The sequence below is a fragment of the Pezoporus wallicus genome, unplaced genomic scaffold (assembly GCF_028554395.1).
Source record: "Pezoporus wallicus isolate ANWC-B61680 ecotype Strahan unplaced genomic scaffold, APGP_CSIRO_Pwel_v1 contig_5261, whole genome shotgun sequence".
NCBI lineage: Eukaryota > Metazoa > Chordata > Aves > Psittaciformes > Psittacidae > Pezoporus > Pezoporus wallicus.
The window spans coordinates 2823557-3111914 of record NW_026642423.1 but is presented as its reverse complement, the minus strand read 5'-3'; the positions used below and the strand labels follow the sequence as shown (position 1 = coordinate 3111914).

Genomic DNA, 288358 nt, shown 5'->3' with positions numbered 1-288358 from the left:
TGATTAGATTTGTTCTAAGGCTTTGAAGTGACCTGTAAAAAGGTGGCTGTTAGTATTCCAAATATCAGAAACCACAGTTAGAAACACAGGTTTTTACTACTTAAGGACTAAAAACCTACAAAAAACTAAATGGGTTTCCTGGATTGCTACATTCACTCCCTGCTGCGTTGTCCTAAAATTATAAATTTGTACAGTTGGCAATCTCCAGTTTCCTGCTCAAGCTGCTTCTTTCCCAGGACAGATTTCCATACTACTGAGAAATCCTCCCACTTTCACAATTTCTTGCAATGTTCCCAGCAAACACAGAAGAAGAGCTCCCTGCTGTGCTTTGTGTTAGGTCACCCTTCAGCTCTGTTTCTTCCGGACACCAGCTACTCTTGTTTCTGCATGACTCATTTTACAGCCTTTTTCTTGATTTCCCTCTCACTTGTTACAATTTGACCCTTCTGTTTAAAAGAAATGTATTTTACCCCCAAACTGCCTCTGGGTAAGTTTGTGATGGCACTAGAATTCCCTCTTTCTGTTTGTAATACACAATACTTTTATTAACACAACCTCAATATAGCAGTTCCCTTTTTTGAGACTGTGTCATTTCCAGTTTATCATCCCCTCTATAAACCCCTGGTCTCCTGTCCTTCTCTGTGGCACTGCTGCCTCTTCAGATGATTATGAAGAGCTCAGTGGTAGGCTACCAGCTACTTAAAAGTCATAAAAAAGATGCGCTGCATTTTATCTCCAGCTCAGGATATGTTGGAGTATCTATTCTTTATTGTGTTTATTTCTCCCTTCTTTTTTTTTTCTTTCTATCTTCGAACTGTTGCTTGCAACAATAGAAATGATAACAATGAAGCAGCTGAAAATGTTGCTGTTATTTTGATGTAATGAGCCCTCTACTCTGTAAAAGAGTCAATACTTCCCAAAAATAACATTGGTGCTTCCTATAAGACTATAAGAGGGAGCAGAAAAGTTTGTGAGCAAAGTCTTTTCTCAGTCACTATTCATCCTTTGGAGACTAATGGAAGAACAAAAGGCATACATTGCTTGATGCTTGGTAAACCTAGTGCAGAGAGTAAATGATTGTGATGACTTCTGTGGTAGCACAACAGGATCTTTAATCTAAAAACAAAGACTCACTTTTTTTCTTACATGATGACAAAATGTTTTCACCATAAAAAGGGTTGAATTGCGTCTATATTTGTGGATGCCCATGGGAAAAGATCTTCCTTCAAAAAGGGACAGATCACAATAAAGATGAGTGCATCAGGACACTTCAGTCGGAGCCCAAGGCATGGGGCAGCATCCATCTGTGTTTACTGAAGGTCTGTGGATCATTCAAAGTGGAAACACTTTGCACAGGAATGACCAGGAGTGCAGAGAGATGATCGTTTTAGGGGCAGGGGCAAATAACATTGGTGAGCAGCAAAAATTACTACTCTGTCCTTACCTGAGCATGCAGATAGCATTGTAAGCACAGAATACATTCCCACAAAGAGGATTAGGGAATAAAGGAAAGTCCAAAGGGTCAGTCAGCAGAAAACTGCATCATCCTTAGATTTGAGCAATTTGATGATCACATGCCTCTTCCACATCACTGTGAAAGAGCTGGCTTTCTCTACATGTTCATTCCAAGCTGAATCCAAATAATCTATTAACTAGACATATAGCACTTCACAGTTTTGTAGATACATTTACATATGATATAGATGAAAATCTCTTTCAAAAATATATTCCATCATAATAAAACAATGTCTAGCACTGAAGAATCCAGGGTAACTGTTGGTAGTTTCATAACTATTTAACCTAACAACTAGAAAAACAATTTCTTGTCCAAATGTTAAGGGTGAACCTTAATTCCTGATACCTGATCAGGGGTACTTTTAGGTAATAATTCCACAACTTATTGTTTGCAAACTTTTTTTTTTTATGAAGACATGATTATATTTTCTTTATATTCTTGATAACTTCAGATTTATGAAGTAGAATTTTAATGAATGATTTAGAGAACTGGTAATCAAGATAAATAGTCTGAAACAGAATAACTAAATTTAGGAAAAGGATGGAAATTATTTATCTGGGAGCAAAGATGCAAGACAAATGTAGAAGTCATTACTAAAAGAATTATGATCCTTTAAATTAAGTTGTCTCCAGTCACTATAATCAAGCACTGGTGTTCTGGGCTTAAGAGTCCTCAATTTCCTCCTTTTTTCTGCAGGACAGAAAAGCCATCTTTCAACAAATTTTCAATGCACATGTGTTTAATGATTGCTGTGACTCCTATCTAACCACACTTCATGGTATCAAGACAGGCACAGATCTCACACAGTTCTAGTGCCACCACTGCCTACCCCATGCAGAATCTCAGACATTGATACCATGTCCCAGATGGCTTTAGGTTTCTGATGTAAGCAATTGAACTCAGTCTCACATGCATTTAACACTGAATATTTATATTTGGAGGTCTTAACCTGGAGCTAAATCCCACAGAGACAAGTTTCAGTTATACAAGCATAGGTCTTTAGTGGCATTTGAGACATCCACTAGGGCTGCCAGAGATGGCTCAGCACCTATAGGAAAGTCACACTATTCTGGAACATAGTTGTAAATCTGGCAGGATATACACAACATTACACTGTGCTGCACTGTGCAGAACTGAAATACCCACACTGTGTGTCCAGGAGATCAGTCCAGTTAAGCTAAATCAGTTTATGGATTAAGGATCTATAATATTATACTAAGTCAGAGAAGCAAAGCTTATGATTCCAAATCCATAACCTTTCAGTTTGTCACAGGTGTTGCAGTAGATCAAAGCAAAGCCAGATTAATATGCAGAAATCTCTGACAGCATTTATCCTCACTGTTGATTACACTTAACAAACTTTCCACCATGTCACTTAATTCCCCCCTGTCTCCTTCAGAAGCATAAACTAGAATGTCACCTACAAGAACACCCTTCAGAATCAGTTAGAAGAGTCAGCATTCTTGGAAAAGAAAAGCACAGAAGAATGCAAAATACAAGCCTCATCTATGTTTCCTATGAATAGGAATGAAAATCAACAGTTTAATGAATTGCAAAAATATTTAATGAAACTGCAATTTGTCAAAGTATTTACCCAAGCTCCCAGTTTAACTAGTAAAGCATTGCAGAAGTTTGGTTCATTGCTTTTCCAGACACTTATTCTAATAAATACAGACACTAAAATCAACATGTAAGTAATAGATGAGCCACCAGAGCTCTTAAGCAGGTTAGTTTTGATATCAGAAACAAGCTGTTTGTAATTATGTGGAGCTTTACGCAAGCAAGCTGATTTTGATCCTCAACGGCTTTTCGATCTGTGCTCTTTGTATACAACCGTCTCAGGCACTATGCAGTGGAGACATAGAACAAACTATGTCATGGTACCATCCCAAGACAGACCTCCTACAGTATAGCCATTCATGTCCTATTGATGTCAAATGTAAAATTTTCATTGACATCTATATTTACAGCTTTTGTTTCCTGGATTTTCTGTGCTTCTTTGTCTTCCAGAGAGGGGTAGGGGTGTGCCAACAGATGCTTTCTGAGCTTGTCAGTTACTGCTGCATATTTCCACTTGGATCTCTGGTTGCCTCTTTGTCTGGCTGTCTGGTTTGTGCATTTCTAAGGTATTTGTCTATAGTAGCATCAGTTACTCCAGAAATTTTTACAAATGTAATAAATATTCAGGTTTTGTGTTGACTTTTAAAAGCAATCTTCCTATTCAAACTGAATGAGGTGATGGTAACCATTGGGCTGAGAGCTATGAAATTGCTGAATTAATCTTTCGTGCCATAGGACTATGTCAGATGCCTGTGACCTTTATGGAAGCGCAAACATATGGGAAATATGACCTCAGAGAAGAAGTTGAAAGAATTAGTATTGTTTAGTCTGGAAGACAGTAATGAGATACGTAACAACAGAATTCAAATACATAAAAGATAGATTCAGTGGGCAATCTGCTCTCCAGAAGCCACTTGAGAGATGATAAGAAATATAGAGCTTGAAGGGCAACAAGGAAGATATAGTCTGGGTATTAGCAAAATCATTCTCAATGAAAGGATGTAAAAGCACTGGGAAGTGGGAGAAATTTGTGTAAGGCTGCCTGACCTACTGTCAGACAAGCATTTTCCAGGAATGGTTCAGGTCAAGCTGCCCCTGTTCAGCATCAGCAAACTGGACTACATGACCAAGGAAAAGCTTTTCTGTTAGTGTCTTCTAGATTTCTATGACAACATTGTGCAAAAGAGGGGAGGAAAGGGTGGCAGATCTGTAACATGTTGATACCCATGTGAAACCTCAGCTCCAGGTGCTCCCATGGAGAAGTCTGAGGCTCTGCGTATGCACCTACTTGTTGTTCCTCCCTTTGTATAAGCAGGACACATGTATTTCTGAGAACAGGATCCACTGCCAAAATTTACTAAATTTGACCTTGGTTAATTTCAATACCTAGTTCCAGACCTTTCTAAGTTAGATGTTATATCTGAACATTGGTTACAAAGGAATGGCTGAGGAGCAATTTGGTGTATATCATACTGGGGAGGGTACGTCTTTAAAGACAATGTCAGCTAAGGTTTTTGTGATGTTTTTTTAGTCCCCTTGTATTTTGTCATGCAGCTAGAGGATATGATCTTAGCCAAGGAACTGCTAAATGTTGGCAAATTCGCAGCATAAGACAAGCTCTCCATCAGCAAATGTTTCATGTTGTCTAGGTTTATCTTTCTCCCTGAACCCCCTTTGTAAACAGAGAGGGGCAGAATACAGATTCCTTGTCAGATAGTTGAGTCCAGTCCCTGTCCATTTCCAGCTGGAATCCTCCTTGGAAAAACAGGAAGCAAACTTTTATCATTGAAATTGCTGAGCCGGGTCCACAGCAAGCTGGCAACGTGGTGACATTTGAGTAGCAGTGATTTTTTTCTTGTTTTCAAGTATGACTTTGAAGCAGCAAGATTCAGTGCTCCACATGCCTTATTGATTTTGGCTGCTGAATGTTTTATGACAAGGAGTCACCCTGCTTGAATTCTGAATAGGAGATCAATAGGCTGCTTAAGATGTCGTGCTGTGTTTAGCTGACTGACACGCTTCTTTTCCATCACCACCACACTCCTAACCCTTTTCCCTCAACATGGACTTATTTCTATGTCCATTCCTTGAAAGGTTTCACCTGCAGTGTTGTTATTAGATTTCTAATGTACACCCTAATAGACTTAATTGGCCTGTGACTTTTCAACATAATTAGCACCAGGGCACAATCTGAAGGGAGGAAAAAAGTGAGGTCACAAAAATCCTGCTTTCCTCACATCTTCAAAGTTTCTATCCCAAGAATGGATTCCTAGGAAAAAAAAAAAATTCCTTTGCATGAGGAGTACCTTATGTCTTATTTTCTTTCCACAGAAATACAGGTTTATGCCTCATCCTTATTTGGGAACATTCTTAGGGGGTTTCACTAGACTAGAATGGTCTAGCCCAAACGTTCTTTTGAGCTCATGGAAACATCTGTGCTGCTTCTCAAACTTTGTTCCCCCAGGGTGTTCTGTGTCTGGAAGCAGAAGTGTTGTAACCCAGCCAGAGAATACCTTCCTCCCCTGAGAATCAGAGATCTAGTTTCCTCATGCCTGCTTCCCCATCTCTGAGCCCAGGAGATAGTACAATGACAAGAGAGACATAAAAGGAGCACCGGTGAGGTGAAGACCCTTTCACTGAGACCTGTACCTAGATCAATCCATTTCATAGAAACCAGCACATCACACAGTCAGTACTTGGTGCAGTTCACTGCAAAAAGTGCTCATCACAACAAAGCAGCCATAGCTTCAAAACTTGCTTGGCTGTGCCACAGCTTTAAGGGGGCAGTAGGCAGAGGTTGCAGTCCCTCCTGGAGGTCTGGGACAAGCAAAGTACCATCCTGAGGCTTCCCAGTGGCAAGATGATCTTTAAGATGATCTTTAAACCGAGGTTTCTAAGGCATCCCTGCATCACTTTGCCTCAGCTTTGCCATTTCTCCTCTCATGAGCAAGTTCAACTGCACTCCTTCATCCTTCAGGGAGGCAAAATGCAATTCTGCTACACTGACTTGGGTCAGTTCAGGTTCAGGAATTACTCATCAGATTGTACGTCAAAGGAGAAACAGAACTCCTGCTACTGAAGCCTCCTGTGCTCTCCTGCTTAGTCAGAAGGTTAAATTTTGGCTTAATAGTTACATTTGAATTTATGAGCATTAACTAAATATCCTAATGAATTTTTAGAAAAGTTCATATTCTACAACTTACATTTATATTGAAGAAGGGATTAGGCAACAGAGCTCAGTTCCTATCCCAGATGACTCTCCAGGGTCTAGAGGCTATGGTACTTAATCCAAAGACTATTAATGGAGCAACAAAGAAGTCAGTTGAGTGACTTTTGTGTTAATTAGCTCATTCCACTTAAAAAAAAGAATTAAAAAAAAAAATCACAACACGACCCTCAGGAAGAAGGAATCTATCAGACAAACAAGTCAGAAGAGAATGCACATCTAAGAATATCTGTTCTACACCATTTTCATGAGTAATAATTAGTTAGCAGTCATTAACAGCAGCTGCAGATCTCCTCTGTCTCTCTGTTGTCAGTTCTTCACACTCCTTTTCCCAGAAGGATACAAAGGAGGACAGTTCCAGATCTTATAAGACATATTTTCATTTTTCCAAGGGCAGCTCCACTAAAGCCTTTATGTAATAGAATATTGTATATATTATATTTGTATAGAACAGAATATCACAAGAGATGCACATGGTCATTTTCAAATATCTTTCCACATTATTTGTCCCAGCTAGGCTCTGTAATAGATCAGAGAATGTGATCAGTCTTATGTTCAGAATAAAAACAGCAAAACTGAAATCAAACAACATTTTTTGTTCACAAAGTTAATCAAATATTTGTCTTTTATGAAAAATGTTGATTTCCTTTAGAAACCTTTCTCGTTAAAAATGTTTTGAGCCTTTCATACACTGAAAATTGCAAAACATTTTTTATTGTCTTTATGACTGCCAAAAGTGAAGAATTTTGAGAGTTTAAGTTGGGAAAATAGAAGAACTTGGAAAGAACATTTTAAAATCATTCAAACTTTTGCATACTAAAATATCATACTTCCGTACACTTTTAATCAATGCCTTTTATCATTAGTAATCTCACTCAAGAGTATCTTTTTTTAGTAGCCAGTTCTGGTCCATCAAGAAGTGGGTGACTGGGCCCTGGAAAAGTCCTAGGGGCAGAGCAAGGAGCAGCCTATGGTTCTGCAGGGTGGGAGATGGCTGCAAAGAAAGGCAGTGGGGTACAGGTTTTTCAAGAAAGAATAAGAACTGGGACTGTGGGCAATCTGTTCCTCTTTTTGGGTACAAGAGATTGAAAACACCTTTCCCTTCAATTGTGAGGAAGGAATAACATCAGCTTCAGCTACCACAGTGCTCCAGATAACCCCAGACCTTTGTGGGGTGAGCAATGCCTGCAGAGCTTTTCAGGAGAAACTGCAAGAAAGAGATGACTAAAAGCCTTTAGCAGTACATCAAAACCTGCAAATGAACCTTTACATCAAAAGATGTAAATGCACCTTGTAGTTAACCAGTAGAAGGTGTTGTATCAGGCAGTGTTGCAGGTCTCAAAACAGACCAGTCAGGTGTCTGCTAGGCAAGGAAATTAATAAAAGCTGACCTTAAAACAAAGACTGCATTTGCACGAAACCTAACTTGTATTGTGTAAACTGAAAACTGAACTAGACTGATGCATTTTGAAAACTGCAGCAAGTAGATGGAAACAAGAAGGCTTCTGACTGAATGGAAGTAGTCATTCTGCATAGTGCTTAGGAGTCTATAAGGAGCAACTCTGGGCAGGGGAGCAGAGAAATAGGAAAAGAGAATCCTGTGCCTACCACCTCAAGGAACAGCATTACATCAAGGTTCAGTAGAAGGACATGAGAAAAAACACGATAATCCAGATTTTCTATAGAGATGTATTCAATCTAATCAAATTTCACTTAATTGTGGCTTGCATATTTGTAGCAGATGTTAACTTCATTAAAAAACTACAGTGACTACTGAGAATGAAATCACATATTCAGTGACTGTTAATGTAGTGTGTGACTCCAGCTGGTTTTTGCTGTAGTGATCTGTATTATGCATTTGCTATACCATACAGGTTGTCATGCCCATCTCATTTACAAATCAAGGGTTGAGTGGGCAGTGTTCTCTCAATTGTCAGCACAAATCATGAGGAGCAGTGAAACAACCATGACTTCAGGAGAATATATTTGGGGTGACTTCACTCAGAGAATTCTTCTTCCACGAACCCTTGTGAGAGCATGACATTGGAGTTAAAGCACTGAATTTGAATGCAGACTATCTGATCAGCATAGCCTAATAACAATAGAAAGAAAACAGGGACCATGGAGCCACTAAGGAGCCTTGTACTTGTGTCTTAAACTGAAGTCCAGATGTGTTTCTCAATGACAAGAGATCCACCGCTTCTCATGAGGATGAGGACAAACAGGGCAAACGGTGGGCAAACAGGGAGGGTTCGAGGCAGTTTGCACAGCAGTTTCCACGGGCAGGCGAGCAAGATGGTGAGTACTCGCCGTATGACCAGGGCCTGGTCTGGAAGCTCTGCTCTGGCTGCCCCGGCCACGGCCAGTGTAGGCACCCAGAGGAGCCGATGAGGGGAGGCTGCAGCGCAGAGCTCTGGGTGCAGAAAGTGCCTGCACTGGTCTCATAAGTGAGGGCGCACGATGGGCACGGCTGCACTCGGTGCACCCTGGTGGAGGTCCTGCTGCAGGAAGGGCTGAACTGCTTTCATGTCAATAGCATAAAAGATGTCAGGGAAGCTAAGAGGAAGCAGGACGGCTTGCTCCATGCCCAAACTGTGCAGGGGCCTCCAGTGTCCACTGTAGCTCATACAGGGAAGAAGGAGTCCGTTAACCCAGGAAGCTGGGAAACTGCAACAAAAAAAAAAAAACAAAAACAAAACAAAACAACAAAAAAAGGAGAAAGAGGACAATTAAAAGCAAGGGGCTTCCTCCTAAATCTGTTGTCTCCACCCAGAACCGCTTTGCTGTCCTGCAGGGGACTGGTGAGGAAACGCACCAGAAACAACTGGCTGTTGCACTGCTAACGAAGATCTCTACTGGTGCTGCCAGGAAAAAGAGGCAGGTCGTAGTAGTAGGGGGCTCTGAAAGGGACAGAAGCACTCATCTGTCACCCTGACCCGGTCTCAAGGGAGGTGTGTTGCCTACCAGGGGCACAGATCAGGGATGTTGCATAGAGGTGCCTGCTCTAGTAAGTCCCATGGACTATTACCCACTTCTACCGATCCGTTTGGGTGCTAGGGATATAGATAGCAGTACCATGGAGTACGTAAAGAAGGACTACAGAGCCCTGGGGGAGGTGGTTAGGGGGTCTGGAGCTCAGATATTCTTTTCATCAATTCTCCAGGATACAGGGGAGGACCTTAAAAAAGCTAGGAGGATTGGCCAGGTTAATAAATGGTTAAAAGGGTGGTGCCACAGCCAGGGGTTTGGTTATCATGAACACAGGACTCAATTTAGTAAGCCAGGTCTACTGGGGGCTGGTGGAGCTGATCTTTAGTAGGAGGCTTGCTAGACTGGTCAAGGAGGCTTTAAACTAGATGTGTTGGGACATCAATCCATCACAACACACCCAGTCAGTTGCCAGAACCTATAATAAATGCCTGGAGCAATGCAGATATATCCCAGCTGCTCCAGCCAATGAGCCGGCTTCAGTTGGAGCTCGGCTCAGATGCCTCGATACAAATACCCGTATCATGGGGAACAAACAAGAGGAATTGGAGATGTGTGCATGTCTACGGGGGTATGATGTAATAGGCATCACAGAAACATGGTGGGATGGCTCCTATGACTTGAGTGTTGGAATGGAAGGTTACAGGCTCTTTAGGAAGGACAGGCTTGGCGGGCGGGGAGGGGGAGTTGCCCTTTATGTTAGGGATAGGCTGGAGAGTATGGAACTCTGTCTGGGGACAGGTGAGCAGTGCACAGAGAGTTTGTGGGTCAGGGTCAGAGGGAGAACAGCTATGGCGGACATTACTGTGGGGATCTGTTACAGACTGCCTGATCAAGAGAACTGTGTGGATGAAGCACTCTATAGACAGATAGGAACAACTTCACACTCACAGGCCCTTGTCCTCACTGGGGACTTCAACCACCCTGATATCTGTTGGAGCAAAGGTATGGCCTGGCACAAGCAATCCAGGAGGTTCCTCCATTGTGTGGAAGACAACTTCCTTCTGCAAGTAATAGAGGAGCCGACAAGGAGGGGTGCCATGCTTGACCTCGTGCTCACCAACAGGGAAGGGCTCGTTGGAAATGTGACGCTCCAGGGCAGCCTTGGATGCAGCGATAACGACATGGTCGAATTTGAGATCCTCAGGACAGTGAGAAGAGCATGCAGCAAGCTCACTGCCCTGGACTTCAAAAGAGCAGACTTTGGCCTCTTCAGGAACCTGCTTAGTAAGGTTCCATGGGATACAGCCCTAGAGGGCAGAGGGGCCTAAGACTCTTGGTTGATATTCAAGGATCACCTGCTACAAGCTCAAGAGTGTTGCATCCCAACCAGAAGGAAGTGCAGCAGGAGGGCCAGGAGACCTCCTTGGATGGATAAGGAGCTCCTGAGGAAAATTAAATTGAAAAAAGAGGCTTATAATAAGTGGAAGCAAGGGCAGGTGGACTGGGAAGAGTACAGGGATGCTGTCCTAGAAGCTAGGGACCAGGTTACGAAAGCTAAGGCTCAGTTAGAATTAAACTCGGCTAGGGATATTAAGGATAACAGGAAAGGATTCTACAGGTACATAGCAAATAAAAAACAGACAAGGGAGAATGTAGGCCCCCTCAGGAAGCTATAAAGAGAAGTGGCTACACAGGATTTGGAGAAGGCTGAGGCTCTGAACGACTTCTTTGCCCCTGTCTTCACTGGCAAAGGCTCTGACCACACCACCCAAGTCTTGAAAGGCAGATGCAGGGACTGTGAGAATGAAGACCTAGGGGCCACTGTAGGAGAGGATCTGGTTCGAGACCATCTTAAAAATCTGAACGTGCACAAGTCCATGGGTCCTGATGAGACCCATCCGTGGGTCCTGAAGGAGCTGGTGAATGAAGTTATGAAGCCGCTGGCCATCATATTTGAGAAATCATGGCAGTCAGGTGAAGTTCCCAATGACTGGAAAAAGGGAAATATAACCCCCATTTTCAAGAAGGGGAAAATGGATGACCCGGGGAATTACAGACCAGTCAGTCTCACCTCTGTGCCTGGCAAAATCTTGGAGCAGATTCTCCTGGAAGGCATGCTAAGGCACATGAAAATCAATAAGGTGGTTGGTGACAGCCAGCATGGCTTCACTAAGGGGAAATCCTGCCTGACCAATTTGCTGGCCTTCTATGATGGGACTACAGAAGTGATGGACAGGGGTAAAGCAGTTGATGTCATCTACCTGGACTTGTGCAAAGTGTTCGACACTGCCCACAAGACATTCTCATCTCTAAACTGGAGAGACATCAATTTGATAGATGGACCACTCAGTGGGTAAAAACTGGCTGGATGGCCGCACGCAAAGAGTTGTGGTCAATGGCTCAATATCCAGTTGGAGACCAGTAACGAGTGATGTCCCTCAGGGATCGGTGTTGGGACCAGTCTTGTTCAACATCTTTGTCGCTGCCATGGACAGTGGGATTGAGTGCGCCCTCAGCAAGTTTGCCGATGACACCAAGCTGTGTGGTTTGGTTGATACGCTGGAGGGAAGGAATGGCATCCAGAGGGACCTTGACATGCTTGTGAGGTGGGCTGATGCCAACCTTGTGAAGTTTAACCATGTCAAGTGCAAGGTCCTACACCTGGGTCAGAGCAATCCCAGGCACAGCTACAGGTTGGGCAAAGAAGAGATTCAGAGCAGCCCTGTGGAGGACTTGGGGGTGTTGATGTAGTTGATGAGAAACTGAGCATGAGCTGGCAGTGTGCCCTTGCAGCCCAGAAAGCCAACCATATCCTGGGCTGCATCAAAAGGAGCATGACCAGCAGGTCGAAGGAGGTGATCCTGCCCCTCTTCTCTGCTCTTGTGAGACCTCACCTGGAGTATTGTGTGCAGTCCTGGTGTCCTCAACATAAAAAGGACATGGAACTGTTGGAACAAGTCCAGAGGAGGGCCACGAGGATGATCAGGGGACTGGAGCACCTCCCGTATGAAGATAGGCTGAGAAAGCTGGAGCTGTTCAGCCTGGAGAAGAGAAGGCTGCGTGGAGACCTCATAGCAGCCTTGCAGTATCTGAAGGGGGCCTACAAGGATGCTGGGGAGGGACTCTTCATTAGACTGTAGTGATAGGACAAGGGATATGGGGTTAAAACTTAAACAGGGGAAGTTTAGATTGGATATAAGGAAGAAGTTTCTTACTGTTAGGGTGGTGAGGCACTGGAATGGATTGCCCAAGGAAGTTGTGAATGCTCCATCCCTGGCAGTGTTCAAGACCAGGTTGGACGGAACCTTGGGCAACATGGTTTAGTGTGAGGTGTCCCTGCCCATGGCAGGGGGGTTGGAACTAGATGACCTTAAGGTCCTTTCCAACCCTAACTATTCTATGATTCTATGATCTAGATAGGATCCTTTCAAGGGTCAAATACCTATCCCAAGGCTGGAGAAGTGGAAAGAGATTGTGTGAAGATAAACACATGGCATTTTCATCCTGTTCAACTACACTTTATCAGTTTTTTCAGGAAGGCAGGTTAGTTGGTCCTGAGAATGGAAGGAGGACCTAAGCTGGAGGTTCAGAGATTCTGAGAGGTCAGGAGTAACTTGCAATAGTCCCAGCCTGGCTTTCCATTTTGTTACAGCAATCATGCTGGCGTTCCACATGTGTTTTTAAAATTGCCCATCTCATCTGAAAAATCCTTGTACGTATTTAAAGTTCTTAACATGGCTTGACTGTTACTTCAGTGCTTCTGTAACAGACACAGGCAACATATTTGGTAGGCACGAGCTAAAATATAAAAGCATCCTTGGGAGTCTCCGTTGGATTTGTGTTCTTCAAGTAATTACCTTTTGCTTACATGCATGCTTTAAGTTTAGAGTAATCCAAGCTAATGGGAACTGGCAGAGGGAGCACAGAAGAGACCCCCCAGATGGAGAAGTATAAACTAAGCATGAACTCCACATGCTTCTCCTTAGACATTAATTGTCCTCAATTGCAATTTGACGTTTTCTGAGCTAACTGATTCTGAGATGAAATCTTTTAAAGTTTCTCTTTAGAAAGGAGCTAAACTGTCTCCTGCTGGGTATGATGCAAACAGAGACTGTGCTTCCCTTCTCTACAAAGAGATTTGACCTATCTCCCATCCAGAGATAGGGATGGGCTGACACAACAATTCTGCTCTCCCGCACAGAGTGCTCAGAGATGCTTTGATAGTCCTTGATATTGCTATGAAGCTCTAAATCCTCCAGCCTCTTAATCTCTCTTCAGGGGCTTTCTCCAGATCCCTTGAAAGTAAAGAGCTGCCAATATATTCAGGCAAATATTTACAATGTCACGCTTTATAGCAGGACTGAGACTTCCCAAACTGTCACTAGCAGTTGTACCAGTACCAGTATCTATGCCTGTTAATAGAAATCAATTGCCTCAATATCCTGCATAGCTTTGCAAGTAATCACTGGAGTTCATTGACTTATAAGAGTTCCCTGTTTTTTTCTTTCTCTGCCTATTAGTTATAAGTTGAAGTGATGCAACATGTGTCTTTCTGCCACAAAATGGTTTTGAAATGCCATATAAAATACCTATCCATGCAGAAATATCTCTATTTCAGTGAATTTTCAGATTTTCCTTTCAAAATATTTATGTATTTGGAAGTGTATTTTCTTTGATATCATACATGACCAACACATCTCCTCAATTCTTGTAAAAAGTAACAAGAAACTGAGAATAAGGACTAGTTCAATTCATGAGACCGAGGTTAAATTAACAGAATTTTGACTGAGAGATAAATCCCTTAGATTACAGGTTTGAAGAAATTCCTTCTAACTTTGTTTTCCCCTAGAAAATATATATGAAGCTTCTTTGTCATCTTTACCCCTAGAAACTATTTCAATCATAATCTATATGGAAAAACTAAAGTTTTGGTCAAAAGATAAAAGACCCAAGGTTTTCATCTGAAAAACAAGTCAACAATTATTGACTAAAAAAGCAAGAATGAACCTACATGAGACACCTTAACTTTCTCTGAAAGCAAGTATCTTTATTTCACTGTCTCAAAAAAAATTCCCACTGAAAGAGTTAAAATATTATGTCCTTGTCTACTACTTCATAGAATCATATTTTCTTGCATATTACAACAGAATCTGGAAAGAAATAGGCTTTGGCTTTTCCTAGAATTTTTAATTTTTCACCATCTGAAGCTATTGACTTTTAAACATTAGGATGCTTTTCATCACAGTTCCCTGAACATTCAGCATCTCTATTTGGTTGACCATGAAAGGTCCCACCATAATCAAAGTAAGAACAGTATATTTCAAGAAGAGATTTATTTTGAGGCAGGGGTATAACACTGGTAGGAGGAATCACACTATAAAGTTGCTTCTTTCTCTCTGATAATATTCTTGAAAAAGTTTAAGATCATGTAGGTGGGGGTGATCAGATTGGATTCTTTCAGGAAAACTAACCAATGTAAGAAGGAAAGGGGGGAAAAAGTGTTTAAAAGAAGAGAAACACTAGTAGTAAGTGAGGAATTCTCACAAGGGATGGAAGTCAGTAATGGACTTCCACAAAGATCTGTTTGAAGAGTTAGATAACAAACATATTCATAAATCGTGTGGAAAAGGAGACAAGCATGAAAAAACAAGTTTGCTGATTACATGGGTTATCCAAGGTAACAGGGAAGAAAACAGATAGTGAAAAATTACAGAGGAGCTTCAGAAAATTAAGTGACTAAATATTAAAATGATATGTGAAAGTCAATGTAAATAAATATAAGAAAAAATATAAAATTATGCATGCGGGGGAAAAATACTCCTCACCACATAAAATATTATGAACCTTGAGCTGACCATTACATGGGGAAGCAATACCCAAATAGCCATACGTAAACATCAGCTCAGTGCTTGGTAGTTGCTGAAAAAAGAAAATCAAGAGTTAGAGATTGTTAGGACAAGAATTACAAACAAAGCAGAAAATGTGACTGCCTCTATAAACCCGCAGTTCCATCATTCCTTGAATAGTGTGTGCAGTTCTGTTCCCACACCTCTGAAAATGTACAGCAGAACTGGAAACAATATTGCTTTTCACACTGAGCATTCTAGACCTGGGAAGATACTTTCCGAAGGATGGTGAAGTCTCAGGTTCATAGAAGTTCATGAATAGACTGGATATGTACTTAAGAGGTATATCCATTGAGAATTATGGGACAGTCCAACCACAGACACTCCCAAGCTCTGGAAAGGATGGTGAGAATATCATATGCGCAACAAAATGGTCGTCCTGCACTTACTCGCCTTTAAGTATACCCTTATGGCCACTACTGAACAGATAATACTGGGACAGTTGGATTCTCTATGTTCTTTGGTGAGCAGCTTTTCAAATGAGTTAAAGCCAGCAATGTGCCTTGGTGGAAGCTGAGGGTAGAGCTACATGTGTGGAGAGTATATAGAGAACTGAGGAGCTGAAGTACTACGGTAAAACAGACAGCCTCTTTGTCTGTCTATTCTAACTACTCGAATCCAGTCTCCCTTTCTAACTTACTTCTGAAGTCAATGGCTCTTCAAAATCTTAGAATTTCCCTTGGGAACAATAATGGCATAGATGTGTCTTACAAGATTTCTTGAATCTTTTCCTTGGGCAGTTGGTCCTCACCTATGTTAGCCACCAGACTTTCACTGACAGCCTCAATTCCTGTCTCATCTACTGGATGTTTTTTGTCCTGAAAACATATTGTAGTCAACAAATGTGAAACATTGAGAAAACCTATGAAACTCAGGTTTGTATTACTCTTAATTTAGTTTAAAATAATTCAAGGAAGAAACCTTCTTAGATAACAAAAGACTACAGCGTGTAGTACTTTTGGAAATGTTTCCATTGAAAAAAGTTATATTCAAGTTCATAGAAGACTAGTTAGTCCTGCTGGTTTTAACCTGGGCTGGCCTTCATTTTTCTTATTCAATTTGTATTCCAATAAAACTCTGAATTACTTCTGCCTGTGATATAGCTCAGTTCAGCTCCAGTTGACTTACAGTAAGTAGAGTGCAAAAGTGTGTAACATAATCACTACAGAGAGGCTTGAAGAGAGTTCACATGAGGATCTATTTTGAACACCTACAGTGACAGAAAATGCAATAGGTGAACCTCAAAAAGGAGATAAAAATCAAGCTGTGATTTAAAGAAATGTCAAAATGAATATTTTCCAACCCAGCAGATTTCTTGTTTGAGAGTGCAAACCCAACACAGTAATAACTAGCTGATGCCATCAGATCAAGCAAGATGTGTATGGTGTGCAGTGGAGGTAGGAGATCTCAAATACAGTCTGGAGATGCTAGGTGCTACATCCCAGAAAGAGGAGTCTAAGGAGTATTAAATGCAACACTTGATGGGAGAAAGACCAAGTCTGTCCAGGCACATGTTCATTTTTCATCTTCAAAATATCACTAGCTTGTTGCAGACCCTCTCTGTTGGTGTCTCTGGTAAAGTGAAGGAGAAGATATTAAGCTGGACTGTTAGGGAGTAGCTGCACCGCTCAGCAATGAAAAGTTATATTGAGTTACCAGTTACTCAGATTTTGTTGTGTAATAGCAAATGCAGAGATGAGAGACGCAGGTAGTCTGAGACACCAAGTGACAAGAATTTCTTAGCAAACCTATTGAAAGACAAGGCCCATTTCCCACAACCGTGGACTCCAAATTCCTCACTTTTCCCCAGTATGGATTTGAGCCATGCCCTCAGGCTTCTGGCATTTAAGACAATATTTACATGGGAAGAGAAAGGCTTTTTGACCCACATGCTTTTCCTGTGAATTCCTCCTGACTGTGGCCTCTTACATATTCATGTTCAAAGAACATGATGGAAAGTAAATGTGAATTTTGTGAATGCCTCCCTCTGAACTAAGCACCTAAGGAAAAGAGGTTATCTCTCCCTAAAACAGACCTCTTAAAGAAAATCCCCCAAAAATTCTATTTTCTTCCATTGACTACAAAAGAGTAGCTTAAATTGAGACATTTAAAGTCAGGCAAAACAATCCCAACCATCATTAGTTTAGGAATGGACAGGACTCAATTATTTGTTGGGTGATGTAGACTTTAAGCCTGCTCTGTCCTTAACTCATGCATAAGACTATAAACAGATTAATGTGCTAAGCTATCCATTAGCTTTGTGTTCATGTCAGGTCAGAACCTCATAGTGAGGGTTCACTATGGATGGTAAATTAATCTAGTCCTGAGGTCAAGTTTGGACTTTTCATTAATAAGTTTGTGTACCCTAAATCTTCATGACTCAGGGGTTCAAAACATCCACATACAAGAGCATTCCCCTCCAGAATTTTATCCCTTCATACTTTCAAGCCTGATATTACCTGCCAACTTAACAGAATTGTGACCTTAATTGGGAATAGCACTCTCTGTTATTGGTGTACGGTGTGCATTACTGTAATGATTTGTACAACCTGACTGCCACATACAGTTAAGGAGGGTCGCACAAAAGTGTCTCATTAAGTCCTCCAATCACCCAGCTCCCATACTATTTGGTAGCAAGTAATTATTTAGGTAAAATGCCTTCATGAAAGTTTTGTTCAGTGTTGTGTCATCATTCATGAAGCAACAAACTTTTCTTCCCTGGGAGTCGGACATAATTTAGCAGAAGGGCTATTTATCTTTTAATTTAAATTCTTTCCATATTTCCTTAGTTCATTACTCCTTTTATCATGTCTTTTTGTACTTAAAGATGAAAATTCATAAAGCACAGGGTTCTGTTTTAACTTGCATATCGCATTTGCCATTGACAAGCAGAGATGATACAATATTCTGCAAATTTTTAGTTTTGAATGTTGATGAGTCTTCAAAATTCAACATAAGAAGGATCTTCCAAACTATCATGTCTTTTGTTGAATTTCTTTTTATGTTTTGTCTTTGTTGCTTTTGATTTTAAGGAAAGATTGATTGCTGCTACAAAAGTTAAAAAAAAACCAAAAATAATCAAACATAATAAAGCAGAAAGGAAAAAAAGAACTGTAATACAAATCAATAATTGAGTGGGGATAGCTGGGGAAAAATTGCTCTGCTGTTTCAGGAACAGTTGCTTTCTATCTCCTAGGACACCACTGTAATCCTCCTGAAACTGGTGGAGTAGTTTAGTTCACAAGTATTATTTCACAAAATGGGTATTTAAATTTTAGTTAATTTAATTCTATTCTTGCATCATGATAGATTAAAAGTAAGGAATTACATAACCGAGATAAAAACTTATCTCCCTATAGCTGTGACCATCTGATACCAGTCCTGCTCCTCATATCTTCTTGTAGTCTATTTCAAATGCAATTAGAGAATAAAAGAATGCATGTTACTTGTATAAATATGAAATGTAGGTTCTGCTCCAGTGAATTTCTGCATTGCATTTACTAGGGACCTGTCCATAAAGTACAGAGGATGAACAAGTTCACAGGACTTTATAGATCAAAATTGCTACAAAGCAGGTGACCACAGTCCATGCCAGTATGAGTGAATAATTTTGTGTAGTCATCAAAAAGGAAAATGGCATAGCAGGATCTAAATACGATCATCTTTAGGAAATTTGGCAGGTCCCGTTCAGCACTGACAAGGTCTTGACTGAAGAATTGTGTCTACTTTTGAGCACTGCACACTGTGAAGCATGTGTGAAAGACCACACACCAGCGTGACATCAGTGTGAAAAAGCACACAGCAGAGTGATGATGATGTTCAAGTATCTAGATACAAGAATTTATGGACGCTAAATAAACTGGTGCTCCTCATTCTATAGTATGGAAGGCAGATAAAATGGTTTGAAATACATAAAAAGCAGCTCCAAAGAAAGAAAGAATTCTCTCTGTGGCCATTGAGAATAGGACAAAAAGTAACCGTACTAAATTGCAGCAAGTGGATCATGCTAGGTGTAGGAGGAAATATTCTAACAACAATGACAATGAAGAGTTGGTCTTCATTGCCTAGGGACTGATGTTTGCAGCTCTTGTCTTTAAGACAAGGCAAAACAGTAGTGAATAAAGCTTAATAAGAAAATTTCTACACAGGATGCAGAAGGATGAATAGCATGACCATCCCTTCTGAGTCTCTTGATTTTGCAAAATTCGTGACCTCAGTGTTTTCAGATTTTAAACTTTTATATTTTTTTTTTTATCTATGTGCCTGAGTATATATTCACAGCTGGGCACCAGAGTGCCATGAGCTCTAAAACGTGCAACACCACTAGGCTTTATTAAACCAGTCTGTTCTACCTAGCCAAAGGACCACTTTGTGGACCAGTATGCACTGTGTTTATTTGAACCTGAGATAAATTTTTCAAGCAATCATGAGTCTCCATGTCAGAGTCCTGACCTGAAAAATCTCTAGAGCATGGCATCAGCAGTTATCTGCCTATAATATTTTACTTTATGCAGTAATATACAAATCTGTCCTACTTCTTTGGGACAAAGCTCTCAGTACTATGAAGCTTGGTCAATCATGAAATAGGGGGAAGCACACCCGTAAGAACTACATTTACGTAGTAGGCCAGAAGAAAGTAAACAATCCTTAGACATGGTAGACAGCTCTCATCTGAAGCTAAACCAGCCAGCAAAGGGCCATGTCACCACTCAGGGATTTTTATGCCTTTCCCTATTTACAGGGCAAGTGACTTGGCAGCCATTCTAGGAAGACTCCTGCTGCCCATCTCTACATGTATACTCTGTAACTTCATGAAATATTTTCTGTTGCCATGGCTACTGGGCCCTTTTTATATTTTTCCTCCCTTCTTTTGCTTTCACTAGCAGCAATACTTGCTAACTAATTAAATACCAAATAATACAGGGGAAAGTAGGAAGACAAGGGTTGCCCATGTGTCCTCATCTCTAGCTCATTTGAAGGCTGACTTGCCACCAAGAGGAAAAGGACTTTCAAGTTTAAAGGTTTCTAACTGAACTAATACAATAAACCACAGAGATTTCAGAACAGCGGTATATGTGCAGGATTTTTGATACATGACACCATTTTAGGCAGCTAGCAAAGTACCTGAAGTGAGGCAGCAATTCTGATCAGGCATTAACTCTTGCTTTCAATCACCAATTGTCTTGTTATCCCCACCTCCCTGGCTCAAGCTCATTATGTAAATAAGCTCCTTTCAGAATGGATCAGGCCTTTATAACCTTGTTTGAGCCACTAGTTGTCAAACCCAGACAAGGCTTAGCATTAATATTCACAATCCTCACACCCACACCCAGCTCTGACATTTCTCTGGGACATTCAAGCAAAAGCAGTCAATCTGAAACTAGATTAAGTGCACAGCCTAGTAAACTGGTGAAGGACCTTGGAGACAAGGACCCACAAGCTGATGCTTCTTTCCTTTCCATTCTGGAATGAAAAACCACAACTTTCAACTATTCTTCCAGAGCAAAATTTTATCAGTTGGTTTGCTTTGAGATCAGAACCTTAGTTTTGGGGTTCAGTGAGACTTCTGCAATACTGTCTGGTGGTTTGGGGCACTGGGAGATGTTCTGTGGCCAAGAAGGGGTAGATGTCTGGAGAAGACAATTTCTGTCAAGGAAACACATGTTTAAAAACTGTGGCCATTCTCTCTACTGAACTACAGAGAAGATACTGAAATTGCACCCAGCCTTTTTTATGTTAGAAGTTACACTGCCAAGATAAGCAAGACACTTTGTGCTATGGACTAGGAAGATCAAACTTCTTTGGTCCTACCACATTTTTCAGATCCTGATTTTTGTTTTGGATATTGGTTTCTTTTTTTCTGTATTTTTTTAATTCAGACCTGTCCGGTTTTGGCTTGTTATTTTTTTTGTGTTTTTTTTTTCTTCCTTCCTTTTAATACTCCTCCTAATACTCTTACAGAGGAGAAAACATCTTACTACTCTTGGACTGAGCCCTGCTTAGACAGCTTTAGCAGTACTGAAACTCCCAAGCTGCATCCGTTCTGCAAGCTTATCTCCCACTGCTTGTTAGTGATGGTTTCTAAGACTTTTACAAGTTTGCTACATTTTAAGATCTACCTCATAGAATCATATAATACCAGGTTGGAAGGGCACCTCAAATATTGCCTTGTCCAACAAGGCAAAAGCATGGTTTGAGCAAGAAGGCCCAGCACTCTGTCTGGCTGAATCTTTAAAGTGTCCAACACTGCTTCCCTGGGAAGATTATTCCAATGGCTGATTGTTCTCATTATGAAAAACTTTCCTCTAGCTTCCAGTTGGAATCTCCCTGGGACTAATTTATGCCCATTACCCCTCATCTTTTCCATCTAAGTCCTTGTAAAAACAGTCTCCATGTTCTTTGTAAGCCACTCTTTAAATACTGAAACATGGTGTTTACACCTCCCCTAAGCCTTCTTTTCTTAAGGCTAAACAAACCCAGTTCTTTCAGCCTTTCCTCATTCAGTAGCATCCCAGTCCTTTGACCACCTTTGAGACCCTTCTCTTGACTGTCCACAGCCTGCCTACCTCTTTTTTTGCATATTGGGAACCAAAACTGAACAGGCCAGGTGTGGCCTGCCAAAAACAGTAAAGAGGAATAATGATTTCTTTATCTTTGCTGGAGATGCTTGTGTTGATATAATGCAGCATCCTGGTGGATTTCTTTCCCACATATGCATATCATATATATACATTTTTGCCATATATATATTATATATATACTTCAAATACCTTGTAAGGTATATCTCATGAGGTTTTCCAGAGTCATTTTTCGGTGTGTGTGTGTATTGGCAGTAGATGCCAGAGTAAACCATAAGAGGTGAAGAAAATCAATAGAGAAGGGCAAGGAATTGTGCCCAAGTGTTGTGCCTTCTCTGCTCTCCACCTGTCCCATATATAAGAAAGATTCCCACTTGAAGTGCTTCTTCAAGTACCTCAGGTGCAAAAGGAAGACTAGGGAAAATGTGGACCCACTGATGAATGAGGCCTGTACAGTTCTGGGATCCCCAGAGGGTCCAGAAGAGGGCTATGAAGATGCCTGGAGACTGGAGCATCACTCTTAGGAGGAAAAGCTGAAGGAGCTGGGCCTGTTTAGTCTGGAGAAGAGATGACTGAGAGGGGATCTGCTTAATTCATACAAATATCTTAAGGATGGGTGTCAAGAGCATGGGGCCAGATTCTTTTCAGCGATGCTCAGAAACAGGATAAGGAGCAACAGGCACAAAATGAAGCACAGAAGTTCTGTCTGAATGTGACAAAGAACTTCTTTATTTTGAGGCTGACAGAGGACCAGAACAGGCTGCGCAGAGAGGTTATGAAGTCTCCTTCTCTGGAGATATCCCTAACCACCTGGACACATTTCTGTGTAACCTGCTCTAGGTGAACTTGCTCTGGTGGGCAGAAGGTAGTTGGACTAGATCTCCAGAGGTCCCTTCCAAACCCAACCATTCTGTGATACTGTGATTCTGTAAAGCATTAAAACACCCTATTACTATTAAAGGAACAGTTACCGAAGTCTAATAAGAGACAAATCAACTTTGCATTTAAGTGCCTCTAAAACAACACAAAGCAATAAATGGCTAGTTATATATTTAATGATACTGTAACTTATACTGTACCAACAGAAAAAGCTTTTTCATTTCCAATTTAACACTACCGCCCATTATCATTAAGGAAAATGTTTATTATTATTCTAATTGCAAACCACAAGTTAAAATCCATCCTCATTTAAAAGCAAATAATGCTGCTTAAATGTTTAATATGTATATATATTTACTCAGGATTTTTCTGGAAATGCTTATTTTTATTAGAATGGTCTGTTTTCAGGCATGGATATAACACAAGACTGGAGGTTGTCACTGGAAGGTGATACAGGCCTCATTTTAGAAAATGGTGTTCCACTAGGAAAAGCATTATAGCCCATATTCTGACATCAGACTCATGTATAGGACCATGTACAGAAGAAAGCATGCAAAATAATTTCCAAAGATAGAATCCGACTTTTCTTCTTAGTCCTGGAAACACTACATTTTCAGAGTGTTTCACTTGTCAAGGTGAGCATAGAGACTGTCTTTCTGTGTTTTCATCCTATTGCTGTTCTATGTATTTTTTTTACTTCTCTGCTGTGTAGCTTTTTTAAACTTTGACAACGTGACGGTCACAAAATTTCTTTTTCCTAATCTGCTAAAATTTGCAGAGATCAAGAAAGACAATTATAGATATAAACCTTTATAGTTCATTCAGTTGGGAAGGAAAGAAATAAATTGCCAAAATTATTTCAACCTCTGTTCCCCAAAAGAAAGCAAAATTAGAAAGATTTTCAGGGGAATTTAAAGTTTTGAAAGGAAACCTTTTGTTTTGCAACTAAAAAATGAGGCACAAAGAATAGCTGACAGCAAAAATGACAACTGAAAGAAGCGCTTTTAAAACTTATTCTGTTGTCTTGACTTCATTCTCATATGAAATCACTATCATGTCTTATTTTAGAGCACACAGGACCATTTCTCTTCATTCTTATTCTAGCTCAGCTTGACCCTACAATTTAGGTCCTCAAGTCAAATGCCTTGCAATCCCAAGAACCAATGCAATAGAAATTTCATCCGGAAGTGGCATTCAAGCACTCCTTGATAAACTGTTCCCTGGTATTATCTCATGACAGACTAGACTTTCAGGAAAAGGCCAAAAGCCACAATTACTGAGGAAAGGGAGACAGGTGAAGGCTATCCCACTTTCTTATGAAGCAGACATCAATCTGCTTGACATCAGACAGATGACATCAGTGCTACTTGATGTCCATCACAGTGTTGCCTGGGACACAGATGCATTTTCCACCGCTGGCATCCTTCTGTGGAGTCAAACCCCATGGAGGTTTCTCCAGGGGAAGGATTTTCATCCTGATCCTAAGGAATCTCTAAACATTTTAACTTTGCACAGGAGTTGTCCTACTTACAAAGATACAGAAATGAGCAGGCATGGTAACAGCAACCGCTCATTGCAAATGACAGAGATACAACCGTCTGTAGTGATGTACTCTGTGTTATCATGATGGCCCCTCACTGCTTCTGGTTTGCAATTCCTGCATTTTCTCTCTTCACCCCTTTCCATTCCTAAGAAATTTCAGAGTTGATTTATTTTCTATAATCTGCAAGTGGCTCTGAGGAAGGGTAGACCACCGTGGGTATGATTCAGTGACAATCTCATTTTCTTTCCTGAGAATTGATTTAACTACAAAATCAAAGGATAAGACAGCTTTTGAACCAGTTAAATGATTTAAAAATCTGGGACTGTTTGATCCATCAACAGGCATCAGCACTGAGGTTAAGCCTCCAAGAAGGCAAGGAGTTTATTAAATTTTTTTTTTTTTTTGGAGCCCATGAGAAGTTATTTACACTTGAGGCAAAGATTAAAGATGTTGTGAAATTTACTGACCCTTCATTTGACTGGGGAATATGGCAAAGTGGAGTCATGGCATGGATGCTGCCAATCCTGACATCCTGTTTGCTTGCTTGCATGAAATGCGTTCAGCCAGTGCAGTAATATTTGTAAAGCTTATTGGGAAGGGTATCAAAACATTCTGTTGTTTATTCAGTGAAGCTTCAGCATGTCAACTTTAAGGTTATTCTGTGTGTCACTTACACATCTTGACTTCCCTACACACTTCCTTTGCAAAGTTTGTCTCTCATAAAAACTTGCATTTCTTTCCGTGTTTAAACTACTTGACACAGTCTCCCACAGCATCCTCACAGCTAAATTGAGGAAGTGTGGTCTGGATGATCAGGTAGTGAGGTGGACTGTGAACTGGCTGAAGGAGAGAAGCCAGAGAGTTGTAGTCTATGGGGCGGAGTCTAGTTGGAGGCCTGTAACTAGTGGAGTGCCTCAAGGGTCAGTGCTGGGACCAGTATTATTTAATATATTCATCAATGATTTAGATGAGGGAATTGAGTGTACTATCAGCAAGTTTGCTGATGACACTAAGCTGGGAGGAGTGGCTGACACGCCAGAAGGCTGTGCTGCCATCCAGCGAGACCTGGACAGGCTGGAGAGTTGGGCAGGGAGTAACTTGATGAAATATAACAAGGGAAAGTGTAGAGTCCTGCATCTGGGCAGGAACAACCCCAGGTTCCAGTATAGGTTGGGGAACGACCTGTTAGAGAGCAGTGTAGGGGAGAGGGACCTGGGGGTCCTAGTGGACGACAGGATGACCATGAGCCAACACTGCCCTTGTGGCCAAGAAGGCCAATGGCATCCTGGGGTGTATTAGAAGGGCAGTGGTTAGTAGGTCGAGAGAGGTTCTCCTTCCCCTCTACTCTGCCCTGGTGAGACCGCATCTGGAATATTGTGTCCAGGCCCCTCAGTTCAAGAAGGACAGGCAGCTGCTGGAGAGAGTCCAGCGCAGGGCAACTAAGATGGTTAAGGGAGTGGAGCATCTCCCTTATGAGGAAAGACTGAGGGAGCTGGGTCTCTATAGTTTGAAGAGGAGACTGAGGGGTGACCTTATTAGTGTATATAAATATATAAAGGGGGAGTGTCACGAATATGGAGCCAGGCTCTACTCAGTGGCAAACAATGATAGGACAAGGGGTAATGGGTACAAACTGGAACACAAGAGGTTCCACTTAAACTTGAGAAGAAACTTCTTCTCAGTGAGGGTGACGGAACACTGGAACAGGCTGCCCAGGTTGGTTGTGGAGTCTCCTTCCCTGGAGACATTCAAAACCCGCCTGGACACATTCCTGTGTAACATTATCTAGGTGTTCGTGCTCCAGCAGGGGGATTGGACTAGATGATCTTTTGAGGTCCCTTCCAATCTCTAGCATACTGTGATACTGTGATACTTTGTACCATTTCACTGTTCAGTAATGTAAATTATTGGATTCATGGCTAAGGTTCAGAGACATAAAAGCAGAGATATGCAGCTTTTTACAGTCTGCATATGTTGCAGAAAGGCATATTTAAAGAGTCTAGGGAAAAAAAGCCAGGCAGTGGACCATGTGATTCATGCTCTCCTGGTGATCATATTTTACTTGCTGTTGATCTCCTATACTGTCCTGTTTCATTTATGTCATTCACCTGTTGTATCCCATTTGTCAGTCAGATTGAAAACTTACAGGGCCAAAAAATGTTGGTTTGATCATTCAGTCTCATAATTAAGTTACTAATGGCTTGTACCTTTATATTTGCTGCAGATGAAGCGCATATATATTATTATCCTTTCCTAAACATGGACTAAATGTTCAGCAATTACAGTTGATTTAGAGTGCCTGGTATCTGAGTGCCAACATGAGCCATTTTAAAAGGTCACTAAAGGGAGGGAAGACTGAGCACTCCCTGGGTTTTAAAAAGAGAGAAAGAGAGAGACTTAGAGATCACAAACTGAATGCTTTAACGCTTTGAATATAATGCCTCTAGAAGCATGTCTGTTTCAGACATTTCAAGCATGAGGCATACCTTACTTCTGAATAATCTTTTTTTCCACACAGAGCATTGCAATAAAACTAAAATGCAGTCAACAGAAAGAAAGATAGGATGTAATACAAAAGATGGTACATCGTGATATGTGGTACACTGGAGTAAATGAATCAATTAACTTAAAGGTGGATCCTATTAGTTTCTGGTGGGGGCGTGCCGCTGTATCTGGTTATTTATTAACAACATCTTACTTCACAGAACTCACATACCCTGTATTGATGTGATGACAGAAATATCATCCATTGCTTGACTTCAGATATCCACATCCACTTCTGATAAAACACATAATTAAGGATGGCATACATACTAATTAAAACCAGATGAAATTAATCAAACTCTGTCTTTGTAGGGTGCTCATGGTTCTGCTCTAACTTCCTTGCTTGCTCCGAGTTTGTAGTGGTGCTCCAGAAACTTTATCCAGTGGGAAGTGTATCTCAACAAATAAAAAATACATGAGCTTTTCTCATGTCACTCTATGTTAACTGTGTTTGCACATCTGAAGGTCAACAAAGGTCGTGAAGGGTCTAGAGAGCAAGACTTAACGAAGAGTGGCTGAGGGAACTGGGGCTGTTTAGCCTGGAGAAAGGGAGTCTCTTTATTACTCTCTACAGCTACCTGAAAGGAGGTGGCAGCAAGATGGGGTTTGGACTCTTTTCCCAAGTAACAAGCAATAGGACAAGAGAAAATGGTCTCAAGTTGTGTCAGGGAAGGTTTAGACTTGATTAAAAAACTGTCTCCACTGAAAGGGTTGTCAAGCACTGGAACAGGCTGCCCAGGGAAGTGGTGAAGTCACCAACCTGGAGGTATTTAAGAGACATGTAGATGTGGCACTGAGGGACATGGTTTATTGGTGGACTTGGCAGTTCTAGGTTAACAGTTAGATATGATGATTTTAAAGGTCCTTTCCAACATAAATGATTCTATGATTCCATGAAAACACAGGGAAATTATATGAAAGACAACAAATCTGGAATATGCAATAAGTGAGTTATGCAGGGAACAGGGGAAAAAACAGAGGTTTGGCTTTGTTACTGGCACTTAAAGCTGAAATTCATCAGGGTGTCTTAAAAAAATCCTCACAATTGTCTCTCCAGGCCTCACTGTGCTCAACACAGCCCGTCACCAGAGTCCCCCATTCATGGGTGTCGTGATACAGAAGTGCTCACCTTCCTGACACAGTCAGGGTGGCTTGATTTTACAGTCTGGGATTGTTAATTCTCTGAGTCCTTTTCATCAGTAAATGGCAAGCAAGGAACAAATAGTATAAGTCATGAACAACACTAAAATCTCAGTATTGAGGATTATTCTGACCTCTCCTTTCCTTTCTAAAACCACATGGGAAACAAGGCAAAGACTGTTTCTCCAAAAGAGGGAACTCTGGGTCTGCTTACTCAGTAGATGCAGATGCTCCCAAGGAGCCCCATTGCAGGCAGAATTTGAGAGGACCATGAAGGTGCATATGAGCTTCCCTATGAAAAGAAGCCCAGGAGATGTTGAAGAGAGACACTGAGACCACCCTGCAGCATGGAACAGGAAGAAGGAGCAGTTTATAAACTGCCTTTTCTTTGATGCTGGGCAATGGCAGCCCTCCCTTTCTGAAACTCAGCTGGTAGCTGCACTGGGCATGAACTACAGGGACTGTGGCTAGCTCAGGGGCTGCATGACACAGACATGCCATAGCAAAAGAGATCTTACAGGCAGGGTGGTCTCTTGGGCTGTCCCATGGCTGAAGACTCAGTACCAGTAATTCTACATCCAAGGTCTGTGAAGATGCCCTTGTGGAAATCAAAAAGAAAGATCAAAGGTAGGCATGAACAAGGAATAGCACTCTCTGAAGTTACTACTTTCATTGTTACTTTTGTGTTTCATAGCCCAGTACATCACGGGGGGGTTCACTCCATTTTTTCTTTTCTGTCTTTTCTATTTTTTTTTTTATTTTTTTTTGGTGATGCTCAGCAGAGTATCTTCTTTTCATCTTACTTGATGGATTTTTCCCCTAGTTGTTTAAGTTGTTTTAGTCCCTGGAATGCAGCTTAGGGCTACCTTGTTTTCTACTGTTAAAGTGGCACCATGAAACTTCTTGCTGTCTCATGGCATGGTTTCACACTGACAGCTTTTGAGAACAAAGCCCTCCTTTAACTGTGAGTTCAGTCTCCAGGGTTTCACACCCACAGAATTCAGTCAAACTCACTGAAGCTTTTCACCTTTCTGTGTGGGAGAGGACAGGGTGAGAAGCAGCTGAGTGAGAGACACAGAGAATACCCTGAGTTAAAGAGTATGTGTTTTATCTCTCTTTAATTTCACTTTAAATTCAGCCTCTGAGTTTAGTCAGGGCATGCAATAGGTTTGATGTTAGAGGTACACAGTAGCTCTAGGGGTAACCATAGGAAAGGGGAGGGAAAGGGAAAGGGAAAGGGAAAGGGAAAGGGAAAGGGAAAGGGAAAGGGAAAGGGAAAGGGAAAGGAGGCAAGGCAAAGACTCTGCCCCAGTAATGAGCTCAGGATAATGCTAAAGCAGTTGTGTGGCTTCATGGAGTGGTGTGTGCAGTCTAGTCTGTGCTCTGACATGCATCCAAGATGTCTCAAGCTGTCCAGCTTCCAAGGTCCAGGTTCCAGAGAGGTAAGAAATGGGGACACTGAACCCCCTCGGTAGAATTCATGGGTTGAAATAAAGACAGTTTAATAGGACAGAAAAGGAAAAAGTTATTAAGATGATGATTATAATAATAATAGCACTAATAGTAGTAATAATAATAGAATAGAATATACAAAACAAGTGATACTTTAACCTAAACGGAGCTTGCATCATCTGTCCTGTTGACAATTTCACTGAGGAGAGATATCCATGATTTGTCATCTGGGTTTCACACGCTCTCTTGTGTATCCTGTCCATGAATGTGTTTCTTCTCTCTTGGGCCAAAGGTACTTTCTCTGTTAATTGAAGATAATGCAGAGATCTTCCCATGCCTGTAATTATCAGTAAGGCTTGGGCTTCCATTTCCAGTAAGTGTTGTCTTTTTCTAATGTCCTGACCAATTTCTGACAGTCACTGCTACTTTCTAACTGCCCCAAATCCTCCCTGTAATTTTCATCAAGGAGAGCTAATTTTTACCCTTCTCTTGTCATTCAGTACACCCATATTTCAAACAGCCATCAGACTTCCCCCAGAGGTGCCTGTGTCTCAGGGCATGGAGGACTGAGGTTTTATTTCCAGTATACAAAATGTTGACTTCCAGTACAACTGCAGCAATTGAGGACTGTAAGTGACAAAGTCTTTAGAAGTGTTGTGTACCACATTTGTGCACCAAGATATTCTTCTTTCATTTATAAGAAACAGAGGTATCCATGATGATTTACTGTCACAACCTTGCATGTGGTTTTGTGTCCAGTTTGAGAAGTCACTGCCAAACTGATGAATCCAACATATAAAGGAAAGCATCTACAAAGACACATCTTTTGACTTTTTACAGAAAGAGGCTCAGCTGCATCTCAAATTCAGAAATTGTGTCTTTATTCCATTGGCCCCCTTCTCCATGCCCAGCAGCTGACCATGATGACAAAGAGCCCCACCACAATACTACTCTGCTGCCTGAGATTACAAATGAGTCTCAGCTCAACATCTCCACTGTAGAGGCAAATCTTCCATTGACTTCTATGTTCACTTCCAGGAACAGAAAAGACCCTTAGGTGAAGGAGCCAACAAAAGTGACATTGCGAGTGATACCATTCAAGCTTTCTCCAGGGAACTGAACTGGAATATAATGATTGCACTGAAGAGCACCTCAGAGAAACAAAATGGAGTAGTCTAAGAGAAATGAAGACTGAAAGCAGCAGCTGACAAGTCTTGCATTATAGCCCATGGAACAGAAGGCACAAATACAGTAGATTACCTGTAAAATGTCTCTTCTTCCTAGAATGAATGACTTTTAAGATACTGGCAATACAATGAAATGAATGAAAGATTCTCCCTTTCTGTCTTTAGAGGATTAAGTAATAACTTACATGCTTCCTTGTACAGCAATACTTTAGTCAATATTTATAGAACAATGCCGTAAAGCTGCTTCAAATTTATTCCCTATTTGATAATAAATAAAGATGGTATTCAGATTTCTAGTTGCTTTTAAAACTGTCTAATCTTCTGGTTTTATGTGATTTCAGCCTAGTGCCAGATAAAAAACTTACCCATACATATGAGGCCTTCAAACATCCAGAGTGGAAATTTGATGTGCAGTGTAACTATACATGGCACACCCAGTCATTTTAGCAAGACAGGTCAAAACTCAGGGGCAAATCTTTCTTCATGTCCCTGTTGCTGACTAGATTATGATAAATCAGAAGGTGCTAATTACAGTTGTAACTGTGACAATAATTGTTCTTTACTCTTTCTGGCTGTTTTGCCCTGCCCTACATTCAGGAGTTTCAACAAAATCCATGTGTCTTTTCTACTTCTCTTCTCACTTTGGATTAAGCAAGGGATTACACTTGGATATGATAGCCATGACTGTGGAAACAGAAGAGTATAGAGGTACTTTCTTTTCCTTCATCAATATATAACTGTTTTGTGTTCTTATTTTATCTTTCTCTTACTCCAATATCATTCTTCTTGGTCACTGGTTAAAACTGTGTTTTGAACTGCTGGAATAAAACAGAGATATTAATGTGCACCAAAAGTTGTCCCTAACACTATTTATGTTTTAATATTCTGTATTATTTTCTTCATCATTACAGGTTATCTAGCATCTCAGGTCTTCCACCTTTTTCTGTTCTGCCCGTGACAGCTCAATGAGTGAACTACCACAAATCTCACTACACCTCTCCCCTCTCCAAATCACTTATTAAATCACACTTTATTCCTCAGAAGTGAGTAAAGCTAATCATATACCTACAAAAGGATTTCTTAGGTTACTATTTTTTCTGACAAACCAGGTAAGTCCTAAATTTTATTTAAAGCTAAGGAAAGGGATCTGATATGAGTGAGGTTAGCTACACTACCAAACAGAAACTGCCAAGTCAGTAAAAGTTCACCGAACTTGAAGGCTGAAGTTGGACAAACTACAGACCAATCCTGCAGAGGTACCACATGCAGGACAGACCAGGTCCAGGCACTGTAATCCAAATCAATCTTCATTTACAAGAGCTGTGTATCAGATGATGAGGCACCAGCCTATTCCATCACAACAGCATGGTTTTCCACCTCACCAGCTGTGCTGCTGACCTTTAAGACCATGCACATTGCCATGTTAGCTGAGCAACCACATTATCAATCATTGCAATAATAACTGAAGTGTAAAAGTCAGTGATACACTCCCTGATTTTATTTAGATTTATTACCAGTAGATCTGTGTAACCCAGGGTCTGCTTCCCCAATAAACATATCACTGCCATTATGTTTCTTTTGTTCATTCATACATCTCACTAATGTACAAATTTCTTTAAAAAACACACAAAGAAAAGCCAGAAAAAGAAGCTTTTTGCCTTGGTCTAGTTAAGATAGTTCCTTCTGGGTAGGTAATAGACAACTAAAAATCCCCAACATGAGTTAGTTAACCTTTAACAAAGAAATGGGCATGTAGCACACTTCAGCAGGAAGCAGCTGTAGCAACATGGTAATAGACACCATCTTCTGTGCAGCTGGTCCCCACTCTGCACTGTGATGAACTGTCTGTCTGAACTGAAGGTCTTTGGCTCCAGCATCTGATATGCTCCAGTACCATCTGGACTTCAGTGATAGCAGCCTAGAGGGCAGGACTGATTTGTTAGTGAGTTTCCTCACATCTTTAAATCCTTCCTCCATCTCTCCAAACTGATAACTTAGGTTCCATTCATTAATTTACTTCTCTAAGAACTACTGATTCTTAAAAACATGATGTTTCCACCTGTTTGACAGAGTAACACTGACAACATAGAATGGAAAGTAGAAATGGCAACAGATTACTGCCTAATCCAAAGTGCATCAGAATTAATAGAAAATTACCCATGGTCTCCAACAGGTTCTGGCTCAGGCCTGAGAGACAAAGGGGTTCTGGTAGCCATGACTTATTTTTACACTATCCTGTATGGCATCTAACAGGACCCCAGTATTTTATCTCAAGAAAGCAGTAAGCAGCTTATCCTGCTCAGGACTGTAAGGACTCAGCATCCTCTACAGCCATGGGAGAGAAGAAATCATAAAGAAATAATAACATAAGAGGAAATCATAATATAAGGAAGAAGTTCTTTACTGTGAGGGTGGTGAGGCACTGAAATGGTAAATGCCCAAAGAAATGGTAAATTCTCCATTCCTGGCAGTGTTCAAGGCCAGGTTGGACAGAGCCTTGGACAACATGGTCTAGGGTGAGGGGTCCCTGCCCATGGCAGGGGGGTTGGATCTAAATCATCTTAAGCTCCTTTCCAAATCTAACTATTCTATGATCCTGTAACAGGTCTAAAACAAGGTTGAAGACAACCACAGGCCACAGATAACAAATGGAACCAGGATTTAGCATTGGTGTGTCCTCCCTGCCAAATTCACACATCTAAAACCAGAAGAAATAAATTCTCCAGTCAACTCTGTCCCCCCATTTGTCGGTAACATTTGGGCTTCTGAGCTTCAATTTTCCTTCGCAATGAAGAGGACATTCTCTGCCTCTTTAGGTTGGTAGTTCTTCAGGACCAAAGCTGGTTCTTACTTTGGAATACAGAAAATACTTTTGCTTCAGACCTAGTCTTGATAAAGGCTTCTAGATGGTTACCATAGTAAGGTTTGGTTAAGGAAAAATGTTGGATAATTTTCTTCACTCCCTACTGGTTGGCTGTAAGTCCAATGCAAGACACTTTCCATAAAGACTATGAGCAAAATCTAAGCAAACACTTCCTCGTATAGGTTTTCTGTTTCTCACCTGTGCAAACTATAATCCTCAGTCAGGTCTTGACCATGGCGTGTTGATGAGTGTCTGTGTAGTCACCAGTAAGTGCCCACAACATGGCACTCAAGAGAGGTGCTGTAGCTTCATCAGTGCATTCAATCAAGGTGTATGCCATTAGATTGCAGACATATCCTCACTCTGCTATCAAGATTGCAATGATATGTCTTGTTTTGTTTTTCAGCTGTCTTTTTGGTAGTGAATAAAGGTTTGTGGAAACATTCTACTTTACAGGCAGGTGATGAGCCAGAATAAAGACTCTGTAAGTGCAAGGATGCATCAAAAGTTTATGAGAAAATGTATTTGCTGTGTCCTTTGGGATTCTGTAGCAGCTTTAATTGTGAAAAAAGCATTGCAAATCAAATTTATTCCCTAAGACAAACATTCCTTCTTCCTGTATACAGGCTAATCACAGAAATTCTGTATGCCAACTTCAGATATTCTGCTGAACATGAATTGAATAGAAGGACAGGTCAAGAGATAAAAGATACAAGAAAAACTGAGAGAAAGTGAGTAACCCTCACTGTTCACTGTTAGCAGCAGCTCACAAGAACTACGCTTGTTAAGTTGTGATCTGTCATGTTAAACACTGAGCACGTAGCTCAATGGCACTGCATCCTAATTATGAATCTCCCCAAAGCTGTTTGCTAGACCTGAACAGTGTTTGTCAGTGTTTCTAGAAGTAGGGGGGATATTTGCAAAGGGAAGGGGGCTGCTCTGGGTTTGTTTCTTTTTCAGCTGCAATGGAGAATGTTCAATTTTAATTGTTTCATGAGCATGACTTGGAAGAGACAGAGAAAAGATGCAAATGCCTTTTGCACATGTCATTTTTATGCATTAAAGTGCCTGGCTCAGCAGATTAGTATCTACCAGCAGCCTGGTACAGATTTGCTAGTTATTGGGACACAATCTCTTTGTCCTGCAGTGAGAAGGTTGTTAAATTTGAGGAAGCTGTCTTGGTAATAATCCCAGTCAGCAGATAACTTCCTTGAGGAAACAAGGAGCCTGAAAAGAAGAGCTGGCTACAAAATGGAAGTTGTAAGTTGTGATATGGATTTTCTATGCTTTTCTATGTCTTTTCAGACTTCTATTTTTAAAATATTTTCATCCATATTTTTAAAGCAGCTGGAGTGGCATATAGTAAAAGAGAATAGATGGGTAGTACTGTCTATGTATAATATACTTGTCATTTACATAGCAAGGTGCTGTTACTTTAGTGCTTACAGTGTCTTTGGCTCATAGAATCAGCAATTACTGCTGTTTGCAGGAAATCTTGATGAATAACATAGTGGCAACAAGAGTACAACACTGATATTCTGTGCCCGGTTGTACCAATCCGGTCTGTTTCAGCATTCCTAATAAATAAAGACAAAGAAATCCTAACAGTGATGTTCTCATTAATTGGGACTAAAATGTATCCTCTAGTCAACGTGCACATATACAGCTAGCTTACTTGACAGCCTCTGGCCCAAGCTGTGGAAATTTCAAGGCTGAATTTCCCTCACAATTCACTGAACACTTTAAGCATAGGCAATAACAAATGAATGGTGGTATCGCAATGAATTCCTAGAACACACCACATCTGTAATGCAGGGATTAGTGCCTGGAGCAAAAGGGAACATCTCAGCTGCCACCCCTGGGGCCATCGGTCCTTCCTTTAAGAGAAGCAAGTATGATCAGGCTGGGGCTGAGTGGCTTTGGGTTTGTAGGATTTGGGACATCTCGCCAGAGTCGCAAATTCTGCTACAAGCCAGCTCAAATGAGAGCTCAAATTCTGCTACAAGCCAGCTCAATGAGGGACCTTGCTGAGGGGCTTCACTCCCTCATGGTGATGGGACAGGCCTGGTGCTGAGCTTTTGCCCTGCCAGTTATGTCCTAGTGTCAGAGAAGAAGGGGTCACACAGACACCAACATGGAGGATGAGGCTGCACTGCAGAAAGCTTGTGTTCATGGCACTCAGCAGATGGGCACGATCCTGTCAGCTCCCAGCCCTGCCATTGAGGAGGGGAAAGGAAGTGGTTTGATAGTACAAGCCAGAAAATTACTTAACATTTTCTGTAAAAGAATGAACATTTTCATCTGGAGAAACAATGGGGTGGCACTTCTTTATGGCAATATAGTAATCATTGTGATTTCTGCAAGATGATGAATTTCACTGAGCCTTTCAAACTGGTAATTAACCATTAATTACTGGAAGGAGGGAGAAAAGAGGAAGGACAAGTTGAATCTTAACTGAGTTCATTGTCTCAGCTCTAAACACAATTACAACTTCTTTACTGGACACCTTCAATTTTCACCATCATTAAATAGAGGCATATTTCAAACACTTAATGAATGCCACCTAAATTAAGATCTTTTGTCCCCTGGAGAGCAGATTCACCCATCCAGGCTGCAGTTGGCCACAGGATTCTGAGCTAAAGCTATAGCTGCAGTCAATTAGTCCCTTCTCAATTTAAAATTCAGGGTGCTATTCCTGACTGGGGCTACTCAGCTCTTCTCTTTTCCTCAGAGAAAGATTTGGTCCTTAAAAAGACTTCCAATGTCTTTGCCAAAATGTGGACTCTGCTATGTCATGTCACATGAGAGTGGTAAGCCTAGGATGAATAGGGATCACGTTTTAACACACATTCTTTAAAAGTTTAAGAGGTTTAAAAAATTAAGAGTAGCCCCTGTACTATCAGTGCCAGGGCAACATCACAACCTGCCCCTTTTCAGGACCACATGAGCCAAACTCAGTGGATCAGATGTCAACTATCAAGCCCCAGAGAGCCAGAGGCTGATGCAGAGCTGCATGGACCAACGCAGGTGACCCACATCTGAGTGTCAAGGGGGTGAGCCTCCTGCTTGGTACTGGAGACTTCACATGTCCAAGAAATATTTAAGATTAAAGCCAGCTCCTGGCATATTCCTCTGCAGTCAATGGAGTCATGCTTATTGAACCAATATCTAAAGATTTATTCTCATTTCCGTATGTCTTACTTTGGCAAAACATTTGCATACTTACTGAACATTTAATGCATGTGTATGCCTATCTCTGTTCAGTTAAGTACCGGCTTAACATTGAACATGAGTTCTAAATGCTTTTAAGATTGGTGAGTATCCAGAGCATACACTTCAAATTAAATATGTGATAAAATATTTTGCTAAAGCCATAAAACAACCTAAAGTGAACACATGCAGAAAATGTAAGTGCTGTGGAGCAAATAATAATAATAACAGCAAAAATCCCATTCGTTATTACCATGCTGAACTGAAACATATTGTGATAGCCAGAAGACAGAACCCAGGGGACTCTCTGGCATCCTACACCAGAATGTGATCTGGGAAGAACCTGTTGTGCTCATGCACTCTCATTTTGAAGAACAGTCGTTCTTACAAAGTGAGCCAGGATATAGGGACCTCCATTCTAGTCTTAAGTTTCATGCTGCTCTACTGAAAAATTTGGGCAAGTTCCCTATTGTGTCCTGCACCAGTTTGCACATCTGTAAAATGCTGATCACCTTTGTAAAGCTCTTTTAATGTGTACCTATTCAATAATGAGCACAGCTGATCACCTCTCCATTTGTCTGCTGAGGAGTGGATGTCAATGCAGAGACATCTATATTTGTCCCATGATCAGAATAACTGCATCAATCAAGAGGTTGATTTGGTGAAGCTACTTATCACCAAAAAGTCACAAGGCTTCTTGATTCAACACAATGCCACTTTTACAAAGCTCTATTGTTTTCAAACAGCTTCATGACAGGCAGCACTTTACACAGTGCCCCACACTCATTCATGTCCCCCCGTGCCAGACATTCCCAATGGTCCATTTGCATTAGCCCTCACCCCACAAACCCTTGTCTCAGTATCTCAGCGCTGACAATAATTTTGCATCTGTTTTGAAACCAAGCTCTAATAAACTTTAACTGTTTTTTTCCTCCCATTAAAATCAGCAGCAGCAGACACTGGAGGGTGCAAAGACAAGCCCCAGGTGCCTCATGAAGTCTTTCCTTTGTATAGATTATTTCAGGTCAGATCCCAGTTTCCCTAGCAGCCTGTTAAATTGAGATCCAAGACTGCAGGTTAAGCCCACTTCCAGAAGACAGTTTACACTCCAATTGCCGTTTTGGTAGGAGGATTGACAATTTCACAGATTCTTTCACTTCCACCTGTCTCAGCTTTTTTCTCTTCGTTACCACCTGCAGAGAAGTAAATTAATTCAATGCAGTGAGGGTCTTCGCCAGTCAAACGCACTTAAACAGCCGAAGCTTCCTCAATAGTTGACAGGTTTGCATTGCTATGAACTTGAATAGATACCTTGTGACAGTTCCTCAGCAGGAGAGCCCTTGGTCTTCAGCAGCAAGATTGACCTTAGAAAGTCCAAGCTGGCCTCCTACTGTGTGGAATACAGCAGAAATGCAGGGGATCCTGCCATGCAAGTTAACAAAGGTCAGATTCAATTCCATTTGTGTGATTGTTGCAACAGCCAGCAGAAAGAGCCTTGCAAAGCTTGGAGTGCTGTTCCTGAGCAATCCATGGGGCAAATAATAGATTATTTTTTTATTTTACTTTTACCAAATGAGTACAAATCAACTGATGCTAAAAACATTGTTATTACTGATTATTATTTCGTATGAGTGCATGAAAAGGTTTATTTTGTGAAGCGTTTAGATAGGAACAGTCAAAAGTAAGCGGAAAACCTACAGTTAAATTTACTTTGCAATGTCAGACATCACTTTGGGATGACATACTGTGGCCCCATAAAAACCCAAAACAATAAAATACAATAAAAAATCTAGTACTCAGGCTTAGAGCCCTTCCTAAAAAGCACAGCTTTACAAGCACCAAAACCTGCCTCAATATCTGAGGAGCATTGTGTAGTTTTGAGGCAGCTGAGTGTGGCTTAGAATACCACACAAGCTTCTCATTTTAATTAGGGGTTGAGACTTGTATGTTGTGAATGAGGGTGGGTGTCACCCAGCCTTTTCCTTCACTCTGGGAACCTGGGACAAAAGCCAGTTCTCTTCAGAGTCAACTTTGGAGAGTAGTGTGGGATTCTCTTTAACGTGTGCAAAAGGTTACTGGCTGTCTCAAAGTTAGTGGGAATATTTTGCTTTCTTGGTGTGTTTTGAGTTTGGTTTGGGTTTTTTAAAATTTGTTTGGGGTTTTGGGTGGGTTTTTTTCTGAGTGCAAGATTTTGGGAGAGTTTCTCTGGAATTCAGGCTTGGAAAGCTTTGATTTTCAGACAGATTTCTTCCTTTCTTTCCCCTTCTGTCTAAAAAAATAAAAAAAAAAATTGTTTAAATGAGTTTTTTTGGCTGTAGGATTTTCTGTGTATGACCTCCCTTCAGAAGTGAAATACACTGTGTGGAAACTCTGAAGGGCATATATGCTATCTGTAGAGTAGTGAGGATACTGGAGGCTTGCGCCTAGAAACAATAGATTAGGGCTCTGTGAGTTAAGGCATGAGGCCTTTACTTAATTACTTAAATTCCAGGTAGTTCTGTCTGACACGCCTTCTTCTTCTACCTGAAGTTCATTTGAAATTTCTCCAGGCCTGGGAAGTGCCAGTCCTGCAAATAGAGGCCTTGCTGATAAGAATGAGCTGCTTCTGCTTCTTTTGCCTCCCGGTACCAATAAATTGCATGAAATGCAGAAAAAATATTGGAGGTGCCCCAAGAGTTCCTACTCCAGTTACAGCTGAAGGAAGCAGAGAAAAGAGGAGGTCGTCTGTTTTGCTGTTATGTCCCCAGGTGCCTGAGCACTCAGCACCACTTGCACATCACTTGGTGGCCTGGCCTTTTTAAGCTTTCATTATATGATCGACCTTCTTCTTACATGACTGATTAATTTCTGGGCTTTCCACTGATATGGCTAGTGCACAAGCTAAGATGCATCTTACCTGCCATAAATATTGTGAATTATAACGTTAGCATAACCAAGCTACTAAGGTGTGGTCTAGGTGTAATTACTGGAAAGTACAAAATGTTTTGGGGCCAACACCAGTGAGTCCCATTCAATTCTACATTAATGACCTGCCTGAAGGAGTAGTTGTGCTACTTACTGAATTTATAGAGTGATATCAGGCTGGAAGGTGCTGCCAGCACTTTGGAAGAATACATCACTGTCAAAATTATCTTGAAATTAGTGGGAAAATAGAGGCAGAAAAATGACTCAAAGATGATGAATAAAACCTGGGGTTCTGTAGGAGCATTCACAACTGAACCTGCAGGTTAGGAAAGATCACAAAACAACATTCAACAATGTCATACAGGCAAGTAAACTTTATTCTGAGGTAAATATATAAGGGAATATGTAAGGGGAAGGTCACAAGAAAGACAAAAAAAAAAAGAAATAGGCAATTCATCCTTTCTGCTGAGAACTAGCAAAGGGTGATGGATCATGTCAGTGTCAAATACTGTCTTCACTGAAAGGGCTGTCAAGCATTGAAAGAGGCTGCCCAGTGAAGTGGTTGAGTCACCACCCTAGAGATATTTAAAAGATGTATAGAGGTGGCACTGAGGGACATGGTTTAGTGGTGGACTTGGCAGTGTTAGGTTAACGGTTGGACTCGATGACCTTAAAGGTCTTTTCCAACCTGAAGATTCTATAATTCTGTGTCCAGTCTGGAGCAACATATTTAAAAGGAAGAAAAAAAGTGAACTAAGTAAAGAAAGGGGAAATAAGAACACAGGAACAGTCAATGGACTTGAAAACAGGAGCTGTGATGAAAGTCTGGAAGAAAACTTTTCTCAATTGAGTGAGGACAGGAGCAACAATTTTCAAATAAATGAAAATTTTATAGAGGCCAAAAGATCAATGGCTTAAATTGTGAGAAGCATGATTTCTGGCCTCAATTCAGTCATATTAATACAGATGTTTGAAAGCATTTTAGATACTTCGGGCATTGTGATAGATTTCTACAAGGCTGCAATTATGATACAGGTACTACAGCAGATCAAGCCTTTCTGGGGAGAGTAGCTGGAGATGGACTGGTAAGATGAGCAGTCTTTGAGCACAGTACCAGTTAGAGGGTTTCCCATAGCCTCTACCAGCCAGAGTGAACATCCCTAATTCAGTTGGTATTCTTTCTGTCTTACCTACAGGTAAGTATTTTTTACTGGGAAACCTGTAAAGCCTGTACCTGTAAAGCCTGCTAAAGGAACACCAGGCATGGCCAACCAAACATGAACTCCATAACCCTCAGAGTATCTTCAGGCTACATGTTGTTGCTGTTGCAGATCAATTGACAGGGATGAAATACCTTTAGTACTGTTATTAGGGCAAGGCATTAACATGGCTGTAGTGTGTAAGATGTGGCTCTGCAGTACAGGAATTTCCCTCACAGCAGATTTATGGACTTGGTGTAACTAACCATGTTTGTGAGGAGGGGCTGCAGAGTACCATGTGGACTGCGCATGTGTTCCTTGCTTATTTGGATGGCTGAAGTTAGAGGATGATAAATCAATATAGAAAGGAAGGTAACCCAGATAGGATAGTTAAGGATAATTTCTGCATACAGGAAGCAAAAGCATGAACAGGGCACAACAATTCACCCTAAAATTTACTTTTCTTGTTACATTTCTTTAATTTTTGTATTAATCGTCTTTCTCCTTGCTCCACTCCCTCATCTACAAGAGGAGCAAGATAATTTGAATACAATTTTTAAAGAATATTTACCTTGAGTTGGGAAAAAAATAGGAAATTCACTCTGCTTGTGGGGAAAGAAGTAGGATTCTACCTTAAAAGGCCTTAGTGCAAGCTATTAGCGTCGCTTCTGCTGTAATAGGACTGCATCTTCTTCTCTGCTTCCTCATAATTCTGGCCAAAATGTTGGTGAAAGAAGGCAAAAGGAAGAATTTGTTTGAACCTCACAGCCATCCCAGCACCTCTGGGTTAACACAGATTTTTGTGATCTATGAAGGTCTCAAGGTAAAAGTTGTAAATGCACACGTCAAGTTTCTGGCTAGCAGTGATGGCTGCGGAGTGTGATGGCTGCTTGATAAGCAGGGCAGCATCACCAGGACACATCAGAGAGGGGGAGAAGCTCATTGTGCAGAGACTGTTCAACATATGGTTACAGACAACAGTTGCTGCTATCTTAAACCAAAATAACAAAAAAAAAAAGACAAAGCAAAACAAAAAACCCCTTCCTTAATCTTCTCATCAGTCAGCAGACAACAGTATATTTCCTTTAAAAACAAAACCATGCTGTTTGTCTCATTTCCTTCTCCCTGTCAGGAGCACTGTAGTGCACGAGGTTCCTGGGGCCACACTGGCCACCTGGTAGCAGCCCTACTTGCTGAACAATGCCTGCCTCCTGTTTTGGGGAGAGCATTCAATCTCATTTGGATGGCAATCAGGAGCCACATCCCTGACAGAAAATAAGGGGCTGAAATGGAGGCAGAAATTCAATGCCATACAGCCCCTCAGAGGCTGCCTGTGAGCAATTAGAAGCCTTGTGCTGACGCCTCCAAAGGTGAGAGTTTAAACTACACCTTTTGCAGAAGCAGCAAACAGTTCGTAAGGTTCAAATCTCAGAAAATATAAGAATATAAGGCACTTCCATCAGGATCTAGACAAGTCACAGCATGCCCACCTCTGCCTATGCAGAGAGGTAACTTCATTTTTCCTACTTCTTCCTTGTCCAATTGATGCATAAAACCCTCCAGCAACTCTTTCTAAGTTATTTCATAACTTTGGCATGAAATGTTGAGAAGGAAAGTGCCTAGATTGACTGAAGTAGCATCTAAGACTAAAAAGGCATCAAGATCTTCTGTATATTTAAAGTTTCTATCAGAAACAGAGTCTCCATGCTTCAATTTAAAGACAGAGAAGCTCGAATCTTTGCAATATTGTCACCTGGAGATCACAGTACCAAAGAAAAAGAAAAAGGAGAGTTGTGAAGACTATCATAGCCATTTAATTAGCTGCTAGATCAGCCACTGTAGCAGAGCAGGATTTATTTGAGACAAATGGGATTTCAGGTTTCTGTCTTATAGTTTTATGATTCTCATAATGAGATAAAACAAGTAAAATAACTCAGAGTAAAATGTCAGAATAGGTTTTACACGATGGGTGATTTCCCCTCCTTCTGTCAGCATTTTCACTTGTCTCAACCAATTCTCCTATTTAATGGAAACTCTGTGCTTTCCAAAACTTTTCAAGTCTGAAATCAAAATTAAAAAGCCATTGCAAGAAACATTTGGATAATAAAACTCTAGCAAGTTTCCGTGTTTCTGGCATGAGTAAATGTGGAGGGCTCACGGCATACTGGGGATATATTTGTGTATTATAAATTTCCTTTACACCATAATAGAAAAACAAAGCTGGAAGCACCTGTCCTTGTTATGAAGTAGGTGTGCTGTTAGTGATCGCCTCAGAAATGGGTGTCCAAGCCACCACCACCACCCCCCATACTTCACGTGTCTGAGCTGACACCTGAGGCTCCAACCCTTCATCTTTCACCACTAAATCCAGTGCAAGGCTGTTGTCCAATTGCACTTTCTGCCTGAGGAGCCTCATTTGAGATGCCACCTGCTGTTCCCATAGTGTACTCTCCTTAAAGGAGAGTAGGGAAAGCCCAGCCTACCCTGTAAATTACCCTCAACCTTTCTGCTTCCCTGAATATTTTGACCACTGTATTTTCCTTTGCATGCTGCAACTTCTCTGCTCTTCTTAAATGCTATAGCTGTATCAATAAGGCACACAATCTCTTTTAGTAGATTCACTTCTGCATGGCACCCCTTGCATTGGCTTTGAAAAGCAATATGGTAATAATGCTTCAGTAATGTGTTATCCATCCATCCATGACAATTATAAACCAAAGGAGTCAGATTACTCCATGAAGGCAGCCTTGATACTGATGCAGCAAGAGATAGTCTCACCTTTCAAGTATTTCCAGCATCTGGATCCAAACTCATGATGAACTAAAAAGGAGAGATGTATGCAGATCAATTTCAAGACTACATGGCTCCATCAGAAGCAAGTGAGAGAATTACGTGCAGCAATAACATTTCTTTTCAGTGTGATGTAGATATTAGCTTTGGTAACTAAATGGGTCAAATCAATGACTTGGCTTTATCCTGGAACTAGTATCTATCTTTCAAGTCCATTCCCCAACCTGTCATTTTAAAGGGTAAATACACAAATAGATTTGGTTCGGGGTTTTTACCTATATTGCTACTGTGTGGTGTTAAAGTGGTTTTTTTCCAATTCTTACTGTTTATAAATAACCCTACCTGCTGAAGAGCAATCAACACAGAAAATTGCTGTGCAGGATGATGAACCAAAAGTCTACCTAGCCCATATCCTGCCTCCTTGCCTCAAATCAAAAGCAGATCTCTAAGGAAGAGAATATATAATAATACTTCCTCCAAGGACTTTTCCATCCTCCAGCAATATGCAGCTCAAGGGTTTCAAATGCTTTATATTGTATCATTTGTAGTGGAGAAGGGTGTCATTTTCTGCGTTTTCCTCTGATATTCCTCACAGGAAATGTTTTCTACGTGTTTTTCATACAAACCACACGTCATTCATTCTTTGCTGCAATCCTCAATTGAAAAGGAAAATACGCTTGGATAAAGAATACTTTGGGCAGTTAACAAAACAGTTGGAAATTATATTTTCTCCATGCACAGACTTGAGGCTCTGTCATACTCTTACAAGAGCACAAGCTCCTGTGTCTTTCAGCACTCTTGGTACTCCAGACTGAGCAAGAAGGCTAAAATCATCTTTGCTGCCACCTTCTAATTTGCAGCTGCTATCTTGGATGTTAACACTTTGAAGAACTCCCTCTGTTCTCCAGACTGTTCATAGTCATTATTTCTATCAACTCTCTCACTGTGTTCTAAGCCTCTTTTTTCAACATCTTTAAGAAATTACTCACTGTTAAGAAATGGCTAAGCAGAGGACAGTGCTAGTAATTCAGAAAAACTATATTCATGAATGCAGCAGTAGAGTTTGGACCTCAAATAATTAAGAAATGGCAGAACCTACTGAAATGCACAGGATGCTTCAAGCTCCCATCAGCTGGTTCTCAGCTGGAAGCAAGCCTGTTTCTAGCAAAATCTGCTTTAATACATGGCTTACTAAATTTCAGATTTATAAGACTGCATTTATGACAGAACCCTGACTGCACAGGGATAGGCAGCAGTTAAACAATCACTTAGTTTCATTCTAAGCTCCGGGGTGTATTTTGGAGACTGGGGTAGATGAACAACTTCGAAGAACATGCGGATGCTCTAAATCCATGTCAGCAGGTATGAGCACAAGAAGAATATGACAGCCATTAATACAGCATTGGCTGTTAAACTCTAAATGAGCCCGAATGCAGTTCTCTAAAATTAATCTATTTCTTTTTTCCCAAAAGTGTAAAAGGTCTCTGTGCCTGAAGAAAAGGAGGGATGCTGTCGCTGTCAGAGGAAGACTGTTATCTGTAGGGAAGGTCTTTGCCTCATTTTCGCTTTCCATTAATCAAGCAGTTTTTACAGAGAGGTCAGGAAAGGCTAGTGATACAGCTTCTTCACTGCAAGGAGACGGCAGGGCGACATGGATTTTGATGGGAAAAATGTACATTGGGTTTAGTGAAAGAATTTGTGGGTTTATAGATTTTGCCGTATCTTTGTGGTTTATAAAAAGCCAAAACAATTCAGTGCTTTTTTGCACAGTGAGTTTCTATGTTCCACTTCAAAGCAAACTGTTTTTTCCAAATTTATCTTAATAAAAATCTTCAAAGTGGGGCTAAAGAAAAGAAGATGAAACACTGAAATATCTTTCAGAATAATAGAAACATTTTTTTAATTAAATGTTTGTTTCTAGCAGGTTTTTAAAATTCTGTTAGAACTGAAATAAGTCTTGTGCTGTATATTTTGGGGGAGAGGAGGTCCTGGCTACCAATTCAGAAATTTGCATAGCTCTCAAATATGGCTCTTTGCCCCTTTCCTTTGGGAAGTTTTGAAAGGACAGTTGTAATCCTGAACATGTGTTCATATGAGTGCAAAGGGGGACTTTTGGGGGGGTGATTTTATCTATGGCAGCTCTCTTTAGTATCTTCCATGCCTGTCTGGGAAGCACACAACTACACCCAAAATGCTGTAGTCATGCCTGGTTGCGTTCAAGACCAACAACAAAAAATCTGTTGTTGCATCATAATTGATTGGTGGATGCTGTGCGCTCACACCAGTGAAGGTCTGGACCTGGGTTATCTATAAAGGCTCCCTCACAACTGAGACGTCCGAGTTCATAATTCTGCATCTGAATTTCCTTTTCTTTTTCTACCTCTTGCTGGTGTGCCTGACAAAAATGTATCTTCCCAAGAGACCACACTACAGCATCTTCTGTGTCTACTAAAAGGGAGCATGTGGTTTTACTCTCTACCTTGAAATCTGCACCATGTTTTCAGTCTGCCTCCACAGACACTGGCTCACTTTTTGAAGGGTTCTATAAAAAAGCCTTTTTAAACTTGTTCTTTTATTAAAGAAGAAACAGAGAAGTTGCAAAAAAAGCCAGGGAATTCAAAGGTAAGGCAAATGTACTGCTCAGTTAGACCCAGATGTTGCCAAGACTTCTGAACAGTGGATGACTGTGGGTGCTTCAGTGTGCTGTTATTACACTGTGTCCCTCTGCATCCTGCTTTTATCACTTCTTTCAGCTGGTCTGTGTCACTGCAAAGTTCCATCTTCCCCCATTCCTTTTTATTTTTGTCTGCTGTTGTAAGGGCTGTTTTTGCAAAGATCAGTCTTTAAGGAGGAGCCTTTCTTTACACACACACCTTTTCTGTAATTCTTGCTGGGTAAAATAGCACGTCCTCAAGAAAAGACATTCCCTTGCAGCCATTTAGAAATTCTCTTCACACACACCAGAGGAGGAAGTACTTATCTTTTCTGTTGGCTTTGCCACAAATCAGTAGAGATGGTTATTGCTGCCTGACAGGGCAATTGAACGAAGAGGTTTTTCAGGGGTGGTACTATAAAGGACATTGACCATTGATATAAACTACTCCTTAAGGGCTTTCTTGGAGTTCTGTTATCAAGACTATGTGCCAAATAGCAAAGGTCTCACACTACAATCAAAAATCAGCAAGGGGTTCATCTTCTAGTTCAGTTCTCCTTGTAAAAACAACTAAAGAGAGAAGTGTGGTAGAATAATGAGTTGTTCCTCACTATTCTTAGGGGTCTAAGTGATGTTTCAGATAGAACCTGTGGTGTTAAACTATCTCAGATACAAAAATCAAGAGCAGTGACACTGAAAATCATTCTTTTGCTGGAGGACTAGACAAAGCAGCAGACACGCTTAGTAACACCTATAAGTAACTTGTCAGCAAACTATGCTGTAGAAGTGTGCAATGGGGTTTGGTATAATACAGGTAACCAAAGGCTGATGTTTGCTTTTCATAGATTACCTGAGACAGGATGAACAAAATTAGGCTTGCTTTTTGATTCTGTTTGGTTTGCCTCTAAGGGATCATTATAGCCAATTTTGTCTAGAAAACAGAACTTACGGATTCCTACTGTCAGTCTGAAGGCCGAGACTCTTGTTCTTCCACCAACAATAAATTTTGAAAACCCCCTTGAATTCAGACAATTTGGACAGAGGAGGAGACCTCTCAAATGCCCACCTATAGGTTTCATGAAAATCTGAGCCATGAAAAGAGAATAATTTATGGGTATCCTTACCAACAAAAACCTGGCAGGACACACAGGAAGCTCAGTCACAAGTCACAAAGCTGTGCAAATAAGGTTTTGTTCATTGTGCTGCTCTCAGCAATGTTTATCTAAATAAGCCCGTGTGATGAGATACTTTGTAGGAGACTCGGGGGCTGGGTGACATTCATGAGCAATCAGCTTCTCAGTGAAGCTGGAATGTATAGGCCTGTGATTAAGGTGGACAATCAGGAAAAAGAAAGTGAAATTTCATCATAATGTCAGCTGCATGCTCACAGAGCGAGACAGGCACTTCATTTTTGCCTCTCTATTCTGTCTCCGTATCCAAAAATGGACACAGTCATTCAAGTAGAAAGAAGAATTTGCAATAAAAGATGTTTTTGACTTTGGTCCTTCTGACTTACAGAAAAGGAGACCACAGTTTGCACTTCTGAATGGATTTAGTGTGTATCCTCTGGGAACCTTCTTTGGTCACCCCGTTACCCTATAATAGTTCCTACAAAAGAAGAGAAAAATGAGCAAAATGTGTCATCCAGAATGATCTGAGCAACCAAACTTAGGTCTGTCTATATACTGTAAGGCCCGTACTTAACAAGTGACATTCCACAAACAGGAAGAAGGAGCTCTGAAGCCAAACCAACTGCTTAAAACATGAGGTTCCATTTGTATCTCAGATAAACCTGTTCAGAGAGTATTTCCTGTTTTGCCATAAGCAACTAAATTAAATTTCAGTTAATAATTAAAAATGGTCACATAAATACATCTGTCAATGATTATTTGATTTCATATCAGTATTACATGCTATTTAAGTGCCTAACGCCATCTCTTGATTTATCATATTTAATAAGCAATATAATTAGTTTGGTTATGAAACTTAAGGCCCATCCAACATTCTGGAAAGTCTGTCCAAGAAGAAGTAGTTTCTTTGTTTTTAACAAATCAACTCTGGGATGAAATTATCCAGTGATATAATGCCATGTCATCAATGTAATCATGCTGACACAGAAAATCACCTTCTGATCTTACATTGAGCTCTTTAAGAAATATTCCTGAATTTAAACAGCACATCTTCATTTACGCCTCTTTTGCTTCAAGTAAATTTGTCATCTGCTTCTGTGGTGTATTAGACAACATGGGTTCCCTAAAATTTAGACTGGAAATTAACCTAAGATTGAAGAAAATCACCTATAGCAAAGGAGCCTGACTTGACTTAACTGACCATTTGGCCAGCTTGATTCTCTTTGCTTCTGTTGAGCATTTGAGTGGGCAGATGAGATTTGGTTGCTCCATGCCTTGATTTGCAGCGTTATTGTCCCATTTTTTCGTTTTGTCACCCAGTACCAAAGCTGTGTTGGTTTCTGCTGCATTCCTAGAAAATTTCCCCCCCTTCAAGCAGCAGACTCTATCTGCTAGTGGAAAGGAGGTAGAATATATGAAAAAATTTCTACAAATCAAGCTGTTGAGTAATCCCAGTGCACTAGGCAGCATGAGCACTGGCTGCTCCAGAGCAAAGAGGAAGTCTAAATTTTAATGGTAATGAAGGTGGGCAGAGAAGAATAAATACTGTCAGAGCCTGCTAATTATGAAAAGAGATGGATGGCTGCTGTAAATCAGTGTGCTGTGGGGAGAGAGTCTTGAGACAGATTAAGTTATTATTCATACTGGCGCTGTTCAAATAAATCAATGGAAATTCCACCAGTAGCAGGTTCCATTTTTGTTTCGCTTCTTGATTTATGGATTATGCCTTTGGTCTTTTTATCAGAATCCCCTTCTGTTTTATTCGTAACAGGTATGTAGAATCTAATCTGAAGCTACCAGATACTTTCTTGTGCAAAAAGGTTTTCATAAACAGCCCGGTAATATGAAAACTCACAGGGTAAGCTGCTTTTTGTATTTCAGACCCTTTCAAATTACTTTACTGCACTGCTTTTTACTTACATTCCTCACCAGAAAAGCAAGGATTAAAATAGTAATTTCTTCCATGTTCAGCCTGGTCTTCTAATGAAATATTAACAATGCTGTCACCCCCTGCAACTCAGCCCTTCCACAGCAGATCTCTTTTTTCTTTTTACATCAGCTTCAACCACATTTGGTGAAGGATAAAGGTCTCAAGAAGACCGAGTTCCTAGTGGAATGAAAATAGGCAGTTAGGTAGAAGACCCTATGTGTCCTTATGAGGAAAGAAGAGATTTTCCAGCTCAGCTATGTTATGAATAAAGAAGAACCTCAGTGGGAAATGGTCAGGGACCCAGGACCTGAGCTTTAGCACTCATAAGATTTGCTTGCCTATTTAGATGGAAAATTCTCTATAACAGTGTCTGTCTGTGCTGATGTACAGCATCTTATGTGCCATAAGAGTCCCTAAGCACCACCATAGCAGAAATAACAGGGCAGCCAAACACATTGCATCATATATTTAACCTCTGCTTCAATTTGCAATTACGTAGTCTTACCTGCCCCACAGCAGTATTTCAGGGTCTAAATTTAGGTAATGCTGTGAAATCTTGTTGGGTAGTTATGTCTACCAGTTTTTCTAGTGATGGTCTGAATGCAGGGGAAAACATATGCTTGTATAATCAACAGGTAAATGCCGAGGCAATGCCCAGGCATCCCAGCAGAGCATGGAAAGTAGAAGTATTCCCAGAATGACATGAAGCGTTTGATAGAGGCAACCAGCCACCTGTATTGGCATGAGCAGGCAGCAATCGGGCACAGACTCCTTTGAGCAACAAGAGCAGGCTTATGGGCTGGGCATGGATGGTGAGCAATGAAGACAATTGTTAGGAACCAGCTCGCATCTATAGAGACCGGGGCTATAATCAGGCAGGTGTTTGATGAGTATATACTTGAATGTCCAACCTTTACCTGTTAACAGCTGTTTAAACTCACCTCTGACTACAGTACAGAAACAATGATGCAGTAGCAAAACTGGATGGAAAGCAGTTATCTGCTCCTGTCTCAGACTAGCTTGACAGAGTCATTCATGCCAGTCAAAGAACCTGCCATACTGTGTGTGCTGCTACTAAGTGACCTCTTGCTTTGCAATTATAAAAAAAAATTTTGTACATTTTGGCAGTCTGGCATAGTGTGTTTAGATTCCTTAATCCCAGCAGGATATTTGAAAATCTGGTAATTGTTTATCGTTACCTCCTTTTGTTGCTGATGTGTTTGCCTGTGCATTAGTTTACCTGTGGCTTTGGACCTGTTAAAGAGGGCTATCTTTAATGCTCTTCTCGCCAATGCTCTTTTTAAAGCCACATCCATACATCTTTGAGCCTTGCAAGTAAAGCCGCATGCCACAGAGCTTAATTAAAGAGGAAATGAAAGAATAAGTCTTTCCCTAGTGAGCTGAGAGAGTTGCATACTGCTGAAGCTGATGGGACTAGATTGATTGTCTGATGTTAACAGGCAGAAAAAGGAAACTTTTGACAGGTGGGAGAGCTACACTTCATTAGGGACAGCATTATCAAAAAGGACGTTCACTTATAATCCACACAGGGATTTTTATTATTTCTATATCCAACAGTGTTTTAAAGTAATTCCCATCCTGCCTCCTGCTGTAAGCTTGGAAGTAAAAGAAGCCAGCTTTATACATCAAAGCAGTACTAATAGTACTTTTTCCCTCTCGTGAGCCGTTAGCATGGGACCACCAGTACTGCCAGGTCATGGCTGTGCTATTTCCATCAAACATTAGATCTGTGCTGGAAATGATTGCAGTATCTCATCCAATTAGTCTGGAAAAGAGACTAGGATATGTCTTCCACATGATTCCTTCTGACAGCCTGGTCCACCATTTCCCATGTTCCCCAGGTGCCTACACCACAGTTAGTAGTCACCATTTTATAACCCTCAGGATTCTCTTTTCTCTCTGTAAAGGGACAAAGCAGCTGTCTATAGGATCCTGAAATGGTTGCACAAGGCAGTTTCTAACGAGCCAGTGACAATAGATGTATAACTGTTGTAGTTCTCCTTTCTCTCCAAAGTAGAAAAGTGCTTTTAAAAGAGACATTTTTGCTGAACAGAATGCCACTGTGGATCTCCAGTGAATGCTGAAAATCATCCCTGCTGGAGCCTGAGCTGTAAGGGCAGAGGATCCACAGGCAGTGAGTTCCATCTACACAAGCCAGTTGTGCAGGGGGATCTGTCCCTGTGTCCACATCAAGAGACAGCTTCCAGCAGAGTGTGCATGCTTCTCTATGATCATTCACTCTGATAAGAGTGACATCCACTCTCTGAGAGCTTTCTTATTCCAACACTAGCTGTCTGGGAACTTGTTCTAAGAGTGTGAGGCTCTGCTTTGTCTTCCTCACTGGCCAGCCACATGAAATGGATGGTGATGGTTAGCTTTGGGTGACCCAGCTGGTGAACATAAGGGGAACTTAGCACCTCGGGTTATGCTACAAAGACAGCTGCACTGCCACATGGGTGGGATCTGTCTCTCTGTGTGGTACTTGGCAAATTCCAAATCTCCCCTCTGTCTCTGCAGCAGTGTTGTGTGATTGAGATCATGCAGTCTGTACAGCTCAGCAACGACACTCACACAGCAAAGTACATCCCATTGCCAGGACACACAGGATGGGCTGGCAGCCTGAACCTCAGCAGAGCTCAGGCTGCCTCCAAGAGAAACTTGGAGATAGAGTAACCCAATTCTTGCTGCTCTGTGTACTCAAACCTAAAGAGCACTTTGGTGACTGGACTTTTCTGCAGCCTGGAGCACCAGTACAAAGACTGTACCTGAGCAGAATGGTAGTATTTCACAGCAGTGTAATCACCAGCCTTTTGGCTGCTGTTGGCTGGAACTCATTCTTCTGAGGAGGAGGCAGAAGAACCAGACATGCCTCGGGGTGAATGGCTAAGCATTTCCTTGAGTGGCAGTAACTTTGTTCACAAAAACATGCACAGAAATATTTAGATTGGTCTTCTGCACTACCAGCAAGGCTGTCTCTCTGCCCAAGGTTACTTTCCTGCTTTATCTACCAAATCTCCTCCATTAATGGTATGTAAATTGGAGTTAAGTCCTTCTCTTGACATGAGCACCAAAGGGAAGATTTCTACGTCTCCTTGCCATGTCCTTACAGGGATGCTTTCCCACACCCATGTGTTGTCCACACAAGCCAGATAATTATGCTGAAACTATACCTCCAGCCCTCCATGGTCATATGGATTAACACCCCATGCGTCTTTTTCTCTTGGTCTCCATCAGCTAATAAGAAATCTCTGGATTTGTATCATTTCACAAATATCACTCCTTTCCCTGTGATCATTTTAGCTTCATAACAATGACCTCTAAGTAATATGCCAATTGTAATATTCAGCTGACCTTCAAGGTAAATTGTATTTTGCATTTGCCTTACACACTTTCATAGAAACATAATCCACTGTCTAACATAAATGATCATTTCCAAAGAACATAATGGTTCTGAGTGCAGACAATAACTGGATGCAATTTGCTTCATGAGCAATTTTATTTACATTGACAGCAGAAGAACTAAATTGAAAGGTTGCTCTTTGGCTGTGGTTGTATCAGTGCTAACGTCAAAAGTCTGCTCAGCTTCAGGAAATCAATTCACCTTTGATTTAAGCCCTCTGTATTATTAACACAAGAATAATACAGAATATAGATTTCCTGCCCAGATGAAATGTGAATGTCTCTCTTCATGCCAAGGCAAGCACCACCCAAATTATTGAGAAATAACCGTTTGATTATGGGACAGTGCGCCTCTCAGAAGAGCTGAGGAGAGGATTCATATAAATGGAACTAGGTGGGGATAGCTGCCATGCAGGTGTGCTCAGGGTGCCCTGTGGTGTGTTGTGGGGCTGTTGGGTCATCTTCACCACATGCTAAATGTAGCCCTGAGGCAAGCATCACAGTCAGATTGGGCTGCCACATAGACTGCAAGCCGTAAGCTAGGTCTTAAGCATGGCTGGGGTACACTGCCTCAAGCAGGCTATGTATGACACTGCCATATTGTGTAATGTTGGGAAGGTTATATTGCACTTACTGTTTTTCAAAATACCAAAGGTCACTTTCCCAGAACAATACAAAGACACTAGACTGGATGGTCTAAGCAGGCTATTCAAGTGGACCAGTACCTTCCTGACATGGAGATGTGGTGGGATGTCTCATGCTCACAGTTCTCTCTGAACTCTCTATTCCTTGTGGGACCTCATGGCTGCACAGGGAAAGTGTCTTAATGTAAAATACACTCCAATTTTTAGAAAATCTTCTTTAAATGTTCATACTACTTTGTTCTTAAACAGAAGGATAAATCATGGGGTGCTGCAAAGAAATTAAGGGAGACAGTTTGCCATTTTATTTGCACAAAGATGATGTATGAAAGATCCTAGGTACTCCAGTCCCAAAGAATCTGCAAATTATGTAGAAACTGAACTTAATGTAAATGGTATAGAGAACAATCATAAAAGCTTTTTGGATTTTTCAAGAAGGATGTGCATGATGTCCATTTTATGAGTAGCAAGTGGAAGCAAAGAAAGACTAAATGAGTTACCCAAGGTCTTTTAATAAGTATGTCATTATAACTGTTAATCTAGTGCATTAACATAAAGTGCTGAATTCAGGGTGCTGAATTTAGGAGATATTCCAGTTTACCCCCAACGAAGATTTGGAAAAGGTGATTGTGTCATGAATGAATGTAATCTAAATTACATGTAGATTTTGCTATGATGAAAGTCTATGAAGACGTAAGTCCAGACAAATTCAGGCTAACCGAGTCACAACAATTTGCTGGCTGATACCATTGCTAGCAGAGCACTAAAGAAATATCAAGTCCCTCAAGGTCAGGAGAAAGAAGCTTTCATTGTGAAGGCTGAGAAAGGGGGAGGAAGTTTATCTCAAGTGCCCCTTCAACTGTCACCAGGAAGTCTTAAGACTTTGCAAATATTCTTTGACCTCTGTCGTAGGAGTGATTGAGAGCTGGTGGTGGTGGTGTGAAGGTGACACACAGCAAGGAGGGCTCCATGCACCAGTGACACTTGCACGTACAGTCATGGGCTGATATACAGCTTTACTTACTGGTGCCTCTTGTATTCTGGAAAAGAACAGTAAAAATAACTGTTAATAAAAATAAATACACCTTAATTCAATAGTGACCTAATAAAAAATTATAGGAAAAATATATTCTTGAGTTTCCTTTTTTTTTCTGCCCTCTAGAAAGTATTATAAGTAGCCATAAAAATGTCAGTGGAAGAGAGGGAGGTGAACAAATAAAAATGAAGCATCTGGTGATCACAGGAAGTTTATAAGCAGAACCCCAAGACTTTCTGTTGTTACCTTGAAGATCAGTTTGCACCACACACAGTACAACCCAGAAACACTGCAGAGCTAGGGGCAGCAAGGTGGCAGACCTGTCAGAACATCCATAGACCCATGCTATCACAAAGCTGCACTAGACTGTGTGGTTACAACAGTCAGTGTGCCTTAAAGATTGGGGAGGGGGTGGTGGGGCAAGAGCTTAGGAGCACCCCAAGCAGCGTCATGTTGTAGGCCACCCAGCTGTTTGCCCTGGGGTGGGAGTGGCAAGGAGATCTCCAGGGCTTACAGAGAGTGGACTGTCCCACCAGATCTTTGTCCCTTTAAACCCTCCCAGGAGTTAACAGTTTAGGTAAGCAGCCCAAAGCCCTGGCAGTCCTTCCCCATCTGAGTTTTACCCTAGGGTGCTAAGACACTACCTGTGCTATTTCTAAAGACAACGACTGATCTCATTACCAACACCGCTGTAGATTTATTTCAGAAAAAAATAAAAAATGTTTAAAAATTACAACCATTATTTGTTAAAATATTGTTAAAATTTTGTATCTAAACCAAACTGATAAACATTTCCTGGCTTTCTTAATGACTAGCTCTGATGTCAGTTAGCCACTCTTCTATGTGAGGATTCTGACAAGAATAGGAGAGGTTTGCAACAGATACCCCCAGTTTAGAAGCAGAAAAACACAGCAGGACAAGTGATGTCCAAATTATGAAGACCACTTCAATTCAGTCTAGGATAATAATCATGATTCCACAGAGGGAAGAAAGATGTGTGTCCTACCATTGTAATAGGGTATTTTGCTATCATACATTGAATATGTATTCCCATAAAGGGACTTTTCCTTCATCAGGCCTTCAGTTTAAAGGAGTCTGTTGTATCTAGAAATGCTGTTCATGTCTCAGCAATGCCACATGATTTAGATATTAGATGCAATCAAATATATTAAGGAGTGTAGTTTAATAATCCACATCCTCTTATGATTTCATTCTGTATTTATTGCCACAGTATGCAGCAAATGTGAAGCATTTCATGGCTAACGAGATTCAGAAAGGTATAAAATAAAATAAAGAATGGAAGACGGTTTTCGTTTGCTGGTTTCACACAGTTCATAATGGGACACTCTGCGCAGCATGATATTCACAGAGCTGGGCTCATTCTAGGGGGAGAGGAGTAAATGTGTAATAGGTTTATAATCTGCGAGATACAGCTCAAGTGCCCTGGTTTCTCAAAATGGGTCCTGGAAATCTTTCCTTTTTTTTCTGTTTCAGACACAGTCATACAGATATGTTTTATTAAATCTTTTTGCATCCTATTAAATCACATTAAGAGGAGGTAACCAGAACAATTCCTGTGCTTGCAAAAGGTTTAACCAGCGCTGTATCCTCACTTATCCACCAGCAAAGGACAATTGCACCCCTAAAAATCTTAATAATAAAAAGCTATTGCAGCATAGCATTTAAGGAATGTCTCAGCTGTGTTTGCATCTCCTCATAGTTATTTATTTGTATATAATAAAGCACTATTTGAGCCTCAGCTGCAGAGCTCTGAAAGTGTGACAACAAAGGAATAGGAAAGTAGTCTCCTTCCCACAGACCTGCCTGAGTACTGCTGCTCCAGAGGAAAAAGACAACTGGCAGACAAGTCCCTGCTTGCTTCCCCTGCTCCATAGTTACCTCTGGATGACTACTGAGATTGGCAGTGTTTTTTCCAATTTTACTCCCATCTGAAGGGAGAGCAGCATTAATAATTTCTGATCACTCCCTGCTGAGCCAGATTAGATCAGGTGTCCATCAGGAGAAAGCCTCCATCCCACCAGAGACATCATTGCTCCTGCTTCAAGCCAGCTCCCACCAAAAGCAACATGGAGCAGGTGGTCAGTGGGTCCCCCTGAGAGGCCAACATCTGCAGGTCAGTTGCAGTTGCTGCTGCTCTTCCAAAAGCTGTAAACTTCTGGGTGCTGCTTCTTAGCCAAGTCATGCCATAAATATATTATTGAGGATGTTGTTTTGCCACTTGCTCCCATTTCCTGACCTTCAGCAGTAATATTTAAAAATACTTTGTTATCCCTGCACAGAAAAAAAAACAAAAAACAAACAAAACTTTGCTACCAATAAAGGACAGCATTGTGAAGTATTGATACAAAAGCTCAGGCAATAGGGAGGACAGGAGGTGCATGTCCTTCTCACTGCACTTTACCTTCCTGACAAGCATGCTGGGGGATGCTATTTGTGCCAGGGGGAGTTTCAAAAGAGAAAAGGCAGTTGCAAGGTTTCTGCTGAGCTGCCCACCTGCCTCAGGAAAGCTTGATTTATATATTTTCCTTTTCTGGACATTTTCTCTCTTTGTTCTCTTTTCTACTCACACCTTTTCGTAGCCCAGTTGCTGCTCTATAGCATGTCTAAATATTAGTGGGAATAATAACATATATGCAAACTTGTTGCCACATGTAACAAGATTTCATATACATATATTTGCATATATTTGTATATATGCTTGTCTTTTACTAAATTATTACAGAGTCCCATGCATTTGTATGCCTGCACAGTAGCCCTTGGTGGGGATGCTGCTGACTGCCTTTAAGCCTGCAGATTGCTAAGTGACACCTTGAGTATGGAAAGGGCACATAAGAGAACATTCAAAGTCCTTTGCAAAATAATATCCATTTCCAACTCACAATAATATTTTAAAATATTCTGATTTTGGTAGGTGTTATTTTGATATTTCATATTCTATATTGATCTTATATAGTATTGACCTCTAAAACCTCCTTTGCATTGTACACACATACAATATTCTAACACAAAGTTTTCTGTTGAAATGTCACCAAACAAAAGGTATTAGAGACATCACTTTGTACTCCCTTTCATGAATGTCATAGTTTAGCAAAGCATTCAAATATATGCTTAGTCTTGTCTTGAAAACCTCATTGACTGCTGTATGATGGATCTAGAGTTAAGAACTGTCTTGAACCAGACATGAAGTTGTGTCTCTTTCACTGTCTCCTTTGGGAATATGAGCATTGTGAGCTAAAAAGGTTAGTCCCTCTTTTATTCACTCTAGGATTAAAAAAAAAAGAAACAAAACAAAACCAACCAAAGCCAATCAACCAACCAACCAAAAAAATGGATTAAAAAATACTTCAAATTCTTATACAATTAAACATAAACAAAATACCGTGTCTTGTATTTATTCCTGGTTCTCAACATTTTAAACAGCTCTCTGGAGCCCCAGGATCCTGTTGTGTTGCTACACATAAAGCAAGCATGTAGCTGGGTACATTAACAAGATTGCTGTAGGACGGATGTGTGATATGTTCTTTCTCTGCCAGGCTGCAGTGCTGCACCCAGGTTTGGAAACTGTTCTTTGAGAAAAATGTAACCAAACTAACTTGAAAATAATTATCACATAACAACAGGATCACCAGACATCTAAAAAGTCTGACTTAATTTGGAAAGACTGAAAGAGATGAACTGGTTTAAATCTAATGATTGAAAAAGAGAGGAAGGAGAATAGCAGATTTCATATACTCTGAGGGTAGCTGCAGAATTAGTCATAAATAAATAAATACATGTCCGCTGTAGATGGAAAATGGTATTGACATAAAAGCAAAGCAGGAGAATTTAAGTGAGACATCAGGAAAAAGCTGCCAAAGCCCTAAATAGACTAAAGTATCAGGGAGAAGTTTGGCTAAATCTGATTCTGACTTGAGGAGGGATCTGGGTGAGGTGATGTGTCACTGTCCCTTCCTCCTCCATTTTTTACATACAGAAGGTGGTACCCCTTGGAGGAAGCTATGTTGTAGAAATGTGTTTTCATCCACTTTTCCAGCCAGTGGAAGTAACCTTACATTTTGGCAGTTCCAGAAGAGACTGGCCGATTTAATAACACTGCTTTCCACTTTCATAGGCTGGGATTTCAAGGTGATCCTAAAGTTGCTCAACTTCCTTATATTTTCAATGAGATTTGGACCTTTGGGTGCTTCTGATGATTTTGTTTTAAAAACAAAATTGCAGTTTCAGTGATAAAGGTATTAATAATAACATCTTATCTAAGTAGCAGAGTAGGAAGCAGGCTACCCTTTGTTTTGGTTCACTTTTTATCAAGGACACATCTTGATGACTAGGTGGGTATGGTAATGTAGGCTCAAACAGTAAAAAAAGCCAGTTCTGGTGGGTCCCACATGAGTTACTAGGCCTTTCTCTGCCTGCTTTGAGCGTGGCTATGCATGCTGAGGATCACAACCAGTTGCAATAACCCTCTGTAGAAACAGGGAACAATGGATTTGGACACTGAAGAGTGAACTCCATTTTGCCATTGTGCTATGTTTGGCTGTGATAGAGTTAATTTTCTCCATAGTAGCTAGTATGGGGCCATGTTTTATATTTGTGCTGGCAACAGTGTTGATAATACAGAGGTTATTTAGCTGGGCAGTGCTCACACAGGGTCAAGGGCTTTTCTGCTCCTCACATCACCCCACCAGAAAGCAGGCTGGGGGTGCACAAGGAGCTGGGAGGCAATGCAGATGGGACAGCTGACCCCAACACACCCAAGGGATATTCCATAACATATGGTGTCATGCTCAGCATGTAAACCTGGGCATAAAAGGAGAAACAGGGGAACAGCCAAACTGATGGTGTTTGTCTTCCCAGGTGACCATTATACATGATGGAGTCCTGCTTTCCTGGAGATGCCTGAACACCTGCCGGCTGATGGGAAGTGGTGAATAAATTTCTCATTTTGCCTTGCTTGTGTCCATGTCTTTTGGTTTATCTATTAAACTGCCTTTATCTTAACCCACAAGTTTTCTCATTTTCACTCTTCCCATTCTCTCTCCTATCCCACTGAGGGGAAGTGAGTAAGCAGTTGCATGGTGCTGAGCTGCTGGCTTGGGTTAAACCACAACAGTCATGACTGAAAAATGTATAATTTTTTCACTTTATACAAGCAAAAGATATCCTATGGAAGAGATGGACTGTGGTATACAAACTTCTTACAGAAAATTTTATACAAACTTTTCCCCATTACCACATAAAGCAGCAGGCTCTGATTTAGATGACTTATTCCTGAAATTTTCTCCCTTTTAGAAAACTATGTCATTTGTTTTTTACCACTCAAAACCATCCAGATACATCCTCTTATGCTGAACTAGACCACCCTGCGAGCTCTGCACAAAAAAATAAATTGGTCTTAAGTGCAAACAGAGAGCTACCTAAATAAAACCTCCTTCCTAGTCTGCATAGATAGACAGCAGAAAATAGGATGGCTTTGGGGATGAGATGCCTTGCAGAGAAAAGAAGTTTCTGGAAGGTCACTCCCAGCAGGACAGAGATGCATTAGAATAGCCTGGTATTTAAGCACAATTGCTTATTTCCAAGGAGAGTGGCAATTTCAATTTGGTTGTCCTGGGAGATAATAACCCGCTTAAAATAGAATATTTCACACTCCTTTGTAGGGTAACCATGTGACTCCAAGGAAAATGGGCAAGCCCAGAGTAGAGGACACCTCTGTGCTCTGCAGAGAGTATCTTCACCAGTGAAGGAGCACAAAAGCCACTGAGATCCAGAGAAGCCCTTATGCTCCCTTGGCACTGGCTGTTGCTGTTTATTTCTGTACCCACATTGATCTGAGCCTGACCCACCCTTTGGTCCTGTCGTGTTTGTTGTCACTCCAAGTTGAAAATCAGTTATCTATTCATGACATTCACCTTACTTGAGACCATATCTCTATAGCAATCAAGCCACTTATACTCTTATAATAATTAATATTACTGTTAATAGTCTGCTTCCAAGATCTAGCAGAGATGCATGTGGGCTTGCTCAAAATTAAGACACCCTCCAGTGGTTTCTAAACACCCCATTGAAACCCTCAACGTACTTCAAGCTTCTTTTTCCCACAGTCTGTTATTTCACTCTGTAGGAAAAACAAGCTGGAGGGAGGCAGAAAAGGTAGGAGAGCCAGCAAGAGAACAGAAAAATCAAGGAAATCTTAGCAAAATCCAGGTACGCCACCAGCCTCACTTATGAGATCTGTATTGTTGTAAGTCATAGCAAGCCAATTAGACTTTCTCAGCACAGTGCCTATTCATGAGCCTCAATACCTTCTCTTGTTCAAGCACTGTCAACAAAGATCTTTGCTCTGAGTTGTCCAAATATTCTATAATTAAGATGAATTAGTAAGAGAAGAAGCAACTGCAGCAAGATGAAATAAGAAGGAAGCAACTGCACAGAATACTAAATTCCTTCTTCAGGCTCTAAGGCTGAACTGACAGACCTGAGAACCTCCCTTTCTTCACTGCTTCCTCCTTTTGTGTGTGTGCGTTTTGCTTTGTTTTGTTTTGTTTTATTTCCTTCTCTTTCCTTTGGTAACAGAAGAGTGAAAAGGACACAACCCATTAGCTACTAAACTGAAGTACTATTTCTTTCATATCTTTCTTTTTTTTTATTTTTTTCCACATGCTACTCTTTACAGGCTCTTTAAGCTCACAGAACTCCCCATTTCCTCCCTGAAACACTGATTAAACCAGAAGAGTCAGGTGTGAAGGGAAGTAAGCAACAGGGAAAACGTGCTCCTGCCACCTAGAGTCTGAAAGCACTGCTATGGTCGTCAGAAAATCAGTGCCCTTTCTCTACAGGAAGCAGAGATTTAAAAGGCTTTCAAACTTGAAGTTACCGTAAGTACCCTCCAAGAAGTGGGAGGGGGAAAGAGGATCATCCTTAGCCTACATGTTCTCTTCTGTTTTCTTACTCATGGTCCGCTGCAAGTTGTGATGTTTAGCTGTCTCAGACTCATGTCCAGGAACAGCTCTTTCTTGGCTTTCCTTCCCCGGAAGGTCGTAAGCACAGTGGAAAAATTGAGCAACCAAGTGGCAGCAACAAGCCTACACTGACATACCTGATCTGTCTTAGATGATGTTTCAGTCTCACAGGTTCCTCATCCTCAGAAAAAACTGTGAAATGCATCTTCTTTAGCCCTGTTTGTGCTGTTGGCTGCTGGAACTGCTCCTCACCACAAATAGCAAAAGAGAAGCTATATTAGACAAGATAAACACTTTAGATCTAATTCTTGGAGCAGAGCAAGACTGGACTGAGCCCATGGGTGGCAGAACCCTACAGCTCCCTCCTTAACCATTGTTTGGGTGATCATGGGACTGACTATGCATTCCTGGAAGGAATAGGAATTCCTGTGCACCTTCCTGCTCCTCCCAGGAATGCAGGCAGATGAAGGTTAGTTTCCTGGCTTAAGTGACAATGGGTTGCTTAGTCCAAGAGAGCATGGGTCATGAAACCTCTCTCAGGAGCTACAAACTCTAGCAAAGAAACTCTGTGATGTTAAGGAAGCAGCTAAAGTGGGTACTTATAAGGATTGTAACGCCATATTTTGGCACTTACCTGTCCTTTCAATCATCCTTCAGGGACATAAATCCCAGGAGAATCCTTGGGTCTTTCACAGCTGAACTGTGTCAGAGGCATAAAAAGAGCCTTGATCAGAAGGTGTTTCTGCTCACAAGAGAAAGGACAGTTCTGGAGTTGGACTAGAGACCAGAAAAGAGGTTTAGTTTGTTTGAGGTATACAGTAATATTATCTAACAAAAAAAAAAAAAAAAAGAAAAGAAAAAGAAGAATTGAATTGTTTAGGAAAACTTTATTTCCTCCTGCTGTTACAGGAGGTTTGGGCTTTTTCTCACGTTGGTGAATTTCTGCTTCTCCAATGCAAGATACATCTCTTTGGCTAATAAAAGCTCTTCATTTGGCACATGAGGCCATTAGTCTATAAGAAGAATGTTAAGATGTGGCTTTAGGTGTAAAAGGCTGTAAGTAAAGATTTGTTAGGGCAAGGTGAACTTTTCAGTATGGCTTTGCTATTTATTTATTGGTGGGAGGTAAAGAGAAATGGGCATGAAGCAGCCCATTTTGCTGGCAAACAAGTTAAGGAGTCTAGAAAGCTGCTTATCCTGGCGAAAAAAACAACTGCCCAGTTCTATCCCCAGCACCCTCCTTTCCAAGAGAGCTCCTTTAATCAGAATCAGCCATTCAGAAATGCTGAGAAGTAATGGCTGCATGGGAAGTTCAATACAGAGAACATTTAGTATCCAACCACCCCTGGCCCCGAGGTTCATCATCATTGCAGAAATGTAGCCATGTTCCTCATTACAAGCAAGACTGATGTATTTAGATTGCCTTGAAGCAATTCTTAATCAGCTATCTAATTTTAGGCCTTTACACTGAGACTGAGAAAGGGAGGAGGGAGGGAGCTTATTGACCAGGTTCTTGAAATACTGTAGAAAACTCTGCACTTGTTAATCATTCTCTTTATCTGATTTATACCCAAAAGATATAATCTGCTCTTCCCTCACTCAACTCCTTTATTCCCTCCAAAACTCACATTGCAAAGAGCTAAAATCAATTGCAAAAAAGCTTTGAGGAAGTTTCACGTGCGTATTAAGTTCTTTGTACAGGACACTTCGTTGCAGCAGAATGCTGACTTAACCCTTTCATAGCTTCTTGGTTGTAATGGAGAGAGAATCCACTCTGAAGTACTACTAGTCTGTCCTATTGTCAGTCACAACCATAGCAACTTTCCATCCTCTGGCTCATTTCAATTAGATGTGATGAAGGAGTTTTTTGAAGGATAGTCAGAAATGTTGGGTAGCTCCTGCTGGGAAACCCAGGGACTGCAGTCCCAGAAATCATGAGAGCATTCTGAGTCCTGCAGGGTGGTGATTTATTTCTATGCCTCTCTGGAAGTGCAATGTCAATAAAAAGTTATTACAACTCTTTCTTTTCCTATAAAACCAAGTCAATAAGATATTATTGCAGTGGCTTGCTTTAAAGGAAAGCCTGGCAGCCAAAATCACACAGAGAAATAAGAAGGGGACTGGGAGGAATCCCCTAAATACAGAAGGTCTGTGTTTATCCCCCAAGTGTATCTAAGGCAGCAGTTCAGGGTCTGAATGTCATAATGATGGACTTGAGGCACAGCCTAGATGCTCTTGTGGTCTTTCACAGCAACATTAGCTAGAGAAGTGCAACAGCCCCTCCCAGCTAGAGAGAGCTCTGCTGCAGCTCTCCTCCCTTTGGGTCATAGACAAGATCCCCACAGACCGAAAATCACTGTACTAGATTATTCTTCAGTGGTGGATTTGATTACTTCCAGGCCAGAAATGACCTAACTTAATTCTTTATTTACTATAGATCATTCAGATTTATGCTGAAGAGTTAGTGCAATTTGGGCTGAAATCCAAACAGCAAGCAGAGCTGCAGTAAAAATATTACAGATGCTGTCAGGTTAAGTACAGAACTGCTTGCAAAATCTGTCCAAGGTGATGTCATTACCTCTTTGGTGGCATCCCATCTCTGTCTGCCTGTGTCACACCCTTTATCCATGTCTTAGCATAGCTGAATGCTTACTGAAAAGATTTGCTTAACAGTGGTGTAAATCCTACAGTTTGACAGCTGTGAAAAATCCCATCATCCAAGGACTGATTTTTGACATCTGATGTGCACCCAGCAAGAGTTGGTCCTCACTCAGAATTAATTTACACTGCTGCAGTCTGTTGCAAGAACATTTCCGAGGAACACAAGTTCCTTGCACCTCTCACCACCAACATGAGGTGGGCCTTCAGTTAATGATTCTTGTGCCACTAATGTTCATTTCTTACCATGATCAATCTTTAGTCAAATTAACATCATTTTTGGGAGTACTCATAAGAACTTGTTCAATTTGTATCAGCAATCACAGTTCCAGAAGCTTTTGTTTCAACTGAAAGAATATCAGAACAGATGAAGTATTTTCACACTAGATGTGCTCTGCCAAGCCTCCACACTCTGGATCAAGAAAAGCATTTGGAATAGGGTGGAATAGAAGGAAGGAAAATTTATGAAGAAAAAATTACTGTCCAAGGTGTCTTTATAGATCCTGTTACGTATACTACAGATATCACAGGAGACAAAGAAGTGATGCAGGAAGAAGTAGGTCAGGAGAGTGTCTGTAACCTAGCAAGCTAACCCAGGTAACAAACTGGAGGGGCTCCTGCTTTGCTTACATAGTCCAAATGTAGTATGTGCATTTCCCAGAATAGTAGAGAAAAAAACTTATAAGTCTGATGTTCACTAACCTCATTACTGTTTAACTGATGACAGAAGGAAGCAGAGAAGGGCTGGTTACAGCTAGTCCTTTAATCAGGTCCCTGGGGAAGCATCTCAGCTACAGTTCAAATTAACGTTAACAAATTAACCAGGACTTCACAATGGAAACTGTGAAGCATATGGTGTCAGCTAATGGAGAAGCTGTAGGACTGAAGCATCTGAAGCTTTGTGTCTTCCTGAAATCTAATTAGACCACAATGGAAGGAAGACCGGGTGAAGGTTCTTAACTGAAAATTACACTTCCAGTTCAATCAAAGCCTGCTTCTGTGTTGCTATTAATGGCTTTTTAAAAATAGCTGAATTCTACAGTGACCTCACATACAGTATTCACTTACAAGGAGTAGCTGTATGGATAATCAATGGATGCCTCTGTGATGGATTTGGACCTGTTCTGTAATAATTTATGAATAGTATGTATTGACCTGGTTTCTGAGATGTTGTCTGTATGAATTAATATATGGTTTAATTTAATAGGAGCTGTCCAGAAAGAGCAAACAAGCAAGTAAAAATGTCTCCAGTCAAACCACCCCTTGCAAACACTTCAGAATTGTCGAGTAGTGCAGTTTGGAAATAGTCATGTACCTAAAAGGGAAAAAATTTCCAAAGAAAGAATAATTGTTGTCTAGGTGGTATATAAAGACCCAGGCTCAGTTCCACTGAACTTTGGACATGTCATGAGGTTACACAGATCAGTGAGTGAAGGTAACCAAGTGCAATTGTTGTAGGCTCCCTCTATAAGTTCTGGGCTGTTGTACCAAGTTGAGCCCAGTACCAAGCAACTTATCTAAATTCTACTGGAAACCACAGAACAGGGCTAGCGAGCTGCCTTCAGAATAGGCAGAAGAATATCTCCACCAGGAGCAGCAGGAATTATACAGCTGTTGCCCTTTGAAGATTCAGGCTAAAATTTGCTCAGCAGGGACTACTTGGTGAAAGCAAGGCCAGAAGTACTAGGATCGTCTCAGACTTTCAAACTTCAAGACTTTCTAACTAGTTTCCTGACTTCTCAGCCCCAGGCCTGAAAGCTTTCACGTTAAGGCAGCTGAAAGCAACTCTGCTGAACACTTTCCCTTTTGGTACACAACCCAAAGCTACATTTCATATCTATGTGCTCTGTAAAACATCCTCTAAATTTTCTTGCTTGCATTTAGCAATAAAGCAACTTTGTCCCCTATTCCCCTTTCCTACAGCCTAGTTTTATTCAGAAAACTAGTCTTAAGACAGTACAGTCTTAATGTTTCCCCCAGCCTCAGCACTTCCCAGGTTTTGCTAACCCACTGCTCTGCTTCGCAAGCTTGGAGACCTCCTTGCAGCCTCCACTGCTTCTCCTGTCAGTTTAACTTTTATGGCTTGGTTTGCCTTTACTTTCAGCAGTGGTTGCTGTGCTGTTTCTCATATCAACCAATGATTATGGTGCATCCTATGAAGTTTTGCTCTCCTGAAACATGTTACCCTGTCTGAACGGCAATGATTCTTCCCGCATCATGACGTTTTTTTCCCCAAACAGTGTTTGAGAGCCCTGTGTAACTCACAGATTTCTTTCGACTGTTCTGAGTCTGGAACAGTGTTACATAAAGGGGCAATGCCACTGGTGGCCTCTGATGTGAATTCTCCCTTCAGTATACTTCTGTCCCTCTCTCTTTTACAAGCTATGACAGGAGATGCGTAAGTGATCATTTGTTCATGGTGTGTCTGACACTGGCTCATGGCTCACTTTAGCCACATCAAGGTCAGGATGGAGCAGAATATGTAGGATTCTTACACCAGTTTGAGAAAGTAAAACTCAAGATTATCCTTTCAAGTTCTGGGGCATCTGAGATAACATTTTCTACATGCAAAACACACCCAGTAATAGAAAACAATTTATATCTAAAATCGAAATACTTAAAACTTTCTGGATTATTTCACTCTGTATCCCTTCCGCTCAACTCACAAAATAGGACTCAACTGATGCTTCCTGCAGCAGAGAAAGGCTGAAGCAGTCCATCAACAAAACCCTGAGACTCTATTTCCACACAGGGATTTTAACTCCTCTTGGCCTGTGCAGTGCAAAAACCATGGAAATTATTCACAAAAGTCTCTCTGCAGTGACTAGTGAGAAGCTACAGGGACAGTTCTTCTGTTTTGAATGAGGATATTTTGATGAATCCAAGTACATTACTGGAGACTCATTTACAATGCTAGATGATAGTCTTGTGAAATGCAGCTGTCAAGCAGTAATGACAGTATCAGAAATATAACCCAGAGGTAACTTATGAATGCTTAAAGCAGCTCATGGAATAACAGTGAAGTAAACACATGTCCAACCAGAGTTTTGCATAAGGTGTCTCCATATATATTTCAGGAGTTCAGTAAGTAATTAATTACCATGCCACAGGTAATTAGCAAATTAGTCAAAATAACTTACCAACAAAGGTAATTACTACTAATAAATATATCACCTGTATATACTTATATTCACACAGCCACCTCTGCATTGATTTACAGATAGTGTCAAGCATCCTTCCAATGCAAACTGAAGAAGCCTCTACTTAGGACAGTGTGATCTTACACCTAGGCTAGTCTCATCCAGGTGATTTACATCCCAAGCTTTAACCTAAGGTACATTCCCAGTCACTCTCCTTTCCATACTCACCCACTCTAAACAATCAGCCATGTATATCCATTACTGTAATTCTCAAATCATCTTGTATTTAAGTCAAAACCAAGACTGCTCTTGGAAGGACAAACGGTGGACAAACAATAGCCATTGCTCTTTGACTCTCCCTGTGGTAATTCTGTTCCATTGATTTTATTCAGGATTGAAGTAATTTCACCAATATCTTATTTCATAGTTGAGAAACACTCAGGTGTGCGTGCCCATCATCCATGGATTTATACTGGAAACAATGTACAGTGACATTCCATCATGCACAGTATGGGCTGTGTCTTGAGTACCATATACCTGTAACATCAGAAAGAGAGAACTGTACCAGCGCCAGGAACCTGAAGGCAGGTAAATTCCAAACAGACGCAAAGTAAATATTTTAAGCCATGTTCATGCCTGTTAAAGCACTAACACATTAAAGGATGATTCTTCCATCTCTTCATGTCCTTAGGTCAAGACTACAGGCAGTTGATTCATTTAATTTATTTCTTTCCCTAATCTAAGTTTCCAGGCAGAAACTAGTCAGCTCCACTCCTGTGAATTATTTCCTGCTGTTCCTGTCTAGTCCATCTGTTCTCTCAGCTACTGCTTCTTCTGAATATAACCTGATTTCTTTGATTTCCACATAACTCCTTCATCTGCATGCCTGGACATTGCCATGCACAGCTAATTCCAGATAAGTCATTTCCTTTTGATTCAAGAGAATAAACAACTGTGTGGAGGTATTTCCACATCTCTTTGTTGGTGGGAAAGTCTTCCTGCTCAATTATAAGATTCCTTCATAAGTTTTCATTCTCCAAGGTGTCTGGTTTTTCCTGTCTAGCACTTCAGCAGTTTCACACATCTCACAGCAAAATGTTATATTTGAGATAACATTTAAATGGGAAATTGCCTTGCTTGTTCTAGTGCTGTAGGTTTCCAAAGAGAAATCAAACAGCTTTGATCTATTTCTACATGTTTGAGGAGAAAACAGGTAAAATTCTGCAGCCTGAGCTGAACAGGGTGCTGGAAAGGGTAGCCTAGTGATCTTACAAATCTACCTATTAATTAGCCCACAGGAAAAAACTCTGATTTCCTAAGCTTTATTATAAGACTATTTCTGAGCTTCATAAGATTGACCCAACCAATGTATTATATGCAAAATGAAAATAGGATTGGAAGTGAAACATTGCAATTTAACTGCCCCTTCAATCCAGTTCTGGGCTACCACCATCATATTTCAGTCTGTCTTATCAGACTGCCAAGGCAGCATCTTTTTTTAAGGGCAAGATCCTCCATCTTTACTCACTGAACCAACACTACACTGGGATCCAGTGAGGATAAATGCTTTTTACCAAACACAGTTGAACTTTCTGATGTTTTATGTATTTTCATAGGACCCACAAAATTTGGGTTCACTTTTTCATGAAGTGAAGATGACCAGTTCATTTCACACTTTAGTCCATCAGCAAAACTGAAGTGATGAGAGTGATTTCTTTGTAAAGTGCATCAAGTCATTTGTTGGATGATATGGAAAGTTTCTCATAGAACCTGGGCCTTTCTCCATCACATAGTCACCTGCAAGCTCTGAAGAAACTGCTCCTTTGCAAATCCACATCATAGTTGGGAGGAGGGTAGTTAGCCTAATTACAGGTAGCAGGATTTTTATTATTACTTTTTTAGGTAACAGTGGAAATTTAAACATTGTCGTCTGATTGCTCTGTCTTTTCCCACTTCTTTTTCTGTCCTCTAATTGAAGCCTTTTTTATAGCAACAGCAAAGAAAGATTGAAAGAAATGAGAAAAACAACTAAAAATTAGAAATCAGTGCAAGGCTCTTACAAAAGCTAATCTCCCTTTTCCAATCCAAAACCACCCTCAAAAAGAACCTAATCACCTGCCTTTGCTCCTGCCTCTGTGAACACAGACGGAGATTTTTCTTCATGTTAATTGTCCTGATTCCTTTCTAATTATACCCCTTCCCCTGTTACAGTCAGTGCCATCAAACACTGGAAGAAGACATTGGATTACAACCTAATGCATTTTGGCTAAATCAAAACTCCTGAGTTTCAAGTTTCTTTCTCTACTCACAGACACTAAAAACGTTTTTTAATGAAGTTTTGTCAGAGGCCTCTTGCAATCTGTTCACATGGTCTGGTTTTGCAAGGGTTTACATCTGCTACTCTGAGGCTAGCTTCCCTTCACTGCCCTAATAAGTTAAACCCGAAGCTTCTGACTGATTTCATACAAAACTGTTACTTAAATTGAAGAGAAGGATTCTTGCTTATTGACAGTTGATAAACTGGGAGTGAAATTACAGCTTAGCAACGAGCAGAAGAGCTTTTCTTAACACAATTCACATCTGGAATTCAGAACAGGCAAACTGGCTGCAACGCTTTGCTTCTGGAGTGTAGGAAGCCTGAGTGAATGACAACAGTGATCTGCTTTAGTCTAATAAATCTGACACTATTAGATATAAATTTAAGAATTAAAAAACACTTTTGCCAAAGCATAAGCAAACATAAAGGGGGGGGGGGGGGGGGGGGGGAGGAGGGAAGAATCATAAATACAGAGTTAATCATTTCCTTTCAGTATTTGCTCTTTCAATTCCATCTCCCCATGTTCAAGTTTGTTCCAGAACTTGCTTAGTACTAATATGAGAGTGAAATGACAATTGGATCCCAATTATCTCCAACTGTACATATTTGATGATACCTGGGATCCTGACACTTTGTGCACTTAGAAACAAACCCCACATTTCACACATCCAGCAGAGTTTCATTGCCATTTTTTCAGTTTGCTCCTGAAGATAATAAGCACAAAAAGGCTTGAAAAATACCCCAGCTGGGAAGAGAGATCTCCAACTTTCCCCTGCTATAGTAGTGCATCTACTGTAATTTCTTTTGTACTAGAAACAAGAATTATCTCAGACCATGTGTGTTGGATCAGACTCCCTCAAGACCAGAAATAATTTCAAAGTTTTTTGGTAAGTTCTAGGTGTGTGTTTTCAGTCACCTTTCCCCAAAAGAGACATAGGGTAACAGAAAGCATAAAAACAAGGCCAATTTCATGAGAAGCATGCCTCTTCTCATACTACTTCCCACAACAAGACAGAGAAGTTAAAAACAAACCTCACAAGGCAGATGTTGCAGGACTTGTCAAACAACTGAAGGACATTCAGGTAGGGTTCTAGAAATTCATGGCTGAAAGGAGGTCAATAGGATTTGCTCCATCCCCTTAACTAAGTGGGCAGAATAGACACAGCTCATCTCCGGTAAGTGGTTTGTCTCACCCATCTTTAAACATTTTCAAGTACAGGAACCTACAATGTTTCCACATTACCAATCCCAACACTCATCTGTACTTCCAGTTAGAGAGTGGTACAATGTTCCAGGACAAGTAGTTAGCACAAAATGTGCATTGGAAATAGTTGCAAGTTTTAGTAACATGATGCTGTACCTTGGTAAGGAACAGTCTTCAGGAAGACCAACTCAATGTAACAGATTATTAGATCAACTCATAAAGCTCAAAAAAACCCCAACCAACCAGACAAGATTTCATGCATATAAAACCCATCACATCCTTTTCTGTTATTATTCATCACGTATGCTCAGACCTTCAAAAATTCCTGTGCAACTCTGGCACCTACATCCAACAGGAGATCAGTGAGATTCAAACTCCTAAATCTCTTGGGTGATTCTATAAGCTCTCTATTTTATTAACAAACTCATCCTTTATCAGAAGCAAACTAAGAATTTCCATTTCTCCCATCATCTTTTCATTCCAGGAGCTTTCTCCATAACAACACTTGGTAAAAGATACTCCTCCCCCTAAAATGGCTGCTGTCTTCCATATGTTTTTCTCATGCACGGATAGATTAAAAAGCTGCTGCTCATTTCTTTCTGAGGGACTTAAAATTCAAAGAGGCCAACTATACTCAAAAAGCTTTACGAGGACTGCAGAAGAGCATAAGCAGCAGGGAGACATTTAAGCCTCTTCTTTTTAATCTAAAAACTGCAGTTGTGAAACAGGGACTAGACACCTCATTCACACTGCTTCTGGCAGCATTTCTGTTCCTATAAGCTCATGGCAATGCCTACATATACCTCAAAATGCAGAAAAACTTTCTTCCAAGTCACGTTTGTAAGTGGAGTAATCCGTGCTTGACCTACATTCAAATCATTTTGAGCTTCACTACTGAAATACAAAGTGGCACCTGCTAGTTAACAATAAAATCTCCTTATTACTTGAACAAGAGAAAGAAATGCAATTTGATTTGCAAGTTCACTAAGGATACATCTATATTGCAGTGTGGTAGAGGGAGAGATAAGTGGTGTTTTCATGATCAGTCTGAATGCCCATGTCATCTGGCTAGGGTTTTGTAGCCCAGGCTGAATCACAGGAAAGGCTGACCCTGAGCACTAGCAAAGTAAAGCAGCTGTCAGGCAGGGCAGCAAACTGAGGTGGGCATGGAAATCACATCCAGAGGCATGGAAGAGATGCAGTAGCCATCATTTTGGCTGCCTCAAAAAGGAGGTCTCTTGGAAGACACTCTGAAGTAGAGAGACCATTCAGATCAACCTCCCCACCAGGCAGCCACAGCCTCAGCACACACATCTTGCCAGCAAAGTGTCAGCAATGAACATACCATGCACAGAGCAACCTTCTAGCTCCTGTGGATCCTGTCCACCATGCTGAGAAGCAGCAAATGGCTGGAGTAAGTTCTTGCTCCCACAGTGTTACTGGTACTCAAGACTGCTTGCTTAAACCACAGGAGGTGCCTCCCCTTGAGCTAGTCATGCTTTCCAACAGAGGTATGCTTTAGGCAGCTAATAGGATATTTGGGCTCTTAAAAAGGCAGCTGCCAAAGAAAAACAAAATCAGGCACTGAGTGCTGTGATAAAGAAACTGGAACCTGAAGAGTCTGAAGTGTTTCACAGACAGTTCTTACTACTGACAAGGAAACAGCTTTTTTCAGCTCCAAAATGGAGTGCAAGCTTTAGCTAATCATGTCTTATGGAGTGCGCTAGGGGCATAGCAATTGCACCTATTTTAATACATAGGGAAACAGAATTATAGAGACTAAACTCATCAGAAAGGCAAATTGAACCTTTCATTGCAAGTTTTCCAGAACTCTTGCTCTTCCACCAGCACACATCATTGGAGGTGTAGTTGAACTCCTTTCTTTTAGAAGAGAACAGGGCATGAAGTACAGCTGCCTGGAGGTGCCACAGAAGTATCAGTAACTCAGGAAAGAAATTATTCTTCACAATATTCACATTTTTATCAAAAAGATTTTTTCTCCAGAAAACTGATACATTTATTTTTCAAAAGCTGTTTTTTTAATGGGGAAGAGGTAAGGGGAAGTTGATTGTCTACTATTTTAGTGCCTGAGCCCAGTGTTGCTCTGGGAGACAGATCTTTAAATTACTGCAGGTTCCCCAGTCCACCACTGGGAATGAAACTTTGTGCGCTCCCTCCTTCTTACCTTCACAGTTCTGAGATTATGACTCATTCTCTGGTATAATGCTGGCAAACAGCAAACAAAAAGCCGTTGCGAAAACAGAAACATTCTCAGGGCTTAAATCAACAATATTACTCAACCCAAGGTTGGGGTGATGAGTTAAAATGGAATTCCTTATTACTTTAGTTTTCTTTTCATAAAATGAAATAGAAGAAGAACAAAGCGATTCCACGGTGGAGGAATTTCTTGCCACACTGAGTTTGCAGAGCGAAGAAAGTGCTGCACTCTTAGCAAACATAATCAGAGGAGACCAGCCCTCATTTTCTTTACAGGCAAGTGGTTTACCTCAAGGGTCTCTGCAGACAGCTGCCCTCCTTCAAATATATTCACAGAGCTCTCCAAAACAGTATGGTCTGCAAAGCCTGAAGAGCCCCAGGTACCTCTGCAGAAAACGACAGACCAAGACAAGTCATCATGGAAGAAATTAGTGCTCATGGACAAGAGCATGCTTATTTAGCCTCCAGTTACAAAGACAAATCACAACTTATTTTCATCAAATGGCTGTGAACACATTTGCAAAAATTAAGACCTGACCATCAACTCCTGCCGTATAAGAGCTGACATGACTCAACAGGTTTGCTTCCCTTTTCCTTTAATTTCATCCATGCAGCTAAATTGCCCTCCTTCAGACTTCCCACCTGTAAGACAAGCTGTCAGTCTTCAGAGCTGATAGTTGAGGCAAAAGCTGCTATCTGCCTTTTGGTGCTTATCTGGGGAACGATACTTAACTAACATGCTCTTCAAACCAGTAGGTTTGTACAAAAGCAATCCCAAAAATAGTCACTGCAGCAAGACAACAAGAAGGAAACACATAACAGTTCTGGTAATTGAAAGCTATGATTGCCTGCACTTGTGGTGATTTTCTGTCTCTGGGAAACCTGGAATCAAGATTGGATAGCTTTTCCAGTCAAGCTGTTGATGAAACAAGAGTCAATACAGAGAAGTCCAGCTCAGCAAACAGAAAATATGAGGAGAGAGAGTCACAGTGGGTTTTTTTTTACCTTCTGAATTAAGAAACAGCAAGATCACAAGACTAACAGGCATTTAAAAATCTGGAAATGACCCCCTCAGAGTGCATGTGTTCCAACAACATTAGCTCCAAGTGTTTCCATCTGTTCAGTCAAGCAGAAGACAATGTTACTGTCTGTGTGGACATCATTTCCCTGTGCTCAAGTTCATGGCAAGCCTCTCAAAGCTGACTCATCTAGATCCACAAACCACAGCCCAGTGCCACCTGGAGCTAGAGCATCCGTTCCAGCACAGATGTCTGATGCAAAGCTCCCAGCAGAGGCAGATCGCATCGCACTGGTGCATCTACCAGCAAATGCCAAGATGGTTTACAGCAATTCCTTATACTCTACTCATATTTGAAACACAAATGACTGCATGTTCTCAGTACAAAGAGGAATGTTTGGAGAAAAGCAGGAAAGGCTGCCCAGGGAGCAAGCATCAGCTCTTTCCAGGTCTTTGCAGCTATGTTCACCTGAAAGGAGATTATCATTGTTGGGAGATGTCAGTGAGCTCTCCACCTCATTCCTTTTCTGTAGTTGTTTCAGAGGCTTCCTGTACCATACCAATTGCTCTGGGACAGTCTAAAGCTGACTCCAGATGAAATCCCAGAAAGACCAGATAGCACCCCTGAAGGGTCATCCATCCATTGCAATTGATAATAACATACCTGGTGCCTATCACAATACTTGCAGTGTGCGGGTTTGCTCCAGGTGGTCAGAAAGTTTTTCTCAGTAAATGGTGGATAAGAAGCCTATTTTACTTGTAGCTTCCATGTTTTCTTACTGTTTTGACATGGTAGTTTCATTCTTTGCCAAGAAGTTTCCCTGCCCAAGCACTAGGATCACACTGCTTTGGAGATATGCCGCTCCAACTTGAAATCTGAGTTATAATTATCAAGCAGGCAATGCACTTCAGAGAGAAAGCAAACTGCACAGCTAAGCCCACTCCTGCTGAGCCCAGCTGTGGAGGTAATATTGTTTGGGACTTTCCTGTACAAACATACCCATAGTAAACCAGTATATCCTCCATTCTCACTCCAAAGATTACATTCCAGCAATAATTACCAGGACATTTTTGGGCTGGCATTGGCCAGGGTATTGTCACATTGTGAGCACACCTGCTTACTAGCAGCATTATACTGTAAGTATAAAGCTGTCATAAATTCAGTTCTTACACAGCCTTTGGGGTGATTTTCCTCCACGATCCCTCCTCACGTGGTGATTGTGAATGCAGATCCATTTCATTGTGGAGGGAAGCTTCCAATTAGTTTTCTTTATTAAGCTGTTTATTTAGCTCTTTAAGCTGTTTATTCTGTTTACTTAGTCTCACACTAAGTTATCACAGGGAATTGTGTTCACAGGGCAGGGGGGAAACAAACAAATACGAGCCAACTTTCCTTATGGCTGAAATCAACATTAGCTCTAATGACAGGTGAGCTTTCTCATAGTTACAGCCCCAATAGAGTAGAAATAAGACAAACAGCAGCTCCTCCAACATCACCTTAGAAAATCCTTCAAGGCAGCTATTATTTTTATCTTCTAAGAATCTAATTTACAAAAGCATTACTTAGGTAAATATGGCAAGTATGACTCCCACCAAAACACCCAGGGTATCATATTCTATTGGCTTATCACAAATGTGTTTCCAGTAACTTCCTTATAATATTAAATCTTACCATTGTTTTACTTAACCTGAAACACAAAACAAAGCTGGAAAGAAAAAAAAAAAAAAAACAACAAAACAACCTACCTGCTCCTATGGAATGCTTTGGCTTTTTTAAATATATAAACATTTTAATTTCAACTTACTTAAACTCATTCAAATGACTCAGACTTGACGCAAACTTAGCAGAACAATACAGACACATGATCATAGAAATATTAGTTGCACGGGACCTCTAGAGGTCACCTAGTCCTACCTACTGCTGAGAGCAGGGCTATTGCCAACACTAGAGCTGTGTCTTTCTTTGGCCCCAAAATGCCTGCTTTGACCCTGGTGCACACCTGCACAGTAGCAACGCAGGACTAACTCAGTGGTCCTTGCTCAGAAGGAATATCAGTGAAGAGGACAGAGTACTCCAGGTACGGCAAAGTGCTTGTGACCTGGCCCCAGTACACCAACCTCTTCTCTACCAGCCTGTCAAACCTTGGTCACTGCTGAGACAGTCTGCAAGAACTGATAGGAGTAACACTTTTCCATCTCCACAAAGCCGGACACTGCAGTGAATCTTTCCTGCTCCTAATTGCATTTCTTAGACAACAGGTCCCCTGAGGAATCAAAGAAATGACTGAGACATTCTCGTTGAGCTCAACTACACATGCTAGAGAAGCTGTGTGTGGACATGCCATGCCTCCAAGATCACTACAAAATAATTAACAGTCTCTTTCCCCACAGGGATAATTATTATTATTTCAAATGTATTGATTCATGAAAGTATTAGGCTTAGAAACCACAACTCCCTTGCTCCTGGGTGAGAAGGCTGTCATATCGCTTTTGCTTCTGGTCCTTTTCACTACACTTTCAGTCTGTCTGATTGTTCCTGGGTTGCATCCTTCCGATTTCTGTAAGCACAGCACTTACAGGAAGCTGTGCTTGAAAAGATGGACCAAAGCTAGGGTTTCCAGAAGGAACAGCAGCAGCACACTATGTCAAATTTTTCAAAAGCTTGCCACATTCAAAGAAGTCAGATTTGAACTTCCATGGGAGTCAAACTTCCAAAAACCCAGGCCCAAGATAATAAGATTAATACCATCAAATACTGGAGATCCCAAGGTAATGTCATGTCATCTTGATCTTGTCCAACTCCGCGTATAATGCAAATGAGATAATTCCATCTTGCACTCAGCGCAGCATGAAAGCACATTGCCCAAAAGGCAGCTTGCCTTGATTTGAGAGCTTCAAAAAAGTCCAAATCAATACAAGACTAAAATATCCTCCTCTGTCAGTTCAGAGAAAGATGGGAGATATGGACTGAACTTTACTTCATCCTATACTTTAATTGTTTACTTGTTACACCTGGCTGCTGTTCAGTTTATACAAGACACTTGGCTAATTTCTTCCAGGAAGAAGAAGTTGAGGTCCACACATGATTAATTTGCAAATACGTACAAAATCGACATCCTCTGAGCCTGGGGCAATCTTATCTCTTGTTGGACATTTTTGAATGAAAAATGTTCACTTATCTTTTGCTTTCCTCTCACTGCATTCTGGACCTTTGTATTATATTCTTTTTCCTCCTTTTGTCAATATCTGAGGAGTTATTTTGTCTTCTTTCTCTTCTTACAAACATACAAGCACACGCATCTGCTATAATGAAGAGCTAGATAAGACCTGTACTTCTCCCACCTCTTGACCACTCTGACATGCACCTTCTATCATGTTTCCATACTAGGTGGAGATGACTCTCATTTCTTATAGAAACCTATCTGTCTTAACTACTAGGTAATGCTAATGCAGAAGTGTCAGAAATTTTTTATTCAGATAGCAGCCTCACCTTATGAATATCTAACTGGGAATCCCAACAACTTACTAGATCTTCAGTTCTAAATACCAAGCTCAATCCCTAACTCCTCAGGGCACCTCTGGGACCAGCTGACAATTCCTGGGAGTGTTCAAGGCCAGGCTGGATGGGGCTTTGAGCAACCTGGTCTAGTGGAAGGTGTCCCTGCCCATGACAGGGAGGTGAAACTAGATGAGCTTTAAGGTCCCTTCCAACCCAAACCAGTCTATTATTCTGTGTTTCTGTGATTTTATGATCTCAGGTGTAGTGTAACTAGGCTGGGACATCTTGGCATCTGGTATGAGTTCAACGCCCAAAAGAAAAAGACTGACAGTAATGCAAATTAAAGGATTCAGCCTGTGAAAAGAGCAGGAGAGTGATGTCGCCTCAAGCATCCCTCCCATGTTCAGTGGCCAACAGACCTCATTGCAGTACATCTTGCGTTTCATAAATGCTCTACAACTTGCTGTCATGAAAAAAATCAAACTAAAGACTAGCTACCACTTATGACTGGATTCTGTTTTCTGGTGACTGGTAAATCTGGCCACAAAGTACTACTGCACAAGATATTTTATACCTAGGAGTTGCTCTACTTCTACACCAGTGGGTTCAAGAACACAGCATTCTCTTCCTTTCCATATTGCACATCCTAGAAAAACATTTCATTCTTGAAGGCACATATTTTTTCCTCAATTAGATATGAAAGCTGTTCAAACACAAAGATGAGCCTTAATTATGGTTTTAATCGCACTTGATTAGAATTACCTCTTTGCACATCTTGGGAAAGTATAATAAGAAGTAACATGATAATATGCAGTGCTGTAGTTTTGGAGTAATTGCCTACTATGCTTGAACTCTGTGAGGCCTTTTCCAATTACATTTGTAGTTTGCTAATGTTTGGGGATTTTCTGGGATAAATTATGTTAATTGTGTTCCTTGGATCTGTTTCCCACAAAAAGTCCAATAAACAGTAAGAAGAGGGAGGGAGAGAATTAAATTGCGGAGTTAATTAAATTAGGCCTGTGCTGTAGTGAAGCAGGAAGATTCCACTAAATCCGATAATAGGCCCTAATGAGGATTTTATCATGCTTGTTAAACGGGTCATTTAGTTGTGTGAAGGGGCTGCTGAGTGTAATGTAAAAACTGGTTAATAAAAAAAAAGTCTTTTAATTGCACGCACAGGCAAAGCAGTATCAAAAGAGTCCAGCCAAATGGAATAGCCTCCAAACAAATACAGGAAAAGCTCTGCAGTTACTGTAATTGTGAACATGTAATGTGATTAGGCCACTTAATTTTCCTTGACTGGCAGAAAAATTAATGCTCCACGAGTGATTCACACTGTGTAACTTTAATAATCTAGATTGATAAAGACAGATATTACTTATTTTCCTGCTTTATTTTGTTTTTTGCAGAGTGGGTAAAAATGAATGCAGATCTAGTTGCTGTGAATCATCTGTACCTGTCTGTTTCAATAGTGTTTGTAGAAAAATACATAACAGAGTCACTGACTGGTTAATCTCCTTCCAGGAATGGGATGAGGCAACCTTTGCATCTTGTTTTCAGATAACAGACATCACAGATGTCAGATAACAGAAAAATGAGAGTCCTGGAAAATGCAGTCCACAGAATATACTTTCTTATCAGTTTTATTTTTAGTATGAAGACAAAGGTTCTGGACGTCCTGCTTAATACTGGGCACAAGAACATATATCAGCCCTGACTTTGCCACAGGATGCAATCATCCAATACTCTGTTTGGTCTCCCACCATCGAGACCAGCTCCAAGAGACTAACCTTAACAACGCAGACACATTTTGAGGCTAGTTTTAGTAAACAAGAATATAAGCAAATCTAGGCCACCATGAGAAAGGGTGAAGATACCACTTGAGCCACCTGCTTGTCAAAGTTTACCAATTCAAAATGATACATATTATTATAGAATCATAGAATAGTTAGGGTTGGAAAGGACCTTAAGATCATCTAGTTCCAACCCCCCTGCCGTGGGCAGGGACACCTCACACTAAACCATATCACCCAAGGCCTTGTCCAACCTGGTCTTGAACACTGCCAGGGATGGAGCATTCACAACCTCCCTGGGCAACCCATTCCAGTGCCTCACCACCCTAACAGGAAAGAATTTCCTCCTTATATCCAGCCTAAACTTCCCCTGTTTAAATTTGAACCCGTTACCCCTTGTCCTATCACTATAGTCCCTAATGAAGAGTCCCTCTCCAGCATCCTTGTAGGCCCCCTTCAGATACTGGAAGGCTGCTATGAGGTCTCCACACAGCCTTCTCTTCTCCAGGCTGAACAGCTCCAACTTTCTCAGCCTGTCTTCATATGGGAGGTGCTCCAGTCCCCTGATCATCCTCGTGACCCTCTAGGGCTGTATCCCACGGAACCTTACTAAGCAGGTTCCTGAAGAGGCCAAAGTCTGATCTTTTGAAGTCCAGGGCAGTGAGCTTGCTGCACGCTCTTCTCACTGTCCTGAGGATCTCAAATTCGAGCATCTCATGATCGCTGCATCCAAGGCTGCCCTGGAGCATCACATTTCCAACGAGCCCTTCCCTGTTGGTGAGCACAAGGTCAAGCACGGCACCTCTCCTTGTCGGTTCTTCTATTTCTTGCAGAAGGAAGTTGTCTTCTACACAATCGAGGAACCTCCTGGACTGCTTGTGCCGGGCCGTACCGTCATTCCAACAGATGTCAGGGTGGTTGAAGTCACCCATGAGAACAAGGGCTTGTGAGCGTGAGGCTTTTCCTATCTGTCTATGGAGTGCTTCATCTGCAGGTTTTCCTTGATCAGGCGGTCTGTAACAGATCCCCACAGTAATGTCTCCCATAGCTATATTCCCTTTAACCCTGACCCACAAACTCTCTGTTGACTGCTCACCTGTCCCCAGACAGAGTTCCATACTCTCCAGCCTATCCCTAACATAAAGGTCAACTCCCCCTCCCCGCCTGAACCCAAAGGTCTCCTATCTTCTAGAAGCCTGTAAATGTTTGTTCCATACAAGCTACTTTCTTAGGTGACATATGGCCCACGTGTCTTCAGAGGCAGAGTCCATCCCTTCCCCTACCTCTTATTTCAGCCTAGAGCTCACTACCACTATACAAGGGAAGACATGTCCTCTGTCTTGACCTGGTTTCGATTTGGGCTTTACTCTTTCAGTTACACTCCTAGAGATGCTCCCACATGTTGACAACATCCTTCATCATTCAGCCCAAGCAGTGAGACAAACCCCCAGCTCACTGACAGACTGTTAGGGTTGCATCTCTGACAGTTCTTTTTTGTGCTTTAAAACATTAATTTGTTTTCTGAAGGCCCCCACTGCAGAGAGGGTTTGATTTATATCAATCTCTGTGGCATGTTACAGGGACCAGGTGGTGACTGAGCAGAAGACAACCGTGGTTTCCACCCGTCCAGCAAATGACAGCCATTATTCCAAGTATCCCACCGAGACATACCAGCTGCTGCCACCTCCAGCCCAGCTTGGTGGCACCCCCAGAGGCAACAATACGGAGAAGGAGGACATTCATAAACTCTTCTATCATCTGGTGGCTCTAACACTTCAACAACTGAACATCTGCTGGTGAAAACAAAAATAAGAAGTTCAACTCTTTCCCATTTATTCGTTCTATATGATTGTTTTTCAATCTCTTTCAGTTTGCAGGAGTCTAAGAGTATTCCAGTGACAGAACGTGAAAGCCCCTACAGTGATTCAACCTAACTGTTAATTCACTTTTTTTTTCTCTCAGTTCCTTTTTCAGGAAAGCCCTAGAAGTATCCAGAGACCCAGGACTAGCTACAGGTAGAATATCACTGTGCTGATCAACACTTTACAATAACAACATAACAAGTGAAATAAAAATACCTACCCATTAAAACCATTACAACACCAACTCATATATTATTTGCATAGTAACTGTACAGTCAGTTGTGTCTGAGCTTAAAATTCAATTTTTAACTGTGATAAATACGTACCTTGGCTTCATCTAGGAAAGCTACCTCATCTTCCTTATTTGAGTCCTTACAACATTCCTGTGCCTTAGTAATGCCTCAAAACTATGCAAATATTAAGCAGTTTTCACAGAATCATAGAATCGTTAGGGTTGGAAAGGACCTTAAGATCATCTAGTTCCAACCCCCCTGCCGTGGGCAGGGACACCTTACACTAAGCCATATCACCCAAGGCCTCGTCCAACCTGGTCTTGAACACTGCCAGGGATGGAGCATTCACAACTTCCCTGGGCAACCCATTCCAGTGCCTCACCACCCTAACAGGAAAGAATTTCCTTCACATATCCAACCTAAACTTCCCCTGTTTAAGTTTGAACCCGTTACCCCTTGTCCTATCACTACAGCCTCTAATGAAGAGTCCCTCTCCAGCATCCCTATAGGCCACCTTCAGATACTGGAAGTCTGCTATGAGGTCTCCACTCAGCCTTCTCTTCTCCAGGCTGAACAGCCCCAACTTTCTCAGCCTGTCTTCATACAGGAGGTGCTCCAGTCCCCTGATCATCCTCGTGGCCCTTCTCTGGACTTGTTCCAACAGTTCCATGTCCTTTTTATGTTGAGGACACCAGAACTGCACACAATACTCCAGGTGAGGTCTCACAAGAGCAGAGTAGAGGGGCAGGATCACCTCCTTTGCCCTGCTGGTCACGCTCCTTTTGATGCAGCCCAGGATACGGTTATCAGCTAGCATAGAAATGCTGAATAGCTAACTCAGATAACAGGTTAAAATCATGCTGATAGTCAAAGCCACAGCAATGCCAGATAGACAAGTAGGTAAATACACTCTGAAAAGATATTTGAGAGACTCTTTCCTTCAGCAGAGACTGCTGAAACTAGTTAAAGCCAAGCATATCCTCTGTTGCCATATCAATAACAATGTTCCATCCATCATACAAGATGTAAACGTTTCTACTGGCCAGATAGCATATTGCCATTTAATGTTTCATTGCACTTCACATTGCACAGCTCAGTTTGTTACTCCCAGCATGCAGAATTAAGTTCACTTTACCAAATCATCTTGCCAAGTAAAGGCTTCTGCTCATCAAAATTAGCTGTGTATGCATGCGTCTGTGTATGGGTGCGTGCATGTATGTATGAAAGCATTCAGCATATATAAAGCTATGACTAATAAAACAGCAATGACTAATAACTACAGTCTAGCAAATGTGATCTATGAAAGAAGATTCAAATCATTGACATCAGGCTGCATCCCTCCCAGGACAGGGGAGAAGTTCTGGTAATGGCATTCCAGTAAGTTAACATCTGTCACTTGGGGAGAGAACAATCCTTGCTTTGACTTAGGAGTTAGCTTTGCTTTGAACAGGAGGCTGTTAACCTGACATCTGTCAGATTCCATGCTATGAAATCTCCTCATGTCCATTAGGGACAGAGCAAAAACGGTGGGTGTGAGCTCTTAAACTGCAGCAAAGGAGTTTTAGATTAAGGGGCCTATTGGGATGCTAGGGAAGGACTCTTCATTAGAGACTGTTGTGATAGGAGAAGGGGTAATGGGTTAAAACTTAAACAGGGGAAGTTTAGATTGGATATAAGGAGGAAATTCTTTCCTGTGAGGGTGGTGAGGCACTGGAATGGGCTGCCCAGGGAGGTTGTGAATGCTCCATCCCTGGCAGTGTTCAAAACCAGGTTGGACGAGGCCTTGGGTGACACGGTTTAGCGTGAGGTGTCCCTGCCCATGGCAGGGGGGTTGGAACTAGATGATCTTAAGGTCCTTTCCAACCCAAACTATTCTATGATTCTATGATTCTATGATTAGGATAATTAGAAACTAGGTAGCTCAGGAAAGTGTGATGACTCTTGCAGAAGGGTTTTATGAAGCACATAGAAAAACATCTCCCTAGAACAATATCTGTGTTGGAGGGATGGATTAGGTGGTCTCTTAAGTCTCTGCTATACATATATATCTTGATCTGATATATTTTCTGACAAAAGGTGGTCATGTAGGATGTACTTGAAAGGACTGTATTGCTTCACAGCAGAGCGGACAACCTTGTGCCTTCCCTCTCAAGAAATGAGGCTTCCAGAATACAAAGCGTTGAAATAAATTCAAGACATTCTAATTGGCAACTTTCTTTGTTTAAACGATACTACACTTTTGCTATAGAACAGCTATCTGTCGGACACAGAAAAGACTTGTATAACAACAAGACAGGAAACGCTGACTTCAGGTTTTCTCGTATTGTATTTGTGACCTGGACATCTCCCTTTTCTACCTTTTTTTCTCACTCTCTTTTGGGTTTTTTCCCCTAACATGAAGCCCTGAAAACATCCCAACTTCTCTTCCTGCTAATTGTGATCTCATCACTGAAACACAGACCTGCCCTTCATTTATACTGTACTATTCCTGTCTTTCCCCTAAAGTTAATGAAGTGTCTCACTGAGGAAGGAGTAGTTCGTAAGTAAGCTCAGCTTTCACTAAGACACTTACAATGCTGTGCTGACAGCAAGGTATTTGAGCCAAAGCTCTTTAAATACCAAAGGAATGAAGAACTAGCCACTTTTTTGTAACCTGGACAGGCAGTGGGCTGCAAATGACTCCAGGTAACTGGGGACTGACTACATTGCATGGGCTTTGGATGCTATGTGCAGCATCTCTCCCAAGCTGGGGACTGTTCATTTGTTTACTCCCTGAGGTTACACAGCAAGTCCATCATCCAAGACTCATCTCTTTGCTATTTGCCAAAAGGTCAACAACACTCTGTGGATAAAGTGTGACTTTTTCTTGAGAGGCAGAAAAAATGTGCTTCCTGGGAAAGAGCAAAATACTTTGGCATGAGAGTAGTGGTGCATGGGGAATGGACCTGCCTTTTAGTTCCATTGCTGAAAGCTGTTGACAAAAGCTACACTTGTGTCACCCAGCAAACTGAGAAAGCTTCCTGGCATGGCATGAAAGCCCATGACCATGCTTTGCTGCCCCAGAGTTCAAATTCCTGCAGTTTGTGGGTGCAAATGTTATTTCTTCCCCAGGGGGTTGGTTTGGTTTTGAAATCAATCCTTTCCAGCAACAGGTTATACTGAAATAACAACTTAAAATTGCTACCTGTATCAAACTTACTTGGGTCCCCCTCTAAAATTCCACAGAAAAGTGGCCCTCAACAGGTAAAGAGGAAAAATTGTTCATAACTTGCTTTCAAAATCCAGCGGTGACAAAGGATTTGGCCATGGATATCTCACAGCAGCGACAGTCTTAGACACAAGAAAGCTGTATTGACTACAGACTTTTTAGCCTACTCCTATAGGATAATTCCTATGAATGAATAAACTTCTGATGTGCCATGACAATTGCCTATTTTCAAGCTCGGTCCTGGCTCATGGGGTCCTTGACTGTCTCTGCTGATCCATGCCATGATGGTGCCGCCATGACACCCCCGCATCTTCTACACACATTCAGAGTTTGTACAACATTTGGGCCCAGGGTACCACATCCCCCCCAGTCAGAATATTTATCTAAATATATAACTGATGAAACTAAAAGAAACAAAACAAATATTGGGCCCCAGGGGAGAGGTGCCCTGGAGATTAATATGTGGCAATATTTATGTTAGCACCTGATCTCTTCAGACATGGAAAGCTGGCTATCATTCCTGTCACAGCTGTCTCTGCTTTCTGTAGGAAGGGTTAAAAAGGCCAAACTTTAAAGAGGATTGTCAGATCCAGGCTTTCAAACAGAGTAATCAAAACCAACATATGGGATTTTGAAAAAAAAAGAAAACTATTTATAAAGATTGAGGAATATTTTATTGCCTATTGCTTCCTACTGGGATGAGTCCATTTTTAAGTCTTATCTCTAGCTATTTAAGCTGAAAGCTATTCAAAGTCATCCCAAAGTTCACAGTTTAGCCATTCTTTAAGCATCTGTGAAAGGTAGCTAAGTATAAGGTCATGTGTGCTGTACAGTAACCCACAGATGCAGAATTTCAGAGGGTCTCTTCATCTTCATAGGAAATATTTAGGAGTCAACAAATTGCAAGTGTTTGGAAATGCTTCTGATTTATAAAGCTGTGAGCACCTAATCCATCCTTGTATTCTGACATCCATCTGTGTGCATGCTTCTAGGAAACTCTTCTTGGGTCAAAAGTACCCAAATTTACTGGTCAAACGTGACAAGTTAAAATTGTGCTGAAAGTGTTCCCAGCCATGGAAAGAAACAGGCCATGTGCCCTCACTGAGTGCTAAAGCCCTCCCAAGATGCAGCAAGCTAGCAGGGAAACTATGAAACTTTGTTATGCTTCTTGTCACCAGGTACTAAACCCAGTCCAAGGAAAAGTGCTCCCAGCCAACTAAAGGTTTAATTTTCACTCTCTTATTTCTGTTAGTGTGAATGAGATGCACACATCACCTGCCTGAGACAGGCCTCCAGTGGGCAACAATTTCCTTACAAACAGTTCTGCCAACACTTCTCAGACAGGGATACCCTAGGGTTCATATGTTGTCCCAGGTTCAGGGCTGTCCATGTTGCTTAGCTGTATGGTCTCCACTAAAGTCCCCTGGGCTAAGATCACCTTCCCCCTCTGCTGTAAAATACAGGTTTATTCTCAAGAGGTGAACGACTAATAACATATCTCACTGCTGCTAAAAAGCTTAATAAGAACACACACATGCAATACAGAGAAATCAAGAAATTCATCAAATGAATGAATAGCTGCTGCAGCACTGTACAGCCAAACATATGAATTTTAACATCTTCAGGGGTTTTAATGCCATTTTTCCCTTCTGGTAGCTGAGTATTATAAAACTCCAGGCAAGTCAGTGAACCAGGGAATGCAACCAATTTGAAATAAAAGCAAAATGACTCAGGGGTTTAATTGTCCAAGCAGGGCAAAGCAGAAAAAAGTAAATAAGTACTTTGTCATACATGATGAAAACCAAATCAGAGTAGAGCCCAATTCCGTAAACCTTCTTCAGGCAAACTTCTCATCACTTTCACTGGCAGGTACATGTATGAGTTTCCAGAATGGGACCGAGTGACTGAAAACCATCAAGAGTTTCTAGAGCCCTAGGGCAATTCTGAACATCAAACTGGAAACAGCCCGAAGGCGAGTGATTTTCAAAACATTTCACCTGTAAAAATTTGGTCTTCTTAACATATCTCCACCAGGGCAACAAAAAGACTGATGCTGAAGTTGCCCTCCCTCAAACACCTCTTGGGGTGCTGGCTGATGTGATGAATGCTTAAGTTACCACCCTACAGTGGGTTGAATTATTTTGATAAAATATTTCCTTCATGAAACAGAAGCTCTTGGTTTGTTCTTTTAATTACAGGTGATATTTTTCACAGGGAAACTTTGTTTCAACTTGATGATCTTTTTTTTTTTAGTGGAGAAGAGTCAAATAAGAGGATTTTAGTTTTGCACTGACATTTCAGAAATGCCAAGAACATCAGCATTTGTTTAGATCAAAAATGTCACTATTCATCAGTCCGATATTTCAAAATTAGGACTTTCCTGAGCAAAAGCATTGAACAAAAACTTGATTTTCCTCACAGTTGAAAAGCATCTTTTCGAAAAGCCCTCTCAGTCCCTAGTTGAAATAACCACAGCCACCACTGTCCACATGTCTCAGGAGTCCCCAGGTTGTTCTGGGGAGATGGAACCTGCCACAATCCCCTTACTGGGCACTTGCACAGTGTATATGCAGTATCACCAAGCTCCACCACGTTTGAGAACAACATAACACCTTCTCAAGCACTTACACCTCTCAGCTGAGCTGAAGAGCTCCAGATTTGCTGAGATGTGGAGCTTTGAGCTGGCAGAAGAAGAAATGTGCAACATCCCCTGCATTTTAGGACGGCAAATAGACAGAACAGGCAACACAGCCCTTACAATGAGCCTAGACAGATGAATACCTATGGCACCTGTAGGCAGTTCTGCAATGCAAAGGCCCAGAACGATTAGGAGAAATTACTGAGGACTCAACATTACCAGCTCTGACTACTGTATGATGCCACCATGTTGCCACCTCTGCTGGTTTCTCCTTTCAGGTGTGCACTGCAGACCACTACCCATCCACATGAGGGAAGAGAGACAGGAAAAAGGTTTCTTCCTTCTGGCAACACCCAGTCTGGTGATGTTCATCCCCCTCCCAAAGACACTGGTGGAACAGCAGAGAGACTACACACAGTCTATAGAGCTCTGCAGTCAAGGAATGGGTGTCTGGCATAAATACCGTTAAAACTGGGAAATGCTGCCACTGGAAAACTGAAGGAAGAATAAGAAAGCACTTCCCAGTGTTAAACTGGGCAGCCAGAGGAACTGGAAATTCATCCCCTTTTCCGACCCAGCAACAGTTTCTTTAGAGGGCAGGTCCTGGCTAGCTGGTTTGCCCATCCCATTTCTCTCATTTCTCCCATCTCCAGGTGGTGGCACTAAGGATAAGGCACATGATTTCCCTGAGGCCCGTTCATGTTGTGAGGATTAAAGCTCCTCCAGAATTGGCAGCACTGCTAAAATCTAATCAGGTGTTTGTGTAACAGACCTAGAAGCAATTGCAATCAAGCCAATTGCTGCATCTGATTACACATGAAAACCCTCGTGCCACTAAGTGTTTTGCAGTCCTTAATAAAGTGTGACTATCTTACTTCAAGTTGAATCAGGTAGGGTTGGGTGTTATGGGTTTTCTTTAAGATTGAGAATTACCTAAGGGAAAAAGGGAGCTAGAATAGGGTGGAATTGTAGAAAACAACCAGTGAAAACAAGGTAAATAAATGCCTAAAATACACTCATTGCCTCATATGCCTTCATCCTAGCAAAATAGGATCTTCAGGATGAACTTTATAGAAACACTGGCAATCCCAGGATATAATAGGCCAGGTGCCTACAGCTGCTTTGCTTGTCTCGTAAGAGACAGTTGCATGGGTTGATCAAAGGCAGTGATCAAATTCCTCAGGGAACAGTAGATTTGGGATTTAACACACAATGGGCTTTGTGGCTGATTGTGTTTGGCATTGCATACATAGCAACCACAGTGCATGCACAAACAAATATACAAAAACACCCCCTTACAAAGGCACTGCACAAGCCAGGAAAAACAAAACTCCCAGTGCTTTTATCTCTTCTAGCTGAGTTTCTGGTTTTCCAGATTTTCTAGCGATCTGCACAAAGAAAGGATGAAAAATCCTAATTCTAAATTTTCCTTACTGGCTCATCGTTGAAAAGTTATGGATTTTGCAACTGATACATCAGCACAGCCCATACTAGGGTCCCTAAAGTTACTTAATTTTAATTGGGCCAGCTGGAGAAAAGGAACTGCACACCTGTGATAGCCTGGGAGAACTCTCGCCCGTGCCACGCTTAAAGTGGAAACTCACCATTCACAGACTCCACAAGCCACCCATCTTCTTCACTCAGTCCCACTGTGTCTCCATTTCTCATGCATGCTGTTCAGCCCCACCACCACACCCTCCTGCCGAGGTCCCACATGCTCAGTGCAGCCAGCAAGTATTTCTCAGACCTCCTGTGACCATGGAAGTGCCATCTCTTTTCTGTCTGGGCACCTACTTTCACATCTATGCAACTCATGCTTACTGCCTGGGCCAAGTACCTGGTGTCTTTTGAGCTCATATGAACATATCTGCCAGTAACTCAGAGCCTCAGCAAGAAGAACAGCCATTTCCCGAAAGTCCCAGAGTGAGGGAAGACTCAGGGAGGCTGTTTCAGCACATGGGAGAAACAAAGAGAGATGGAAAAGAGGGACTAATGAGCAAAATGCCAACCACATGCATTTCCTTTTGTATCAGAAATGTCCCAATATATAATAAAGTCTAGTCATGGCAGAGGAATTTATATTGCTGTAATAATGAGTGAAAGCCTGGAGCTGCCTCATGTCCTGGAGCAAGAGGCCACTCACTCCTGCTGCAATAATTTGCAGCTGTGAAATGCAAATTTCTGTAAAGGAGAAATTCCCCCTGTCACTTTGACAAAGGTAAAAAGTGAGCAAGGATTCGCAGTGGGAGAAGGGATCAGCTCAACAGCTATTTTCACAAACACCTAGTCTCTGCCATTTACTGCAAAGGACGCGACACCATTTCCTGGATTTCAGAGAGCGGGCAGTTGGACCTGATGAATCAATAACATCTAAAAGTTGAACCTGTTCCTTGCAGCTGCTGGTCAGGATTTGGGAGAAGATCTGCAGAAATCTATGTCTTGGAGGGGAAGCTACAAATGGAAGCTGGGACTTGCAGATACCAAAGCATGTCTTCTTCCAAGAGTGCGAGTTCTTTGAGGAAAGACTGAGCTTAACAGCCAAATTCCACGGCCGGAAATTGTACCCTGGTAAAATTAAAGAAATTAGAGGCACAGAATGTTTCACAATATGTTAACAGTACTGAGAATAGGGAATCATTAAAATTAGTATTATTGTAACATAAGGGCAAGACAATAGCCAGAAGCACTACTTCCCTCTTGAAATGACAGCCTCCAGGAACATGGGGAAATCTGGATGCTCTCTCTTCTGTTCAGTTCTACAGGTCCATCATATCCAACTTATCCCTTTGGTTTCCTTGTGAAGACCCCTAGGCCTTCTTTCAAAGTTAACCAAGATAATGAAGAGCACTGTGGTTGTTTTGGAGCTGCTGCTGAAGTCCATTGATGATGTCAAAGTAAAGGTGCGGGAAGGGTTAAAGCACCCTGAGTGCTGGAAAAGGGATTGCTTAAAACATTAGGCAGAGGGATGCAGGCTGTGCATGCCTGTTCAGAGACTCGCATCAGGAATTAAGCCTGCAATGCTCATTAATAATGGAACTAAATGCTGTATTGCACGTGTCATGGTGGGAACAGACTCCTTCTGCTACAGCATAGGGCTGTCCTAAACAGATGATTTAATTAGTATAAGTATTGATTCTGGGAATAAATATGAATTCAGCAAATATTGCTAATGAGCTATATATACTCAGCAGTATGTCCTCCACACAAACCAGAAACACTTGCTAATTTAATACATGCCATATGCCAATACTGACAGGAAATCTTAAAACCACTGTTAATGGCAAGAGCAAAAATAATGGTTGCCTCCCTCAAATCTCTGTTTAAAGTTAACGCTTATAACTGGCCTTTCCATATTCCCATTTTAATGGATGGGTTTCTCTCCTAAAGGATGTTATTTTCCCAGAAAGCAGAATGTAGGTGTGAGGACAGGGAACCGGCTTCCTGAAAGGGGTCCGGGAAGTAAGTCTGCTAGTGCTTGGACTAACACCAAAGATCTACACAGTACTAAGTTTTCTCAGGGCACAAGGCTTTTCCCTGGGTAGATATGATTGTAAGCCTGTATAAACACCTCTCCTGGATACCAGGACCACCTCAAGCCCTGCATTATTATAATATGTTCAGAGCTATCCTCCTGTAACTCCTCCAGCTCGTGCTGGCAACTCTCTGTGCTTCTTCTCATTCTGTGCCTCATTTAAATTCATTCAGGGGACTAAACTCTACTGGCTGCTCACTCCTGCTGAGTGCAGCAATAAAGAGATCAGCAGGGTTTTAACCATTTTCTCCAATCTGGCAATGTACCTGAGTGTTCAATGGGACTCCCAGTTGGCACACAGAATATGAAGATTGACAGGACGAACAGTGAGTCCTCCTCCTCTCTCCATCAGTCAGCCAGACCTTTCCCAGATAATCCTACGACTCTTGATTCAGATTTCTTCCTCCTGATGACACATGACACCAGCAGATTTTGCATTTGTCGGGCCTCATATGTTTGAGTAGTTCCAAATTGGGAAGGAGGGAAGGTTTATTCCTACAGTAGTGAAGTATCCCTATGCAGTAAAGAGAAGTTTTGCAAGGATTCTGTCCAATGAATTTGACCTTCACTTTATAGTTACTCAAAAATGTATCTATGAATAAAAACTTTTATCTGAAGCATCTGCCTCTTTGCAAAGGAGAGATTCCCAAGTTTGCCTTGTCGTTAGCCAATGCCTTCCCATCTTTGTAGGCAATATGCAGGCTTGTTGACAGTATTAGATGTGGTAGTCAAGGGAAAAATCTCCGATCATTGTGTATTAGCTCAGCTTTTCTCTGCTCTGGCAAGTTTGATTTATCATTAAACATCCCAGAAATGCCAGCTCTAAAAATCATTTCTACTTTGATGTTATTTTCCACCTCTGAGAAATTGCTGCTCTCTTTCTGGGATTTGATTTTTATTAGAAACTTTTTTAAAGGCCAGAAAGCTAGAAATGCATCAACAAAATGAAACGACTCCATCTCTAATTCAAGAACAGAGCCAAAACCCTTCCACAGTTTGGCCATTTTTGGCGTACATTTTCCAATCCATCTCATTCTTCCTCTTCTTTACTACACAAACGCATGAAAGAATAATTAATTTTCTAGTCTAAGCTATTATGTTATATGACAACCTAAGAACAGTCAGTCTGGGTTTAAACAAGTTTCTAGCCCACATAAGCAATACCCATTGGAGGTCAAGTGAGCATATATACTTCCCCCTAAGCACTCCTTTCATCCATGCAGTCATTAGCATTGTCTTTGTGTTCAATAACACTCACTTGAGCATGATAACTAATTACATGTAGCTCATGCAGCTCAAATTCAGTGTTAATTTATGATAACTAGCTAGTGCTAATCTATAGTGCTGCTGAAGGAGCCAACTGCTCTCTTCCTTTTTTCCATTTATCTAAATGCCAATCCACAGGGACCTATACAGATATGCTGAGAAGACTTTTCTCACCTGGGGGAGATTTCCAGTCTCCCCTGACAAGAGTTTTCACTGCAAATGTTCCCAACCTTGTGTACCAATTAGCTGTTCTTGTCCAGTTGTCTCTAGAGTGATCTGCTTGCTATCAACTGTATGGATCTGTAGGCCAGAATCACTCTCATTAATAAATACAAAGGCATGGTCAGTTATCTGGAGTACCAACATGCTGGAAAAGAAAGCTTACTAGGGAAGAAAGAAAAAAACAAACAAAACTTGTTACTTTTAGATGCATTTTGATCTTATTAGAAAAGGAAACCGTGGGACTAGAAAGTGAAAGAAGGTAAGGGAGAGCTGGCACGGGTTGATTCTTTTTTCTTTTTTTTTAAACCAGGAAATACACATACATGGCCACTTTCCTGTTCCTATGTGGGAAATCCTGTGGAGCCCTTAAACTCTGCTAAGGCAAGGTGCAGCTGTCAATGCAGCAGCACCAACGCCAGGAGGGGCTGTTAGTACAGGAATGTCCTTCCCAGCTTGGGTTTGTTAAGGATCAGTAACACCAGCAATCTTGTGTTTGGGTCCAAGAGGCGCAGCCAGTTTGCCTCCTTATAGCCAGTTCATTACAGGACTGTTTCTGACCCTCTTTCCTAACTTCATGGCACTCAGCTGGACTCCAGTCAGAGCACCCTGCTAACTGAGAAGAAGTAAAGGATGCAGAATCTGGTCTTGCATGTTTCTTATCCCTACTCTCAGGCTGGGGCAAGCCTTTCTTATTTTCCTATTGAGTCAGGTATCCTAATGCAAGGACTTCCGGCCTTGATTTTGCTCTGTAAGGCTTTCCTAAATAAAGAACTGAACTACATAAAAATCATAGCATGAAGGCTCTGCAGAGACCAATCTTGGATCATTGCTAAGAACACTTAATGATCCTGGAATTCACGAGGAGGAGAGAAGACCTCACTTCTCCCACAAGTCCATTTTCACTATTTAGAATCAGGCCCAAAGAAAAGATGGTAATTTTCTTTCAAAGAAATTTCTGCAGGTTCAATTCTGCAAAGAAAACACTGAGATAAAAAGTAACTGAAATGAGTTCTTTGGTTGGCTGTATGTTTGGCTGAATTTTCTGACATCTAACAGACTGTGAACTCTGATGTTTTTTCCCAATTTTGGACCATAATGACAGTGAGTTCTTATGTAGACTCTAGCAAAAGCTGTGATCATGCACTGACAAGACAGATAAGTACTCCTTAGCCCCTTTCAAGCTACTTCTTCTTACGAAATGTGTAGGAACTGGTTGTAGTTGAGATTTCTACCCCTCTGCCAAATCTGGTGATAATTCAAACCCCTAAAAAAATTCATGCAGGCAGAAGATGGATTTACATGCCTAAGCACACACACAGGAAGAATGGTCACATAAGCCAAGTAGAGCAGAGGATTAGCCAAGGACAGAGGATTAATTGATCCAGGATCTTTTCTTCAGCTAATGTAGGAAGCATTAGAACAGGGAAAGCATTCAATGACAGCTCTCCAGGTATTTTTCCAGCTTCCAGGAAATTCTATTACAGGTGTTCCCAAACCAAAGGACCAAAGGATCAAACCCAACAACAGATTCTTTTTTTTTCATTAATATGTTCACTTATTTTTCATATCCATGTAAACTTCTAGCATTTACAGTATCAGCAGCAAGGAACTCCACAAAGGGTATGTTTTGTAAAGATTACTTCCTCTTGTTTGCTCTGGGACTGCATCATGACAGTTTCATTGCCCCATATTGAAAAAAAACATGGGCCTGCATTTCATCATATTATAAAAAAGTTTAAAAATTAAAATTATCCTGGTCAGTACAAGGTAGTATCTGGCCTGCAGGATACTCCAGAGACCAATATCAGAGCCTCACTAGGCATGTTAGATGTTCAAATATAAACAAATCTGAAGGTTACTAGTATTTGGTTTACCCATTCCCCATGTCAAGAGCTCTGAAAAAACTCTGAGACCCAGAAGACAAAAAATAAGGGAAAAAAATTTCTCAGACTGAATTCCCTTTCTTTCTACAAGCTATACATCACATTCTGAAGCATCAGGTGCTTGATTTTAGCTTTGGAGACTTTTGTAAGTTGTTTTCCTACAAAAATAGCTGGTATATTTTCTCTATGTATGACATATTTGACACCATCCAGTGACTATCAGAATCAATGAAAGCCCTCCAGTTTATCTCAAAAATAGTTATTCAGTCTCCAAAAGCTGATCTTTATTAATCTGCTTTGAAAATCTAAAAATTTAGATTTTGTTTCCTTTAGAGGCTTCTCAACATTTTGAAGAACTGCTCAGTCAGGCCCTCAGGGCAGATTATTTATTAATCTGCTCTAAAAATGTAAAATAGAGAAAAAAATAAGATTATCAATGTCCTGAAGATTGATGAAGGTGATTTTCACTGACTGTCTATGGAGAAAATCTTAGGGCTGCTAATATTGAATATAGGTCAATAAATCCTTCTAGTAAGAGTGACCTAATTAACACTCAAGCCCTGATTTGAATGTGTGAAGCTCATTATCTTGATACAAGGTTCACCCTTAGAGAAAAAAAAAAAAAAAAATTCAAAAAAAAAAGGAATTGAAAACCTCATGGGAGCAAAGTTTCTGGAAAATAGATCTCTTCTGTGCAAATGTTACTGCTGGTTTCCCAGATTCCAAGCCCTAGATTATTCCTGAATAAAGGGAAACAATAGGAAATGCTTTCAATTAGTCTGGTACAGCAGAGAGGTGGAAGGAATCATCATTAAACACACAGATGGTTGTTATACTTGAGCATCACAGACGTGCTAATATTATCCACAAGAAACTATAACCTTCATTGGTTTAACGCTCACTGGTGATGACTACTTTTGTAAAAGCACCCACTGCCTGGTTGAAAGGATCCCCAGAGAGCAAAACACATCAAAGCACACATAGGTTGTTGCAATACCCAGACAGCATCTCTGCAATAACCTATGGCCATGGAATACACAAGCACATGCTCTACAGGCAGTCCTACAGACCTCTGGGACTTTGCCTGGAGGAATCAAATCTGTTGCTTTACCTCCCCAGAGAGGCTGAGGGCCAAAGATAATTGTATGATCCCTAAATTATTGTAAAGGCCCAAGTCTAAATCTAAACCGTATCCTTTTATAACAACTTCCTTCCCAACTCTAGTCAGTTGAAATAAGAATTTTCTCCTTGTTTTTGTACTAGAAGATAAACAATGAACAAGTTCAATGTTCATCTATGGCACATGAACAAAGTCGTGTTTTTTCACATGTAATTTCAGAAAGCTTTAGACCAGAATGTGACCAGAGCTTGCTCTTTGACAGATAAGGCAGATTCTGTCCATGATACAAACACCCACAATTGCATCTCCAATTAAGCATCAGACATAAGAAAAGATACCCCACAGGCACTCAGTTTTTGAAAGAACTAAATAGAAGGTAGTTTAGATATAGTTAATCTGGAAACTAGGAAATTCTTTCTAGTAGACTGAGGAGAGGATTTCTAGAACAACAAAAGTAGAGATCAGTGGTTCTGAAGCCAGATCTTGATTATACGACAGGATTTACACAGTGTAAAGGCATACATTTCTGCAGTGCAGCAGAGCTCTTCTGTGTCCTGTAGTCCTGCTTTTACAAAATATAGCTATGAGACTATACACAAATATAAACTCATGTACTCATGGTTCTTTACAGTCTTTGGAACATAAAGGTGTATGAAATTTGGAAATGGAATCAATTTATCTCATTAACTGAAAAAAAAAACCCAACAAAGCGGAATCCTGTTACATTCAGTTTATATGACTTAATTAACTGAAGTCTGAATCAGTGCTTGTTTGCCATCCTAAACCAGGAGCCATAACCAGCAATTGTTCTTTTTCTACTAAACTAAATGAGGAGGGTGCCATTTGATTAGCCCATGGCTTTATTGATTAATTTATCATTTCTTTGTTTGCATCTGATTTTGTTTGATTTTCTGTACTTTTTGCAAATGAAGGGGTTGTCATGAATACAAAAGCACTTCATGCACAACCACTACCACAGCTCATTCAGATATAACTTTCCTGATGTCTTCTTCACCAAGACTGCATTATTTTGCTATCCACTAGCTTTGACTCACACCAGCTGCTGGCTGAGCTAATCATAGGATCAATGAGGCTGGAAAAGACCTGTAAGATCAAGTCCAACCTTTACCCCAAGACTGCCAAGACCACCACTAAACCACATCACTAAGGGCCTCATCTACATGTTTCTTGAAAACTTCCAGGGATGATGATTCCACCCCTGCCCTGGGCAGCCTGTTCCAATACCTGATCACCCTCTCTGTAAATAATTTTTTCCTAATATCCAAACTAAACCTCCCCTGGTGCAGTTTGAGGTATTACCTCCTGTCTTACTGCTTGTTACGTGGGAAAAAAACTGACCCCCTGTCCTGGGTTCAGCAGTAGCAGCCATTTTTCCTTTTAGTAGGAGAGAGTAGGCTACACCAGCCCCAGTGACAACTACAGCAGCATTGTTTGAGAGTTCTGAAGGTTTTGAATGGCCTTTGAGTACCCTTGAGACCTGCCTGCTGATTGTGATGGGGATCAGCATGTTGGCACACATACAGACTGTGTTTTACCCACGACAATTTTGTCTGATCTCAAAAGTTAAGCAGAGTCAGGTTTGGGTCTTGTCTAGGGTTAGACAATGATATAGGAGGACCAAAAGACTTTCCCCAAGGCTGGACAGTCATGAGTGACAGGGTGTGTGGGGCAGTATGGGCAAGTATTTAGCCCAGTGGGCCCCTTCAGTGCTCTGGAAGTATTGGAGATGGAAGACAGCTGTATGGAGTCCCCGATGACAAGTTGCAGAAACTGCTGAAGGGGACAGTGAATTATTTTGATCCTGGTGGGCCTATGACATTCAGACCATCAGGGCAGAGATGCAACATAGAGATGGACTCATGATCGAGGGGTGGACTTAGCAATGGACACTATTGACCAGGTTATTCACGAGTGTGAACACTGCACACAGCCTCTCCTGCTCTGAAAGACTGTTACAAGAGATGGAGCCCGACATCATGGAATGGGTGGACTCCACAGCTTTATAGGGATTGGTCCATGCACTAAGGAATGATCTCTCTCTCTCTGTGGATGTATATATATGAGATAAGAGTGATGGTATATTGAAAATGTGGGATCTGAGCATGGCGTGAATGGTATGGAACAAGGGGTGGATACTGTCCTGGGTTCAGCAGTAGCAGTCATTTTTCTCCTTCTTAGTAGCTGGTGCAGTGCTGTGTTTTGACTTTCAGCCTGGAAACAGTGCTGATAACACCAATGTTTTTAGTTGCTGCTAAGTCATGTTTAGTCTGACCAAGGACTTTTCTGAGTCTCATGCTCTGCCAGGGAGGAGGGGAAGCCAGGAGGAAGCAGAGACAGGACCCCTGACCCAAACCAGCCAAAGAGGTATTCCATACCACAGCATGTCATGCCCAGTATGCAAACTAGGGGCAGTTACCCAGAAGTGTTAGATCACTGCTGGGGTTGGGCTGGGTATCAGTTGGCAAGTGGTGAGTGGTTGTATTCTCTTCCCTTATCATTCTTATTATTGGTGGTAGCAGTAGTGATTTGTGTTATACCTTAGTTACTGGACTGCTTTTATCTCAACCCGTGGGAGTTACCTTCTTTCAATTCTCCTCCCCATCCCTCCAGGAGTGGGGGGAGGAAGCGGGGGGAGTGAGCGAGGACTGAGTGGTCTGATTTATGGCTGGGCTTCAACCACGACACCCCCAGCTCCCTACAACCTCCTTTCAGGTAGTTGTAGAGAGTGATAATGAGTGCACCTGGGCTGCAGCTTGCAAAAAAAGCATAGTATTCTTACTAGTGACACAAAAGGACAGAACAGTATGGAGTCACAGTGCTCCTTTGGTGTGAAATTAAGGTCTATTTAGACACAAGTCTTGGTGCAGCATGACACCAGATTTCTGGGGACCAATGACATTTGTAGAGATCTCTGCTGATACACAATAGTAAATATTTTCAGAAGGAAACAGAGATATGGTGCCATCGTACAGCAAGATCATACCCATTTCATGACACTGACTTGTCTTGTTTGGTTTTAAAATGAGCAAAAACACACACTATTGCTAAAGAAACCTTACAAAGCTAGATCTCCTTGGGAAGGCTGAAATGCAATATTGTAAGGCTCACTTCTTGTGTCCGGATTAGCAAAACTATCCAACGGTTCTAGGCAGAGGACTGGAAAGGAAGTCCACTATTCAGACTCTGAGGAGTCTTGCACAGCATTTCTCAATCAAATTTATTAAGCATTTCTGTAACTCAGGATATAACTGGTTTCTGGGAGTATGCCAAGGTGAACCGCAACTTGGGAGTTAGCCCTGGTTTTGATAAAGACATCCAAACATCTCATTTAAGCCTTTCCCGTAAGGAACAAAGTGAGCATGCTGTCCTCCAAGAGCAGTGGGAAGCAGATATACTCCTCCCAGTAAATAGCTATTTTTGCAAAGGGAGTCTTTCCTCGTAAGCAGATTACCTGAGATTGTGTTACAGCCCCCCCATGCAGCCTCTCCTCCAGGTCACCATCAGCTCCCTGATCATGGACCCAATTTGTAAGCTTCTTGCACTGACAACAGCTGAATGTGTTAATAACCAGCCAGGAGGATGGCTTGCAATTGCACTGAGCTTGGGACTCAGAGTCCTTTACTGCAGATCAGCTGTTCAGCAACAACTTGTTGAGTTGTGGTAGGTCTAGCACTGCTATCACCAGGGGCTGATCTTGGCTGGAGATGAAACACACCTTGCTCGTGCACTGCCACTTTTTTACAAAGCCAGTGAAAGAAAGTAGTTGTGTCCTTCTGGAAAACTGATGTCAGGAAGCTCAGCATCAGCTGTAAAGCCTGATAGTTTTTAATACAAAAGAGAAATCAAGCAAAATGGGAAAGAAGTGCTCCAGACTGCCAGTCCACTGTTGAGTTTGCGTTTTTCTGTCTTCTAGTATGACAGTGATGAATTGCAGCTTAGAGTAACGAAGGGCAAGGGGTCTATGGAATCTGCAACTAGCAGCCCTGAAACTTTTTGGTGTTCAGTGAACGGAACAGCTCAAAATTTAAAGCGGTGTACAAACAATATCAAAATAGCCACATTTTGTATCCTGCTGGGGACTGAAATATGTAGGCAGAGCTGTTTACTTCTCTGCTTTGCTTTTTAGATCTCTGGCAAACTGCTTAGTTTCTTTCTGCCCGTCCATAAAATAAATTATCCCATTGCCTGAATTTAGCTGTGGCTTTTTGGGGAAGAAGCATCCAACATGCTCAATAACTAGGCTTGGACAAGTGGATGGATGAGGAGAGAGTAAAATGGAGTAGTAACAATCATATTACATGACATTAGGTAAACCTTCATTAATACTTATTATTTTGGACGGGTTTAATTCTAGCAGCTCATTATAGATAGTCCCAGCCACAAACTGACCAGAACCATCTTGATGGACTTTATTAAAAAAAAAAAAAAAAAAAAATTAATAGTCTGATAAAGCAAAAAGATTGTAAACAGTTTGTAAGTCTCTTCTGATATTAAACAAAATCCCAAAGAAACACTTCTCACATATGCCTTTTGGAACTTTGTCTAACTAGTTTCCATATGATCAGAGGGCTGGAGTGCCTCCCCTGTGAAGACAGGCTGAGAGAGCTCGGCTTTTTCAGCCAGGAGAAGAGAAGGCTCTGCAGAGACCTTAGAGCAGCTTCCAGTACTTAGAGGGGGCCTTCGAGAAATAGGAAGAGGGAATTTTTACAAGAGCATGTAGTGATAGGACAAGGGGGAATGGCTTTAAACTGAAAGAGGGTGGATTTAGATTAGACATTAGGAAGAAATTATTCACTGTGAGGGTGGTGAGGTACTGTAACAGGTTGGCTGGAGAAGTTGAGGCTTCCCCATCCCTGGAAGTGTTTAAGGTCAGGTTGAATGGGGCTTTGAGCAACCTGGTCTAGTGGAAGGTGTCCCTGCCCATGGCAGGGGGGTTGGAACTAGATGATCTTCAGGGTCCCTTCCAACCCAAACCATTATATGATTCTATGATATAGCACAAGTTCATTATATGTGTACACATATGAAGGTTATTTATGCAGTCATTAAAAATTAATCTACATTAACAGCAATTTTTTAATTTTTATTATCATTAAAGTCACAATATTTTTAGAAATGCCTTCCCAAATGTTTTATAGCTACTTCTGTATTAATATCTTATCAGAAACTTGACTGTCTGAACACTTAGCCTCACAACTATCTTCTCAAGATTTTCTCATCACTTGATATAAAACCAGCTTCACCATACTCTAAACACATTCCAGTTGAACAAATTAAAGAATACATGAATTCAAAGCCTTGGACATGGAAGAAATTATTTGCATTTGTTGGGAAAATAATTTACTAAAAGGAGCTGGTTTCTATTCCTGTAATGGCAAACACCAAAACTGCCAACCAGGTAAAATCTTTAGAAGTTGGGTTTCTTCCTATTTATTGTTACCAAAAGATATTACTCCAAAATTATAGTTGGCAATATTAGATGGACACACAAACAGAAGGAAAAAGGATCTGTTAAATTCAAGTATACAGTACATGAGTTATTGAAAGAAGTTTGTTTTTATGGTTAAAAGTTCAGTAGTCAAGAGACATAGATTTGTCTAGTGACTCTTCCTTATATGTCACTGGAAGTCAATTAACAGTTCTGTGCATCCATTCATCATCCAGAAAAACAGATATTATACTCTCACCACCTGGGAGAAGTTGTCTTGAAGATAAATACCTTAATGCTATGAAGTGTTCAGCTCTGCATGGACCAATGGCCTGTGTACTTTGTGCTCAGTTTCCTGAACTAGCAAAATGTTGTTTAATTTTCATTCTGTCCACAACGTTGCGAGAAATTAAATCGCAAGTGAGAATAGCTCTTCTTTTGTTATCTCATGCTGCACTATTGGAAAAATTAGAGGGGCTGTCCTAACAGAAAATGAAACTGACTGTTAGCAAGAAACAAACTTGAATTGTGAAGACCAATTAGGAAACAAGACAAAAATATTCAGCGAGAGGGGGCTAAAAATACAGAAATAACCACTGTGCTTTCAACCATGCGGCAGAAGCAGTGTCCTTTACGGCAGCACCATTAAGAATCAAAGATGAGCATTATGATTTTGTATATATGTGCCTTTGTCTATGTACTTACATATATGTATTTATGTATTTATTCACATTTATACATTAGTATCTCTTCAACTGGCAGTCATGAGTTCTTTACCCATCCCTCAAACACAGTTCACTGGAACTGGATATATCATAACGTAGCCTTTTACCAGTAATGGTTTTAAAATATAGAACAGCCAGCTTGAGGCAGTCCCAATTCATCTGTGACGGAAAGCAGAACAAAGACAATATATTTAGAGATGGAGAGAGACAAAGCATAAATGCGGAGCAGATAAAGACTCTGAACATTTTTCCATTTACCCCAGTAGAAGTTACATATTAAGTTGAACGGGTTACACTGAGTTTTTAACACCATGCCATAGTACTATTCTAATGTCCCTTCACTCAAACCTAACAGTAAGCAAACCAGAGAGATACAGAGAGGCGCAACCCAGGTCTTCAGGGACTTAGAATCTCACACAGTAAGTCAATGAGGTGCTGATTAAAAGCCTTCAGAGTGTGATGAAAAACAAAAAAGCTACTGAGAAGTTGTGTATCCAGATACCGCTTCTTAACATTTGTTGCTTGATGTACCCTGGATGATTCTTAGAAGGCAGATAAGTAACCCTACTAGCTTTTTCAACAAAAGACTACACAGCAATGAATGAAGTCAAACTAATCTTCATTAAATCTAAGATTGCTGGAAAAATAGAGAAAGTGGGATACTCTCCTTTTCACCTCATGAAAGAAACTGTCATGATAACAATCCTGCAATATCTAGACATGCTGCCTGGCATTATAGAAATCTCACTAAAAAGTAATTAAAGCCAAATAACATGCTATCTACTTTAAGACATCTTTTTAGAAGTTCCTAGCACCCTTGTTGGGCTAATTCTGTGATCTCAGGAGAATAAAGCACTCATCATTACTCCCAGACACACAAAACCCAGGTGGGACATAAACAGCCGTTTTTGCCTGAGAATTAAAACAGCACATTGCTTCCAGTTTTAGACCTGATGGACAACAGAAAACATCAGAAGGTCAACAACACAATTAGATCCCAGCCATACACAAGCAGATCTTCACTTCAGCCCACATCTCCAAACAGCTGCCAGCTGGCAAAGAGAAGCTCAGCAGGTTAGCCACGTCCTCTCCGCCCACTTGGTAGAACAAATGGTGCTATTTCAGTCTGCCATGGCTGCAGGCAAGAGATTAACTCTCATGCTGATGAATTGAGAGCAGAACTAAATGAAGCAACCCAATTTTTCCATTGGGTTCTCTAATCACAATTCACCGCCTAGTAGGAAGAAGTGTAATCTTAGATTTTTGCAGCCTTTCTGCTGTGTAACATGATTATGCTGTACAGCCATAATACAGTATAATGATATACGCCTTTATGGAACCTCTGATGCTTTAGTGACAGTGCAAGAGAAAACCCAACCCATATTACACAAAGAATATATTTAGCCCTGCTACAAAGCAGCTGAGAAAATAAGACTAAGCTGATCAATACAGAGACTGCAAAACCTCCCTGCAATGAAGCAATACGGGAGAGGTGAATTCAGGGTGTGACAGAAAAAGAAAGAAGTGAAGAAGAAGGAAGAAGGAGTCACTGTCCAAGAAGTGAAAACTGCTATGTGGGAGGGCATGAGGTTGACCAGGACATAGAAAAGCTGAGAGAGGATTTCAGATTGAAATGAAGCTAGAGGAGAGAAAATGTGGGGATGGGAGGAGGAGCAGGCAGATATTCGAAGAGAAGGGAAAGAATGGTGGCAGCGGAGAGTCTCAGTTTAGGAGGCCTAAAAGAGCAAATATAGAGCAAGAAAGGAAAGAAGGGGGATTGAGAAATTTGTTGGAATGAGACAAGGAAAGGAACCTCCAGCAGAAAAGCAGAGAAGATTTGAAAGAAACAGAGAAATAGGTGCAAATAAAAAGAAGCTATTTAAAACCCAGGAGATATCCTTTGGGAGTGTCAAGGTGTCCTGGTTTCAGCTGGGATAAGAGTTAATTTTCTTCCTAGCATCCGGTGCAGTGCTGTGTTTTCAACTTTATTCTGAGAACAATGCTGATAACACATCATGGTTTTAGATGTTGCTAAGTAATCCTTACTCCAATCAAGGACTTCATTCTCATGCTCTGTCAGTGACAAGGGGCACAGGAAGGCAGGAGGAAGCAGAGACAGGACACCTGACCCAAACAAGCCAAAGGGGTATTCCATACCACAGCACGTCATGTCCAGTATATAAACTGGGGACAGTCACCCAGAAGGGACTCGGGTCAGGCCAGGTGTCAGTCAGTGGGTGGCGCGGAATTGTATTATGCATAACTTGTGTTTTCTGAATTTTCATTTCTCCTTTTTTTTGTTGCTCCCTATTACTATCATCATTATTGTTTGAATTTTTATCACTATATTTTACTTAATTTCAATTCTTATACTGTTCTTATCTCAACCTGTGGGTTTTACCTCCTTCCGATTCTTCTCCCAGGGTGGGTGAAGGTGACAGGGGAGTGAGTGGCTGCATAGCACTTAGTTGCCTTCTGGGTTTAGATCATGACACAAGGGACTGACATTCACTGAGGCACACACAACCTACATTATTGGTCTGGCTTCTGACAGGAGATTCTGCTTTTGTTTCATCCATAAACCCTGATAAAAAGTCAAAACAATCATTAAGATGTGGCTTATTTTCCCCATTCACTTTCTCTGGGACAGAACAGCTGGAGAATAGTTCATAGGGAGAGGCGGGCTTGGACCTGTCTGACTTGGACAGGTATCTTCTTCATTCTAAAACCCCGCAGTCCTGGCAGCTCCCTACAGTAGGGGACACATATAGCTGGCTATTAAACCCACTACTCCTCAGATCTGCTTGGTTTGCCTTTTCTGTGATTATATTACTTTACTTGTCTCAGAGAAGCTGGCAGGAACAAGCCTGATGGATGTGTTCAGATTGCTGTCCTTTCACCTCCACCCTGACTGCAACCTCTCACACCCATCCGTCGATACCGAAGACAGCCTCTGCCTTGCTGCTGTTAATAACAAAAGGCGTTGGATGGGAAACCTGCAGACCCCCTGGTGCTAAAAGGAAAGATAGTTCTCTCTGGCTTCCCTGACCACCTTTCTCCAGGTTGGTTTTCAATCGACTTTTTTGGCTACCCTGGAGCACAGTGTTCAGGAGATGGACAAGCCTGTTCTTGCACATGAGTCTTCAATCTGTTAACTAGGCAAGCTGGAAACAAAAGGGGCCACAGCATTCAACTAAGATTTCTAAAGGGACTGGCTTCCTATTCCCCAAAGATAGCCTGAGATCCCACCAGGAAACAGTAATTGCCACAAGTTTGTTATGATCAGGCAAAGGGATTGCTGATTCACATTCTCCAGGCTCTGCAGTATGTGCAGATTGACTCTAGAGCTAAATTGCTACCAAACAGCATTTTACATTAAGGTCCCTAGACCACACAGCTGGAAAACTTGTGAGCTTACAATTTGTATTTCCTACAGAAGCTGCTGAGGGAACAAGGCTGGTTTAATCATTCTCAGCAGGCAGCACCCCCCAAACCATGAATGACCCCTTGGAAACACCTCTTTTCCCCACACCATTAAGGGAGTTTGATGTAGGTGACTGCACTGTGAGTGGCTATATTGGCCAAATGAGTTCCAGAGATTACAAAATGAAAAAGAAAAGTTAAAATAAATAATAAAAAAATCCCACAACAGCAACAAAACCAAACAAAAAACAACCTAGCAAACATACTAAAAAAAAAACAAACAATCAAAACTGTTTGGGACTAGTCTCTCACGATCATTACAGTACTGATTCCACTGGTCTTTACTGCAAGGCTTTATCACAAGCCATTTAAAAAAAGAAGGGGTGGGAGTAAAAGAATTATTTTTGCTTTAATTACCTTATCCAACTATTTGAGATGAAATAAAAGAAATATCAAGGGAAGGGAGTTTCTGGATGCAGAAGGGAATCCTCTGCTTTGAGAATTGATCAAACCTCCACAGAAGTTTTCCAAAAGCTTTTCCAATTTTTTGATCATTCCAGAGATCTTGTTTACAGCAGTACACTGGAATTCTGATCTTTAGAGTGAGTCGGTATACAATCTTTTCAGTGCCCCAAAACAAAGATACAATCCTACAACAGTCTGCAACATACTTCATGCAAAATATCTGAGCATTAGCAGAACTTACTCTGCAAATCCAGATCCTTTCAGGAACTCGTAGAACCACCTGAACCATCAGTAAACTGGAGCAGTCTGGCAAAACACAAATTCACAGTTGCTGTTAAGATGTTTTATCACAGTTTTATAAGGTCAACACACCCATTAGTATGAAAATTGGACTCACATCTGCTCAAAAGCAAGCTAAGGCCAAGTTAAAAATGTATCCAGTGCATAACACCTCTGCTTGGAAATCATGGTTTATTGGTAGTGGAAAAGTCCATTTTTCAAAAGGCCAAAACTGTAAAAAGAAAAATTCCCAGCAGTGTTGACTAACCTGAGTCCCTGAACAGCCTTTATCAATTACACATAGAGAAGCCCCTTCAAATATTAAAGAACAAATTCACACCTTCTCCTATAAATTATCTGCAATGCTCAAGAAAGGTGAGGTTTAATTCGCATTTGCTTTTCTCTCCCATACCTTTTTTACAGTTATCATATTAAAATGAGAATTGGAAATTTAGCAAACATTTTTTCTCAACAGAGTAGAAATTTGAGAACATTATCAGAGTCTGCTCATAAATTCAATAAACCCCTAAACTTTTAGTAGGATCATTTAGATACTACATATGTGTATGTATCAGCACAGTTGAGACTTAGGGGCTCACGGTTGAATATAATAGGCTTAACATGGTTTGCCACATGATCTGGCAGCAAAAGACTTTCTTGGTATGGCAATTTAGACACCCTTTCTTCAGTCCATGTTCTTACAAGGGCTTAATTCCTTACTTCTTACTAAGAAGACAATACAGCACACAGATGTTAGTCTGATGCCTAGATGGCCATGGCCCCAAAAAGATGGGTAAAGGACCTGAGGGAAAGAGACCAGAGACTTGTTACTCCTTTTTAACATTGCAGCTTCGAGGGCATGAACACAGCATGCTCAGATCCTCTGAGACAGGATGTAGTGGTACTAGGGTTTCAGAGGAAGGATGTATGGTTGTGGCGAGGGCTTTGAAATATATGTGAGAGAAGCCCAACTGCTTTGCCAGCATCAAGTAGAGCACTATTCTCAGCATGCAGGTAATGAGATCACACAACATTAAAAGTCAGTTAAGACTTTGAAGCTCTGAATTTACAAAGAGAAACTAATTCTTACAGTTTTTTCCTTTCCAAAGCTAGCATTTCTGGCAGGCACCTGAAAAGAAATGCTAACTAGACGTAGAGTAAATATAAACAATTACTGTGCTTTACCCATGTGTTATCCCAGCGGTACTTGGCATTTTAGGAGTTTAAAGTTTAATTACATTTTTGCTTTTGGTACATTGGATAGCCATTCACCTGTGAAGAAAAGCGTCTGAGAGGGTTTCAAGCTCATTTAAAACACTCAAAAGCAAAAATTGCTGAAGCATGTAAGGCTGGCTCTGTGTTTTGATGTGCTATAGAATAATGTATGGAATTATTTATACATTCACTAAGTGGTGCATTCTCATTGTGCTTTCAGCAAACTTGCAAACCCTATTGGCCCCATCTCAGGGCACCTTTTTCTCCACACTTGCTAATGTTTCCAGTAATACATTGAATTTTTCCTATCCCCAACGCACCACTGGGTGGAAGCAGGCAGATGTTACAAAAAAGGGGGAAAGATGATCAAGAACATTTCAGTCCCTCTGTTGTTACAGAATTGCTTATTTATTCAGATTTTCCACTCGCAGCTTCTCCAATCACCTTGGTTTCTGATGCCTTTCCTGCTACTCCTTCATGAGACAGGAAGATGGGGACCCATCACACTGAATATCTCTGAAGGAGTTCATTTGCAAGGAATCCTCAGTACAACATTAGGCTCCAAAGGTCATGTCAACAAGGTCATAACATGCTCCTCATAAGAAGTCTGTCATTGCAGGCTGTGTTGAGGGGACAGAAAGAGCCATGTAGGCAGCTCTTGATTTTCATAATGGGCCACAGGGGGTTGACAAAAGCAAAAAGCCACCAGTGCTACCACTCTGTTTGAACAAAACCATGGCCTTGAGCTGTGGCCCCCCACCACCACAGCTGAGTTAGTGGGGTGGAGCATTTTAAAACAGTCCCATTGCCCAAGAGGAAAACAGATGTGAAAAAGAACTGCAACTTCCCCTTCAGCAGGGAGCTGACATCGCCAGAGCCCTACCCTGGAGGAGGTGCCTGGAAACCAAAAGGCACAGCATGAGATAGAGAAAATAAATCCATGCAAGTGTTTTATAGGTCAGAACAAAGCAGACATACATCATACCACATTCCCACTCCGGTAATGTTACGGCAAGTGGTGTCTGCTCAACACGGCAGCAACACAGGTTTGGAAATGCCGTACTATGGTGCCTGCATGGAGCTGATGGGTAGGGGTCTTGGGAATGGCCATCACCATGAATCACTGCAGAGGATTCCTACTCACCCTGGTTACATCCTAAGCCCTGCTGCCTGCATGTCATTTGCTTCCTCCATCCCTCTCTTGCTGTCCTCAGCACTTGCCTGCTGCCACAGGCAAGGAGCCCCTGCTGCACTCAGCCTCCACCAGCCTGCACTCCAGAGTGGGTGAATTGATTTCACTAACATACGTCTACAAACAGAGATTTTCTGCTGTGGTAAATCAACACAGCTCCACAGGATCAGACCAATAAAACACAAAGCAAGCTGGGGGTCTATTTCCTGTGCCTGAAGGGTGCTCCATCACACCAAGCTATGATTACTACAGCTCCACACCAGCAATCTCTTCCATTTCTCAGGTCCAGTCTCAGTGGTGGGGTGTAGGAGCACGTGGTTGTTTGTTTTAATCTAATCACCATTTATTTTCAGTTATCCAGGGAAAAGAGAAAATCTTTCACACACACAAAGCCCTGTGTTTCTTCTAGCTAAGAGTAGGTCGGTTGCAGAAAGACAAGGCCTGGCCGCACAGGTTCTGATTTGGGGAAAAGATGGGAAATGTGCAACAAAAGTATAAAAAAAGAAGAGCGTAAAGAAGCAGAAGGAAAGATATATCCAAGCAAAATGGCTACAAAAAAAGTTGATTTCTTAAACATATATGTATACATATATGACTATATGTAAAGTCTCTGTGTAGCTATATATAAAGGTATACATGCATGCACAGAAAATGCCTCCCTCATCACGTGTAGGGTTCATTAGGAAAGCCATTATTTGCATTCTAATCTGTGACGGAAATATGCACCCAGTGTGATTTTTCAAAGAATCTAGGGGGAGCATTTGATGACACTAACTCCCACACTGCTTTCTCTGGCTTTCAGTGAGGCTTTTGCACTCACTCAAAGCTGTCCATGGGATTCACACATGCACACACATATATGTGCTCTTTATCTCTTTGCTCAGATGCTTGAAAGTCTGTCCTGGCCAGCAGCTACCCTCTAAGACACAAGGAAAGCTTGTCTTTCGGCAGCAAACTTTGCGAGAGGCCTATGGACTTCCTCACTGTTGTTTCAGTTTAGTTACTTTTTGTTATTTAGCTGCAGAAAATAGTTATGGAAGTCCAGCTCCTCACAGTGCCTTTCAAAAGCATTTCAAACATACCCCACTGGGCTGGGATAGCTGTTTTTTTTCCTTTACAGGAAAAAAAATATATATATAAAAAGGAAAAAGACAATTAAAAAAAAAGAGAATCCTTCTGCTCCTTTTTTTTCCACCCTAAAGGGTGTCTTTTAAAAAGCTATGTGCATTGCTGACCAAAGTTTCATGGCAAAAAGGCAGTATCTCCCCCACTGCCAGCAGCATCCAAGCCTCACTGTTGCACAGGGAAAGGCTGCAGAGTTTAAGGCATTACCTTTGCTTCACTCTGCACTAGCTGGGGCAAATCCTAGTGTAGCATCACACCCTGCTTCTTTGTCACTGAAGAAAGAGAGGTTACAAGGGCACTTTCTTTTCAAAGTCACAAAGTCAAGTGTACTGTGCATCATGACCAGCTGCTTTCAACGAATTAGCAGGGCTCATTTGGAGAGCTTTAAACTAGATTCGAAGGGGGATGGGGTTGTAGCTGGGCTTGCCCCAGTGGGGCAGCGCTCCAGAACTGATGAAGACTGGGAGGCCTCCTATAATCCTAGGGTGAAATCGGTGTGCTCAGCTCGCTCCCTGGAATGTCTGTACACCAATGCGCGCAGCATGGGAAATAAGCAGGAGGAGTTGGAAACCTGTGTTAAGTCAGGAGATTATGATCTGGTGGCAATTACAGAGACGTGGTGGGACAGCTCACATGACTGGAATATAGTCATGGAGGGCTATGTCCTTTTCAGGAAAGACAGGCCAGCCAGGCGGGGTGGTGGGGTTGCTCTTTATGTACGGGAGCAACTACAATGTACCGAGTTCTGTCCAGGGACAGATGACGAGCGAGTTGAGAGTCTGTGGGTGAGAATTAAGGGGCAGGCTGGCAGGGGGGATACTGTTGTAGGTGTCTGTTACAGACCACCAGATCAGGGTGAGGAAGTTGACGAGGCCTTCTACAGGCAGCTGAGAGCGGCCTCACAGTCACAGGCCGTGGTCGTCGTGGGGGATTTTAACTTCCCTGATGTTTGCTGGAAGGACCACTCGGCAACCCAGCCACAGTCCAGGAGGTTCCTCCAGTGTATGGATGATAACTTCCTCCTGCAAATGGTGGATGAGCCAACCAGGAGAGGAGCGCTGCTGGATCTCATCCTCACTAACAAGGAGGGTCTGGTCGAAGCAGTAAGGGTTGAGGGCTGCCTTGGTTGCAGCGACCACGAGTTGGTGGAGTTCAGGATCTTGTGTGGTAGGACTAGTAGAATAGCAAGTAGAATTGCAACCCTGGACTTCAGCAGGGCAAACTTTGGCCTTTTCAAGCAATTGCTAGGGGAAATCCCATGGGCAAGGCTGTTTGAAGGTAAAGGGGCCCAAGATAGTTGGTTGGCACTCAAGGACTGCTTTTTCTGAGCTCAAGATCGGAGCATCCCAACACGTAGGAAGTCAAGGAAGAGGGCCAGGAGACCTGCGTGGCTAAATAGGGAATTGCTGGGTATGCTCAAATGGAAGAGGAGAGTTTACAGGTCATGGAAGGAGGGGCTGGCCACTTGGGAGAAATATAAGGCTGCTGCTAGAGGATGTAGGAAGGCAGCTAGGATGACTAAGGCCTCCTTAGAATTAAACCTGGCGAGAAGGGTCAAGGACAGCAAAAAGAGCTTTTTCAAATACATGGCAGATAAAACTAACACCAGAGGCAATGTAGGCCCACTGATGAACGGGATGGGTGCCCTGGTGATGGAAGATACAGAGATGGCAGAGTTACTGAATGCCTTCTTTGTCTCTGTATACTCTGCTGCAGGCAGTCCTGAAGAGCCCTGTACCCCTGAGACCTTAGATGAAGTCAGGTCAACGGAGCGGTTTGCCTTAGTCGATGAGGAATGGGTTAGAGACCAGTTGAGCAATCTGGACATCCATAAATCCATGGGTCCAGATGGGATGCACCCGCGGGTGCTGAGGGAACTGGCGGAAGTCATTGCTAGACCACTCTCCATCATCTTTACCAAGTCTTGGGAAACGGGAGAGGTGCCTGAGGACTGGAGGAAAGCAAATGTCACTCCAGTCTTCAAAAAGGGCAAGAAGGAGGACCCGGGTAACTATAGACCGGTCAGCCTCACCTCCACCCCTGGGAAAGTGGTGGAACACCTTATCCTTGGTGCCATCTTAAGGCATATCAAGGATAAGAGGGTTATGAGGGGCAGTCAACATGGCTTCACCAAGGGGAAATCATGTTTGACCAATCTCTTAGCCTTTTATGAGGAAATAACACGGTGGATGGATGATGGCAGAGCGGTGGATGTGGTCTACCTTGACTTCAGCAAAGCATTTGACACAGTCTCCCACAGCATCCTCACGGCTAAAATGAGGAAGTGTGGACTGGATGATCAGGTAGTGAGGTGGACTGCGAACTGGCTGAAGGAGAGAAGCCAGAGAGTTGTAGTCTATGGGGCGGAGTCTAGTTGGAGGCCTGTAACTAGTGGAGTGCCTCAAGGGTCAGTGCTGGGACCAGTATTATTTAATATATTCATCAATGATTTAGATGAGGGAATTGAGTGTACTATCAGCAAGTTTGCTGATGACACTAAGCTGGGAGGAGTGGCTGACACGCCAGAAGGCTGTGCTGCCATCCAGCGAGACCTGGACAGGCTGGAGAGTTGGGTAGGGAGTAACTTGATGAAATATAACAAGGGAAAGTGTAGAGTCCTGCATCTGGGCAGGAACAACCCCAGGTTCCAGTATAGGTTGGGGAACAACCTGTTAGAGAGCAGTGTAGGGGAGAGGGACCTGGGGGTCCTAGTGGACGACAGGATGACCATGAGCCAACACTGTGCCCTTGTGGCCAAGAAGGCCAATGGCATCCTGGGGTGTATTAGAAGGGGGGTGGTTAGTAGGTCGAGAGAGGTCCTCCTTCCCCTCTACTCTGCCCTGGTGAGACCGCATCTGGAATATTGTGTCCAGTTCTGGGCCCCTCAGTTCAAGAAGGACAGGGACCTGCTGGAGAGAGTCCAGCGCAGGGCAACTAAGATGGTTAAGGGAGTGGAGCATCTCCCTTATGAGGAAAGACTGAGGGAGCTGGGTCTCTATAGTTTGGAGAAGAGGAAACTGAGGGGTGACCTTATTAGTGTCTATAAATATATAAAGGGGGAGTGTCACGAGGATGGAGCCAGGCTCTACTCAGTGGCAAACAATGATAGGACAAGGGGTAATGGGTACAAACTGGAACACAAGAGGTTCCACTTAAACTTGAGAAGAAACTTCTTCTCAGTGAGGGTGACGGAACACTGGAACAGGCTGCCCAGGGAGGTTGTGGAGTCTCCTTCCCTGGAGACATTCAAAACCCAACTGGACACATTCCTGTGTAACATTATCTAGGTGTTCCTGCTCCGGCAGGGGGATTGGACTAGATGATCTTTTGAGGTCCCTTCCAATCTCTAGCATACTGTGAACTCCTTGGAAACCTCTCTGAGAAAACATGGTGGTTGGGATCCTAATCCATACATGTTAATCCATACCATAACTACAAAGTGCTCTTCCAAAAATGCTCCAGAGAAACACCCAGGACTAAGTATGTGCAGTGACTACCTACACTCCTAGGATGGACAGTCCTGCCAGGTCCTGCCTGAAGGGCAAACTAGGTATCAACATGAAGTTTCTCACAGATCTGCAGAAGAAATGAGGTTGTTTGCAAGACCAAGTTGCATGCAGGCCACTGAATCTTGGGCAGGACTGGACTGGACTGTGGCCCCAGTCAGAACCTATAAACATATATAGAACCAGAAAACTACCAGCTTACATGGGACTACCAGGATGATGAGTGTTCTGTCTTGCTGCTATCCAGCTTTCTTTTCTGAGGACTCACTTCTCACCACTGGTGTGAATTGTCCCCAGTTTGCACCAGGGAGTTGAAACCGTCTCTAATTGAGGTTCTGTCAATTAAACCGCAAGACTCCAATCCTAACAGGGCTGCTGCTGACATCAAGAAAAGGGATAAGGGGTGTTGTGAGATCAGCCGTTTCTACAGCAAGAGCCAGATGAGTGAATTTTAAGGCACTGGAAAGTTATCTCAAATATGATTTATAATCATAGCTGTTAATAGAGCAGCTCCAATTTAAAAAAAAAATAGAACAGCTTTGACAGAAATAAAGGCAACTACAAAATAACCTTTCAGAGGAAATAATATTCCCATGTAAGAGCCTGAAACCAAATCTAGACTGCAAAGAAATAGTTTTCTGGAAAACCATGCCACAGCCCATTGTCTGGGTCATGCACATCAGCTGAACTGTGATTCTTGGATCTAAAGGCATCAGTCACTCCTGTCAGAGCAGCCTTAGTTCTTGTGGAGCAGGAACCAGTATCTAATCCCTGCAAGGGGACATAGTCAAGTTTGGTCAATATATTATTTTCTGTGTCTATACTGACAGCTGGATTGGATCCTAGCCCCCTGGCCACCCTCTGATTTACTGAAGCCTTTTAGCAACCACATCTTTGCCTCAGCACAATGGTGCACCAGAATTACCAAGCCCTGCTGAGATCCCCGGAAAAGGGTTGGAGTATGTCAGGGCAGCAGTAGCTATAGGGAGAAAATGCCCGGTTTCTGTCAGTGTCCAGTTAGAGGCATTATGGAAGCTTTGTGGGAACCTCTATGAAAAATGAGCTAGGTAAACCTCTCATGCCCCTAAGGCTGATAGAGCACCTGTCCAAGACTGCTGTCACCTGCAACTGGATGTAAAGAGTTACAAGAGTTTTGTAGCTGAATTAAGATCCTTTGCCCTTGGCCAGAAGTGGATACTCACTTTCCTATCTTCTCAGAGAAACTCCTGTACTGGACCGCCAAAGGACCAATATTGTGTTCAGCTGCAGTGACCTGTCTTGGTTCATTATGTGAAAGTCACCATAGCCAGGCTGCAGGCTCACACATCCTCCAACCTGGAAAAGCATAGCACAGAGTCAGGGCAGCAAGAAAAAAGATAGTTCATTGAAAGTCCTCCCCAAGCTTAACTAAAATCAGCAAGCTGTTAATCCACACAACAGACACACAAACCAAACCCCACACAAAGCTCAAGCTTCAAATCAGGTTGGAGCAGAAGACCAAGCTGCTGATCAATACACAGAAGCTGGGCTACAGTAATTCTCCTGAGCCCATGGAAACATCCCAGATAATACAGCATGGCTTTAAAAAAAAAAACAGCCAAACAAACAAACAAAAAAAAAAAAAAAAAAAAAAAAAAAAACCCCCAAAAAAAAACAACCAACCAAAAAAGTTTCAGCATACTGCACCAGTTGCACAGTAAGAACATGTGAACAGAGGGGCAGTCAGCAACGCCCAGCTGCCTCCCAGTAACACTGAGCTGCTTTAATTTGGAAAATTGTCTAAGCCCCATATTTCATAGTATCTCTTAATATGCATGCTGGAGGCTGTTTCCAATGTTAGGCTGTGTAGTTTAGGGCTCTTCTGTGGGCTCTTATAGAGCACAATTTATTAAGTTTGCTGACAGCACCCGGTGCAGGTGCCGGGGAGGATCACAGGCATTGCCCTCCATGCCAGGAAGATATGCACCACTCCTCTCAGACAATCTTTCCAGCCTCTCGAATTGTACAGGAGTGATCCCTATGCTGTTTTATCCATTTTAAAGTCCCATTAAGGCTGACGTTTATGCAAATGTAAGTATCTCCTCATTATTAAAAAGGACGTTTAACTCTGAGCTCCTAAAAAAAAGAATACATGTGCGCTGTCATCATCCAGGAGCCTCTCAGACACCTTCTGCCTGCTGAGACAAATGGATCATTTCCATCAGCCACCCACCTTCTTCCCTGTGAGAGCACGGGCTGCCTGAAGAAAGGGCTGAGGAAAGCCAGAGACATATTGACACTGACTGACTTGTTCTGTGTCTGCACCATGGATGGACAGACAGACATTTTAATCTTCATTAGCAGAGAGCCCTGCATCTGAAAGGGAAAAACTGAGCACTAGGAAAGGACAGAAGAAGCCTGAAAAATTAACACAGGGCCACCTTCCCATGCTTTTCGTGTCCTATGAGGAAAGGATACTCTGATAAGGACTATAAAGGAAGCCCCCATTTTGCGAGAGATGTCAAGATGAGCAATTTTCCCCCATGCTCTTTCACAGATGCCCCTAAATGATAGTTGTGGAGTCTTAAGCTGTCATCCCTTTCCTGGAGTCATTTCCAGTTACTTTGCCTATGCAGCTGGGTTTGGACACATCGAATGATTGGTTAAGTGATCTCAAAAACCTTCGAGAGGTGACTTCTAGCACTGACATCATTGCAGAGAGGGGGAACCGAGGCCTAACATAGTGAGAAGGGACCTTACCTGTGGACTGAAAGATAAAGAACAACTGGAGCTGGTTTTGCAACCACAGAGTAATTCAGGCTTCATACTCCAGGCTGGTGCTGGGTATCTGCTGGCACTGTCAGGTTTTGATCCTGCAAGGAAACAATTCTTTGATCAAGAGATTTCCTATACACATTTATCTGGCATGTACACATGGAATTAGTTATAACTGCCTCCAATCTAAGCCACATGAAGTCATTAAAATTCATTCCAATTAATGGCAGTGAGTGGAAAACAAACCCAACACCTGCAAGTCAGAGAAAAATCAGTAGTTACAATACTTTACATATGCCACCCCTCCTTGAAAATTTTGCTCAAGCTTTAATGTGCAAGATATGAATTGAAAATGAGGATTTCTTTGCTCAGACAGATCTTCCCTGGTGAGGAGTCAAGAAGAGAGACTCAGGAGAAGCCAGTGCCCCGTTAACCTCATTGTGGCCCACGGTATCACATAGAAGCACAGAAGGAAAGGCATGATGGCACTAAAAGTGGTCTCTTCTGAGTCCCACCTCAAGGAAGGGCAAGCACACAGGTTTTTACCTGATAAGGGCTAGGCGAGCAAGCAGAGGCTGCAGACCACGCTTTGTCAGGGAGCTGGGGGACAGGAATAACAAAGAAACCCGGCTGCCAAGCAGGCACATGCTTATGGAAAGAACAGCCCAATAAGCTGCTGAGGTCCAGCTGCAGTTGCCAACCTCTGCTCAAGACCTCTATAAATCAACCAAAAGCCGCCGGGTAGGGAAGAGAGCCTGAAAACATGACAGCACATGTTACTTGCAATAGCCCATGACATTGCAGCCTCTCCCAGCTCTGAACTAGAGAGAACAGAGCTGTTCCCTCCACACAACCATTTCCCTTCAAAGGGTGCTCCCCAGCCCTAGAAATGTTAACTCACAGGGACTTCACTTTAGTCTCTCTTACGTGAATATGCAAATTGCAATAAAAGTACCATTGCTTTGTGTCACTTCATCACTCATAATCTAGGCTGATGGAGCTTTTGGGGAGGGAATCAGAAAAAAAAAAGAAAAAGAAAATATGAAAACTTCTGAAATTCATGTGAACTATTTCCTGTGCTTTTGTAACACAGCAGCACTTCAGAGAAAGCACACATTGTGTTCATTCCCCCTCCTATCTTCAGCGTTGATATTTGCTTTAATGATCTTTTTTCATTTCTTCTCTGGGTGTTCAGTGGGAATCATCTGCATCTCTGTTTCCCTACCACGAGTGAATGAACCACAAGTGCTTTTTGTATTCAACCTAACAGACTGATTGACTTAAGGCTATGTTGCACTATTTCCCATCTGACTTTCATTACTAGAATAAGACGGTAAATCAACCTGAACTGAAAGTAATTAAGGGAACTCTGGGGGAGAGGGGGTAGGAGGAGAGAGAGAAGAAAAAAGCTTTCTCTCTTCAAAAACACATAATTGTACAAAAATAACACAAAATGCAAATTACTTATAGATGCACCGATCTGCCTCTTTTATTGTCACTTTGAAGACAGTAACTACAAAGGGCCAATATTTGTAATCTGTCAACACAGTAGTACTGGTAAATTATGCTATTTAGCATCTTCCGAAAACACTTCCTGGGTTTGTCTAAAAGTATCTGAAGGAAGCTTAAAAACCCCTTCCCATTCAAACATTCCCCAAAATCAATGAATCAAGTAGGGTATGGAATAGACCCACATGGGTTAATTCCCCCCATCTTGGATTTCACACAAAGTTAAGTACAGCTCCTTTGTCATGGTGACTGACTGCAAGATCAAAGGGTTATGGCTTTAAGGGTTGTGCTCAAGATCAAAATATCTTAAATGTATCTTCTCCAAACTTAGGCTGGTAGGCAACAGCTAGATGTTAGAGAGCACTGAGGTAAAAGGTAGATGGATGGACAGACAGATGTCTCTTTAATGGTTTACAGTTTTACTGTTAGTGATGAGAAACACTGTGGAAGAAAATCAGTACCTTCTAATCTTAAAGACGTCACAAACATTTGGTATCATCACAGCAAGATCTGCTTCTTGACAGGCAAGATTAGTTGTGCAGCTACGATCAGCAGCAGGAGCTTCCAGCACTATGGCATGACAAAGATAAAATCCCCAAGAGCTGTAAAGGACATCACAGAATCACGCTGGAAATGATCTAAATGTATTCCAGCTTGGTTTGGAAAAAAAACAGACTCATGGGGAAAACATGTGCAGAGAAGGCTGGTGATGTCACTCTGCAGCAATACCTGCTCCATCCCAAATAAAGTCTCTTCAACGTGTGCCATTAGAACTCTGGTATTTGAAGGTAAATCAGGAATGATTTTGGTTCAGGTGCCCTTCTGCCAAGCAGGAATAGAGCAGACAGCAGGGCATGATATACAATGCATCTAACCCAATATAAATTACTTTCCTTAAAAAAAAACACCTAATGGTGATTTTAGCCTAGATATTATGTTGCTTAAACCACAAAAAAAAAGAGATAGCAGGCTCCATATATGGCCCATCATTCATGTTAACAGTGAGAGATTACGCAGAAAGGACAGGATTGAGGACAGCAAATCCCCAGGAATGAAGTTAGGACCAGCAGCACAGGAGGTGTTTGAGTTCTTACTTCTAACAGCTGATGAACTCCCACCATTGAATCAGCTTTTGGTGACTCATCTAAATAATGCTACCCACAAAGCAGGCTTCAGCAAGATACAAAGAACTAAGCTCAGACATTAATGCCTTCCTCCTTCTCAGCAGCACAACAAACCAAATTAAAGATAAAATTTGGGTGAGGGCTTTACTTTGGGGCAGGATAAAAACACAAAGCACAAAGGTTGTCCTTCCTCCAAAACATACAGAGTAAACAACACCTGCAGACTCCTGTGTCTGCTGTGAGATGTCCATGAACGCAATAGATTTCTGACCATTGTGTTTTGCTTATGATGTGTGGTCGGGAACCACACATTGGATGTGTGTCCATAGCTTTGGGGGGCTTGCTTTTTGGATAACTTAAGATGGAAAAATATTTTCTGTCTTGTTTCCAGGCACGTGTGCACTGCAGGGAATAACAAGCTCCTCTGTCACATTAAAAATAATCAAACCTCTTATACAAAAAGGAATACATCTTCAGATAGTATGTTTAAGCATCCAACATAATGAAAGAGGATAATTTATACATCAAATAAGAAGCTGCCACTTTGTTCTGTGATGGAGAACGGTGTGAAATTTATCTCTTACGATGCCTGACAGCAGAACTGTAGGGAAAATGCATGTGAGCAGAGAGTCTTGAGTAGCAAGAGTATGCAAACCAGCATCCACTGCCAGTTTTCTGTCAGGCTGTGAGACTCCAGCACACCCTCTTGAGATTTACAGGCAACAACTTCCATATATGAGAAACAGGCAGCTGATAATAGTGTAGGGTTGTCTGCTCACCTGATTTGTGTGTAGGCTCTTTGTCTGTGTTTGTTGCTGGTACCCACATGCCTTCCTGTCATGTGAGAAATAGTAGGAACATCTCTCATGCTGGGTCTTTCATCTGTACTCAAGAAGGAAACATATTCAATGTTTTGGCCAAGAACATGCTTTTTTCTGAGTTTTATCAGGAAAGATCTAATATACCACAGCTGTTGCAAGACACCACAGTGGCAAGAACACATTATCCCCATACCGCATCTGGCCTCTACTGATATCAAAACCATTGATGGAAATCAAGTCTCACAGTTGCATGGGAGGATATTATTCTCCAAATCTAACTCTAATCTAACAAAGCAAATAGTAACAGTCCATCCTAAACCCTACCCACAGATATCAAATATATTTAATTCTCTACCATCCACCATGAGAAGTTCTCCCCTCCTCTATGTCACATCTTAGATACCAGCTTATGCAACAAACCATCTTTGGACAGCATGCCCTTGATATAATGCTGTTTGTCTTCTGTGGCATGACAGTGGCCAGAGAGTCCCATTTTCTGCTAATTCCTAATGGTGCCAGGTCCAGCTGAGCCACATGATCATTCAGCTATTCATAGATTTAGTTCTGGAAACAGTAGGGCCATGAGTTGAAATTTTTAGTGGTAACTGCCCTTTCCTCCTACCCTTACAGGTGTCTTGTGACCTAAAGGAAAAAGCTTAAAAGATAAATTCTTTTATGAATTATTTTTTAATTCACTCAGTTCCCTGTTCACAGCACCTTTGCTCAAGCAGCGATTGGCTGTGCGGCAAATATAAGGCCAGGAACAGACAGCAAGGGGAAGGAAAGGATTGAATACCTGACTCAGTATCATCATGAAATCTTGTCTTGGGAAATCAAATCTGAATGTTCCCACCTGCTTCTGAGATTTTAGCAACCCTTTTCTCTCTAATTGTTTAAGGGATTCATGTAATTTAAACCTAAGTAGGACAATTGTCCCTGATGTTTATTTACCCAGTACTCTGCTGCTTCTGTTTCAGACACAAAGAAAAGCTGTTATGCCCACAAGTTCCTTCAGTTTTTTTTATTTCTTTTTCTTGCATATGGCTCTTGATTTAATAATAAAAGTTATTATCCTTGTCTGTCAATCTTGTCTTGAGTATTTATGGCAATTATGCTACCAGGGGCTGTAGAGTTACTTATTTGTCAATATCTGCTCACTAATTTATTTGTTCATATTTTTCTTAATTTACCTGCAAGGCTGGGGTTTCATCCTGCTTTATTTCTATTAAGCAATAGATCTCCCTTATGACAATGAGCCCAAGCAGCAGAAGCAGAAAAGAAGGCTTACACCATGCTTTCATGATGTAAGGCCAGAAGATGGGGGAGATGTTTCTTTTGCCTGTTCTAGTAGACTAGTATTTGTGAGCTTGTGCCCTGCTTTTCCTTTCATCCCTGTGCTTATACTGCTCACTGACTGCTGCATGTACCTCACCGAGCGCTCTCTACATGGAAATTTTGACTTCTTGAAGAGTTAATCTTACAACACTTAGCAGAGGCCAGTTAAACTTGAACTAATTCTAGAGAATTCAGGTTTGGTGCAGAAGCACAGATCCCACCTCCCTCACATTCCCTCTAAATTAAAAATTCCCTCTAAGTACAAGCACATAACAGCTACAGAACTACATTTATACAGCTGGTTTCACATCCCAGTTGATGCCTTTACATGTCTAACTACCTTCAGAAAGCTGTCCCCAAGTCCAACGGGTGGGAGAAACCCACTGCAGATCACTTTCTGAGCAGGACAGACACAGCCAGCAACCAGAGCAGTTTCCTCATAGAGAAGTTATTTTCATAAAGAACAACTTAAAAGCAATTCCAGACTAAATAATAGGAAAAAAAAAAAAAAAAAAACACAACAAAAACACAGCTGGGATTGAAGGAAAAGGCAAGATGAGAATCCTATGGGAATCCAGAGAGGACAAACAGAAAGCTTTTGAGATGATATTAAATGATTTGGTAGATCTCTTCCCGGATCTATCACATATCTTCCATCTGACATTATGTAAAATCTATACAATAAAATCCTGAAAAATTACGTTTATGAAGCTTTAGTCAAAAGACCTTCCTTCTTTCTCACTATTTAGTACCGTCCATGTCATACAAGGAACCCATTAGGCATTCATAGGCCCTATACAGACCTGAGGAGAGCCTCTAACTGGAGTATCATAGTCAAAAAAAATGCAGGGGTGGGGGAACATCAACCTTTCAGGCTTCCTAAATTGTACTGGGTGCAGGAAAACACCTCTTGGCTGCAGAGAGTTTTATCTTCAGTTCCTCATGCTCCTGGGGAGCAGGTCACCAGTGTTCCACTCATCTTATTTCTCAGCCTGATGACCAGTTCCATAATCTATGGGATTTTTCAGCACCCTTCTAGGTTCTTCCAGCTAAAATAACAGGAAGAGAGAGTTTTAGACAAAAAACAGCTCAAAAAAAAAAAAAAACAACCCACAGTCTTCTTTATTTATTCAAGCACAAAACCTCCCCAAAATCCTTGATTTGGATTTGCTTTCAGAGGATATTTGCATGTCTGCAAAATGCTGCCTGAATGCCAGAGCTGAGAAGAATGGACCTGCATGTTGGGTAATTACCCAGGTGCTAAGTTTGATAAACAGAGCAGTATCTGATCTCAAACGCACTGGAAAGACAAAAGCCACCAACCACCTTTGGCATGCATCGAGGCTCTTGTTGCTTTAACTTCAGAGGAGCCATTTTATCTCATCACCCCAGCAGCGAGCAGGTGGAGGAGCCATGTCAGATGCGAAATAAAAATGAGCAATGCCTCCAAAAGAGAGATATCATGAGAATCTGCCACTTGGGAATAATGAAAGGCTCAAGCAGGTTGCGCTGATTGTGCAACCTACCAAAGGCCTGTCAGCTTCGATAACAATAGCAGCCATCAATTCCTGTAAAAATGGCAACAGCATGAATTGGAAATTGTGAAGCACCATTTAGGGTTGAAATGAGATTTTCTTCAGAATGCATTTGCCGGCATGTTCCCACTCACTTGAAAAGCTCTGGGCAGACCAGAAGGAACATGAAGTAGCCCAGGTTAGGAGCTTTTTTTTCCTTTCTTCCTCCTCCTTGCAAAGCAGTTTTAAATGCCAAAAGCTTTCACGAAACAACAGCGGTTTAAAATCTGCCAAAGGGCAATTTGAAAGTGAAAGGTATTCTCTTCAAATTACTTGGAAAATGATGCATGATATGAAAGAGCTTTACTTTTTGGAGTGTTAAAGAGATACCAAAAATCCAATTTTATTGACAGATTATGGAGGTAGGCAGGGTGGGATGGGAGGGGAAGACCTGTGTAAAATTGCCAGATCTCCTCTTTAGACTCCACAGATGTCTACTTGCCTTTCACAGCACCTACAACGGGTATCAAAGAAGACTGAAAGAGACAAAAAGTTGTGATTGTTTGGAAAATCTTTTCTGTTATTTTTTTTAAGTCAGAACTTTCATAAACAGTACATATTAATAACAGGAAAAGCACACAGCTTGAGATAATGCTGAACAAATTTCCTGGAGAGTTGGTAGTTACAAGAAATTTTTGTATTGGCTAAAGGAATATTGAGTGAGAAGAAGAAAATAAGTATGTGAGCACCTTGCCAGCTCTAGATTACAGTATTTAGGATGCAGAGCTTTTCATGTGGTTTTCTCCCTACACCCTTTGGTGCATGGAAATGTTTTTTTTAATTTTCATTTTTCTAAACACCATGACATCTATTGTTCCCCAAGGGAAAGAGCAAATCAAGTCAGCTTCTCAAATGTATGTTTTCTAACTGTAAGAGTAGATAGATGGAAAATAACAGCACAGGTCTTAGAAAAAGGAATTAAAATTGAGTCTGGAATTGGAATAAGATGAACATAATTGCTGTGTTCAGTGCAGAGAAGGTAAACCTTGGGACTGAATTTTCTCCCAAGATGAACAGTGAAATATAAACCAGTAGATGGGTTCAGACCTGATACACAATAGAGTCCTTTTGCTCTTTAGCTCCAATCTTATTTTTCCTCTTTTCTGTGTTCTTGAATTGTTGATATTCTTGAATCTCTGATCCTTCAGATAAAGAATTTGTAAAAAGAGGCTACTCATGAAGAGCCTAGCACATTTGGTGTCCAGCCAGTAGACATTTTTTTCTCTGAAATCATAGATTTCTTCCTTCTCTTCCAGGTCAGATTGGCCAGTGACAGCTTTGTCTCTGTGGCCAGAAATGACACTCATCTACGCAAATCCAAATGTGACAGTAATGGATGATGCCTTCCACTACTTTCTAGGAAATAAATTCTAACTTGAGTAAATCAGAACAATCCAATCCAGCTATCTCTGGAGTCAGGTACTTCACGCACTGGCTTCAGTCCCTCAATGAGCATCGATTAGTCAGACAAGGAGTTAAGACTGGCAACTGGTGACTCTTGAACCCAGAAGCCTTTTCCAATTCCATGTTTCTTGAAAACAGAAAGCAGTAAGCTGCTTCCTCAGAGAATTCCTTTTCAGGTGAAACCAAATCTGGTGGCCCCTTCCCAAACGACTGTCCCGCTGCATTCCCTGGATCTGGCCCTTTGTCTGTGCCAAGTCATAAACCCCTCTGGGAACATTTTAAAGCTAAAGTCTGTGACTGCATATAGTTTGTTTTAAGACACATTGGTGTTTGCTTTGCATAAAAGGCAAAGAGCCACAACCTTGGTTAGTGCTCACTAGGAGCCCCATGGAACTGAAAAGCGCACTTACATCTGACTTTCCCCTCCACCTGTGACCCCTAAAAGCATATCTGCAAGAAGGGAGCAAAGTTGGCTTTCTGATTTCTTTGAGCTCTAAGACTCATCTTGAAGGAAGACAGACTGCAGTTTGAGCCTGTGTGAAACGCACTGTATTTGTACCACCCAGTATAATGTACATAATCGACATGAATGAAACAAGCTTCAGACAGCAACTCAGTGCATTACTTTTAATTTGTGCTTTCCTTGCCAACTAAGCTTCTACAGGTTTGCTGGGACTGGCTGGAGAATTTCTCTTCGGAAAGGCCAAAAGAAAAAAGGGGGAGGGGGAGTTGTTTTACAATTCTGTTGTTGCTTGTTTGCTTTGCTATTTGAGCTTTAAAGTTCCTTCTTCAAATAGGCTGAAGCTGTGTTTTGTGAGGGTGAACTGTGCATAGGCATAAACAAAAAGTATCAGTCCATCACATCTGTAAATTGCAGCAGCCTCTTTCCTCCTGTACTTTTTGAAGAAGGCTGAAGACCATGTTCCCCAGCCTACACCAAAGAAAACAGCAATGTAACTGAGACAGCAGATTCAAACTGCGAGGGATTGAAAACTTTTTTCTGAATTTGTTACATTAGAAAGATTTAAGTTTGCAAAGCCAAGCACACCAAAGTCAGGCATTAAGTCCTTCTTTACAACAACCTCTGGCCTGTTTATAAGTAACATCTGTGCATATATGTATGCACATTAATATCCTCCCACCACCAGAAGTTCTGATGGTACTTGCTCTTTTAAAGCCAAAGTCTGTTGCTTTGTAACTGCAAGGGAAATTTCTACTGAGAAACACAGCTCACTGCAGAAAAATGGGATTCGTGATTCATATTAGTGGCAAAATTTTTTCAGCTTGAGGTGCTGGGTCATCTAGGGGCCATTTCCTCAGGTGGGATATTAAAAAGCAAGATATTTGGCCATTTATGGCAAGCACAGTTTGCTAGAGACATTAGCCAGTGAGGGCCTATGGGCTGGTATTCCTGACTGGCTCTCAGCCACCCTAATTACATGCTGCTCCCCACTGGCAGCTGCAACTGAAGCAAGTTTTTTCCCTATGTATTTTATCCTCAGATGTTGGCTTTTCAGTCTTCCCATGTGTAGTCAACACATATTTCACTTTACAGTGAAGAACATATTTGACAGGTAGAGAGAGCAGCTTATAGAAGAGAACACCTTCTTTCCAACCAAAGCCTTTGGGGAGCATTCGGGACAGGCAGGAGCTTTGGGTACCTGCCATACGGGAAAATCTGGGGATAATCAAATAGCAAAACTAGATCTTGATGACACAAGTGCATGGCATTGGGCTGTCAGCACAGCAGTCATAGCAAGACATTTGCAGGAGCCAGGAACACATCCTCATGCCTCCCAGGTAGTAGCTGCACATCACAGGCCTCTCCCAACACATCCTTATATGCCCTGGGTGTCCCGAGCCACACTTTTGTTGTCCCTTTCAGATCAGAGAATTATACAGATGTAGCTCTCTTCCTCTGCCAGGGGATTTGTATTCATTTCCATCAGCTCTACAAACCATCTTTTGGTGAATCAAAGGCTTAAGCCTCCCTCCTGCCTTTGCTTCCTCATCCGTCACCCTCCGGTGGCATGGTAATAAGGAATTCATTAGAGACTGCGATACGTTCACAAGCTAACAGGATGTAGGAGAAGGCTGGTGCAGGCATTTCAGCCAGCTGGGAAAGAAAAGCCTTGAGAACAGCTTAGGGCTTGGTGTGTGCTTCCAGACCAACAAGGGCATGTGCTACATTATTCACCCATCTTTGATATTCCATTTCTATCATCATCACAAAGAAGTGATCGATTAAAAATTAATACCCCAGCTCTGAGGTAGCAGTATTATTTCCTAATAAGTTTCTTGCCAGCTACTGCAAGGCAGTAAATCTGATGTGACATGGTCATAAGAGGAAAACTATTGAATTTCACCTTCTTTTTTTTTTTTATGTCTATTCAAAATTCACCCCCATGCTTGCAGAAGTTGCCAGGTGTATGCAACCTTGCCTTTCCTTTTAAAGCAATGTAAGGAGCCATAGTGAAAAACAGCTAATTGTAATATTTGGCTTAATGAAGCCTTTTGCAGTCTGTGGTGACACCCTCATCATGAAAGACCCCTCTTTCCTCTAGGGTGCTTAAGCCTATTCATCACATCACCATCTATCCATTATGTGACTATTACTTTTGTGTTAACTCCTGGCAGCCTTACAAGGCTAAATCCGAAGTGAGAAAGGTTTCATACCTCAAGTTCCTAATAAGACCTCCATTCAACCACTCTTAAATTTTAGAAATTCTTGCCCTGAACATTCGTAACCTGTAACATAGAATTTCATCCCTTTATTTCTCCTCCCTAAGGTCCCATCCTTCACAGAGCAAAAAGATGCTTGGAGCTGACACGTTCTTGCCCCAAATCCCAGAGTTAACAACTAGAGCAGGATGTTTATCTCCTAACCCTGTACCTCCTCAAATGCAGCCTCTGCAGTGCTCAGACTGAGTTACTTACCTGCAGTGGCCCCAGTGACTCAATGCTCAGCATCAATAGGCCATTTGCTAGGTGGAAGCAGACTCTGTTAAAAGACTCTGTTCATTTCTAGGCAGAGAGGGGATTTAACAATTGAAGGTGGAAACAGCAGCAGTCAAAAGAAAAAAGTTATTGACTTGTCTATTGTGAATTGAAAAGTCTAATAATAACCAATAAAGTCCTTCTACTTCCGAGCCTAAAAGTCTCTGCTTTTCAGATTAACTCATAGCTACTCAGGCTCCTTGCCTTCATCTCTTTAATGTTTAACACAAAATATTAAAGCAGAAAACAATGCCCTCGGCTCTTTTTCAGGAAGCACTATGAAGTAAAGTATATCATAATCTGCCTCTATCTTTTCTCCAAGGGAAACTTTGCTCTCATTCCCTCATAAAACTCCCTGGTAAACTGGTACTGTTTATTATCTCCTGCTCTCTGTCGGACCGCCTTTGTCATTTGCTTCCATTTAATTCTTTTTTTGACATAGCCTTTTTGTTCTGAGGTTCAGTCCCCAAACTCCCAACAACCAACAAAATAGCTGCAGTTCTGGACTGGGCACACTGTGCAATCTCTTTCTGAAAAGAAGCGCTAGAGACCTTCATTCACCTTCATTCTGGACAGAGAGTGAGATGGGAGATGAGAAACCACATGCAGGGAGATATCTGACTCTTGCACGAGTGTGTGCACACATGTGATGAAGTCCTTCATCCAACATCATGGACGCCTCCAGCTGTTGCTGGTCTCTGACAGTCTGTGATAGCCCTAGAAGAAACTGATTGGTTTACGCTCAAAAGTGGCAAACCTGAAAGCAGAGACAGCCAAGGGCAGAGAGAGCATCCAGCCTCCCAAGAGACAGGCAGGCTGCAGCACAGCAGCAAGCAGAGCCCAGACCCCCTGTCTCTCAGCCCTCTGTCTAAACCACGGGGCTATTAAGCTAATAGGCATTAGTGTATGATTTTTCCCACAGGAGCATTTATTTCCTTGTGTGGTTAACAGCTCTGTCTTGTATTTCTCACTGCCATTGCTGTGCTGGCATTCTGCAAACCTCCTTATTTGCTGTTCTTTGCCCTTCTCTCTTGGGTTTCTGTCTGCACTGGGATTGAGGTAGGCTGAAGTGTATTTCATCTTGCCTGCTCTAGTAATGATGTTTGCTGTGAAAGAAAGCATTTGATCAGGAAGGAGGAGGGGGAGGATTTAGAAGCAGAAAAGTTGTGAAAGAAACATGAAGAAAAAGCAACTCAGAGACAAAAGACTAAAAATGTTTATTTGACATCTGATGCTTCAGAAAAATTCTTGGCCATGTCTATTAAATAGAAGCCTTTGTGCTCCCTTTCTAGCAGGAGCAGAAGCAGCACAGCAGCAGAGACTCGTGCTGCAGACAGTCAACAGAATCTCTCATCCTCCAAAAAAGCAACTGCTGTCCCTGCTCTGAAGGATAAAATGCCATTGCCTGGATTTTGTGGCTTTTGCAAATCCTAGAAAACAATGTTTTCTACATATTGCTAGTTCTCCTATTCTTCGTGCTTTACCTTTATTTAGGCAAAACTTGCCTTTCTCTAGTTAAAAAAAAAACAAAAAAAAAAAAAACTTTTACCTTTTTTTGTTCAAGCCAAAAAGTCTCCAAAGCCTTGGCAAAATAGCCCTGCTGTTTTATGCTTACGAGAAGTGAAAGAAGGAACAGAAAGCAAATCTCACTGATGAAGCCATTTCCCTTTGGGCAACATCAAGTTTGACTCCATATACCCATAGCATTGCAGAAAACAGATCTGGAAACAAGAGGAGATAGCTGTCCACCACCACAACCTGCTCTGCTTAAGCATTGCTGATATTCTGCTTTATAAGCACAACAATTAATTCCCTTATGGCTCATGGTTATTACTTTACTGCAAAAAGAGCAGATCCAAAGCACAGCAAGGGAAAAGGAGCTGGCAAGAGAAGCCTCTGGCTGCAGGCATGATTCAAAAGCTAACCAACTACCCTAGGTATTGCCAAAGGTCAGGGGCAGCCCTGATGCTGCCTAGAACACATAGAAATGATTTTCTTCCCAAATCAACAACGTTTCAAGGATATTTCAGGCCTAAAATCTACTACTGCACCAGGATGGGATGTCACCTCTGAGGCTGGAATAATCCTAAATGATGCATTACAGAGAGGAAGCACACAGCTGTGTATATGTAGTCACTTATACACTGTGCCACACAGCAGAGTGCCTGAGGCATGACACCTTTCTACCAGGGCTCCTGAAACTCCGCACCACAAACTGACAGCAAGCCACTGTAAATGGAAGGCTGTTTGGATTTATGATTTTAAAGATATGTAAATGTATTTCTATATCTCTTTATATAGCCTGAGGGCTGCCTTAGTTCCATCTGGGAGCCCCTGGACAAATATACCTGTGCCCCATGTTCTTAAAAGCACAATCCACACAAAAAGCACAGAGCATCCACAGAGCAGATCTGCTGTTCAAGGGAAAGCAACTGTACAGAACAGGTACCTTGAGTCAGGCAGTCAGGCTACACTGGAAAACCAAGAAAAATAAGGAAAATTCTTAAAAATCAAGCTGGACAACGATTTTTGGGTGAATAAAGTGCATATACCTAGGAAATAATGTGGTATCCCATTGCCTTCATCTATCTTGATATAACTGTATCTAATTGGGTAGGTAGGTGGATTATATTAAATAAATAGATTTCATAGATAATAAATTGCACAGGAAAATAAATGAAACCTATTTATTAGGGCAGATTTTGCATCCATATATCAGCTGCTTGAAATTTATCAAACACATGAAACACCTTCGATTGTCCCCAGGAAACTGGTCAGTGCTGAGAGCACAAACAAAATCGCAAGCAGTGCACCACAAGGCTGTGTCGTATGTACAAGATACACGTGCCACTTCTACCTCCCAGCCAGATGAAGCTATATGAGACAAAGTGCTGTCCTTCAAAGGCTACACTTTCCTTTGGGACTCGTCAGTGCTAACAATCAATGGCATTTTACATTGCTCCTTTCTGATGCTTCCTACAGAGGTTATACTTTTTGTTTCCCTACCAGTTGTAGCAGAAACGTGTGTTTGGCATATGTAGTCACTTGAAACACAGAAAATAGAAATAACCTTCTCTTCCCACAGGGCAGTGATTTAATATTGCCAGATGTGAGCTCAAACTCAGTCTTGCCATAAAGCCACTCGAATTCCAACCCAGTCTGACAGCAGAGAGGTGTTACCAAACAGGGACTTTTTCAGTGTGCCCTTAATTAAATCCAGCATGCTGGGACACAGATTTCTGCAGTTTGCATCTGTATTTTTTTCATATGAAATCCCTGATGTTCACTCTGGGGATAAAACTCCCCACGTGTCAGCAAGAAAAAGATACCAACCCAGTGAATGGTCCAAACCACAAGGCAGCACTGCCACCCTGAGCTGTTCCTGTAGATGTGCAGACCAGGAAAGCAGAGCAAGAGGTTTAGCTGCATAAGGCGTCAGGATCTTTGTGTTGCCTGCCTGTTTAGGCAGCAGCTCCTTAACCATGAAGAAAGCTCTCAAACTTCTGGCTTCAGAAAATTTATTTCCTCTCTGCATTGCCTTTGGGTTACACCACAGAAGCCACAGATGGGGTGGGACCCTGGGAATGACACTCCAGTCCCTGTGTACTTGCAGCAGTGTGGGTATGCTCAGTGCTCCCAGCTTAGGCACTCACATTTTATACTCGCTCAGCCATTTGAGCTTGTGGACTGGGTTGTTCTGAACAGGGATGATGCCTCACTCTTTATATTGCACTCAGTTATCCCAACATTACATGTCCAGCACCATGTGGCTGATCTTCTGCCCTCTGACAGTACTTGTGTCTGGTTGATCACTCTGTGTAGGGACTTATATGAGATTTCAGCTCAGTATCAACAAATGGTGGCTGAACTGCAGTGTAAACTGGAGTATTAGGAGTCCAAGGTCACCTTTCTCCAAGGTCCTTTCTCTGAGGTCACCTCTCTCCCACAGAACTAAAGGGAGAACAGGTCTAGATTGGTTTAGATCTGGATAGAACTGACATGCCTAATTTGTGCTTTGGTCATGTGTCCACAAAGGTAGTATGACTGCTCTCCTGCTCTGTGTGAGTGCATGTACTTTAAGAGAGTGTGGAGGTATCATCTGAACATGGGAAACTTCAATCCTCCTTTAGGCTCATAGGTAAACTCAAACCATTTCTGTCCTTATATGGTGCAATTCAGCTCCCCACACCTAACCCACCCCACCTTGCTGGTCCCATCTATATCTGAGCTAGCTGGCTCAACTCCTCTTCAGTCAACAGGGACAACTTTGGTCTATGTTAGGCATCTACCACAAGATAAAATGTATTGTGCTTATCCTCTCCCCTCCTGGGCTTGGACTGGTAGCTTAGCTGTAGATACCTTTTCTAATAAGTCATCAAAGTGAAATAGGTGTATCCAGTTCCTAAAGCCCAAATAATATGTCAACCAGACACTGCACCCATGTCTGTACTGTATAGATAAAAGCCTGTCATGTGTCAGCTGGAACAGCAGTCCATCAATCCAGATTCCCTGGTTGTTCTGATAGAAAATGAAGAGGAAATTTGACAGAGCCATTGCTGAACCTCCCAATCTTCCTCAAAGGGAGAAATCCTGCAATTCCAAAAAAAGAAACAATACAAAGTGTTTAAAGAAAAGAGACTTTGCTTGACGCCATGACATAAAGGTCCTTACCCATACCTGGACGTTTATTTATAAGCTGCGGCTGTGTCTCAGCCTTAACTCCTCCTCTCCCTCCCTTCAATGTGTCATTTCTCTTCTGCCAAGAGCAGTCTTCATGCATCCTTCCCTGCTAACAATCTGTCTCTTGCTACTTCCCCATGGCTGAGAAACCATACTGCTTCCAGGAGACCTGACCACCTCACAGGGACTATTCTGCTTCCTCACAGGGGCTAAGCCATTTCAAAAAAAGAAATATGCCCTTGCACAAGCATGTCAGTAACACATACAAGTTCCCTCAAAGTTTCATGAAGACACCCTGTCTGCAATGTCCTGTGCAACACTCAGCACGCTGGCTCTTTAACTTTAGGCTGAATTCCATACCAAAAAGAATGATATTTTTTTATAAATCACAGTTCAGTACTATAAATCTGTCCTTTTATAAGTGCCTAGTGTGATCAGCAATTTCGCTACCTTTCAGCATGGCTATAACCAGCCCTGTGGCTTTCACTTCACCGTGGGGTGTTGAAAATGGACTACTTTTGTCCAGCAGCCCAGGCACTTTTACACCAGCAAAATTTGTTTTGTCATAGAATCCATTAAGGGGAAACAGTGCTGTGCTGCAAAGCAACTCTTTTGTACCCCCATAAACTCATATAAATCTACCAGTCTCATTGCCAAGAGCAACTGCAAACAGGCTGAGGGAGTTCTGTGGAAAGCCAGGAATATTAAGCGCCACCAACTGGACTTTAAAACACAGGCACTGCCAGCTCTTTTAAACTGTGCTAGTAACTGCAACACCCTCCCCAGCTCCTCATCCACCTCCTTTTCTTTGGAAAAGGTGCCTTCTCTTCTATTTTTTCCCTGAAAAACCTGCCCAGCTGTCATTTTCCTGTGCCCTTCCCCATCTTATGGCCAGATCTCACTCCTGGGCACAATCCAGCCCCAGATAAAAAACTTCTATCCTCTAAGGAGAAAAGAAATAGCAGAAAAGAAATTACAGAGCTGGTAGCTGTAGGGCTTCATCCTAATTACAGAGCTCTCTTCCCCAGCTGAGATAAGGCCTGTTAGCTTTCCTCCATCCCATACTATGGACCAGTGACACCAGCAAGACAATTTCCAGCGACAGCATGAGGCTGGATGTGGGGAGTTTCTCTTGCTAGGTCTCCACAGCCTCCCTCCTGCTCCAGTCTTTTTCCTCCCAAATGCAGAGCTAGGCTGAGACACTGCAGAGCAGAAATGTACATGAGATGTTTCTGCCAATGGAAGGCAACCGCAACATGGTTGCTGCTGCAAGAGTATAGCAAAAGCCCTGAATGCCATAGAGGCAAGTCCTACAAGAGCTGTAAAGGAACTGTTTGCAAGTAAGGACTCACCCCTGTCAAAGCCCAGCTCCCAAGCCAGTCATAACCCTGGCTGTGGCAAGAGAGCAATATCTGAATGTCATAAGGAAGAATTAAGTCTGAAAGAAACCAGAAGAGGAGGGCATCACTTGTTCGGACAGCTGAAGATGGCCTCCTGCCCTATAACTCATATCTGAAGAAGCAAAGTGATATGGTGCTGTCTCTGGTAACACTGATAGACTTTTATCCCTTCTGCAATGGCATTTACAAGAGACATGTTTCTTGCAGCCTGTCCCAGAAGGAAGATGAACCCCCAGTGACACACATCAGCTTAGCATGGTACTGGGCTCTTTGTGACAGATTTCCTGCTGATAAAACATAAACAATATTATTTCTGGAGATGAGAAGAAGCCCATCTTATCCAACAGGAATCCCCTGGCAACTGCCCAACACCAGGCAGCAGAGAGAGAATAACCATCATTCTCAGCCCGCAACAGGCACCCACAGCAGAAGATGCCAGCATAGGAAATACCATGTTCACATTGATGCGAAATCCCTGAATGCACTGGTGAGAAATACCATGCATTATAAGTGTTTCTTCTTAAAAACAGGACTTTCCAGAAACATCTCAGCAGCTCTGTCACCAAATGCCCACGATTTTAGTCACATTCAGATACAGAGGCTTTTCAGGCATTTTCAGTCCCCGTGCTCTTTTACCTGAATCTTCCAACACCTAAACACCTTTGAAAACCCAGCCCAAACAACGCACTGTACCTTTCCACTAGGATGTCTGAGTCGTTTCATAATTGGCACAAAACTCCAGCAGCCTCTGTGCAATTATCCAGCTGACAGCTGCTTCCACTACAGCAGTGCTAACATTTATATGACTGAGTGTCAAAGTGGGACAGCTTTTATACATCAGCGCAGGAATATTTGACCAGAAGATGACTAAGCAGCCTATCAAAGCTGATGCATGTAACAACACAGATAACAGAAGATGGTTTCCAAGAACAACACAATGTATTCATTCAGCCTTTTTTCCCCTGTTTCTCTGCTATTTTTATTTTCCTTACAAAAGCAACTGCTTAGTGACTATGTCACACCTGAAACCAGGCAAAGCAGAAGTGCTTTAGGACTGCCATTGTTGTGAGACACCCCATGGCTGTCAGCAGCAGTCATGGGTCAGAAAGGCTTGCCCTGGCTATGTGTCCTACAGAAAAATAGAATAATAGAACAGTTAGGGTTGGAAAGGACCTTAAGATCACATGGGTCCAATTGCCCTGCCATGGGCAGGGACACCTCACACTAAACCATGTCACCCAAGGGTTTGTCCAACCTAGCCTTGAGCACCACCAGGGATGGAGCATTCACAACCTCCCTGGGCAACCCATACCAGTGCCTCACCACCCTTACATTAAAGACCTTCTTCCTTATATCCAATCTAAACTTCCCCTGTTTAAGTCTGAACCCGTTACCCCTTCTCCTATCACAACAGTCCCTAATGAAGAGTCCCTCCCCAGCATCCTTGTAGGCCCCCTTCAGATACTGGAAGGCTGCTATGAGGTTTCCATGCAGCCTTCTCTTCTCCAGGCTGAACAGCCCCAACTTCCTCAGCCTGTCTTCATACAGGAGGTGCTCCAGCCCCCTGATCATCCTGTGGCCCTCCTCTGGACTTGCTCCAACTGCCTTTGTCCTTCTGTCCCGGGTTCAGCAGTAGCAGTCATTTGTTCTTCTCCTTGGTAGCTGGTGCAGTGCTGTGGTTTTGACTCTCAGCCTGGGAACAGTGCTGATAACACCAATGTTTTTAGTTGCTGCTCAGTAATGTTTACTCTGACCAAGGACTTTCTGAGTCTCATGCTCTGCCAGGGAGGAGAGGAAGCCAGGAGGAAGCAGAGACAGGACACCTGACCCAGGCTAGCCAAAGAGGTATTCCATACCACAGCACGTCATGCCCAGTATATAAACTGGGGGCAGTTACCTGGAAGGGTTAGATCACTGATCGGGTCGGGCTGGGTATGGGTCGGTGGGTGGTGAGCAGTTGTATTTCTCTTCCCTTGTTATTTCCCTTATCATTATTGTTACTGGTGGTAGCAGTAGTGATTTGTGTTATACCTTAGTTACTGGACTGTTCTTATCTCAACCCGTGGGAGTTAAAACTTCGATTCTCCTCCCCATCCCTCTGGGAGCGTGGGGAAGGGGGGGGAGTGAGTGAGCGAGCAGCTGTGCGGTTCTGAGTTACCAGTCGGGCTTAAACCACAACACCTGACATTGAGAACACCAGAACTGTACACAAGCTCCAAGTGAGGTCTCACAAGAGCAGAGCAGAGGGGCAGGATCACCTCCTTCAACCTGCTGGTCTCCCTCCTTTTGATGCAGCCCAGGATACAGTTGGCTTTCTGGGCTGTGAGCGCACACTGCAGGCTCATGTTAAGTTTCTCATCCACAAACACCCCCAAATCCTTCTCTGCAAGTCTGCTCTGAATCTTTGCTACTGTTGTGCCCATGTGTCCCTTTGCCTTTAACCACGGAGAGCATAATTTTGTTTTCTGCAGCTCAAGATTTTTCTGCTCAGCAAGTGAGATGGTTGGCACAAGCCCTGACCATAAAACCAAATTTTAAAAACTCGGCTGAGTCCAGTCCTTCATCTAAGGCCAGCAATGGCTTGTTGAAGCATCCATGTCACTGGTCATACAGACTGTTTGCATGTAAAACAGACAGTGCTATGCACAAACCTAGGGAGGGCAAAAGCAGGAATGACTTTAGTGCTGTACATGCACATTGTGTATTACATACACAGGAAGCATTGCAGTTGCTACAGGCTCCATACAGAATGATGCAGCCGTGATAGCTAATACCTTAGGAGGTTGTGTCTTCTCCAGGCTCAATCCCTTCAGTAGCAGCATCATTTTTATACATCCACACATTTATAAAAACTGGATATTGGAAGAACCACTCTTCTCCTTGTGCAAGTGATTTAATAGAGCCTAAATGAGGCCTTGCAGGAGTTAAACAGCACCAGAACACCAGACAGTTCAAGTGGGAATGAAGAAAAGTCATTACAGATTTAACCAACTGTGTAAAACCCCCAAAGCTTAGAATTAAAATCTTTTAAAAAGCCTTGGCTGGACTCACTGAGTCATCAAAATTTAAAGGCAGAATTATTCCAAAAGAGATGTTAACCAGACATTTAACTCAATGATGGTGAAAGAAGAGGAGCAAGGGAGGATTTTAAAAAGAAAAAAGTCCCTTCAAAGCCACTGATATACTTGGGCTGGTCAAGCTACTTATGGCAGCACTTCTGAGTGGCTGTAAATCCCACATTTAATCTGCACTGTGCAGTATGAGGCAAATACACAACTGGAAATTGTAGGGAAGTTGCTGCAAAAGGTGCTGGGTCACTCACACAGTCCCATTCCAAGAAGCTCGCCTCTCAAGGGCTTGCATCTACCACGCCTGAGAGTGGTCCTGTGAGGTCTTTAATCCAAGGACCAAAGGCAGCAGCAGACATTCAAGGTCTGTCTGGGATTTGTGTTTCCTATGTTGTATCCACAGCTGCAACCAGAAATCACAGCAACCAGCAGGAGCAGTTTGCGATTGCAACTCTGGATACCAGCTTTCATCAATTCCTGACCCCTTCCCTCCCCCTGCCCCTTCATACTCTTCAGCTTAATAAACGTAAAGACTATTGCATTTCAGTGCTGGGACTTCCTCCTTGAGATTCAGAAACACAGTTTAGTGAGAAACAGAGATACAGACAGCCCAAATTTTATCACATGAAAAGTCTCCATAAAAAAGTGGTTTGGGCATCCTGATTCATATTGAAAAGCTGGGGTCTAGTCCTTTCTTTTTCTAGCTGTTTTAATATGATCACATATAATTGAGCAGAAAACTGCACTTTTTTTTCCCCTTAGGTTTCTTAATGCACACGAAGCCCTACAGGTTTCCCTTCTGCTGATGGAGGTGAAAATGGTGCAAGCCTGGGGCTCTTCTCCTGAGGACTGCTCCTTTTATAAGCCAAACAAAGCTGGTCAGCACTCCTTCAGCTGCATCACCTTATGTCAGAAAATGTTGATTTAACAGAATCATAAAGTTTTGTAGAGCTTCACTAACTTTGCTGAGAATATTTGTAATAAAAATGTTATGGTCTAGTGTTTTGGGTTTGATAGTACAGTTTTCACTCCACAATAGCATCATGTAATTAAAAGCAGGAAACAGATGTTTATAATAAAGTGGAAAAGTTAAAACAGGAAAATACAGAAAATACGAGTTCTGCGTCTGGCAGAATAATATTTTGCATCAGCTCATTGAGACTGCATTTTAACTTTTCATCTCAATTTGCTTTTAAAGCAAGTTTGGAAGTCTCAGGCTAGCGCAGAGGCAGCAAATCAAACTTTTGTGTCAACTTCAATCCACATTCATCCCTGTATCACATTCATCATCCAAAATTAATTTGACCATGAAAATAATGACAGAGGAAAACACTATTTTTTACTTTTGCCCAGACTTCCAGAATTAACAGGCAATTCCTGTGGATTGAGAAATCTGCAATGCCTGTGAAGGGACTTGGAAAATACACACAGAGGTCTCCAAGTCTGCTCTCTCCAAGTCTGCTGCTATGGCCTCTTCATATAGTTCAAGTTCTCTGGATTGCAAGTAACGCAGCTGTAGATCCCGTGAAAAGCACACATAAGATAGTATTGCTTATAAAGAGTTTAAGCATCAAAATTAATCACTATCAAGTAACAGACCACAGGAAGGGCCTTGAAGAGAGGAAGTCCACAGTACAGTGTAGTTTCAGACAGAGATCACCTTTCCGGCTGTCTCACACACACATGAGGAAACCATTTGTTTATACATTACTATTGTTTATGATAAATGGAGTGTGCTGTAAACCCAAGGCCGGAAGAAGCTGTGCAGCTGGAATAAGATGCTCCTCAGATGGTTGCTCTGGGGCGACTGAAATGCTTTTGCAGAGCTAATTCCCTCATAAATTGGTTTTATTCTCCTGGCTGAGGCTAATGTCTTCTTTTAAAGTTAATAAAAAGAACTCAATTTGCTGATTGTTCTGGACTGGTACTAGCAAAAAGAGTTGCTTAGGGACTCTGGAGGGGCCCAGACAATTCCTCAAAGCCTTTGCAGCTTGGATGCTAAGTAGTGACAAGCAAGGTGTTCCCTGCCTGGTATTTAATCTACTTTCCAGCATGCTGTCACATTAGGTGTCTTGGGTAACCCCATAAATGTCTGAGGGGGAGAGATTACAATTGACAGCCTCCTGTAGCAGACCCCAGGGCTTGGGGATTGAGAGAACACAATACACATTTATGCCAAAAGAACATGTTATCAGCAGGCATGATATGAGCTACAACGTCACAATGGCACTCAAAACGCAGCCTCACCTAGCACAGCTTGATGCATAGTATCATGGCCTCCTTGTTAAGGAGGCCATCAGTTAACTAGCACATCAGTTAGAAGTGCATCCCTCTGGTGAGCAAAGCCTGGGCAACTCTGCAAAGGTTTGCCAAATGAGGCCCACAGAGTTACATATAAAACTGATGCTCATTGACAAAACCCATGCACAGGCAGGTATTATGCTCTGTCTCGCCAGCCCCAGCTCTCTCACACGTCTAGAGCCTGGGAGCAAGCGGAAGAGCACCAGCATGCACTTTCTTGCTCCAGTCAGGTATGATACAAGCTTTTCCCAGCTGCTGATCCTTACTGCAACCTTTTCGCTCCAGAGTGAAGAGTGAGCCTCTTAACACAGGCTCCTTGACTCTCTAGAGAGAAAGAAAATCAACCCCTCACCCAACACATACCTGAATGAAAATCCCAGTGGGATAACGTGATCTGGATTTAAAAATCTGTGAACCTCCTTTTGATTTGTTTTCAGCACTTCTTTCCTGGTGAAAAAAAACATGTCTTCTCTGAAGGGAAAAAAGTGCCAAAACCCTCTGTCACATTGGTGCTCTAAGCAATAGCATGAATTATTCAGGGCTCAGGGTGAGGTCGTCTTCTGAGGGGACAACAGGTCCATCACCAGTATTGCTGTGTATTCACAAAGATTTCGCTCAAATGCCAGTGGGGATAGTAACAAACAGTGGATAACTGTTAAGTTAATCTTAATTGGTTAAGATAGCGCATTAACAGCAGGTTAGATTGGTTCAGTGATAGGACTAGAGAGCATTTTACAGGCATCGGTCAGGCTCCCAGCACTGCAAACTCTCAGCACCTTTTACCCAAGAATGCCATACAGAGTCATTTGCATGACACTAAATTTGCCAATGATCTGTTAGCAGAACACCCCTGGGGCCAGAAAAACCTGGGGCAAAGGCAAGAGCAGCAAACAGAGCATGTCCTTCTTGCTGGAGCAGTGGCTGGATGCTTCACACAATCATTGCGGTAGCCTTGCACTAACTGCAGCCACCATGCATAGGGGAGCTCTTATCTGAAATAACTGCAAAAGCGTCAAACCTACAGCTTCTTAAGTAGACGCAAATTTCTCTAGGCCCAAGCAGGGACTGACTCAAGGAAGAAAACTTTGGCAGATATCCAAAGAGACTGCTTAAAACTTCAGGCCTTTGCCCCCCCCCTTGGCATTGAAAGGATCAAGTCCTCTCCTAATGCTGAGCACAGGGAATTCAGCTTTGATGCTGAGCTTAATTAAATAGAAATATGAAGTAAGAAAGAAAGGCTAATTAGATAGAAATGCAGAGTTACAGGATGTGAATGCTGATTAACCTAATAATAGACAATAATGGTGTTGAGGGGAGTTAAATGGTTTGTTTAATGGATGGAATGATCTATAGTACATAATATATAAAGTACTTAACATATACTTTATAATATATAAAGTACTTAACAGTAAACATTTAATTACCAGCTTCAGCCACATTTTTCTTCACTGTGCAGAGGAAAAGTGTTTCATAAAAGAGTTACTGGATAGAAGTAATTTATGCTCCTGCAAAAACATCTGTATTGTGTGGGAAAGAGCAACAACACTTCAAAAACACAGCAGAAGGCCTGAGACACACTGAGCAATGCTGGGAGCTGTCAGATAGATAGGAAAGGGAAAAGCAAAATAAAATACCTGTCCTCCTGATGTAGTACATCACTACCTCTGTGGGGAAGGATGTACAACCTTCCCTGACATGCCTGCCCATGGGAAAGAGGGCCTGGGAGGCAGATGAGCATGATTCTTCACAAGACAACTCGAGGAATAACTTGGTCACCTTTGTCACCACCTCAGTGTGTGTCACAGAGGAGCAAAGCCAACCTCTGCTGTGGGTAATGGGGAAAGCTGAAAGAAAGAAATGAATGCATCTGCAGCTAACATGATCCTTTATGTGATCAGCAAGGGCAAAGCCATGGCCCAGCCACTAAAAAAACCCTGCCTGCTCCAAGCACAGATGTCCTTAGCATGAATTTTCCTCAGATTTCCTTAGAGGGACCAGAAGCCTAGCATGTGAAGGTGTTCATCACACATTCAGGATGTTTTGTACTGAGATAAGGTACTCACAGATTTTATGAGTGCCTCCACGTGGCTGGATTGCTCCTGTGGTTAGGCATGCATCACCTTCGCAGCAAATATGGCACATTCTGCAAAATCAATAGTCAGGTCTCTCCTGGAAGCCTCTAATAGAGATGTACAGTGACAATCCTGGGCCTTAGAGCAGGGAAGTCACTCCAGGAGGCTCTCACAGGTCTCTGAATTGGAGAAATTACAGTCTGCAGCACAGGGGTTTCCAAACACACTGGACTTTTGCCATAACAGCAAACATTGTGGCAGCCATATTGTGCCTTTAATGGGAACATGTCCCCTTTAGGGCACAGGACAGGAGGCTTGCACTGCTCCTCTTATTGGTGCAGCAGCGGCTCCGGTCCCATCACATTCACTTCACACCTTGAACTATGTTGGGCTGACCAAACAACGTGAATGTGTGCAATTTAATTGTAATACCTTGCACTCCTGCTAGAGCTCTTCTTTCTCCTGCCATTTGCAAATGCAAAGCAGTTGAGATGGAGGCAATGACCTGCGCTCAGTGGATCTCAGCCCCCTGGGAGGGTCACCTATGAAGCAGATCATTTCATCCCACTTAGATTTCAAAAAACAGCCCTGTTTGTAGATCCTCATTACTGCATGGCTCTGCCACCCCACACCCCCCGTGCCAGCTGTAGCATAGGTGGTACCTGCATTTCTATATATTAATTCATGAGAAAATGCTGAGACAAGCAGAATGCATGTGAAGAAGACACAGCCTCAGTAAAAGGGAGTGCTCCCAAATACAGGCAAAACATGGGATAATGCCACTGCTAGGAAAAGAAAAGCTAATATTAGGGTGGGCCCCTGCCAGAGAGCTGGGTACCTGGCTCTGATAACAAGGAAGTTCCCTCACAGATCTATCCCCCTCAACATTAGAAATAAAAGATCTCACCAAATACCTGCAACAAAACACCCTGCAAATTCTGCCCATCGCTCCCAGCAGAGGGCTGCGCCTTGCCCGATGAGAAGTGATGCCTACTCCATTAGTTACACCACAGGGCCAAAGAGAGCAGGCTGGCCATTAACTGTCCATGATGAGCTAATTAATCATGGACACTTGCCGCACTCCTGTTCCCACACTGTTATTAATGGCTCTGTGAATTGGGGCATGCAGCAGACGGGCAGAAGAGGCTCCTCCACCTGCTGAAGCAGAAATCCAGCTCTGCAAAGGGCACCGGCTACCCAGCCAGCAAATAGGAGGAAGTGCTGAGAGCTGCCCAAAACTCCCACCCGCTCCTCCTCAGGGTTGCAGAGTGACTCGCAGCTCCACACTAGGGCTCAAACTCTCTGCCACAGGGTCTTCCCAGGCAGTGTGGGCTTCCACTGATGGTCAGTCCTCGGACAAAGTTCTTCCTTCATGTCGGGATGCCATGGAGCAACTGACACCAGCCAGTGCCAGGCTCCTGCAGCATGTAACACCCTTACCCGTTCCCATGCACTCCAGTCTCACCTAGTGCAGCATGTGCTTCCTCCATCTCCAGAGGCTTCCTTCTCCAGCTGCGCTCCCAGAGCAAAGCCAACTCTCCCTGCAGTGTGATGAGGGCTCTCAAGGTCATGCCCAAGGGCCCCTGAGCCTGCTCCAAACACACTGCCAGCACTCATGTGGCAACAGCCTGCACATGGCCAGTGTACCCAAGTGCTTCTTGTTTGGAGCAAGAGAACATCACTAGGAATGAATTTTGCAGCTGAGCACAGGGAGCTGACAGTGACTTACGCACACTGCTCTCCCTCAGTTGCCTCCTCCCATTTTCTTCATATTTCTGGGTGACGGGAATGAAACTGCACAAGGGTGGGCAAACAGAAGGCATGCACAGAACCTCCATGGCTCAGGGTTTGCTCCTGCCCTGCAAGCTCCCAGACCAGCAGAGCTAGTCTGGCTCAGCCTCGCAGGAACTATTATTGTGAAGCTAAGGCAGAGCCCAAGTCAGCTACTGCAGTTTCAGGGGCACACCCTGCCTCTTACCCATGAGAGTGGATTCAGGTCCATCCCAGTGCCACAGAGGTGAGGGGCTAAAAGATACCAAACCCTCTGAGTCACCTGGAACAAAGAAGGCATGAAAGCACAGTCTGGCCAGCACCTCATGCTGGCTCCGAGGCTTGCACGCCCGCATGCTAAAGTGGAGGACTCTGGCAATCTATTCATCAAAGCACTAATTGGCACCGATTTGCATCTGATCACATTCCAACCTTCAGCCAGCGCTTGACTATTTACACACCATGTCCCATGTGCAGCTGCACTGAAACTGTGTAGAATGTGGCACCCAAGGGAGTGGACCCAAAATATCCAGCTATGAACTGTGAATCCTTCTAATCCTGTCCCTCACGGGTCCCACCATCACTCTGGTTGAGGGGCAGAAAAGGGCATTTTCTTCACCTTTTAATAGGTGAAGAAAACGTCTCATAAAGACCAGACTTCAAAGCCAGCCTGGAAACTAAGAGCTCACCCAGGCATGCCAACAGGTCAAAGGGAGCTGGGAGATGTTTGGCCAGATGGGGTAGGATGTCCATGCAGTGTCATACTCCCACCAACAAATTTGCCTTAGAGAATGAAGATCCCAGCACTTTGGGGTTAATAGCTATTAAAAAGCAAAGGTCTCACATCCTTCCATACATTGCATTTGTTTGGTGTTAAGTCCTCACAACAGACTAGAACAGGGACAGCTGCTAGTTTATTCTGCTGTTGCATTTGTTTAGGGAAGGACTAGCATCACCCTCTCCACCCCATGTGCTTGTAAGAATTCCCAGTCTTAATGGTGCCTGGACAAACCAAGCCCTTTGAAGCTACTCACCTCTTTGAGGAGAAACAAGTCCTGAATTGTTCCAGCTTAATACAAAGGCAGGAAAAAAATGGGAGGGAGAGAGAAAACAACTGACGCAGGACTTAAGATGACACAAATTATATTTCTGAACATCACCAAGAAACAAAATGGGACAAATTCATCTACTACTTGTTACTGGAACTGGGCATCACAGCTCTGAATACAGTGGGAACTGTTCAGCTTCATTTAAACAAAACAAAATTAAAATAATAAAAAAACACTTAAAACCCAAATGTTTTCAGGTCATTGTGGTTAAACTGAAGAGACTGATGCAACACAAGGAAATGAGATTGCCAATACATTGCCAAAGTCCCTGCCATTTGATTCAGTTAAAGAGGAGCAATAAGCCCAGGACTGCATGTGGCAAGTTTTAAGTAGGGACCATTTATATGAAATGCAAGACTAGGGTCAGGATTAGCAAAGTGAAAACAGGTGAAGGAATTATAGACACAAGATACACCAAGGTATAAGTTCATACAGACCAGTCTTTGCAGCTGTACCTTCTCCATTCAGTTTCATAAACAAAATTTCTGAAATAACTAATTCCCATGTGCCAGCTACAGACCCCAAGCTCCACAAGCACTGGTGGTACAATCCAGCTCTGGGCACCACACAGGACACCTTTCAGTCAGAAGTTTGCTACTCAGAAATGTCTAAAACAGAGCATGCTAGCAGAGAGGTGTCTGCACCAGTGCTAGGTGTGATGGTACTTGTGTGACAAGGAATAGCTTCCCTTTGGCAGCCTAGAGAAGAAAAGCTGTTGCTTGTTTTCCCTATATTAGAATTATCAAGCTGCACTGTGCAGGATTTACCAGTGGACATATTTGTGCATCTTCTAGCTTTGTACTTTAGGCTGCTTGGAAGTGCCCTATGCCTTCTTCATCCCAAAAGAGCGTAGGAAAGGCTGGGAAGGAGGAGGAGCTGGAGAGTCGGTCCAGATGCTAAAAAGTCACTGAGGTGACTGAAATCAGAGTCTACTATGTTAGAAACACACAGTCTTTGGCTGTGGAAGATAAGTAGCTCGTCTTTGGAAGGGCTAAGAGAGGCACCTCTGTATCCTCCAGCAAAGGACATTCACTGTTTTGGGATATGGACTGTACAGCATCCAAACATCTACAATAGTAGCAGAGAGCATTCAGTCTGGCACAGAGCAGGACAGAGGAAAGTAAGCTTGGTATCATTCGCAGGAGAGACAGTTGTTATTGTATCGACCATGCACACCTTGACTGCTCACATTTCGTTCTCAGCATTAAAGGTTCCGGAGCGCCCTGGAACCAACAACTGAGGCAGTCAGGCCATCAACCCAAAATGAAAACGATAATGTATCATCCCTCCATCCATCCTTCCTCAGCATCTCCATAGCCTTGGCCCTTTTCCCTTCAAAAGGCTGTTGCAGAACTTAACTGATCTGTCATCCCAATTCCAGGTAGAATATGGAGCCTTCACACCAGGTCATTAAAGAGACCCCTTTGACTTGGGGGTGTTTGCTTTGGCTATGGTCTTTGGATAGTGGGACAGGACAGGTTTCTGCAACTCTGAACAAAGCTTCAAGGACTAGCTCTGAGCATCTGGAATGAAGCCGGCACAATCACTTTTACTGCATCACCACAGCCAAAAAACACAAAGATGGTAAAAGCAGACAGCTGAGGAATGCCCATGGAAAGTAGCAGAGTATGTAGGAGTCTCACCTGGAACACAACACATTCATCTTTACCCTGGGACCTTTCTCTAATGCTAATAAAGATATATTACTGACATTGCTAAGATAGAGAAAGAGGGAAAAAAGCAATGCCTTTTTTCTTTCTTATCAGTTGGGTAAACGATAATTGCCATTGCACAATGAGATTAGGCTCAAATTGGAGTAGCATCATAAACCTATAGTCATAAACCTGTGACCAAACAGAGAATGATAAAGCAAGAATATCTTTCTAAACTAGGCTACAAAACCAGTCTACAGGCTACAAAACCAGTCAATGGCACAGGGTAAGAGATGCTTTGATTGTTCACCCAGTAAAACAATAAAATGGAAGATTATTAGATGGGGAAGCAGCAGCTTTGCTGGGCCACATACCAGTAAACCCTGAAATGTGCACAGTGTACCTGGCAGTAGAGACAAACTGGGCAACAGGCTTCTTTGGGTTCTCTTCAATGGGTAATGTATTTACCAAAAAATACCATTTAGGGTTAACTGAAACCAGCCATCAGATTAAATAAACGAAGGCAAAAGCACTATTAACATGAAAACATTTTCTTTCATAATTTTCAGAAGAGAGGGTTTCACATTTTTCTTCAAAGCAACTTGCTATAGCCTAAGTCATAATGTTTTTTAAAAGTGAAAAAGCAACCCTACAAATGAATGCTTCGGTTTGGTTGAAAAGATTTTTTTAATGGTTTGGTTTTTCCCTTTTTTATCCCACTGAGGGAAAAAAAAATTGTCCTAGGTCACCCTTACAACTTTTTTTCCCCAGATTTTTCAGTTCAGCCTGCAAACTGAAAAATCACTGTGGGCACAGCCTACTTGGGAGTTTACTGTCCCTCTTTGTATTTGAATCAGTCCTAAACCAAAGAAAATGGGAAGTTCATTTCACCAGGTAATACCAACTATAATCAAGCTATTTAAGCACACAAAAATACACAAAAATACTGACAATAGGAGGAGCTGTGGCTGTTTGCAATGGGCTGAAGATGACCCAGGAGACAGACAAGAGTTCTCCTGGTTCCAAAAAACATTGCCATCTACAAGGTTCCTGCTATACCACCCTGCTTTCATATAAGGCAATTTATAAACTGTGGGTCCCATCCTGCATTTTCAGAGTCTGACTGAGACACGCTGATACCACTTATTTGCAAGCAATGCAAGATCCAGGGAACCCATCCTACCTGCTCTGCAAAGGGTTCTGGGGGTTGGGATTTTTGGGCTGGGGGGAAGCAAGTGGAGAGACACGCAGCATCCTTCCCACTAGCAATATTTGAGCATCACTCATGTGACCTGAAAACAACATCCCTTTTTTTGCAGAGTGTTACGATGTCTGCAGGGACAATACAGTACTGGATAGTTGCATTGCAAGCTCAATAAAATGAAAAGGTCTTACAAGGATCCTTGTTGGGACAGTCATCTGGTTCAAACACAGAAGACAACAAAATCAGGGAAAAAAGCCCACAATAAATTAGGTATCAGCACAGCTTTCTAAATGGTCTACAACAACTACTTGCAAGACAAAAAAAAAAAAAAAAAAATCACAGTTCTAGTACTTAGAATCTTGTCTTTGTTTTTTAAAAAACAATAATCCACAGGTTTTGCATAAAAATAAACATTTTAAACTACAGCACTATGTTAATTGGATCAACCCGCTTTTTTAATATATATAGTTCTATGTATATTTAAATGTATATTTTTTTCTATGAATATTTTTTAAAGGATTAATGGGAGTCAAATGCATAAAAATAGATATTCTGGGAAAATAAAAAGAGTAATAATAAAGACAACCCCAGTGAAAACCAAAAACAAAAACAAACAAGGCAGTATTCTAAAGCAACAACTCATCCTACTACTATAACTTGTGGAGTCCAGTCCTTCTGTACTGTGAGCAGCTACTCCTAAATACTATTGGGTTTTGTAACAATGATGTAAAAACATAAATTCCTGCATGTTTGGTTTTTTTTTTAATTAAAAAAAAGAAGGTGGGGGGAATTGGGTATATAGGACAGATCTTGATGCCTGTTACATTGCTGTCAATAACATACAAAGATCATCTCCCCAGGCTGAAAGCAGGAGGAACTCCAGCAATTCTTGCATTTATAAGAATATATTTTCTAATCAAAATCTAATCTTTCCCTCTGAACTAAAATTATAAAAAAAAAGAAAATAAAATTAAATAAAACCACACACCAAAACAAAGCCCTCCACTTGTGCTCTACAATGTTTCTCTATTGCCTTACAAATAGTCAAAACAGGTTGGAAAAGTGGGATTTTCAGTAGTGTGTGTGTCAGCATTCCGTGCATCTTTGACAAAATCCAGTTCCTAACAGTTAGGAAGATTATTTCAGAGAGTGATTCTGTCCCTTTACAGCAGGAAGTAACCTCACTGTTAAAAATCCATTCAAGGCAAAAAGATCAGGGGTGAGTGGGGCACATAAGAAATGGTAATAGCCTGACCTGTTTGCCATCTGCATCAGTATTCAAGTAAAGTTTAAAGTACCTTTGTGGGACTTTAGTCTTGGAGGGTCAGACCAGCTTATTTTAACAAGTGTAATACGCACTCTGAAACAGCCTTGTCATCTGTTTGCTTAAACTAAAAGAACTCAAAAACAAATAGAAGCAAAGGAAAAGTATAGGAAAGGTCTCAGCATCAGTATTAGACTGCAGTGTCTTCTTGACACTGCCACTTTGATATTCTTGCCTCCCTTTTTAATGCATTAAAATATTATGAAGTCATGCAGCCATTTTAAATGAGTACTTCAAGAGTCCAGTTTTCATAGAGGTTAATTTGATCACCAGCACAGCACTGGGGAAAGCTGATCTAACAATATTTCGCTTACAGAATTCTTCAAAGGAAAATAAGAAATACAATTCCACAAATAACAATGCCAATTTAAAACACAGAAAGCAAATTGTTTTTTTCCTCAGTGTTTTTTCTCATTCTTTCAGAAAAAAAAAAAAAAAGTCTTCCCTTATCTCTTTCTTTAAAAGCAATGTTACTAACCAGACAGATTTTAGAGCTTTCATCTACACGAATCTAAGCTTTTCTGAAACTGCCTGCAGGGTCTGGGGGGCAGAGAATCCCTTCTCCTACATTTCAGAGCCATCTAAATGGCATCTGCTTGTTTTGTCTTGCATCTTCTCTTGACTTTGTCCATTCCTCTTAGCATTTCACAAACCAGTACTCCTGTGAGAATTCAGGTGTCTGCATTCGAAAGACCTTTGGACGGAGCACAGCTTCACACATTTCATCTTCTCCATGCCCTTTCCATGTAGTTTCTTCTGTCTTCACATATACAAAATCATAGTTTGTGTAATATTGTTTTTAAAGGAAGAAAATAAAATACACGCACACACACATACATTGTATTGGTGAACACTATACACTGAATATTTTTTTTTTAACAGCATAACAGAAAGTTTGGCCTACTGTGGGTTGAATACACAGGAAAGGCTGAATTTTTATGGTTGCCATGCAAGCCACCTTCAAGACAAAACAGATGGACCAATCCAAGAGCAAAAGCGGCTTCTACTCTCAAGCCATCAGACAAATACTGCCTTTCCAGGAATTAGACTGACATCTCACCAATTCAGTCAATACAGTATTCAGAGAACCACTGAGTTGCTTCTGCATCAGTCCTCTGAATCCAAATGCTGTTAAAACCAAAGGGGGAAGAGGGTATTTGACTTGCCTTATTATTATTAATATGTATATATTTTGGTAACACTTTGAATTTCAATTTACTTCTGAAACCTTGCCCTTTGAGAAGAACACACCCTTTAAGTTGACTTTTCCCCAGGCTTCTGTTCCTTTAGAATTCTCTCTTCTTTTCATTTCACTGTTCTTTTTTCAATTATCTACCAGAAAACTTGCTTTCTTCCAGCAGAAATGCGTCTGGTGGGCTTGGGCTTTCACTGCACCCGTTCTGTGAAATTTTCTGGGAATACCCCTCGGCACTGGTCAAGTTCCTTGCGCTGGATCCAGTCAGACTCCTTCACACCCATCAGCCATCCTTCGTCCTGGAGGGGAAGACAGATCAGATGCTGAGGGACAGATGTGAGCAGGGACTTTTCTTACAGAGTGCAGGCCAAGGAGGTGTCAAGGCATTATGAAAGCCATGCTAATATTTGGCTTGGAGACAATTCAGGAAGAGAATGGGGGAAAAGTAAAAAATGCTTTCATTCCTTTTAAACAGGGAAAAAGCTACTTCCCAACAAAGTTTGTACCAAAGCTGCTATCTGACTGAGACTGCCTAGAAACAGTGAAATTGTAAACAATTAGCAATGTCATTATTTACACCCATGGAAGAAGGAGAGATTCTGTCAAAGAAAGACACTACAGCTACAGGATGCAAATCACCTATCTTACCTTTCACAATCTACACATGGGGAATGTGCCATTCTCCATACTCATAAAAGAGATGGGCACCTCCACAGGGCAACCCACCCCATTCACCTTGAGCACAGGTCTTCGGAACGGCTGAATCACTCCCTGGAGATGCTCATTCCCTGTTCTAGTCAGGGCTCCTGGATGGTTAGCATTTCTGAGAGGTGGTACAGGCAAAATGAGTCTTGTTTGCTATGCTGAAATTCTGGACTGTGAGAATGAGGAGCGAAACCCATCTTCCCAAAACCCAGCAATCTGTTGGGGTTGATGCAAGGTAAAGTTGGCAAAACTCCTAAATTTCCAAAACAAAAACATCTAGAAATACGGCTGAAGAATTTTCAGTGAGGCACGTGGAGTCCTGCTTGGTAGAACCTGCTCAGGTGAGAACCAGCCTTCCCACCCTCTGCCTTCAGGGTGTCTAGCATTGAGATTTCTATTCCGTTGAAAGCACATGAGGAAGACAAGATACTCAAGGTGAGAAGGCTGCACTGCTTGCAGCTCATGTGTGCAACCACCCTATTCTCTGCATGCCTTGGAGCTGCCACCCCTGAAGTTTCCCTTCAGCACGCAAATATACCAACTTGTGAGTCATTTGCAGTGGGGTAGCCTACAGGTTAAGACTGCAGCATGAGGCAAGAGAGCTGCATGGGGGACCACTGCCTGCAAACTCAGCCAGCTGCTGTGCATCCACTCCTCTGGGCAAAGCATGCACCAGGCTTATTTAAAGGTATGTTATCACATTCAACTACATAACCTGGCAGGTCAGAAAAGCTCAGACAATCAGATGGTCTAAGCGGTGGGGAAATGGGGTATGTACGCATGTGGCTAACACAGTTTTTCTGACGCTTCTGCTCTCCTGTAACTGTTAAGAGTTACCTGGGCATTTACTCATGGCGAAGCAACACCTCTCTTAAAACATGTTTTTAAAAACATACCTGCAAGTGCAGGAGCAATGCAGCCCTCACTAGGGGTGATCCATGGGGCACATATTGCCTTCCACTGCCATTTTACAGATTTTGCCCTCTTGCTCTGTTTTCTGCACATTTCATGTGTCAGCAGCTCAGACCAGCCATGGTATCTAAGTTCCCTGCTCCTTGTACGCTGTATTGGATGTCTGCAGGCTCAGTTAGCCCTTGTGACTACCTTAGATTTGAGCTTTCCGGAGATGCCACAGGAATGGCTTGAGATGGGAGTGCATCTGCAGCAGCCAGCTGCAGGGGCTGCAGAATGACTGACATGCCATAAATCAGGAAGACAAACAACTAAGCAGAACACACTGGGCCCAAGTGTCTGGAAGGCAGCTTCCAACTCACAGCACAGCGAGTACAAAAGCTCATCCATTTGCACAAAGCATCTGTGCCATACAGCATGCATCATTCCTATTGCATCCTGCTAGAAGGGTCTCTTCAGCTGCAGGGATTATACACAAAGACCCAGACTGATCCTTTCAATTTTGAAACATGTCACATGAAGTGCCAACTTAGAAGCAGTGCTGCCCTCAACTCCTTCTTCAGTCAAGAGAGATGAATCCAGGCCTGGCTGATGTACCTACAAACTGACACCTAAGCTGCAAGACTGGGACATGGCTCACAATCTATTACCCTAAGCTTCCTCCACTCACGTGCACGGTTCATGCACATGTTAACAGCTATCATTTTCTGGCTGGGTATGGTTAAGGTTAGGGAAATGAGCTGTAGGACAGGATACACTGTAGGAGGGTTAGAGGGCTTCCGTGCAGCTACAGCATCATGTTAGCAACACTCAGAGCTCACCCTCTGTAGCTTGGCGAGTCTTGAGTTCATGGCTGTTGCACCCACATCCAGCTAGAGTGCAAACATAGGGCGTTGAAAACCTCTGCTCCACAAATGCCATCTCCTACCACAGAAACTAGGGGAGTTGCCACTCATTTCCAAACCAGAAAGCTTTCTGAGAAAGGAATGCTCACAAATGCTTGTGCCGAGCAGACCTACTCAGTGAACAGTTTTGTCTCCAGAAGAAATCACTGCCTCTCCCCCATAAAACCCTTCCTCCCAGAGCACCTAGCTCTGTGGGAACTGCTGGCACATTATAGCTCCCATTTCACAAGCAACAGCAAGATCTGCCTTCATAATTCAAAGCCAGTAGGTGAACCACAAAGAGGATCTCCTGTGACCAGTACCATCACTTTCCCTCTACACCTTGTAGAATCTAGATGTTGTCAGGGCTTGGCCAAACCCAAAGAGCTGGTGACTACTGAATCAATTTGGAGAATTCACTTCCTTTTCTGAACAAAAAGCTAGAGACATGAGCATGAATTAGCCGAAGTGATAAAACTGCTGCAGACTTTATCAGCTGGAAGCCCTCAAACACAGCAAGTGAGAAGGATTTACTCAAGGCATCTAGAAATAGCTTAAAGAAAAACATCACCATTTAAATTCAGGCCAGAGATGGACCATGAGACTGTACTCTGGCGCTAAGCAACCTGCTCCAGCGCTTGATTCTGCTGCCATCTCCTGACCAAACACTCTGCTTCTGAAACAGCCACTGTTATGCTGAAGTTATGAGGCACCATCCATAGCAAGCTGCTTTCTCAGAGCCCCAGCATTTCTCAAAAAGGGAGAAAATATCATCATAAACTGTGGGTCACTCCTGCCAATACCACAGTCTGCACTGCAGTAGTCACAGGGAATGTATCAAGTTTAGGAGCAGTGAGGAGGCAAAACGTGAGCTCTGTTTGGCTCCCTGATCAAGAAAGCCGTTCTATCGGCTCTAATGTCTGACAGAGACAGGAAGCCATGGCTATTTTACATGCTTTATGCAGGATAATGTCTCCACTTTCCAGTAACAAGCAGAGTCCTCCCTTCCGTAGCAGGAAGCCAATCTCAAGCTCAAGGACAACCTGCCCTCACACAAGCTCCCAGCCACAAACTGATGGCTCTGCATCCAGCCAGATGACTGTTAGTGGAGGAAGAAGCAGCTTTGGAAATCCCCCTGGCTCCTCCTGACCCAGGCTCACAGCCTGTCTTTCCCACTCACCTGTTCCTCAGGGTTCTCAAAAGGAATCACAAGCACCACATCCCCAGCCTTCAGCTGCAGCTCATCGCTGTCGGTGGCTGTGTAATCATGCATGGCCTGGACCTATGAGGAGAGGAGAGAAAAGCTTGGGTGAGGGCCAGCCTTCTCTCACAGAGCTTTGTAATAGGTGACAGGCTTTTTACTTCATTGGATAATTCAGGTTGGAAGCCACCTTTGGAGGCTAACAACATGCTGCTCAAGGCAGGTCAAGCCTGGATCACAAATGCCACAGCTATGGGAATAACCACTTCCTTAACCTGATGGCTACATGCTCATTCATACAGCCTGGCATGCAGCTCACCTTCGCCACAAGGGCACCCTGGTGTGTCTCACTCAACATGCTATGCATCAGCACTTCCCCGTCCTTCCTTAGGAGGGTTGAATTCCCACGGTAATGGCCTAAAAACCTCACAGGGAAGAAAACCTGCATTCACTTGAATGGTGCCTTCTTTTGTTTCTACCAGCTGTGATGCAAGAGTATTATTATAGCCTCCCATGTGTCAGAGCAAGCAGAGAGAGGAAACATAGGGAACATAATCAGTCTGCATCTTCACCACCAGAGACAGAAATAACTGTGGCAGAGAGAAGGAGGGATTTTGCTATACAGCACAGCCAGATGTTTAGACACCAATGCTCTTACTACAGTCCTTTGAAGCATCTGGAACTGCACAAAGCTGGGCTGCTGGAGAGGAATGTGTATCTCTCCTTCAACTTCCTTCCTCCCTTTTAATGTGGCACGGTCCATGGCCATGCTGAGTGAAAGTGGTTGATTCATTACAGGAAAAAAAAAAAGACTAGGAACTCTGTGCCGCACCACCATGCACTCACCTTGAATAGAAAACCTGGGGGCATGTCAGCTCTTTCAGATGAAGCTCCTTCCACAGTGCCATTGACGGTAGCAGGGAAAGTTTCCACAACAACAGCAGGCAGAGAGCTCTGGCAGGCAGCAACAGCCAAGGAAGAATCAAAAAAACCATTAAGAAAAGAGAATCCATCCACACCTGCAGCACCAAGTCCACCCTGGCAGATCCACACCCCAAATCCACCCATGGCTTAGGGAGTTTTCCCAGCACATCAGTCAGTGACAAAACACTCCAAAGGATGGCAGAGGCAGCAGTGAGAAAATAGGAGAGGTGAGCATGTTTTCCTTTGCCTAAGGCAGCAGAAGGGCAGAGCGGATTTGAGAGTTTTTTTCCGGGACTATAATGCCCAGCTATTCCCATTTGCTGCAGTCACGACACAGTTCTTGTGAAGTCCTCAATGTGACAGCCAATAGGAACTCAAGTGGCCATGAGATGGGACCTACTCCAGACCCCTAAAAATGTGGAAGTGTCAGGAAAAAAAAAAAAAAGGAGCCCTGGATATTCAGGTGACATCGGCAGAGCCCAGAGAACAGAGTAGGTAAACTTAAAGGCAAGCAAAGAGGATTCCAACAGACAATGCATGCGTAGGACAGCTTGGGCTGTGGGCTGGCTTCACAACATGGGTGAAGGGGCAGTTTCTTTTGTGCATCTTCCAGCATAGCATTTCACAGATAAAATGCAAAGGCTAAGTCTGGGTTCTGAATAACAGCATTGTAACTGCTGGGGTGGGAGGGATGTTTTTTTTCAAGCAGTCACATGTCTTTTCCCAGCTCAGCCTCATGCATCTGCTGTATGACAAAGGGATGTGATGGAGAAAAGGAATTGCTGTCCCTTGAGGTGCTTACCGATCCTGAATCAGCTTCAGTTTTAGATGGTTCAGCTCCAGCTGCTGCTTCTGATCCAGCTGCTTCAGCTCCGGCATGGGCTGCTTCTGCAGGCTGCAATACAAAAGTCATCCAGGTGGAAAGTTACGCTCATTACAACTACGAGCGAGTACAGAAAAGTGTAGCTCAGGCTGTCCAAGTGCTCTATGCTGTTGACTGCTGCCATCTGCTGACAAATAGGTGAGAAACCTCAGCGTCTTGCTAGGCATCTGTCTCCCTCTTGCTCTGCCACCCAGTGAAATCACAGTAAAGCCTGCATTCCCCCACTTCAGCCATGCAGCAGGCAGTACTCCAGAAGAAATCGAAAAATCCTGTGCTTATTTTTTTTCTCACCATCTAAATTGCAGATCTACCTTACACAGTATCTATTATTATATATACACTGCCCATTTATATGTGAATACAAGTCCACTTGCATGCCAAGGAACGAGGCTTTCTCAATAGCCCACTTCAAGGATCAACAATCAAGGAACATTTAAACCTTTGCATACTTTTAGAAACAAAAGAACATAGAAATTTCCACATATGGAAATTAGTCTGGACCCAGCATGGACATTAGCACTGAATCAAACTGAACTGAAAACTGTGTTTTCACCCAATTTTATTTTGGATAGACCCAAAGAGTCACGAATTTGGATTCTGTTGTGAATATTCTATTACTAAGAATTTGCTGTGAATATTCCACATGGCATGCGCATGCATTTGTGTTGGTGGAGAGAGGTGCATTTTTCTAATGCAAAAAAGCTGCCACCACGAGGAAGAAATATTCAGCATCACCTACAAATCACAGACTGACACAGACCATTCTAGGAAGCCCAGGGACAGGAGATTCTGTGTACAAAAATCCAGCCAAACACCTCTGATACACTTCCAGTGGTTCAAGTCTTTATTCTCCTTCACTGAAGTCAAGCAAACTCTGTTTTAACACAAAACTAAAGATATTCATTTGCCCCTTTCAGAAACTGCAGCAACACAGAAAATCACTTGGATCTGGTAGCATCAGTGCTGCAGATCAGCCCCTTGGGAGACTGGCCAAGCAGCACCTGGGAAGACTCCTGACAAGAATCTCAGGGATCTAATATGCAGCCCATCATGGCCAGTCTATATCCATTTGTTCTCTATACCTGACAGCACACATGCCTCTTTGCAAAATCTAACCAGACACCCACTTCATATTTGCACAATAGATCACTATAGAGAGATTTACCATTTTTAATACGTGTGAATAAACCAGCTTTAGCATGCCTTCATGCTTCATACACTTGGTAAACACATGTTGATCTGGTTTCAGCTGGGATAAGAGTTAATTTTTGTCCTAGTATCTGGTATAGAGGTGTGTTTTGGATTTAGGATGAGAGTAATGCTGAAGACACACTGGTGTTGCTAAGCAGTGTTTGTATAGGGTCAAGGCCTTTTGTGCCTCTCACACCACCCCACCAGCAAGCACAAGAAACTGAGAGGCAACACAGCCGGGACAGCTGACCCCAACTGACCCAAGGGATATTCCATACCATTATATTCCATGTAACATACAAACTTTGGGGAAAGCTGGCTAGCAGTCCTACTCGGGAAAATGCTGGACATCAGTCAGTTGGTAGTAAGCAATAGTTTTTCATTTGCATCACTTGTTTCTCTTGGGTTTTATTCCACTTTATGTTATTTTGCTTTTCATTACAATTTTAAAAATTATTATTCTCATTATTATTTTAATTATTAAACTGTTCTGATCTCAACCCAGGAATTTTCTTACTTTTACCCTTCTATTTCTCTCCCCCATCCCACCAGGGCAGGGTAAAGGAGTGAGAGGACAGCTATGTGGTGCTTAGTAGCTGGGGTTAAACCACAACACACATACCCTTGAATACAACCACGTGAAAAACTAGGCATTGTCCAGATCTCTTAATACTGCAGTTCTCATAGTTCTAACCCTACAAAAGCTCAGTGAAAAGCAACAACCATGGTAACCCTTAACTCTATATCCATCTGGCTACTAGCCATGCACTGGCTCAATGCTCTAAGTATTTTTCTAATAACAGCAGTAACATAGACAAAATAAATTCCTGATTTAACAAAAAGCCATTATTTTACCTTTAGCTGTTCCAGTGGTGCCATTTAACACATGCTTGCCTCTCCTATCACACCCTTCCTTATGTCTCCCCATCGCCATGTCCACAGGCCTATATTGCCAGAGAATATGATGAACAGCAGAGCTATTCCCATCCTGCAGAGAATTCCCACAGCAGCTTTGGTACTGCTAAGGTAAACGTATGCATATGAAATACTATAAAGGCTTCTCCTGTTTAATTGCATTCATTCCGAAGTTGCTTTTTATTTGGATTCCAGGAGAACTAGAACCTGGACAGATGCCAGCCCAACTCTATCTGGCCCAACATGACTTTTATGTGGACAAGTAAAAAGGAGATCAATGTGAGCTTCCTTTTTAAAATCAGCTAATTTGCAAGAATGATGAACCTAAATTAATCCCCTAGAATGCAATAAAGGGTGTTTTCATGTCAGCTACTTATTTTTCTATTTTGTGTACCTATGGGCATCTCAAGGCCTACAAAAGCATTCAGAGTCTTGGAAAGATGCTACAGGGACAAGAGGAAGAACTTCTCACTGCTATTGCCAGGTTTGAAAGCTTTGCTTATTCCAACAGCAGCATCTTACACACTAAATGCAACTTTCCTAGTCTGCAGAACTAAGCAAGTTCTGCTGCATCCAAGATTCTATGCAGTTATTAACCTCACAGCATATGGGACTATGTAACCATGCAACAGGCCTCCTCTCATCAACAGCTAAGAACAACATTAGAGCAAAACCACTTCAGTAGACTTGAAGAGCAAAAGGATTCCCCGGCTATAAGGAGCTCTGCTCTTTAGCCAGATATAATATGCCAAGGTGATAACTGGCACAGTGGAAATATGTTGTCGGGTAACATTCTCTAGTTGATTAAATTGTTCTTTGAGTGACATCACTTTCCAGGGTGGAAAAAAATAATAACCCAGAACACTTTTTATGCCCAGACTGTAAGCACAGCTTAATCAGCTGCAGTCATACCCCACCCCTGCCCATCCACTTGAAAGGCATAAGATGCTTCCTTGCAAAAACACAGACTTCTTTTCATTCTTACTAAGACAGACTGACAATGCACATACAGGGGAATGACAGATGTTAAACACTGATGTCTGATAAGACAGACAAAGGAAACCTCTTTCTGGACACGACCCAAACTCACATGAAGGAGAGCACACTGGCCACAGAGAATCTTCAGGCCAGGCTCTCAGCTAGGGTTAACTCATGTCTTCCCAGGTACAGACTCTACGTGGTGATGTGGCCCTTAAGAATGAAAGGGTTGGCAGGACTTGCTGATTGGCAAGATTCCCCAGCATAAGCCAAGGATAAGTGCTTACATCTACACCATGGTGTTGCCAGCTCATGTAGCAGGTCTGAATACCCAAGAGTTGTCTGTCCACACAGCTGGCTGTTTGTCCAGAGGGGCTCAAAAGTTGTGCTCAAAATATCTCCCAATGGGCTGATCTACAGCAATCTGAAACCTTCCCAGGCCCGATATATCTAGAGGGTATAAATGAGCATTTGGCTGTGGTACAGATGCAAAGCACATGTAGGGTCACTCTTGTCAGCAAGCTCCAAAACTGAGGCTGAGGCAGATGCCAGGTAAGTCTTGGGCCTGTACTTAACTTTCAGTGTAGACATAGGCTGAGCTGATTCACATCGGCCTTTACAGCAATGATGGTCAATACATAGCAAACACCACAGATAATTCCAAACATGTATGTATACCCAATGGTACAGGCAGTAAGGATGAGGGGCAGCTGAGGCATTTATGCATTGCACATGAGACCAACAGGTAACACTGGGGAGTGGAGGGTGAAGATGATGCCACAGTGGGACTAAGTTTGAGAACATCATAGCATCATGCTAAAGGAAAGATGAGTGAGTTAGCAGGGAAAAGCAATGGATTTGTGTGCTGGTGGAAACTTAAAGTTTCAGAGTGTCAGACCTGACTTGCAAATATGCGGCTGCCCTTGAGGCTTCATGGAAAGTGCAAAAGTGGTTCCAGCAGCACATAGAGCAACTTCAGTTTGGGGTGTGCAGAAAGAAAAAGCAGCAATGCAGACAGGTATGATGTCTGGCACACGGCACATGCACAGTAAACAATGAGATGAAAGCCATATGAAGTTCTTACCTCCCATAAATCCCAAGGTAAAGACTAAGCATGTCAAAGAGCAACAAAAATAAAACATATTTATATGTGATTATTTCAGTGAATACAAACATTACAGATGCTGATCAGACTGAAGCAGACATACACATTCAACAGTATTTATCCCTGCATGTTTCAAAAATATTCTTTTAGTACCTGAATTTACACACCCTTCTGCACTGCATATTCAAATGTAAGTACCAACGCATTTGAGTAAGGGTGGTTTTCTCCCTCTGGTATGAAGTGAGACAGTCAAGCCACATTCAGTTATCAGTGGCAGACCATATCGCTAGAAAAGAAACAAACCCAAGCACCTCATGAGTTTGTGGTCTATCAGGGTTAAATATGCTCCTGTATATCCACACCCAATAGCATCAGTGTGATCTCAGAACAATTTCAACTAGTGTCTTTGGACAGTAGTGAAATATCTTAGCCTCTTTTGCCACAGTGCCGACCTTACAGGAAATAGATTTGCTTTCAAGACAATGTGGCTTTTGATAGGTTTTCTGCTGTAGTTAGCACTAGAAAGTATTGATTTAAGACTCTTTCTTTTAATGACTTCTGAAGCTAAAAATAGATACATTAAAACTCCAAATATGCTATTGCTGAGCAGTTTAGCAGTTTTGAAAAACCTACTCAGTGTCTAATATTTGTTTCTTCCTGGAAGGGTAAGAAATAATTCTATTTTAAGTTAAATTTATACTCACTTCCTGCACCAGTTTACCCAATTATAAAAACAAAAAAACACCAAATAACCCAATAAATATTTTAAAAGAAAAAAGAAGTTTATCCTGGCATGCAGCTTGTTCTATCAGACAAGGAGGCACAAAAATCTGCCCACTTAAAGGTCCAGAAAGTGGTTGTTTGCCATAGTGGTGTATATCAAACTAAGATACTAACTTGCAGATGCACTATTTTAATTTAGAAGAATCAAATGTTTAATGTTTGATCTCTCTAATACGAGAGGTCTTATTGCTACAAAAATGTGTGTCAACACAGGCCTACCTGACATGATGACACTGCACTGCAGAAATACTGTAAACATCCCAATTATGTTTATTACAAATTTTAATGGCAACCACAGGCAAAAAATTACCATCCAATACATATGAAATGGAAAGTCTCAGTGAAGACAACAGCCAAATTCAGGATGCGCTTCAAAGCCTCCAGCTGTTTAGACATAAAATGAAGCACAGTCCACCTGCCTCTGAGAGTGGATAGGATGAGGTAGAGGCAAGACCAGAATTAGGCATCTTCCTTTTTGATACTGCACTGCACAGCACTATGGTCAGGGAAGAAGCTGCTACGTTATATCCAGAAAAAGAAAGGCTTCACATCATTTGAATATCCATCTACAGCTTTATTCACCTTAAGTAACTGCAGATTATCAGAGTGTCCATTTATTAAAAATCCCTTTGAGAGCAATTCATAGCAGGAGCACAGAACAGAGGCTGAATTCCCACCCACAGAGTAACAGTTTAAATCCATATAGCATACAGAGGATGCTAATTCAGGGAGGGACATACACGGTTTCAACACGTTGTCAATCAATAGATCATCAGAGCAAAGGACAAGCATCCCACAAACACCTAGTGCCAGACTTTGGCCAGGATAGTAGCCACTTGATTCTCTCTGGACTTACACATCCAGTAGAGAAGACCAAGGTACCCATCTGCAAGGCACAGGTCTGGGCACCCAGCCCAGCCGCCCACAGCCCAGGTCCATATTATCGTTCACAGAGGTGCAGGTCATGCCACACTTGGCAACAAGTTGGTTATGAAGAGAGAAGGAACAGTGATATGAACCAACCTGGGAGGCAGGTGTGGGGGTCTTCCCCACAGTGGCATCTGGTTTAATGGGATCAAAATCCAGATCCAACAGGCTGGCTCCCTCCTGGAAGGGCCCAGGGGCATCAAACTTGGCAGCAAGTGAGGAAGAAAAGCAGTATGAGCATTAGACATGCACACACACACACACAGAGTAGAGGGAGCGTATGTGATATCCAGGAGCTAAGGCTGCAAGCGCAGAAGACATGGTGGCACTGCAAACACCTGATGTGACTCCTGACTGCTTGGTGCCTATAATCACAGCAGTTCACATGGGTGCTACTGGAAACCAAGCCCGAGTCTTTTCCACAGGACTCATTCACCTTCTACCTGGCAAATGAGCTGACATGGTATAAGTACCTGAGCTGCTGTCATCAAAAGGATCATCGCCATGATTCAGAATGGCTTCTCTTCTATTTTATATCTATTCCCCATGGCTCATCCAGCTGCTTCTGTACTGAAGGCCCAGGACAGACTCCCTCAGCCACATACAGAACAGCTGCCACCCATACAACTTATCTCAGGAACATGGATCCAGGCAGAAAACCACTCAAACTGCTGAAAAGCCAGTCTGAGACCTCAGAGCTAACTCCCAAAGCTCCTAACTCCCTCCTGCCTTCCAAGACAGAGACACAGAATATGGCAACTCATTCAAGCTAAGGTATTTGAACCATGCCCCAGTCCAAAAATGTTTTCAACGGTTCCCATTTCTGGGCATCCCAGAAACATGCACACAAGTCTTCTAGCAAAGCATAATTTGAGAAGCTTTGCTCATCTCTTCAAAGTCAGCAGAATAACTGTGATTAGCACTCCAGCTAAAGACAGGACATTCACTGATTACCATTAATAAAACAGTCACTAGAAAAGACATGAGTCACTAGTATTCAAAAACAAACTATCACTTTTGGGGGTTAGATTTAACCTAATCACTACAAGTCACTCCCCTCTACTCAATGTCAACGGAAGCTACTCTGTCCAGGAAGTCCAGGAAGATCTGCCCATTTCCACTGACCTCCCAGATCACTGGCCGTACTGCTTCAGCTACCTTTCCAACATCACACAGAGTGTGGCAGGTCAGTCTGCAGTTATATCACAGTCCTACAATGGAAATCAACTCCTAGAAAGTAGACCAAGACACAACTTAAGAGAAATTCCTCTGAATACAAACCACACCACCATAATTTTCATCTCCTCTGGTTTCTTCTTACTCCAATTCTCTTCTGTATTTTCCCCTCCCTTATGAACACCTCTTTTTGAGATCCACAGGAATGAGGACAGGGAACCAATCTCTCCCATCTTACAATAATAAACCCTGACCATATGCAAAACCAACTGGCATTCTAGTCCACTCCTCCACCACATCCAGGCCACCCATCAGAGAGGCTCCAACACCAATCTTCAGTTTTGTTTAGTAGTGAGACATCAAAGGCTCCAATCATGGAACATTTCTACCTGACAATCAAGACTTACATGCAAGGGCTAGCACACTTTACCCAGATCTCCAGAACTCATTGGAGCTAAAACATCCAATAGGAATGGCCCCGGGCCACGCACTGAACACTAGTGCCTGTTGGGTGCTTCAGTGAATATTGTTCTGGCAACCAGAGTCTTCTCTGAGACCCCCATCTGACTGAAAGTCATAGCAGTTCCCATCCTGGGTCAGAGCACTGACCAGGTGCAGAACAGTATGTCTGAGAAAAGGCTGGCATTCACATGGAAATACATAATACAAACCATGGGGCAGACAGAGCTGTCTGTTATGATACAGGATATAAGGATACATAGAAAAGATAAAGAGTTGCTCAACTGCCTGTGGTCCCCAACTTCCAACACTGCTGTCAAATCATCTTTCTGCTATGCAAGCTTTATTTACTGCAATGCAAACTCTGACACAGAGTTCCTTCCCTCCCCACTCTACCTCTGCTCTTCAGCAGCTGGGTGGAAGGTGGCAAGACAGAGGCAATGGAGCAGCATGATGCAAGAAGAGTTAGAGAATGAGTCACAGATGAGCATCTATAGAAACATTACTTGTGTTTTAACAAGCGTTTAGGCAAAAAAAAAAATATATATATACATGTGCTTATATATATTTAAAAAAAAAAAAGAAAAAGAGTAGATGCAGGTATCTCATGATACAGCCAGAAATCTGGTCAGGCTCCTATATATGTAAGGACTTCCATTTTCCTAGATCCAACACAGAATTCCCTACCTGGGCATCCTCTCTTGCAGTGATGAAAACCAGAAGGAAAATACATAATTTGAAAACGGTTTTCCTTTTGGTGGGCTTCAAAAGGTGCCACAAGAGAAGAATATTCTGATGGGAACCACTGGGTGGGGAAGGGTGACAGACCATCTTCAGCACTCCTAAATTCACAGCGGACACAGCCCTGCTCATCTAAACTGGAGGTACCTATTCTCTGCAATGAATTTCACATAATTCATGTTGGCCTTCCCTAGGCAGGTGAAGGCTTTAAACCACAAAACTCGTGTATGAAGGCACAGAGAGCACAAAACTGCCTTCTCTCAGAACTAGCAGGTGCCAGGGTCAGCACTTGGGGATGTAAAAGAGCAGAAAACAGATGCTTCATCCACACCCAGGATCAGTGGGTCTGGAAAAAGCATAATGTGGGATATGAGGAGAGCCATACTCCATGTCATTGCTACTGAACAATTGCAGCATTTACTTTCTGGCATCTTCACCAGTTTATTTCTCTTGTTTCTTCAATGAACAAAAGTTCTCAAAGGGCAACGTGTTAGCCAAAGCTGCCTTCCAGCCACCCTTTCCTCTAAGTTAGCCTCCCTTTCCCTTTGAGGTCCAATGTTGATAATGCCTTCCTCCTTCACCTGACCAGGTTTCGTGGCTTGACACCTCCAAAGAGAAGAAAGATCGAAAAGAAAAGTTCAGAGGCAGAGAAATATAAGGCAGGGCATAGCAGCTAACCTGCGAAGGGGTTGTCACACTTATCTCGGGGACAAAATTGTCATCAAACAGACTGATGATGTTCTCCTGCTTGATCTCCTTGGAGGGGGTGACTTTTGGAGGCGGAGGCACCGGAGGCCCTTTCCTCAACTGCATGCAAGTGAGCACACAGCCACAGCACAGATGGCGACACCCAAAAAAACGAGAGACAGGAACCAGGTTAGCCACAAAAACTGAAGGTGGGGGAAATCACAACCACAGGCACAGAGCAGGGTCCAATCAACTCCATCTGAAGAGAGAGGGAGGGAGGGTGAAGGGCTTAATTGAAACAAAACAAAACAAAACAAAAAAAACAACCAAAAACAAACAACCACACACCTCCAGAGAAGGTTTGGCATCATTAGTTACACTTCAGCTGTGGGCTGAAGTTTCCCTCTGCAGAGGAGAAGCGTAACATAATTAATATGCATTGGCGGTACATGCATACATAATTAAAGCATGTGCAACCTTCAAAAGAACCACTGGGAAGGGAGCAGATCAATTAGTGAGAACAAAATTCAATAGACCAGGCCAGTACTGCCTCCCTTTACCATACTTACCATACCTAAAAGAATGAGATCAGACTCAGTTTGTCCTATTATCTGTAGGTGACCAGTACTGGTTCTGTGGTGCACTTGTTATGAGCGTACCTTAAGGTCTGAAGGAACTCTGATAGCTTCTTACCACTTCTTAGCTTTAGGCAATAACAATTCAGACTCCTGAGAAGCCATGACTGCTGGAGGCCCAACTCTGCTCTCAGTTTCACCAATGAGCATTGACACTAATGAAGTCAGGTTTCCCAAATGGAGATCCCAGAGAAAGCATAACAAAGTCTGACCCTGCAACTCTAACACACCCTAATACCCACTCAGACTCAGCCTGACACTGCATCCTGCATCCACAACCCTATGGGAGGCTGCAGTAAACCCTCCCTACATGAACCCATCCTTATCTTTTTCACATTTTCTTGTGTGCAAGCCTTCAGTGATCATTTCTAGAGCAAATCAAACTTTGAGAGGCTGCTACTGTGTTGGAACAAATCAGCCATTCAAGTTCCCAGCACCACAGCAATACTCAGCAATGACAATGCTTTCCATTTACAGTGATATTTTACAGTTACTTGATCTTCTCATCATACCTAGGATCCCAAGGCAGCAAGACTCTGCCAGTAAGCACTCAGTATATCAGTGTGAGGCCCAGATCTGAAACACAAGAATCCCCAACTCCTAGTACCATGTTCACATTCTTCCAGAATAAAACTGAGTTCTACAAGACATTTATTCAGATTGCTAAGGACATGCCTAGTTTTCTACTGGGTTCACCTACTTTACAGAGTGTGAGTATGCAAACACACCTTTTCCACTAAATAGATGGCATGGGGAAATAATAAAAGTAGTGTTTTCACTTCCAGCTTCTCACTGTTTGCAGAAGGTGGTGTGTCCATATTCCCCAAGAACAACCACTGCCTGAAAATCCCCTGCTTGACAGTTGCAAGAAGGGACCAGAAATGTCAGGGAAAAGCTATCACCTGCAGAGCCACCATCTGCAGAAATGGGAAGCTCCTATTACAAACTCTACAAAGAGGTCCTGACACTTCAGCTATTTATTTCTCAAAATAGTCAGTCTCCTTCCTTCCAATGCACTAGCATCTTGAAGACCACCACTTCCACAGCGTCCAGCATTACTTCCAACAGCAGTCTAAAACCACATTTCAAAGACAACAGGATTGAATATTGATGTCGGGTTGCACCCTGGAAATTCATCAAGCACAAACGACTTTGCCACCTAGAAGAAAAGAAACCCTCTAAATTCTTTCTGCTGACTTGGATCCCGAAAAGCTTCACCATTCTAAATTCAGCTTAGTTGCACTGGTTTCAAAGTGTCATTGCAGCATTTCAGTGGTGTAAATGAGAGCAGAAGTCTGACCTTTCAAATTTCGCAGACCCCTGAAGTCTCTGTCATCATTACTCAGTGTAGAGACCTGATAGCAATCGCTTCTTCCAAAAGACAGAAATAAGCTGGTTTTGAGAATTAAAGAACAGTAAGAGTGAATATGGTTTTGGCATAGGGAACAATTCAAAATTTAGTATTTATTAGATTTCTCTTGTTTTGCTGTCTTTCTCTCCACAGCTTTTGCATTAGTATTTCAGACTGTGGAGGCCAGAGAACTGTACTTGCTTCTTGCTTTTTTTTCCACCCTCCTCCAGAGGGTGAGGCCCCTAGTTTCTCTAGGATGACCCTTGAACAAATCACTTACTCATTGACCAAAAGTAGTAACACCTGTGATGATTTTGAGTATTAGCCTGAAGATTTCAGTCAGAACTGTTGAGAGAGTAGACACTTGTGCTTTCCAACTGGCTGGCAAGATGACACACACTTGGTTTCTAGTCTTTATCCATACAGGTACCAAGCTTAGGTCTCGGTGTGAAACCCTTGTCCTTGTCTTCCCTCCCTCTAGAGCCGGCTCCATCTCTTAGCACCTAATACGAATACGGAGTGGAGTTCTTGCTCTTCACTGTAGTGAGGCTCGGAAGAATGAATTAAATACAGGTTGGGAAAGAGCTGCCAGACGGTGGCAGCATAAGCTGCAAATATCGTTTCAGACTTGCCTCTAGCCCATCTAGGGTTCCAGCCAGAGCTGCACTGGAATATCCTGCTTGCTCGACATGGGGTGCCTCCAGCCCCATTCCTGTGGGCAGGAAGGCAGCAAGCGAATGAGAAAGTACTTGTAGGCTAGCAAAAACAAGGCTTATGTGTACTATTTATAGCAAAGGGAAGAAGCCAAACTCGGCAAGACAAGTCCACAGGCAGGGCAAGTGAAGCCTGCAGTGAACAGCTCAATTAGACTGTAGGATTTCTTATTCCAAATTTCAGTCAAGTTATGCCAATCTCTGAAAAAAAACAGGAAGGCAATTCTGGATGCAATATCCTCTCTCTCTCATACGCACACCCTACTCCAAGGTCCTAGCCAGGGTGGTGGCAAAGCTGCTCTTGGCAGTGCAATGCTGAGCAGTACAGACACCCTGGATGGCAGACACCCACACACCTTTTTGCCAATGTAGAAACATCCCCTTTTTGTCCCTAGATAATCCTGAAAAATCAAAAATGCAGTGGAGAGGAAAATGTCATGAGGGGCTATCCAAAAACAGGAGACAGGCTGCACCTCAGGCCTGGATTTGGAATCAATTGCTACATATAACAACAGCAAGGAAGTTCTGGATTGTACCTGTCTCTTTTCAGAAGCAATGGGTTTTCTCTCACCAGCTTGGCCAGAACCCCTCTCAGCTTTAATTCTTCCTGGAAGACTATTCCCTTGCGTCCCACTTACTGAAATGCAAGGATTGGCAACAGACATAAATATGGCATAGTTACTACTTTTCCCTGCTGAGTTTTTTCCCCACTTTGCAAAGGAGGAATATAGAAGAGTGGAAAGAGGAAGCAAATGTTTTTTATATGCTGAGTATTAGGAACTACATCTGCTATTTTAAACACACCACTGGGTATCTCCCATATAAGGAGAGGACCAACAAAGGCCACGTGGAAGGTATCGCTCCATATAATGGACAGCTTTCTTTCTGGTACCCACCTAACCTGTTTATAGCATAATTCCTTTATTTTTAGCATAATACTTTATCTTGGGATTAAAATAAAACACCATGTAAAGTACAGATGTTCTCCTTATCAATATTAATATTTCTTCTTTGAACATTCCTCAGTAACGGAAGTTCTTGAGAAGAAACTGGACCATTGAATTCCACAGGTCGATTAAAATGTAGAGAACAAACTTCCTTGTCTAGCTACAACTCTATCCTCCTTGGATCTTCTTGACCATTCTACCAGACAGCAAAATGTGTTACTAGCCTTTCCCCTGTAGAAGTATTTAAAGACAGATTAGTTCTTCCCTATATGAATTAGAGATGACCAATAAGCAACTTGTATTCTCAGGAACCTCTCAGGAACCAGTGGAGAACAACAGTCATTTGTATTCTCTGTGCTCAGTAGCAGGACGAGGTCCAAAAAGGCAACTGATGGATGTCTTTGACTCACGGAGCTTGTGCCAACAGCGGTCATACTGCAGAGATACGGTCAATGTCATGGAGACACTACCTGAGATGGTGACTTGGGGATGCTTGCCCCAGGTGTTTCCAAAGTGGACGGCTCCAGATCATGGTTGACAGTCTTGGTCTCAGGGCTGGTGATGGGAGATCCATCTGGTGGAGGCGAGGGGCTTTTATTTGCTTTCGCTGGGGTGCTGTCACTGAAGGAATTGAAGGGAGAAAGGGAGAGAGAGAGAGAGAGAAGTCTGAGCCAAGCCTAGGAGGAGTTGTGCACAGATCAGTGGCCTCCATTATCTCTTTGCTTCACTGCCCAGACATGTGATGAAGACATTTGAAGCCTCTACAAGCATCTTTGCTGAGTCACTTGCAGTCCAACGCACTGCAGCAGCATTACTAGTAGCAGCAGGCTACTCCCTAAATTCCTACTCATGGATATACTTTGCCTCAGACACAGAAAACCAAACAAAATAAAAACTAACTAGGCATCTTTAATTCTTCTAGATTATAATGTAAGTGCCTGACATTAAGTTGTAGTCTTTTAATACTGGGGAAGCAGATGGGGGAAGGAATTCTGTGCAGCTCATTTAGTTTTAAATTCTACAGATAAGATTTTTTTTCTGCATGGTGCTGTACCCACAGGTGACACCTGTGTGGGTTATGATTAATAGTTTTGCAATACCTGAACTAAGGCTGTAATCATACAATATCATAATCCTCTATATGGTACAAACTAGCCAAGCTGGAAGAGGGGCAGAGTAGCCAGAAGTTTCACAGGTCACTCCAGACAGCAAAGAAACAGTTACCAATAAAGATTTCTCTATTATGGAAAGTCTCCCCATCCTTGTTTTCAGTTATGAACCCCTTCTGCCCTTGTCTTTCCAGTTGGTCCTTATTCCAGGACTTGACTGTGTGTTTCTGACACATAGTCAAGAAGGATTTTTCAGGGAATTAAGAAGCAAGGAGCATATGCCAACAGCGTTTGTTAGTTCATAATTTAGCCAGATTTGGGGAGTTTTCAAAGGAATGGGACAAGGCACACACCTTTCCCTAAGGGCTTACCCTGAGCAAGTGTCAAGTCTTCAAAGTACAGAATCATGAAAGATTTATAAAAAGCTGGTTACTAGAGAATTTCAATAGGGACAAAGGTAAAGCCATTTCTCAGCCTAATTCTCAGGAGCAGCTGAATCATCGTGGCTGAAATTCAGCTCCCCAAAAAGCAACTACTCAATTTATATCGAGTCATGCAGAAGCACAGAGACTGGTAGGGGATATTTAGCAAAGGTGGTTACAGTTTGGCAGAACTATACACAGCTGAAAACAATATAACAGAATATTGCAAAAGGGCTGTGCAACCTCATCTACAGTGGGTGATATCGTTTGCCTCCACTTTTAAAACTGCAGGTCTTGTGAAGTTAAAGGCCTTGGGAGAAGGCTGAAAGGAACGGATCCTTTCCTACACCTTGAGATATTAAATGCTGGCATAGAGCCATGACTAGAGACAGCAATGTAGGGCTGACTCTGCAGCAACATCAAGTTGATTATTACTTTGCTCTGTCTCAAGCAAGCCCAGAGCTCAAGACATACATCCACTCACATTTCGATACCTGAGGTGTGGTCATTGGCTAACATGCATCATAGCCTCATTGCTAAACACTCACGACTAGGGGAACAACAAGGGGAGGAAGGGACAGCAAGGCATTTCAACAAACCTACCCTTCCAAGCAAGCATCCAAAGCAGGGGGAGCTCAGCATTCCGGCTTTCAAGCTCTCCATCCCATTCCCTCTTTATTCACTTCATCCTCATCTATTTCCCACCTCCCACTTTCTCCCTATATCCACACCCCACACGCACATTTCTCCACAAAAGCGCCTGTTCTCAGGTCCACATGCAGGTCGGTTGTTCCTGGCAACACTGATGCCAGCAGCACACCAACATGATGCAACAAACCCAAACACATTCTCTGCCAGCAGCTCTCAGAGGCACACACGCCAAGGGAAAAAGGGAAAAGAGGAAAAGGGGCTTAAGAACATGTACGCCAACCCCTGCAGCTTTTCAGTTCTACTGAATATGCCTACAGTGTCCTTCCTCAGAAGTCACCAGAAATAACTTCAAAACAGTGGGTTTTGTGAAGGATTCTGTGAAATGGACAAGGTTGTGCTGCAGATTAAAGTAACGGTTGGAAGGTGAAGGTAAGGAAGTCCTGCTCTAAATGGGAGTCACCAGGGAGCAGCAGGAAATGGCCGGAAATTTCATCTGATGCTAGAGTTGGGGAAAGAAAAGTACATGTTACCTTCCCTACAGTTGAAAGCACTTTGGGAAAGATGGAGAACACAGTGAACTATTGCCAGACAGCCAAGACTCCTCAAATGCCCAGACTACACTGGGAATATTGGGACTATTGGCCTACCAACACAAGGGTAGGCTTTTTCTTCAAGGGACCTGAAGAGCCCACTTCTCCAACGGGAAAGGAGTTCAGGCTTCTCTAAAGACTATGAAGCAGCTTTTTAGTGCCTTACATCTGGTGCCTGGCAGTGACTTAATTTGGAGATATACTGGTAAAAGGCTCCCATATGAGAGTCCAGTTTCTTCCCATCACCCTACAAGGGCTGAGAGGGCCTCCCACTAAATCTGTCATTAGGTCACTACTATTTACAGCTTGTTTGATGTGTTGGCTGATCCTCCTAGGAAAATGCCAGTGCTAATTTTGGCTGAGCCTTTCCAATCCCCTCCCCAAGTGGCACCTTCATTCCTGCACTTGTTGCTTTGCATCCATTTAGTCAGGGCAACCAGCGTCAAGAGAGCTTGTCACCAGGATCCTCTGTCCTTCACAGATCCCCAGGGAGCACACACTGCCCACACAAATTCCTGGCTCCAAAATGACTGCTCACACAGGAAACACAGGAAAAAACAAGAGTGTATTGACTATCCCCACTGATCAAACCTGAGTATTACAGTAAAAGCAAGTCAGAGCAGAAAGGTCATTACTCTCTCTTTTTCCTTCCCATGAGCAGTTGGGAAGTGATGCCAAATCCAGGAATATCAGGCAGGGAAGGGAAGAGGGTGTCAACTTTCTTCTCCAAATAGAGATCTGGGAACAGGGTCTAATGCAGTTAATGCAGCTGAATGGGAAGCCAAATCCTTCAGCCCCTATAAAGCTGCCGAGTTCCCAGACTTCTCATGGGGCTGCCTCATCTGTTCTGGAAGAGCAGAGTAACATCTGCAGATGGGGTTCCCATGCACTTGTAACAATCCTATGTTAGAGTATGAAACCTACTTTCCAATATAGTAAAAACAGACCAGTCACCTCCTGCCAAGTTCTCAAGTTAAAAAGTAAAAAAAGCTGGCATCTCAGCTAAGGCTTAAATAGGGCTTTTTAGCCAAAATTAATTTTGTTAGCACCAAAGGAGGATGGAGAATTATTTAAAAAAGACGGAGTGGTATAAAGGAGGAAAAGGCACCTACATGCCCAAAGAGTGCCACAAATGTACAGTCTTGGTACAGAACAAAGAGTGACTGAGTCCCAGACCCCCCTTCCCTGCACCAGGGGTTGCACATTCCTCTGTGACCCCAGCAGCTGCTCTGAAAGCAGAAACCTCTAGCACAGCCCCAGTCAGACACCTTAACTGCTGGGCCATCTGAACTTTATGAGGGCAGAATAGGAGGACATTGTGTCTAGAACTCATCAAGATGAGATTTACTAGCTATCCCTCTGTTGTAGCATCTGTCCATTCTCAGTGACTGGAAATACTAGACCTCCTGCCTGGTGCAGATATAACACTGGTCCAACCAAAAACCAGAGACAAGCACCCAGAGAAGTACTCCTGTAAATCATCATTTTCCTACAGCAGAAAATCTCAGAAAAGTAACACAAGACATTCCTTTACTCATTTGAGGATATTAAAATCAAGATTTGCCCACCAGCTTTCCCTATGAAATTGGAACTCTCCACCTTCCAACCCCCTACTTTATAAAGGATGCACAGCAGAGACAAAGAGAAGGACTGTATGACTTGCCCTAGTCAGTGGGAAACCAGGATCAGAAAACCAAAGATTTCAGTCCACCAGCACTTGCTTTTATTGCTGGCACAACATCATCTTGAGAATCATAATCTTTTTTCTTCTTATAGGGAACTCGTGGAGAAAATACCAACACAAAGACTAACAGAAATAATTAGAGGGCATTTCCGTGCCATAATGTGCAATTCCCACTTTGCTCCAGAGCATGTTCTTGGCCCATAGTAACTCTAGGCATCATAGCAATCCAGTTATTCAATGCCATCACTGCCTTGAAAGGAAAGACTCTAACGTTAGTCTTTATGTAAGACAACGGGCTTCCTTTTCCTTCAGCCCTGCACAAAATTTTCAATGGATGAAGCAAAACATCAAGTATCCTCAAGAACAGAGCAAGTAAGGAGCAAAGCCAGAAGCGCCCTTCTCCCACCTCATCATCCTTCCAACTGCAGTGGGTAGATAGGACTGAACTTCTGAAAGACCTACTTTGTTGTCCTCCCTGGCCAGACATGGAATGAGATTGCAGCATTTCAGATCTGCTCAAAAGGGCAAGCTCCAATAGGTAAAACTAGAAGTTGTTAATCACCAAAATTGCCCATATTTCCCATGGAAAACCCAGCACCCCGCTTTTAGTCACGCAAGAACAACTGAATAGACAATGCCTGAGCTTTCACACTGCCTTCTTAGACGGAAAAGAAGCAAGGATTCAAACCAGGCACACAAGCAGTTAATGGGATTATCCAGACACAGACTGATCTCACAGGACCCAGCAGGCCATGAACATATCATATCATGCAAAAGACCCCTCTCCCATCACAGGGTTAACACGTGCCAGGCTGTTAAGAGTACAGAAACAGCCTTTCCATTTTAGGAACTAAATTAAACACATATCGAAATGCTGCTCCCCATACCAGTACCTGCTCATCTTTTTCCTCAGCCTGGCGAACAGTTTAGTTTTCTTTCTGTTGAGGATGGCACGCAAATCATTTCAGTTACAGGGTGGCACAGTCAAATCAGAGAGGAAAAGTTAAGCTTTCAAGCACACATTCATTTGGTGACACAGATCTCACTGCAATCAAGATGACGAGATCTCCTCTCTCTCTATCACACACACACACAGGGACACACAGAAACATGTACACACTTCCTTTGGTTCATAGAAAGCTATGACCTGGTTTGGAGAGGGTAGGAGAGGGCTTTTTGTGCCTTTCAAAGATCTACATACATGTGAGCAAACTAGTGCTTTCCCTGGGGCCAGAGTGCACATGGAGAAGAAAAATGAAAGTGTATAGACACCAGTAGAGAACTGTAAATGTCTTTTTTTCACAGGTAATCACAGGTCTACACTCTATACTGTAAACATTACACAAGAAACAAGCTCCCCAAATTCTCCTTTACTTACACAATCTGTGCACAGTCTTATATATGGAACCTAATTAGTAGCTTTCCTATGTCTTTTTTTTTTCAGTCTGTCCCATCATACTAGGATAATACTAGAGATTTTCTAGGTCTTCCACGCATCTGAGCCTGAATGTTTAAACTCCTTCAGAAACAAATCCCAAACATATGTCTGAGGTTTCCACTAATTCATCAGCTGCTCTGTGCTACTGTGCTACACAGACAGCATAAGATTTATCACCCACAGTAATGTTTCTGTAGGGCTTCACATGAATGCCATAACGATGTGCTTGCATAATTGCCTCTCTTCTCACACCTCCTCATTCATTTCCTGCTATTGTATCAATCTCCAATCCCCTTCCCAGTAGAAAAGGGTTAGGGAAGCTCTTACTGCAGACCACAATAAGCAATCAGATCAGTGAAGGCTATTTCCTCCTGCACACTCTTGCTCCAGCCCTGCACTACAGTGAGAGGCCAGACATGCAGGAGAGACAGAAATGCCTCTTAGTATTTCCTGGTCACTGCTAAACATATTTACTATGCTGGCAAACCTGCATCCTCCTGTAACAACCTGCTTCACTGTGCTCATGAGGAAGAGAGCTGCTCTGGGGCAGGTCTGGCATCTCAGCCAAGATGCAGGATGTAAGTAATGAAGCAGCAGCACTCAGACTGCTGCCCACATAGGGATCTCTCTGTGTGCATTCATTTTCTGTTTTTAGGGCCCTGTGGTCTCATAGACAGGCAAAGAGCACAGAACTGCAGCTGAGATATCTATTACAGCCTCAGATGAACTAGCAGTTTGTGGGGGCAGGGATCATTATGACAGGTAATTTATTCATTGGAAATATTTTCAGGCCACAAACTTCATGCTACAACAACAATGAAAATGCCTAGGACAGGCTGTCACTATACCCTACAATCACTTTCTGGAGAAAGAGAAGAAAAAGCTGGACAAAGCAATGGCTACAGCCTTCAACTGTCCTGTTACTCATCCTCTTCCAAAAGACCCTGGAGGATGCTGCTGTCAGAGACAATGTAAATGGCAGCAAGAGGATGGGCTTCAGTCTTGTCGGGTTGTGATGACCAGAGACCACAAGCTAACTTGGGAAGAAGATATTATTTTCACAAGAAGCATTTCTACTAGGATCTTGAAAATCTGGCATTAGCAATCCAAAATTCAGGAGCCAAATTCAACTCAAACATGCTCTTCCTTTAGAGCTGGCAAACACCACATACACTGCTGGAATAAGACATGTAAGCTATCTATGCATGAATGCAATAGGAGGTTCAACTGGGAGGAGAGACAAGGGACCACAGAGGTCTCAACAACTGATCTAGCCCTTCCAAATCAATGCACTCATACCACAGCCTGCCCTTACTTCATGCTGACTACACCTCCTCCCTCTGTCAGTACACCAGTTGAGGACCTGGGCTGTGCTCCTGCTCACCCGGCATGTGGGATTAGCAGCAGCTGGAAGCCAGAGCCCAACACTGTTTCATCACTCACACATCCTGGATAGAAGCCAGACAGCCTCATCCAGAGCCCGACCTCTCCCTCTCCTCTCAGTGCTAGAGAATGTGCAGACTTGCACTTAACCATACAGGAATGAACCCAGCTGAGGAAAGAAAACTTGAGGCCTGGAGCACACTCACTCCTTGCATACCTGCAGATTGGAAGTGCTCTGAGATCAAGAGACCTCATGTTAGTGAGGCTGCAACTAATTCCACAACACACACAGAGGAAATGCACCTCAGCTGGGTACACGAGGGGCTTGGCATTAAGATAGTTCCAAGTTTGGAGGTCCAAAGAGGAGGCTAGGGAAACAAATGGGCTCTTGGTGGTCAAGCTCACAAGTTGCAGGTAAATGGTGGAAGCTTTTGAGGGACAGGTGCTGAGCAGCTGGACCCCGAAGGAAGGACAGCTCAGTGTTACATGTCAGTGCATGGAATTCAACTTTAGAAAAGCAGAGCTGAGTGTCATTTGTCTAAATATCAGCACCTAGTGAAAGTTTAGGTCTCCAGATGTTATTCTAGAAAAGCAAGAGGTATTGCATTGTCACTCAGCCCCAAGTGCAATCTTCGACATGCTCTAGGCAGTCTTAAGAGGGCAATGGCTGGCTATATGCAGGTAGTCAAATCATTCCACAGCTGACAACAGGGAGGTTTCAATACAGATGGTAGCGAATTCCCTGTCCCTCCACCCTTGCTGAAGGAAAGATACTAATCCCACAGTTACTAACCTGGGCTGTGCTTTAACTGGGAAGGCATTGCCAGAGTACTGCTTGTCTAGACCCAACAGGACATCATGGAGGTTTTGGTTCAACTGCAAAATACAAAAACAAAAGAAAAAAAAAAACAATGAGAAAAGAGCCCAAGTGCCAGAAGAGAGTCCAGGCTGGCCTGCACAGGCTGACCAAACACAGGCTGCTTCTGCCTGTACATGTGCACATACTCGGCTATCCCAAGAGACGACAGCCCTACATCTGTTTCCACTGCTCCCAATGTGGTTCAAAACACTAGAGCACTCGAACTGTTGAGGAGCTGCTGGCAACTCATGCAAATGCTTTATCTCCTTTACACATCACTCTCTTTGCTTCTCCATCATCTTCTCCCACCAGTGTGCTCCCAGATACCACTGCAGAACCAGGCAGAGTGTTTAATCTATGGGTCTGTGTGGTAGAACTGAAGCTTCACTCTGGAGTTGTGGCCAAAGCTGTTTCTCAGATCTGCATATCAAAGCTTGGGATATGGTAATTTCAGCTTTGGAGCCAAAGGCAGCTGGATTTCCAGGCAACAAAAAGCCTTGACTTCACAGGCTGCCTGGGCCATTTAGGTTTGGGCAGGACCTGGGTATCTTTGCAGAAATGCAATAATAGGAGTTAAACTCCCTGGACCAAAGGCTGCAACATTCCCTCCAGACACTCCTATTCTGAAACAGACAATTCATAAACAAGATGACATGTCAGATTTATCACTGGTAGGAGGAATCCAATGCAATCAATGTTGGATACATCATGCCAGCAACACCAGCAGTTAAAGAGATGCTATAGCAGTAACAAGAAACAGATGCCTCTTATGGAACAAAGCAAAAGCCCTGCTCTCATACAAAACTCGGCAGGAAAGAAAAATCCAAGACACGATACAAGAAGAGAATTCCTGTCTAACAAGCATCTTTCCTATGTTTTGCTGAATATAAGTCAACAGCAACAAACTAACAATTATAACAATCCTCCCTTTTCTGAATCAGCTCATCCCTAAGTGGGGAAGAGCAGGCTATTTACTGGAAAGGTCTCCATGAAATGTCAGCAAGGCTCAAAATTAATGCATTACATCAAGGCAGAGGGCCCCTGACTGCTGGAAATTGAGGGACTATAACATTGCTTGTTGCTTAGCAGCTGCCTTGTTGTCAGGATGACACTGGGAGGAAATAGAAGAGTTTTCCAATTGGGCTTTCAGTCACTGATTAAGATCAGTGCAACGTTTACAGAGGGTGTGCAACTCTTAGGAGCAGTGTACGGACCTAAGGAAATCAAGACTTCTCTAGCTTTCAAGTGAAGGAGTAGGAACATATTTGTAAATGAAAGTGGCAATGGGGAGTCTTCCGACAGACTGTTTCTGAGGTTTCTGATGGGTGCTCCACACAGCACCAGGATCCAGGCAGAGCACTGCTTAGTCCTGTGATTCCCAACTCATGGCCAACTGGTAGTCCATGCAAGGGTCATGCTAAGCACTCAAATGTCTTCTTTTGGGTCACAGGGAAGGAAGGAAGCCAAAGCACAAAGGTACTGCTGGGAAGTGCCCTCTTGAGGGACCAGAGCGAGGCAGGTCTCAATCTGCACTCAGTCTTCAGCTGACTTGCAGTTTGGCAGATTTCCTGCTGTTGTCATCCCCACAGCTAGATAAGGATTCACAGCAACTTCTGCCAAGCAGCAGAGGAGGTAGCAAATAGATACCAGGCTGAGAATGCCCAGGTTATATGTTACAAATCCATAACGTAGATGAACTAAAATAAGGGAGCATGGGATAGGCCAGAAAGTGGCTCCTCTTCCCTCTGTGGATCTGCAAATGAGCCCTCTAAAGTGACACAAAATCTCCACTGCTGCATGGCCCTGTGATCTCTTCCCTGTGCTCAATCCTTTTACATTAGTATCTCAAGACAGCCTTTCTTCCAAATGGCTCAGAAAAAAGAAAGGGTTAATATTTTCCTCTGACATAGGGCAAAATACTCTGTTTTCTCCAGCTTTTTTTTTTTTTCCAGGTATGTTTGGGGTATTTTTTTATTTTATTTCTTTTTTGCTGTTGTGTTGTTTGTTTGGGAGGGGTTGTTTGGGGGTTTTAAATAATAGTGAAGAGAGGGTGTATTTGTAGGAGAATCTGTTAGTTGCCTTACCTTGCTCATTTCTTTATGGAAGTTCTCTTCTAGGCCTGCTATACTCTGGAATGTGTTGACATAGAAACCAACACGGCTGCCAAATGAAAAATGAGACAGAAGAACTTAATGGACACAATGATCTCCCCAAAACTTTCAATTCTCCCTCTTTGGTTGCCTCTCACCCACCACTCCCATTCAAACTCAACTCTGTCAGGTCTGGTACATGCTGGAATAGAAGGGCAGCAGAGAAGCATGAAGGGGATGATGGAGCAAAGGCCAGATATAGGGCACACACATCCAGGGTGAGGAAGAGGCCAGCTGGGACAGAATTTTGATTTGTGCTGGCTGGGGGGTAGAAGCAAGGGGGGATTGGGAAGAGAGAGGCAGTAGTAAGGTGAGGTAAAGGGAAAGGATAGAGACTGTGACTCAGATGGAGTGTGGGGATTGCTGGGCGAATTGGCAGGAGGACAGATACTAATTCACTCCAAAGTCCCTCAGCACCAGAGGAAGAAAAAAGCATTAACTGTTTGCTTCAGGGGCAGAAGAGTAAGAAAGCACAGGATATGCACAGAGAGCAACACGAAAGCAGAAGGATCAGCTGCATAGCAGGAGTCTATGAACAATCTGTGGCATCTTAAAATCTCAGCAGCTGCCTGACACCCTGCTTCTTCTAGCCATCCTGCCAGCTGCCAACAGTTCTGTACCAGCACACAGCTGGAGAAGCAACAGCATGAGGGAGATGCTCTCTAAGGCCAGAGCTATCACTGTTCTGCACATAGAACAGGTGCCTGTATCACTCCCAGCTCCTTCCTCAGCCAGGCCTGCACACTGCTTTGAGCAAAGAGTCCTGACCCAGGCTGGGAGGAAAGGGGAGTGAAGGCAGACATCTGCACTTTGCTTTCCTGTCCTGCTGCCACCCTCTCTCTCCATTCCCCACAGACCAGCACTGCCAACCCAGGTGTTATCACTCCATTTAAAAATAAGAAACCCAGACAGTCATAGGAGGATTTTGCCTGCTTTCTAATGTGCCCTTCCCATCAGCTTCTGCTGCCCTCCACTTCATCCTCCAAGCTGAATGTTGGCCTGTTTCCTTTTCCTCCCTTTTCATCACCATAATCACTGGTATGGCAAATCTCTAGCCCCTCAAGTCTTCCTAGTTTCTCACATTATTTTCCTCTGCCCAGGCTATGTTTTGTTAAATAGAGCACAACAGGACATTTATAACCACTAGTTCCTCACTGGGTCGTGTGTCACATAGCCAGAAGCACATTCAGCAGCAACAGAAGGTAGCCACACCGGGATCTTTCCCTCACCTTTGTTCACTCAACTGCCCAAACCCAAAAGTGGCATTCAATGCAGAACAACCTGTCCTGTTATCCTCCCTCTTGTGTTAAACCTGCTGCTTCACTGGGTGCTCATGAGCTTGCATGGTGAGACACAGTGACCAAAGCATCACCTCTTGCCTCTCTCCAAACCCAGTTACAGTATAAATCCCCCTGACATCTCCCCTATATCAGCCAACTGACATACATACCCAACTCAGCTGCAGATGCACCTTCCAACCAGCCAGCTTCACCCCCAACATCTTAGTGACCCAGCCTGCTCTGCCTGCTGTCCATAGCAGAAGCTGAGCCACTGCCAGGAAAGTTGGACAGAGTTGGTGCGGCAAAGGTATGAATCAGACAGAGCACAGAAACACAGTTTCACTTTGTGGTAAAGTTAAAATTTTCATGAGGATCATGAGGCACAGAAAGCCCAGGGTGAATCTGGCTAGAATCCTAGGACAGGCTCTCCAAGATGATCAAGAAAACAAGAGCAGACACCCAGCCCAAGCTAAGGAGGACAGTATTACAAGAGTTTGGATAGTCACTTTCTTCCTTCCAGCCCTTAGGAAAACCTTCAGGACTCACCTATTCCATAGTGAAGGCAGCTCCTCCTGCAGATCAACATTCATCTCTTCAAATACCTTCTGAGCCTTTACTAACTCTTCCTCAGCCTTGATAACGAGAAGGGAGATTGTTAGCTCCAAGGCAAACAAGTAGCCTGCAGGGCTGAGACAACTGACTCCCTTGACTTCTTCAGGAGACCAGGCAAAATTCTGGCATGGGGTAATCCCCATCCCAAATTAATCTCCCAGGAGCCAGGGTTGCATCACAGATTATTTGATGCCCCTTCAGCTTGCATGTGTTAACTCTCAGGCTTTTTCTCAACAGATTTCCCTGTTTGGACACTCAGAAAGTAATTCAAACATCCACTAATGTGTTTTAAGCTTTATAAATTTCCCTGGCTTCAAAAACTGAATGGAGCTGGTCAGGCATTCCAGCCTTCCAGATGAAGATAATAGTGGTCCCTGCCCCTTGCCAGGTCTCTGAGAAGAGTCAAAATCCATCCCAAATGATGTTGAAGAAGGATCCTCCCTCAAGGGGATGCTCTTTGTTCAGGTAAGGTCACACCAAAGCCCCATCTCTTCTGAGGAAGGGAGGTTTGCATCCTTGGCTGATACAGCTCTCTCACAAAGTTGACTGGAGAAGCAAGAAAGGGTATGCAAAGCATGAGTTGTGCCAGCAGGAGGCCAGGCTGGTGTGCTTGAGCAGCAGGTCTTGGTTTCAGTGGTCCTGCACAAGAGCCATCCCAGGCTGGCTGTTGGTCACCAGCACCAAAGGAAATATGTCTTATACAGGACCTCTTTCCCACATTTGACAGTTTAAATTGCAACTGTTCATTTCACCTAAACAGTGAGAGACCCCAAGAATGATGACAGAATTCTGTTGGGTTTCAAACAAGGATAATCCTGGTTTCTGTTGCTGGCAGCAGAAACCAGCAACAAGCATGCTCTCCTTTCCATATTCGTCCTAGGTGACCTCTTCCTCTTTTCAGTGCCCTGACTTACAACTCAAAGCTTGCTAATTAGAATGTTTATATTCTGTGATTTGCAACAAGACAGGATTCTTCCATAACCCTATGCAGCATGGAAAATACCTGCATGAACAACATGATGACACATCTTTACAGGAAAGTCAGCACAAGGGCCTACTTGTATGTGTGACAAAAGCAGGAGTGCCACGGGACACTGCAAAGAGCACACAAGCCACTGGGGAACCGCATCTCTCTACAAGCCTGCAGTCTGATTCCCACCCCTTCTATGATATAAAGTCTTACCTTCTTTGTGCCATCTTAATTAAAGAAATTCAGCTTACAGCTCCTTAGTGACAGACATATGCAAAGATAGGATTGATAGGAGAAAGGACTTAAAACTATTTTTCAGTTCAGAGTCCTGTTCCTCCATGTTGCATATGATCCTTACACTCCCCATTTATCTTATGGTTTATGAGCAAGCTGCAGAAGCTCCTACTCTCCAGCTAGCTCCACTTTTCAGAGGGTTGCTCATTGCTGACAAAGGCAAGGCTAAGACTGTACTCAAGATCAGAAGAGAATGTTTCCCCTAGAAAGAGACATAACTGAGAAGTATTCAAGTTAAGCTGACCTTGGGAGGAACAGGAAGGGGGAGAAAGGGCCATAATGCTTCTACCCAGAAAAACCCTGTATTTTGCTGCTACACTCAATGAAAAACCCAGCATTTCAAGAGAGTTTGCACAAAACAAAATCCCCTTTTAAACTGAGATACCATGTATGCTGGATCACAGACAATGATCACAAATACTCAATTCTGTCTTAAAATCCCTCTACGAATGAATGTTTCTAATGTAACCATTTAAAAGGAGAAAAAACATGACAGTCCACCCTTTGGCTTTATCTTATTCTAATTTCCAACATAGCAGGGAAATGAGGCACCATTAACTACTGTTAGTTTTTCAGGTACAGTGAATATTAATAACAGTCTTTCCCTCTCTCATTTACCTGTTCAGAAGGTCAAAGAACCTAGAAAGGAACATGTGAATATTGTGACATCCCAAGGCAATACCGAAATCAGCAACAGGCAACGTTCACTCTAGAGTAGTAGTAGGAATTAGGTTTCACCTAGTGCTCCCATTCCTAGGTACAGCACTGAATTAATTCTTCACTCCTTTGTCAGCCCAAGGATCTTCTCATCAGTGAAATTTATTTTGCTTGGAAGTAGGGGTCCTGACACTGGATAAACGTGGCTGCTTCCAGCTGGAGCTGGAAGACAGACATCAACTTGGTCATGAGCCCTGCTACAGGAAAAGCCAGCTCATGCAGTAAGGTGGGAAAAGGGGGAAAGATAAAAGTTTCAGGGCAGAGCCCATTGCTACCATATATGTGCTCTTTCCATTTCAGGCGTCATCCTGAGGGAGAACTGAGGCAGAAGGATGTAATACCCAGGTCCATGAAATGTGATCTCAGAAAATTCCTCCTCTCCTCTCCCTGCCTGAAAGGGGGAAAGTTTGAGCAGGAGCTGGACAACATAAATGCTTTCCTGACCTTCCACCTAGCCAAGGCTCAGAGTGCCAAGCGCAACCAGTCCAGTTGTCTTAGGGGGCAATTATTCCACATTGTGTTTCCTATCATTGTGCATCACAACACTCATGAGTGTCTGGCAAGCTCCAGCCTGGTGCTTTCAAGCAACCTAGTGAACATTTCTCTTCACATACTTTGCTGTGAACTGCAGTAAGTATGCACAGTTCAGCAAATACTTTAGTATCTATGAGGCAGAGGTAAGGAGAAGAGGCAGGTGCCTCACCCCAGGCCCAAGCCCCCACCAGTCCCTGCCAGACGTGCCTTTCAGAAGGTTGTCATGGCCCAGGACTCAGCTTGCTGACTTCTTCCTACAGAGATATTGTTCTATTATCACCGCGGCACCAAAGATGTTGGGTTTTAGTCTGCATTCAGCATTTCAGGGAAGCTTAGCAAAAAGGCAAGAATTTGATGTTCTAAGCCATTTTCCCCTTTGTTTCAAAAAGCACAGTCACTAAAATTTGTAATCCAGAGCATGCAATAGGAAACTGCCCCAGGAGACTTTACAGAAAACTCCCACTGTATTGTTTTTGTTAGTATCTGCTAAAGGCCTAAAATGCCAGTGGTTTGCACACTGGAGGGAGGGACTTGGCTTTATAGTAGAAATAACAGGTCTCACTGACCCCATTTTTGCTTGGAGGTTGTAAAATTTTCAGGCAAGAAGAGACAGCAACACAGCTGCTAGCAAGAGGAAGGACTGGTTCTTTTAGGCTTAACATTCTGAAGCTCCTGGATAAATGCAGTGTCATCAGCTCTCCGGCTTAATGAGATTTAGGGTTGTCATTAACACCTGCAGTCTTGAAGTCATTCAAATATAAAACCTGAAGTCTTTTTTTTGGAAAACCTACAGGTTCAGGAATCAAACTAATCTTCCTTAGTGAGATTTGGGTTATTTTTGTTACCAATCAAAATAAAAATAATCACAAAAAAAAATACATTAAGAAAAAAGACCCATACAATTAAAAACAAATCATTAAGGATGGCAATAGTACTATTTAGTTCAAGAATGAAGGAGGAAAAGCTTAAAAGAGGACTTAAACTTGATTTGAAAATATCTGGGGTGACTGAAGATATTAAAGCCATGAAGCAGGAGGTTAACACCCCTGCAACACAGCAGGTCGAAAGATTATATACCCCCTTGCTCTAGGGCAAAGTTGGCCAGTGCAGTGAAATTATCAAATGACTCTCTGTAGCCTGTCAAAGATCAGAGCATAATGGCTGAGGGAGCACTCTTGGGTACTGTTGGGTACTCCAGGCAATCTGTGAGCACTGGTTTTACTCCCAGTCACCCCAACCAGTCTGAGAAAAGGAAAAAATGCCCCCATGAGTTGATTTATTTATCTGTGGCTTGAGAAACTTCCCATGCCTGCTTTCTAGTCCTCCACGAAATATCACCAGGCAAACAGAGCTGTCAAGAACCACAACCACGAAGGCTGTTCCCAGAGCCCCAGCTGAGGCACAGGAAAACCCTGCGGCAGCCTGCCAAAAGTCCTTCTCCTTTCAATCAAGAATGAATACATACTTCCTCCCTTTGCTATGCATCTCAAACAGGACTGTTAACAGATGTTCTTTCCCCAGGCTTTATTGATGTGGTAATCTAGTCTTTTCCCTGATCATAAACTGACTGTGAAAAGTCCAGGTGCTTTACAAGGTGAGAGCGATTTCGTGTTTCTAAACCACAATTCATTCACTGACTAGGAATGTGAAAATTCAGTAGCATTTGAATAAGAACAGATGAGCACACCAGGAACTTGTGAGCAGGTAACTGGCACTCGCCCAGTCCCGGTAACGATTTACTCTCCATTGCCCACTGAAAGCCTTTCTTTCTGACTCTTATGTCAGCTCCTTCTTATCCCTTAAAGAGCTCCAAGGTAAACACCAAGGGAGATTTCATTAGGAAGCTTCTCCTGTGCTAGCAGACCCTGTAGTCTCTCGGAGCTGCCCTCATGTCCCTCAAGATGCTAGAATCTAAACATTCAGCCAAGTTCTGCCATTTCTCCTATGCAGGTTGAAATTATTTTGTATGTGTGGAAATGGTTCTTTTAGACTATGAAAGCCAGGATTGTGCACATTTTGGAAACTTTGATTTTACCAAAGGATAAAGTTGTAATACAAGTCAGAAAACTATGCAGCAGCCATAGAAATTGCTTTGAAGCAATGGATTGTTGTGGTTTGTTGTTGTTTTTTTTTTTCTGGTTTTACTCAACAGCACAAATGCAGAAGCCAACCTTTGGAGGAACTACACTACATCACCCTCTGCTTTAGCATTATGCCATAGCCTTTCTTCATCCACATTTTGGTTTAGCAGGAGAAAACAGCAGTCCAGGATTAACACACCTGGTTAGAAATCAATAGAGCAGGCACAAATTTATTCATTTGGTCAGCAACTTCCACACGACCACTGTGTGGTCTCAGGAGTATCAAGGCTCAGGAGTATCAAGGATACACTCAGAGAGGACTAGAGTGAACGTTGCCTAGAGATTACTTGCATGGTATATTCTAGAGCCCAAAATAGCGCATGCAGGGTTACAGCCAGGTAGATCAGCAGTCACCTGATTTCGGAGCAGATTAGTTTGCGCAACGAGGTGAGCTTGTAGCTTCCCTTGACACCACTGAGGCGCAGCTTTCTCAAGCAGCGAAACAGGCTGGGGAAGGGAGCATGTTTGAGTGAAAAGAAAAAATAGAGAACAAGAGAGAGACAAACATGTATCTTTTAGGCTGAAAAAAATTAAAGTCACAACAGAGAGTGTATTTAGAGGCTGGGCCAAACCAGTATCACCAAGGCAAGAACAAAAACAAACATCCCAGGACCGATTGGTTATGAATCCTTTGAAGCATGCCAAGTTTAGCAGTAATTAATGCTCCAGTGTGGGCTGGGATATGGAAGACCAGCCAGACAGCTGCAAAGAGCAACAGATACAGTTGTTAGTGTCCTAGCACACAGACAACCCTACTCCAAGTCATGGCTGTGAAGTGGGAGCTCCTTGAAGAGAGGTCAGGATTAATTAACCATTGTCATTATTTGCATGCAACAGCTGAAAGTCCACAGTGCTTTATTTTAATGGCAGGTTGTGAGTTTAGCAATAAGTGGCAGGAGTCCTGGGTGGGAAAAGAACATCCATATATCAGAGAAGAAAAAAAAAAAGAGACCATATAGCTCCAAAAGGTATTGGCATTGCTGTTTCTGTTACTATACTATGAAACATTAATCAGGTCAGTTCCCGCTTGTATGCTGTGTCATAAACATGATTTCTTTTTCCCACAAACCTGTCATCATATACCAAAGTCCCTTACACTGGAACAACTCTGCTTCAAAGGTCACAAAAGCAAAATCACAGTCACAGAACAGAGAGATAAGCTTCCCCACAAGTGTGAGATCTCGGGCTGGGCTGTGAAACCTGGGAAGAGCATACATAACGTAACTTTCAGACACTCACTGCTCCCATCTTTACAGGATCAGGACAATACACTGTGTCACATAGTATTCCATACATGAGCTTATGGCTTAAAGCACAGAGGTGGAAAGATCTGATCCAATGCACATTTTGGCTAAGGAGAAGAGTTCGATCAAGTACTGAGGCTGAAGCAGGAACAGAGGATCAACTCTTAAATATCAACATTTCAAACTGCAGTTCTTCATACTTTAACAAAAGAGCAACAAACACTCCCTTGTTATTAACATCTTATGTGAGCATCGGGGCAATGCAAGTGAATAAAACAATTACGAAGTTGGCCAGCCTCTTGAACTGCAGATCACCAGGTACCAACCTGAGTAGCTTAATTCCTACAAAAAACATTTCCACTGTAGTAAAGATCCCATGGGCACAGACCAATAACAATACCCCAAACACAGTGAAGTGCTTTGAACAGAAGGCACAACCAGCTGGGCCTCATGCCTTGCATACAGAACCAAGACTTGCTTTGCCACATAAATGATACAATGACACCTGAGCCATCAATCTCTTTCCCCTTTGTCTGTCAAGGTTTATCAGAGTATGCAGTGAGTGAGTGGATGACTGATAACTTGCAGCTTAAAAATAAAAGTACTGTGGCCATTAGATGTATATCTTTTGCTCATGGGAGAGATCCACCTTTACTTCTTATGCAGGAGAAGCACTAGTGTTTCTTACATAGCACATATTTCCTCCTACCACAAATAACTCAAAGCAAAAAAGTTGGCATTTTTATTCAGCCTGTTCAGAAGATACAGATCAAGGCTCGCTCTTTCTTGCACTGGTTCTAGCCTGAACAGTATTGATATGCCATGGCCCTCATCCAAGAGAATTAAAGATGCCTCTACAGCCCTGGACTGTTCTTGTTGTGCCAAGACCTGTCCTGAGGAACAGAGCACAGTGAACTCAAATCCACGCAGGATATATGAATAATCCACAGCTGATTTTCTGGTCAGGTATTTGAACCATGCATCTCCTGTAGAACAAAGTTAACACTATCACCTTTATTCAGCAACATTTAAAATAAAAATATAGATTTTATTTTTAATGAACTTATTTTAATAAAAAATAAAATATTTCACTTGCATGTTGGGCACGCTCTGTGGTTAACTCTGGATCATGCTGTTCAGACAGGAAAGAAATCACACCTTGACAAGGGAAAACTCTTGGTTTTGTGCTTTTAGACATATTTATTATCCAACAATTGTGACCATTTGACAAAAGAGCACAGCCATCAAGTGTGCATAGGGTGCATTTCCACCTATGAACTTGTAACTCACACTGTCCTAGTATATCAGAGGACTTCACAAACACAATCAACCTCAAGCAACACTCAAACACTTACTCTCACCACTGCTCTTAGATGAGGAGACAAATCCACAAGAAGCAGACAAAGAGGAAAATTTGTCAGGGACATCGCAAGGTTTTGCTTCCCCCAGGGGCACATGGGCTTTTCTGACAGAGGTTACTGGTTCTGCAACATCTGACCTTGGCCACTGGGAGATGCAGACTGATGATGGCAGGTCTGAACCAATACAACAGAGACCATCCTGACTTCTGGTAGAACTAAACAGATGAGAAGGAAATACCTAGCAAAGTCCTTTCAAACCTAAATGATTCTATGAAAACAGTCAAGAGGTACAGGTGCACTTAAAACCTGCTCAGTAGGCAAATTCAGACCTCCCAAGGTGAAAGGATGGCTGCACATCCTTCTGCTTGCTTTACCTTTGCAATTTTGGTTTCATCCTTCTTCTTTGCAGTTTGCAGGGCTTCAAAGTGGTGTCTAGCACTGTCATAATCCACAAGCTTCCGCCCTCGCTTCGCTATACGAGACTAAAAAGGATAGAGAAAAGAATCGTGACAATCTTCTCCAGCAGCCAAAAACACAAAGCTTCTCAGGAAAACACCCTTTCCCTTTATCCAACTTCCAGAGCACCCCATGCTCTTGCCCATGTAAAAGATACTTGCTGGATACTCCACACAAGCTGCACAGAGAGGTGGCCCTGGGGGCCATTGTGGCAGCTACCATCCTAGAGGGAGATCCTCAGGAGGAGAGCAGAGCCAGCCACTGAAAGCAATAGGATCCAGCCAACAGCAGGCCTCACTTCTGGGTGGAAGTAATGTTTTCAGGACTGTAGCTCCACTGCTTCCTAAGCCTCCCCATGTGCCTGCATCCTGTGGGCACCTGCTTCATCATTTTCAGGGCCTCCTAAGGACTGCAGACAGACTCTAATTAACCAACTCACAGCCCTGGTTCACATGGGCGTTCAAAAGATTAAGTTCAACAAAAGAAGGCGTTTCTTCTGCCAGCATAGCAAAGGCACTCATCCATGTGCTTAGGATACACCCAGGACAGCATTTTGGATCCTGCAACAGGAGGTCCAGACCTAAGTGACTGCAGCCATGAGCAGTGGTTCATTGTAACTTAGCTATTAAGCAAGAGAAGTGCAAGGGGAAATCTGTAGCACTGTGTCACTAATAGGCAAGACGCAATGAAACCTTAACAAGCACAAGGTAGGAGCCGACTGTGTACCAGGCTCGTGTTCAGGAATGGAGTTCTGACAAGTCCACAGGAGTTAGGCCTGTGGCCAGATCCTTCATTAGCCTTCATCTGAGGTGCCTCTGGCTCTCTTCCCCAGCAGTTTCATCTTGGTGAGGCTCAGGCCCACTGTGCTGCCCTGTTTTAAGATCTACCCATTCCCCTTAGACCGTTGCTTCCCACACTTCCTACAAACACCCCTGACTGAGTTGGAGGACAGATCTTCCCAGCCTGACCCTAGCACACCCCAGCTCGAAGAGCCTTGTCCAGCATCAGCAATCAGTAGTCTAGAGACAGGCTGGAGAACTGGAGTGACACGACATGGCAAGGAGCCAGGAGGGGTTTTAGTTAACCACAGCACCCAGGGAAATTGACAGTGCAAGATGAAGAATCAGCATTGGGATTTACTTGTAAAAGCAAAATCCTCTCTCCCTCCACTGCACTTGGCAGGGAGATGTGGTTTCTCTCCCTAGGCTCCTGCAGATAAGCTGCAAAACCACACTCAGGGCTGATCTCTGCCAGACCAGCTGGGACCAGTTCGCACGTCTCCCACACATGCTCCTCTGCACTTACAAGCAAGCGCTGGTGCAGCTCTGTGTGAGTCACAGCAGATCTGCAAGATCTCAGCCACACGCACACCCAAACTGACTTCAAAGCATTCAGTTCACTCTGAGAGAGGAATCACAAAGAAGCTGAGCTGCTCCGCAATCAAGGTCCCTAGAAGACACCTCTCAGACATCATGCTGCCAGCCTGGCACTGAGACAGGATATCAGAGAGGGACAGTCTCCGAGATGGTAGTTAGTGCATTTTACACTCACATTAGATAAAACACATGGTCAGATCTGGGATTTAAGAGATGGAATTTTTCCCTTAGATCAGACTGGTAGAGACAGTTGGAGTTTCGCCCACCTCTGACACAGCAAACAGCCAGTTTCAGGTTTTCCTGCCACCCCACCAGGGAGTTTGATAGAATGTCAGCCATCTCTCAAATAAGGTCACTCCTGCCCTTTTTTGCAGCTCCTAATCTTCTATGCCTCACCCTCGTATTCCTACTAGAGGATGTGGAAACGCTGCATGCAAGTCCTCCTGGAGTAACTGGTCACACTGCCCGTGATGGAAGGAATGGGACAGCCCAGTCCAGGAAGGCTGCAGGGTAGTTTCCATGTATACTTAACGATAGCTGCAGCCAACTACCACCATCTGATGGTAAAAGCTGAACAACAGAGTCTGCTGCTTTGCAACAAATTCATCTTAACTGGAGCTTCCTTTAAACAAACAAAACAATCAACCATTCACCCACCGGAAAGCACTTCTCTGCCCACCCTTATATTTAAACCTAGTAGAAACAGGGTACCAGTTTCATTGCAAGACAGAAAATAGCCAATCCACAGCTATTCAGAACGTGGGTTATGGTCTATCTTCTCTGGGCTTACTATAGAGACCTGTATTCTTACTGTGTACTCTGCAACCTCAACCAAAAATATTATAGATGATGCAAGAGTCCTGCTCTAAGAAATTATGGATACTGGCTTGCAAAGAAAGGATAAAATACTCTTTGCATTCCCATTTTTCAATAAAGATACTCTTTGTTGACCCCTCCTCACCCAACATTTTAAAATTATTTCCTTTAACTTATAGAAATTCCTTATTAAAGAAATGCTATGTTTTCACATTCCTGCTGTGGATCCCATTGCAATTACAAAAAAAAATTCAAATGAATTTTTCCAGACACTCAAGTGAAGAAGAATTCAGAATATGTTTGAATTTAACAAAAAAATACACACATTATCTAACTCATCACAGATTTGAATTACTTAGCCATTAACAAAAAACAGGCATTCACAGAATTAAATCAAAATCATCTTTTCTCCATAAATCCTCTTTCAGTATCACAGAATTACAGGAAAAGCAGGAAATTTGCTTCCGTGGAGAAAAACAAACAAGCAAACAAATAAACTACAAATAAACACAACAACAGAAAAACTCTTCAAATATTCTGTAAATCACATAAGAATGGGGTTTCCAACCTCAGGGACTCTAATTCCATACACGAAGCCAAACTACACTTTTATACAGCTGTGGTAACCTTCAACAACAGTACTTAAAAAGAGTTTCTACACTTTTATACAGCTGTGGTAACCTTCAACAACAGTACTTAAAAAGAGTTTCTACCAATTGAAGAAAATCTAAGCCACTTCTTGATTTGAGTACTTCTGACTGCTCTGGGGTAAGGAGGATGATGGATCCAGCTGAATTAGCAATAAAAACATACTGACCTTTTTTAAGTCCTACCACTGAAAGTCCATTTTAAACAAATAGGCAACTCTCGTGAAATATACCCATACCTTATTGTAGAAACCAAGAGAAAGTCAAATTCTCAATTATTTTAGGAAGTGAAGCAGAGGTGAGTAGTGTTCTCTTTAAAACATTACTTAAACTGTGCATAAAATTGCTTTAACTTCCCATTTTCTAGAGCATCATCTGAAGACTAAGAACATTAGTCATAATACCTTAGTGGCCCATTCAGAAGCCAGAAAGGATCCATAGGAGCTCAGTACCTAACACCTCAAGTTCTGGTGGAATTTGAGTTGCCCCAGCCTTTCACTCCTTTTAAAATCTCACCATAAAGCCTCAGTGGGACCCAAGCAGAAATCCTAAAGATATTTAGCATGGAAAAAAAGTGACACTCTGAGGCGACCTCATGCACAGCTGACAAGGCTGGTAAAATGTGAAATAGACTGAAGCAGTGCAGAAGTCTGAGTTTACAGCAAGACTAAAAAGTGAATGAGGCTCTGCACTGCTAATTGAGGAACATGGCATCACACTAGAGGGAGCGATCAGCTCTACAGTCTTGAGCGGGTGGAAAAGCAACAGCAAGCCTCCTTGCCCTTTCCCACTTCAGACTTCCAGGGGCAGAAGAGGCTGAAAAAATGAAGCATGAACAAGGAGTCCCAGAAGGCAGGAACACTGCTGTTCAGGGCTCATTTTACAAGCCTGTGACCTGCCCTGCTTTGATACAGCACAGGCCTCCTGAAGCAACAAATATTGACAAATGTTTTAAGAGACATGTGGTGGGGAAAGGGTTGTTTTCACTGGGATGTAGCCAAGCTGATACTTCCCATATGGTGATATCATTACTAGTGTTTCCATATGGTGAAGACATTTCCTGGATAACCTTCTCAAAATGAATGGAGAGAACTGTGGATGAAGGGAAGCTCACAGGATATCACTCAAACCCAGGTCAAAAAGATGTCTATCCAGCATTCCCCCCTCCCTGTAAAAAGCTAGTTACGTGCACAGCAAGACTTCGGGGAACACACAGAAATCTGTCTTTCACACCAGCCTCTACTTATATAGCATACTTGCCACTAATTGCTTACTCCATGCTTTGTGCTTACAAGGAAACTAAAAAAGACCTCAAAAAGAGAGACAGAGCTTTTGAGTTATTGCTGACGCTGCCTTCCAGCACTCTGATACAATAAGGAATTTTACAAATCTTCCTGTTCTGAACTTTCATTTTCTTTTCAGCATCCTTCCCCCAGATTCTTCACACTCATTTTATACCCAAAATGAGAACATAACATATTCATTCACATGACCCAGTGCCATGGAGTTCTTGGCTGTTCTAAAAGGAGAGCTTGCAGCAGCACAGCACAAACATCCACCTAAAGAAGATGGGGATGCAATAAATTCTGACGAGGTTTCACCTGCTGTGACTCTCTAGATCAAAACATTTAAAGATAAACTTACTTTAATATCAGGAAATTGGCCAAGGTACGTATCCATGGTCAGGAGCGCCTGATCCACCAGCTTCTGATGGAAATCTGTCCAGAGGAGATCATTGTTCTGAAAAGCAAAATTAGTAAGATAGTTATTAAGAAAACAACATTTCCATTTTAATTCTTGAGTGCTACAGTCAACAATTTCAGTCCCCCAGAGCTCTTAAGAAATAGCCGCTTGAAAAAACTAAGGACCAGAGAAGTTAGTTGAAAACAGAGGTCGTGTCAGAAATGTAGAAACAGAGAAGAAAGCCCAATGATGCTAATTCAGGTGACCTCTCCTAAGGACACAGCATCCTCCATGAACCTTCCTTCTGAAGGCCTGTCTTTTCACCCTAGTGCTAGCTCAAGCCCACACAATGGAAGGCACCATTTTCTGCTTTTCAATACAACAGAGCTTTCTGGAGGATAATGAACAATAACAGAGAGCTAATCTAGCAGTCTTCAATCCTCACATCACTTCCTCAACAGGCCAATGGAGGTCACGTCCAAGGCTTGCACCCTAAACTGTGCAGCTTTAGCCTTCATTTTATCTCAGGCACAGTAACTTCCCATCAACACCTTGTATTAGCTGGAAATCTCCCCCCTCTTCCGTTTTTTCACTGGAACAAAGGTTTGTGGCTAAACCATTTAGGAAAAATCCCCATCTTATATGGGATTTTGTTGTTGGTTGGTTGGGATCTTTTGGTAGGGTGGGTTGTTGGCTGGGGTTTTGTTTTATTTTTTTGGTGTGAGGGTTTTTTTTGGCGTGAGGGTTTTTTTTGGCATAATAACACTTTTCTCCTGCCTGTCTTTACCTGAAAGAGAGAAAAACAACCAGCGTGTGTGTGGGATGGAGGGGGGGTGAGGGATGCAGACCCTCAGAGCAGCTGCAGTTCATTCTCAGGACTCATGCTCCCTTTGACATCTCTGACTCAAATTCTCTGAAGGGACACTCTCATGAGGCAACACAGTGGCTCCAGAAGAAACAAGGCCAACAGAGAATGTGAAGCCAAGCCAGCTGAATTACAACTCCATTATTTATTGTAACAGCACTTCCTAATGGAAAGTTTCCATGTTAATGCAAGAATTGACCTGGAAACATTCAGGTTTTGTTTGACTTATCTGCTTTGAAGTCAGTATTTCCTGGGCAAAATGCAGATGTTATTTCAGGTGATATTTTTCTGCAGGGTAAAGCAGGGGAAGGACAGAATCTTTCTCCTGCTCTCCTCTCTGTTCCTTTCCCACTGCTCCAATGCCATAGACAGCTGCAGATGAACCCAGTCCTGCAGCCTCATGGCAGATGGAGCCACAGAGCTGAACTGCCACAGCAGAACAGCTGAGCAAGAGCAGGGGGTGCCTGCCTCCAAATGCACCCACCACACACACGCCAAAGGGGATCCAAGCTGTCACATGACAGCCTGTCCCCTAAGCGCCACAGAAAATACCTGGGCAAGTTGGACAGGCATCACCTCACCAGGGGATGAGAACACCAGGGTGGGGTGACATGGGGCTCAGCCAAACAAGGTGGCAACTAAAATATGGCAGCTGGTGGTACTGCTGTAAGAGGGAGATTGTTGCAGCTACACAATGGCGGTTCTGACCATGCTTTGGCCATAGATTTAGCTTTCCCTTTCTCCTGCACAGAGCATAAACAATACATCCAGTTGACCCTACTGACTCTCTCTTGGCATCCTGTATCCCTGTTCATCCACTCTAGGGGGAACAAATTACTAATGGGTGTAAGCATACAGCTTTGAATAGCATTCAAGCATCTGGGAACAGTGTCCTACACAGACAAAAATATAGGCCACATACCTTCAGCTTTCCTTTCTTCCCAATGCTGAGCTTATCTTTCCAGTTCTTTTCAAAGTCAAATGCCTGAAAAAATGTGGCGCACAGACAAATCTTCCAAAACTCATCTCCACTGACAGACCAAGCCTGGTAATTCTACATCCTGGACACAGTCTTACCTCTGCTATTTTATTCGTGTCATCTCTCCCAGGCCAATCTGGTTCATAAACTTCCTGCAGACACTCTGTCAGCTTCTTGGAGGCCTCATGCATAGCTAGAGAAGAAGAAGGAACTGCTTCAGAAAGAAGGAAATAATGTGTTCCATAGTGTGTTTAACCATCACCCTGAGGAACTGGGACACAAAAGCATTATAACAAATGCTAAGCTCTTCTTTACAGAGTGTCTGACCCTTGATAACACAGAGGTGGAAGGTAACCACAGAGAGAAAGGAACCAAGGATGCAGTCACATCAAATCCTTTGTGTTCATCCCCACCTATCATAGTCTATCTGGTAAGACAGCACCACATGTTCAGCATCAGAGCACAACCCCATTCCACCCATTCAATCCCAGGAGGCCCTGAAGGATTCCAAAAGATCACCCACCTTGACAAGGCTGACCTTTCCTACAACTTACACCTGAGGAAACAGCAGGAAGGGGACATCTGCAGAAACCTCACCGCATAGATAAGAACTAGAGCAGAAACAATCCTCTGCTGCACAGACCTTACCTTTCACAGAAGCCAAGTAAGTTCGGAGGTCCTTCTGCAGCCTCGTGCCTTCAGACTGTGAATATAAGGAGAAGACCATCAGTTATTCTCTCAGTGTAAGAGGGAGTCAAGCATTAATAAATTAATAGCAGATGGGCTACATATGAGCCCTAAGACCACATGAACATAAATGTTAACAGGGAGACCCACACAGCCCTCTGACTTGGTAAGCCTATAGTGAGTGATCTGCAGGCCTGTTTGACCAACAATAAAGCTGTGATTTGCAATTCCCAGCAGAGCCACCTTCAGTGTTTTGATTTCATATAAGCAACTTCAGACAGTCCTAAGGGCAACACTTAGTTTTATAAGCAAAGGGCCAGTGTGTCTATGCAACAAATGTAACTGAAGGGAGTTTGCAGGATATAGAAGATTCAATTGATTTATTTTGTACTGGTTTGGAAGCAGTTTAGCTCAACACTGTTTCCTGCCAGACTGCAATCCAAAATCCCAGTGCAAAGTGGGTTCAAGGGACCTGTGATCTGCCCAAACATCACATCTAAACTGTCCTGTACAGCAAGGCTTGCAAATACAGAGCTAATAATCCTTTTCTTTAGTTTCACTGTGGAGGTAGCCTGTCAGCAGCAGATCTCACTCACTAGTAAACAAAGGATTAAACTAGAAGCTGGGCTGAGTTTTGCCACTGTCAGACGACACAGCCAAATACAGTACAAGAACCCAGATAGTAAGAGTCGTGGAGATTTTACACAGCAAAGTTAGTTCAGGCATGCACATGTATATGCCCTCCCCATATGGTTCCTCTCCTGCACTAGGATAAGCATTCTCAGGCTCACCTCCCCTCTACCTTGCCATATGTCATTGACAGTGGTGCAAAGGAGGCAGGGAAATACTCCCAAATCCAGACAGTGACATCATACAAACAGAAATGAAAGGAAGAGAAAAGCAAGGCTTCAGAAGTTGACCAACACTACCACAGAGCATGTCTAAGCAACAGTAAGGAGCAAACATTGAGGACACCTCTGCAAACAACCTCTGGAGTACGCAAGAAGTACAGAAAAAAAAAATTTGAGAGATAAAGACCTCTTATAAAAAGGTTTCTCTAACCCTGTGGCATCTTACTAGATCCTCACTATCCCCCAAATTAGCTGTAGAAACAAGAATGCAGGAAAATGACAACTACACCTCACACCTTCCTCACAGCCTGCTGTCATTCCTCCTCCTCTTTTCCAGTTTGTGTCCCATTGGGAAGGGGGCAGTATAATGAATTTTGACAGCTGAAGACAACTCCAGAGACACAGAGCTCACAGGATGCCTCTGACAGCTGCCTCAGAGTTACTAGCTTCAAAAGCAGATGCTTCCTATCAGCTCTCCCCAACACCCAGGCACCTCTTGCCTCAACAGAGCTCATGTTGTTGTCCCTTGTGCTGTCAGTGCAGCTGTGCTCTCTAAGCAGAGGCTAAATCTGACCAGCTGTTGAAGTGGCAGTGCTACCATAGCTTTGTGGAAAAATCCATCTGCTTCCAGTGCTATGGTCCAATTTGTTTTTCTTGCCTCGAAAGCTCTGGATGAGTTCACATTTGTTCTTTTCCTATTGCCCTCAACAAAGGAAACAAGGGATGGGAAAGGGCTGGCCACTTTTGTAAAAGGAAACCAAACTTCTAGTCTGGAGGCGCATTGGCAACTGATCCAAAAAGAGTACAAGAGGAAAGGAATAATGGCCACATCTGCTGTAAAAAAACTAGGAGTTCTTAAAACACAGAGCAAACAAATGCAGAGCTTTTTGCTGGCTTAAGGTGAATGTGGAAACCTGGGCAGATGAGACTCTCCTAACAGTGCAGTCAGAAACCACCAGGGAAGAAACACTAGAGTAATCAAAGCGTACACACGGCACCATCAGGGAGGCTAAGCTTACAAGCAGCAGTTCAGTCAAGCAGGTAAGGGAGTTTGCTTGTGCCTAATGCAGGAAGTAAGAAAATCTTCGAGGAAAGCAGTGCTGTGTGCCTAGAATTGATCCATGGTAGAAATCACAGACTGGAACTGACAAGAAATGTCAGAAAACAACAGAAAACAGCAACTGCTTTCTCTCTGTGCATGCAGCACCTGCTTTCTTTGAGCAGACTCTAACAAGGTCTCAAGTACAGCCACAATTCTGCATAACCACCTCTCACAGTGCAGTTAGATTCACTCAAATACTGTATAGTAGGACAGCTTTCAACACCCTTGATTACACATTTAAGTGATGCTTCCTAAACTCAAAGGTAAAAAGTAGAAAAGAAAGTTGAATCGGAATCTGCATAATTAATCCACTTCCTAGTTCTTGTAGAGTTTGAGTGTGCAGAAGGAAGTTACAGAGGTATGGTTGAGTGTAAAGATCTAATAGCACAGAAACTTTTAAACTGCAAGAACATAAAGAAGAAATTGAGTGTGTGTGTGTGTTTGCATCAAAGTAACAAAACTCCACAAAAAGAAAGTAAAAATAGGACAAAAAAAGGAAGATCAGTGCTGATTCCAAATCCCAGATTAAGTTCTCATTCCTGCACTAATAAACTGACTTAAAACTTTCACACAGGAACAATCATACTGTGTCTTGATGTAAAAATGACCACAATAAGTTAATTAAACACACGAGTGTCATCTTGTTTGAGCAGATATTGCTATGCTTGCAAACACAGTGTAATTCAACCCTGTGAGCCTATAATACAACCAGGTATCATTTTCCTCCCAGTCTTCAAAAGAAATGCTTTCATCCTAATATTAGACTGCAACCCCTTCTTTACACAACCTCCCTGGTTTTGTAGTCCTTTGTAGAAGGATTTTTATTATCAGGAGGGCTGTTTTACACCTGAGAGGGGCAGAAACAGGTAAGCCTCCAGTCAGCACAATGTCAGAGTTATCAAGACACAAAGTGTGAACAACTGGTGAGAAGTTCCCATCCTGGAGTACCAGGCAAACTATTAAACTTGTTTTGCTATATAGGGCTGCAACGAAACTGCTGGGGTAAGGGTTCTTGTCTATAAAGAAAGTCACTCTCTGAGCTACTGACTGTAACTGTCCATGGCCAAACCTACATTGCAAGAGCAAAGATAAAGTTCACACTACCTGCCCTGTAGGCTGAGGCTGTGCTGAACACTGTGGGGGAGAGGCAGAGATGGGTCCAGCCCATGCCAGCAGCAGCTTGCGTCTCATGCATCTCATGTGAAACACTGTAAACCAAGCCAGAACTTCCACACATAAGTGTGACAGCTCATGAATGGTATCAGAACCCAGCTGCTCTGTCAGGCTGAAACTCAACACAGTGCCAGGTGTAAGGGCTGCCACCACTCTCCCACTCCCTGTCTCTCCAGTGAATACTTCAAATGCAGGGGAAGAGAAGCCCAAGCCTAACACACCTCATGCAAGGGGCTGCGTTGCAGCTGTGCTCCCAGGTCTGTAAGGACAACTTCCAGGAACAGTTTTTGTGCAGATGCCTGAACACAAGTGACACTGGGAAAGGGAAGGAGGGGAGAAGCCTCCACATGAACTTTTTGGGAGGTTAATTGTGAGAGAGAATCTGTCATGAGGGAGTAATATGGGGCCCAGTTGTGTTGTTTGTCAAGACTTCAAGAGACACGGGTGAGCCCTATAGCCCTGCAGAAGCATGGTTATGTCCAGCTCATTTGCCACACAAGAAATTCACCTGTCTGAGCTAAAAACCTCCTACCATTCAGAGCCATCAGAGTGGGGCTCTTACATGAACCTGAATGGATAGAGGTGGGAAGCACAATGCTTTCCCTTACGTCAACTCAACCACCATGGAGGAGAACCACACAGTGTCTTGTTTGAAAACAAGTAAGTGATTTTTAGACCTACTCTCCATTCATTGACAGCCCACACATGGAAATATGTATTGAAGTGGTCCCAATATAGCCATTAGTCAGAGAAGCCTCTAATCAGGACTGAACAAGGCCACTGCCTGGTCTCACCCTAGACAGTTCCACAGGAGAGCTGCTCTGTCTGAAGGCTGCAGCAACAGATTAGCTTTCCTCCAGGCTTCCATTTCCCACAGGAGCAGACTTTACAAGGAAAGGCCATAGAAATTTCATACATAGCTATACTACACACACACAAAACCAAAAACAAGTGTGTATATATTGGCATATAGCTGATTCCCCCCCCCCCCAGTCTGCTTGTCATCATAACAAATCCTCAGTCCTGGATATCCTAATGATCCAGCTATCTCACATTTATGATTTGCCCTGTAGAACAGGTATTGTTCACATTAATTTTAGGAACAGGGAAACTGAGGGTGAGAGCAAAACCAACAGACCCCAAGCAGCAAATGCAGAGCAGCCTCCAGCTCCTTTGATAAATTATATGGAGAATATAGTTCATGGCCTGCCCCTGCAAGATGAGAGAAGAAATTAAGCTGCAAGGGGTAAAGAGGTAAAGCTTCTTTTGCAGGCTTGTTGGTGCACCACTAGAATTCACAGCTTTGGAAACTGAAAAGCTATCCCAGACAGCCAGATCAAGAAGTTTGGATTTTTAGCTTTTCAGTGTTTCTCCCTTAAAAAGGTCATTTCCCTATTGTCAACACTTAAAAATTATACAGAAAAGTCACACCTAGTAATGTCATGTCATCAGAAACAAGCCAAACTGTATTCCTCTGTGTACAAGACAGTATCACTGGTGGACATGCTATAGAGATGTTGCGTGAACTTCTGGAGGAACAGCTATTACTGCTGCCAAGAGAATGAGCACTAGTCTCCAGGAATCTGCAGTCAGCTCTGGTTAGACATAAGTCAGACTGAAAGATTTTCATTATATTCAGCTGTGGCAAATCCCTTCTCAGCTGGTTTTGTGACACATAACCACATCTGCTGAGTCTTAACTGACATGATACAGCTGCTGCTAACAGCTCAGAAAGAAGTCCTAAATATGCAAAGGGGCAAAAAGGAGCCAAAAGATTTCTTCAGCACTAACAGGGCTTTGGTGTGGCACACATTTCCTGCCATAAAACAGAAGCAACACTTCCCCTAACACAAAGCACGAAGGTGCAAATCCCTTGAGGTAACTGATGTTCCCCCCTCTCTGGGGGGCTGAAAGCTCCAGATTAAAAATAAACAACTAAAAACCAACAAAACACACACAGTTCAAGATACAAACCTACTGCTGGTTCAATAGGAGGGTGGGGGGAAATTGCTACACTGTTAAAGTATTTTTGTATGCTAAATACAGGGTCGAAGCAGACATGCCAAAGAATAATGACTCAGGCCTGACAGTGATTGTGCAAGGATGGTGGGGAAGTCAGATTTAGATCTTAGCCATGGAAGGGTGTCCCTTTTCACCATTTGCTTACTTTGCCTCTTTTGCCCTCCACTGCAGGTAGGAAACCAAAACTGCCTTGTTCCATTTTAATTTTTATTTTTAATCTCTTTCCCATCCTATCCATCCTTCAGAGACACGGTGTTGCTCTTATATCTCACTTTCAGCCCAGCAGGAAAAATTACATTACAAAGCATCTGCTAACTGAAGGAAGTGCTCTGGGTGAGCTATTTCTTTTCCTAAACTTGAGTCTAGAGCAAGCATTATTTTACAGCATACAGTATCACTGACTCCATGACAGGGACACTGGAAGACACAGCATAACTTCTCATAAGTGAACAACTATGAGTTGTGGGTCACTTCAACAGGCCTAAGGCATCATTTAATTTAATGGGCTTTAATTGCATATTGCAGCAGATGACTGGAAGATAATACTGAAGCCCAGGGTGTAATTACATATAGCTAATTATCTTACCAGCTGTTTATTGAAGTTCTGCACGCACTGTTCAAACTGCTCATCTTTTGTTTCATCTGCTTTCCCAAGCTTCTGAAGGACCTGCAGAAGAGAGGAGAAAGGAGACTTCAAACATAGATCTAGCAAAGCCGAGATTAAAAAAAACACCTTGGCAAGCTTTTGCTCACCAGACTTGAAGAAGTTATAAAGTATCCCTTATTCCACACTCAGAATTTCTGAAATATTTCTCCACACAGTCATAGCTGGGAAAATGACTTACAGGAGAATAAGGATGAACTCAGATCTCTTCTTCTTTGCTGCACAAAAGAGTATGACCGATGTTTGTCCTTCACTAGTCTAATGCTTTTTGCAGGCAAGGCAATAGCAACCCAAGTTGTTCATCTCCTGGACCAGCAAGAAACAAACCATATCACTATGCCCTTTGTTGTGTGGTTACACTTATCCTGATTTAACACTAGTTTCTGGTCCAGATAGGGTGGGGTTTTTTGCTCCCAGAACAGCTGGACTGTCCTCAAAACCAGAAAGCCAGACAGAGACCTCCTTAGATAAAGAAGGTGGCTGGAGCAGTACAAGCCCAACCTTCTTTTCACCTTTTCTCACTGTGCACATGCTTGACAGGAGCTGGCTGTTGAGAGCAACGAAGGACCTTACACCATGAATCTACGTGACAGAGTCCAAGTGACATGTTTGAGAGTGTCAGCAACCAGTCCTGTTTCTCTCACCACCTCCCTGCACAGCACAGCTCCCCAAAGACTGCAATGAAGTCCTTATCAGACTACTTCCCTTATCATCCTCCTCTCCTAATGACCTCTTCATGCAGTTAAGTGGATTGCTCCCAGGCTTTGAACAAAGAAGCATCTCATTTTCTGGGAAGCAAAATTAAATGTGTCCCATCACCAGAAGGCTGGCCAAACTGCAGCTGTGGAGGGGGGCTGCAGTTATTTGTCAAGTCCCAGGCAACTCCAGCAGCAGGAAGACAAGGATGTAAACTACAGCTGGTTAAGCTCAATTACAACATCTTTGTTATTCAAAAATAAAACCTGACTACACCAAAGAAAAAAAATAATTGGAACTATTACATATATTGGAACTAAGCCAATTATTTAGTCCAACTGCCAATACATCCACTGGTCCACTTTCACCTTTTTACACTGCCAAGGTGGAGAACATTTGTATTATGTCTGTTTGGCTAACCTCGGTTCTCTTCTCCACTATTAAGCACAGATATCCCCAGCTCACCCATGACCACCATAACTGACTCTAGTGCTAGGCACTATAAATCAGTACAGTCATTCAGCACCCAACTCACAAGTCCCCTTATTTAGGCTGGGATTTAATGTCTAGGAGGAAACCACTGTTTTTCATTCTCCTTCTGGTCAACAGTCTCTCTTCACCTCCAGGAATCACTAAGGTATTCAAAATGTTAGTAAAAGGAGGGAAAAGGACACATGCAGATGCAGACTGCACTCTGCCAGCAAGGGCTGTACCAAAAACCTCCAGTTAGAAGCACAAATTCCTACAGCTCAAGTGACAGCAACAAATACTGCAGCTACAGGCACCTAACTTGGTTGTCTATGCAGCAGGGCATAGACAGCATAAATATTCCCTTCTTCCTCTCAAACCCTTGGCACGTAAGAGCTTGTTGGAGAGCAGAAGAAGCAACACTGTTTGGACAGGCAGAGTCCTGTACACCAGCCACTGGTACCTCCTTTGCTCCTCTGCTCCAGTGAAGGGGAATGCATGCCACAGCAACAGTGCTGTTGAGGCTGCACATCGCATGCCAGCGGGAGAGAAGCATTCAGTATGGCCTCATCTTTCTCGTCCGATGGTGAACCTCTTCCAGAAAGGACACTGCTAAAAGGCCCTGTATTCAGCTGTATTCCCGTAAGCTACCAGATCTATTGAGCATGGGTTTCCCACCTGCTGGGTGACTTCCTAGATGTCCAAAGAGCCATCACTGATAACAATAAAGTATGCAAGCTGCAAATTCCAAAGCAGAGATATGTTCCCAGTGTGCAAATCAACAGAATTATTAGGGATATAAAGGAGCTTTCTATGGGGCAATGCATGTCTGTCTAGCCAAGAGACTGATGCTTTCAGGCCTGGAGGGGAGGGAAGGAGACCATTTAACGGTGAGTAATCCGAAGTATGTCGCTGAGGTCAAAGGTTCAGAACAGCCCCAGTGCTTCCTGGTATAAAACACTGAACAGCACCCACAAGCTATTCATTGTGGCAGCCACATGCCTGCTTTCCACATGTCCAAGATATCTGCAGTTCCACTGCGCCTTGGAGGGGCACACACACTGAGTCTGGGGTCACCCAGCCAGCTGGGAAGATCTTGTTCCACTATGCCGAGGCACTACAACACAGCGGAGAGACAACAGCCCTAGGCTGCAGCAGGGCAGAGATCATCTCATACCGTTCTCCCTCAAAACCAGATCTGCCCCATGCAAACAGCCCAGGGGTCAAACCCCAAGTCATTTGAGTAGCATAAAACAATGGCTCCACAAGACTGGCCCTCAAGCCTGCCCTCAGCTCTCCCATCAAAGACCCATCAGGCAAACTGTACTACCAAATCCCTCTGGACCCCCCTAACCCAGCCAGGGTTGGAGCAGCTGGCCCTGGGTGTGCTGCTGACTATGGACATGTCTGTGCTCACTGCTAATAACCGGTGAGCTCACAGGACAACTCCCCTCCCCAGGCTGGTACGTGCCGTCATAGGTCAGGCTATTCCGGGTGAGTCAAGGCTGCTCCCTCCCTCCCCTGTGACAGCCTTTAATCCTCCAACTCACTGCAAAGCCAGATCAAGTTCAGATGGAAACTTCAGGCTCTTTGATAGCTATTAATGGAGCAGATTTACCAGGGTAGGAGTCAGGAACCAGCCACAGCTCCCAAATCCAGGGCGGATCAAAGATGGTGTGACCTGTCAGCTGCTGTCTGGATGCAAACCACACCAGGCACCAGACATGGATCTGGCATTTAAAAGATTAAGAAGCAACCATGGCTATGCTCCTTGGTCTGCCCTTGACCTGAGAAGTCCTGGCCCTGCATAAGGACAGCAACCATTTCAAGATGGTGCAAGCTAGGATGAAGGAGAGAATACTTTGCATGACTCCCACAAAACATCCTGTGGGATGCACTGCTGTGGGTTCCAGTCTTGGTTCACTACAGATTCATTATGACAGGATGGGGTTATCACCCCAACCAATGTTTTTGGCCTCAGTCACTGGACACCATTTTCCAGTGTTGCTCATAAACCAGATCACTTCCAACAGTCCACTGGATCTGCAGGTGCTCCTTATTTCTCATAAACTAGAGCCACAGGCAACTGATCAGCTACTGCAGCATCTCCAAGCAGAGCCAAATTCCACCCATGGAGCCTCAGTTTTCCCTGCATTTGAATAAAAGCAAGAAGGAATAAAGAGACTGAAGTTTTAAAGGCACTTTAAAGATCCTAGGAGGCAAGATGTGGTAAATTATCACATTCTTTCTCATATCACTGATGTATCTGTAATCTGGTGTGGCAGGCAGAACTATTTGCAGTAAGCTTTTAACTACCGTACTTGGAGAACTGAGATAACAGAAGTGACAAAGAAATCTGGAAATCTTCTGTATGAAGATCTGGCATTCTGCTAGCAACCGTCAGAGAAGTAAAGACATGCAATAGCCTGTAATACCAGCAACTTTTCCTAGTAGTATGGAAAGTTTGCTTAGCGAAATAGAAGCTGCATTTTTTTTCTCAAAGACAAGACCATAATATTCACAGGATGACTGAGCATTACTTAAATACCACAGCTTCATAGGACTCAAAAGGGAGCATCTTATCTGGCTGCAGTTTGCCTGCATCTGGAAGAATTTTATCTGGCTCTTTTTTCCAGGTGTACAGGACGAAGCATTCCTGAAGGGCAAACCCCTCCACTGCTTAACACAGGATCTCTGGTGCTCTGCTTTAAACAGTAGGAATGAAGGAAACCGAGATCTGGATATCAGCCTTGTGACCACCAAACACTCTGGTGCAGAGCAGCAGTCACCATGAAGGACACTTGCTAGCTATGCAGCAGCAGCTAGTACCAAGAAGCATTATCAGACTAAGTAGAATGCAGCTCTGCTTTGCTTTAAAAAGCAACTGTAACAGATTCACTTTTATACTTTCTAACAGAGAAATATACATCAGCTGCTTAATGCATCCACAGTTCTTATGCAGCACTTTCCTTTGTGCTCTTTGAAAATGTCAGTGCCACAACAGAAGCCCTGAAAAACCCAAATATTCTCTCTCAGCACACCCCAAGTGTGACCCATTATGTGAACCATTATGCGAAACAATAACCTAATAAAACACTGCTTTTCATGGCATATGGGTCACCCACGCCAAAGACCAGTTTAGAGAATGCAAGTGATGAGTAGGAAGGCAAAAATAAATGTAGTTTGAGGATCCCAAACAGAACAAAGTCTGCATCTGAAATATCTGAATTTAGGGTGGTCTAGCTCCAGTGAAGAAGCAGGCATTAAGCCCACAGCCAAAGAGCCTGCAGCCCTACAGGTTCACACTCTCCACTGTATCAGAGAAGGGATTGCAGTTACATCTTTACCGATACAGGCCCAACGCTTCTAAATCATTCTATCCCCTGACATCTCCACCCCTCATAAATGACACCTCTGACTTTTGCTGTATCTGCCAACTCCAGTGCATAATCTCCAACTACCAACTGGGCACAGAGCCAGTAAGCGCTGCGACTAATTTTGAACTGCAACAAATTGGCATGTGCCAATGGGTCAGTTAGCAACAGAACAAATAAACCTTTAATCTCAGGCGGCTGCCTGTTCTTCCATGAAAGACATTGTACTTGGAAGAGGGGGAGAAGAAAATAGTGTCCAAGTCAGACAGAAAGCATAAAGCCACGTAACTTAAGGTACAAACAAAGGGAGTTCCATAAGCTTTTTTAAGCCCTGTTACTTCTCTGACCAAATTAAATGTGATTTGCTCAGTGAAGTAGATTTGTGCTCATGAAATAATTTGGGTCATGCACTCAGAATCAGGAAGAAAAGCAAGAGCAGCAGTGGGAGTCCTGCTCCCTTTCCACCCTCCCTGGGAGCAGGGCACGTCCTCCTGCCCTCCATGCCTGCCTCTAGGCTGGCTTTGGGTACAGGCTGGCTTTTTCCTTGTGCAAGCCTGGCACAATTAAGTCTTTCTTTGAAACAATTGGACATAGAAGGATGGGGGTGGAGAGGAAAAAACTCCAAACATATTAACACTTCATTTTAAATTGAGAAAGTTATTCCCATGGCTGAGCAATCAGCAAGACCCTCAGATCACTGGAAGATGCGAAAGGGCAATGCCACTCTTGGTGCAGACAGAGGCAGGCTTGTTTGCTTCTTACTTGCTAACAAGGTTCAATAGGTCCTGCAAAGACAGGATGTTGCTTCTGTCACCGGGCTGAGTTGGGAAATCAGGGTTCAATGCAGCATCTTGTTAGGGACTTTCTGAATGACCTGGAAAAGACATATCCAATGTCCCATCCACCCAGCTGTAAAGAGGAGAGTTTGTTCAGCATGTCACAGAGTGACCAGATTTATCCCTGGCACCTCCAGCTGGCAAATGGGAAAGAGATGTACAGAGAGATAACCAGTCTGAGTGCTTAGCTCAAGACACACTGAGATTGATTTTTACTGATGTCCCTCTAATTAAAATATGTAAGAACTTGCAAGCTTAGCCATATTCTAAAACCCAACCTAACTAGGGAAAAAAACAAACAAATAAAAAAAACAACTAAAATATAACTTTCTGGTCACATTGTGATGTTGGAAGTCTCAGAACATTCCCCAAAAATATGCTAACAGTGAAGAATTTAAATCATTAGAATAGATTGCATGGAGATTCTTTGCTAATGAAAGACTTCAAGACAAGCACCTCAAGTGTGATCTAAACCTTACTGATCCCACCCCACATAGGGGATGGGCCATGTAAGGCCCTTCCAAAGCTAGTCTTTCTGGATCCTGAAGATGACAGCAACAGAACGTCACTTTTTCTCCAAACAAAGATCCCCTGCAAAAGGACCTCACTTCTTCCTCAATATCACAGTGGGAAGTGTAACACACATCTAAGCATGACTAGATAATAATGGCATGCATAGCCTGTTGTCAAAGACACTCAGGTAACTGCTGCCTTCCCTAAACAGCGCTATATTGCAACATTTCTGTAAGAGCAAGAGTCATATGCATTGCCTTGAAGGCTCAACTCAAATATCTGCCTCTGACAGCTACTAAAGAGCTGTCTCACTGTGTCCTGCACCTTCAAGACACACTTCTCAAGTTTAATGTGACTCAGTGTGGTCACACTGGGTTGACTTACAAGGCTCATTCTTCTTCACTGTAGTCAAGTGAGGGGGGGAAAGAAGCTCCACTTTCTCATTCTGAATTATTTCCTGGAGAAACTTGCTTCCCCAGAAGGGGGTTCAAAGAGTTCACAGCAACAAACATTTCACCAGGCTGAAGGCAGCATTTTAAGAATATATCCTTTTCACATCATGCCTGGTGTAAGACAAAATGTAGAAATAAGCACAGCCAGTGGAGGACTCCTTTCAAATCTGGAGGCTTGGAATGATGGTCATCTTATCTTTAAGGCCAAGTCATAAGTAATGAGCAATATCCCAAAGAAAGGGGTACACAGAGGACCTGTCCCACTTTTGCAGCTGCACGTTGCATCATGCTCATCTAAGAATGCCTGCTTTATTTCAGCATTTTACATTCAATACACTGCTGAAGACTCCCCTTTTTCTAGGACGCATTTTTCTACACCTCAGTTGCCATCCTCATTCCAAACTCAGAGGTCTTCCCTGAAGCAACTACAGAGTACAAGCCTATAGTGATGGACCTATGGGGGACAAGCTTATTCCTAACCACACCATGCGCTTCAACCAAAACTTCAAACAAATCAAAGTAACTGTGCCCAGTTTCTCCCCATAGGGCAAGGCAGATAGTATCCACCATGAATGCAAAGACTCAGCTAGCTGCTGCATTGAAACACCTCAAAAACAAAAACATGTAGAAATATGTTAACCAAGGGAGGATATCACTTTTGCATTCGCATTGTTTATTCTGCAGAGGTACTTTATATTGCTTCATGGTATCCACTATGAAGACTAGTTAAAGTGAGCTTATGAAATCTTTTGCTCTCAAGATGCTTCCTCTTGTGCTTGGGTCCCTTCGAGGAGTTATAGGCTATCAAGCAAGGGAGTCACATTACTCATATTACTGGTTATCAAACATTTCCTCATTACACATAGTACATCATTATCAAGTGTCCTAAGACAATACAGAAACACAATGAGAAGAACTGGGCCTAACTCTCAGACTTGGTCAGCCAGCAAAGGGAAAGAAAAGGCTCTGGGTGCTTTCATTTTCCACATTGGTTGGTCTCCTGTGTCCACCCCACAGCCTAAAGACAAGGAATGGTTTTGTGACACGAGACGGGGGCAGCAGAATTGCAAGGAGTGCCCAGGGTCCAGAGGATCACCTTCCTCCCACACTACTTCCATAAGCCTATCAGATCTCGGGCTGTTCCTGCACCTGGAGCTCAAGAAGCTGGCTCCCATGCTGTTGTTGAAGAACGGCTGTCTTGTTTTGCAGAATCACTATGCCCATGGGAAAGCCCTTTGCCTAGGATAAAAAGCCCTCTTGGACATGGGGCCAGAATCCCAGGTAGTCTTCTGCACTAGAAAAAAGGCCAGGATGATTTTCATTACCCTGGTTACATCTTCCTCTATTTCTATTGCTCTCAGTATCTGCAGTAATACCTGCTGACCCCACACTGTATCTCAGCAAGACCAATATCTGACGACCAGCACAACAACTTTTTGTTTCTGGAGCAGAATCCGCAGCAGGTACTCCTCAGACCATTCCTACCCTAGTGACAGTACTCAGTTCTTTCTGGGGAGGTGGGACTAAGAACTTTGCTTTCAATTTCCATCCTTAGGTGGATCACTTTTCTAAATTGGGCTTTGACATTTTCCTGCCTTAATGTCACTCACTCTGGGAAACCTTCATTACCAAGATCTGTTCACACTGTCTTTAACTGTAGTACATTGTCAACAAGTAAACTAAAGGAAGAACATAAGGAAAGACATGGAGCAGAACAAAAGAAGAGGCTAGAAGCTCCATACATTAGCAAATACAATGTATTAGAAAATACAATCCAGAGATCTGTATTAACTCACTCATGCATATACTATCAAATGAGCTCAGTCTATACGCAGACTGTAACAGCTGCGCTGAAGTCTTGTCAGCATTTATTAACATGGATGAACCCATGAAAGGTTATGCAAACTGTTATAGAAGGCAAAGTCATAATATTCCAGCATGTTATACAAAATAATACCAACAACATCCAAAGTGTTTTTATTTTATACAGCCAGCCTTCATGAACTTATCCGGCCAGGCTTCAAAGACAAATCCTCCAAAAGAAGGCAGAACCAGGCAAATACTCATCATATAGAAAAAAAGCAATCATATCTTGAAAACAGTGAATTAAAAACCCACCGACAACACTGCAATCTCCCATCTCCAAGTGTCTTCATTTTTTATTTCCTCCTGTCTTCACATGTAACTCTGGAGTACTTCTTACAGGAAGCATGGGAGCCCACCCGCCTACAGGTCTAAGCACTAGGAAACAACTGTTCAAGGCTTGTGCGTTTAAAAATGAAACCAAGACATGGCTGCAACTTGCATTTTAGCAAAACAAACTAGGGGGTTTGTCAGGAATGAGGGTGGTTCTGAAACAGCTGTTTGCTGACTGATTTTCATGATCCTCTTCTCTCCTAGGTGTAGGCTTGAATATTCCATTGCTTCTTCAATCTATCACACTACCTGGAGTCCTCCATGAGCAACAACCTAATAGGGTCCATCTCAACTTTCTCCAACATAGAATCATAGAATAGTTAGGGTTGGAAAGGACCTTAAGATCATCTAATTCCAACCCCCCTGCTGTGGGCAAGGACACCTCACACTAAACCATGTCATCCAAGGCTTTGTCCAACCTGGCCTTGAACGCTGCCAGGGATGAAGCATTCACAACTTCCTTGGGCAACCCGTTCCAGTGCCTCACCACCCTTCTTCCTTATATCTAACCTAAATTTCCTGGTTAAGTTTGAACCCATCACCCCTTGCCCTATCATTACCAGTCTCTAATGAAGAATCCCTCTCCAGCATCCTTCAGATACTGCAAGGCTGCTATGAGGTCTCCACGCAGCCTTCCCTTCTCCAGGCTGAACAGCTCCAACTTTCTCAGCCTATCTTCATATGGGAAGTGCTCCAGTCCCCTGATCATCCTCGTGGCCCTCCTCTGGACTTGTTCCAACAGTTCCATGTCCTTTTTATGTTGAGGACACCAGAACTGCAAACAATACTGCAGGTGAGGTCTCTTCATCTTTACAGCAGGAGTATCTCTCAGGCTACTACAAGTGAGTCCTATTCATCCTCCCATTTCTGACCATACAAGTACCTCATATCCAATGCTATTTAGCAAGCATTAGACAAGTAGGCAGAACATCAAGGTTAAACCTGTCACCTACCCATCCTGCCTCCAGTGGCCAGCTACTCCCTACAACACCCCTGCAGCTTCCTGCTGCAACTTTATGAACGGTTCTGCATTATACATTAGAAGCATTTAATTTGTGAAAACATGCACAATGCAGCAACTTCTGAAATATGCCTTTATTCCAATAAATATGGGTTAAAGAAACAGTGTAGTGTTTGGTGTTTTAGGAGTAATATTTTTTTGCTTTAATGCAGAAAGGTCATTTACTGATATAATTCTCTTCAGTACTTTCTCCAAATTCCCAGCATATAATCAGGAACTAATAGACAAGTTTATTCTATACCTCTTGTACAGGATTCACAGCCCTGTGGCATCCAGATAGTTTAATAATGCAGTACACATACCCAGGCAATACAGAGATGCTTTTAAAAACATTCATAGTCCTTTATTTCAAAGGCTCACTGCTACTTCCCACATAACTGGTCTACAATACCTAAACCTCAGCAAGTCTGATGGGTTGATTCTTGGCTTTCCACAAAACAGCAGTGGGACTTGCTCTGCAAATCAGAGTTCTGAAACCAAAAGGCACAGGAAGTACTATGCAACTAATCTGTGCTAATTTCAGCCTCATACACACTCATTAAGGAAAGGGATAAAAATGACATTCAAGTGTACACAAAACCCAGGGGCTCAGTCAGATTTTTTGTGGCATCAGCTTTGGCAGAAAGCCTATAAATAACAAGATCTTTGAAGAAACAGGCAAGCTCTATATGCATTCCCTTGCTTTTACTTCAAAACCAGCATTTTCAGTGAAAAAATTTGTTCATAGAACTTTTGATTAGATCTGAGCCAGGTTTCAAGAGAAAAAAAAACAAAAAAAAAAAATCAAGCTAACTGAAAAACAATACAAAACCAAAACACCAAAATCGGAACTTCCGAATATTCATGGGTTAAAACCAACACCACAATTTATTGTTCCACTTAACCTCGCAAGCTAAACTAAGTGACTTGAATTTAAACTGCATGGAATTAACTGTTACAAGTGCGCATACTGGGTCTCAGGAACTGAAACTCATCTGAGACAGAGAGACTTTCTCCCTCACTTTCAGATAGTTCTGCGGCAAACTGGTCATCTGGTCTCTGCACAGAAATAACTGCTAAGAGAACACAGGAGGTTTACCTCCTCGTTTGCTTTCTGAACAGTCTGTGTTCAGAATTGCACAAAGTAATACAGAAAAAGGAAAGAAAAGAGTCACAAATAGAACTCCGTGACAGTAGTCCAGTATTCTTTATTTTTTTTATAATAAGTCCTAGGAAAAGTCAAAAATATGATTTCAAGTACTGTTGCAACTGGCAATGTGGAAACCTTCTTTAATGAGAGACCCTTCAGTAACACCCTCTCAGTGGTCAACAGAGAAAAGACATTTTTGAACGAGTCAGCAGGTTTTTTAAGCCATATAAGCAGTCCCCAAATTTTCTTCAGAGTTTAAGAACAGGTTGCCAAGCATAAACCCTCTCTTTCCAACAACTATTGTGAATACGTCTACATGAGGTAGGCTTGCTCTATTAGCTACCAGCAAGATGGACATTAAACCTGGAGATCTTCAGAGGCGAGATACTATGGGAAGACTAAGCCAAGACCACCTGGTTGGCATGGCAGGAAATGCTTCCACCAGATCCAGAATGTTCCACTCTCTTCTCCCAAAAGCACAAATCAAAGGTGACATGTATAAGAACACCTGACATACCTGTATCAGGCACACTACCAATGACACACTGCTTGATATCACCATTTGAGGAGAACAGGGCTCTTCCACACTTCACCATCCTGCCTATATGAGGCACAGTTTTACTGGCCACGTGAAAGCAGACGCTATACCCATGTTACTAGTGACATACAGTCTTTTCAAGTGTCTTTTTCTTTTCTTATGTGGCAGAAGATGTAGAGGCCAGAAAAGAGACCCCAGCTCAGAGGACATTACCACAGGGCAGAAAGGGTGCTGTGCATGCTTACACCAGCAACAGGGATTGCTGAGCATTCGTATCAGTGTTTGGCATATGAAGCCAGAGAATGGAAAAGGCACCTCAGGGTGCTTTTCTTTATTTCAAAAAGGCAGGGGGAGGAAGAAGAGAGAGGGCTCCTTCATCTGCTAAAGCAATAGGATTGCTTGCTAAAGCCTTAAACAGGATACAGGGTGCCGAAATTCAAAGAAAATAGTTTTTTATGCTTATCCTGTCCTCTCAAACTTTCACATCAAGATCTTCCAGCCAAGCAAAGCATCAAGTGCTGCTAATTAGCAACTCAGTCACTTCTGTCCTTCATGCAGTTTTGAGTCCTCAGATAACCAGATCTGATTCAAGCTCAGCAGCTTTTATTTTTGACAGCAGTCTTAGAGCTCAATTACCAACTTTGGACAAGATGGCTCTCTGCTCAGCTCCAGGCTGGAAGGGTGTTGACAGATGCTGAATATATTACAAACAAGTGGACATGAACTATCACTCCCAAAGGAGAAGGAAAAGGCACACTGGGAAGGCTTTGTCATTACAGATTAATTGGAGGGGGGGTCTGTTAAAAGATCTTTAGGCTGCTGTCATTCCTGTTATGCACCATATATTCATGAGCATTAAAAACAGGTCCATGAAAAAATACAGGGGTGATCATTTAAAACTGCTGCAAAAGATTTCAAAGAGAGCATTAGGGAGGTACAAACATACTGTTAAATAGCCCAAACATCTATTTCATCTAATGGGGGGGCAGAGGAGGAATAAAGTTTCCCATTCCATTTTATACCAAGAAAGGAGGCACTAATCTACCATCAATATCATTATAGATGTCACACAGAATATGTAGGGATTTTGGTACCAGCCCATACATAACTAGTGAAATAAGATTCATCTGACTAGCTGAGTTCTGCACCTTTCATTCACAGGAGTGCTGATGTACCAACTCCACCCTCTCACTCACATCTGTACAACATGCACCAGAAAACCCCAAATCCCAGCAATCAGATTGCTGGTTACAGCACCAGCGCAGCTGCAAGCTGAGTCCACTTTGCATCATCACTCATTGTATGCAACCTGAAGCCAAGAGGCCTTTCTTGTGGATTTGATTACAGTGGGATCCCAACCCTGGGGTTTACCCTTCAGAATTGCTGCAGTACTAATGCAGTATCGCACTAACAAGAATGAAACTGGACCATGTGTCCAGCTTAGCAAAGGACAGAAGGGTCGCAAGCCACATGGAACTGAAAATCCCCAAGTCTCCTGCAGACAAAAGATGCAGCTCACTAAACAAATATCAAGTGACAGTGTAAAATACTGATAGCACTGCTTATGTAATCATAGTTTTGCAAACTTTAAAGAGTAGGGAATGAGGGAAATGGAAACAGAGAGGAAAAAGAATCATAAAAGAAAACCCTTTCCAACAAATCTTTCCCCACCCATCACAGGTAGCCAATTGTTCACTCAGAAGTGAGGTGAACAGGTAGATGCAAAGACATGTAGACTGCCGACATGACAGAGCAGTTCTGAAGAGGTTGATGTAATAAAGTCTATCTGCTCTGACAGTACCTTTGCACCTTCATTTTAGGTTAAAAAGGAGTCAATTATTGAATGGCTGAAACCATGTTTCTAACCACTAGTGTTCTGACATGGGTTCGCCTGATTTACACACACAGTTTCTCTGAACATTACTTTGGCAGAAAGGCCTGATGGCAAGTAACTCTTAGCACTATCCTAAGTCACATGTGAAGCCTCCGAAAACTTGTGGCCAGTAAGCTGTTCATGGTGTTCACAAAGGGTTGAGTTCCACCAGCTTTCATAGTCTTATTTCTCATCATAATGCCAGGGGGTTTTCTATTTGGGTTATATGACCTACTGCCAGATCAGGCCTTGGAGAAGACAGTATCAGTACAAAGTCATGTTCCTGAAAGAATAAAGGCTCACCAAAGGTCTGTAATGGGAGACAAAACCATTCCGCTTTAGGTCATTAACCTGAAATAAGCTTCTAAGATACAGTGACCAAAAGCTGTTCCCACTCAACCACCATTTAATGGCATAAAGTTAGGCATAAGCTCAGGACAACTCTGGCTAAGTCATCACTGGACCTCGGTCTGCTCTCTCACTCGCATTGAGGATCAAATGGGGCAGGCTTCCCTGACAGTGCTCATCCTTCAAGAAGCACATTGCCAGCTCTATTCTGTTTGGCTCATTTGCTGTGGGAGGGAGGAGGTTCTTTCTCTTGAAAGGGAGTCCATTAATAGGAGAAGTTTTCGAAAGAGAAATGGAGATACATGGCAAGAAAACTTGGCAGTCAGCTGAGATCACATTCTATTTCCAGATGGCTTATGGACATACACCCATAACACATGTCATTAGCTGTGCACAGGTGGGGCTAAGGCTACCAGTCAATTCCACAAACAGCTTCCCCCCCCCCCCAAAAAATACACCCTTTCAAACAGACAGCGCCATAGTTATTAATATTTACCAGGTATTTCAGGAGAACAAACCAAAAATGCCAAAGTAGGTAATAACCCTTCAACACTCAGGTGTCTTGAACAACAATCCACATCAACCAGTCCATGAAAATCCATGCAGGTTTAATCCTTCCTCTTTCACATTCAGTGGTTTGAAATTCCCATTCCATTTTTATTTTCAGAAGCCCTTGCCTGCTTTCTTCTCTTATTAAGCACACACATACAGACAAACACAAAATCACCATCTAAACTTAGACTGGAGAAGTTAGCTCTGCTGTAAATGTCACCAGGTTTAAGCCATGGCTTGGAGGACTGCAACTGACTGTTACTGTCAGTCAAAAGTCCGGCAGAGACATATTGCTGTATCAAACACCATTGTCAGCTGTCTCCTCTAAAACAAAGTCTATTCTCAGAACCTGCGAGCCCTTGCTGTGGCCATTAATAACCAGGGGAACTGTCAGCAACCTGCAGCTCTCCCAGGGCCCTGATTCACGTACCATCACTTCATGTTACAACCTCACTAGGAAGGTCTTGAAATTGTAAGTGAACTCGCATCACTCGTGGAAAACAAAAAATGTTTTATCTATGGATTGATGCCTCTGGTCTGCAGAATAGAAAACACAAATGGACCAAGATGAGCCTCTGTTCAGCTTGCCTGCATCTTGCTCAGGTGTGTGTCACAAGGAGCCAGCATTTACTTTTCACCATCCTGACCCCCAGTCATATCCAAGTATGGAGCAAGAGGAAGGCAGCCTTGCACCTGCAGTCTTTCGTCTCTCTCTTTGAGAACATAAGATTCTTTGGGAAACAAGTGGATTCCCTTGCTCACCACATTACTAATCATCTTTCTGTTTATCCAGTATATGAAGCTCTTCCACTAAAAAGCATCTGCATGCCTACAGACATCAGTTATTCTTTCAATCCTTCCCTGTCATCATAAGACTGATACAAATATCAGCCAGAATTATAAAGGTTTCTAAGACATCCACATGCTCAAGTGATGAGGCCACCCAGCTACTCTTTTCCTGGCCTCCCTCTTGCTCTGTGAACTTCTGTTTACTATCCTCACACACTTTTATTACACATCTTGTACAGAGAAGTAGTGCTACACTTACGAGCAGTCCCATCTCCTGCAAAGAGTCAAACACACAGCTTTCATCCTTCGTACACAGCTGACTTTATCCTTAGCACATTTTCAGAAGTGCTTCAAAGGGCCTCCTGGAAATTCAGGTGTCAGAGTCTGGCTTTCTCTGTTCCCTCCTGCAGAAGTTCTGCAAATCAAAGTCCTTTTTAAACCTCTTGAGCTATTACAATATAGAACCATAAACTTACATGTTCAGATAATAAACAAGAGGGGAGAGATGTAAAATTAAAAGAATAAAGTTATCTTGCCAGAAATTATTAACTCCAGTCACATTTTCATTAACAAGCCAAGATCTCCACTTTTAAAATACAACCCCTTTCCCATCCCATTAAGCTACTTGATAAGCTAAACCACATGGTATTTACACAGGTTAATGTTTCTTTTAAAAAGGGGAATTAGCTTCACTTCAATGTAGAGGAAAATTCCAGAACATTTTTAAGATCCTCAGGACACTAAGAGCGTGCACAGCAAGCTCACTGCCGTGGACTTCAAAAGATCAGACTTTGGCCTCTTCAGGAACCTGCTTAGTAAGGTTCCATGGGATACAGCCCTGGAGGGCAGCGGGGCCAAAGACTGTGGGTTGATATTCAAGGATCACCTGCTACAAGCTCAGGAGTGTTGCATCCCAACCAGAAGGAAGTGCAGCAGGAGGGCCAGGAGACCTCCTTGGATGGATAAGGAGCTCCTGAGGAAAATTCAATTGAAAAAAGAGGCTTATAATAAGTGGAAGCAAGGACAGGTGGCATGGGAAGAATACAGGGATGCTGTCCAGGAAGCTAGGGACCAGGTTAGGAAAGCTAAGGCCCAGTTAGAATTAAACTTGGCTAGGGATGTTAAGGATAAGAGGAAGGGATTCTACAGGTACATAGCGAATAAAAAACAGACTAGGGACAACGTAGGCCCCCTCAGGAAGCACTCAGGAGAACTGGCTACACAGGATTTGGAGAAGGCTGAGGTTCTGAATGACTTCTTTGCCTCGGTCTTCACTGGCAAAGGCTCTGACCACACCACCCAAGTCTTGGAAGGCAGATGCAGGGACTGTGAGAATGAAGACCTTGCACCCACTGTAGGAGAGGAACTGGTTCGAGACCATCTTAAAAACCTGAACAGGCACAAGTCCATGGGACCTGATGAAATCCATCCACGGGTCCTGAAGGAGCTGGTGAATGAAGTTGCTAAGCCACTGGCCATCATATTTGAGAAATCATGGCAGTCAGGTGAAGTTCCCGACGACTGGAAAAAGGGAAATATAACCCCCATTTTCAAGAAGGGGAAAATGGATGACCCGGGGAATTACAGACCAGTCAGTCTCACCTCTGGGCCTGGCAAAATCTTGGAGCAGATTCTCCTGGAAGGCATGCTAAGGCACATGAAAAACAACAAGGTGGTTGGTGACAGCCAGCATGGCTTCACTAAGGGGAAATCCTACCTGACCAATTTGCTGGCCTTCTGTGATAGGGCTACAGAACTGATGGACGGGCTAGAGGAGTTGATGTCATTTACCTGGACTTGTGCAAAGCATTCGACACTGTCCCACATGACATCCTTGTCTCTAAATTGGAGAGACATCAATTTGATGGATGGACCACTCGGGGGATAAAGAACTGGCTGGATGGCCGCATGCAAAGAGTTGTGGTCAATGGCTCAATGTCCGGCTGGAGACCAGTAACGAGTGGTGTCCCTCAGGGATCTGTGTTGGGACTGGTCTTGTTCAACATCTTTGTCACTGACATGGAGAGTGGGATTGAGTGCGCCCTCAGCAAGTTTGCCGATGACACCAGGCTGTGTGGTTCGGTTGATATGCTGGAGGGAAGGAATGCCATCCAGAGGGACCTTGACACGCTTGTGAGGTGGGCTGATGCCAGTCTCATGAGGTTTAACCATGCCAAGTGCAAGGTCCTACACCTGGATCGGGGCAACCCCAGGCACAGGTACAGGTAGGGCAGAAAAGTGATTGAGCAGCCCTGTGGAGAAGGACTTGAGGGTGCTGGTCGATGAGGAAAATGAACACGAGCCAGCAGTGTGCACTTGCAGCCCAGAAATCCAACCATATCCTGGGCTGCATCAAAAGGAGCGTGACCAGCAGGGCAAAGGAGGTGATCCTGCCCCTCTACTCTGCTCTTGTGAGACCTCACCTGGAGTATTGTGTGCAGTTCTGGTGTCCTCAACATAAAAAGGACATGGAACTGTTGGAACAAGTCCAGAGAAGGGCAACGAGGATGATCAGGGGACTGGAGCACCTCCCGTATGAAGACTGGCTGAAAAAGTTGGGGCTGTTCAGCCTGGAGAGGAGAAGGCTGCATGGAGACCTCATAGCAGCCTTCAAGTATCTGAAGGGGGCCTATAGTGATGCTGAGGAGGGACTCTTCATTAGAGACTGCAGTGATAGGACAAGGGGTAACATGTTTAAATTTAAACAGGGGAAGTTTAGATTGGATATAAGGAGGAAATTCTTTCCTGTGAGGGTGGTGAGGCACTGGAATGGGTTGCCCAGGGAGGTTGTGAATGCTCCATCCCTGGCAGTGCTCAAGACCAGGCTGGACGAGGCCTTGGGTGATATGATTTAGCATGAGGTGTCCCTGCCCATGGCAGGGGGGTTGGAACTAGATGATCTTAACCTTTCCAACCCTAACTATGCTATGATTCTATGATTCTATACAAACTGGTCTTTGCAGGGTGGCTCTGATTTTATTCCTTTGACTGTACCAGTTGTGTTTTTTACAGAAAGCTTGAAATGAAGACGAAATAAAGGTATTCTAGTCTGAACCTTAGCCCACTCCTACAAGGGGAGCAAACTCTGCTGTCCCTATCTACCTGTGGCATGAAGGCCAGCCACAATCACAGAAGCAGGTAAGAGAAAGCAGAGTGTCTGTGTTGCAACACATACTATGTAGCATAGATTTCATTTGTTAGGGAGATTCAGCTCCTTATTAGTATTGTAAACACTAAGTCCTCATGTTGGAGCAATCCTTAGCAACTTGCAACCTGCAAGTACACAACTGAAAGCAATCCAGGAGTCAGAAAGGAACTTGCCCTCCAGAAGAAAGTCTGGTGTAACTAGTAGCTTCAGCTGCAAAGGAAGGTCAGGACCACCTCTGGGTTCACCACAGAACTAAGAAGAAAGATTTGCCTTCTCTTCCACCAAAAACTTCAACAACAAAATCCTTTTTGCTGGCTCTCTGGGGGAATTTTCAGCATTTTGTTAAAAAACAAACAAACAAAAAAACAAAAAAAAAAAACCAAAACCACAACTAAACAAACCACCCTTTCAATGTTTAGTTTTGATTAAAGTTGAGTTACTACAGAAAACACTCGTCACCGAAGACCTGATAGATGTCTGCCCTGAGCCCACAGGCCTTGCTGACCATCTGTGATTAAAGCATGCATCTAGCTGCTTTTATTTCCTCTTGCCCAAGAGCTTGTTTGGTCATCAGGAGGCAGCCAAAAGCAAGTCCGGGTAAAATTCAAGCTAAGTCTCTGGATCACAGCAAGACTCCAACCACATCACTGCTCTTTAGCAGAGGTAAGGCCCATTTGCTGTTGCCCACCCTTGGTTTTATCACCATCTGCACAGCTGTGATAAGTCCCCTCTGTTAGTCAACACAGGCTTTGAGAGCACCACCAGAAAGATATCTTTATCTTCAGTGACTAAATCTGTCTCTGACACCAGTATCACTATACGTGATCTGGCCCACAGCTGCTACAAAGCCGTCTCACTGCAGATGAGCTGACTTGTCACACTACCTGAAAGCTGGTGTATGAGCATGCTTCCTGCCAAGGACATAGACCACAGGAACTGCCAGCCCTAACACACAGAATCATAAATTCAACTAGGTTGGAAAAGACCTTTAAAATCATAAAGTCCAAGCATTACCCCGGGACTGCCAAGTGCACCACTAAAATATATCACTGAGGGCCTCATCTACACAGTTTTTGAGCCCTTCTAGATTCCATCACTTCCCTGGGCAGCCTGTTCCAATACCTGATCACCCTCTCTGTGAAGAAATATTTCCTAATATCCAGTCTAAGTCTCCCTTGGTGCAGATTGAGGCAGTTACCTCTTTTCTTATCACTTGTTACTTGGGAGAAGAGACTGACCCCACCTCACTACAACCTCCTTTCAGGCAGTTGTAGTGAGCAGTAACCCCTCTCTTGAGCTTCCTTTTCTCCAGACTAAACAATCCCAGTTCCCTCAGGTGCTCCTCATCAGACTTGCGCTGCAGACCCTTCACCAGCTTTGTTGTCCTTCTCTGGACACACTCCAGCACCTCAATGCCTTCCTTGTAGTGAGGGGCCCAGAACTGACCACAGGATTCTAGGTGCAGCCTCACCAGTGCCAAGTACAGGGGGATGATCACCTCCCTGGCACTGCTAGGCATGCTATTTCTGATACAGACCAAGGTGCTGTTGACTGCCTTAGCCACCTCGGCACAAGCTGACTCATGTTGAACAACCATCAAACAGCACCCCCAGGTCCTTTTCCACTGAGCAGCTGTCCAGCCACTCTCCCCCAAGCCCATTGTGTTGCATGGGGTTGTTGTAACCCAAATGCAGGGCCTGGCTCTTTGCCTTGCTGAACCCCATACCATCACTCAAAACTCTCAAGCACAGAAAGAGTGCTTGAATCAGAGAAGTCCTCCCCATATCCAAGAGCATTCACAACATCTTAGGTTTAAAATTCAAATGCAATAAACACCTTGCACTATATTGGATGACGTAGTACGTAATGTATCTATGCAATCTACTTTAGAAGTCAGACCAAGGAACCTGCTAATACATCCCTAATCCCAGACTCTTTCTGCATCAATATGAACACTCACATCCCAGCCACTCACAGAGCCTTGCAGGGAGTTAGCCCGAAGAGGAAGGTGGTCAGACTCCTTTTCTGCTCAATGCTTGCTGTGCAGTGCTGCTGCAAGACATGATGGCAATGTAGGGAAAACACAAAGACCTGACTGCATGCCTTGGAACAAGAGCAAACTTAGCACAGTATACTTTTTATCTCATATCTGATATGTTACAACCGTGCCCACTAAGCAGCCAGGCTGTGCTCTGAGACCAGCCCATCTTCTGTAGCACAAAAGAAAAGCCAGTTCACCACCACAGTGACAAAAGCACCAAGCTGTGACCTTGAGGTAGATTCACCAGAGAAGCACTTAAATGCCAGCACTCCATTCAACTCACTCTACTGCACAGTCATCACCACAAAGTTTAACGTGAAAGCCAAATGGAAAAAAAGGAACAGACAAGCTTTTGTGCTTTTATCCAACAGGATGCATTTAAACGCTTTGTTACAACTAATAGGGCAAGTTATCTATTTCAAAACTTGCCTCATTTAAACATTAACTGTCTCCAGACAGCCATGTACAACTTCGGGTAATAATCAGTCTCCCAGACAGCTTTTTGAAAAGCTTCTGCCTCTGGAACAAGGAGTACCAGGTTTGAATCTTTACTATAAACTCAGCATTTTAAGCGGTTTTATTCCAGATTTTTATGTGCAAGCACTTTGTCATCCCTTGTCCCATACATGAAACACAACAAAGACCTCTTCCACTTGCTCAATTCCTTGCAGTGAATTTGCTCCATTGCTAACTTCAGACACTACAGAATTTTCCTGTAGATAGAAATTTGAAAAGCATAGAAAAGCAAGTTCACTTGAGTGACACACAACATCACTGCGAGCTTTATGCCTTGACTAAGGAGGCCATACCAAATGGCAAAGTTTAAGGAGGCCAAGAGCAGAGCTGTTCTCCCATGCATCCTCCTCATGTCTGCTCTGTGTCTGCCTTCACTTTGATCCCTGGCCAGCTCAACACCCATCAGGACAGCACCTCTGAGGCAGGCACCTTTGTCAGTAGATCAGGCTATTCTGCAGAGCTATTGTTGCCAAGAGTTCAAGCCATGCCCAGCCCTATATCCCAAAACCTCCTGCCAATGAGAAGACAGCAAAGCCAACACTTCCATTGTTCTCTCCTTCCTTTTTAGCTGAACTGGGAGAGAAGTATTTAGGGGAAAGGAGGGGAGAAATATCTTGGAGGAAAAAAAAGTGCAAGCAGGAATGGAAAGAAAGGCTGCCTGAGATCCTCCTGCACAATGAGTAACCAGATACTGCATGTGCTACAGAACCCTCAAGTGCTGCTGCTCCCAGCCTGGTAACATTCCAAGAGTTGCCCATAACATTAATGAAAGGGAGGTTAAGTACTGCTTCCACTGAGTCACTGAGTGACAGGCCACCTGGAACAAAGGGAGGTGAGAGATTAGGAGGGTGAAGGGAAGGAAAAGTTCATACCTACCAGCCAACCTATGTGAATTAGTTTTGTGCAGAGAGAGCTGATCTCAAGATCCAGGCAGCAAGTAGAGGGGGAAGAGAGCTTAAGTGGAGACACACAGAATCAGCACCATACAGACTTCAGCTTTTAAATTAAATTCCATTTCAAAAGGGGGAAGTTGAAAGCTCTTTGCTCAGAGAAGCAGGCTGAGGACAACTGAAGGACACATGGAAGTACTATACGTGCCTGCCTACGCATTACTATTTGCTTAGAATCTCAAAATGTAAACAGCACAGGGAGTTAAACAGACAGCAAGACCAGAAGATACTCTGTTGAATTTACGGATCTGGTAATAACATGAGAGAACATTGCATGATTTTCAGCATGTGTTCTGCAGACTTAAAGGCTCTCAAAACTAAGGAAAGCAGGCTGTATATTTGGCATTTACAGAGAATGCCAAAATCCTGGAAAAGAAAATCAAGGCCTTATGGATCAAGAAAAGATTTGAAGCCCTGCTCTAATTGGTCATCGTTGCAAAGCAGGTGAAGACGTACCTCCCTGCTCGGTACAGAGGGTGTCAGCATGACGTGCTAAACCACAGAGACGTCTTCCCAGTACAGTCACATCAGCCTCCTGTGCAGCAACTACATGCTAATTTTGGCTTGGCATGTTTTTAATAAAAATGAGTCATGACAGCAACCAGCAAGTGTTCCATGGCTGCTGCTATCCACACTAATAGCTCAGGAAAATGAACAGGGCACATGCACATTTCTCTGTGCCTTTATTCCCATGAGACAAGTACCATCACCTAAATACTTCTATCACCTGTGAGAAAGGGGTGTAGACATTAAGACTGCCATCAACAGTTGCTGCAGCAGCTAATTCCCCACCAGGCTGGATGATGCTGCAGACAGCTGCTGGGCATGGAAGACAGTGTTTCAAAGATTAAGCATGAGCTTTTCAAATCTCATTGACAGAAAACATGTTCTGCCTTCCCACCAGTCATGGAAACAGTAATAGCTTCCTGCTGGATCCTATCTTTCCACAGGTTTTGTTTCCCACTCCTTAAACAGCTCTGTGACTGTAGCCAAGCAAAGACAGGAACTGGAGTGCTCCCACCATGGGAACAGAAAGCTGAGAAGGGAGAACTTCTTGTACCAGGTGGGTGTCCACATCCTGGTCTGCTCTTCCAAATCCTCTTCCCAGTAACCACTGCACTTAAGTATTAGTGATGTGCAGCTTGCAGACCTTAGAAAGTATTAAATGCTAGTACTGCCTGAACAATGGGAAGTAAACAAAACCACAAACCACACAACTGAGATTTAGTTACATCAAGTATTTTTAAGAGTGAAGATAGAATAGGGGACAAGGTCTAGTTGTTCCTATTGATTTACTGTTTGTTATCTGCACCTGGTTATAAAGGGTCGTGTTCATCTAATATTTAGCTTCCTCTTGTGCAAACCTCAACTATCACTTTATTTACACCTTCTTTCTCCTCCCTTTCCCAGAATATGACAATGGGAAAAGCTCCCTGATCAGTGCAGCAGAACTAAGCTGAGGGGGACACACTCCAGGAAGCAGCAAAATCACTGCGTGATACCCCAGCAGGAGGCAAGTGCTGAGCAGCACGTCCATTTGCCTGGCTGCAGCTCCCAACAAAAGGAGCCTTTGTCCCCAGGTGGCTTTCAGCACGGCTGCAACAGAATCAACAGTGATCCATTCCAGCAGTGCCAGAAAACAGGATGGGGCAAGAAAGAACAGGCTGGGCTGCTCCTACCTTCTGTGCACTTCTGGCTTGCACTGAGGGGAGTTCCATGTCAAACGGATGTGGGTCCTTAAGAAGGGTACCATCCTAAAATCCATCAGGCACTAGCTAGGAGATGTAAAAGCAATCTTCTGTAGACAGCTTACATACGCAAAGCATTTAAAGTACTGCCACCTAATCACTTCCCAGTGAGAGATCTGATGGTCAGTTTCCAAGGTGAAAGCTCTGTTTTAATTCATCTCATGCAAAACAACAGGACCTTCCTTCAAAGTACATTCTCTAGCACAGATGGATAGAGCATTTCCTCCACCATCATTTCCAGAACAGAACTATCCTGCTTGGGGATGAAAAGAGAATTTACCCTGGACTGGTGAATTCCTCAAAGCACAGAGCAGTCTTTGGAGAGGCCACAGTTTCATGAATACCTAAAAGCTTTCTCATCAAGGCAACTGAAGAAGTCTCATTTCCCACTCTCTCTCCTGCCTCTACATCACTGTCTGCCCTTGTCCTAACCTAAGAACTTGAGAGGCTATATGCTGATCAAGATCAAGAAATTAAGCTCAATTAAAAATAGCAATACAGATCAGGTTAAAAGTAACCAATGGCTTCTAATGTCCCAGCCTGGCTCACAAGGGGTGGAACTGATTTTCCCAGCAGAAGTGCCTCCTTATGCCCTCTTACAAGGTATTGGACCACTGTTTTCACTAAGTCATAGGACCTACCATGAGGGTGGATCTTTGGCCAAAGGACGAGATTCAGTGGCTGGGCAGGTTTGAACAGAATGTGTTCTGCCTCTATCTGTGAAGTCCCTGGAAAACACCAAGGTTTAGACTTGCCAAACTAGTATTCAACAGAACTAAAAATTTGCTTCCATTTCTAAAGAGGGAGAATCACAGCCAAGCCTTTTTCTATTTCAAGATAAGCTGGTAGATTCCAGTCCTGACATTTCAATTTTTTTTTTTTTAACTCTTCATTATACAAGGGAGGTGCAGATAAGTCAACCACATTTTCACACAAACTCATTCAAATTCAAAGCATTTTAGGAATCAATTTGTTTACTGAAAACTTTGGCTTCACTCACCAAGAGTCATTTCCAAACCACAGGTTCTGCATGCTTTCTATAATGCTTCAAAGTTTCACTGAGATTCAATTGTTAAAAAAATGTGAATCTCCTGTTCAAAGCAACATACAGTACGACCCAAAATTACAGAGATAAATCTGTAATGTCAAAACTCAAAAACACTTCTGGGTGCCCAGCTTACATCTAGCCACTCCACATAAATAACATCCACCACTGGAGCAGCCAAACCTGGTTGGATCATGTAGAAGAATGCATCAAAGGCTCCCAGGAAAACTTATGGGAAAGCAAAACTCTTGATTCTGAGATTTTGTAGGTATCATGAACTCACTGACATATATGCCACATGCCTTTCATTTAGGTATAGTACCAAGAGTAACAGGTTTTACTGAGCAGGAAATGTACTCTTGAGTATCCAGGGTCCCTAATTTCACACAACCACTCCAGAGCCAGACAATAACATATTTGTACATACTAACACCTAAATAGATGAGAGAAGAGCCAGTGCACCTTGATATGTTATTTCCTCAGCAACAACCACTGCCCTATTATTAAATGCAGGCTAGGATCAAAGAGGGAACTTCATTTGGATTCTGGTCTGATTGCACAGCTGCCATGGGCAAAGGTTAAAGATGATGGGAAGGGAAAGAAAAATTACAGCAAGAAGGATCTAGAACAACTGAAGAGCTTGCTGTGAAACAACACAGATTCTGATAAAGAACCCTTAGCTTGGAAGAGGAAAAGTTGCCTGTGTTTTGGACTGTCTAGAATTAGAGGACAGGAAATCTGAAGAGTGAGTTGTTTCATGTGACAGTTCCAAGTTTTTCCAGGAGAAGGAAAACACAGTCAAAGCAGGGACACCTCCTACAACAAAAGAAAGCTGAGAGCACAGTGACATGACCAGGCTTCTAGGGCTTCCCCTGGATCTCACTGGGGAAAGCCCTTCTCGGTATCTGCCTGATGAGGGTATCCAGGCCATTAAGTTCTTGGCTTCCTGCTACCTATGGTGATGGCTGGAGATTATACTGTGGGATTGAAAGGAAAATGTGATTGAAGGAGGCACTTCAATAATGTACAGTTGATGCTGTCAAGAAGTTAGGTGCTTTGATAAGCAGATGAAAGGAGAGAAACATGCAGAATCGGAGCTGATCACCAGTATCTCGTAAAGCACAAATATCCAGCTATAGTTATTTTCCACGCGCACCAGCCAGTGTGCATGAAATGCTGGGACATCTTCTGAAAGAAACACAGAACGTTCTTCTGTATCAAAAGGAACAAGTGCACCACACAGAAGCACTGGTATTGCCTTAGTGCCCTGCAAGCACAAAACAAAACACTGTCTCATCTCAGACTCCAGAGCAGGGACATAAATAAGCCAAAGACACTTGCTGAAAGCAGGCAGTCTGTCTCTGCCAATCTTCACCACCACAGACAACACAAGTCTAATAAATTTCTGCTACGGAGAACAGGGCAGTCTTATCCTTATTATAACAGCACTGTGAGGAGGAGACCAGGGCATGTGTTATGGCTTGTTGCACGTATGCATGCATTCAAAGATTTTTTTCACCCCAACACAGAATCACTTCCTCTTTCGCATTTGCAGATGTCAGAATGAGATCTTTAGAGAACAAGTAACTTGCCTGTAGCTATACAAGGAGTCTGCAGTAGTGGTATGAAGCAGCCCTAAATTACATGGTAATACAAAACATTAACCTTTATTACAGAAGGGACAGAAAAACTGTTGCAGTTCCCTTCAAAACCAGGGAAAGCTGCACTGAAAACTTGGCCTTTCTCACAGAAGCCCTGTTTGGTTTTGTACAAATCATTATGCCTTTCTATATCATTACCTTTTATTTCTATTGTAGTGGGGCTAGGATTCTCACATAGGCCCTAAGGAGGCATGATAAAATCAAGTGCATGATTTCACAGCTCCTGAATATTGTTCTTTACCACTGCAGAAACTATCGTGTTATCAGTACACACGTGCAAGATAAGATTTCCGACACATAGGCAAGCCCAGCTATTGCTGGAGGAGACAAAGATGTTCATTGTGTTTCTGGCTCTCTTTCAGCCTTCCAGGTTTCAACTGATAGTAAAGGCAGGATGAAAAACTGTTTTCTTCTGCAGCCCTGAGTCAGTTTTGCATAGGCTGAGTCTCAGCCACACAGGGTCTTTTCCTTCCAAAAAGCAAGGACACCAACTACACAGCAAAAGCCAGTCTAAAGGTCAAAAAGAACAGTCCCGTGTGGTAATTCTCGGAGAGAGATTTACTGCTTGAGACAGGACTGAAGCATCCAGGATGCATAGCTATTTAAGGTATTATTTTAAGGTATACTAACACAGGCAAATATGCAACAGTTCCACCAAGCTTCTCTCTTGTTTTGTCATCCGTGTGTTACTAGCTAAAACTAGTCCTGAAGCCCAAAGAAGTTAGTTGCATTGGTCCAGCATGCCTCATGGACAAAACACAAGGACAGGGGAACTGACTGACCTCACATCACATCCTCCTCCTCTTCTCCCTCCTTGCAAGACTCCCCAAAGCAGCCACAACTCACTTCAGCAGAAGATATCCCAACTTACACCTTTTTTTCTTGACATAAATGGAAAAAAAAAAAAATAAACATCAATCCAAGCTACGACTGACAGCTAGAAGAAAACCTAGAGACTGACAGCAACAAACAGAAAGCAGATCAACAGATTTTAGTAAAAAAGCATTTAAGCCAGATGGAAAAAGCACCAGAAAGCATTATACATGAATTTTCATTTCTCTGTCTGTCACCATGAAAACAGATTCTGTTTCCATACATCTTCCTCAATTTTCCAGCTGCTTTTTTAACATCCCTGCATATCCTGGCGACCGCTTCAAGATACTACACTAAAAATCTATCCAGGTTGGTATATACGCATGGGGTTAATAGAAGAGTCACCTTTACCACTGGGGACAATATTTTATGATTAAAAATATTGTCAGAAAGATACAGTCAGAAAATTAAGGAAGGTGATATCAGGCAGAAAAAAAAAAGAAGGAATAATCTGTTCTCTTGCCACACACACACACTTTTCCAATTTTTAATCTTCATCATGCAGAAACCCTCTATGGGTGAGCGCTTAAACATGCCATGCGAGTCTACACAAGTTTCAGACCCCGCGTTTTCCCTCCCCATATCCTCCTTGGCTGCTTCACCACAGAAATGATCTTATCTGGGGGGACAGGGTGGGAACAGGAAGGGCTTAGATAAATACTCTCAGTCCAGCTCTGATAAGCAAACCTACAATAACAAACCAGAGCAACTGAACAATGCATTCAGCCTGAAGAGGGCTTCCCCACACACACCCCAACTTTTTTTTTTTTTTAAGTAAGAGAGACATTAGTCAAGTCTTAGATTTTACAATGTGCAAGGGAGCTGAGGTTTACATGAAAAGAGTCATGTCTTAGTGCCACAGACCCACTAAGAGCTCAAGGGGCAAACAGAGAAGGAAACCAAAGGCAGCAGACTCCGAGCATGACAAATTCACTCCCAAAAAAACAAGTATCTGTTTCATCTGATGGGGTGAGGGAGGGCTCAGAAGAGGAAAAAAAAAATTAAAAAAATAAAAAAGGGCTTTGCTTTCTGTTCTACACTCCGTGAAACAAGGAATTAGTCATCCCTTGAAGAGGACACCTGGTTCCTCAGCATCATGAGTCTGAAAAACAAGAATAGCTAATTTTTTTTCTGGCCCTTTCAACCCTTGCTCCTATTTATTCTGACTAAAAATATCCATTGATGCTTTTAACGCCCTTTCACATCTACAGCATGACTGGCTTCAGACCCATGCCATTACAGGCTTGAAGAATGTGTTGCAGAGTGCCTCCCTCAACAGAATCACCAGCTGTCCCCCTGCCTCCCACTGCCTGTCACCAGAGGCTGGCAGGCAGGTACTGCCCACTCCCAAGAAGGGCTTTATTTGCAAGCTTTCCACTCCACCGTCCCATGCTAGTTTTCATTCACAGCCCCATTCACGATGGTGAAACCTTAACTCACCCAGGAAACCAACTTGTGTTACTGTTACTTTGCTGGAGCAGGGGGCACCCATATCTGTGTCTCCTGGGCTTTAAGAACAGACATGGTTAGCACTGCACACGCAGCCCTGCCAAGGTCCACAGTAGTGGTAACAGCCTACTAAGGGCAGCACTTGGGCCATAAAAAACACATGCTCCAGAAAGACAAGGCAGGCCATCACTCCCTAAGGATTTCTTTGGCAACTTCTTTCTTCCTTATTCTTCTTAAGTAGCACTTTAGTGAAGAACTGGCACAAGTGTCACTTCCCCAGCAGAAGGTTTCATTTCCTCCTCTGGAGGCCCCACTCCAGCCCTTGCTCCTGTTCAGCTCCCTAAACCACATTTGTTCCTTCTACACAATCAGACCTTCTCCTGCGACCAGGAGAACACTTCCATTCCCTTCCCCATCAAACAGCTCCCAACACACTGCTGTTTTCAGCCACGGAACATCAAAAGGTTTCTAATGCCAGATCATCCCTTCATTCCCTTCCACTACACAGCCTCCTCTGCTCACCACAGATACACAACTCTTCACCAAGCTGTGCATTCACGCTTGGTACACAGATTAAACTGCTGTGCAACATATAACTGCCTCCCATTTGTGATCACAGTGTCCCACTAGGTAGAACTCTGCTCCTCTTACACCGTGGGAGAGGGATAGACCTAGAAAGCACAGAGGTTTTAGAGCAATTCCAATTTAGCTGCCAAGATCCAGAGGGTCAGAAGGACCTTTTCTTTTTTCCACCTTTAATTCTGTAAGACTTTACTGAGAACCTCAAACACCAACACAACTCACTAGTGACAATTTTAGTAACCAAACTTCCCATGCAAGCACCTTGCTATTTGCCTCCTCAAGCTCTTCAAGGCAGGACAGTGTCCTGGGTTCAGCAGTAGCAGTCATTTTTCTCCTCCTTGGTAGCTGGTGCAGTGCTGTGTTTTGACTTTTGGCCTGGGAACAGAGCTGATAACGCTCAAATGTTTGGTCTGACCAAGGACTTCTCTGATCCTCATGCTCTGCCAGGGAGGAGGGGAAGCCAGGAGGAAGCAGAGACAGGACACCTGGCCCAAACGGACCAAAAAGGTATTCCATACCACAGCACATCATACCCAGGATGTAACTGAGAGTTACCCAGAAGGGTTAGAGACTGCAAGGTTGGAGGAGGTATGGGTTGGTGCTTGTTCGGGCTGGGGGGGCGAGTTATCAGTCGGCTGGTGGTGAGGTGTTGTATTCTGTTCCCTTGTTATTTCCTTTATCATTGTTATTATTGGTGGTAGCAGTAGTGATTTGTGCTATACCTTAGTTACTAAACTGTTCTTATCTCAACCCATGGGAGTTACATTCTTCTCAAGTCTCCTCTCCATCCCTCCAGGAGTAGGGGGAGGGCAAGAAGGGAGGGAGTGAGTGAATGAGCTGTCTGGCTGGGTTTAAACCACGACAGTTACTCCAAAACTGTTTCTTTGGCTTACCTTTTTTACAAGAAGACTCCACTGTTCTGCGTAACAAGTCTGCCAACTCCAGTTCACCTCCTGAGCATCTCTCCCTTTCTCCAGCTATCCATCAACTTCCATTAATCTGCCCTCCTGGATAATCAAAGTAATGCTCTTAAGCATATAACTATGACAGGGCAAAGCCATTCTGGCTGCAAGCTGCAATAGAGGACACAGTGACCCTGCAGGTAATGTAACTGGGAATATTACACCCCAGAGCCTCCAAACAGTCCATTTATGGAGTCAGCTCCCCAGAACAGGACATGAGTTCTGCAGAAAGGGCACTGTTATTGGAAAGTTTCCTGACATACCCAGCAATACCTGGCTGGATAGCAACCGCAGTCCTGAATCAAAGTGCTCCGTCCCCCAGCCACACTGGGCGTCTTCTCACCCAATTTAAGAGCGACCTTGGATGAATCATTTATCCCTGCATAGAAGAAGATCAGCTTGGAAAGTGCTAGCAGCATCATTTTCTCTTCTTCGCTGGTAAGTTGCTCAGGTCATTGGCATCCATACCGTGCTACAGTTGTCAATGTCATGCATTGGGATACCGAAGGAGAAGCCATTCAGATTCTACCATCACAATAGACACCTTTTCTGAACATTAACCACTCTCTGGTAGTGCATACCTTTAAGCAGGAACTAGAAAAGAGGCTTTGGCACTCATTGCAGGAGAAATCACACTGGTGAAACATGTGAACCAGCAGAAAATGAACGCTGCTGTTAGCATCTATCAAATACCACGACATTAAGGTGGCAAGAAACTGTGATATCAATTTGCTTTCTCATCTGTCCTAGAAAGAAAACCAGTTGGATTTCATTAATCTGTGCAGCTGTAGTCTCACTCCTCATTTCCCTTTACGTGCAGTAAGTCACAGTCAGCTTATCATGTCTGTGAACGGGCTGGGAGAGGGGCAGATTGCCAGGCTATTGCCTTGCCATGCCTGCCAGCTCAAGCTCCAAGATTTACTGTGAATTCCACCAGGAGTCTGGTAGTCAAGAGCAAATACAAAGCGTTTTCATTTGACAGTAGCAACCGACTTCTGCTGCCATTTATGTTAAAAACAAAGACTATATGAAATGCAGATGATGGGAGAGCCTGACGTGCTACATCACAGAACATTAAGGATGCAGTTCATAGAATCATAGAATAGTTAGGGTTCGAAAGGACATTAAGATCATCTAATTCCAACCCCCCTGCCATGGGCAGGGACACCTCACACTAAACCATATCACCCAAGGCCTTGTCCAACCTGGTCTTGAACACCACCAGGGATGGAGCATTCACAACCTCCCTGGGCAACCCATTCCAGTGCCTCACCACCCTAGCAGGGAAGAATTTCCTCCTTATATCCAATCTAAACTTCCCCTGTTTAAATTTAAACACGTTACACCTTGCCCTATCATTACCAGTCTCTAATGAAGAATCCCTCTCCAGCATCCTTCAGATACTGGAAGGCTGCTATGAGGTCTCCACGCAGCCTTCCCTTCTCCAGGCTGAACAGCCCCAACTTTCTCAGCCTATCTTCATATGGGAAGTGCTCCAGTCCCCTGATCATCCTCCTGGCCCTCCTCTGGACTTGTTCCAACAGTTCCATGTCCTTTTTATGTTGAGGACACCAGAACTGCACACAATACTCCAGGTGAGGTCTCACGAGAGCAGAGTAGAGGGGCAGGATCACCTCCTTCAACCTGCAGGTCATGCTCCTTTTGATGCAGACCAGGATACGGTTGGCTTTCTGGGCTGCGAGTGCACACTGAAGCTGGCTCGTGTTCATTTTCCTCATCGACCAGCACCCCCAAGTCCTTCTCTGCAGGGCTGCTCTGAATCTCTTATCTGCCCAACTTGTAGCTGTGCCTGGGATTGCTCCGACCCAGGTGTAGGACCTTGCACTTGGCATGGTTAAACTTCATGAGGTTGGCATCAGCCCACCTCACAAGCGTGTCAAGGTCCCTCTGGATGGCATTCCTTCCCTCCAGGGTATCAACCGAACCACACAGCTTGGTGTCATCGGCAAACTTGCTGAGGGCAAACTCAATCCCACTGTCCATGTCATCGACAACGATGTTGAACAAGACCGGTCCCAACACCGATCCCTGAGGGACACCACTCATTACCGGTCTCCAGCCGGACATTGAGCCATTGACCACAACTCTTTGCATGCGGCCATCCAGCCAGTTCTTTATCCCCCGAGTGGTCCATCCATCAAATTGATGTCTCTCCAATTTAGAGACAAGGATGTCATGTGGGACAGTGTCGAATGCTTTGCACAAGTCCAGGTAGATGACATCAACTGCTCTACCCCTGTCCATCAGTTCTGTAGCCCCATCATAGAAGGCCACCAAATTGGTCAGGTAGGATTTCCCCTTAGTGAAGCCATGCTGGCTGTCACCAACCACCTTGTTGTTTTTCATGTGCCTTAGCATGCCTTCCAGGAGAATCTGCTCCAAGATTTTGCCAGGCACAGAGGTGAGACTGACTGGTCTGTAATTCCCCGGGTCATCCATTTTCCCCTTCTTGAAAATGGGGGTTATATTTCCCTTTTTCCAGTCGTCGGGAACTTCACCTGACTGCCATGATTTCTCAAATATGATGGCCAGTGGCTTAGCAACTTCATTCACCAGCTCCTTCAGGACCCGTGGATGGATTTCATCAGGTCCCATGGACTTGTGCACATTCAGGTTTTTAAGATGTTCTCAAACCAGATCCTCTCCTATAGTGGGCCCAAGGTCTTCATTCTCACAGTCCCTGCATCTGCCTTCCAAGACTTGGGTGGTGCAGTCAGAGCCCTTGCCAGTGAAGACAGAGGCAAAGAAGTCATTCAGAACCTCAGCTTTCTCCAAATCCTGTGTAGCCAGTTCTCCCGAGGGATTCCAGAAGGGGTCTACGTTGTCCCTAGTCTGTTTTTTATTTGCTATATACCTGTAGAATCCCTTCCTCTTATCCTTAACATCCCTAGCCAAGTTTAATTCTAACTGGGCCTTAGCATTCCTAACTTGGTCCCTAGCTTCCCGGACAACATCCCTGTATTCTTCCCATGCCACCTGTCCTTGCTTCCACTTATTATAAGCCTCTTTTTTCAATTTAATTTTCCTCAGGAGCTCCTTATCCATCCAAGGAGGTCTCCTGGCCCTCCTGCTGCACTTCCTTCTAGTTGGGATCCTGAGCTTGTAGCAGGTGATCCTTGAATATCAACCAACAGTCTTTGGCCCCGCTGCCTTCCAGGGCTGTATCCCATGGAACCTTACTAAGCAGGTTCCTGAAGAGGCCAAAGTCTGCTCTTTTGAGGTCCAGGGCAGTGAGCTTGCTGCAGGCTCTTCTCACTGTCCTGAGGATTTCAAATTCGAGCATCTCGTGATCGCTGCATCCAAGGCTGCCCTGGAGTGTCACATTTCCAACAAGCCCTTCCCTGTTGGTGAGCACAAGGTCAAGCACGGCACCTCTCCTTGTCGGCTCCTCTATTACTTTCAGAAGGAAGTTGTCTTCCACACAATCGAGGAACCTCCTGGATTGCTTGTGCCGGGCCGTACCGTTCTTCCAACAGATGTCAGGGTGGTTGAAGTCACCCATGAGAACAAGGGCCTGTGAGCGTGAGGCTCTTCCTATCTGTCTATAGAGTGCTTCATCCGCAGGCTCTCCTTGATCAGGCGGTCTGTAACACATCCCCACAGTAATGTCTCCCATAGCTATATTCCCTTTAACCCTGACCCACAAACTCTCTGTTAACTGCTCACCTGTCCCCAGACAGAGTTCCATACTCTCCAGCCTATCCCTAACATAAAGGGCAACTCTCCCTCCCCGCCTGCTGGGTCTGTCTTTTCTAAAGAGCCTGTAACCTTCCATTCCAACACTCCAGTCATAGGAGCCATCCCACGATGTTTCTATGATGCCTATTATACCATAAATGGTTACATGATTACATAAATACAGATAAAAATCCCTCAAGTCACTTTCACAAGTGAGCAAGATGTAGTATGAACCTCTCTAAAACTGCTCTCACAACAACAAAAAGGCCAGTACAAGTGTGAGACTGGCCCAACACCACAGCAACAAAATGCAAGCTGTGAATAGGCTAGTATTAGTTGTTTGATCTAAACTGATATCTTAGTAGAAGAAAAGATCCAGCTTAAAAATCTGTAGTCACTGCTACAAGAGAAAAATCAATGCACCTTCTGTATTTCTAATATCAGCCTTTAGAAGTACTGCTGGACTTTTCCACAAGTAAATAGCCATACTGGAAGTTTAGGAAAATACATAGTACATCTCCATGATACAAGAGCTGTTTTCCTCAAGGCACTTCTGCAGTATGTTTACAAAAACACACAAATAAATCCTCAGTTCTCCGGATGTTGTGCAAGCATTATCTCTCACTACCTTTGCATGTGGCAAATCAGTCAAGCGGAAAGGTTCTCTTACAAATATAACCAGGGGTTCAAACCAACCACTTCCTCTCCTACAGGAGGCTCTTAGAAGAGGAACAAGTCTTAAGCTGGTGAACTGGCTGGAGCCCCTGGAGTGCATACAGCAGTGACCCAAATCCTGACATTCCAGGACTTTTTTATATTAAGACTTTTGCCCCTTAACTGTTTTCAACATTTTAGGTTGTTTTTCCCTCCCCCTTCACCCACGGTTTAGCTCCTAGTATCATGCAAGCCTAAATTAAGTCACAATATAGCAGGAGTAGTGCTGTGACAGTATGGAAAAGTAATTTCCCTTCTTGCTGACCTGATGTCATAGCTTGGTCTCTGTAGTCACATCTTGCTATGCTCACACCCTTGCATGCATCAATGCCTGTCTATCCCTCAACCATCCAAGCACCTGCAAAACCAGCTACATTAGCTGATTTAGTCTTTTATGTTACTTTTATCTCTTTCTCATTTCTTTAGCTAATTTCACATTATGCCTGCCATGCACAATAGGTACAGCCCATGTACTAAGCTTGTACCTTAACATAAATTCAAGGGCTGGTTCTCAGCTATAACTAACAGGGTACAAGAAACTGAACCAATAATTATTTCTTGCTTTTTTCTTCCTTAAATATATCTGTGCCATATCCACTCACTGACCCACAAAGTCATCTTCCCTCCAGGTCTAACTCACTGTGTTTTTTTCCCCCTTCTACAAATGCATGAGCTTGCCTTGCCTTATTAAAGATTACTAGGAAAACATATTGAGTTTTATTTATTGATCTTCTCCTTTGTTTCAAAGGATTTTAGCAGTCAAAAAGAAAGCACAGGTATCTCCTTCTCCTACCCTTTACTCTTTCATCCCCTTATTTACCTTTAAGAAGAACATAGAAATGTTCTGCTTTTTTCACCACCCAAGCTTCTGAGAATAAAAATAAACCACAGCAAATGTTACTCAGACTTCACTTTCAATTTTTTCTTATTTTTCTATTTCATATCCTTCAGTCAGGGGTTTCAGAGAGTCAGAATAGAAGGGAAATTGAATGTAAAATTAAGAAGTCAGGTACTAGCTACTGTCTAGTCAAACTGAGCTAGGAAAGAGGCCAATCACAGAATCCTTAGGATTGGAAGGGACCTCTGGAGATCATCTAGTTCAAATCCCCTGCCATTGCAGGGTCACCTAGAGCAAGTTACACAGGAATGTGTCCAGGTAGGCTTTGAATATCTCCAGAGAAGAAGACTCCAATGGCCCAGATCAGGCATCACCCCGCTGCCCCATGGTCCTGCTGACTCAGCCATACTTGCATCAGGTCAAAGAAAGGAAGAGAAAATAAGCAGTTGGAGATGACACATCTCAGTGGTAGATGTGGTTTGAGTGTGATGTGAAATTGCTGCTCCAGTGGGAGTAGCTGGGTCAGTTCAAACTGCTGGCGTGACAAGGACAAGATTTTATCTACAGGCAAGTGGATGGAGACTTGCAGATTTTATCTACAGGCAAGTGGATGGAGACTTGCAGAAAGTGTTCAAGCCACAGGTGCACAGAGCAGGAACCAGGGCAGCAGGATAAGCATTCGGAAGTGGTGACTTCTTCCACCAGAATAAACCCAAAGCCAGAAGCAGGCACCTACCTCAAGAAGTGTGGGAGATTAAGAATCTTAAGAGCTTAAGACAGAGTTTTCAGCCTTTCAATGATTCAACCTTGACATCTTAAGCAGGTGGCCAGACACCAGAGGTGCTGAAAACTCACAGCTTCACCAGACGACACATGGGCTGTATTAGGGTCATCTTCACCATTCAGTCTTGGTTTGTCAAGTCTAGGGTGCACAAGCTGCACATCTACCACTCTACCACATAACTGTCCAAGAGACAGACCATGGAATGCACACTTGTTAGGTGAGCTTGTGCAACCAAGCAATCCTGGCCATATGCACTTGTATGCCTAATTCATCACTTCTTAGGCATTTTCATTTTTTTACTGCTTTGATTTGCTCTTATTCAAAGCAGGCAGCTAAAAATCACTGAGCTCTCCAGATTTCCTGCTTTTCAGCAAATCAGAGAGTGGAGAGAATACATATCTATCAATACCCTGAAAACAAAGAAGCAGAAAATGTCAAGCTCCAAGAAAGCAGGTAAATTTCCAGAAACTGAAACAGAGACCAGAAAAAGTGGGCACAAATGGGGAGCTGGACAGTAAGCTGCATCATAGCTCTGTAGTTAATAAGGCCAAATGGCATCACTTCATTCAGCTGGCATCAATGTGACATTCCAGGCAACAGGACTTCAGCAACATCAATGTCTATTACTTGGGTAGGCATTTAACATAGATTAATTAAACCCTATCTATAGCCAACAGTAACTCTAGTAAGAGGAATAGATAGCACAAATAGTGCTGTTTGCACAAATCTCCCTTCTCAAGTCCTCTGCCACCTCCTCCTCTGCAACACTCATTTTAAATGCTGATGCATTTGCAATAAGTACGTTTATTTTTATGCAACCCCTAATGCAAAATGAAGCAACCCAATCAGGACAAAACATAAATGGCATGTGGGGTCATGCCTAAGCTGGAGAAAGAGATAAAGGAGCAGGTGTGTGCTAAGAGGGAGAGGGGCAGAGGAGCTCTTGTAAGGCAGAACGATGTGAACGAGAGACTCCAGAAGGGACAGGCTGGATGCAGAGCCCTTAAGAAGCTAGGAAAGCTCCTGTAGAGGTTCACAACCACCTTGCTGAACAAGGATGGGAGTTTCTCAAATGCAGGACAAACCTGGAACCCATAATGCAAAGGGAAAAAACAGGGACATTTGGATGAGCTGTTGAGAACCCCTGAGCCAGAGGTTGATAGCTACAAGGGATCAAACATGGGGGAAAGATTTGAGAATGGTGCCCTCCATAGCCAGGTTGGGTTACACAGTGCCACTTGTCTTATTGAAGCAGGGACATTTGAAGCAACACAGATGATCAGCTTCTGTTGGTTCTTCCCATCTTCCCAAACAGCTTTTGAACAGCAATTCTTCCTTCCCACTGCTTCTACTTCAGAAGAGCTGAAGGATGAGTAACGGCAAATTTGAGAACTGGGCTTCACAGGCCAAGTTCTCATGCTGTAAATGAGCCCAGAGACTTCTTTGCCAGAGCACTTGATGGGAATCTGGGCCACATTGTCTTTGGAGAGGAAAAGCACCACAGTGTGCTTCCCGAAGAGCTTTCTCAGAAATTAAGGCCTCAGTTGGAGACCTGGGACTGACGGCTTAAAAAAGAAAAAAACACCCAGCTCAAAGTCATTCACTTCATCCAGCATCACAACACAGCTCTTTTCACCTACTATACCCACAACCACATGGTAATGGCATCCAGCCCTGATAACACACACTTCCTCACGGAATTATTTATGTTCACCAAGGGTCAGGGAATAAGAAGAGCAAAAGCCTCCAGCTTGGCAGAAAGTTCTAGTCTAGCGACTGACTCTGATATCCATCCACAGTTAAGTCAGAGACTACGAGCAATTGGATGTAGCTTACCACTACAGAGCTCTACAGTCAGCTGTTCACATCATCCCTCTGACTTTCCCTGCCCTCACCACCACAGTCAGCCTCCAAACTCTCCCAGCTCTGCACATATAACTGTTCTTCCTCTCCAAAGGAAGCCAACCTGGTTTTTCAATTTCTTCAGGTTATTTTCATAAAAGTTTTGCTGTTCAAAACCAGCCCTGCACCCTTATGTACAAAACCAGCCTTACCAAACCTCTGCTGAAATGTCTGAAAAACCTTTTAAATCTTCTGGAATACAGAATTTTACTGAAACAAACCAGAAGTATTTTAGTTAATTGAGACTGCCCAATATTTACATTGGAATTGTTTCAGGATAGGGAATGACCTTTCTTGGTAATACATAATACAATCAGACTGCAGATACTAACAAATAATCATACTGTCTGTTTGCATGTCAAGGGAAACATTATCAGAATGGGTACATTCTTTCAATGGCTCAAGTTTATTAACAGACAGCTAGGCTTGGCCTTTCACAACGGCTGCTCAGTCTGAAGAGACACGAAAGAGGAAAAAACCCTAGTATTCTCCTACTGTAGAAGTCAGTCAAATACACAGAAGAGCTGCCATTTCACTCCTCAGCTGATGAACTTATACCTTAAGGAGTGTTTCAATGCAGAACCCAAGTATATTTCTCTATCTGAACACATTTAAACTCTTCCTGAGCACTGTTTCCCCCATTGAGCTTGCCATCCTTCCCACCAGATTTTTTCCCAAGTATATTTTCAAACTAACCTTTGAAATGTGCTGTCCCCTGCCACAATAAATTAATCCCTTTCTTCGTTTCTTGTGTCAGAATCAAGATTTAGACCAGAGGGGTCATGTTGTACCCACAGAGAGGGAAGAAAGTATTTCCCCAAGACACCACTTGACTGCTTGAAAATTCAAAATGAATGAGCTGAACATTTAAATTGCAGGAAAAATTCCCTGCATTTTTTAAATATATTATTTGCCCCCCCCCCCCAATGGCTGAGGAAGCAGGAATGGAAATAAGGTTTGCCCTTGCACACTCAGACTCCCAGAGCTGGTAGGATTAAAAGACTTGCTATAACTTACAGGAATGGGTAACATTACCTACAAGAGTAGCTACAGGACCAGAACTCCTGCTAAGAAAAAGGATGCAGAGATCTTCAATTTTCTTCAAATGTCAGCCTTTATACCTTATTTGGTATATGTTCATATCTGTCACTGGTACCACTCCAAATAACTCCAATGGGACAGAATTGCTAATTCACTCTGCAAATACCTTCAAACTCAGCTCTGAGTTGGTCAAGCCAGGTGTTATTGTTTCTGGCCTAATAAAACGTGCTATCAAGCCTCTATGCAAGTAGCATAAAGAAAAAAAAAATAAATTGTAAATACTTTTAGCTGTGTTTTCAAGCACAATAGTTCCCATACCACTGAAGTTCCCTTTCTGTCCCTGCTGGCAAACAAGCATTGCAGTTCTGTCTAATGCAGTTTCAAAGCAGTGTTAGCAATTACCCAGTGAAAAATGTTTCTACTTCAGCTATAATCTTTAACCTCCCTCCTGAAAAGGTAACTTCGAAAAGAACTGAGAAAACAGCGCGGACAGTTTAACAAAACATTCTAAAGCCACTGAAAGTAAACAAACCAAACATGATAATGAAGAACTACCAAAAAAAAAAAATCATTTCGGAACAGGTTACCAGCTTTCTGAATTTGCATGTCAAATCTTCGCAGAGAGGGCAGTACTTCAGGCTTTGATATCTGTGCATCATCGAAAGACTAAATGTGGCCCTTGGTTTTCACAGATAGTTGTTTCAATTGCTGCTTTCCTCGTTTTTGGCAAAGTTTGCACTTGCCATCCTGCCTGCCAGCCTATATTAAGAACAAACTGCCACCCAGACTTCTCCTTTATTCTAACAGAAGAGACAAGAAGAAAGGAGATACTGTCTGGCTTCTATGTCTCTCCTAACTGCACCCCTCTAGAAATGGAGATTTTCAAAAACTTCACCCTGCCAGCCACAGGTCTGAGCTAAGTTTATTCCAGCACAGCCTAAGTAATAGGGGGAAAAAATAAAATTGTTATACATGTGTACTTGCACAGGTCTGCGCAAACACAGTACCTATTCCTCAATTCATAAAGCTTCTTCATAGTAATTTCGAAGACCTCTTTAGGTTGTGTAATGCCAAGCTCTGGCTTCCAAGTCTTCTTTAAAATGTAACCAGCATCCAAAACTCTTGCTGAATGCAAACTCTTTACATAACCAACGAGAAACTTAGGAAAAGGCAGCAGGGGAAAATTAATGAAGCAATTGTTTGTTGGCACTCATGCATTCAGTATTACAGCTGTTGGAGAAAAGCAAATATACAGTCTTTCAAGAGAACACTAAAATACAAGCTGATGTCGAAAGAGACCTTGATGCATTATTTCACCTCCCAGCAGCTCTCTTAAGGAAGCTTTATTTGTATTTTAATACTTGTTCCCACTTCACTGCTGTGGATTGGAGAATGCACAGCCTTCTGATCAACATTAACAGAGTCTTATCCCATAAAAGAAGCAGCTGGTCCACACACCCTGAATTAGACAGCTCACTTAGGAACCTGAGTGAGGCCAGCTGAACAAAACGGGGCTACAGGTTTGTACTGCTTGGGCAAATTGAGTTTATCTTCTTGACAATGTCAAGTTGCCAGTACAGTGCTTCAGGGAAGACAGTCTGATCTCTGCAAGTACAGGTGGACAGCCAGGACTGTAAGATGATCCTTGCAAAGCTACAGAACTCCCACACTGGGCAGCTCAGGTGTCTGGTCACCACCACAGCAATGCAAAAAAAACAGCTGCTCTAATATCTGTCAACCTAAGCTGCCTGTTGTCACTCCAGAAGTTCTTAGAACTAGAGCTTTACGGCACATTTGGTTCCAAGCAACAGGGTATTACCTCTCTGATCAAAGAGCCAGAAACAAAGGAAAACTTGCATTATTGCCGAAGATGCCAGTCCAGCTAGATGCTGAACACCTCAGGCTGCACACAGCTTTCCTCAATGGCTTGGCTAGCCATGTCATTTGCTAGTCATGTACCAAAAGCATTTGCAATGTTGCGAAGAAACATTTGTGTCTGGAAATACAAAATCTTGCTTAACAATCAGCATGCATGAGGGGAGAAGACAGACAGCTCTGACATCTGTTGAGGAATGCTGACTCCTGTAACACTAATTCTATCCTGCCTACAGCCTCACCAGAAGTCTTAACTGAGATCTTCCAGATCCTACTTTATGAACCTTCTCTTCACAAGAGCTGCACTGAAAAGGGCTGGCTGTAAGACTAGATCTTACAGGGAAGATAAAGTGACCAGGAATAGGGCTGGGCCTTTTCCAACCAGAAAATTTATCCATCCAAGAGATCTTGCTTCTCAGAAGAAATCTGTAGTCAACACCCAGACACAGGGGCTCCTTCAGTAGGGCACTGCAAGCACCCTGCCAATCAAACCATCCATGGGCAAGGAAACATGTGGAGCCCAGTCTCCTATTTCACCTCCTCCCTTCCCCATGCAGATTATCTGCTACCCAGTAATACAGTCTGAGCTCATACCGGTATCATCTGTACATCAGGGGCATCAATTCAGATCTCTCTCTTCTATCCAGTGCCTGTTTTCCAGCAACCTTTGGACAGAAAGTACCTTCGAGACTCTAACAGTCACCTAAGCCATGCCTTCCTAAGAAAGCAAGCTAACAGATATAAAGTAAAAAGCCCTCTCCTTGTCACCTAGGGAGTCCTCCAGTAAAAAACAAATAAGAAAAAAGAAAGTTTCATGACAGATCAGCAGGAGGACAATTAACTTCTGTAGCTCTTCAGGCTATTTGTACTTCACTGGCACAAGGCAGATTGCCACCAATTTATCCTACCCTATGCAAAGCCAAGCAAAATCCATAGAAACTTTAAAGAGACAGTAGGAAAACCAAAAAGGAACTTCTCCGAGGTAGGTTGACGTGATACTTCTCAAGAAAAGAACTTCCTCCACCTAGCATTTTTTTTTATGTAAAGCCTACCTCCCCATCTGCAGAAGTTCTACAGATTAGGCAGCCTCTGACAGCTGAATCCTGAAGACATCTGTATTTAAATTTGGTTTAAGGTTCCTGGGTTCTGCTCATTGTTATATACTCCCACCTGCTTCAACAGGGCTGAGAATTCATTCTAGGTGTTCCTACCTGCCATGTTCCACCTATTGGAGTCTGTCTTACGGGGTGGGGGGTGAAGTCTTATCAGGGCAAACACAAAATGCAAGCCATGCCTTCTGCAAACCCTACTCCACCCAAATCACAACATCCTCCTGTCCAGCAAGGGATTACAAGGGGAAAGAAACAAAGGTTCTGGGAGAGGAAAAGATCCTTTCTGGACAGCAGACAGTCTGTGCTACCACAATCGTTACATGAGACAAATTAATTGGAAAAAGCATTAGGAGATCAGGCTTCAATGGCCTGCCAAAATCAGTCCTCCACTTTCCTTTTCAGGGGCAGTGTCTTTGGTTATTTCTCCTTGCTGGGCTGCAAATTCTTTAGCAAAGCCTTTGGTTTACTTGCATATAGGTCTTGGGGTTTATGGGGGTTTTGCCCTGAAGGGGACAGGAAATAAGCATCAGAAAGCCTGGCTACCAATAACTATGGCCATACTAGTCCTTTGAGACAGAGGCTACAGCCCAGCCTCCTTGGAATGTGCAGCCAGACGGGAGCAGAACTTTGCTCTGGTAGGTTTAATCAAGGAAACTTTGCAAACATAGATGTGGGTAAACATTGGTGGGATAAACTAAGTTAAGCCAAGAAACAAAGCAGAGGTGATAATTCATGACAACACGGGAAGTGAGTGGCAGAATCTACAACCTAAATAATAATCCGTAATGTAAGGGAATTTGGATGCCCAAGCTAAAATTTTTCAGGTCCTGGCATTCGCCTTTGGTTGGGGACAGAGAGGGAGAAAAGGGGATGCCTTGGTTTGTTGGTACATCAGAGTTAAAAATATTAAAAAAATATGACAGGCTATACCTGTCACAGAACACAGACTTCTCATTTTGCCCAGATTTGTAATGAAAACAAGAACAGAAGACCACCACTTCTATTGGATAGGAACTTCCACATTCAAAGTCTAGAAAAGGAAAAATCACAGATGGTTTGGATTGGAAGGGACCTTAAAGATCACCTAGTTGCAACCCCCTGCTACGGACAAGGACATCTTCTACTAGTCCAGGTTGCTCAAAGACCCCTCCAACCAGGCCTAGTTCAAAGTAAAACTCCCCATACCATGTATTAATATATGTAAGCCCACTCTCACTCAGAACTTTGGCATGTTAAGAATGAGTTCATCCCCTTCTAGTCCTCTCCACATACACATACAGAAAAAAATCTCCCAAGGAAAAACCTCTCATTTCAATGTCAACTTTGCAAGTCACCTCCACAGACGTGTCTATTAATCTGTATGCTTTTTGTCAGTCAGTGCCTATACAGCCAATACCATCTTTCCACCCCGAATCTCTGTCTAATGTGCTGGAGGAAAGCAAAGATCTTGATCCTTTAATGAGGATGCTCACTGCCAGCCAAGCAACAAAACCCCAATCCATTTGCTCCCCAAGCTCAGCCCCCTCCTGGAACCTCTCAGAGGAGTCACCCTTGCACCAGGATTGCATCAAGTCACTAAGATGCCGTTATAATTTTGTTCAAAGCAGAAATGTTTGTGCACGTGCAGACTGACACATCCAGAAACAGGACATTCTTCAAGAGAAAAAGAAGAATAAATAAAAATGGGAACTGTGGAAACTGGGGAGATCCCTGAAAATTTCAAAAGTATAAGATAAAAATTGATCACGTAGAAGAAACAAACTTTAACGGAGATAATGGATTATAGACATAAAGGAAAAAAAACTTCAGATCCTTAGTGGCAAAGTTTAAAAGACCTTGCAAACACCAGGCGCTCTCCAAGACACCACAATACGGGAGCCATTACAAGCTTACTCAATCTTGGGAAGTTTAGAATTATGACAGGTTCAGAGCTCAACACCTCAGCCTGAAAACCCTTCAGCTAACTACCAGATGAAGCATGACTCCCAGCCTAAATCTCCTAATTGTGAGCTGCAAAGGATAACAGATGAGTTCAAAACTGCTGCACTGGTCCTTTCTGCTAGGTGGGCTCCTCTGGACAAAGGCATCAATTTACTTGATACATTTCACTGGACAATGGGCAAATTATTGCCAAATATTCTACTTGAAGCTATCTTTGAATAGAGATTAAAGGATGCCAGTCCATTTGCAAACAGCATAGTCAACCCTTCTGCCCCATATTTCCTGTAGAATTGAGAAAATGTCTTCAAAAAATAGCCAATAGTTTTGCTGAAAGGCTCAAAACAAACAGTACTTCTGAAGGAATATCTTACATACTTTACATAATAGCCATCTCAGAAGGGGAAAAAAGCATGTATACAGTGTTCTAGTGTGAAATCTGCATTGAACAAAAAGACACCATTCTTTGCTTAACACAAGGCTTAAATTCACCATGAAGGAAACTGCTGAAGTCAAAGCCTCAGGGTTCAAGTTGGGAGGAAGATATCACTCTGAAGGGAAGAATTTTTATCCTAGATTCAAACTGAAAAAAAGATACACAAAAGGAACACTGTCAGATTTTTTAAGCCTCAAAAAGGAAAGTTCAATCCCAGTCAGCATTTTTAAGTGCTGCTGTGTACCCAGATCTACCTCTGCACACCTGTGCTTGCCTTTTTTTTTAAATTTTAACTATATAAACACCTGATCCTCATATTCAAACACATGGTTTAACCTTCCTGCTAAACACAGTATCACAGCCTAAATACCACGAGACTAATACCAGTATAGTGCAGTAACCCTTGGTGCCTTCCTTGTTACTTCTTATTCAGCTGTATCTTTCCTCACAAGCTGAAAGTTAACATTCATATGTTTGACTTGGCGAACCTGTCCCTGAGAGACAAGGGTAAAATACCTAACACTTCACTACAGAGGAAATGTTACAGATGAAGCTGTAAGCATATGAAGAAGCAAGTCAGATGATGAAGCAAGCAATGCCATTTTTTTCTTTTTTGAGAATATTTTGTTTGCGTCAGTATAACAATAGCAGAAGGGCCTAGAATTTGTGTTAACTTAATAAGCAAGTGCTTTGGGTTTCTTTTCTTTTTCTCCTTTGATGGAAATGAGGTGCGATTTTTCAACATAAAGAGACACACAGCCAATTTCAGATCACGCAAATCACCTGCAATACATGGCTAAACTCTCGATTACGACTATCGTGGCTCACACATTCCCAGTCACCACCAGGGAATAAGCAAGGAAGTGAACTGGATCTCCAGTTGAGAGGAATTTGTGGAAAATTCTCCCTATGAAAAGAACCTGCATGCATTGACATAAGAAGGAAGGGAAGGGCCTGGCGGGCCACACTTGGCTCCAAGTTCCACCGATAATACAATAACTTTGTCAGCAGGCCAAGGAGCTCAGCCTTTACCATTGACCTTAATATTAACTACAAATATGGTTGCCATCTGGTGGCTAATACCAAATTAATTTAACACCTATGATGAGTTCAGGGCAGACCAGTTACCAAGAGACAAATTTCCCATCCTGCCCCCTCTTGGAACCGCAGGAAGGGGAAAAAACACAGACGTGGCCATGCTCATTCTAGTGTTTACAGCAAAGCCAGGACCTTGTTGCAGTCAGTTCCATACCGGATCTGCGCTTCACCTGGGGTTCTTACCAAGCAGTTCAAATCACACTCCCAGTTTCATTAAATGAGCTTAAACTAGTGGAAGCAGCATGTGCAGTATTAGGCCTGGCAAGTTTAGGTTGCCATTCTGACACAGCAGCATTCTGTAAGTGCTGGCAATGGGCACAAGGCTCATGCCAGCACTGTGTCCAACCCCAAACCTCCAAGATTAAAGCTAGCTGCTAAAGATAACTCGCAGGGAACAAGAGCAGCAGTGGGGCAGATCTGTTTACCCTCCCTCCCTCAAAGATGCATCAGTCCTTATTCAGTCAATGTCATCTCACAGCAAATCACTGAAAGCCAAGACGAGCGTGCCAGAGATAAAAGCAGCTGATCAATGTCCCTGCGTAAAATGTCCGATAATCCCTACACAGAGCTGGCATCTGGCATCAGATGCAGCATGCCAGAGAGATGAACATGAGAAGTATCCATTGCATATTCCTGGCACCTTTTGCTGACACAGAGGTGGGCGGAGAGCAGCAAAAGGGCTCCTGGGATTCAAAAAACACCCCTCCCTCAGCAGTCATCAGCAGAGTCTTTAAAGGCCGTATGGCTTTTACTTTACCACCATTCCAAAATCTGGAGCTCAAGGTCAGTAAAGCAAGTAGCGGTTATTATGCTATGTTGATAGAAGATAAGGACGCCAAGTGCCCATCTCCTCACCATCTTTTAGCACTATCGCAAAACACAGCTTGATACTGCCGCATAAAGCACAACCTACATACGGTGTAAAGAAGGTCTCCTCCTGCTGAAACAATAAGCATCTACATGTTCAAAACAAGCGTGCGGCGCTCCGTCCTCCCTCCCTTCTCCCAGCTGCACCCGATGCCATGTTTCTGCAGAGAGATGGCAAACCCCTACAGCTCGAACAGCGGTATCCCGCATTCTCAAGATGCAAAAGGGCCCTAAATCCGCAGGGAAAGCAGCTGCCAGCTCCCAGGGGGGAGGTTTCATCGCCGGTACCCGCATAGCTCCCCGCATCCTAGGGAGCCGGCGGTACCCCCCTTCTCCCTTTACCTTCTCCTGCGCCCGAGTCAGCTTCTTCTGAACGTTGATGGCGATTTTCCCGGCGGTGACCCCCTTACTGCCCAGCTCGGCCATCTTGCCTCCTCTTTTTAACAGGCAGACTAACGAACGGCAGAGCCGGCAGGAAGGGGGGGAAAACCCGGCGGGCAGAGCAATGGCCCCAACCACCGCCACCACCGCCTCCCGCCCGCCGCCTTTTAAAGGGACAGCGCGCCCCGCGCCGCCTTAAAGGGGCCGCGCGTCGCACCGGGAGAGGGCAGCAGCAGCACAGGTGGGGACCAGAGGTGCGGGGCTGCTGCTGGCAGGGGGAAGAAGTGCGAGCAGGTCTTTGAAAGATTTCCACCTCCCTGACTGCTGCTTCTGCGGGGTCTCCCGCCGCAGCCTGTGTCAGAGGCAGTAGTCAGGTGAGAAAAGCCGGGAAGCATGGCAAGGAAGGAGGTGGGATGGAGGGAAGGATGCTGAGGGTCCTGCCACAGCAGGATATTTACAAAGTGAGAAATTTAGGTTCCCGGGGGGCATGGTATCTGTAAGTAAATCAAAACCCTGCTTTTAAAAAGCAGGCTTAACCGGCCTATTATAGGATCCAGCTAAATGCCTGTATCAGAAATAACATAGCCAGCAGGGCAAGAGAAGTGATATCCCCCTGTACGGGGCACTGGTGAGGCCGCAGCTAGAATACTGTGTTCATTTCTGGGCCCCCCACTAGAAGAAAGGCATTGAGGTGCTAGAGTGCTGGAGTGGGTCCAGAAAAGGACAACAAAGCTGGTGAAGGGCCTGGAGCACAAGTCTTATGAGGAAAGGCTGAGTGAACTGGAGTTGTTTAGTCTGGAAAACAGAAGGCTCAAGGGGGACCTGATCACTTTCAACAACTGCCTGAAAGGAGGTTGTAGTGAAGTGGGGATTAGTCTCCCAAGTAACAATGATGACAGGATGAGAGGTAATGGCCTCAGGCTGCACCAGGAGAGGTTTAGATTGGATATAAGGAAATATTTCCTCACAGAGAGGGTGATCAGGTATTGGAACAGGCTGCCCCCAGAAGTGGTGGAATCACCATCCCTGAAAGGGTTCAAAAACCATGTAGATGATGCCCTCAGTGACATGGTTTAGGGTCTTGGCAGTCCTGGGGTAATGGTTGGACTTGATGATCTTAAAGGTCTTTTCCAACCTGGTTGATTCTACAATTCTGTGATTCACCTCAGCCCTGTATCTTTGAAAACTGGAATAACCAATTGACCAGCTTGTCTCACAGGAACATTAGGATGGCTGATTAGTTACTGTTTGCACAGAACCTTGAATGTGCTGTGCTAGTGGCTTGTTATGTGTTACTGGATTTGCACAAGAATTTTGATTCAGAATGGCTTCACACAATGGCTGTTTCAGTTAGGGAATAATGGTGACGAGTGAGATGCTTTCCTTGTGTGTTTCCACTGCAGAAGACATTAACTGTAACTAAGGACATTTACCAGAAGAAAACCAATAGTGATTGCACAGAGTGCTTGATATGCCTAACTTCCCCTGAATTCCTGCTACCTGTCTGTTATCCTTCAGCTGTGTCTCATCTGTGTTGTTGCTCCTGGTCCAGATATGCTACCTGCCCCTTGCTTGTCCCATCCCCCTTCTGTGAGCCTGGACTTCCTGACTGTGTACCCTGCAGTTATGCCACCACTTTCATCCCAACAGGGCTTCAGCCATGCTATACTAGACCAGCTGTAGAAATACCTTTTGTGAAACTCTTCCTCTACAAGATAGGAAAAAGTTCTGTTTCCTGGCATACAGGAAGCCACCTCAGCACTGTTATTCACATCCTAATACTCAGCCCCAAAGCTTCTATCACTTTCACACACTGGGGCACAGTCAAGTGGTAGGAAAGCTTCCTTCCTAGCCTGCTTCTGCACACTCATCTTACTCGCTGTGTACATACAGTATGGTAACAACCAGACCAGTGCTCTGCAGACAATTTAGGTATTTATGGAACTTGCATTTGCTTTTGTTTAAGATGGAGACTTGCATTTCTTACACCTATTTGAATTGAAAGATGTTACCAAAACCTACCTGTGTTCCCAGATGATTTCACACCATCTTTATTTTGCCACACGAAGATGTTATTTCCAGAGTTTTACACACAGTCAGTAGTGTAGCACTACTGCTATCTCAGCAACAAAAAAAAATGTTGATGAGCATTACTTGGGAGAGCTAGGCCAGATTTTTCATCATATATTTCATATGTTGTTTCCCATTTCTGCTTCACTACTATTTCTATTCATTCAGAACTTGGAATAAAAACCAATTGTCTTGCCAGACCCCTTAGAAACTGTGGGCAGAGAACCTGTCAACACCTCTTTGTGAAGCTTTGTGAGATAGTGCTCTACATTTCTTGCCTGTTATGACAATGGCTTTTTTTTTTTTTTCTTTTTAAATGACAAAAGCCCTCATTCAGAAATCGGTTTAAACCTATGCTATACTTCAATTATGTTAGCAGACATACTGCTCCTATTTAATAAAACATTTAGGCATGTGCTTCAGTTGTATATGAGAAAAGTGCAGTGATGTAAGACATTCAGACTAAAGCGTGTGCATACCTGTGATGCCACACTGCATTGCAAACTGCAAGTTTTATTCAATTCCTTTCTGGCTTTACATTTAGTATTAATATTTCTGGGTGGTTTCTGCAGGTACACAACTGTGTATTTGTCCCATATGTCCCCTTTTGCCTGTAGTTTCAGCCTTATTAGGTATTATTTATATTACTTCTCTTGTCCAGTAACATCTATAATTTCGCAGCATCTCACTGCTCTGTCTGATCTGGAAACATAATTAATATCCTACTGTCTTTGTTTCTTACTCCTTTAAAAGAGCAGCTGTTTCAGGGTCAGAACACATCCCTCTCCATCTTACCTCATATATTTGTTTCTCCTGCTTAGGTCTCTTCTTCAGTGAAACTGGTTTTGAAGGGATTTTTGTATGATTACGTCCTTTCAAGTGACAAGTGAACGGCTGCAGCACATGCACTGAAAAGAGAGTCCATGGCAAATACTGGACAATTGTGAAACAGAAGTGGCCAGACACACACATTCACCACAAAGAAAAATGATGACAAACTGTATACATTTTAAAAGCTGGGATTAACAGTGAACATGAGTAATTTCCCAGTTATTTCTGTGCTTGACTGGATCAGCACTAAAGCTGCAAAGCATGTGCAGGGCTCCAGGTGTGTTGCAAAAGGTACTCCCCTAGCATGACCCAGTGAACACCACATATGTAAGTGACTCTGCATTTGGATGAACATATAAGCCATTTTAGCCAGGTGACAAATGCTGAAAGCTGTTGCTTGGTGGACAGGAGAGGTTTCAGTCTCATATGCACCCACCATTATTCTGATCTCAAGCTTACATTTTTTTATAATCATATAAATGTAATTTGTATGCCAACAGGACTGCACATAGTGACAAACATGCAGGCTAGAAACCTAATGCTTATATTCCTTTGTACTTTGTGTCATTGTGAGGCAGAGCTGTCTAACCTTTTAAGAGCTGTTGGCAACAGATTCTGCACAACTGAAGTTAAAAGAAATATAACTTAGTGCTTATATCGATCTCCTGCAATGAGAGTCATTAAGTTCAGTATGCACATAGTTGTCTCATTCTAACAATAGACCCTAGGATGTTTCATTGCACCTGGCTGTAACCAGCTATATTTATCTAGTTTCATTTAAGCTGAGTCACTTAGGCTTGTTTTATTGAGAAGAGATAAATCAGTACCTCAGAAGGATGATAAGAGGTAAAACAGAAACGTCTCCCTTCCCCCTTAGCTACAGAGGGAGATCAGATGAAGAGCTTAAATAGCTAAAGTTAAGGCAGCCAGGTGGATTATGAAACCTACCTGTAGTCCATCTCCTTGGTGACAGTATGATTCATTTACACAGTTCATAGGAAAGAAACAAATTTGTCAAAAGCAATAGCACAATCACACCTATTTAAAATGTACTTACTACCATCGATTTATTATCGCTTTCTTAATTGATTAATACTCTAGCCAATAATATCTTAGGCCTCAGCCCCATAAGTGCATTTCACTTCTCAGTTGTCTTGTTAGAGATGAACTGCTCACCTGTTTACAATTAAGCATATGTTTAAGTGCTTGCTGGGTTGGAGTCTATTATTTTGTAGCTTAGATACAATTTATTCCTTTAATTGCACAAATTGTTGTTGCATCTATTTTTTATTTTATTATTATTCCTGCTTTGCCAAGCTTGTCCATCTGGGAGCAGGAAGCTTTCCTAATTTAAATTGGTCTAAAAATTTATTTTTTAAAGAGTGATTTCAGCAATTCAGTCAATCTTTATTTTTTGACTTGAATGTTTTTATTGTAGCTTGTGTGTTTAGAGCTACAAGTTGTGATAATCAAAATGTATCTGCTTCCCAGCTACCAGTGGCAAAATCTTTCATGCATAATCTAATTCATTTAAATAAAATAATTTTAAAATTACAATAGTAATGGTCTCTGCCATTCATGGAACTAGCAATATATATTCTCTGTTCCAGTTACAGAGAAAACAAACTCATTAAGATGATTGACTTTTGTTTTTTTTTCAGCAAGGAGTTCTGATCCAAAGTTTATATAATTATTGTGGTTTTAAAACATTTACTAGAGCTTAGTTAATTAGAGATATTTATGGTAAATATATTATTATTGAATTCTTTATTTTTTTTCTATTCACACTAAATAATATTATTTGCTATAAATTATCCAAAGAACCCTAAAGCCCTCCTCCCTGACTACTAATATAAAGCACACAAAAAGCAAAAAGAGTTGGCTCATTTTGAAAATGTAACAAATCTGATGTGAAAGTGAGCTAACAGTAAATAAAGGTGAGATAGCTCTTGTAAATAATTTGTCAATTTCTATTGGATCTATTTTGATCAGGATTTCTTGTTTGTATTAAAAGCTGACCTTCACACTTTAAACAACCCCAGAGCCTTTTGTTTGGATCCATAGTCTTGTTCTGACTCTTGACTCCAGCCCTAATACCTAAGTCAGTTGGCCTCACTTACTGCCAGTACCACTCCCTTGTTACAGTGATGTCAGTTGAAAGATTAATTTAAGACAGTAAATCCAATATACTGAAAACAATAAATTACACAAAATCTATTATCTAATAGTTCTGATTCCAACCTCACTTGCCTTAAACAGCTTGCTTACTTTTTTCTTTCCACTGCAGATCACGCATTCTTCTGGGATAACATTCAGGAAGAGCTTGCAAAGGTGACTGGTATCCTTCCTTTTAACCTGATAACATTATCAAGGGTAATTCAGACATCAGTTTCATCATTATCTAGTTTGCCTTAGCATTCCTGTTTGACTGACTATTCTTATGCAAACTCCCTTTGCTCTCCCACAGAAAGGTGCTGGGAAGATTTGGAAGTTTCTGACATAAAATACAATAGATAAAACCTTTCTGATTATATGTTCTGTTCCTTAAAACAAAAGCAAGATGAAGCAACTTTGATTTTAAAAAAGCATCCAGAAGGTGTTCTCTCCCACATCTATCAAATCCACAACCTCTATTGAATCTCTTCACTACCTTGTTACGAGAAATAGACCATGATACCTAAGTGACTCTTCTTGTGTCCCAAATACAAAAAAATACCAATACACTAGCACAGGGAAGGCTCCAAATCTGAAAGCTTTGCTAGTTTAGTTCATAAAGACTCACTCACTCAGAAAGGGGGAAGAGGCAAGAAATAAAATCACATTAAAACTTTGTCACCTGCCTCACTGAGGACTGTTCCTTGACTGCAAGCTTGCTGGAATTCCTGAGAACTGTCATGTTCATGATATATCTTACTGGGATTTCAAAACTTTGTCAGATTTTTCACTGAATTTCAAAATTCAGATCAAATTTCTTTTCCATCCCTGTAACATTTTGGATGCTTGGTTCAGATGCATGTAGCTATTTTCTGTTTTCTGCTTATGTGGATTTGGCAACCACAAATTCATCTTAGGCTCTGAATTTGTGACAGTTTAGTTACCTTTCACTAATAAATGGAGTAATGAGTGGGAATATTCCATAAGCTTTGCACACTATATTTCCAAGAAACTTACCAAAATTTCTATGTGCCCCATCATGAGAAAAAAAGGTACTTGGCACATATGAAACAGCTTTTTTTAGTTTTTCATTATCAGTCAAAAAGGGAGCAGGGAAGTCAATCATGTGCTTGCTTTGGAAATTATTGTGAGGATTCCAGAAGCCTACTATTTATTAAAATATCTTAAAAACTGTAATTAATTATGTACTCTAATAGATGGGCCAGTTTATCCCTGTCTATAGCTGTGGTTGAACACATGGCCAATCTGGTGGAGTCACACAAAGTATTATCACATGATGAGAATACAACATTAACAGCACAAAATATTAGTGAAACCCAGAAAACATCTTCCATAAAACATACCTCTGCAAGGTTTTACATTAGCGATGACCATACAAGGTAGGCTTATGCAATGGTAACAGCTGCCCCAATTGCAATGTCATTCTCCTCAGTTCCCTTTACTGATAGCCTCATTTCATTTCCTTGGTAACTAAATTGAGTGACTCATTCACTACGAATTATTTGCAAGAGCTCTCTCACCTTCATTTACTGTAAGCTTGTTACCACTTCAGATTTGTTCTGTTTTCAGAATGATCCAACTCATTGCTTTTGGCATTTTGGATTTGTTTTTTCACAAACTGAGGAGGGTAACTTTCCAGTTTGGGAAAGTGCAGTTTTCTGCATGCATTAAATACATCATTACTACAATCTATTCTGATTAGTAATTGCTGATATTTATAATAGTCCTGTCCTGGACAAGGACTGAACTGCAGAAAATACAATACAGACAAATGCAAGAAAATGATTCTTACCTGTAACAACTCAGTCATTTCCACCAGCTGGCTTTATCAACTCTGCTAAGGACTTTCATAAAGATTCAGCAAAAAATAATAAAGACCTCAAAAGAGTTAAAGACCACAGTAAGTAATTTAAAAGTTAACTGTACATCTTTACAAAAGCCACTCTCAGAGTCATTAGTTTTTAGTAACAGTAAATCAATATGCATGTTTGATTTTGTAGTAAACAAATATTATATAGGAAAACAAAGCTTCTGGATATTATAGTGACATTATGGAACTTTTCAAACTATGCATGTGCTCTATTTTTTATATCACTATTTGGTGCACACCAAACAGTTAGTTTCTACTTGAAAAAAAAGAACAAGAGAACTAAAGTAGATGTTTACTGTATGTAAGCCTTCATCCATTGGAATCATATTATCTAAATGCCAGCTGCATCACTCAAATATTCTACCTTAAAAATAATGTGAGACCGTGCACAGAGATAGTACACGCTTAGAAAACCAGGCATAAAGCGTAAGCCATTCTGAAAGAAAAGAGATGATCCCATTGAAATGTTTTTAATGTGAACTCTGCTATTCCAACCTGGATTCTTACCGAAATTCTACATACTGTACTCAGTTGCTGCAGATACTTAGCTGTTTCCAACTTCAGTAAATTACCAGTTTTCTTTGATTCATAGACAAATATTTGATCCATGGTTGACAACAGAATACTATGAAGACTTAGAATTTAAAGTTAGAATTGGTGGATTTCTCTTCACAGATTATATGACATTTTTATATGTCATTCAATGCTCTGACATCTTGAAATGTCCCTGCCAAATTTAGCAGAAAACAGAGTCTTAAAGTAAGCATCCTCTACAGTTTAATGAGTCACAGCCTTGTGTATGCAGATATCATGGTCATCAGCATGCTAGAAGGAATAAAGATAAACATCAAGACAACTCTACCAGATAAACCAACTAAATATCTTAAGCTGTGAATTTTTTTTCTTAACATATCACTATACAAGTGGCAGAAATGCATACTATTTCTACTACTTTGAAAGCAGAACAAGTCTGGAAATGCTGCAGCATCTCAACATCTTTACTAGGAATTTTGCAATACAGGATGTTCTCTCAAAACTCCACTTTTTGGAATTACATTAAAATCTGAATCCCAAAAACTCAAAGCCAAAGAAGGGCAGGGGGAATCAAGCCATTGCTTTATCATTTTTATTTATTTTAAGGCATTATTCATGGTCATTTCTTTCTCTGCATACTCTGATGATAATGACATTGAATCATAAGCTAAGGGAAGACATGAGACGTGAGACTTCTCTCTTGAATAAGGAGTTATAGATAAATTTAGTTTCTATATTGCAAAAATGTGCTTCTTGGAAAACAACCAGAGAACCTCCTACTCTTCCCCCCACTGCTCCTAATTTGTTGAATAGGAGCAGAAAGCTCTTTCCATGTGAGACATGGGGTCTTTACTGTATAGAATCCTTAAATGTTTTGTTCTCCCCATTTTTATCCCTTCATGCAGACTTCATACAGCTGTTGCATACTGCAGGTACAACCCTGGCAGTTTAAGAGGAGTGAGGATCTCTTTCCTGCCTAAGAGTGACAGGGCAGTGTGATCACAATCAGCATCACCTGGTTTGATATATGGCAAAAACTTGACCAAAATACAGTACAGTTATGAGAAAGACAAGAAAGAGAAGCATAACATGAGGAGATAATCTCGTATCTCCACATCCAGACAGATGTTTCATAGAATCGAAGTTACGTGGTCCAAAATGAGTGAGTGCATGGTGCCAGACTAACCTCATTTAACCAGCTAACTCTGAGAAACCAGAGCAAACCTTTTGTGCACAAAGCTGGGCTGAGTGTGGGAACTAAACCTGGATGTTTCTGTGCTGGAAGCCTGAGCCTCCAACACTTTAGCAAATGGGACAGTTTGAGTAGTTGGAAGTTTGCTAAGCTTCTCAAAGATCATTCCCTATAAAGGAATAAAGTTTCATGGGTTCAAATGCTCACATACCCATTGCAGCCTAAATAAAAAACTGAAAATATCCAGAAATACCCAAATAGAGGAACTCAACATTCCATGAAGGAAAGGCTTTGATATTTCCATTCCCTGTCACCATCTCATACCTTTGAGGAAACTAAGGAACCTGCATGAATATATATGTCAAATTCTTGCTTAAAACAGGGATCTGAAACTGTGAAAACAAGCTATAATTTCCAGCTAGGACTGCTAATGTTACCCTTCACTTTCTCAAAAGGACATTTTTCCATCCATTAATTCCATTTTATATGCAAAGAGAGGCATGAAAGAGAAATTGCTTATTGCAGATATTTTGTTTCAAATAAAAATCAAAAATATGTTTATCCTTAAAAAAAAAAAGGCAAAATCAAACTCATTTAATTTGTCCTACTCTGTCTGCATGGATTTTGCATTTATACATTTTTTTCCCAGGTACCATTTAGACCAATGTTATGATTTTAGAAATGCTGAATGTTTTATTGCAAAAAAAGAAAAAACCCCATCATTTGTGATCTGATATTTTCAAATCCAAAGGATGTAGTAGTTCTATATTCTAGCTCTGGGGATTTGGAATAGACTGCTCCTCATCTACTCCCGCTTTACTGAGGTCATTAGCTTGTTTATAGCTCCAATACTGTTGTCACACTACTGTGAGTAACAGTAGACTTCATACCCCCGAATAGATATGAGAAAATAAGCCACAGCATACTATAGCTACTCATATTTAGCTTCCAGAAACTGGGAGCAAACAGAAACCCCAAAGGGAACTATTGTAAGAGAACAGTATTTTCAATCTACATAACACTAGTGAGCTCCATCACAGTAACAAAAGGCAAACTGCCTAGGTAAGAATAAACTTGCATAGCATTATCCTTTGGATGGATGGATGTTCATTGATCTTCTGATATCCTAGATTAAAAAAAAAAAAAAAAAAAAGGCAAAAAACCAAGCAATATCCCTCCCTAACATGGTAAACATTTAGCAAGGCAAGCAATCCTCCATTCCCCAGGCAGAGCAACAAATAGGCACAAGTCAGTTGCAAATTCAACCAGTACTACATCTACTCATAGTCTCATAGAGGTGTGATAATCCTAGAAACCACACAACTGTTTTCTACTGAAATTAGATATTCCCATTATATATGGGAAGCTTTTTTTCAAGGAGGGGAGAACAAGAAGGTTTGACTTTGCCATTAATTAAATGTTTTTTTGAGGTATTTAATTAATTATCCTATCCACAAAACTCAGAGCAAACAAGTCTTCTTCTTCTTATGTAAATATCAGAAAACACAAACACACACAGTTTTTGGTTTTATACCATATGGGATGAAACTGTGCCCCAGACATGTTTTGATAAAGCTGATAAGATCAGCTATGCTCTTTTTTTAAAATACATTTTACATGCTCCTGCTCATTGATACAGAAGGGTAGAGAGTTGTTTGGACACAAGTAACTAGTCCCCCATTTTCTTGCAATTACAGGTTCCTATCCATCCTTTAGGAATTTCCAGCTGGCCATGAAGAATATACTGAACCATCACTGTCTTTGATACCTGTTTCTCTTGGCTTCTTGGTTACAAAACCACTAGTCACTCAAAACACCAACAAGAATCACAGGAACCAACGAAGGAAAGCACCTTCTAGCTAGCAGTTCTTACCCTCTTCTGATTTGCCATCCCCTTAAAAAAATACTCTATTACAAATCCCTGAGAAATAAATAATGGATTCTCATTTTTCCCTGGTCTTGAGGCTAAACATCACTTTTCCACTCAAACTGTCCAGCAACAGACTTCCAAACTTTAGAAGCCAAGTACATATTGATAACCAATAAGGACTGGAGGGTGCCTCCACTTGTTGCATTATCTTAAACACATCTAAAAAATAACAAACTTTTTTCTCCTCTTTTTTTCTAACGCTATGCAGTTGAAGTACTAGTCATAAAAGTGAAGCAAAGGCCTAGGAAAGATTTTCTCCACTTAAAAGCAGCCAGTGCAATAAAAAAAGCCTTAGAGGCCTGACCTAACCTGTCATTTGGGAAACCTAAGATTATTCCCCATTCATTATACATTTTTCTGTAATTGAATTTATTTTACCTGAATTAACAATTGATATCATTTCTTGTGGCAGAAACTCATCAACGGAACACTATTTTCTGTGTCAGGAGAACGAGGAGAGTGTTCTAGTTGTAATTTGTTTCTAGCCAAATAGTTGCATAAATTTCATTTGCTCTCTCCCTCTCCCATACTATTAGATAGTAAAATGCCAACACCAAAAACAATTATAAATATCATAATATGTAATCATACATGAATATAATTGCAGTCATTACAAATACTACTCATGCATTCACATGTGGCCCAGTGTCATGACAGATTAAAACATTAATCTTTAGTATACATTTGCCAATAATGCCTTATCAATCATGATGACCCAACAACAGAAGATTCAGAAAATGGAATTCAACACACTGAAACTGTTCACTGTGGGCCTGAAAATGACAGACTTGCAAACACTCAAGCATTAGAGACATTTGCTTTGGTGGAGTAATATGGCTGAATTAGATCTTTCTTGAATTGACATAATCTCTCAGAGCCAATGAATGGGTAAATGTAGCCAATGCAGTCTTACCTGGTGAGAAAGTGATCAATCATTAATCAGAAAGTTTTCCAGCTGAGACTAAGGTCCTAAAAATCTGCAAAGTTGGGATTTTTTGTAACCCCCTTTAAAATACTATGTAGGCTAGAAGTGAAACAAATAATTGCCCCCACTTTCTGGCACTGATAGCCATTTATACTGCAAAATTGAGATGATCAGCAACCAGTAAATGATTATTTCTTGGATGAATTTGTGCCTTAATTCTATGTGAAAAGAATGGTATATTTTTTCATACAACTTCATCTGAAAACAACTGGTATTTGATAGTTGTCATGATTACTATGCATTTATTATATATGAGTTTGTGACAATAACACAAAAGAACCATCTATGTCATAGTGAAATACTGATTGCCTTTTCAGTGTTACCTTACATGAAAATTTTTAATTAAACCCTTACAGATATATGTAACTAATTCCCTACATACCTTTTTGATTCTCTAATCATCAAAAGTTAATGCTTCCTTTTTCCATTTGGGATGAGACTATCTCTGCAGTATTTGGGAATCTTCAAGCAAATTCAAGTGACTACCCCTATCTGCATAAAGGAGACAAAGACCTTCAGAAGCTGAGCTATTGAGAGTAAAAGAGACTTTTCTAAATGTTTTTTCATCTTCTCTTTGTCTGCACCTGCAATTGGAAATCAAAGTAAGCACTAATTCAGTTAGAAAAACAAACAGCAGACAATCAATTGCCAAAAGGAACCTAGCTGCTAATGTAAACATGGCTGAAATCTTATCCTATTACTTAATACCTTATTTGAGGAAAGTTCTTATCAGCTTCCCTTAGACCCAGGTGAAAGATTTCTCTTCTAGCATAAATTAGCATCTTTAATGTATATTCTAGGTGTTTTACTTAATTGCACACCCTAGATTTTCCATGTACAATTTCTTTCATCCTAAATAAACTTATGTTTAAGACTAGATGGTAGTAATAGTGGATGTGTCAATGCTGATGTATTATATATGCATCAACAGTTCCTTTAACACGTTAGTCATGTTCTCTGACTACAGTTCTTTAACATTTCCCATAAACACCTCCGGAAAAATGGTGTTCATATATTGGCATGAATTCAAATTTTAAGAACAACATTTCCTATTGGGAAAGATACCATATGATACTATTTTTCAGACCACTTGCAAAGAATTACTTGCTTCTGGATGGGTTGATTTTTTTTTTTTATGATGTCATATATGAAATACTTTCATATGGGCATCGCTTTATCTCATATTATTATACCTTCTCCAGTTTGTGTCCCAGCATACACTTACAAATCTGCAAACCTCCCATGAAAGTTAATATTCAGAAAAATTATTAAGATAATGTTTATCAAGTCAGTTTGGTATTGCCTGTGTGCATACTCCTGGCTTGTGACAGAATAACTTTACTTAACTATTCTCTATTGTAGGTTCCTTGCATTATTTTGTACTTGTCAGGAGCTAAGAGCCCTTACAAACCTGCTGCAGTTCAGCTGACAAGTGGCAACCTGAATGCAAATCCTTACTTGCATATTACAGACAAAGAAATTTAGCCTACTTTAAATGTACCCCAGTTACTATTGCTTACTGGTTTCTTGAAGCTGCCTGAGCCACTTGCTTTCTGAAAAAACAAAAACTAAATACAATTAACTTGAGCTAAGTTAACTTGAGCACACAACTTTTTGCCCCTAAGAAAAATGTTTTGTTCATACTTCCAAATGTTTAAATTTTTTTCCTCTCAGAAATATAGAAACAATGAAATCTGAACAATATGCTCACGCCTTTTAGCTTCTGGTTTAGACACCAATTCTACAGCTGACTGATTTGAAACAATAAAATGGTAAAAGCAGATCTTATCCTGAACCTTAGCTGCAGTGGTAAATACTCTCTTGCAGTTGTTTATCCCTTGGATACTTCCTTCCAAAATCCCTGACTCGGGCCTTCTTTTCATGAGTGAAGTGGGCTACTTCAGCCAGTTTACGATTCAATTTAAATGTTTCCCAACTAGATAAACACTTGGCAGCAAACAGCTGGTTTCAAACATTGCAAAGATTGGTACAATCCCCTTTAAATGGTGTCAAAAGATCTGCTGTTTTCTGCAATGCAAGACTCTAATTTACGATAGTGGCTGAAACACCCAAAATATTTCCCTCAATTACCTCCTGCCTTCTTTACTCTTATCTCACCTAGTCCGTAATCTCTTCAGAGTAGGAACTCTCTTTATTTTGAATTTTGCATGATAACAGGTAGGGTATCAAAGCTCAATGATTAACAGTGTAAAATACAATTCTCAGTAGAAAGCATACAAGACTGCAAAGGCTGGACCTTCTCTAACGAGGCCTACAGGAAACTTTGGGCATACTGTACAATAGTTAGGTACAAATTCCCATTTTAAGCAAGCATATGCAAAACATGAACACAAGTTGAGCGCATTTACACATATGAGGGCTAAGATTCCTTGTCACACAAGTATAACAAAGCTCCTCTATCTTTAAGAAGCTATAGTAAGTAGACTGCTTTTAGCTGTGTGTATATTTTTTTCCATAGATACATAATCACAGACTTCTAAGGAATACTATAATGGCAGCACCACCTAGTGGTAACAAACCACAGTACAGCATTTTCAGTGGTTTCCTTGAAGAAAATTACCTTGGAAATCATGGGGAAAACCCTCAGATGAAATTGCTTTTAAAATACCTACATGACATCTACATATTTTGGGTGGTTTTTAATTAGGAATGAACAGGAATAAATAATATTTTCAAGCTCTGGGTATGCATTTAATTATGTTCTGTGTTTACTCTTTGAAAAGGGAAAAAGATGAGTATTAATCACAGAGGGTAGAATATGGGGGTAGGGGTTGTGCATAGGTATATACATATTTAAAAAATGAACATGTATTAGAATAGTTACTATTCATACCTTTCCATCTAACTTCACTATTTACTACTGCTGGTGTAAAATTTAGATGGAAACTTATATAAGACATACTGAGCAACTTTGGACCTCTGTCCATCATATTTGAAAAATCATGGCAGTCAGATGAAGTTCCCGATGACTGGAAAAAGGGAAATATAACCCCCATTTTCAAGAAGGGGAAAATGGATGACCCAGGGAATTACAGACCAGTCAGTCTCACCTCTGTGCCTGGCAAAATCTTGGAGCAGATTCTCCTGGAAGGCAGGCTAAGGCACATGAAAATCAACAAGGTGGTTGGTGACAGCCAGCATGGCTTCACTAAGGGGAAATCCTGCCTGACCAATTTGCTGGGCTTCTATGATGGGGCTACAGAACTGATGGACAGGGGCAGAGCAGCTGACATCATCTACCTGGACTTGTGCAAAGCATTCAACACTGTCCCACATGACATCCTTGTCTCTAAATTGGAGAGACATCAATTTGATGGATGGACCACTCGGGGGATAAAGAACTGGCTGGATGGCCGCATGCAAAGTGTTGTGGTCAATGGCGCAATGTCCGGCTGGAGACCGCTTATGAGTGGTGTCCCTCAGGGATCGATGTTGGGACCGGTCTTGTTCAACATCTTCGTCACTGACATGGACAGTGGGATTGAGTGCGCCCTCAGCAAGTTTGCCGATGTCATCAAGCTGTGCGGTTTAGTTGATACACTGGAGGGAAGGAATGCCATCCAGAGGTCCTTTCCAGCCCTAACTATTCCATGATTCTATGACTGAAACACCTCAATGATCAAAACCAGTAACGGCGGGTTTTTTTTGGTATGTGGTGCAAATAGCACACATACTAGGTGCCCAAACTGCTCTTGCTTCATTTCATTTCTCTCCTCCTCCCCTTCCCTACATGCAGTCCACAGCTTACCTCTCCAGTTCCTTAACTTTGATCTCATGTATTCTTCCAGAGATTATTTGGTATAGCCCCAAAGCCTCCACTCTGCTATTCCTCGTCCCCAGTCTTCTGCTTGACAGCACAACTCTTCTGTTTCTATCTCTGAACACTCCCCCAGTGCCTACTTCTGCCAGGCGTACTACTCTCCATCTTCAGAGCCACATCAGTGCTGCGGTATAAGGACTTCGTAAGTTTCATTCACCCCGGCATACAATTTTGCTGAAGTTGTGACTACTTCACCACTGACCGCATAGATTCCTTCCACACCTATGAACCTACAAAAGAGTAAAGAAAAACAGAGGACAGAATACAGCTATTCTAATTAAATCATCACCTTAAACTCTCATTCTTCTGATGGCTCAAAATGTACTACTCCAGTTTATTCATTGTTAGCTGGTGATACTCGTTTTGGGCAAGTATTGCCCTTTACCTTAAGGAGTAAACACCTCAACCTGAAGGTATGAAAAAAGAACATTTCTCTCCTCCCTCAATATCCACTTTTCTAGGCTAAGTACATGAATATTTTTGAGGATACATTTAGTCTCATGCAGACATCCATGTTTCCAATACCTGGTATCTAATCTGACTGGAAGGAGTGTAATCAAGTCAGCACAATTCTGTGTCCAAAGAAACAAGTTCTCCTAAGCCCACGGTTACATAGCTTCCAGAAGTGACAGGTCTTGATCTACAAGCCTGTGGTCTGCTTAAAGCACAGGGAGGTAGACTAAAAACAAATGTCAGTGCTTTCTCTACTCACAGCAACTTTATTAACTTGATAATCTTAGTAGTTGCGTTACCTGTTCAAACCAAACTCCACCTTTCTTGAACATGTAACACTGTACATAGCACTTAAGATGCAGTCTCAGCTACTCTTTCCTCATCTCTAGCAAAGATACTTTATCTCGTACATTCTAGGCTTTGTTTTTCATTACTCTAACACTTGCAGTTTCCAGTCATCTGTGATTAACTTAGGTCTTTCTCTACACATTTCATTTTCAGCTGGTGAGCTCCTCAAATAAATGATTTTTATTCCCTACATACATGTCTTTTGTTGTTAAATGCCATCCCATCTCTATTATATTCTGGGTTCTGTTGGTTTTGGTGTGTTTTGGGTTGTACTTCATGCCTTCACTCTTTATATCATTAGTAGTCTTCTATGTATTAATTATCACTAATCAAAACATTACATTAGAGTCAGCCCTAGGGTATTTCTTGGGTAATTCTGCCACTAACTTTCCTCCAGACTGACAATACTTCTAATATAGTATTACCTCTCTATCAGCCAGGTCACCACACATGTTAAATTCTTGTGTGAATCGCGGTCTTTTCTAGCTGAACTAGCAATTTCTCATGTATCAGCGAATCTTCCATTTCTATCCAACAAGTCAAAAACTTCAAAATGCTAAAGAAAAATGCAATTATAAATAGCAATTGAAATAAGAACCAGGACTTGTAAATTCCGTATAAATATTTTATTATGTATAAAAGACAACTTACATGGGTAGATACTCTATTAAAAAAAATCACAAGCTTTCTGTTTTCATTAAAAGACTCAAATGCTTTAAAGAGCATTTTAGAATACCTCTTCCCTCTCCTACAGTCATTAATAAGGGACTGATACCAAGTAGCAAATGTACCACAACATAGCAATGGGTGGTGTTTCTAACGATGCTGACAATGCAGAAGAGGTCACCATACAGAATCCAAATTTGGATTCAAGGCCTGGGCTCCTTGGTCCCCCAGTCAACAAAACCAGGCGGAGTTATGGAGTCAAATAGTCAATTTGCAGACTTTTAAACAGACCTTTGCAACATGTCTCCTTTGGGATGTCAGCTGGCTCTGGCAAATACAACTCCATTCTATTTAAGATGGAGACAATTGGAAATAACAGCAGGAGAGAAAAACAAAAGGAATAAAGTGAAGACCTGGAAAACAGCATCAAAAGGGAAGCTTGTTAAAGGAAAAAACTGTTCACAGATCTCCTGTTTTTCTTACAGGACATGTATTTACTCAATATAGGATTAACATTTTAAAGTCATCATGTAAGCAGTTACCTTCTCACAGATCAGATCAATTTTGTTTAGTGGTATTATTTTATATATGAGATCCATACAAATTTTTTTTGTTTTTCTTTTGTCAAGACCTTGAAAAGGCACAACAAAAAGTAACCAAAATACTACAATGATGGGACTGTAGTAGTTATCTAAGTTGAATTTCATGTACACCATTAAAAATACCATGTGTTATTTAACTTGTAACCTGTCTTTGACTTCTTCGAGCTAGATGAGCAAAGAAAAATGTGGCCATGTTAAAAACTGAGTTGCATAACTTTTTTTAACTCTTCATATGGTTGAGAAGTTTATGGGTATCAGTATGTAAACTACCTCACGAACAGCAGTCAGAGCCTGATGCGTAAAGAGTTAACTATACATAATTACAGTTAATTTATTAGGTTATGTAGGTTTGAATGATGTTCAAGGCATAACATGGTCCTAAGGTATCAGGTTTCTCCCAGAAATGATGAAGTTAGGTTAGTGCAGTGACACTAAAGTTATCTAAAGACTGAAGTATCATGCAAGAGAGACTTTTCTGTTAGTTGTCACAGGAAAAACAAAAAAAAAAAAAAAAAACCAACAACAAAACCTTTCAGGTATTTACTCTTCGTAAAGAAGACATTAAGACAGCAGATAGTAAGAAGAAAAAATCTCCAAATACTTTAGTAGTCACATTTTCATCCTACTGAAGGGAACTGTGCACCTGCCTATGGGTTCAGCATGGCACAATGGGAAGTTTCCAGTTCTTACTGTTGAAGAATTTTAACTGAATTATTAAAATGTAGCAACAACTTAATTATTTACATTTAGTTTTGGAATAATATTAACTAGAATGGTGAAAGTGGCTTGTGCTGATCCACTTAGCATATGCTTTGGTGATGAGAATAATGTCTGGATTCATAACTCTACAATGTGACACTTAAGCTTTTATTTTAAAGATTTTTTTTTCTTAATTATATAGAAACATTCATGGGGATTATGTTTGGATAAATTTTCAATGGTTCTGTATTTTGAGCCTAACCAGAAACTGACATGAATTTTATTTTTTCTGTCTTTACTTTTCATATTACTGTATTAACTTTTTAATACACACGAGGTAAATGTTTCTACAGACAAGAGAGAAATGATCTCAGAATTTCAATGTTAGGTGGAAACCTTTAAAAAACATGGGAGGACAAGAAACAAGGAAACACAAGCTCAACTAATTTTCACAAATTATATACTAAAACGCATGCTCGCAAATAGACGCACCGAGTAACTGACTTTCATGACAAAGCAGTGTAACAAAAGCACTGAATGATAGGACTGAATTTTGGTTGGGTTTTTTCTCAATGCATATGTTGCTGTTACTAGGAATCTTTCCAGGTAAGGGCAGATACCCAGTGCAAGAAGTAATTTTTTCACTATGTTTTCATATGTGTAATTATTACAGAAGAGGTAATTTCTCTTATGTACTGCTAGTACTAAGGCAGAACATAATCCTTGACCATTTTGCCAATACAAACCATAAAACAAGTATAATTAAACATCCATAAGATGCAAGTCTGTTCCCATAAAAATCATACAAGTATTTCCAAAACACTGGAGTCTCACTTTCTGTCAGAAAATCTCACATTGATGGAGTTTCCAGGAGTCAAAAGTCCATGAGTTTTGGCATGAACTGGTTCAGTTTTGGGAGAAATTTTGATCTCAAAATTCTGAAGCAACTGTGAAAATAAACAGGACAAATATTACAAAAGCTGCAGAATTACGAAGATTAGACTTTGGAGAAGAGAACGTAACAGACTGTCATAAACAATATTTCTGTTGCCAATTCTGTGGAGTCTTAAGTGCTATGATTCCCACACAGAAAAAATGGTTGTTAGAAAGTGAAGATTATGGTTAAAAATCTTCCTCCTTTGACTGAGGAAGGACTGAGCCAGTCCTTTCTGAAGAATTTCCACAAAACCAGATTAAACAGTCTGAGCTATCAAAGAAACTGAGATCTCTTCAAACCTCGTGAGCAGCAACTGTCCAGGGCACCAAATGAAACAATCATAGTTCAGGAAGTCAAATACTAGAGCCTCTCCTGAACAGAACCACTATAATTCAATCATCCAGGCTCTCCATACATTAAAATTCTATTTCCATACACTTAACAAAACTGAGAATCAATTGCAAATCAGAGAAATAATGGGCTAAAAGAAACTTCAAGAGATCTTTCTCACTCATCCTGAGGCTGAGCATAGAATAACTGCTATCTATTTTTAAACCTTCAAGAAGGAGATACCATAACATCCTCAACTTTTCCCAACTCTCACTTTGTCCTGTACACTAAGCAATCTTCTCTTATCCTTCTAGTAAGCATGATGAGCAATGTGTTATTTTCATATATATAACTATCTTTTAGTGTTATGTCTTTGATGAAATTTTCATCCCATTCTTCTCTTTTTCAAGCCCCTCATCTTTCTTATTCTCTCAGTCTTCCCCCCGTTTGACTATGCTGTCCTTAAAATGCAGCACACAATTTGTTGTGTATCATTATCTAGCCAAGGATTTGTCAGACTGTTAAGACTGAGTAATTTAACTCCTCTTTCTGATATACAACATGCTTGCTAATACTGTTAATATACCCAAGAATTACACTGCTTCGTCAGAATTAGCATAATTATCGCTGACAGATTTTTTACTATTTCCCTCAAGTCTGTTTCTGTGGTACTAATTACCCAGTCAGCAACTTGTAGTTAATGCAACTGATTTCTTCTACAGGCAGTAACTTGCAACTTTTCTTAGTGAACAATTTTGTGTTGATTCTGGAACATTTCTCCATTTTTTCATAATTCTGTATTCACCTCCTTTGATTTTAACTTCATTTATGTCAGCTTGGTATCCTATGCAAACACTAAAAGCATTCTCTAATCCATCATTTCCACTGTTAATGAAAATACCAACCTAAATCAAAAGCAGGACAGTCTTACAGAATTTTAATAAAATGCTTTCCCAGTGGAACAGCTGCTGCCTCCAGCTATTTCTTTTTTCTAATTAGTTGTGCATGCATTTTATAGGTACTTCCATCTGGAACAAATTTTATTAATTTAATTATGAGAACAATGTATAAGACATGGAAAATACTTCCTGAAGTACCTCGATGCTTGTAAATACGTTCTGTGCTATTTTATTCCAGCTTCTTTCCAGGAAACAAAAGCAGGCTCACTATTACTTCCTTGATACTCCTTTTGAAAAAGAAGCAAGTATGTTTGTTTTATCCAGCCCCCTGAGAGCTATCTCACTGTGAGTTCCAAAAGACAGACACTTAATTGTTCAGAGATTGCCCTAGGAGTTTACTTAAGGAAATTCTAAGGTAAATTCAATCAAGCTTTGCTTTGAATACATACAATGGTCTAAATATTTCTATAGATAAGTAACTATAAATAGTTTCCAAATTTTTGCACAACCTGAGCTCAGTATTTGCATTAAATGGTGTCTTCTAAATGACAAAAAATGCAGCAGCTGTTGCGAAGCTTTCTTTATGACATGAAGCAATGGAAAACTATATATATATGTAAATACTAACTACTTATATAACTATAAATTATGTATATCCAAAGCAATAATAAGGTTAGAAGAAAGAACAAGAAAGGACAGAAGACCACAGAACATAGAAAATTCTACTATTTGTCATTACACTGTGGTCATTACAGGATATAAAAACTACTTCATGTAAATTCTTCATAACTAAAATACTGAAACTGAGCAGATGATAATTGTAGTATACATTAAGAAAGACTTCAAATTTGCTTACAAAAACTTTCTATACTGAATCTATATATTTCCTTAAAAATCTTACCTTTATATGTACTATAAGGATTTATAATTCTGCAATGTAGTTTAACTAGCATGTCACATTTCAAGCATCCTTTGCAGGATAAGTATATTAAACAATACCCAAAAACAAAGTTTTTGAGCACTGTAAGATATCCAGAAATGGTATACATAGAAAAGAATCATACCAATATATTTTTCTTCTTGTAATGCTGTCACATAGTTCTAACCTGAATCAATGCAAGATGAATTTCCAACTCTGCAATTCTTTTTCCTATGCAACTTCGAATGCCATAACCAAAGGGGATGGAACCAAAATTGTCTACTCTGTCAAAGTTATCTTTCCTCAGCCAGCGCTCAGGTCGGAACTCATCTGCCATTGTGAAATTTTCTTCACTGTATGAAGTAGCATAATGACAGAGTGCCAGCTGCGTCTGAGGAAATAAATCATATTTATACTTAGCTAACTCCAATATATATAATACAAAATTATTTGTAATTAATGCCATTCCTGCAATATGAGGTGATAAATATTAAGTATTTTTGAGTAATTCTAGAAGAAAAAACAGATACCTGGAATATCAGATCACATTCTCACCTGGTTGAATGAAATAAGCTTCAAATTGTTTAAAATGTTGCTGGATACATTAGAGAAGATGCAGTAGGGAATGAGATGGGAACAAAAGTCACAAGTACTGGGAATTGTCTCAGTATGAGAGGAAGAGAAAAGATACAAGACAATGGAAAAGTAAAAAAAAATAGATGATGAGAAGGAAAAAACACCACACCACCTCAGGAAAAAGAACAGCAATAGTTGATGTGATGATGTTTCCAAATTAATTGGGGGGGGGGGGGTGTGTTTAGAAGGATCTGTGTGGAATAATATTTAAATAACTGTATTAAGAATTAAGAATCCTAACTGATTTAAAGCTACATTGCTCTAACAGGAATGCTGCCACTTAAAATAGAGCCATACCGTTCTACCATGATCTCTGTGCAATCTTTGCTGGATTTAAACTGTGACAATAGTATAAGGAAAAGATTCATAATTTTAAAAGGAAATTAAACTCTTTCTGCAAGGGGAATTAAAAGGCAAAGAATTAGAAAACTGCAAGAATAATGAAATTAATGCTTTTTAAATGAAATTGTAACATCGCACAGAGAAGTTAATAGACTACACCCTTAGGAATATTAAAAACAAGTCATGAGGACAAACCTAAAAAAAACAGCATCAACAAAGTCAATTATAAAATCCGGTTTTGCCATATAAATGGTTATTATTAAAATATTTTCCTCTTAATGCTCTAACTTGGTGAAATCATTTGAAATCAATTAAGTGGATATATATTGTAAAATCACATTTCATACATAAAAAATAAACTGTGTTCTCTGGAGAGGACTGCAATAGAACCTACCCCTTTAGGTATCAAGTATCCTCCAACTATCAAGTCTTTTTGGGTCACTCTTCCATTTCCTGGCAATACTGGATATAACCTAGAGATAAATATTTATGAGAAATAATATCTAAATACAACTTTAAAAGTTTAGATTCCAATGTGCATTTGCAAATATGCATTATGAATGCAATATACATTCACAGCAAAAAGGTTTTTCAAAAGTACAGAACACCTTGGAGATTCAAAAGCCTTGAATCATCTCTGAGAATGTGATTAATACCTGAGAAAATTTATTACTAATAACTGGAGGTTGAGCTGTTTGGCCTGTATATTTATTTTCTTTACACATGTACAAAAAATGCAATCAACTTGTCAAGCTGGAGATGTTTTAGCACTACTGGGAGGTGAAAAAGCCTTATTGATGCCTTCCCTAAGGTCCTCTTACTGCCCTAACCTCACTATGAACGTTTGGTATAAACATTAAAAAAGTAAGTCACAAGCCTTCAATTTAAATCAAGAAGCTTAAAATCACTGTAGTGGCACCGCAAAGTACCAGTGTGGGGCAGGAGGTTGTTGCAGTCCATCAGAGACTAATACTTTAAAAGGCAAAAACCTAGCTTTCAATTACTTACCTTAACAGACATGTCTTACATATGTCATACTACTTCTGTCACACTAAAAGCATTAAACATTATACAATTGAACATATTTCATTGCTTAGGCATCCTTGGACACAATACTTATACAATAAATAAAAGCAGAAGCAGCAAACAGCAAGTAACAGAAACCAACTACAAATGTTAGTATGGACTCAAAATCCACTACAGCTACATGGAATTAATTTTTTTAATTAATGGTTATAGTTGTCGGCTACCTACTTACCTCAAGGTTTCTTTCAGCACAGCTCTAATCAAAGGCAATTTTGGGATATCATGAGCAACAGGAACTTGGTCTTTCCCCACTTTATGGACTATTTCCTCATAAACACATTGTTGAACCTTGGGGTGCTTCGCCAACATGTATGTTGCCCAGGACAAAGTAAAAGAAGTCTAAGGAAGAAAGCACATAACCACCATCATCAAGTTCAAAAAGACTAGTTTAAGAATAACTTCAAGCCAAGAAAAACAACCAGTTTTCAACTATGTGTTTCATAAATTTACGGTTATAAAACAGACTGGCAATGATTCATATCTGGACTCAATGAGATGTTGTCAGATATCACCAGCACTCCTTCATCTTTTTTCCAGCCAAAAATCGCCCACATACCAAAACAATCCATGCTGATATTTTTCTAGTGATATATAAAAAGCAACAGAAAAAACAAATGCAATCAAAACTACATGAACACTCTAAACAAAAATGGATTAAGTTAACTGTTAGTTTTCAATATGTGTTTCACCTTTCTTTCCAACAAAATTGTTTCACAGGAAGCAAGACAATACACAGGAATCAAGAGAATACTACTCAGAATATTACCAAACCCTTTTAAGCATATGGTGGTCTCCTATTAGCCTCCACACAACAGATTTGATATTATCACTAAGATTATACCTTATCCTTTGGTAAGCAGTGCTATATCACAACTAGCACTTTCTACCTCACAAAAATTCTCATTTGACTGAAATTCAGCATCCTATTGACAGCTTTCTTAAGGAAGCTTGAAGAAGAGCTTATATATTCAAAGTGGCCCCAAAGATGTTAAAATACACTCCCCTCCTAACTAATGATGCGAATAATTAGCAAGGCTCCAGAAGAGAGGTACTGTGTGAAAAATAAGTTTAAAATATTTTTACAAAGGAAGAAATGGGACACAAGTCAGAAGACAGTTCAACTCTGAGCACAAGATAATTTAAAGGAGCCCATCATCTAATCCTCTTTCACCTCAGCTGGAAAGGTGGCACTTCAATGCACACTTGTGGTTTAGGACACATTCTGAGATCATGCACTCCATCTGTACTAACATGGAAATAAGTACAGTGATACAATATTTACCATTATTTTAACCACGAGTCCCCTCTGTTTAAGCTACATGGATTTCTCAGGCTATCCCATTCAAATACTAGACAGACTCTGGACACTTTGCTTCTACTGCCACTTGCACCCAGACATTAAGGTCAAGCAAATAGCCTTACTTGATGCTGTTTCCCTCACAACTATCACTGAAGACAGAAAATTTACCATGAAAATGTATTTTCAGTGTTCCTGAGTAGTTATGGCAAAGTGACAATGCAATCATTCTGTTCCTTACCTATATTGTTCTTAGTAACTTCATAAAACCATAGAGTGGTTTGGGTTGGAAGGGGCCTTAAGGATCATCCAGTTCCAACCCCCCTGCAATGGGTAGGGACACCTTCCACTAGACCAGGTTGCTCAAAGACCCCTCCACCCTGGCTTTGAACACTGCCAGGGATGGGGCATCCATAAATTCTCTGGGCAACCTGTTCCAGTGCCTCACCACTCTCACAGTGAAGAATTTCTTCCTAATATCTAATGTAAATCTACCCTCCTTCAGTTTAAAGTCAGTTCCCCATGTCCTATTACTACATGATGCTGGGAAAAGCCCCTCTCCAGCTTTCCTGTAGGCCCCCTTTAAGTACTGAAAGGCTGCTGTAAGGTCTCCCTGGAGCCTACTCTTCTCCAGGCTGAAGAAGCCCAATTCTCTCAGCCTATCTTCATAAGAGAGGTGTCTCAGCCCTCATCTTTGTAGCCTTCCTCTGGACTTGCTCCAACAGATCCATATCCTTCTTATGTTGGGGGCCCAGAACTGGATGCAGTACTCCAGTTAGGATCTCATGAGAGTGAAGCAGAGGTGCAGGATCACCTCCCTTGGCCTGCTGGTCATGCTCCTTTGATGCATCCCAGGATACAACTGGCTTTCTGGGCTGCAAGTGCTCTTTGCCAGATTATGTTGAGCTTCTAATCAACCAGCATCTCAGGGCTGTTTATAATCCAGTCTCCACCCAGCCTGTATTTGTGTTTGGGATTGCCCCAACCCAGGTGGCAGGACCTTGTATTTGGCCTTGTTGAACTTTAGGAGGTTTGCACCAGCCCACCTCTCAAGCCTCTCAAGATCTCTCTGGATGGCACCCCTTCCCTTCACTGAGTTGACAGCACCACACAGCTTAGTGTCATCAGCAAACTTGCTGAGGGCACACTCAATCCCAATGTTGATATTGCTGACAAAGATGTTGAACCGACCCCTGAGAAACACCACTCAACACTGGTCTCCACTTGGACATCAAGCTGCTGACCATAACTCTTTTGAGTGCAGCCATCAAGCCAATTCCTTATCCATTGAGTGGTCCATCCATCAAATCTATGCCTCTCCAATTTAAAAACAAGGATGCTGTGCAGGACAGTTTTAAATGCTCTGCACAAGTCCAGACAGATGATGTCAGTTGCTCTTCCCTTATCCACCAATGCTGTAACCCCATCATAAAAGGCCACTAAATTTGTCAGACACTATTTGCAAAGCCATGCTGGCTGTCACCTCCTCATTTTCCATGTGCCTTATCACAGTTTCCAGGAGGATCTGCTCCATGCTTTTGCAGCATTTCAGACAGAAAAACTGTAACTTCTACCACATTTTTTTTGAAATATTTTTAAGTGTATTTTTTCAACTTGTATAATGAAGAGAGACAAAAAGTTTCCTATGTAGAAAGTGAAACAGCTTTATTTTCAGCTTCTCACTCATTGGTACAACAAAGCATCAGGCTATAAACAATGTATGGATAAAAACACCAACTTCCTGAAATGCCCTATTTTGGGCTTATATCTAAGAAAAATTTAGAATCCAAATTCATCATGTCTTGTCTTCAAACAAATGCTAGAAGTATCATTCTCAGAACCTTTCTTTTTTTCTTCTTGCAATATTGAGTGTCCCTTGCTAAAATGCAACCCTGTTTTATTCCTCTCAGACCTCAGAGGAGCTGGCAATTGTGCCAGCTGTATACAGAACTCTGATAAAAACACTGTTTCTTCCCAGGTTCCCAGCTCCTTCATAACCTCTTAAAAATTAGCACTGTTCCAGGGACAGCCAAAAGGCTCTGTAGCTAAAACCTGCCTTACAATTTTGTTGAAAGCTTTTATAAACCTCTTTCAGTTTCCATGATAAAATAAGAACTGAAGTGACAGCGGTAGGGGAAAAGATTCCCTCAGTTTCAGTCTTGCATTTGAAAATGAGGAAATCAGAAGTACCATTCTCTTACAAAAAAAAAAAAATTCTGCTGGCTGAGAAAGCTGAGTCAAATGGAAAGGGAAAGTTGTTGGCATGAACTTGAACCTTTTCCTCTTAGTTTAATGAAAACTCTGTCACACACTAAGAATGGAAGATTAATGTATGAAATATTAGAAAATGAATGGGATGAATAACTGTGCTTTACTTGAGAACCAAACATCAAAAAGCTCTCCAAACTCATAAGCCCTTTGGGATATTTAACCAATGAAACAATCTTCAGCACATAAATAAGTTTTACATATGCTCCTTATGTTGGAATTCAAAAGTACTACTTTTTTTTTTTTTAATAAATTTTCTTAAATCAAAAAAAAATCTGATTTCAGTTATCCAGAGAGGGTTTTTACTTTAAGGCTACTTTACTTTTTAACTAGTTTTAAACTTTTCTACTGTAAGACTATTAAACAGTCCTACATAGCACTTTATCAAATTCGTATACTTTAAAAATTTGTTCAGTTACAATCATTTACAATATTCACTGATATTCTGAATAACTCTGTATACTTTGTGTATACAACAGAATAACTCATTTTTATCCTTTCTCATTCTTCTGATTGTCATGCTGCAGTCAATACCAAGCTACACTGATGACAGGAATGAGAGGAAGGGAACATACATACATGACTTTAATATTTCTTCAAATACTCTAGATGACAAATCAGAAGAATGAGGAAAGATGGCCACATAAAATGCTTCACTAGGTGTTAACATATTCCATACGCTAGCCTCATTAGTACTGAGCCCCGTTACCACAGCTCTTTGCCTCAGACTGACTGTATGTTGCCAACACAAGCATGGGTAAACTTATGCCTTATCCACATTAGTGCTTGTATAACACCCACCTCCTAATAAACCTCAATAGAACCCAGGAGCCAATCCATAATATGTGCCTCAGTTGATTTATTAGCCACACAAGAAATTCCTTCACCAAATTTTACCTACGAGTTTACTGATCAATTTTTTTCACACTAACTCTCAGCAGCCTTTTTTATTGTGGTCTACCTAAAGAAGCACAAATACCAACCCAGTATTCAAACTAGTACAAGAAAATGTATGAAATTTAAGGCCAGTGTAAAAACAATTGTTATTTTATCTGTTTAAGAAACTGCAGGACCCAAAGTGATGGGTTCCTAGCTAGAACAGAACACCAGTTTCATTCCAGCAGAGAGATTACAAAGTGATGTATTTTCTACCACTTTAAAAATGTCATGACTTAAATGTGTCAGAATTTATGTCCTTATAAATAACATAACCCCCCTGAAGACTGCTGCAAATGGTACGGATTTGAAAACAACTGTGCACAAGAAAAATGGTAACAAGCTTACTGTGTCCACTCCTGCCAGAAGCATTTCAGTCATATTGGCATAGATCTCTTCCAAAGTAAGTTCCTTACTCACTAGGAGGTATGTAAGTAGCCCACCATTCACTTCTTCTCCTCGATCCAGCTGAGACTGAATAGCCTTCAATTTGTTGTCAACATGGATCTGACCTTTGGTATTAAAAAAAAAATAATAATTAAGCTTCCGTTTTTATTTTTCTGCTGGTTTCAGACAGTAATGACATTTCTCCCTTATGCTACACTACCTATAAAAATAAAATAAATGAATCTATTTTCTCAAGGAAAAGATAACAGAGTAGTGGTGGAGGTCACTGGGTACTTATAAGGAAAGACTGAGCTGACAGGAACCTAAGTAGCTCACAGCATGAGAATGCTGAGTGCAAAGAAAGGACACAGGAGACTATAGCTTCTGACAGGGAATGAAGGAAGCTGAAGGTCAAGTCTTTCTGCCCACCTGGCTTGTTTTCTGATGACCCTGATAGAAGTGGTGAACTCTGCAGAGCATGCTGTAACTCGGCACACAGAAGCTGCTACAAGATGTTAGCTGCAACCAGAAGGTCAAAGCCACAGAACTACACTGAAGATGAGGAGCATTAAGTAATAACAAAAACTGAAAAACATCAGTGAATGACACTTTGAACAAGTTCACCCACAATCCCATTTATACTTCAATGATTACAAATAGCATCTTCAGTGAAACAAGGGCTTTAAAAACAGGGAAAACCCTCAGAAACTTAATGCCTCACAGAATGAACTTACAAAATAAGAAACTAGAATTAATATGTTCCTTTGTGAAGCCTACACAAATACACACATATCACATAGTGATTTTCACCATTTGATTCCTTTCTCAGAAAGGGATTCAACAAAGAAACAGCATCACAAGTTTCAAATGGAACAAATTCCTCAAGAACAGTTTTTCAGCCACTGTTAGGACAAAGCTGAAGTCTCCTGTTATTTTTAACCCGTAAGAGGGAACAAGAGTACGTTATTGTGGGAAATAATGTAGAAGTGGCAGTGTAAAAATGTACACAGTTCACAGAAAACACACTTAAATCTCTAATGCCTACTACATGTACAGAGCAATACATATTAAAAAATAAGCATACTAGGTGTACTAAAGGTTAAGAAACTAAAGAATCTGACCTCAGGAAGGTGTACACAGACCTAACTAGACAAATAGTGCTAATAAAATAAGATTAAAAATACATGCAGCTTTCTAACATTAGAGAAAGAGGGTCCAAAATATTAAAAAGAAAAAAAAATATTGCAAAGACAAGTTCTTCTTCTTACATGAAAGCTGATTCATAAAGTAGCCTGGAATGCTTTATTTACCAAAAAAAATACTGTAGTATAGCGGTATACTTCTATGCCAACTTATATGCTTGTACAGTAGACATATAATCTTCACAAAGAGTGTAATTAACTGCTAAAGTCTAATTTTTTTATCTTTCTAGTTAATTTTAGTAGTGATTATTTGTCAGAGTAGCTGACTGAAAACTTGCTGAAGTCAACAAAACTACCTTCATTAAAATCTGAGTGGCTTAAGATAAAGTCTTGGCAAAGAACTCAAACCTGGAGTAAGGCCTGGGTGATGGAACAGATGAAGACAAGCAAAGAAACAGCAGTATAAAATAGGGAATATTTAAAGTGTACCAGTAAATTTTCTTTTCAATAGAGTATGGTTTTTAAGTGGTTCCTCTGGCCAGTCTGTGTTTAATGTGAAACTGACTTTTGCCACGATGTATTCCTAGAATTTTAGAAAAGAAATGCAGCAAGTCCTGTCCAAACACACAAAACCTGCAGAAATACAGCCAAACTTTTCTACTACTAAATCTTACTAAATTTGAAGAGTCCATCCCAGGATCTGCAGAACTCCCTCCAGGGTTTTGGAATAAGTGGACGAAGCCATTTGGGAATAGCACCTGCATACATAGTGGTCTTAAACATACTAAACATCAACTCCAGAGCCTCAATATATTCAACCGTCTGCGGCGGGACGTGGTTTTCCAGGCAGCCCAACCGGCATTCATACAGAATAGTTGCCACACCTGTACATATGAAATCAAAGAATTTGCTATACACATGCATAGATACATTTTAGTAGTTTAAGGAATTAAAATGCTAACATAATTGAACTACCTTCCAAAAATATTTAGTTATTATTACTGCAGTTGAGAGCAAATAAAATGAAATTTAGAACAGTAAAAAGGCCCAGCTAAACAGAGTACAATAGATAATGATGGTTTACTTTGCTCTTCCCCTCCATCAAACTCTCCATAAATTCTCAAGTGTATATACATGTAGCTATTTTAAGAAAATTTCCATTTTCCCTGTTCTTTGCTTTGTATTTCTTCTTTAGAGACAAAAATAATTTTAAAATCTGGCTATTTTCAACCCACTCTTCTTTCTCTAATTTTTCTCCCTGGGAAGATTATTTTTCTGTGCCTTTTATTTCTCTTGTGCCTCTTTCAGCAACTGCTAGCTCTTACGCATTCTTCTGCTCTTTACACAGTCCTTTCAAAAAAATCTTACACATTGGTTCCCTGAACATTTGACAGCGTAAGTTAATTAAAACCACAATTCATATAGGAAATATGTGTGTGCCAGGCACAAGTTATAAATGAAAAGCTAAAGGAATGCAAAGAATTTAAACCAACCCATCAGTTAAAGTGAATCTGTAAGCTCAAGAGTTTAAAATTCCATAATGTTGGTAAATCTTAGTTTAATGCCATTTTTAGAGATTATTAATGCAGAACAGACTCAGTTTAGTTTACCAAAGGCAGACACCAATTTGATACACCATCTTCATAGATGAGCAATTTGGAAGTTCTTACAAAGCCCAAATGATTCAGCTGCCCGTCAGCACAGTACCTATGTTTTTAAAAGGCGCTACGTGTAACGAGATCAGGTTCTATGCAGTCAGTTAAAGGAATGCATGAAAGAGAATAACCATTAAGATTTCTGTAAGAACACAGGAAATGCCATAATAGCTCAGGCTGGAGTTCCATTTAGCATTCCCTCACTAATGGTAGCTAGTGGCAGATGACTTTAAAGCAAGCATAACAACCCTACACTTGGCATGTGTAACATTCGAAAGCAGTATCTTTTCCCACATTAAGCTATAAAAAGAATTTAGATCCATCACACAGTGATTCTCCACCTGGAATTTGGCTAGTATGTTGTTAAAATAACATGTCTTCAAAGTCTCACAATTAGAAAGTTAGCACCCTTATTCTTGCAAAATTAATACAGAAATACAGAGTACCGAAACTGCTCAGGACCTTGATTGCACATTTTACCTATATGCCAGCATTTCCACATGAATTAACCCTTTCTACAAGGTATCATCTCTTCGGAGTCTACAAAGGAATTCTACTGATAACTGCTGTACTAAGAAGGAAGACATCTGAAAGCAGAATATCAAGCTTCCCTTTTCAGATTAATCACAAAGGGGCACTAGTCATTTGCCAAAAATGCCTAAAAAAATGTTATACAGACTGGGCTTACCTTCCATTGAATACTTGAAGAAAAGGTTGTTAACGTCGGTCACTGTTTGCCCATCGTCCTCCTGACTTCTGAGGGTGTGGATTCTCTTAATTAAGTCTGTGATTACCTCATTGACTCCCTTAGAGTAAACAGCCACATCTTTGGGTTTCAGAATTTTCTGCCTCAGTACACTTCTCATTTTTAGCCATTGTTCCCCCTCCCTAGAAGAGATTATTAATAATGTCTATACACAATTTTCCTTAACAATCATCAGCTGCATAAGAGCTTCTCAATGAAACCATTTACGATTTTTCATGTCAAATGAAAGCAAGTGGTGAAAATTATTATCACGTGTACTTGGTATTATGCTGCTATAGTTTTATGATGTATTTATTGTATATCCTCATTAAATTTCAGTGTTGCTACATGTATGTACAGGTGCAAGTCAGTCTCTGGTTTCAGTGACAGTATTTTGACTTTGACAAGTGCCTCTGTATCAGTATTTTAGTAGCAGCTAACACAAGAAATTAGCAAAATTTGCTTACTAAAATTACTTAAACATTTGAATTATTAAAATATTTAAAATGTTTCAAACAAACCAAAAAATTGTTTCTACCTAGAACTGGTGTTTAATTATCAAAGACAGGTAACACATTCAGATTTGGTAAATGAAGGATCTGATCTAGTACCATTCTGATACATCACTTTCAGGTACCCTAATTCTAAACCTACAAAGTAATAGGATAGCAGACCCAGCTATAAGGAAACAATTTACAGCTAGATTCTCCTTTAGCTGAGCTATGTATCAAAATCTTTGTGCTGAAGACTAAAAACCTGAATTTCAGCCTCTGCATGCTTTGTATAAGCACAGTATTTGGGAACAGTGCTTCCAGTGATACCTTTCCATTCCTTATTAAGACAGGCACTTGCCTTTTATGCATTTATTTTAAATTGCCACGTATTCCCCCCCTCCTTTTATTTTTCCTTCACCTGGAGCAATGCTGCTGCAAGGTACTTACTGACCAGCAAAATAATCTCTTTAGCAGACATTTTCTGACTCTCTTGATTTAAGATCTCATCTAACAAAACATAAAGAACTATTAGTTTGACTCTGAACTGCACTGAAGATTTGAGTCTGCAGTGCAACACGTAATGACTTTTCCTACTAGTAAAGAAACAGACTGTACATGGCTCTGGAAATTAGTTTCCCTCTAAACAAACTTCCTAAATAAGTGGGGATGAGGAGTAGTTTGCAGTGGCAACTAACCACACCCACATGCACTGCCAATTTATGTAAGCTTTACAGACAGAAAAGTTCTAGAATCAGCCATGTTCAAAAATATCTGCATGGGGATGTGAATTTACCATGCAGTGACTCCTCTGCATTGATTTACTGAGGGGGTAGTTCAAAGAACAATAAAGCTAAAACCAACCTGAGCCAACAAGTCCACAGAGCACACTGACAACTGGATGCAACAGTCTAGAAGCAGTAAAACCGCATTTGCACAGTGCTGTTCCAAAGTTAATAAGCCCTGTTCTGCAGTACTGCTACAAGTGAGTCAGCTCAGACAGCTCTAGTTGATACGCATTCCTCAAGAATGCTTTTGTGCAAGGTAGCTTACTCCACAAACTACCCATCATTACCATCCCTTTCAAAATTTACAGCAGAACAGACAATTCACTATCAATTCTTACCCTCTTCCCACACAGAAAAGCCTGAATTCCCAGATGACCTGTAGAGTCCTTCAGAAAATCACTAAACTTTAACAAGAAAACAAAGAAAATGAAGGAGTAGCAACACTTACGCAGAAATAAGTCCAGTGGCTCTCCCTCGCAAGTCTCTGTACTCCTGCCAGGATTCCATGTTAGCTCTTTGTGGTGCTCTACCTTCTGCTCGGAGGACTTGAGCAACCATATCTCGATCTGCAATGGATACAACAAACTGGGGACCAAAGTGAGACTTGAAGATCTTTCCATACTCCTGAGTGTGTTTTTGCTACAATATCACCAACAGAGAAACAGAAGTAAAGTATTACTAAGGAAAAATATCACAAAAGGAAACTGACAATTTGTCATACAGTGAATCAATCTATGACTTCTAGAACTTGATCACCAGGCTTTCAGTTAATGAATGGTTTGGAATGTCAGCAGAAAGCATCTAAGCATTAATGTGGAATATTCACAAGGAGAACAGAGAGGTCACACCTCTGACTGAAAAGACCCAAAGCTGTAAGGCACCAAGTGTGAGTGAAACCAAATACCAAGAAGATGAAAGGACTTGGGGCACCTAAAAACATGTCCCTTCAGATCAAACAGGTTAGAAAGAATGTCTGAGAAAATGAAAAATGTGGAGGCAAATAGGTGAAACGAACAGTAGAATACAAAAATGTAATAATTTACTTTTAACATCCTTTGTAAATACTTAGTGTACCAATTTGTTCTTTACAAATAACTACTTACAAGTTTCTCACACCTAACTAAGGACTATGACAGCACAGCAGCTTAGTGAAGAACTGCATTTTGGAACACTGTCATCAGCAATTTTCTTAGAAAGACATATGTTAATTCTGCAAAAGGAAGAAGAAGTTAAGGTCTTATTCCAACAGTGAGGTTTATTTAGTGGCTGATCTACAAGTTGCATAATTCAAGCTGGAGGCAAGAAACAGGCAATTAAGGCTTAGAAAACATTATGTATTAAAAAAAAAAAAAGTTTTCCAGTAAGATTTGTACTATAACTGTACCGTTAAATCTTACCATTTCAAATAAATTTCATTCTGATATGGGTAATGAAATGAAACACCCAACTCCCAGGAGTTCACTTGGAGTAGAGGTACATAAATATTTTAGAGGCAAAACCCCCAAAACTTAAAAGGAGTTGCTAAAGAGCTATTCTCAGGAATTTGAATTTAAGAAAGCTTTAAATTTTAACACCTTTAGTTCAGCTTAAAGTAGCAAAACAAGGTAAACCAACCAAAGCTTAACTTTGACACATTACCTTGCAGAGTAACACTGATTATAAATCAAATGTTGCATCAGATTGTAAATAAATGTAAATAAATGGTGTATAAATCACTAGTGAAAGTTTACTGTTGACCCTTGATTAACTTACAAGAAATATTTTTTTAATCAGTCTTGGTTACAGAGATGAATTTTTTAATTGCCAACAATAAGTTTAAGATACATTAATCACTCTTCAGCATATGGTACCAAGTGTTTATATAAAATGTGTATAAGCATTATATATATATTTTCTCCCCATTTTCCAAATAAAGCAAGAGTTGTGCAATTGTGGTCTCTGCCAGTCTCCTCTTTACTACTTTTGGAGCACAATGGCCAATTTCAGTTAAATTTAACAGAGAGTTAAAGGTCTCCTACAACTATATTCTTACCATTTTCAAAAATCAGCACCTGGATTCAAATGAGACACACATATTAGTCACCCTGATAAGGGAAATGCTACAATAGGAACTCAACTGTTATCATTTCTGCTTGATTGGCTGCTAACCAAACACCACATGCAGACAAGTATGCCAATAGGTGAACAAGCACATCCAAAACCCAAAGTATCTTCAGAGAAACTGAAACTGAACCTAAGGACAAATGAGAGCATGTCTTTAGAGGAAACAACGAGTTGGGAGATGAGTGCTGCAAGGAAGAGGCAGTAGAATGAGGGGAATACGGGTCACCAGTCACAAAAAACCAGGTTCAACAAATTTTGCTATTTAGAGAGTAGCTTGGTTTTTCCACTAACAGTGAGGTTTACATGTGAGGATGAACTTTAACAGAAAACGTATCAAGGGTGAAGCCATACAATCAAATAAATGCAATACTAATTTTAAAACAGAAAAAGGCAAGGACAAGATATTTGGGCATCTCTTGCTTTTAAAACAGAATGATATTCAGTGCATCAATTTCATGTTTAAAAAAAACGACAGGAATTTTCTCTTTCATATTTTCTATCACAACATAGGCTTTCTTCCCCTTGTTCCAAAACTTAAAAATATTACACTTTAATGTCTCACATACCACTCTCACCCCAGGCATTTTTGCACATCATAAATTCAAACTGCCAGCATCCAAACCTTCCCCCCTCACCTTTCTTTATACTTGCATAGCACTGATGATACAAAGGGATATAACCCCATCAAATTAAAAATACTTTCCCTTTGTCATAATTGCTGTAGGCATTACTGCTCTGGCCAGGAGTAACTGGAATCATGTTACTGAGAACAGAACCTCCTTTGTGAAAAAGGGCTCAGCTTCTCCACCCGTTCTGCATATAGCATACAAATATTTGTGCACACCAAAGGACATCATTTAAGTAGCTGTGCAGGTTACCAGAAGGGTTCAGATTAATTCATTCCTGATGTTCACTGTATTGTTAAGTTTAACAGACTGTTATTAATCCGGATAATGCCTATTTGCATCCAGCATGTATGCAAACAGTGCACTCATGACTTGTAAAGTGAGTTTTGAGACTCAAAACAGAATAAAAATCAGTATCAAACTCCTCCTTACCCTTCCTCCTGACTTCCTTTCTATGAATAATATTCATGAAAGAAGAAAATACTCATACGAGCTAGTGGTAGTGAAAAGCATATACTATGTAGTTTGTCTTACTTTTACTAGTTTGAATTATTTTCACTGTTCTGACAGTGAAAGAAATTGAATGCAAGAGTAGTTGGGGGAGCTTGGTATGCTTGTTTTTCAGTTATGGCTGATGAGTCCCTCTTAAATTCTGGATACCACCACTGAGGTAGAGAGAAAAAGAAACATAAACTAACAGAAAGCTTTAACTATCATGAATTTTCATCTGCATGTCCCTGGATTAGTAAGCAATTAAGTTGAGCAATTCATCATTGGCAATCTTGTTTAGCTTTCATCAAACACAGCATGCACTGAGGAGCTTAACGCTTGTTTTTATAGATCTAAATAGTAAATGCAACAGACAGGCAGAACCAAGCAACCTTTTTTTTTTTTTCCCTGCCTCTTTCTGGTGTTTTTAGGTCCTTTGTAAATCCTAACTTTTGAGTTTTGATCCTCAAAGCATTTAAAGTCCTGTCCTGTTCCCTTTGGTTTCCCTTTTCTGTTTTTACTTCCCACTCTTTTTTATTTCAGTGATTTTTCAGGCAGTGTACCTCTTGGGGTTCCCGCAACCTGAGAAAGGTCGCTAAGAAAAGCAAAATAACAAATGCCACGTTTGAGGTATTCCGAAGAGATCTGTACTGCCAGTGGAAAGCTTTATGGATCCACAACTGCAAAAGGATGAGAAACACTGCTTTCCTCTCTCAAACACACGTGCTCACTTCAGAATTGCTTGGATTACATGGGGAAAGGGCCCCAGGAGATGCACTGTGACTGTTTAGGAATGAAACCCACGTGTTCGGCCAAGCAACCAAAAAATTATCTTTTGTTATAGTCAGCCTTGCAGTGAGACAGTTACCCATCCCAGCATCCAGCAAATGCTGTACGGAGGAAGGATACTGGTCAGCAGCTCCTGCTGCCCCAGGCACGGATAGCCGCGCTTCTCCCTTCGCCGGCTGCGGCTGAGGTAGACAGTACACGCCGTGGCCCGTGCACCACCACAGAGGCGGCAGTGCCCAAACCACCGAGGTCAGTTCTCAACCCCCACCCCCGTTCACATTTACTTCACCGTCTCCGCACCCCGCCCGGCCTTCTCCAGAGCGACCCATGCTCCAGGTGACAGGAGCTGCCCGCCGCCCTCCCCTCACCCCGCCATCGGGCCCCTCTTCCCGCCCTCCCTTCCCCATCACCGCGAGCCAATGGGGCTGCCGGGGGAAGGGGCGCGCGGGCAGCCACCGCCGTGAGTCCACCCCCGTCCACCCCCCCCCCTCCGCGCACACACGGGGGGAGGTTTCAAACCGCCCGCCCGCCTCCCGCAGCGGGGAGTGGGGAGGCAGCCGTGGGCCGGGCAGCGCTGACAGCGGCGCGGCCAGGCGCAAATGCCGCCCCCTTCGGGGACCTATATATATGAAGTGTATTTATGTAAGGGGAGGCCGGGGCAGAAGCGAGGGCTGAAGAAACAAAATGGTCTCTTGCTCCCAGAGCAGAAGGACTGAGCTGAAGGAAGGAACGCGGCGGGAATCCCCCGCACGCATCCCGGGCGGCGGCGCCTCAGCACGCCTGAGGCGGTCCCGGGTGGAAACGGCCGGGCACTGCCTCACCTTCGGGGCGGGTGCTGCCGTCCGAGGAAAGCCCATGTTTCCCAGCTCTGCCCGCAAAAAATAAGCCCTCTGCAAGTCTGTGCAACCACCCAGTTCAAAAAGATGGATTGACTTTTTTCCCCCTTTTTAGTCTTAAGACACCTTCTAAGAGTCCAAAATAGGCATAAAGATCAAAAGGGAGAGCTCAGGCGCCCCGCGCACAGGGGACGTGGGTCCCGAGAACGGCGTGCCGACACAGCTCACACAGAACGAGCTCACAGGCTCCTCACCGAAACAAAACCGCTAAACCCTACCAGTGCTACGGGAGAGGGAGATTGAATGGGGGGATCCTCTGGATCGCGGCTCCTGGCTAACAGCGGGAACGCGGCGCTGAATAGCCGCGGTGCTGCTAACCCGGTGTCTAACCAACGTTTTGTGAGGAAAGAAGAGGAAAAGTTTAAGTAATCGCGGGGTGAATAAAACATTAAAAAGCCGAGTAAGCTGTACCTGGATTTCATGGATGCGGCCGAAGCCGTCCTTCCAGAAGAACTCGTAAAGATTGTAGAGGGTGTTGGGTCCGGGCATTTCGTGCAGGCTCTTCACCCTGCCAAGCCGGCGCGGGGCGGGCTCCAGCATTTCCCCTGCGCGCCCCGAGCTCCCCACCGTCGCCTCGCCTTTGTTCTCTGCCGCCGCTGGGGAGTTATTCTGCACCTCCAGGGACTGGCTGCTGGAAAGTTTGGGCAGCTGGTGAAACCTACTGGCAAAAAGCGCACGGTAGAAGGAAGTTCCCTCGGATTCAAGCGTCTGCTTGCATTTCATGGCCAAAACTCTCGTGAAGAAAGACATGTCTTTTAATTTCAGCAAGGTCCACTTTGCTCCTGCAGCTGCTTTTTATTTGGTTGCTCCTTCTTCGCTGCCCGCGTTAACTTGTACAAGCAGCACTCCTCCAAACTCTTACTGCATGGGCATCAGTTTACAAAGACCATTATTTAACGCTCCCTCCCCTAGGGCTGGAAAAGGGGGGTGGGTCTGGGATGAGACTTGAATAGAACTAACCTATTATTTCGTATAATTCAAATCAGATAAATTTACCCATTAAGCACACAGCCGAAGTTGAGGTTTCCCCTCTTTCCCCCATTGGTTTGGCAAAAAGCCCACATAAGGATTTATCTTCTCTTTCTCCTTCAGTAAAAAGGTGAGTTTAGAGCTATTTTTTCAGTGGCATTAATTCATTTCCGTATGCTGGAAGATCCTGTATTTCCTGTGAGGAGTTCTGTTAGTACCATTCATCATCCTGTAACATACACAGAAAACATTTCAGCATTGACACACAAGTAGCAGTGTTTTTAACAGTTTCTGTAAATAACAAGATCCAGAGATGTTATATTCATTGCAGGATGATTTAACTTTTGGACAGGATATACTCCATAAGCAGCTTGCATCAACTTTTGTAGAAAATAACCAGTGCCCTGTAGGTGCATAGAGTTGCACCCCAGTTTTGCTCCAGTTCAGCTGTGTAGATGTATTGTTCAACATCTCTGTTGGTGACATGGACAGTGGGATTGAGCACACCCTCAGCAAGTTTGCCGATGACACCAAGCTGCGTGGTTCGGTTGATACGCTGGAGGGAAGGAATGCCATCCAGAGGGACCTTGACACGCTTGTGAGGTGGGCTGATGCCAACCTTATGAAGTTTAACCATGACAAGTGCAAGGTCCTACACCTGAGTCAGAGCAATTCCAGGCACAGCTACAGGTTGGGCAAAGATGAGATTCAGAGCAGCCCTGTGGAGAAGGACTTGGGGGTGCTGGTCGATGAGAAAATGAACATGAGCCAGCTTCAGTGTGCGCTTGCAGCCCAGAAAGCCAACCATATCCTGGGCTGCATCAAAAGGAGCGTGATCAGCAGGTTGAAAGAGGTGATCCTGCCCCTCTACTCTGCTCTTGTGAGACCTCACCTGGAGTATTGTGTGCAGTTCTGGTGTCCTCAACATAAAAAGGACATGGAACTGTTGGAACAAGTCCAGAGAAGGGCCACGAGGGTGATCAGGGGACTGGAGCACCTCCCATATGAAGACAGGCTGAGAAAGCTGGAGCTGTTCAGCCTGGAGAAGAGAAGGCTGCGAGGAGACCTCATAGCAGCCTTCCAGTATCTGAAGGGGGCCTACAAGGATGCTGAGGAGGGACTCTTCATTAGGGACTCTAGTGATAGGACAAGGGGTAACGAGTTCAAACTTAAACAGGGGAAGTTTAGACTGGATATAAGGAGGAAGTTTTTTACTGTAAGATGGTGAGGCACTAGAGTAGGTTGCCCAGGGAGGTTGTGAATGCCCCATCCCTGGTGGTGTTCAAGGCCAGGTTGGACAGAGCTTGGGTGACATGGTTTAGTGTGAGATGCCCCTGCCTATGGCAGGGGGGTTGGAACTGGATGATCTTAAGATCCTTTCCAACCCTAACTACTTTATGATTCTATGATTCTATAATCACACACAGAGAACTTGAGCTCCAACCTTTATATCAGTTTTCTTTGTGCAGTTTCAAAAGTGTTTGTGTGATCTTCATATGTGTTTCTGCATGACTCCAAAGGTGTCAGTGATAATCCATAAAATGTTGATTAATTTCAGATACTATGTGGAAGAGCCACTTTGGTTTTATCTGAATCAGAAGCTGTCGTGGTTTAAACATGTAAAAAACTTCAGGACAGACAAAAGTCTCAAGGAAGATCGCCATTTGCAGAACTCAGTTATGAATCAGGAGCTGGAAAAGTAAGTTTAGTGAGCTTCAAAGTTATCAGCCTTTGTTCTCCCTCCATTTATTTTTCTACATTTGTATTTTGATACCACAATCCAATCAAGATTTGTGTACATGCTTAAATTTTACCACCGAGAATCACAGAAAAAATAATCTATCCCTGAAGTTAGACATGTGCATCAGTCTTTATAGATACAGAAGTAAATATTAAAGGAACAAAAAGCAGATGTTAAACTGTCTTAAAATCTACAAGGTTCATATTGGTTTAAGCTAAAATAATGTCTTTAAAATGGGCTTCACCGTACTTGAAAGGATCCAGAGAACAGCAACAGAAAAAGTTACAAGCTTTTTAAAATTACGTAAAGAGGAAGTTGAAGAGTTATTTCATATGGGAAAGATGACTACCAGGAGTATGACAACAGACTACAGATGTGTACATCTATTGTTAACAAAAGATGCATGTCAGACAGAAAATAATGAACAATAACAACAAAGGTATTGTAAGTCAACAAATAGAATGGAAAGAATAGGAATTCACTTTGTAATAAACACCATTATAATCCCTTAGCTATATGTATTAAATGTTATGCCAGAATTTAAAAAAAAAAATCTTCAGCTCAGTACTAATACTTTGATTTTTATTTATTTTTTTAATTCGTAAGTAGTTCCCAGCTTTTAAAAAAACCTTTCTAAAAACTGCTGCTCACAGCTATCAAGTACGGCAGGTAATTTTTTTTTGTTGAAGTCATACACCATTAAGATAGTGCAAAGCATTGGCTTCTGTTAATATGCAGTGAGATATGCTTAATTACATTATACTGTAAAGGATAGTTTTGTGACAGGCAGTAGTAGCTTTCTCTGGTTGTACATTTTTGTAGTTAATTCCATACTGGGACATTCACTCTTTTCCCACCATTACCTCTTTTCCATGCAGATCATTGTAGGAGAGAGTGTTTCTAGCCAAGCTACTTGAAAAAGTCTCAGAAGCTCTGCCTTGTAAGTACTTCACCAAAACAGTACCTGTTTTCCCTTGGAGGAGTTTATGGAGGTGGCAGTAGTCCCAGCATAGGAACTGTGCTGTATAACCGCACTTTCACTCAGTTGTCTAGGCAGTTTACTTACTGTTGTATTTTTGTTTGCACTAAAATTATCTGAAACACAGATCCCATTTAAAATAAACAAGTAAACACTCAGAATATGCAATTTCATCTGCAGACTTTCAGATCTCTTTATTGGCAATCCTCAGCAACTCTTTAACATTAGTCAAACATTCTGTGATTACCAGCTATCAAGTTTCTAAGTGCAGCTTAGAACACCACAATAAAGCCAATTTCAGGAAAAAACAGTGTAGCTAGCCATTGTCCTAAGTCTCCTGAGGAATTTTATGCTGCCTGGAATGGATTTTGTTGTTTAAGATAGTGCTCAACAATGAAAAGTCTAGGACAGTTTGTTGCATCAGTTACATGCAAGTATTTATTATTAAAAAAAAAAAAAGAGAGAAAAAAGAAAGAAAAAAAAAGAAAGAAAAACATTACAGGAAAACCTCCAAGTACATAATTAACTTTGAATAAAATTTTATACTTACCATCTGCTTAAAGATTGTACGTGCTCTTTCAGAAAAGATTGCTAACCAGGGAGCACCTATGAGACACCTCCACTATGGCTTACTATCTTGTATTTTTATTAAAAAGTGCTATCAAGTGTTTTACAAACAAAACCAAAACCACCCTATCCTCAAGAACTTCTAGAGAAGTTTAGAAGCAACAGCCAAGTGCAACAGGAAGAAATAAATGAAGAAAGCACAAAGTAGCAATGCATTAATGATGAAAATGGCCAAATTTCTTAGATATAACAGAAGAAGGATTTAAAGGGGAATAAGGATGCCATTCTGCAAATCTGTAAAGAGTGCCTTCCTTGTAAAAAAGTAGGTATGAGTGGATTGATAGCCACAGAAGTATTATTTTTACAAGCGGTGGACCAGTACTAGGTCCAAGGACCAGAGGCCCTAAAAGGCTACCATACTGTAGTTTGTCATAAGTGACTAACAGATAACAGAAGGGTCACGAGACAGGTTAATAACCCTGTTTTAGTGTTCAAAATATTTATAAAAGATATTTCTAGGAGGTTTGTTAGATGTGGTAGAAATGCAGAGACAGTAACAGATGCAGGCTCAGGTACACTGTTAAAACACTACTATACAATAATCAGTAGTATTACGGTAACTCATCTGTGCAGATACAAGTTTGTTTTTCCAGGTAAACTATAGAAAAAGAACATTCCATATGACAATAGTCAAATTGTATGGTGGTTAAATAGTCATATACAGGAAGGGAATATTTATGAATGTGAATGAATACATGGGGGCTACCACAACATGGAATGCGTAATTAAACCATTTGCTTCTCTTTGCTGTGGCAGATCATAATTGTGTGGATCTATTTTACTTTCGAGTTATTAATGTATGTATGTTTTACTAACGTTGCTGTTTTATCACAACTATGCCAGACACACTTAGCATCTCTACTTCTGCAGAATCCGAGTTGGAGGTCAAACTTGTAAACTGCAGCACATTAAATAGTCAACGTTATGAGTAAACCCCAAAATTTATAATAAATGATAGATGAAGCTGAAATAACATTTTCCTACAGTAGACTTGAAAAAAAGGAAGGAAGAGCCAAAAAACCCCAACAAACATTTGAAAGAGCAGCAAAGGGTTTTACATAGT

The 288358-nt window shown here is 42.1% G+C and overlaps 2 protein-coding genes and 1 long non-coding RNA gene across 22 annotated transcripts; all 3 read right to left on the bottom strand.

Moving 5' to 3' along the window:
- Positions 1–147325: 147325 nt before the first annotated feature.
- BIN1 (bridging integrator 1) lies at positions 147326–245189 on the bottom strand. Of its 15 annotated transcripts, XM_057430033.1 has the most exons (19): positions 244984–245189; positions 198500–198580; positions 192727–192781; positions 192177–192271; positions 190196–190291; positions 185631–185738; positions 183006–183098; positions 177930–178015; positions 176038–176113; positions 173888–173970; positions 171167–171211; positions 166288–166438; positions 162163–162291; positions 159205–159312; positions 157378–157401; positions 153129–153221; positions 152249–152356; positions 151382–151483; positions 147326–147999 (listed from the first exon to the last, which is right to left on the bottom strand). In XM_057430033.1, exons 1-19 carry the CDS (start codon positions 245065–245067, stop codon positions 147892–147894), a joined length of 1725 nt encoding a protein of 574 aa, XP_057286016.1. In that variant the 5' UTR covers positions 245068–245189; the 3' UTR covers positions 147326–147891. The 15 variants fall into 15 exon arrangements, with proteins under 15 accessions (XP_057286016.1, XP_057286017.1, XP_057286020.1 ...); XM_057430034.1 differs by lacking the exon at positions 157378–157401; XM_057430037.1 differs by lacking the exon at positions 162163–162291.
- Positions 245190–249627: 4438 nt separating this feature from the next.
- LOC130610360 (uncharacterized) lies at positions 249628–260676 on the bottom strand. Its single transcript, XR_008975033.1, has 4 exons — positions 260379–260676; positions 256992–257101; positions 251891–251976; positions 249628–250905 (listed from the first exon to the last, which is right to left on the bottom strand). It is a non-coding gene; the product is annotated as an uncharacterized LOC130610360 (long non-coding RNA).
- A 1186-nt stretch (positions 260677–261862) lies between these two features.
- On the bottom strand, positions 261863–284222 carry LOC130610410 (cytochrome P450 27C1). Of its 6 annotated transcripts, none has more exons than XM_057430256.1 (10): positions 283391–284221; positions 278525–278715; positions 276741–276940; positions 275072–275281; positions 273217–273380; positions 268540–268706; positions 267676–267754; positions 266491–266694; positions 264053–264165; positions 261863–262330 (listed from the first exon to the last, which is right to left on the bottom strand). In XM_057430256.1, exons 1-10 carry the CDS (start codon positions 283727–283729, stop codon positions 262168–262170), a joined length of 1830 nt encoding a protein of 609 aa, XP_057286239.1. In that variant the 5' UTR covers positions 283730–284221; the 3' UTR covers positions 261863–262167. The 6 variants fall into 6 exon arrangements, with proteins under 6 accessions (XP_057286239.1, XP_057286245.1, XP_057286244.1 ...); XM_057430262.1 differs by having other exon boundaries at positions 278525–278642; positions 283391–283503; XM_057430261.1 differs by lacking the exon at positions 283391–284221 and adding an exon at positions 280109–280317.
- Positions 284223–288358: the final 4136 nt, after the last annotated feature.

Excerpts from the sequence above, each read along its gene's own strand:
- BIN1 (XM_057430033.1), bottom strand. The coding sequence starts at position 245,067 with ATGGCCGAGCTGGGCAGTAAGGGGGTCACCGCCGGGAAAATCGCCATC. Across the intron at positions 192,272-192,726 it reads TTACTTGGCTTCTGTGAAAG|CTATGCATGAGGCCTCCAAG; the intron begins GTAAGGTCTGTG and ends CTTCTTCTCTAG. Across the intron at positions 162,292-166,287 it reads TCCCCAAGTCACCATCTCAG|TTGAGGAAAGGGCCTCCGGT; the intron begins GTAGTGTCTCCA and ends ACTTGCATGCAG.
- LOC130610410 (XM_057430256.1), bottom strand. The coding sequence starts at position 283,729 with ATGTCTTTCTTCACGAGAGTTTTGGCCATGAAATGCAAGCAGACGCTT. Across the intron at positions 276,941-278,524 it reads GCCACTGGACTTATTTCTGC|GGAGGGGGAACAATGGCTAA; the intron begins GTAAGTGTTGCT and ends AATCTCTTCTAG. Across the intron at positions 264,166-266,490 it reads TTCATCTTGCATTGATTCAG|TTGCTTCAGAATTTTGAGAT; the intron begins GTTAGAACTATG and ends TTATTTTCACAG.